The following is a 254,142-nucleotide window of genomic DNA, read 5'->3' as shown; positions in this document are numbered from 1 at the left end:
ACTAGTGCAATAGTGCATATGAACTTCCTTCTTCATAAATATCTCAGTTGATTTGGACCCCCTCCCCCATTATAAAATTCTGGATTTGCCCCTAAATAAAACCTACTTAAAACAGTTGAATAGTCATCATTTCAAACATATTGACTTAAGAGTATAATAAGTCAGCTAATGTAAAACCATATGTTAGGGGAATAAAAACAATCAATTTTTAAATTTTCATAACCTATCAACTGCAAAAAACAATTGCAAATCCCTCGACATCAATATATTGTATCCATTCATATCTCTGACTAGAAAAATCATTAGTGTATACAGAAATCTCAACGCCATGCGACACATCACATTTATTTGATTAAGAGCTTTAATTTTTTTCTATCAAAATGTAAAAGTAAGAATTTAACTGTAGAGTGCATCTAGCTAATAACAGTTTGAAATTGTTAGATTTGATGGTCCTTTGTCAGGCAACCTTGTGATAAATTCTAAATGCTTAAGGATGAAATTGTGATACCGTTAAGAAAAATCATGAGTTATTGGTGATTTTAAAGAAATGTAGTTGGCACATGCAAGAGGCATGTCCCAGTTGCATGTGTATGATTATTTGGTTGCTATGGTAGATACTATTTGAGTCATGACCAGATGCGTAAAAAAGTAGGGTCTTTATCATGAAGATGACCATTTTGATGAATGTTCTATAAAAAAAAACTAATGACGATCGTCGTACGAAATCACATCGCAAGCATTAGGGAATTTATACCACAAGCATGATTTGGACTTTGGACTTTGGATATTGGTAGATTAGATATAAGTGTACAAGATGCTCATGAGGCAACCATCCTACTGTATAGTCCTGGCCAAGTTGAAAACACTACTTATACGGCCAAGCCTTCAATAATAAAATTTGAATAATAACACTCATGGCCTTTGAGGTTCGATAACAAAAACGAGATCAAGAAATTTTATGTAAATGGAGAAACTGATAAATAGCTGAATCTGAATAAAATGGTCACTTGAAAAATGTTCTCTCAACTATGCATCTATTGGGTAAACCCATAATAGGGGGTTTTGGGGAGTGGGGCACAGCAAACATATCTATTTGAAAGCAAAAACGTTCAAAACTATTGAATTGAGCTGAAAATAGGTTAAGGACTATCAAACTCCGAAAACTTAATCCCTCCGAATCTCTTACACAGTTCTGCCTATACGAGTCTGTAGGAATACTGTATTATATTTAAGCATTAACGGCGGCGGATCCAAAAGTTACAAAAGGTGGTGTTGATTGACCTAAGGGGCATTTTCAATTATTTCCAGTTTGAAAATCCAATACATAATAACCTAAAGTATTCAAACATAAGGGACCCGGGTCCCTGTTCCCCAGTTCGATCCGCCTATGATTGAAATATATATATAACATTGTATTCTTTTCTGTGCATAGGACGACGAAAATGTTCACTTAATTTTCTTGTTATTACCTGTTTCGTAGCTATACTTCAATTGAAACCACTTATCATGATAGGCCAATTACAATTCCGACGTCTCCTTAGAACATACATAAATCGTCGCTTATTATGCAAGTAGAAAATTTTAATCATATTAGTTTTTGACATATGTCAAGCGTAATCTAATAATCATAAAAGCTAAAAATATCCGTCAAGAAGAAAAATACTCTGAAGTTTTTATCTAGTTTTTCTTTAACTTGTCAATCTCATATGAGAAAAAGCTATTACTTGCTAATCTTTGAAAATCTAAAAATTAACTCGTCTGTAATATTTCATGAAGCTAAAACCAGCACCCTATATATATATAAAAACTCCTGGGTTACATGCGTCTTTACATTTATATATAGCAGCAGGAAAGATATAAAATATTTTGTACAATAAATCACGCCTCTTGTAAATGTCTTCATAATTAACCGGACACGACCATTCAACTAGCAACAACCACGTTCGGTGTTTTACAAGAAGCCGGAACTGCTCACCTTTCAAAATCACATAAGTTCGGATCTCCCGGATTTAAACGGTGCTTGTCCGTTTACGTTTTGTTCTTTTGTGTTATTCATGCTTTTAAAATGGTCCACATGTGTGTGTGTGTGTGTGTGTGTGTGTGTGTGTGTGTGTTTTGTCCACGGATTGCACTTCGATTGACACTTTGGTGTTCCCCCTTTTTCTTTTAAGTCTATAACGCAAGCATCTGTGGGTTTCAACATTCATATATATAAGGTCTTACCGTTTGACATTCCGTATAAAGTTCCTGTACATTAACTGATTTTCCAAAGTTTCATGACATATTTAATTATACATTTTCAGCTCTTTTTCTGCACCAGATCATATGACAGAATTCAGCCTTTTTAAAGAAAGATGTCTACTGCTTTTTATATATGGTGTGTAGTGTATTGTAGTATCGTTGTCAAACCTTTGTTGTTAGTTTTTCAATATGGAATTATAGAATCTAGATACATATATTATACTTCCACAGTTTGACATATATACAATCATTCACATATCAGATACATATGCAATTAGCTTTAACCTCTCACACAACTGTCCTAGGATTGTCAGAAGAACACTTCTACATTGTATGACGCATTTAGAACAGTTCTTTGACAGTTCTAGAGCCAGCTCTTCTCACAGTACTGTCAGAAGAGCTGCCTCTAGTAGTATAACTGTCTTAGAGCCGGGTCTAGGACTATGACACTTTTAGAACTGTCCTAGAGCCGGCTCTTCTTACAGTTCCCCTGAGCGGTAAGAACTGATTCATCTGTAGTTCCTGAAGTGCATGTCTGGTGTTATAAATATGCATTAAATTTTTGCATCTCTAAATAGTCCTTTTTTTTCAATAACACGTAAAACGGCATAAATAATAGCCTATTGCTTATAGATATTACGAGCTGAATATTATTTCTAAACGATGAACATTTTATCAGTGAACCCGCACGTTTTGCCAAGCATATTATTAACCTCATATAAACAAATTTCCTAATGGAAAATATGAAGGTAGAAATACATCATTCATCGTTAAGTGTCGATAAAATACATCATATTTCATTTAATATATACAATAAACGTAGACATATTACATTTGTTATACATTAACAAAGCGATGTTTAAGATATAGCAGTGACCTCTGTGAATCAAAGTCGTGTTTGGAATATATGTGCTTTCGAAAATCAACGTTCTGTGATCGTATCTGTGAAGCCTATAAACAGTCACGAGAATACTGCACGGCCGGGTCTCCTCTTCATCTGGCGTTCACACTTCCCAGACAATTAGAGTGGTGAGATGCTCAATGCAGACTCATATGAGGTCCGGGGCGGGCCTGAGTGTCAACGCAGGAGTTGCTGGTAAAACATTTTCTGACGAGTTCTTCGGTCAGATATCACGTAGGTTGGGCATTGCCGCCAACAACCGTTGTTTTATAACAGATTTGGTAACCCAGAATTTTAATATTACAATTAATAAAACCGTATAGAAATGTAAATACCTTGTATCCTTCCCATAAAATTATCAAATATCTAACCATATATGTCTTGAATTTTCTTTTTTCTATAGATCTAATTAGTTTTATCGTCGTCGACAGTTGAAACTGGAGGGTGACCGTATCTTATCTGTTGTGATTGAACAGGATGAACATTTTAAAAAGCCATTTCATTTTAATCTTGTAAATCTTTATACAAACAATACAGTCAAGTGTCACGTCAAAGTTATACAACTGTGACTGAAGGATCTTAATTAGAAATCTTTCAAACCTTATGTTATCATATTTTTCAAGATGATGGGGACTCCGGGTCGTGTGACATATATGCAAGATGAATTCTATTGTAAATCGATTTAATTTCAAAGCAGTTATTGTAACTGAAGATTTGCTCTTGGATAGAAAACTAATTTTCAAAACATTGAGATCGTTTTCATTGTTACAAATCCTGAAATATGTAAAAGGGAGGAAACCCGGGGTACTAATTTTTATCAAGGAAAATGTGAAAAATATGCATCATATATACTTGACTTGTATATAATACAAAGCTACATGTCGAACTAACTGGTATATTTATTGAAGTATATTGCTTTCAGACGTTTAAGCATAAAAATATAAAAAAGATAAGTTTCGTAATGGGGGGGGTGTTGAGCTACCCGGGACCCTTTGGATCTGTCTATGCCAAAGTTTTTTCGTTGTGCAGAAAACGGATTCATTGTATACATGTACAGTATTCATGGGCTTTAAACTTGTTTTCAACTTTTTATGCTTGTACATGCACACAAACTTTACATATTCTCTATGACTTCCCGTGTCCAGACGCGGATTTATAGGGAGTGACCTGGCGTCTACCCCTGAAATTGGTTCGAGGGTTGCACGAAACGAAATTTGATTTTTTCAAAATTCTACCCATATATTTTCTTGCCTCGCTTCGCTCGGCCCTTATTTTGATCTACGACACCTAACCTGAAATCATTGATCTGTCCCAGGTGCTAGTAAATTAGGTATACATGTAAACACAATCAGTTGGACGTGCAGTTAACAGATCGATCGTTTATAATATTGATGTTGGATGTACGAACCTTTACCGTTTTGTTTATCGCTTTTATCCCGTAAACTTTCAAGTATCCATTTTGACGTTTGAATACTGACGCAAAAGTCATTTGGTCCCACTTCGCTCAATTTTCCAATTTACACTGGTTTATTATTTTGTTTGTTAAAGATGAGAAGATAATTAAAAAACATCAAACACATAGCAATTAGCATCGCATTATTTTCGCTATATTGTGCACATAGATGATCGAATAAAACGTATCAAAACTATTTTATCGCTCAAATCTCAGGGTTGCTATAGATTTTTTTAGACATATAGAAAGTCTATGAAATCGACCAGTGACCTAATGAAAACCTACACGATAAAATAGAAGCCATCTTGATAATGACACGGATGAAAAGCCATCTAGAAAGGTATCATTTACCCCGATACCCAGAGCTCATGGCTATCAGGGACACATCGCATTCCGACTTTCACCATTCGACTCATTTTAGATAAAATTAATTGATAACTTTAATTTTTACCTGCTTTCATTTGTATTTGGTCTATTCATAAACTAACACATTGAAGGACGTCAGCGGAAATGGGATATGTTTGTTCTTTTCAGAAATGATAGTCCTCTTTAAATTGTATACCTGCAATTTGTTGGTTTAATGTTCCTGAAAATAGCAGGATGAACAATACTTAAAACTGATGTCCATTTACAAAAATAGGTGAAATATCGACAGGTTCTGTTGAATTTGCTTTAAATTGTTCAGTTGTTGGTAATTGATTGTTTATTTGTTGAGCTAGATTTAGACGTGTGGGAGACAGCGGTCCCTGAAACATTAGACAGGAACATACTACTAAATGGCAACCGTTCAAGCGAACGGTGGCATAACTTTCGACATGCATGGACCAGGGCTCGACATTTATAACTGGCATGCCCTCATCGACCCTCTATGTCACAGATACTTAATTATGGATAGAATTCACTTGTATTATACCACTGCCACTAAGCAGGTACCCATATATAGATGAAAGTCAGTTTCAACTTTTGTTTGGCTTTTTTTCCCCATCATTTGGCAACAGAACATACTAGTCGACCCGGAAATATTTTATATGATGTTGGTCTGTAATTCCGCATATCTTCTGATACAAAAAAAATAATAAAGAACAAAACAAGAACAAAAACAAAATTGTTGAAATTTCATCTATATAAGGGGTCCTGCCCACAAGTACATGTGTCCCATGTTAAATCTAGCACCATCTGAAAAGGATAGCCGACGCAATTGGACTTAAGTCATAGTAATCGATACAAGCGGTGATAAAAATACCGTAAGTTACACCCAATCTCATCCGCAGACCTGTTTACAACCGCTCCCTGATTTACTATAAGTGACAGTCAATCCGCCAGCATAAACCCTCTGTGCAGAATACTTGTACTAGGTCTAACTGCCTTTTATCCGTCCGTTCGAGACCCGAACGTTCAAACAAATACCAGTCAGCTGCCTTTTATTTTGTCAGTTTTTTTTTTCAGTAGCCTTTTAATGCTATGTTTGTAGTATTCTCTTTGTTGTATTAATCTTATCTTCTTTGCAATGTCGATTCAGATAATTATCTTAAAACTGTAAGTCTTACGAGGAAAGCTATGCTGTAATATCTTAGATTGCTCTAGCAATAAAATGTTGCGTGAATGCACGTGGCCTCCTAATTGCTTAATAAATAACAATTAAGGCAAATCCCCTTACATGTCATGTATTCCCTAAATACAGATTCTGAGAAATTAATATGGAAATACAGAAGCATTTCATTTACATATTCACAATAAGAGTAGAATTTACTGTTGTTTAGCAAATAAAATCGACATTTCATTTTTCATGCACGTGCATTTGGCATTAATCATGACAAATGACCCAATAAAACCAATATTTGACTGGAGACACCCGCATGAAGTCACCACTAATAATTAGTTCAGCTTTGACACCGTGACGTAATTCCAGTCTAAGTTATTGGAATGTTAAACTGAATCCAAAGAAGATAGGTCACAAAGCTGCGCTTGGCTACCGGAAAAGCTAGTTCTGAAGAAATGTGCAAACGTTTATTATGCACAATACATTGTATCCTGGCCAGCACACTTTAGTTGGTAGCATGTGCGATGCTTCCCTTCGAACATCGAATAGAGGCACAGATTTTAAAAACACAGAAAGTAGGGGGACTGTACAATACAACGGAACAATTACCTGTTCAATTGATATGGACATGAGTGTCTCTGTGGCAAATCAAAGGAGTCCGGTGATTGGACCTCACTTTGGGAAAATTTTATTAATTTTGCGGAAAATGCGCTTAAAATAAGCAGATAATAACATGACCCACCCCAACCCCTTTTTCTGGAAATGTACCCTCTCAAAATCTGTGAATCAACACCTACATCTTTATGTTCTATTTTTTTTTTTTTATCACTTTTGTGTATTGTTACACCGCAGGCTCGTTTCTTAGCTTCGCTTGGTCCTCTTTAGAATGGAGAAGATCGTCTCAAATGCATCTCGGTGCACTTGATTTCTTTGTTCGGCGCTATCTAAAAACGAATCTTGAAGACATATATAAATTTTACCACAAAGGAACAAGGCTGCAAATAAACATAGTTAATACCGTAATTAAAGTCGAATTATTAAACCCGTTGTTGTATTACGAATAAATCGGCCCTGGACCCCAATTTTTTCAATCTTATCAGAAAATTTTTGATAAATCAAATTGGTAATATGAAAAATGAGATTTCAAACCTAGTGATGTATTACGAAAGAGTTTTATTGCAATTTTGTAGTCCCTGTAATTGTATATTATAAAAAGCAAAACAAGTACAAAAGCAGTTCGGTCACGGAGTCTCCGATTCACTTGTAGGAACTTAGTGACAAGTCTATTTAGATGTCAAAACCAGACCAACATGTTAAAGGACGCCAAATCGAGATGTCTTTATGTCAGTAACGTCTACGTGGGTAATATATATCATATTCGCTAACAGTCTTTCAGGTGCCTGTTTGATCAGTAACAGTAAAGGACCACAATTTTATGTTCTCTGGGTGCAGGTATTTTTTTTTTTAATCATTATGCCGTTTCTTGGTACATGACAAATCCGCACTTATTGGTCATTGGGGAGCAGTTAACTGAGTTCAGAAGATGTAATACTGACACATAACATCGAATAGATAACAAATTTCGAAAAGTACAAAAAAAAAGTAAAACAGCAGAAATGAATAAACGAAAGTTTTTTAAAACGCATAATGCAAACCTTCATTTTATCCCAATTAGTTTGTCATTCTCAATTCAACTATAAGGGCGCCAAATAACGCGAGATTAAACTCATTCGAGATGAAAAAGAGAACCCATTAGAATGAGTATGACATACCAATACACGTGGGCAAATGGCTTTTGTCTTCGTGGAAAATTTTGTTTCCGTTTTCTGCTCACGATGCACGTATTTTCATTTTACACCTCTAAAAACGGTATATTGTGCCAGTCCATTAATCAGAATTTATTGCAGTATGGAATTTAATCAATCTGAAGTAATCATCCCTCAATCCCTTTGAACTCAAAACATCAGATGCGTGACTTTTATAGATGATGGAGACTTTTGAAAGAAGTTGACAACCATTCAATAAAATATCGCATTGTTACAAACGGCAGCGTTCAACAGTTTTTCCATCGTTTCTACCGTGTAAATTCTCCCAAGGGTTGGTAATTGTACAACAGCTTGTGTTTCACGTAAGTGTCAATATCTGACGTATCGATTCGACGGAACTGCTATCTCCTATTTTTCATATGTTTCCTTTGAAAGTAACCAGAAACTCTACATAATTACTAAATTGCGTATAGATTTTGATAAATGTCGCAGAATTTCGGAATTAAGACAAGGAAAGCAATCATCTTAAACGCTTTTCTCTTTCTGTATAACATTATATTTTGGCCTCAGGGTACTATGATATACAAAACGGTTGTAATATTTTCTGTAATGATAGCTATGAGATTTGTATATAGTTATAAGTTCGGCGGCACTATGAAAATTATCCGTTAATCATAATCAAAATATTTTATTATTTTGTGTTGAGTACAAATACATGTAATAATGGTATCAAGTTTAGGATCGTCTAGGGTAAAAAACCGCTTCATCAATTGATAAGTTATTTGCTTTCAGCTAAACCCAACCTATTGGTCTGTCAAACATTGTAATTGAAAAAAAAATCTTAGATATGAACTTAGATAGATGGCAACCAAAATAATCATCATCCCTTCGGGAGAAATTTCAACGCAGTATGAAAAATAACTAAACGGTTATACAATAACTCTAGAACAACTTCCTTTCAGTATGAATTAGACCCGTAGATCTCGGCATTTGCCATACTTCGGTAAAAACTATTTCGGAGGATATTTAATACTATATGTTATCAAATTATGGATGATACTTGTATATCACTACTGAATATTATGATGGTCACATTTTTGTCGAAAAAGAAAATCAGTTGTAGTTTTACCATTGTGTAAGATTTTTTTTTCCATCAATCATGTGCAGATTCAAAAGGGGCGGATCCCGTGTACGTCCCCACCAACTTTTTTTTAATGAAATCTCGATTTTTTTTTTTCAAATTCTGTCTTCCAAAATTTTCTTGCAATGCCTTGCTCGGTCTTTAATTCTATTTAGGTCCCCTCTAACTTGAAATTTTGGATCCGCCCTGTATCCAGTAAAGTACATCTGATGAAATAACAAAAAATAATAATAATAATAATTACGAAGTATTTCTATAGTCATGCAGACCTAGGTAAGACATCAGTACAGATAAATTAAAACAAAAAGTCTATGGATTTTTTATTACTTTCAGATATAAATGAAATTAGACAAGTTTAGTTAACTACTATTACAATGAAAACCCTGAATAAACCTAATAAACCCCGTCCAAACCAAATTCTGAAGTCCCTTCATATTACATCAATACATTTTCAGGGCCTTATCTAGATATACTTCGATGACAAGGATCAATACATTTTCAGAGCCTTATCTAGATATACTTCGATGACAAGGATCAATACATTTCAGGGCCTTATCTAGATATACTTCGATGACAAGGATCAATACATTTTCAGAGCCTTATCTAGACATCGATGACAAGGAGAAGTTCGAGTAAATTCTGTTTGAAAAAAAACCCCAATATTTACATTTTTGTCTATGCAATTTATTAACCTACCTGTCAAAGACAAAACGGAAAAATGAGCACACACAAGGAGTTTTGCTCATCTGCCCTCTAGATTAAGTCATGCATGATTTTAAACCTGCACAATTCAAACAACTCCCTAAATCAACCAAATCCTTCAGTAACAACAGGGTATGATTTAGACAGGTTTCATTTTATCATATTTTGACTGAATGTTCTAACAAGACTTGCATTGTCTTTTAAGCATATTTTATGCTGTATTAGGTGTAAGCCAGGGTAGATCTCTATTTGCTCATTTTTACAATGAAGCCTGGCTCATCCAAAACCTATCTATTTTAGGATCATCTACAATAGGACGCTCTTAGTACCTTTTACTGTAACTTTCGTTATTTTACAACCTGTATATTACAACAACCTGCTTCTCCACAACTCGTGTATTGGATTACAGGGCCGTAGCCAGATTTTCTGAAGGGGAGGGTGGGAGTGTGTGAACTGATCACTGATATGCAATTTTACTTGGTTATCTGGTAACCCCACCCCCCCCCCCACCCCGACTATCGCCTTGGAATAACGAACCTTGTACTTTTTTTTCCCTTTGCTTGATCATTTTCATGTGTTGGTCTATTTCTGATTTTCTCAACCAAGTCACCATGACCAAATCATAATTTACTGGGAATAGTATGAAAATAGCATACCTAAGTTAATGATTCAGACAGAAATGCAGCTTTTTTTTCACCCCCAGAAGTTTTACACAAAGCCGGATACTTAAAACTAGATGTTAAACAAAAACACATTGTGGCAGGTCTAAAATCAAAATTTGCATATAAGAAGTAGGAAAAAAATCAGGGAAACTCCATTTTATCATTTATTTACCACGGGCTGGTGATTTGTTCGATTCTAGCAGGACAAGTTTATTCAAAATTTTGAAGAGTTGCACGAAATTTTGGTCATGAGTTTATCACTTTGTTACCATGGCTATGGTCTAAATAGCTTTGAAGCATGTCAAATTAGAATACTGGGATTTATCATAAAGTCTTCTTTTATAGTTTGTTTCACATTGTTAGTAGAACGGGAATCATCAATGGCCAGTCAAGGAATAGGGGTACCAAGGGTAGGAACCTGCCTTTTTGTTTGAAAAGTTTGTGAATTTTGAGCAATTAATAGCCTTGATTCCCCTTTTCCAGGAAACCTTCTGAAACCTCCCCTTTTCAAAATCTTTCAAAAAATTACACCCCCGATCATCATGTGTCAAGTGCAAGTTCTCTATAAGGTTTGTTTCAAGATCCAATTATCAATGCCTAAAAATAACTCAATTTTAAAAGAAGGCTTAAATAATACAAAACTTATAATAAAAGTTACCGGTAGTGCAGCCAAGTCCTCAATCATCTGTAACTTAAATCTAAGCTTCTCTAATTGAAGGTCACAGTCATTTTATGTTCTTATGCTTGTTAAACCATATTTTCTTTCATAATATACATGATTACATTGTTACAGAGCTGTGAACACTGGCAGAGACGTATATTGGATATTGATGGATGTGGTTCTGCCTTAGAGATCATTTAGAACTCTTATTTCAGCCCAACCATGCAGGTGCTAACACTGTTCAGTGTTACCTAAATCTGACAATTGTAAAAATTCAACAGAATTCTCAGTTGGAAAGAAATAACTCAGAATTAATTTCCCATATTTTTTAATGACATCATAGTAAAACACACCATGAAAATTGGAATATAAAGAAAACAAATATGGTGTTGTCGTATCATTTAACAAAAGATATATATCACAGATTAAAATACATACAAATAAAATTTCATAAAATAAACATTGTTCATTTTAAAATACATAACTATTAAACATTAAAAAAAAATGGTATTTTTTAATTAGGACAAATATTTATATAATGTTTTTTTTTCTGGACGGATGGTTTATATTAGCATTACTGGGTTTATAATATAGGCAGGGAATGCATTTTTTCCTCAGCAGTTTCAAATAAGCTTTACACAAAAACAGATACTTAAATCTAGAAGTTAAACAAAAACACATTTGTTACAGGTTTGACACATATCCACTACCATCTTTATACTTCAGTAAATAATTTTGTGTAAGAATTGTGTACTCGAAGTTTCTAAAGATTGTAAAACAATAAGATTGTAAAATTATTTCATGAAAAAATTGTAATAAAATTGGTCACACCAAAGAGAAAAGTCTTGAAATTTACAAATGAAATATACTTAAAAATACTGGCACTAGTTAAAGGGTGTTTTTTTTTTTACTTTGTGAGGGGTGGTTACAAATTAAAGAAACAAGTGTAAATAGAAGCATCTACTTTTGAAAGTCAATAGTCTATATTCAAGGAGGTAGACCTAGGGCAAGGGGCACAACTCTTACAAATCATTGGAATGTTTATATTCATCATTTTACATCAATCTCATGTAAGGATCAAAGTAACTTTGACTGATTTCATTCTGTTTCAAATGAAAGCTTGAAAAGCTTTAATGAAATTGAATATGAAACAAACATATCACTAATTTCAAGAGTTATGTCCCTTACCCTAAGTCTACCTCCTTAATATAACCCACTTATGAATAAATCACAAGGAAGTAAAAACTTAATGCAATTGAAAGAAAAAAAAGGCGAAATTCTGATGTACCAAAATCTCTCATTTAGTAATGTTAAAATACTGACATTTAGAAAACATCCTTGTGGACGGACTGTCTTCAGTAAAAGTATCACAGTTTTCAAAGTTTCACACATGACGTATCGTTCAAGTGAATTGCGATTCAGTTGTCTCACACTCCAAGTAGGAATTGATGTTTGACAGAACTTCCGACATGACTGGCCATGTCCATCTGGGGAGCGATAGGGTTGGACAGTGTGGCATTGAATGTTCCCTTTAGGACTGTATCTTGTATTATAGGTGAGAACTGAAATTAAAAACAAAAATGTTATTAATGAAAAAGTCATGGCAACCACCTTATTTAACAACAACTGTCTTAAAGACTATGATTAAAATATCCATAAGAAGTGCATTTTATGTAAATTAACTTGTAAATAAAGACCACCTGTCTTATGTGACAATGATTTTACTCTCCCTTTGAAGGTCACTTGGCAGTTACTTAGTCAAAAAGTGACAGATTACAAAAAATTTTCTTTTTTCTTTAGTAAAAGAGTTAGTACCATATTCAGATGTGTAAGAAATCAGAAATAAAAATTAAAAGGTAGTCAGTGCACACAAGATCACATACCATGTTACTATGGAAGTTGGAATTTTGATCACTCTGATCATACTCCAACAATAAAAAGTCAGCAAATAGTATGCAGATGCAGGTCCAAGGACAGGTGTGCCAGGCATAAGCACCCCCCCCCCCCCCACACATAGAAATGTAAAAATGTTATTTTGTAATCTTGATTTATTACAAATTCTACCCCTAAAAATTTCTTGCCCCTAACCTGAAACACTAGATCTGCCAGTAAAACTAAGCATTGATGCAGTAGAACTCAAAGGTACTTGTCAATAACTTTTGTCATTGACCATAATTAATCAATTGTAAAATTCAATGTTTTATGATTTCATTTTGTCAAAGCACTGCCTGTCAATGACATCAATAATTGCCACTAAAAGAATTGCCTGGACTCTGTAACACCAATCAGCATTAAAAAAAAAGAAACTATGACACAGACATATCATTTTGATGCAATGGCATGCTTATAAATTTCTCTTAACTTCAAAAGATCTAAGAGAGGAATTCCCACTATACTACAAGTAAAAAGCATGGAAGAATCCCTGTAGACATTTAAATGAGATATATGAATAGAAGAGCACAAAATATGAAAACATGATATTTGAAAGTACAAGATAGAAATAAAGAAGTTTAATAGGATGCACCTTTTACAGGACACACTACTACAACCAAGAAAAAAAAAAAATCAAAGTAGACATTTTAAGGAGAAATATTAACAGAAGTCCACAAAAAAATGAAAACGGCGTGTTTTATAGAGTGCACCTTTTACAGACACACTACTACAACCAAAGCAGAAAAGAATCTAAGTAGACATTTTAAGGAGAAATATTAACAAAGAAAACGAGGTGATTGATAGAGTGCACCTTTTACAGGACACATACTATCAATTATTCAATGTACAAGAGTTTCTAAGACTGAAATGCACATGCTCAGAGAGCACCTTTTACAGGACACGCAATATCCAATACCCTAAGTACATAAATTTTGAAGATTCAATGCATTATCTAAGAGTGCACTTTTTATCACCTTCTCAAACATTCTTTAATACCAAATGAGGTTAACCAAAAATCATTTGTCTGTTTCCCCAAGTCATTGTCAATTCACAACAGAATACAAAAGCCAGATACACTGTGAATACCGAAGAATAGATGAGTTTGTCCAAATCAAATAAAGGTTAATAGCAAACAGAAACTTTACATTATTTATCCAACAAAGAAGTGAATTAATCTGATACTCTAGTATGAAGTTTCTTTCTCATCCATATACCCATTTTATTACAACTATGAATACACAATGCATTTTATTACTATCTTAAGATTTGAGATGGGATAGAAACTAGGGAAAAGTTCCGCTTATCTGTGTGAGCATCAAATTAGAGCTGAAAATAGAATGGCCAATTTCCACATAAAATTTGTCACTGCCAGTCTTATATTGGAGGTATCAGACATTTGCTAAAGTTTTATGACAAATCGGATCAATACATTTGATGATCTGAGATTAGGGAGTTCATCTGTTCAATTCATAAACCTCTTGTTTCCATCATTCATAACCTTTTGCTTCAATCACAATGCTGTATTTTGTTGAGATTTTGCAATTTCTTTGGACAGGCATGTCATGCATGTTATATTTGGTTGTTTGGCAAGTACAAAAGGAGCGAAAAATGCATGCCCATAAGGACAAAATGATCTGCAAATTAAATGCAGCTTTTTAATATTAAAATATCTGATAGAATCTTATTCTGTTGGGTTAAAAAAGGAACAGAACAAAGCCCCCCTGCAAGATCAGTTATAACTCATAGTCATTGCATTTGTCAAAACTAAATCAAAAGAAAAATAGAACACACAAGACGGAATACCAATAATTGCATAATGTTTTCAAACTGCCTTGTTGAAAAGACAAGATTGTGATATCCCAAATTATGCCAATTACCATCAATTAGCAAGTTCAAGTTAATTACTCTCAGTACGATATTCCTATGAAAAAATTTCTCTTAGGTGCTAAAGGTGCAGCATAGTGCCGTCTAGTCAGCTCAAATAGAGCAAGATAAAAAGCAAGTAGACCACAAAATGAAAAGAAACAAAAACGATACTATCACATAATTCTATGTTTAACCTGGGGGTTAGAGGAACCTAAAACCCTGATTAAAGCTAATATGATACAAATTTATCGGTGAACACAGATGTTATCTCGGAAACGATCTCTCCATTTTACATGTATATGGTAGGCGGGTAGTTTACCTCAATCTACTTAAATTGTAATTAGTAAAATAAACAGTCCTGATCAGATACTAGAAATATGTCTGTTTCTATCCAACAATCTTTGACTACAAATTAAATCTTGTCTTTGCTGATAGGTATATCTTCGGAATGTCGCCATGTATTGTGTACCTGACAGGGGCAGGCCTGATGTCTGACTTTACAGACCAAATAATTACATCAACTGTCGATCAAACAACTAATACTTTTTCATTGCTTAACTGTTTGACCAATTATCATGACGTTGCCCAAATCCATACACTCCTTGGAATACCGTTACTATTAATCCTCAATTCCAATAAATTTGAATTCAGAATTAGTTTGTATTTATGGTTTCTTTAAATCAATTAGAATGTTTGGTATACACAAATCTTTAAAGTAATGGTCATTGACGACTATTGGATTTTAATCATGACTCAAAATACCAGAAAGGACCAATCATGTGATTTTGGTACAACTTTTCCAACCAACGACTCAATGGACTGGTATTTAAGTATATTGGTAATGACCTGCTCCTGAGACTATTTCATTCTCTAATGAATTTTGGAAACTCTACAAGAAAAAACCTAATAATTGACGGTCTATATAAGTCCTCCAATACCATTGCAATTGCCTTTTAGATGGAACATAGTAGACAAAAAACAAATAGAAAAAAAAAACCCAAAAAATAATTGGTAATCATAAGTACCATTAAATGTTATATTAAATTATAGCAAACTTCAAATCTACTTTTCATTATTTTAGCTCCTTTGACATATGCTTTTGAGTACTTCTTGCATACAATTTATTTTAGAGTCTTGAGCTTCGTAAGTAATTTCTCTTTAAAACGTGCACAGCAATACCAAAATTTGCAATATTTATATAATTGATATTTTTGTATCAAGAATCAAGAATTTTAAAAATGAATGATCAAAATTCCAATATTCAGGATAAATGAAAAACATGATACATAAATTAGCAGTGGCCATCTATTTACAATTAAAATGATAAGGGTTCATGGGGTTCCAATTACAATGTTTCACAAAAATCAAACTAAGCACAAAATTCAATACCCCAAAGAGGATTTTTTTTCATTGATAAATAATATAAAGTCATAAATCCATAAATTTAAAATCAAAATTTTGAAAGGACACGAAAATTGATAATTATGACCCACAAAATTCTGTTCTTTCCCAGAATGAAGATAGAAAAGACATTCCAATAAACACATATGATACAAGACTGAGTAAACTGTCTCTAGATACCATAACACAACCCTCAGGTAGGTATATAGATGGAAGGTTATGTTATCATAACCCTCCAGTAGGTATGTGGATGGAGGGTTACGTTGTCGTAATCCTCAGGTAGGCACATGGATGGAGGGTTATGTTATCGGTACTAGCTGTCCCTGTCACTGAACTATATACAGTACACAACTATCTTATTTTTTTCAAGCCAAATTAGCTTTTTACCTTTTTTTCTCCTAAGTTTAAAATATCAGTATTTAACAACATTATTGGCACTGACAATTAAGTTTTAAATGAGATAATTTAAAAAGCATGTAAGTGGCCTTTATGTCATCTTCAATTATATATTTATCTTGCTACAAGAAACGTTCATTTAGTTGCCAATAAAATAAAATTTTTGACCTCTGTTATCAACTTCATACCTCTATAAAATGTCAGAAAAATTAAAATCATCTCAGCCGAACAAGGTGGACAGGGTTTTATGAGCAGTGCTAAAAATCAGGGTTTATTACTACATGAAAAGTTTACTTTGAATAGAAAATCAGTTTGGACATTTTTGTCAGTACTGCAAATCAAACAAATATACCCTGTAAATGCCCTGTGAGTGACTGTTCTCTGGCTCAATGCCACAGGCCCAACCTTGAGATTAATTTCATGAAATTTTCATATATATCAATAGAAAAACAGTTAAGATTGATATAATTTTGCATGTGTAAATTATATCTAAGTGGGAATAAAGATCCCCCTAGAATCATCATTATGAGAAATCTATGAGTTTTTTAAACAAGCACAAGATCTCAAGGCCACAAAAAGTCAGATTTATATTATAACGAGGTACTAGTATTGGAAATGCCAGTGATAAAACTTAAGATTGAATAGTCAATTGAAAGGAAAGACAGTAAAACCCCCATTCAAAGCCAAGTAGAGAAGTCAAAATCAATGCAAACATCATCTAAAATCAATTAAAAAGGCAAAGAAAAAGAAACTTTTTGGACATTACAAAGAGAACCATAGGATAATTGGCCTAATAAAGCAGAAATTCGTCTTCAGAAAACACATCTTGAAACTTAGATGATGGCATGTCCAACGATAACTGCGTTAAAATCTATCTCTGTCGAGAATAAAACACCTCTAATTACCCAAAAGTCTGACAGGCAGATGGAATAACAACCAATAACCAACCTTCTAAATCAGGCAAACAGCATTTAGCATCTACAAATTAAATGGTTAGTATTATCTGCTTTGGGCATTCAAATGTTCTCATTTGACACAATTGAAGTAGTCACATGACCTGAGTCATAGAAATGTAGTACATTTTGTTGCATATTGTACTATTAGAGGACTAGTAGTACACCCCCTTAAATTCAATTCCTGGATCTGCCCCTGTAGAAAGTCAGGTGTCAGAGATTCTAGTTTTGTTCAATGATAAATAATTCTGCCAGTTACAAATACTGGCCAACAGTGACCACTGAGAAGGATTAGAAGTGACAGATCCAGAAATTCCCCCCAAAAAAGGGGAGGGTGGGTGAGTGGCACACTCCAGGAGTTTTCCATTTTGATATTTAATAATAAACCAAACTCTTCAAACATGACAGATCTCTCCTCCCCTGGATCTGATGACTAGGTTGTTGCAAACAAAAGTGCGACAACTTTCTGGTTAGAATTGAAAAACTTCATACATGTACATGAATCAAGATGAATATGGGTACAAAGACAAGATGAATGTGGGTACAAAGAGACTTAGATAATGCATTCCCTTTTTCATAGGAAAGGATTACTACAAACCTTGTAAAAAACAGGAGAATTAATAGGCAAGAAGATAGAAACCATCAGAAAATTTATACACCCAAAAGCAATACAAAGTATCACCAAAATACAGTAAAACCTGTCAACCATAAATATCAGTAACCTGAAAGCCTATCTGAATCAGCCACTTTTTAAAACCACTTAATATAAGAAAAAAATGAATTTTGAACCATGGCAAACACCTGTCTAAACTCTAAAGTCAATCTTATTAAAAGTGAGCAATAAGACATATCATTTGTTCCATCCAGTCACTGCATGTAGGATCTAACAACACTCTATTCTACTTTCTGTTCTGAGTACCTTTCTGATCAGCCAATCAGATTTCATCTTTCATGATTTTGAAAGCATTGTTCAAATGGAAAAATCTGAGGAATCTGAAAAGGTCATCTGAACAAAAAGTAAAATGGAGTGTGGTTAGATCCTACATGCAGTGGAACAACAGACAGCATCTTATTTTAATTAGATTGGTGTAAACTGAACCTATTCTAAAGTTCAAAAGTTAGGTCAGTTTTCACTGTACTGACACAGTCTACAGAAAATAACTGACTATCCTCTGTATTGGGTAAAATAATCACCAAGCCACACACTCTACTTTCACTTTCCCTATGTGGTCAGTATCAGATTTTCTAAGCCAATGAAATCTCATTTAAAATCAAAATAACCAGCCTTCCAAACATTAATACAATGTACATCCACAGCAGTGTTCTAGGATTCCTATTTCCCGTCACCCGGGGCAAGTGAAATTTGGGTCAATTTTCATTCTGCCTTTTTATTTTGAGGAAATGTAGGTCCTGATTATTCATTTCAAATTTGATCCTAGCCCCTCCCCTAAAAATCAAATGGTAGCTCTCTAAACTATGTTTCAGTAACATTACACTTATTAATAGTCACTTTTCTCTTCTTAGTATTTACTGTATTTGGTAATAAAGAGTGAAAGTGCTATCAGAGAGAAGCATTACTGTGATCACCATAGGATCAATATGTCAGGATAGTATTTATTGGAAGTCTATTATCTGAGAATAAAGCAGAAAATTTAAAAAATCTGATTCTGTTTTTAACACCTGTGTATAACAAGCTCCATAAGAAAATTATCTATAGTTTATTACATTTCATAAAATAAAAATTATTTATTCTACCATGCTGGGCGTAATAGGTTTAAAGTGTTGACAGTATAGATATGGGAGAATTTGATCAAAGAAACAAAACTGAAATTTTACTGATATTAAAACAAAAATAGCCATCAATTTCAACAAAGGTAACACTAAAGTGCACGTGGAACAATAAATCAAGCTCCAAACAAACTGACTAGCTAAACTATCTTGACTCTACGACAAAGGAACAATTATACTTTTATATAGTTTCGGCAATAAAAAGTTGTTTAGTGAATTGAAGAATCAAGGTTATCTTTTATAACTGTATTATTTTTGAAATGACAAAAGGCACCTGGGGAAAAAAAATTAGACATACCTCAATTATACTACTGCCAATAAACCTTGGTATGGCAAAAATATGATAAATCTTGTTTGGGATATTTTGATGAATGCAGTGTTGTGGAGTGCAGTGAACAGATGGATGGATGGGTGAATGGATAAAATAGATAAAGTTGAGTTCAGGTCAGATTAAATAATGGGAGTGAATCAGAATGGATAGATGAAGTTGAGATGAGTGAATGATGAGGCTCAGAATGGATAGATGAAGATGAGATGAGTGAATGAACTGGCTTAGAATGGATAGATGAAAATGCACTGGATGAATGGGATTAATAGATGAAGTTAATGTTAGTGAATGAAGTGAATGCATTAATGAAGTTTAGTGTTCTTGGAAGGTGAACTGGATGAATGAAGTTGAGCTGGACTACTGGAATGAAGTTGTTGAATGATAGATAGAATGGTGTTAGATAATTGAAGCTGAGTTGATTGGATAATTGAAGTAGAGTTGAATTGGATAACTGAAATTGAGTAGAGTTACATAAATGAATTTACAAACCTCATAAGCTCCTGGTCCTGGTCCCTCCTCTTTGATTTCCTTGAACCTCTTATCCTTGGTAACCATCAGTCCTCCCTTCTTCACTAAGGTTTCTTTAGTATTATAGGCTCCTGGACCTGAAATCAGAAGACAATTTATAAAAGTATATATTTCGTTTTAATACATAAAATAGTGAAACATGTCTAAACTGAACCCTGAATAAAAGGGAAATTGTCTAAAGCAAACCCTGAATAAACAAGAAACCAATCTTAACTAGACCATTTGTAATAGTTTTATAGCATTTTGAACCTGTGTAAAATGGACACATGCATTTATTGAACAAATCATTCAGCCTATGAGGTAATTGTTTATAATTTAATTTCAGAAGTAACACACTTTCTGATTAGATAAACAATTTTGCCCATCATCTCATAGACCAAATTTTGTAATGTGACTGACATCATCAACCTTTTAACCATTATTAATGGTTTACTTGTTGAATTTTGATACTAAAATTTAATTATGAAAAATGACTGTAATATTTTTTTGGATCTTTTTGAAATGACCTCAATGCCAATGGTGCACACTTAAAAAAAAACTGCTATGGAGGTTATTTAGTGTGCACCACATAATTGAGGTTATTTCTTCATAGACGGAAAAAATATAACAGTCATTCCTAAATAGATAGGTATGTGGGATCTTTCGATGTCAAAACGTGTACTTTAACCAACCTATTTTTCGCAACGTTGGTGATGACATGAACTCAATGAAAATTTGAGGTTGCCAACTTGAAAAACTCTGAAAACTCAGAAAAATAAAACCACTTAAATATGTTAATTAGCTCACAGAAACCAATTTCATGAGTAAAGACTGATAGCAAATTTTCAGGGCCATTTCTTAAGTCTATATGTCTTCCCACAAGAAGTTTTTGAATCTCTGCTTGAAATGTCAGGACTAGTCTAGTACCGTGTTTTTGTTCTGCATCAGATACAGATCTTGCTTTGGTTAGTTCAAGAATCCTTTAATTACCATGAAAGATGGGTAGGAATTATTATTACTGATGCACAGAGTTCATGTACCATGTAGATAGATATATATACTATCTTCATAGCTTAGTCAGCAATCCAAAATATGTAAGAGTTTCTACAATTCTTATCACATCTTCCAATTTCATGTTGGTCATAAACAATGATAAAAACAGAATCAAGATCTAAAGAACACAGGACTCCATAGCCATAATATTACAACACAGTGGCTTTAACCATTGACTTTCAAGTAGAGTATTCAACAAATGAGTGGGGATTGTGTGGGTTGGAACCTCATTTTTGATTGGAAATTTTGTTAATTTCATCCAAATCTGGGGCAAAATTAGAAAATAATAGCCTGGAAATCCCCCCCCCCCCACAAAAAAAAAAAAAAAAAAAAAAAAAAAAAAAAAAAATTCCCCCAAAAATCTGTGGATCTCCACCTGTGTCAGTATACCCTCATTAGGTATCAAAATAAAGTTCATTAATGTTATGAAACTTGTTTTATTGTGTTAAAATCTACTTCATTGAGTACTACTATCTTTATATTACAATAATTGAAACACTTATTAGTTGACAGTAATTATGAGCAGAAGTTAGAAGATTATGGAATAAAAGAAAATGGTGAAGTTGGTTGCATTGTAGCAAAAGGTCTCAACTTCCTAACATTTATGTAACAAAAGTCTTCCAAGATAATGTCAACAGTACCCAGAGCAGGCCACTGGCTTATTTCAGCCCTGATCAACATAGACAATACCAATTTGCTTTGAGAATTGTTATAGCCGATGATAAACAACATATGGGGATGAGACAAGGCAGGAATGGGAGAATAATCGCTGGATTTATAGTTTTGTTTATTTCAGATATGAATGTATAATTATCCTTCACACTAGGTATTATCAAATACCACTATTGTCACCCACCGTGTGAAATGGGATTACACTCAATTGGCTATCTGTTTGGTCTGTAGTTGATTAATAGAATGGTAACTGCACTGATGAGTTGCAGAGATTCCAAATTATTACCAATATAATTTTTTTATATATATAAATTACAGTGAAACCTGTCCAAACTAGACACTTTTAAAGTATCTCTATAGAGACTGGAGGTTAGATGGTTATAAGGAGGACCCCCCCCCCACCCCCTTATGCTCGAAAAGTTTGGTTAGTTACCGGTATATAAAAAAACTGGAAATTCATGAAGTGCCCCATCCCCTTTTCAACAATTCTTGGACTGCCACTGCCTATACCCCCTATAGACTCATAAGGGGCACTATATGATTACTTTAGCCAATTACAATATAGAAATCTGAGGGGTCCTAATAACCTTAGCCAGGTGACATGACATGCAAATCACATACAAGTTGGGCACAATTTTTTGTCGTTATGTACCAAGCCTTATAACGACCCATTGTAGGCCTAAATTATAACATTCAATTACATATAACTTCCTTAGAGAAATGATTCCTTGACAAAAACTAAAGTACAAAGACTTCGGATCAAAGAGAAATCTATCAAAAGACAGAAAAACTGTAAACTGGGAGACCTACTTACATTCATCAAAATGGATATGTTTGTTTGGTTAGCATAACATTAAACAGTACTTTAATGGCCAAATCAATTTATTTTGACAAACAAAAAAGTCAGCAAGTAAAGCTAATGTCATTAACTAGGAGGACGTTTCCTTGTATAAACAGATAAAGTATCTATATAAATACAAGGGAGATGAGGCATAAACTGAAGCCTCTGAAAGCCCTTTCATGTAACGGAACAGAAAAGTGATTTGATTGATACTTGGAAGCTATCATACTTAACTCATCAATGTGAGGGCAATGGAAGAAAAAAACATACTACAATGTCAGGAACTGAAAAAGTAATTCAATGGTACTTTGTAGCCTATCATAGTTAACCTATCTATGTAGGCAACAGAATAAAACACATTACAATGCTATTAACTTGCCCATTTGTTATATTGTATACTTCAATACTGCTATATAAATTGGAAATGTTTTGATCAGAATTGGAATTAATTGAGCTTTATCAACTGATATGACAAATTAAATCAAGATCTCATCTGGGTTTCGCTCTTAGGGTGTCATATTGATGATGGAACTGGTCATCCAAAAAAAGTTCAGATCGTATATTGTATGCGTGGGTGGTGAACTATTGACCTATATTTAAAAGAAAATAGTACCGGTATGTGACCATTCTGAACTTAATACACTTTAAGAATATTGAGAAATGGTAGCTGGGTTAGAAACTGATGAAAATGTGAGGCTGTCTAAAAGCTGGAAACACAAAGTTCTTCATACAGAATTTTAGTATTTTATGAAAAATCAAGTCATCCAACCAGACTTGAGTTAGTTTTTAGGTTGACTATAAAATGACAAAATTTCAAACCCTATTTAGTCTGTTTTTTTTTTTTTTAGATTTAAATTACTGTATTTGGTCATTCTGGTATATAAAAAGTTTTGAGTTTCTACTTTTCACAGATGCTAAAACAGTTGGATTATTCTTTTGCCTGATGTACCACTAGGAAGATTTTTAATTTCTGCTTAAAATGACTTATTCATTTTACACCTCTTATTTCATTTGGGAGGGTATTCCAATGAGATGGGCCAGAGTAAACAAAGTTTTGTCTTATCTTCACAGCATGATAATGCACCAGTTTCAGGGTTTCTGTAATATTCAGTTTTGAAATTATACTACGTTATCAATGAAAAGACCCATTCAAGTTTATAGACTTTTTTCCTGGTGTGGATGCATAATGGCTTTTTTTGCAATTAAACCAGACCTGAATGGAAAGGGGCACCTAATTTAACTCAGAAATAGAAAACATGTGAGTCAAAATGAAAAAGAGGTGTTATTTGAGGAAGCCAAGATAATTAGATATGGTAAACCCATTCAAGAAATCTCTCCAATCCTATAAAATACCAATAAAATAGTAAAAGGTTTTTTTTTTAAAGACAAATGAAGACTACAGACACTAAATAAAAATGTGCAGTTTCTTTTACAAGGAACTAATTAATGCTGTGGATTTTAAAAGGCCTCCTTAGAAATGAAATATTACCCATTCATCATAAGATTATAATTGGAATCTTTTACTATGGCTGTGTCATAATCAGCAATTCTACTGTAATCTTGGTTTTAAGTAACACTTCAGATAAGAGTCATGCAAAATGTGAAACTTAGTACGAATGACTACATATTTTTATTTCCGAAATTTTGTAAAAATGTTATATTAAGCAGAAATTAAATGTGGCTTAACATATATCACTTTGAATACCATTGGTCTTAAGAATGTATGATAGATTTCAAAATTAAGGAAGACTTTCAACTCTATAAATTTCACTGAAGTACAATAGAAACTATTGGATTTTTTATGTGAATTACCTCTTAAGACCAGATAGAAAGGCAACTTCAACACAAAAAGTAAAATGTGTAGTTTTTAGGGTGCATCATATATTACAAATTTGCATGATTTTTACAAAGAACGGTACTTAATTTTTTGTTACCTGACATTAATTGTCTATACATGGGTCTAGCATTTATTAAAATTTATCAAATTTATGATGTTAACACCCATGATGAGAGTAGACCACCCATCTACACTAGCCTGTAAAAAAACATTGTTTGTACGACTTTATCAAGCAACTCATTTTAAAATTTCCAATGAAAAATATGCATGTTTTGCAGTGAAAAATGAGACTGAACAAAAACTATGTCATAAAAATCTATGCTACCAAGAAATACATAAGCCAGAATTAGGTAACATGGTGAGTTAAATCTAAAACAACGGATTTCCATTAATTAGAACAATCTTTACTTTGACAAAAGACTAATTACGTTTTAAGTAGACATGTTGTGAGAACAGAAGCGTGGAATGTGACTTAAATATAATAGACATACTCTTCAACCTGCTGATATGTGAAAAGTACAGTACAATATGTCTAAACTGAAACCAAGAATAAACCCAAAACCTGTCTAAACCAGACACTTTTTAAAGTGCCTTTATATAATTCAAAAATGTTTTAAACCTGGGTACACCAAAAACATGTCTAAACCAAGCACATTTTGAAGCCCAAAAGTAGTTTGGTTTAAAAAGTTTTCACTGTAAATAAAAACTTAGGGGTTCTTTAAATACACACACACGATGATTTTAGTGAAGAAAAAAAATAAAGAATGCACAGTTGCTGAAGAGTAAGAAACAAATTGTACTTGATTAATAGTGAGAATAAATTATATTTTATAGATGGTTGGCAAAACTTCTTTGGTTCATTGGGTTCTTTATATTTTCAACTTTAACTTAAGTATTTTAAAAATTCATTTTGATTTACAATTGCTGATTTGACCAATTACCCAAAACCACATAAAACATTTACTTCATGAGCAATAACCAGTATACCTTTTAGCACTGGCTATTAAAAGTATTCATTACTGAAGAATTTGACAAAATGGCTTGTTAGTCAAAATCCCATAAACTTGACCATATACATTTGCACTAACACTGGTCAGCTTTACTATGGGACAGGCAAATGCATCTCTAGAATATCACAGAAAATCATTTTTTCCTTTAGGTTTCTACCTATGTGTTCAGACAGGCAAAACCACAAACTTATGTTAATTTTGAAATTGAAAAAAAAGTGAAATATCCTTTGAAAATACCATAAAACAACAAAAGCTCATGAAACCATAAAAACCTTAACAGAATAAGCACAAATTTAAATTGTTCAGTGCAAAATATTCTTTAACTGATATAAAAGGAAACCAGCTTATAAAAAGGATGGCAAATAAAGTACAGTTTAACTGATGCACTATATGACAAATTTTGAATGCCCTCCTAGCATATCTAACTGGCGTCATAATCAACATTGGTAATTTTGTTGTTCGCCTTCTGGGTCATGCTTGATTGACATTTATCATGAAAATTATGACTTATACATATGGTATACAGTACTTTGATTTTCAGACCCTTGAGCAGTGTGTAAATGCTACAGGCTTAAAAGTAGAATTCAATTTCAATCAAAAGTATGCAAACTTTTTACTGTATATTTAGAAATTACATGGTGCATTTTTCCATATTTTGTTATTTTTAACCAAAACACAATTTTTTATCCGTGCAAAATCAAGATAAATGTTGATTTATTCGTAGAAAATTTGAAGTTTTTTAGTTTAAAGCCAAGGCACTTTTTTGTTGTTGATAACTTCTGATTCAGTATTGACACAAAAAGGATTTTCTCTTAACCCAAATTAGGGAGCAGCTAATTACATATATATTTGGTATTTATCTATATCAATTTTTCTGGTTTGCATGTACTTCTAAATTTTGTTGATTGGATATGAGTGTGTTATTCTTCGATGCAAAATAAGGATTTCCTTTTGTTTTAAACTTCCTGGTCTGAAAGGACCACAAAGACCATTAAAATTCAGGAAGCCCATAATAATCAGTGATTCTTTATTCTTTTAAACTACAATGTTTTATTTTTATGGACTTTGCAGGAATTGGTAAAAAATCAAACCTTTGGTAACTATAGGAATTTTTTGACTCAAACTTAGCATTTTGCTGGATCATTTTTAGGCCAAAAATAATTTCAACTTTTTATTAATAGACATAGTTTGTCCCTTTTCAGAGTTATTCAATAAATTTTAACAAATGTACAAAAACTGACAGGCTTCAGTCAAAAATGCCCTCCCTCCAACCATCACCTTGGCTGATAAAAAAAAAATTCTTAGAATCTAAGAAGTTTTGAAGAAGCCAGAACCAGCACCAATGCCGATATAAACAAAGTTCTTGGAATCTAAGAAGTGTTGGAGAAGCCAGAACCAGCACCAGGGCTGATATAAACAAAATTCTTGGAATCTTAGAAGTTTTGGAAATTTCAGAATGACAAATGTTCAATCAGCCCACACAGAGATATTCTTATCTTTATGGGTTTTTTCCCCGCTATTAGACAAAAGGGGCAAAATGGAGTATATAAAGGAACATTTACCCAATCTTATCTCTCAATTATATAAATCTCTCAATAGAATAAACAAAGATGAAAGATATATCTAACTTCTATGATATATGCCTGGAATATTTATCTAAAATTGTCCACTAAACTGCTTTCAATCTCCCAGAAAATAACATTAGTTCAAATTGTGCCTTTGTGATATGAAATCCTGTATCTAAATTGTCTGATTTATTAGAACAATTGAGTAAATTTTAGACAAATCATATAATTAGTAATGACAATATCACTGTAACTGTCTTACAGGATCAAACACTCCTTGGCCATTGTATATATTTAATTTCCGTGATTAGCTTGAACTTGGAGAGATAGACCCACTACAAAGATCCACTAATTCTCCTAAACGAATAACAATTTCTCTAAATTAGGGGACATCCAGGCTGAATGGGGAACTTAAGTATCACTGATTGCCTTCTGTGCTTAGGTAATAAATATAGCTAATATTTCCTACTATATATGAGTATAAACACAATCTGCCTTAGTATAAGGAGCAATCTGAACAACTTATTGGTTTTAGTAATGAGCAGAGACCTTCATCATACAAACGATTATGCCATTTTTATTATTGATAAACAATGCAAGAGAATTTGGTTGTCCCCAATTAAGAAATATTGCTGCCTTGAAAAATCGTAAAAATTAAAGTACATTTTGAAATGCGGTTATTGGCTATTGATTATTAAATTAAGGTGAACTTTGAAAGGAAGACAGACTGATGCTGTCTTAATTGGCTATAATACAGACACATTATGACATAACAGTACATATGTAATAATGATTGAATTATAAATAAGAGTTTTATTAAAATGGGACTGATATATTCAGAACAAGGTAAAAAAGATTACAACTTGATAAGCTGTCTTATTGGGTTATGCAACATCAATTAAGTATAAGTCTTTATAAGATTCAGGCAAAGTGGGAAAAATCTTAATCCTGCATGTCAAAAACCCATCAATTTTACTCAAAGAAGTCTTCTTTTTATGAAATGATCTTATCATCATTGAAGATCTTAAGAAATTTTTCATTAGAATGTTGGAAAATAGATATTTTGACTAGGTTATCTGCCCTTTAATTTTATATTTTATTTAATCAATGTAAAATAAATTCTTTTTTCGTTATTATAATACTTGATCCTCATGATTACACTGTCGAAGTGATGGATCAATATTTCATACCATGTTTCACCAACTGCCTGATTCTTAGAGAGACTGACAATTAATAACTGAGGTTCCTATAATGTTTTAAGCCAAATAATATATTTAACATAACACCAACAGAGAAATTTAAAAAAAAAAAATTAAATGAAAAACTTTTTATATAAAAAAAATTGTTTTATAGAGTTATCACTGAGTCCTTATAAAAGGCCACATTGGTAGTGACAATTAGGAATGCAGATTGCTCATTTTCCTATTGAAAAAATCTGAATCGCTAATAACACACGATCATTTCTTACATCATAATTATAAGATTATGAATATCACTGAATTATGGACCTCCTATTATCAAAGGATATTTGTGTTGGCTGAATGAAAGGCTTTTGAGGCAATAATACACAGGCATTTCTTACATCATAATTAGCAGATTACTTTGTATGAAACCTCTAATTATAAAGGAATCAATTTTGCTGTCATGTTTCCTAAGTAAATAGATCCAGGTGTGGAAAGTATAGACAATATTGTTCTGGGCCATTTCATGTATTTATCTTGCGGAAATCAAATTATCTGCCATGTTGTATGAGATCAAAGAGGAGGCAGCACCCCCATCATAAGCACCCTCAGCTGGCAGTACATGTCGCTTCCATTAGACTATCATAACTGGTTTGTTTTATCGAAGTTAATCTTGTTAGGTATATCAAACAATTGTTTGGTCAGATTCTTCTGATACACTCATAGATGTTTGTTGGCTTTTATGTTTTTGTCATTGTTTATTGTTGTCTAATTGTTTTGACTTGTATCTGATGCTTGAACCGTTTTTTAAAGATGTAGTTAAATTCTCAATGAAAGAGCAACAAGATTCTTAAAGGAGTTGATGATTTGTGATTGCAAACTAAAGATTCTAGATAAGACCCCAGTGGGCTATGTGCTTGATGAATGATATATCCCTGGTCCTGATTCTGATCTTCTATGAATCAGGCAGTAAATGATCAAGAGACCTAATTTTCTCACTATATTCTTACCATGTTGGAGTTTTGTACCAAATACTTAATACTCGAAGTAGGAGTATAAGTTATCTAAAGGGGAATGTGTAGATGGCAGGCATTTGGTCCTTAACAAATGGATACTCTAAGAAGTATAACATTACACTCAATGACAAATTTTCCTTTTTAAGTCGGTAATTTTGTTAGTCATAAAACAAGAAGCAGAAATGTGAGACAGACCCGAAATTGCATCCCAAGATATGGAACCCCATACTGAAGTTGCATATCAAATATCTAGTGGCTAGATTTACAGTTAGGGAGAAAAATGTTACAAAAATATCCCTGCCTACCCAACTGCTCAACTTTCAACATTCTATAAGCCTATTTGGAAGAGTGCGACCTTGCCACCACAAAAGCTGATCTGCACAAGTGAAAGAGTAATCAAGGGAACCAGGATTCTAGCGGAAATCAAAAGAATGTGATGCAGGGACAATGACCAAACATACAAAACACACAAACACAACAAAGAACATAAAGTAACTAAAATAAAACATAGAAGTAACTAAAGCAAATGAGCAGCTCGGACTCCACTTAAAACTGGGAGCATGGACCAGGTGCACCGGTAGGGTACACCTAGCCAATAATAGAAGAATCAACATCTTGAACTATTCAATTTTTTCTTATAAATACATGGAATGTACATGTACTTCCGAATAAAGTTTTCATCTACATGTACCTTCTAAGATGCACACAAATTTGCATCCAGATAAAAAAAAATGTCTACTATGCCTAATTACATGTACTGGTTTCATGCTGAACATTTGCCTAATCAATAATCAATGAGAGCAACATTTGTGTATTCAATGTATCAGACATACAACAAACCAATTAAACAACAATAAACAATAACATTGGATAATAAAAAACAAACATTCACTGTATATAAAAAACACATCTTAATAATCTCTGTTTGATACTTACAAGATTACTCTAGGTAAACCACTCAAGTTATTATTAATTAATGGACAGTACATGAACCTGGGAAGTAGATGGGCATGTGGTTTTGGTTCTGGCCTGGGTTCCTTAAATTTCCTCAAATCTTCAATTTCAAGTGATTTGATTGGTTGAGATTTAAGTTGAATTGAAGATTATAGGAAACTTACAGTTTTTGAGGAAAATCTCTTTTGAGATTCTTTATGAAACCTGGTCCAGGGCTCAGTTTCTTAAAAAAAATCTCAAATTGAGATTTTCCTCAAATCCTTCAAGTTTCCTCAAATCTTCAATTTCAAGCATTCTGATTGGTTGAAATTTGAGTTCAGGAATTTGAGGAAAATCTAAATTTGTGATTATTTATGAAACTATTCTTAATCACTGGCTTATAAATCTTTTTCTTTTTATGCGAGATTTTAGAATGTTTCTTATGTTAGGACGCTTACCCTACCGGTGCACCTGGTCCATGCTCCCAGTTTTTATTGGAGTCCGAGCTGCTCATTTACTTTTGTTACTTTGTATGTATGATTTTAGTTACTTTATGTTCTTTGTTGTGTATGTCTGTTTTCCATGTCTGGTCTTTGTCCCTGGATTACAGTCTTTTGATTACCGCTATAACCTTGGTTCCCTTGATTACTCTTTGATTACCGCTATAAACTTGGTTCCCTCAATTACTCTTCCTGAAAACCTTATAGATTCTTTAGGGACAAATTTTCATAGTCTTTTTTTTAGTTTTGCTGAACCATAAATATTAATTTTCAAACAAGATGACTCAATGCAGTCTTCAACATATATTTTTCACAGCACAAGCCAGAAGGGCTTATACATTTTTTTAAATCTTCAAGCCCTTATGAAATATTAAAAATATTGACAGACAAATGTACATGTATTTCAAGATGACAGAATTTGTATTAACAAACTTCCATAAACTGCATTATATTAAATTTCTTCAACATGAAATCACGTGCATAAAATAAAACAGATGGCTATTAAACAAATTCTGAAACAGTTTTATATTTTATTATTCATAGTTGAAAATCACTTGCAAAATAAGGGGTTAAAGTTCAACTAACATAGATAATGACAATATAATCATTTTCACAGCCACAGACGTAGAGCTTGTGGCCAATTTCAAAGACTGCCAGCGAAGAGGCATTGTAGTTGATTCTTTTTTTTTATTGACTTCTTTACAGGGTTATTATACAAGTACTGGATGGAAAATTCTACCCTTTCCTTGATTGCTTGTTATTGGAAAATAATTAGGTCCAGCAATAAGCTGTTGACGGGAAGTACACAAAAACCTGTTACCATATTATTCTAAGTACAAAGTGAGGTTGAAAAGGGGTGTACAAGGTTACTCCCCTATTAATTTGACAAAAATATTCTGTACCAAAAATATACACTAAGGATTTTAAGTTGAAAACTCTTAATTTAACATAAAATGCACACCCACAATTAAAATTGTGAATGGCTCTATACATGATCTGACAAATTTGTGCTAATTCATTATTGCCAATAAAAAAATAACTCATCAAACCTATTGCATGAATCAAAATTGAGAATTTTGCAGTGAGAGCATGATATAGAATTTAAGACTGCACTGGTTTTAATTATTGCTTATTTGGCCTGCACTATCAATTTTGCACTAATTGAGACAGCAGTATTGTTCCTGAAATCAGAGATTCCATTGTGTTGAAAAAGGATAAAGTTAGGGAGTGTAGAGAGATTGTATTTCATGCAGGGTGGTAAGGAACTACATATATGTCAATGAGGATGTTTGGCACAGCAAAAAGGAGGATTATGGGAAGCATTAGGGCACAGAGAGGGTTGTTAAGCATTATTTTATTAAGGTCTGTTGAACATGATGTCATTGAGGGTTGTGGACCACCATGTTGAGCACAATGCCATTAAAAAGGGGGGGTGTTGAATGCAATGTAATTTTGGCTGTCAAGCAAATGCCACTGGGGGTTGTTGAGTGTTATGTAATTTTTGGCAGTCAAACACATTGCTATTTGGGGCTGTTTAATGAGTGCTATGACATTAAGGGCTGTTGAGCACTATACATTGAAGATTACTGAGCACAGTGTTGCTAAGCATTGATCATAATATCAATGAGAAATTTGGAGTGCAATGTCAGTTAGGGTTGTGAAATGAGGAGAGTGACATTTACTATGGGAGAGTACTGTTTATTATGATATCTGAGAGCACTGAAAGATTGAATGAAATGTGGTGTACCATATTTACTGGTGCATGTAATAAATGATTCAGATGAGCTTTTAATCCTGTATAGTACCATCATTGTCTGGTTGGCAAGATGAAATTTTTTTGACAGAAAATGCAAATGCACATTACAGCAGAGTCTTATATCTTGGTTCACAGTGATACCTACCCCCCCCTACCGCTTCCAATCACGATATAAGGTAAACAAACAAAGAGCGCTAGTTAAACAGGAAGTTGTTGAATTTTTCTGAAAATGGATCCCACCATATAGCATACCTACAGGAAGAATGTGTCAAAATTTCAAGCCACAGTGACAAGTAGTTGCTGAGAAAACTGGATGAAAAAAATGTTATGTACACAGAGAAACAAAGAAACACCGAAAAGGGTAAAACAGTATACCCACTTCCCCTTTGGAGTGGGGGTATAAAAAGAATTGCCTTTACTGAAAGTCTAATCCATAAAAATGCTCAACCAGCTTTAAAGACTGTTACCTTAGAGACTAAAGTGTAGCACAACTTTCAAGATTGTTCTCTTTGCCACACTAATGGTACCCATCATTTCTACAGATTCTTCACTCAGCACCAGAACTTATCATATTTATGTATTTACTCTGCAGAGGAACCAAACTATCATCATGGCAGATGAGCTCATCGACTGACGGAGGAAGAAACATCATGTTTGTATACTCTATTCCGACACTAATGGTCAGATCTGGTTTATTTACTGTCCACTATTAATGTTACAAGGTGTAACTGATGATGACTAAATTAGAACCAGGGTTACGACTTTGTAAATAGATTAATAGATACAGACAAAATTAATGTGAGAGGTGGTCATGGTGCACCATTATCAGAATGAATCAAGAGCGAGAAGAACAGATGTACAATACTCTTAACTGGACACATGTTTTTCTACTGTTTCTAAGTGTTTTATTGAATCTGTGCCATGTTTTTAGGTTTTCTATTGGAAGTTTGTTTAGCTTTTCATATACTTCAAAACTTGGTCTCTTTACTAAGTAGTACTCCAGCTAAGAATCATGCAAAATGTGATTTATGGTTGGAAAGCCTATATATTTTTATTTTTTATATTTTGTTTAAAACGTCATAGTAAACAGAAAGTAACATGTGGTTGTTCATAGGAGATAAAAACAATATAGAATGCACTGTACATTTCAAAATTAAGGGAAATAACTCTGTAAATGACACTCAAATACAATAGAATCTATTGGATTTTCAATGTTGATTATCTCTTAAGAGCAGGCAGATTTTAATGAATAATTACACATTTCATAGTACAGACCCATAAAACAACTTAATTACAAAATATGTAGCCTTTTTTTTTTTGGTGTATCACATATTAAAGAATTTGCATGATTCTTACAAAGACTGCTACTTAACTATTAGTATCCTTTGTATAGAAAGCAAACATCAATCAAAAGGTATGCAGAAAATTAAAAAAAAACTTTGAAAAAAAGAAACTATTGATAAATGGTTCAAGTATTAAAAATAAGGGGGATCAAATAATTTGTCTAGTTTAACACTACTGACATTAATGGTGACAAGGCCTTTACAAATTAAAGCATGGATCGTGTCTCTAAAAGTCAAATTGTTAAGATCATAAAAAGTTATGCTGCAGAATGCAGTGATTCATAAACATTTCTTTATTTTTTCATTAAAGATTAGTATTTGATCCATGGAAAGTTATAACCATGTTTCCTGCCGATGTTACATAATCTCAGACAAAGAAAGAATATGTGAGCTTTAAAATTTGAGAGGTTGATAATACAGGAAGACAAAATTAGAAACACAACAGCCATTTAACAGTAAGTGAAAATCAAAAAAAAGTTTGAATGTTACTAAGATACTATAACTCCATAACACTGGCAAATAAGCCCAAGCTTAGGTCACTACTTAAAATAAGGCATTAATTGAACATTAAGTGATAGATACCATGCCACATGTTGGTGAAAAAAGGGGGGTGGCATAATATCTTAACTCTAAACTTACATTTTGAATTTTGCTGAAATTGAACTTAACCTGTATTTTATGGAACTAAACAACTGCACAAAGTCTGGAGACAGACAGACAGACAAACAGACAGACAGACAGACAGACTGATGGACGCACAACTTTTCAGAGGGTATCACATATTAACCTTTCCACATTGTATGGAGGGGTTTAAGAATCAAGAAGTATTGTGATAATTAATTCATAATAAGAATAACCCTTTCAAGCATTCAAAGATCTTGTTTTAGCCTCAAGTTGGAAAATCTCAGTTTGCAGTGACCTCTATATATGATATGCCTTACCTTCCTACTCCTATAAATTCAATCAAAACCCAGTGAATCGGTTAGAAACACATGCATTTATGAGGATTACACATAAAACCCTTAAGTTGGATTATCTCCCTTTCATGTGTTCTGACAGTAATTATCTTCATTCACACTAATCTACTGATGATGCTTAACCTTCCTATAAAAATTCATCAAAATTTGTAGAGCAGTAAAGGAGGAGTTGCTTAGATATTTTACTAGATGAACAGAAAGACAGACAATATGATTCCTATGTATACTTCCTAAACTTTACATGAAACCCAAACCATATTATAAATTAACTTTCAGTCTATGAGATTTCTCAAATGCCATAAAATTACACAAACTTAGTGTTCAAGAATGTTTGAAAGTTTTCATTTTCCCTGAGTCATTTAAGCATAAAATCACTTTCCCACAATATAAATAATAATTTCACTTTCTCTGGGTCAAATTCACATGCCATGGGTGACAGGAAATTGGAAATCTAGAACAATGATATTGGTTAAAGGAAAGAAAATTCCAAAACTCTCTGAGATATCAACATGCATTAAAGCAACGGTTGTTCCTTAATAACATATCTGAATCTAATAGTTTTTAGAAGACAAGTGTTCTCCTTAAAAAAAAATGGAAACTGCATAATGTTTTAAAACCACTTAAAATACATCTTAAGAAGAGCCACAGAAATTATCTTTAAAAGACTTTATGGCCTAAATGGTACTTGTTGTACCTTTTGATCTGCCTAATGTTTGGGTTCACTGAAAGACAACCAATTTGTTCAATCATCAGATAAATTATCATGCCAATACTGTTAGTATCAGAACAGTGACAGATAGATAGTTTTCTCTACATTCCAGCCACATAAAAATCTGCACCATCTATAAATCTGTTGGTCAGTTGGCCTGAATGACCTACGACCTTACTGACAGAGAACAGGTGTATGGGAAAAGTGATTTTATCACTGCCATAGCAATGATAAACAGATTCATAAAAATGCCTTTCATACTGAGAAAAGAAAGATAACTTGATTTTTAGGGTATTTTTACTCAGTAAGAAGTAATGATTTAGATTGGGAGCAATTTTAGTTAAGTGTAAAAACACAGTGTGAGATATTTGTAAAATAGGTTGATTATTGTTATTATAGAAGCCATTTTATTTTCTTGTATTGATTGTCAACAACCACTACCCCTTTTTTGTAACTCCCACCGCAAAATGATTGACTAGAAAAGGCCCCCATCCTTTGCTGTACAATTACAGACTATTAAAATTGAAGCCCTTTCGGACTTAAAAAGAGAGGTTCAAATTTCCTGTTAATCACATGACCTCTTTATCAGAAAAAATTATGCAATTAACAGGAATATGCATTAACAGAAATGATTATTTCGAGAGAAAATATTTTCAATGTTTAAGGGAGCTATATTCTTTTCTCATGTCTTAATAGAGTTGAGCCTTAGTGTCTAGTCAAAAGAAAGAGAATATATTGTTGTAAAAACAGATTTCTAAGAAAACTAAGATATTTCACTAACAATGTATTGTTATTTTACCCATGTAGGTACATTTTTAAGTAAATTTTGAAAAATACTAATGCAATTAAGAGGAATTTTTAATTTTTGGTTTTATGATATGCAAATAAGAAAAATTTCTGGCATGGATGAGATGAAGAATGTTTTTGTTCTTTGAGTTTATATGCAATTAACAGGAATACACAATTAACAGGTACGCAATTAACAGGAATATGCAATTAACAGGAATATGCAATTAACAGGTATGTGATTAAGTGGAATCCTCAGTACATTGTAACTGATATAAACAGACTTTAATATTAAAGTGCCAGCAGCCCTTTTCACAAAAAATTGTAAGGATACAATTATTTACAAGTGGAGACATCACAATACTTTGATATAGTACAATGCCATAACTTATGACTAATTTTACACTTTATGATTTTTGTGAAAAGGACCACTGGTTTAGACAGTATTTAAGATTTTTCCGACACAGTCAATATAGTTTTGCTTTTTTACCCTTTGACCTTAAGGACGCTCTTCCATGGAAATGCAAGTCATATGATCAAAATTCTGTTTCCAGATTGGCCAAATACTGATAACTTAGTGGGGTTCGAAAAAGAAAATGAAATTGCATGCCATGCGTTATTTCCTGATAAAAATTATAAGTAAAAGGTACAAATTTTACTGTGCTGGCTATCTTTTTTTTTAAAGATAGTACTTGTTTAGGGTTCAATTCAGACTAGTTTCATTGTGCCATATAAAAACAGGAGCCAGTTAGGTAGGAGTACAATGATACCACGATGACGAGGATAAGTAAGACACTGTCGGCAGAGATGAAAAGAAAAAGGAGGGGTAGAATGTAAACAAGTCAAAAAGCAAAGATTAAAGTTGTACTCCCAAAGTAATTGGCTGAACTTAATTATGACATTTTTTTTAAAAAGAAATCTGGCATCACTCGGCTCACATCACAGAAGATCAACAAGTTGTTTAAGTCCATCAGATCTCTTGAAACAAGAATCTGTAGTATAATCTGAGACAAAAAGCCTGAAGACTTGTTAAAATTACAATAATTTTTCCAATTAAGCGATCTGTTCTTTTTATGTTTAATTCCCATGCTTAATTTTCAAGAACACAGAGTCTACAGTCAAAAAAGTTACTACATAATCATGGCTGGGAATTTAAAGTGATTCTAATTCAGCTGAAGCATACCAGAATGATGACACAAGTTGCTTCATACATACCATGTTATAGCCAGTCAGATTTAAATTTGATATTTCGATTATATCTTAATTTATAGGCCTATTTAAAAGTCATGCAGATGAAAAAAAAATCAGTATCTGATGCTCCAATGTAATGATTATTTCATTGGTAGTAAATTTTAGCATAATACTTTTCTACACAACTACTTTTGTTGACTTTTTGTGACTTTTATTCATATTTTTTCTGAGTTTCAATCAGAGATTGCAATATTTTTTTATGGTTTAAAGAAGGAAGGACTCATCCTAGGGATGTGCACCAAAAAGTTTTACTTTATAAGCATTTTGGATGAATGAAATGGAACTGAATTTTTGAACCACCAATTTGTGCATCACACTTAAAAGGACTAGTACCTAATTATGTCAGTCCTTGAGCAGTTGCATTCTATCCTATAGTATCTTTAGAGTCAAACAGTCTCATAAAACTGTCAATATCTTTAAACTTCAACAAGGTGGTCTAAGGTTCAGAATTAGCTGCAACAAATCCTAAATTAGATAATTTTGGATACATTTGCAGCAAAGTACCTGGTTTATTTCACAATCGAGGCAATCTTAGTTAAACACTCAAAGATTTAGTATAAATTTAATTCTGCCTCATGTTCGTGATAACCATTGATTGGAAGTGACTTCAGTTAATGGCATCTCAGGTACAGATAATCTCCATTTTTTTACAAACTACAAAAGCATTTGAGAGGCTGTCAGATTTGCTTAACTGGAAAAGATAAGATAGAGGCTGGATAATTTGTTTTTGAGAGGGTTTTATTTTGAAATTTGTATAGCGAAATGTCAACAGTATAATTTACAAGAAAAACAGATATCGTGTGGAAGAAATAAACACTGGATACACATCTCACACTGACATAGTGTTTACATTAACAAAAATCAAAATTCATTTCACCACGAATGAAAAGAACTTAAAGATTTTCGGTAAAAAGTACAGTGCCATCTTCAATGTAAATAAATACTTGAGCAAAAAGCTGAAAATCTTTTTCCTACTAGTTACATGTCTGTCTTATATGATATATGTTGGGGAAAGTCATAAACAAAAGCTTATCTTCAGAAAGCAGAAAGACAAAATTTCTTTTTTGTCTGCTTCAATTATGAGTAAAGCCAAAACAAATGTCACTACAAAAGATTAAATGAATTGCTAACTATAAATCAACACACAAATAAGTTTTGTTCTAGACAAAAAAATCTAAACACAAGATTTATGTCAACTTGGAGAGTATTTGCCGACATAGCAATACATGTACCATAAATTGCCTTCTACAGTGAAATCTGCCTAAACTGAACCTTTTTTCGGACTTCAAAATTGGGTTGGTTTAACTGGGGTTCTGTTAACAAAGGTTCAAAATACACTTAAACTGAGATGACGCTACAATACAAGTGTCTGGTTTAGACAGATTTTAAGGATTTTCCGGAATTTAGTTTAGACAGGTTTCACTTTATAAAGGAGCAGAGACAAGAGAATGTCAACTTTGAGAGTTTTTGCCCATATAGCAATACATGTACAATAAATTTCGCCTACTACAAAGATCAGAGAAGAATGAAGGGTGGATGTACATGTCATGGTTATGAAGTACCAATAAATAATATGTTTTACATGCATGACAAAGGCACATGATAGGCAAATAAAGAAGGGATGATATAATGTAATGATTTCACATAGAACTATCCCATTTCCTGATATTACTCAATAATAAACTTATAAACCTTGGCTTGATAAATCAAATTATACACAATTAGGGCACAGATCTATCTGACAATATAGAAAAAAAGCAAGTGAAAAGAAAAGCATAGACATTTTTTTGTATAATCATAAATATTTTTCAGATCTTGAGATGATGATTCAGGTTTAGTGAAAATTTACATAAATCTGAAATTGCTATGGAAGCACTTTTTATTGAATTTTCATAGTTTTTTATTGATGCCTCAGCCAGACACATTAAGACTAGATTTTTTTTTTCAGGGCTTCAAATTTACATTCAATAGTGGCAGAACCTGGACTTTTTTTTAGTTTCAAAGTAAAAGTCCTCATGAAGAAAACCGAAAATCCAAAATAAATCAACAATGAAATGGGTTGAAGGTCCAGGACCTAGGAAATGAAATTTCAGAGGTCCTTTGTTAGAAATTGAAGGTTCAGACCTCGGACAACCACTTATTTGGACCCATACAACTCATAATATCTTCATACCTGGATTTTCCAAATCTGGCTGATTAACCACCTTGTCTCTGGCTGGAGCAAATCTAGAAGCTGCTGTGAGGAAAGAGCCTTGTTTTCTATTGGCATCATCAGATCTGGGTTTAGCTCTATCTGATCTGATTTGAGATTTTTGGTAGGACTGTGTTACTTCATAAGAACCAGGTGGTGGCAGTTCCTGTAGAAAAAAAAAAGATTTAAAAAAATTGGCAAATTAACATTTTATCAATATTTATAAGAAATAGGATGATAGTGTAAGATGTGATATTCTGTCAAGAAGTTCAAGGGTAATCAAGGGAACCAAGGTTATAGCACAAATCAAAATAAAGTAATCAAGGGACAAAGACCAGACATAGAAAACAAACAAACACAACAAAGAACACAGAGTAACTAAAATCATACATACAAAGCAACAAAAGTAAATGAGAAACTCGGACTCCAATAAAAACTGGAAGCATGGACTAGGTGCACCGGTAGGGTAATCGTCCCCTGCTTTTCTAGAAATGACACAAACTTATGAAAATAGCAAATCTCTACACTATATGTACTAGTCTTGACTTTTTGTAAAGCATGCATCATTTGATTGGTTGAATTTCAATTATTTTTCAAGAGTAAAGACAAGCTAAAAAGCTTATTTCAAAAGCTAAAAAAATATAGCAATTAAATGGAACAGTAAGTGAATCTCTGCCACACAATGGTGAAAATGTCGTAACTTTCAAAATGGCTTAACTCAAAACCACATTTTGGATTTTGTTGAAAATTGTAGTTAACCTGTATTTCATAGTACTAAACAACTGTTTCCAAATTAATTGATCCCTTCTCAAGTTATCAATTGGAAACCATCATGGAACGGACAGACAGATGAACACACAACTTTTTGGAAGGTATTATATAAATCTCACCAATCTGTGTGGCAGGGTCAAAAAATTTTGTAGCTAGGTACTATTAAAAACAAGACAGACATTACTCATGAAGTGGTTTTAGTTACACAACAATACCTGATAAAATTTTAAAATTTTCTTTTAAAAAAAAAAACCTTTCAACTTAAAAGCTGTTTCTTGTCACCAAATCAAACATCTGATACATCAATGTCATAAGTATAAAAATTTTCTGATCAAGTTTTCCTATACTGCATGTCAATTAGTTTTTCCTCAAGATGTTAATCATTTTTCAACCGCATACATAACAATGAAATTTCCCAAAAAAGACAAATCATGTCATTACCTAAGAATGCAATTTTTTTTGGTAAGACTTCCTCTATTCAAAATATCTTTGTTTACAATCAATGAAGCATGACTGCAGCAATAAGGTTGGGAGAAGACTGACTCCCTTTGGGTGCATCAAAACTGTTCAAACAGGTGTAGTTATGACTGATGACCACAGATAAAACTGATCACAGTGTAATTAAATATAGTGATAATTTTATTTTAAACATTTGTAATTGTAAAATTGTCCTCACCACAAGTCTACATGTCAACAAAAAGATCAATGGAAAAACAGGAGTGTTTTGGTTTTTAACTTGTTCAAATAGATATTATATGTAGTATTATTGCTCTGGGGGGATCCGATCCATTCACGAAAATATATGAGCAAAAACATGTGGTTTTGTGGTTCTAAAATGACAATTCGTATTGATTGGCCAAATTCCATATACCAAAACAAAATGAATGACAACTTCCATACATAAACTGAGGTCTGGGACATTTAAAGTTGGATTTTAGAATACAAGAGACCGATTGTTTTTTCTATATAAGCAGTCCCCGTATTTGTAATGGGCATTTAAAATAGAATTAACTATGTAACCTACGTACTAGTCCAATAATCATTTGAGACAACTTGAAAACAACCAGCAACCACTTACACAAACAGCATATTTTCTTGATTATTGTCTTAATTCCTTAATATTACATTTAGTTATATAGTGATGGGAATTTTTCAAATAATTGCACATTTTTTCATACATTATCATCTTTTCCAAAATAAGGACAATGAAAGTGTTTTTCTCCTTTCAGTTACAATCACACATTCTCTTTAAGTATAGCACCTTTCATTCCAATGCAGGTTTTTTTTCCCTTAAAGGTAAAATCATACTTTCTCTTTGACTGTTTTCTCCTCCCATTGAAATTTGATTCTCCTTTCAAGTTAAATTACACTTTCTCTTTGACTATAGCCCACCCCTCTTTCCCAAATGAAGGATTTTCTTCTCCTATAAATTAAAATCACACTTTCTCTTTAACCACAGCCCCCAGCCTAATTAAGATTTTTTATTTCAATTAAAATGAAACTTTTCTCATTAATTATAACCCTCCCCAACCCCTAATGTAAGTTTCCTCTTGCAGTTAAAATCACACTTTCTTTTTGACTATAGCCCACCCTCCAGGTAAAACAAACTAATTATTGTAGTCCCCCTCAAAATGATTATAAATACTTCAAATGGAGGAAACCATCTAAAAAATACATAAGATAATTGCATGCTTTTATAGTATTACAATGTACTACGAAGTAGAACAATTTCAATTTCATCTAAATTTACTTAAATTAATTTGTTATGACTTGAAGTTCATGTTGTGTCATTGTGTCATGTAGGTACAAATAGCGAATGTGTGTCCAACATAAACATAGCCTGAAAACTGGAAGTCGTAAATAAAAAAAATATTAACATGTACCAAATTATTATTAATTATTGACAGATAAATATTTACCCTACAGGCAATACTAATGAAATTTCTCTTTTATGACCTGTTCTACTTAGAGATAGTTAGCAGTACAATAATAAAGTTCTGATTTACTACGAATCTTTCAGGTGTTGAGCCCAAGGGCCAACGGTTAAAGTCCAGCTGAATAAATCATATGGATACCAATGGTCAAGTCGTTGTTCGTCACATAAAGGCATGTCCACAAATGTCAAAATATAAAAGGAACGATTTAGATCATTCAAAGGAACATTATTCGACAACAGTCTGACATGAAGTTAGCTTTAAGCCCATAATAAGGTCAAAGCCGCTTTGACAAAGGGGCGGGAAAAATCACATTAGTTGTTCCCTGTAATTACTGACAAGGTTCGAGTACATTTATTTTGTTATAATACAGTCTAGTCTATACAAGAATATCCTATACACACAAAAATCGTTATCTTTCTAAATAGCAGGGGTAAGGGACGTTAATAACTTATGATTAAGCCATTTTGCTTTCATTTAATGTACACAGTCAAAGAACAACCACAATATAAGGTCCTATTATGTCTGCTTCAGAGCAAGGTCTATTTTTTGGTCGTTAGGTTCAAACTGAATATATTACATGTAGATTAAAAAGGCGATCAAAAGGTCACATCTTAAAACATAGTTTACAAAGCATCCATTAGATATCCATTTTCTACACCATGGGTATTTAAGTCAGGTGTTAACCGCTAACTTACTAAATTAGGGATTACGGTAACAAAGCAAATTTCATACCACAAAGTTTCTTCAGATTAAAATAACTCCCTGATAAATATCCACCTTGGTACAGCGTAGTTCTGGCAAAGTCCTCATAAATTCTATTAAAATCAGTTTCTAATATTGAAGTTGTCCTCTTAATTGGTACACAAGATTTAGTTTAAAGCAAGTTTGACTATAAAAGCATGACAACTTCTAAGTTGAGGAGGAATTTTGAGTTATAAATTCAAAAATGAGTGGTGAGGGTGGTAGTTTCCAATTCCTTAATGGAACAAAAGCACCAAGGGAGTCTTATTCCAATATTATGATTTGCATTCAATAAAAATAAAAGTATCCCAAACAAGACCAAAGGAGTCTTAATTTCAAGACAGAAGATGAAGCTGATAAAAAACTTCTTAAATAAAATATTTCAATAAATCAGTATTAATAGGACCACAATATCTGATATATTTGTGACACTTTTGGAAAAAAGAGAAAAAAAACAGCAGTAATTCATTTTAAATGCAGGACAAAAAGATCACATATCAACATAACTTAGACCATATAATTACAGAAATACAACAGAGTTATAATACAACCTTTCTGCAGTGAAATAAATTAACATAAAAATTTGTAATTTATGAGCAGTTCAAGGCCATAAAACAATTATACCATCATATCCAGCCACAATTTGTATACAGCTAATCAAAATTTATACCCTATAAAATAACATTAAAGTTATTGTATATCATTTTCAAAGATTTGTAGACACTAAAATAGAGTTTAAAGTCATATTGAACAAAGCCCTGATGGGGGTATATGGTACTTGAAAAATGTAACTGGAGAAAAACGTTTGTCTACGAAGGTACACACGCCACTTGTGTGTCATTAGACTCTGTAAACACCGACTCTTGTTAGGCTTAGTGTTTATAAACTGTTACATAAACAATTCTGTAACATATGCCCAATACAATATTGTTTTTATTCAGCTACAATTAAGTTTTGACTGACAAGTTTCCCAAACTTATTATTGGCTCGTTAATTTAAGAGTTACTGCAAACCAGAACAAGATTTCACATAAAGAGTTTTAATAAACAACATCTTTTGAACTTCACGTCTTCAGACAGAAATTTCTAAATTCAGACTTGTTTACCAAATTTTCAAATATCATACGTCGGCCATAAATTAAAAACTGAATCATCAATGTCAAAATTCATGTCTGCAATGATTAAGTCATTGAAAATTAGATCGATCACTTCGTAAAATCAAAAAAAGGAGAGGCAACATAAAGGAGGGGTCGCTCGGGCAAACACGAAAACGGAAGATAAAACAGTAAATATCATGATAATGTGGCTTTAGACAAGCATTCACTATCTTCGTAGACAACTCCCAGTCTCCTAAGAAAGTTAATTCACGTTGGCGGTAGTGAATCAAAAACCACATCTCAGACTTTTAAAGATAAATTTAAGAAATTTTACAGCTTTGGAAATGAGACTAATATACAAGAGACAAACACCTACTGTCTGTATTTAAAAAAAAAAGAAAAAATTTAAATCTAAAAGTGCAAAGGTTGAGGTACATCAATGGGTGATTTTGACCCCTTAATCTTATGAAAATTGATGTTCGAACATAGCAAACTTTTACTTGCTGAACAAAAGTGTTATACAAAAGTTGAATTGCTCATATTCATAAATTATTTATGATCATTAATAAAAATGACCACTTTTCTTGAATGGTACAAAACAGGGAATTAGTTACTCATTCAACATGTAATAATAGTGTTTGTGTCAATGTAGACCCTTGTAATATTTGATATTTTTAAACATTCTTGTCTATTTAGTACTCAATGTGGTGGGGGGGGCAAAAATACTCCTAAGTATTCCTTGTCTTTTAAAAAGATGATGAATCACAAAAAAAGGAGGGTATAAAAAAGCATTCTTAAAAATTTACAATGACATAATTGTTTTAAAGCTGACATCTCTATCCTTTATATGGACAACTGCATCAAAACAGATCTTTCTTTTCCCAAAGAAAAAATAACTTTTTCCCATTTTGTACTTTATAAATTGACAGCCTTGTTCAGTAAACTTGTGCAGATGTTCAAGGAGTATACTAATCAAAAAATTACCATATCAAATATTTTCATGAATGTGGAATGAGTTTATTGAAACCACTGGTACAAACCACTTTCAGTTTTCATATTAAGTTTGGTAATCACACATGTCCACTATCGATAAAAGCGGTGTAAAGTAGCCACGAAACTATGGCAAAAATGAGCCTAACATGAACTAGAAAACTTCATCTTAAAATATCATGGGAAAAGTTAGCTTAAAACCTTTAAAAATGAATTAAGTAAATACGGGTCAAATAAGACTAAAATATATTGAGAAAACTTTTGCAATTTCAATCTGCAGCTAAGAGAAATGTAAATATCAAAGTTAAAACTAAGGTCACAAGTGAGCAATGTTCAAATATCAATACAAAATTTTATAAAGTGTTGTTTATATAACTTAATTACAGTTTACTCCAAGTTGAAGTAAAGTGAACTTTCTTTGAATAATGCCATTGAGAATGATCACAGTATAGAAAGTATTAACATTTTGATAGATAGAACATTTGTTTTATCTTTTAATGAAATCTTCGCAAACAACATAACCTGGGTTACAGCAAAATCAAGTACCTCATATCCCGGACACTATTGAATCATTCCAATCTGCAAGAAAATGCAATTATGTAAAGCCAAATTATTGCCAAGTGCAATCCATTATTGTGAAATATGTATTGTTCAAATATGACTAAACTACGGTTTCGCTACATTTTGTCTTGACCAAAAGAGCATAAATCACTGTGACCAAATCTGGCGGCGTAATATTCGGTTGACAATGTCACCATTCTTTCTCTGTACAAATAGCGTTTGCCTGATTAAAGCACCAAAACACGTGTGATAACACAGAAATCAATTGACAAAATGCTTCTAAAAGAGCATGATATCGGGGTACTATAAGATATTTCTCATTCTACTTAATGGTATTTGTCTGTAATAGCATAGAGCGGCTTTAACAGCAAACCAACATTGATTTGCTCCATCAATGAATTTGCATACAACAGAGATGTAAAACTTGTATCTCCAACTGTCATCATTGATTGTGAATCCATAACATGGCCATATATCTCTACATTTCCTTAGTGATATTCTATCTCTTGTCAACGACAATGTTAGGAAATACTTTTCTATGATAAGGCCATAACAATTATATCTGATGTTTGTTGGAAACTTTTACTGTCATGCATTTCATCTATTTAAAAAAAAGGAAACTGATGACTGATCCTGCTTTGAGATTTGAGGTTATAGAAAAACCTTTACCATGAAAGCAGGAAACTTTTCACATGTTTGAATGATAAAGCATATCATGAAACAAATAAAACATAAATGCAAAGAAAAAAGGAAAGAAGACCAAAAAATAAAAAGATCAGCCATGAGGGACATGCATCAATAATAAAGCATACTGTGAAATCTGTCTGTAGTGACCAGGGAGAGAAAAATCATGGTCACATTAGACATATAGTCTTTATAAACAGGTTAGTTTTACATAAAAGGCAATATCTGGGGATACTTTAATCATAGCCTTTTAAAAAAAAAGTTATTGCTAAATACAGATGGTCACTACGACAGGTTTGACTGTGTTTTGAAACAAATGAAGGGAAAAAATCAATGAAAGTACATAGACCTAAATGAAGTCAATCAAGGATAATAATAATTCATATTTTTTATTCTGAAAGGAACCAGATTTACAACATAAGTACCAGTATCTCCTATTAATGGAATATGCCAAGGAGTTCATGTTTACACCAAACAGAACATGCACTTGAATAGTGAAGTTGTTTTTAAGAAACTGAGCTAAAATTATGGGATACATAGATAGATAAAGATTAACAGTGAGTGTGCTTTAATAATGCATTGAAATGCACTTGAATCACATCACTTGCCCAATATTCAGGTAGCATTTCAAGTCATGTTGAAAAACTTTCATCTCCAGATACTTGAACCACTTTGCCCAATTTCAAGGTAGCAATTCCGAATGTCTTGGTGGCATTATAAAGGTGTTGAACTTATAAAGAAGAGAGGACAGTAGAGCACATGATACATAACATACTTGTAATAATAAGCATAGAAATGGACACCGGCATCACAAAACTTAATAAAAAATAACTGTCTGTGGTGTCAATAAATTCCAAGACTTTAAATGAAGTTCCATGGAAGCATAGAATATTCTCAGACTTGATTATTTTGGAAGTTATATGAGACCAAGGTCTGGTTCCCTTGAGCGGTCAATGAAGTCTTCTTTTTCAGAATTTCAGGTAAAGATGACTATAATGCAGAAAAGCTTTACTGATATTTTTCATGACTTTAATGGAAAATATCTTGTTGATGTGCCTGCCTGCCCTATATCAGGAAACCTTTCAATATTACAGCAGGAAACAGCCCTGTATGGCCATTGGAATTGACTCCAAATGAATTTTATAAAAATAATAATGCATGAATAAATCAAAATCAAAATTGTGGAATCCATTTACTGAAAATACATAAACAAAAGCATGCTGAGTGCTATTTCAATGAATTTTCATCAAAGAATGATGATTTTCATTTTTAGAAACAGAGATAAAATGTAATTCATTGTTTTTTCTCAATGTACTTTAGAAATGATTTAATGTACAGAGTCAGCAATACTTCAACATCTATCCACTGCCTGCAGCTTGTGGTTTGAAGATTTACATTAATTTTACCAATAATAACTTTTCAACTCAAAATAATGTTAGTTTTCATATTCTTTTATCTTTGATGGTATTTTAGAGGCAAAATGATGAATTTATGGGTTCATCAATTTTAGAAAAGTTAGAAATGAAACTTAAAGGAGTACAGTTTTAAAAGGGGGACAAGGGGACATTTTACCCTCCCCCTTTCTAATAAACTTGGAAAAATTATAATTTTGGAAGGTGCAATTAGAACAAGAAGGCATTCCAGTGCATTTTATGATATTTAGAATAATATACTTAAAAAATTTTTATGAAAAAAAATGGTTTTGCTTTCACATCATGATATTAGCATTTCAATAGTAATGTAACTAAATAGAGCACATAAGGTTTCAACATTATTCAAGCATTTATGACTAAATTTGTTTCCCATTTGCATCAGCATGGCACAGGACACATGACAGATCAGGGAGACACACTTGTCCTGTATAAGAGGTTAGCTGAGACACTACTGTGGAAGACCTGGAAAAGTATATTTTGATCAGAATATTAATAAACATAGTGCCTTTTCTGTACAGTGTTTGGTTGTTCACTTCCTATTAATTCATTTTCTGGTCCTAAATTTATTATGCATGAAAAATGACGCGGTTTGCACCTATAACGATGAATTTACTGGTGTTTTATTCATTAACTCAGACTTCATTTCCTTAAAGATTCTACACACAGTGGCAATCCACAGAATTACAAAGGAGGGAAGGGCACAAAACCTAGGACTTAAAATTATTTTTTTTATCAACCAGTGACTTAGTTCACTCAGAATCAAAGCTTCCAGAACTTCACTAATTGATAGAAAAAAAGGACTTGTTTAGCAAAGAGCAACTTAATTATTTAATACACTATACAATAACTCCACCAAAACTTCTTTTTATCATAAAAAAATTGTACCGTGGACAAAATTTAAACTCTACAAAGGTATAATGGACCACTACATTCCCACACTTCCGCCAACAAAGTGGTATTGTGTGCTATTGCTCGAAAAAGAAATATACTCTCCCAACCTTTAAAAGATTTACGACCCAGCAACCAAATCTTTGCAATCATCAAAACAGTATTCATTGAGAACATCCGCTAAAGAGATGGAAGATGTACAGAAATTGTTTATGATAAATATGAAATTGATAAGAAATCCAATTATACAAGCAGTATCTTTCAAATCTGAACAAGACTTAGCTACTTAACCATGGTAAAATCTAATCGAAACAACCAACTTTTATCAAGAGTTTTTCTACATATCATAATATTTAATGTAGCAGAAAGACTCCAGAATTAAAATCAATTTCTTAATGCAAACATCCTTCTTTTCTTATCATACAAATTATAACTTATTTTGATGAAAGCTAATTTTTGGCAGACTTTAGACTACTTAATAAAATTAAGCTTTACGTTAATGTAGATCAGATTAAAGCTGGATATTAAAAGAGAAAATCCCAAAATATTCATTTTAGTCAGATTTATTGTACATTAAATGTAGGGGTAATTTCAAAGGAAAACGAGATTTCCTCATTAATGCACCCAGTTAGCCATTTTATGATCCAAGTTCTATAACTCTACTGCATGAAAAATGCAAATTAAATCAAAATACTTAAGTTTAAACTTTAAAATGCATTATGCAAATATTGACCTAAATTTTAGTACAAATGTTGTTGCAGAGCTAAAATGGCTAAAAACAAAGTAGTACAAGCAACTATTTTTATGAAATTAAAAAAAAAAAAACTTTAAAAGATTTATATTATCAAAAAGAATAAATAGATATAGTAAACAGATTTTGGATTCCAGTGTTTTTTTTTTTAAATGAGCTTATCCAAAAATCAGACGTTTCAAAACACAGCTGGATTATTATAGGTAAATGCCCTAACAATAAAATGGGATCTTCCATAGAAACAAATGCAAAATAGTTATTCAGGGGCTATGGAAAAATCCTATGTAAAATAAGGAAATCCACACTATATTTACATGAGGATCTTAATACAAAAACCATGAATATTTGAGAATATTATAAATATTAAACTGAACAAAGACAATGCAGTCTACAGATATAGTTACAAACAATATCAAATTTGACTTTTGAGCTCAAAACATAGTAACTTCAACGATTTTTTTTAAATTGCTTTCAAATTCAACCATATATATGCACATCACAAAACTCTCTATTCTAAATAAAATGATGAAATATGACAAAGTGGACATTTTTTAGGAGAAAGATAAATTACAAGTAAACATTGCAAAAATCTGAAGCATGCAGCCGAGCACAAAATTACGACAAAACATCAAATTATTCATTTCCTTGAATTAAACTGACTGTCTGTTGGTAAATAGACAGTTATGTCCCTTGCTGATGACAGATACTGAGATAAAAGACGATTTTTCTAGCAGATTTTTTTTACAGATTGTTATTTATGTTCTGGTTCAGGCTTATTTTAATGATTATAACAATGACAGAAATTAGAAAAAGTAGACAAAGCCCTGAAGGCAAACTGAGGTATCATGATTGAATCGGCCCACCTTGTTTTCTACTTCATGAACTTGGACTGGAGCGGAAAAAAAAAGACATGCCACAGACAAGATTATTGGAAAGTTTTCAGCCTTGTCAATTTTTACCTTGATGTCAAAAGTTTATAACCTCATGATGTATTCCATTGCCATGTCGTTAAATTCTAATTGGCTGGATGAATGAATAAATGAGAAATAAGGTGTTCCAACATACCAATTATACACAAAAAACAAACCCACAGCAGATAGTGGCACCTTTATATTTTCATATCAACGGATGATTTCATGTGAAAAATCTGTGTAAAAATGTCTTGTTTTTGCAATCTACATAAAAGTACAAGATTTGCGGCTCCTTGGTACAAAATTATTACACATAAAGTTACGGATACTAAGTACAAATTTTCTTTGATCAATTACACTGTCCATCCCATAGTCTACCATCAAATCTGGTTATCATTAAGAGTTGACTTGAATTAATAATGAAAAAGTATTCATTTTCGCAGTGTACTAATTTCAACTATTTTTGCAGGGAACAAAAACCCCATTTGAATTTCAAAATTGGTTTAGTTTAAACAGTTGTTTGGTTTATGTAGGTTTAAAATACATTTAAAATGATATAAAGGGGTCTTTAAGCAGTGTTTTATTCAGAGTTCTGTTTAGACAGGTTTTTCACCTGGTTTAGCTGCTTGCTTCTACTATTCAACAACTTCAACAAATGAAAGCAGTTTCCTTTCCAATTCTCACATCTAGATCTTCAAATTTTCTTTTCTAAATTAGATTTCTACCTTCATCTTTCCACAAAAACAAACATTTTTTTTCCATGATGAAGCTATTGCGTAAGTGTGCAATTAGAAAATTGGTTGAATTAATTTACTGGTTCAATATCATTAAACAAATGGAAGTCGGTAAAGAAAAAAAAAAGAGTGTCACCCAAACCTTTAAGATGATTGCCAATAACTCTGAATTAAATAAAATGTGGAAGCAAACAAAAACCGAAAAGCAATTCCTTTGTTCTCTGAGTCTCCCCCATAAAATGCCATGACAGGAGTTTGGAGAGGTGTAAAAACAACCATTACACTACACAGATCACATGTTTATATCGGTAACCCATGTACCATACAAAAGTTTTATCCATAAAAGAACTTAATTGATCAATATTTATTCAAAACATTGCCACTTAAAGATGTCTGAAATGACTACAATAAAATGACAATTCCAAGAACCCGACACACAGATAATTGGCTCGATTCTATGGGGACAACAACCATTTGTTCTGTTAAACATTCGCTTTACTGATCAATTTCACTGGGGAACACAGTTTTATGATAGACCTGCCAATCACACTAGATTTTTCTTAACTTTGTCCTGAAATTAATTTGAAAAAATAGTTGCTTTATTATAAAGATGATACTTATGTTCTTTCACAAATATATATTTTAGTGTTTTACAACCGAGAAGTGACAAAAATGTCTACTGCCAGACTGATGTATCTAAAACCCCAAATGGAGTTTTTACTATTTGACACCATAGAAATAATTACATTTTTCTGTTTTCATCCAGAGAGAACATTAAAGTATAAATGTGACAATTGTATTTTTGTATAAAACAACCAGGACTACCCTAAATTGATTGCTTTTCTAGTAAATACTTAAGTGTCAGTACCTGCAAGAATCAGGCAGTAGGTGAAATATGGTACTAAAAAAACCATCATTTTGATAGTGTAATTTGACTATTTACATCATCAGAATCAAGGAAAACAGACAAGATTTTCCATATCATGTTGGACCATTGAGTTACAATTTCATTAAAATGCACTGAAAATGAAAATTTCAAGAGCAGATAACTCTGTCAAAAACCTCATTTTTCTAAGATTCTGTTGAAAAATTGAAGAGCAAATCCAATGATGCAGAGATCAAATAATGGTATTTCCAAATAAATAAAGCATGCTTGAGTGATATTTTTTGTCAGATTGGCAGGGTTTTGACATTCATGCTTCCGATTTTTCCTATTTTGCCTGATTCTTACAAACACTTACACTAAACTTGGTAGTCATCAGATTTTGCAGGTCCAATGACATTTACAAAAATAATGATATTTTCCATCAATCCAGTTGAATTTTTAATAGACGTAATCAAGGTTTAAAAGCTATGACACAAGTCATTAAATTCCCAATGAGTTAGTAGTGAAACTGAGGCATCAGCAGTGGTAGATTCTGAAATTCCCCCAAAAGGTGGGGGGGGGGGGTGTGGTAGTCACTAACATTTTGTTTTTTCTCAAATAAATTGTTTTTACACATACAATGGCTATCTTTATAGTACACATATAATTTTAAAATTAATGCTTGTGTCATTATACCTTGGCAGTTAAAGAAAAGATCAAAAATGACTTGGCTCCAAGTACCTGATCGAAGGCAACTCTTGCCACTGTAAGGTAACTCAAAAGTAAATCATCAGGGTTTTCATATTTTGCAGGTTCAACGACATTTACAAAAAAAAAAAAAAAAAATATTTTCAATCAGTAGAGTAGAATTTTGAATTATCGTAAAATAGCCATGACACAAGTCATTAAACCCTGGGTTAGTTGGTAATGAAACTAAGGCATATAGAAATTCCAAAAGGGGGACACGGTAGGACTAAGAGGGGATGTAGCTCCATTGACTTCCAATATAACAAACCAGGAACCATAAGAAGAAAATGGAACATGCAAATAAATAATGTCAACGAGTTTCTTCTATTTTGATTACACCTTCTAAAATTGGTGACCATTAAAATTTCACACTGTATTCTGTCAACATTCAATTTTCTAATCAAGACCCTTTACGAAACCTGATATGACATGAAAGTTTTAGTGGGTGGAGACAGGAACCTACAAATTAACTTTTAAATATGGCCATTCTCAATTAAAATTCTGCAGATGCATTTTACAAAATAAGAGCTTCAATGCATTACAGCGAGCATTAAAATTTTACTAATCAATCAAAAGTTGTATAAAATCAGTCTGGGTCGGTATATAGCACCCCCATCTGCATACTGATTACATCAAAATCATCTTTAAAACTTTATTAACAACCCATCTTTGCTTTTGATGAATGTAATCTTTGCCAAATTGTGAAAAAGTAACTAAAATAAAAAGGCCCAGCCTTAAATGACAACTGTTTTAATCCATACATTTTATGACTTAAATCACTAAACATATGTACTATCAAAGTTTCCATCTAAAATTATTGCTTTTAAGTTAGCCGAGATAAAAGGCGGTAGCTTTTAAGAATTTTTTAAAATTCAGACATTTATTACTGAAGACTGAGACAGAAGTATGTACAAAAATAACCCAAAGGAAATTGGTAATCCTAGAGGTTTTTATAGTTAAGATAAATTCATAATTTATTTCTACATGAAGTATAATTGAATTAACAACTACCTATTATAATGAAAGGTCAAAGGGGCATAACTCATTCTATCACAAACAACATGAAAGAGAAAATTAAATAAGATATATGAGTTTTTTGTTTTGATATTTCATTTTAAGTTCTTTTAAACTAATTTATTTTAAAGTTTCATATTTTTCAACCCAAATAAGAATAAAATTTCAGTGGTACTAAAATTTATGATGAATCTCTCATATTTGTTTTGACTTAACTTTTTATTGTTTTAATGGGAAAGACTACTAATGTTTTGAAAAACAAACTTCATTTAGATTCAAAACATTGGCTTTCATAAAACATAAATCTGTAACATCAGAGGAATTTTTTTTCAAAACATATCATAAAACTGTCAAAAGTACTTCTGGTGTCAAAAATCTAGTTCTTTCTTTGAAAATGTCGCTGTCCAAATATACAGAGAATTAATTGCATGGGTTTATTATTGCAATTACATCATTAAGTATGGCAACAGTTTTCAAATTGCAGATCCTACTTCAGTGACCAATGAAAAATATGAAAAAGTCAATAAATAATTGCAATAACAAATCAGCCACATGTTTTGCAATAAAAAAGGTATCGCAATAAAAAAGATATTGCAATAATTTTATTACTTACTGAAGTTATCTTCTCTTTAAAGTAAGAACTTGCTCGTGCAATTTTGTTTTTCGCAAATAAATTGTCTTTACACTTATAGTAGCTACTATCTGTTCATTTAATTCTTTCATTAATTACACATTGTACATATAATTTTGAAATTATTGCCTGTGTTATCAGACCAAAAAAAATCATTGCTGTTACAGAAAATACTGTATCAAAAGTTACTTTGTTCCAAGAGCAAGAGTTCAATAAGCAATACCTGGATTTATTTGAAGACAACTCCTGCAACTGTTAGATAACTCATAAGTCAATCATCAGGACATTCACATCCACTTCATTGAAATTTTACAAATTTCAAAATTAAACAAAAGATATTTTAGGGAAATAAAGATCAATGTTTTGCTTTATTTTCAATGGGATTTGTAAAACAAACAGAAAAAAAAATTAAATTGTGCATAGAAGAATAAAGTGTTCATTTGAAATAATTTAACTGTGCCCTTATGTGCATTTAACATGAAACATTGATGGATGAGAGCAATATCATCAACACTTCATCATGAAACAAAAAGGAAATGAAACTTACAAAGACCGCTAAATCAAGTCTACTTCCAATTTGTTCCTAACTACTTTTTAATTAGAGTGTCAAAAGACTTGCTTCTTTTTACTTGGAACTATTTATTCTGCATAAGGCCAAAATTTCCAATTCCAAAGTTCATTAAAAAAGTGTTATTTATTGATGAAATATACATCAGATTCCAAACAATCTATGGTTCAAATGCCAACAGAAGGAGTCTCCTTGACAACAAACTTTCTTGGAGAAAAAATAAATATCAATTTCCGATTGGTCAATATCAAATTTATGACCATATATCTATAATGAGAGAATTTCCAATTTAAATAGAAACAAAAGAAGTCAAGAAAGTGAATAATTATGAGTTCATGTTTGTGTTGGGGGTTGGATGAGGAAAGGCAGGGGTGAAAATGGCGGGGGCTCGAGAATATTCAATGGTATAGGCAAATCCTATATCATTATTTTTAATTTTTACAAATACATTACTAGACTAAAAAAAGTAACTGAATCTTAAGTGGTTTCTTTAGTAACATAAAAAAATAGAGATATTCAAACACAGTTAAAAAATAAACTTTTGAAATAAAAAAAGAGAGAGAGAGACACAGAAACAGCAGTTGTCATGAAAAAAACAATAAACTTGAAATATTACAGCCTTGTATATTTGTACAACCATTGTATGATTGCAACTATATGACAGTTAACAAAAAAAAAGCAAACAATTATGAAACATTACAAGGCAGTATTAGAAGGGCTGTTGTAAATCATCGCCATATTTTTCTGCTTTACTGTTCCATAGATGCAATTGAAAGGCTATTATAGATACTTAAGTGTCAGCGAAGAATGTAGTCAATAATAAGAGAAAAATACATGTTTCCACTGATGTTTTTTTATGCATGAACAGTAATAAAGATAATTTGGTTTGACAGGACAAGGGTTGTCAATTTGAATAAAAAGTTAAACTGTAGACACTAACTGTCACCATATATTAAATTTACCTTGAAGAGAACAAAAAATTAACATTGATATTACTTCTAGATGCTATCCCAAGGTACTTTTAGGGAAAGTACAAATATGTGGGCTGTACTTAAAAAATGGACAAAAATTATATGGAATTCTATGTTGTTTTTTTTTTTAATTTGACATCAACATGAATGCTTGAGTGACAGGTTAAAAGCAATTAATTGTGCAATGGTTAGGTTACATTATCATTTTGTTTGTTTTTGTTTTTTTTTTTTGGGGGGGGTGGGGGATGAATGGAGGGGGAGGAAATGGTGGCCCAAGGAATAATTCATGGTAAATAGTATGAATTTTTCAAAATCAATATAGTAGTCTGATTAAAATAATTTTGTTTTGAGGACATAAAACACACCTTTAATCAACTGTATTGCCGAAATATACTCAATGTCTAGATTTCTTTTCATTTGCACAATCATCAACGATAAAATTCATGAAATTAAAATATTTAAAAGTAATTTTTCCAACTATTACATAGGACCAAATCTAATCAAAACACTTAAGTCAAGATCAGTACAGTTCCTATCAACACTTTTTTTAATCTTGAAGTTCAGTAAAATTTTAGCGGTAGATCTAAAGAGAAAGGGATAAAGGGGTTGGAATCCCAAAACATTTCATTGAAAAAGATTAATTTTATTAAAAAACAACCCAAAAAATTTGAAACCCCCTTCCTTTTTCAAATTTTTGAGTGGAACCCTACCCTAATTTTAATTTCTTGATCCACCCCTTGAATTTCATGTTATGAAACAATCCCTGACAACATTTTATGATATCCCATTATCTGAGATGACTTAAACATCCATTACAAAGTTATCATGGTTGAATCTTTAGCCAACATTTTCAACTGGATGTTTGAATAGTTTCCTTAGGACATTAAACATGGCAAAATTATGATCTAACAGGAAAAAGTTATGACAGGGGGTTGAAATCGCTATAATTACAAGCTTATCATCTCCTGAATTACGTCTTTTTGTTGTTCAATGATATGTTATATGTACGGAAAATTGGCAGGGCCAGAGGTGTACAATACTGTAATTGTAGTGTATTGGAGGCAGTAAAACTGATAAATGATCTGGTGATTACATAATCTAAAAGGAACAGAAAACAGAAAATAGAACATCACAAAGGCAGTAATATCAATATAAGACATAATTTTGATTTATGAAAAATAATGTAAAAAAAAAGAGACATATACCATCTCACTTGTTAAAGTACAGATTAACTGTGTGAATTAAACTTTGCATTCTCAAAAATCTACTGAAAAAAGCACCTATTTAACATGGACAGAATTATGTCTGTAAAAACATGGTACTATTTTTTCGTGCCTGCATGTATCTATCCACCACTAAAATTAATAAATTTACAGTAATGTGCAGTATTATTACACAATTAACAGTTAAAGCAGTAGAGAAGAAGGTTGAGGGTGAAGGTAATTATATATTTGAAACACCCCTCCCCTGATAGATTTCATACTTATCAAGCTTTAGCCAAGATAAAATAACAACACTAAGGGGTGGATCCAGACACTTTCAAAAGGAGGGGTGCCAAAAGGGTTTCCTGTAAAAAAGGGAGGGGATGCTAAGACATTATTTCCCAACCCCTGCACCCCTTTCCCCCTTCTGGATCTGTGACTGAACACTATTACACTTACTTTGACTGTGGATGGTGGTTCAACCACTCTTGATGTCACAGATGCAAAGGTTGATGTCAAATTTGGGTACTTGGTTTTAAATGGTTTTTCTTTTACTTGGTAATGGGCTGGACCTGGTACTTCCTGTTCTTCCTTTTTGGTTATTGGCTTGATTCGAACAGATGTGGTTCCAAATACTCCCTTTCTGGTACTTTCAATATAGGCCTTTCTCATGCTTTCTGAACCCATTCCAACAATGTTGTAAGCTCCAGGTCCTGAAAAACAATGCATTTCTTGGTGAAGAAAATTTTCTTTGAAATTCTATTTGTTGACATTGTCACTTAAAAAAATATACCCTTTTGTTCTATCTTTTGGATAGTCCATGAGCATGCATAGAGCATGCCCAATATACACTTCTGTGAGGAAAATACTTTTGTTTTACCCAAGCTCTATTTTGCAAAAGTGTATACTAAGCATGCTCATCAACTAACCACAAAAGGGTCTATTGATGCAAGACTACAGAATGGTTAAAGGAAAAAAATGGTAATATAAAGGACCTTCGATTTAGGCTCTTCAAAGTTTTTAATCTGAAATTATTCTATCTTTAAACTGTGACTGTTGAAACTACCATATGATTAAACCACGCTACTCTTATACAACTGAAATTCCTAAAAACTTTGTTGTGGAATATTGGTTTTACTTTTATAAAAAGAAACAAATCGTTATATCTTTCGAATAGACAATACAACTGGACTTTTTCTAACTTCAAATCCACAGATCAACGAGAGATCAATAACCACATGGCCAAAAACCAGTACCTCAAAAAACAAGTCGTGTCTCAATAGTAAAATATTAGGAAACCAGATCAGATGTTACTGTGAAGTGTTGAAAACATAAGCTTCATAATAAAATATACTGCTTTTCTTGAAATTGTATTCTTTCCAGTTTGTAATTGTACCCATTTATATTATCACATTTTCCCTGCAATATTATAGCAAACTTCCTACAGAAGACAGACCAGGAAACTCCATACTCAACACAGCAAATAAAATAATTGATAAATGAACACCAAAGAAACAATTGCTAGACATTGCTTCAAACATTTCGATTTAGGATAAAAGCAAGAGTTGAAGACTTCCTGCAATACAACGAGTTAATTCCTTGGCAGATTGCTGGATTGCCCTATAACACATCGTAAAACATACTACCACTCCATCTAGAAAGCTTTCTAAATATCACACTACACTTAAATTGAAATATATAGCTTAATTTGAAAGCTCTGGAATGACAAATTTGGAGAACGAGAAGAAATTACACTTCATTCATTATGTTTTTCACAGATTTTGTCATTACAACTTGTGTACATTCAATATTTAGAGACACTTTACTATGTAATTTCTTTTCTCCTTCTCTCTCATTGCAGTAATGGCTATCCAATAAAGAAAATTGAAATCAAAGTCCTATATAGAAGGGAGCAGCTGTATTTAATATTTACTTAGTGGGTGATACTCCAAGGCATAAAATCAATGGGTTTTTTAGTTTTGTAATGTTAGGGAGCAAATGATTGAAGTCTCTTAATAGTCATTAGCAAATCCTTGAAATCCTTTTATGGAGTCATTTTCAGAGATTTTTTTATACAATGAAATAGAATATTGTAAAGATGAAAGAAAACTGATCATATTAAGGTATTACAAGTGGTATATAGCGTTCTGTCTCTGTTTTAGTGGTTTAAGCCATGTCCCTCGACATTTGATATCAACTTTTTTTTAAATTGCAGTTTCCCATGATTTTTTTACCATGAAAAATTTATCATAAATTCTAAAGAAAAGTGCAAATCTTTCAAGAAATGTGACAAAACAACTGAGAAATACTGAGTGAAAAACAATCATTGATTTTAACAAACTTCTAAAGTAACTCATTATCCTGCCTAACGATGCATGACAGGTTTGTAGGTAGATATTGTCAATGATTTCCTGGGAAAGGATGTAACAATCACTGCCATCTTTATTACCAGAGGTACAGATAACTACCAGTCAACAATAAAATGAAACCAAATCAATTATCACTGATTAGTAAAGGAAGATAACTCTTAAAATACCTTCACAGGTAGCAGAGCTGAAAAATTAATGGCAATAGCAATCTTCTTATCAAAGCCGTTCATTGGAGCTTGAACTCATTTTTTTTCTCTTGTAATGGAAGTAGACAGAAAGAGGAAGTAAAGGAATTTCTGTAATCACGGTTGTTTTCAGAATGCTTTTCCCTTGTTTTAGAAATTTATTGCTTCTAAGCATGGAAAGGAACTGTTCACAGTCCCTTAGAGAAATTCTATGCACATTTTCTTAAAAAAATCCATCAGAATATATACAAATAAAGTAGTGGTGGGATTAAAACACAAAATAAAAAAGGTTGAAAAAATGATTTATGGTACCTACACATGTAGGTCTAATTGTCAATCATTCAAAACCTAGCAACTCCTAGTACCCAGAATGCAGACTGACTGCTAAGGAGATGTAAAAGATGTTTCTTAAATGAAAATCACAACATAGTGAAAAATCTATGCATTGCACTTGATAAGTGTGTGATCAGGATAAAAGCAAGAGTTGAAGATAAAATTCTGATCCATTATAAATAACATTAGAATTTTAGGATACACAACCTTTTTGACCCACAGACAGACAGACACACAAAACCAACTTGTCTTTCTCAAAATTGCAGGAGCAAAAGTAACAATGAAATGATAACTTTTTGTCAATTTCTGATGAAGATTTTGTATAACTGTGCATGGCAAGAAATGGATATTGACTGAATATTCAACGGATGACAATCACACAAACAGTACATAAATAAAACACAGCAAAGTTCATAGCAAGTTCATGTTATGGGTTACCCCGAACAGCATGACCAAATCTGACTAAAAGCAGACGGGGGTTAGAATGAGGAATAGGGTCAAGAATCTCAAATTAAGATTTTCCTCATATCCTTCTTCAGCTCAAATTTCGACCAATCAAATCACTTGAAATCAAATTTGACGGTTACGATTTGAGGAATGTCTAATTTTGAAATTTATTATATTTTTTTTTTATGAAACTAAGGCAAAGACATGCAAAATCCAGGGCCAAGGACCAGGCAAAGAAAAATAGACAGACAAAACATCAGTAACCAAAAATAATAAACAAAGAAACTAAAGAATAAAATGACCTCAGATTTGTGCAATAAAGGTAATAGCAAAATTACTGAACTGATATACTCTAGGCAAATTTAAAAAAAAATAGCAAAATCAAGGTAAAAACCAGAAAGTTGGAAACTGCTGCAATGGTCCTGAGTTGGTACAGATATTTCCAATGGAAATGGCAGTTTAAAACAGGCTTTTTAGCTCTAAACCTACATCTTCCAATGTGATTAATAATTTTAATTATCATTAGCATAAAATTGCCACCAGTCTAAATTGGAAGATTAGTAGTTAAAACAGTACAGAAAAATGAGAGAGGTAGTTCCCAAAGAAAAATCAATTTTGCAATAAAAAATTCTAAAAATTTCAAACTTCCTTTGATTACTATTATTAGTAGAAACAAATTCATCACTACCCATGAATAAACTAAAATCTTACATAAAATCCGCTCTAAAACCCAGCAGAATAGCATTAAGCAAAATAACATCTGCTTTTTTATTAGTTTGGTAACTATAATTCCTTCTGGAGATTTCCTCCCCAATCCAAACAAATAAATGATATTCTCTGAGCCTCCCATTTTATTAAAAGACATCAATATTTTGTATTAAACCCAGGAAGCATTGTATGAATGACACTAATATAGTTATTGACTGACATCTAAATCTTTACCCATAAATTTCACTTTATTTTGAATCTAAGGTAGAAATATGTCGATTTCAAAGTAAACATAATTTAATTTCTGACAGAATTAAACATTTGAGATATTATTTAAGATTTACTGCCCATTTCCACTCCATCTGATTGAGAATCTTTATAGTTTTCAATATATTTCGATTCAAATTTAATACCTTCGCACTGCATCAAACATTGAATATATCCAAACTTTTGAAACATAAAACATGTTTATTACAGCTGTCTATTTGCACATCTTTTGTACAGATGAGATATAAAAACTAAGCCCTTCAAAAGTAAGTGACAATTTTCTTATAGAATAGGTCCAGCTTTTTGTGACTCATCTGTATTTTAATGGAAAGAAACTTTTTTTGTACATCATTAATATGCGATGGAGACCATAAAAATATGATCAATCGGAGAAATTTGATTAATATATGGATAATAAAAACACTTAGGTGTGAAACGGCAATGAATATCGGCAGGATTAATCGAGAATTCTGTCACCCACTGAAGCTTTTGTCCAATGATGGGTCACCAAGGGGAACTGATTTTTATGGTGGGATATCAATGGTTTATGGTCACCGCATCTGTCACGGTCTTGTAGAGGTCACATGTTGCATCCTGGACATTGTATCGAACAAAAGAAAATACAATAATCGGTTCTGTAAAAAATGGAAATCATTATCCGTTATCAATATCACTTTTACTTTCATTGTTATAGAAAAACCTTTTAACAAACATAATCCATTTTTTATATCGGTAAGAAACAGTGATTTATACCAGGGGTATGCTCTATAAATCTATCGGTGACATTTTTTATTTTCAAAAAGAGGCTTTTGTCAATAACACTCATATCCCCATTTTTTTCTAGTAAAAGGACAACAATGACTTGCTTCTTTCCTTAACAAAGATGACACCACATACTTAAAAAGTTCATGTCTCTATATAAAATGTGACTTTTAATAAAATTGGGAAAGTCCTCAGTGGTAATTTACAACATATTGAGGATTGAAGATGAATTGTCACACATGTAACCACCTATCAGTACTAGCCTTCCAATGACAGAACTATGGCAAAAACAAGAATCGGATGAAATAAAACACATGTTCTAATAGGAACATGATCAAAATTTTTAAATAGGTTGTAGATCTGGTTAATCAGTAGTAAACATGGCTTATGTCAATGTGATGGAACACAAAACTTCCTGTCACAGATATACTCAGTTAAGCATTTGTATAAATCAGTCTTTCTAAAAAAAAAAAACAACATGAAATATACACCTCTCCTTTTGGCTTAGCAGGGGTTTCATTAATTTTTTGCAGTGCAGTTATCTTTGGTTTTGTAGGAGGTACTTTTCATCATTTTCTTTTATAACTATATATGAAATTTCAAAATTCAAGAGATAGCTTTCAGTAGCTTAGTAGGGTAAAAGTGACTGATACCGCCTCTTGATGAAAGTCCTGCTTAGTTGATTAAAAATCATAGTGAGGATGGTTTCCATGCTCCATGCACCCATTAATGCACTCTATCTTAGCGACAAGCCTAATCATCAATTTCTAACTAAGTACCCCTCCAAAAAAATGAATCCCCCATGACCAATTTGTAAAAATCAATGCACGGACAGACAAACTGATGGTGGAAGTGAGGGACAGAAATGACAAATTGTTGTGTGGGATATAAAAATAAGAGGGTGCTCAATATTGTGCTAGGGATAATCTTAAGTATACATCTTGTCAAAACAGCACACCAAATATGAAATCATTCTGTCAAGTAGATGCTGAGAAAATCTTCAGTCAAATGAACAGACAAATGGACGGTCAAGATGATTGCAGTACAGCCCTATCTTTGAAGTGGGCATATAATATTTAGACATGGGTACACGAAAATGTATACAGTAAAAAGGTGGATCAGTTGTTTCATTACTCAGTTGTCCCAAAGGTCTTTTCTTTGCATAGTTAGCTGGTCAGTTAAATGAAGGGGTAGACAACTCTTTACAACATGAATGCATGCTCCATTGAAATTTTTCAATAAAAATTCACACACTGACTCAGTTAAAGGTAGACAACTCTTTACAATATGAATGAATGCTCTATTTCATTTTTTCAATAAAAAATCACACACTGACTCAGTTAAAGGTAGACAACTATTTACAACATGAATGCTCTATAAAAATTCTTGAAAAAAAATTTCCCACACTGCCATCCCTCACAAATCATTTATAAACCTTGAAAGTGCAGTAGGTTCATCAAAACATAAACCTGATTAATAATGAGAAACTCTATCATTAAAATTCATCAAAGAAAGAATTCAAACAAAACTTTCCAATATAAAACAATTATATATATAAATCAGTTCACTTGATACAGAGATCCGTACTTTTGTATGTAGTATAATAGCCACTTTAATTACAGCAGTGATAGAGATATCCATAGTTTAAAATTAATGCCTTACATTAAATTTCCAGGATATTGTGAAGACAAGGGCTATTATGACAAAAAAATGATTAATTTTTATGTGACACGTCAAAACCTCATTCTTTCAGTCTTTGGTGTTCCAGACGGAAAATTAGAAAGTGATTTATAGTTAGGCTTTGTCTTCCAATTAAAACTTCACTGATATTGACTAAGATAGAAATATGTTACAGCAAAAACACAACAACTTGGGCCGATGTTTATTACGATTTAGATCGTGATAATTGTCTCTTAGGTTTTCATTTCAAAATAATTTCAAATAAATCTGTTGACTTTTATAGTTTATGATCGATAATTTCATTATAATTTGCAAGGATGCTGAGTGTACACAATGATGGATGTTATGAGATAACGCGCTAGCGCTTAGCTTGGTATGGAGATTTTTCCCTAGCGTCCAGTTTTCACTTAGCGTAGAAATCCTGAAGATGGTTTAGGACCACATTGTTATTCCAATAATACATTGGCTTTGACTAATTTTCACATTATTGGTAAAAACTAAGACTGTGACTAATTCCACATCAAAAGGAAATTTTAAATTGATGCTCAGTGTATGTTTTACAATTAAATTCAATCCTGTAGAAGAAGGCTTAATGATATCTGAGGAAACTTAATGCAATTAACTTCCAATAAAATGGTGGGAAATCCTCTCTCTGTTTTTTAGATTCAGATTAATGACCAAATTAACAACTTTTCTTTTTTCAATTTCTCATTATCAGTAGTTATTTAAGATGTTTAATAAAACTTGAGGTTGTTTATTTTATGTCTTCAAAAGATAAATGGCGGCTCATATGACAGAAGATCAAAATCCCTGATTCCGTTGAAGTCGTGAAGACAAATTGTAAAAATAGAATTTCTCACTTTACTGACAAAATGTTATCACATCCCAGAAAATTCAATGACTATGAAAATACAATGTACAAAATTTAAAAGTCCATTTTTTATGAACATTCAACACCAAAGTACTGTTCAGGAATGTACTATTTTTGTTCTTCTTAAATGAAATTCCAGTCATGTTTTAGTAAAGTAGTAAACTATATTGCTTTTTTTCCACAAAATACAAAATTACAAAAAGGCTAGCCATAGAAAAAGGTTATATGCTTCCATTGGGAATACCACATAAATAAAGCTAGACTTTTAAATGGTATTTTATTCCATTTTAACTGACGAGACTGCTAATAATGCAGAATTCACAAATGGACAAGCAAAAAACATAGCAGAAACTTAATGTATATCAGAACTTAAAATATTATGAACAAGAGACTCCTGAGTATCATATGTATAATTTTTTTTTTTACATAAAATTCATAAAATCATAAGCACCAATATGACGATTAATGAACCAGAACATATATAGATGTACAAATATAAATTATTACCCCCAACAACATAAAACATACCTGTTAATGTTTTGAAAGCTCAAAGAGGGAGATCTCAATCTTTTCAGCTTTTCTATGAGGGAGATTAAGCATGAAAATTTTTTCCCACAGAAAAAAAGGATAATTTTGCCAGAAATTTAAGTACAAAGATAAAACAAAGATATGAAATCAATGAAAATCTGGTCTATCTACTGAGGATTTCTAATCAAAATTTGAGTAATTAGTACAACAAAAGGATTAATAATTTGGTGATTGTTTCTCAATGATTATTATTTAACATAAACATTGTATAAAAATCAACTTAATAATCCATTTAGAACATAATTTGTGCAATACTTCTGCTGAGAGAGAGATCTTTGGGGGAGAAATTTGTCTCCTATGTGGGGAGACTTTTTTATTGAGGGAGATTAACCCAAAAAGAGTGAGCCTTCCTCCTAAAGAGGGAGATTTAACAGGTATGATAAAATTCAAATAGTTGAATAGCTAATAGAAAGTAGAGTGTAATGCAATATTGGTTATAATTCAAATTTGTGGTAAGTTTTGAAGTATTTGAAAGAAAACTAGGAATACTGTGAGCAAGCTCACAAAGAGAATAATCTCTGCTTCAAATGAAGTTAAGTAGCAGTCTTTGTAAGAATCATGCAAAATCTGAAAAATGTGATACACCCCAAAAAAGGCTACATATTTTTATTTTTGTAATTAAGTTGTTTTATGGGTCTATATTATGAAATGTGTAATTATTCATTCAAATCTGCATGGTCTTAAGAGATAATCATCATTAAAAATCCAATAGATTCTATTGTATTTGAGTGTCATTTACAGAGTTATCTCCCTTAATTTTGAATTCTACAGTGCATTCTATACAATTTTTATATCCTCTGAGCATGGATTATACGAAAAATCAAGTGTTAATTTCTGTTTACTAAAGCATTTTAAACAAAATATCAAAAATAAAAATATGTAGGCTTTCCAAGCATGAATCACATTTTGCATGATTCTTAGCTGGAATGCTACTTAAATATATATTACCCATGAGAACAATTATCTCCCTTTAACGACCCATGACAGTAACTCTGCACGTCAACATATGACATCCTACCTCCTTATAAAGTTTCATCAAAATCCCTTGAACAGTTTGGGAGGAATTGCACTTACAAGGAATGTCGACAGATGGACAGGGTGATTCTTATATACCCCTACCCCAACTTTGTTAGTAGGGGAGTATGAAAATCACGAAGAAAATGCAAAGATACCACAATTAGAAAAAGGAACAGGATATTAATAATCAAGAGACAAAGACAAAACCAAGAAAACAGACAAAGTACAAAATGCAGCCTGCCTTGTGTGCGGGTTTCCTCATCATTCATTGAAGACCCATGGGTGTCTTTAAGCTGACATTTTTCATTCAGGTGGGGTTGTTGTGTTTTTGACATATTCATTTTCTTTATAATATTAATATTAAACAATTTAAGTCAAACAGCCCTGATTCCAGTAGTAAGGAGTAACCATGGAAACCAAGGTTATAGCGGTAATCAAAAGAATGTAATCCAGGGACAAAGACCAGACATGGAAAACAGACATATACAACAAAGAACATAAATCAACTAAAATCATACATACAAAGTAACAAAAGCAAATGAGCAACTCGGACTCCACTAAAAACTGGGAGCATGGACCAGGTGCACCGGTAGGGTAAGCGTCCTCTGCTTTTCTAGAAACACCCGCTGAGTTGCTCATAAAAAGTCAAGTCTGGGGTAGATAAACGAGGAAAGGAAAATAATAATAAATCAGTTTTCATGGTGCTGATGGATACACCATAACGATCCTAACTTAGAGTTTAGACTACATATATATATATAGGTGCATTGGTAGGATAAGCAACCATAGCTGTAAGAATTTACCAACCTGGAGTTCTTCTTATATGTCCTTTAGGTTCGAATCGAACAGAGGTCTGTCCAAAAGGGCTTCTTTTTAATCCAGTAACTCTTTTCATGGATTCAAAAGCATTCCTTGGATCATTATAAGCTCCTGGTGCAGGGTTTGCTTTCTTTAATGGGGTGAACCTCTGAAAAAAAAAGTTTATTGTCAAGTGTAGAAGTACTAATGTACTTTGTATGATATGGTTTGAAAACTTTGATTCAAAAATGTTTTGTCTGCAACAAAGAAAAACTTGGAACATAAATTAATGCTTATTGCAAAATGTAGGTCAAGTTAGGTAAAGGACCTTTTAACATTTTCATGACCAATCATAAAGTCACATTTTAAAAACACAAACAATTAAAGCCTTGTCAATACAATTATACATTCAGAGGCAGATCCAGACACTTTGTAAAGGAGGACGCCAGCTGGGATTCCTCAGAAAAAGGGGGGTGCTAGGACATAATTTGCTATTTTTTGTAAATTTTACACATGAAAATGACAAATTTTCCAATAAAAAGGGGGGGTGCAAGCCCCCTGCAACCCCCTCTGGAACTGTCACTGATATTGAACAAAAATGCTAGATAGGTATAATTAAGTGTAAATTTTTTGTATGAATCAGGCAAAATGATGGGGAAAAAAAATCAGAAACATGCATTCAAAACCCAACTGATCTGACAATATAATTTCACTCAACAAGGCTTTCTCTGTTTGAAAAAAAAAACATTATTTGATCTCTATATTACTGGATTTACTCAAGAAATTTTCAATAGAATGTTAGAAAAATGAGGTTTTTGACAGATTTATCTGCCCTTGAAATGTTCATTTTCATTGCATTTCAATGAAATTATAAACTCAATTTACCAAAATGATATGAAATATCTCATCTTGTTTCATTGATTCTGATTGTGCAAATAGACAATTAAAACTTTCAAAATGGTGGGTTTTTCATACCATGTTTCGCCAACTGCCTGATTCTTACAGAGACTGACAATAAAACATCTATTTACAATGAGTAAGTGTCTTTACCATCTATGCATAAATTACCTGTACATCAAAGCAAAAAAGTGGTCCAAATGGAAACACGAGCCAAAGAGTAATCAAGGGAACCACAATATGAGCGGAAATAAAAATATATAGTTCAAGGATAAAAACTAGACACAGAAAACAAGTATCTCAATTAAGGTTCAGACCATTAGTTTGAAATTTTTTTCAAACCACCTTTGAAATGCTAATATATTTTATTTTCAGGCTTTTGAGCTAATTAAAGTAAAACACTGTAAAGATTACAATCATTTCAAATGAAAACAACTCTCTGAACACTATGTTTTACACCATTGCTGGCTTAACAAAGATACTTTGTCATCAACATTCTAGTGAATGAATTAATGGACAAATTCAATAAGTATTTATTAAATAATGAACAAAGAGATGGATCCAGATATTTTGAAAAGAGAGTTCCAGACTGTTATTTGCTAATTTTTGCTAAAATTATGAATAGAATTACCAAAATTTTTTAACAAAGGGGAAGGGGGGGGTTTACTGAAATTAGTGCTAATTAATTTGTTTTTGTTTTATAGTGTGTAGTTAATGGTATTCACCATAGATATATTAATCTATTACATTTGATTATGTGCAAAACATCATATCATTTCCCCCCCTTTATTTTATACATGTACAAACCCCCTCAAGTTTAACAAACCTTGGATTGTGACATAAAAGGTGGGTGCTCCACTTCCACTCCTTCTGTGTTGACTTTGGGAGGTTCCGGATCAAATACACCCTTCACATCATACTTTCCAGGTCCTGGGACACCCTGTAGTAAAAAGTAGGCAATATTAGAATGAACAATCAGTATTCAATATGAAGTCAAACCTGATATAACTAAGAAAAACATTAACAGGGAAGCAGAAAATGGCAAAATTGGAAGTCAGTGCATAGTAAAAAACAGAATCATAAAAGTAAAATCAAGATCTGAAAAAGTGGAAGAAAATCTGGTTTGAATTTTTTCGGCCTTGAACTAATACATGGATTTTATTCTAGCACATTGGAATGGGGCTAAAAACTAAGGGTGCTTATGACTTAAATCATCCAAAACAGCAGAAGATCTCTTGTCTATAAATTACTTGTATTTTTAAGTGATCATGTCCTTGCAGACAACTGATAACTGAACTGAAAATATCCGTTAATCTATTGGTGTTTCAAAAACACTGCAATTCAGTAATTTCTAATTTTACAAAAATATCCCACAGTGAAATGTGAGGTGTTTTATTTTGGACATAAGCATAAAAAGTTTCAATTGATCAAAACTACAAGTAACCTTAAAATCTACTAAAAAGTCAACCAGTATGAGCTGTTTAGATAAGTCATACAAGAATATTCAAGTTTTATATTTAACATTTTACTAGCACTAAAACCATTTACTGAAAGTCAAATGACGCAGGTAGATATATTTTATTCATTAGAATTTTATTTAATCAAAGAGCACTGTTTTATCTGTAAAGCTTAATTTCAAAAATACATGTGAATGTAATCCCAATTTCATTAGTCTACATTTGATCAATGATGCATATACATCTAGACCAAGATTTATGGGCAAATGCAATTTTTACTTCCCTTAAATGAGCATTTTATGAGAACTTGACATTTACTTATAACCAAAACAAACAAAAGTTTTATGCCACAGAACCAATATTTTATGGAATAAGAAGTCTAACCTGAATATAGCTGAAATATTGCTGCTCGGGTGTTAAACCCCAACAATCAATCAATCAATCAAAAAGTCATTAACAATCCATTTGTTCAACTGTAATTTCCAGGGAATGGTATAGTTAACTTCATATAATCTTTCCATGAAGATTGTATTCAAAATAAAGAGAAAAGTTTGACAAATTTGAACAACTTTAGTGATAAAGCTAAAAATACCACTAACACATACATTTGCACTCTTCAAAAAATTTCATTCCCAAAACAAAACAAAAAAAGAAGTCCTCCTTAACCAATTTCTGTAAAAATCAATCCAAGTTTTCATTGCAACTAATTGTTCACCAAAGTGATTTCTTGCCACTGTCGAGAAATCATAAACATACTTTCTTCTCTTCCTCTTTAACAACAGCTTCATGGTATCTTGGAATTCTGGCCTCATATCTCTGTGTTTGTTCTTCAGGTACGGCATTAAGATTTTCTGCTTTCATTACTGCATCCCTATAAGGTTCATATTCACCTGGTCCTGGTCCAAACTTTCCTTTACTGAAATCAAGTCTTTTTGATGCCAAATTACCAAAGTGGATACCTTTGTAGGATTTTGTGGTCTTTGTTTCAACCTACAATATCACAAAAATGATCACCAATTAGGGAAAATTTCATATAATGTTTTTTCAGCTTTACTGTATCATGCCTATCAAGAAAAGATAGGATTCATTGGAGTTGTTTCTTGACCAAAGAAATTCAATAGTTGAAATAATGTAGATGAATTGAGGGTTTGACACTAACAGTAGTCTGGTAATCCTGTGCCACTCTTATTTGAGAAAGGACTACTTTGAAATTTTAATAGGTAGTCCTTCGGGCTACCTAAATTTATTCTTAAATTGTTATTTTACCTTAAGACAGGGCTGCAAGATTATTTTGAGGACTACCTAACTTATTGATCAGAAAGTCCTTTAGGCTACTTAGCTAAAAAAGTTGAGTGTCAAGCCCTGAAATTGGCAAAAACTTTGAAATATATTTTTTTAGTTTTACATGTAGAATGGAAACTAAACAGTTAACAAGCTTCAGACTTTATTTTACAATAAACACTCCAAAAAATACTGAAACAAGTTACATTTCAATTTTTAAGTTTTCATACACAAGATGCATTGATTTTAATACTAAATGGATATTATCATTTGAGATATTCATTTCCATTTAGCTTACAGATAAAATGATAACAAACTCTGTGATTAAAATTAACAACAGTTATGTCATAACAATTACCAAGCATGTCAAATAAGGCAACAATCTAAATACCAACTATAAACCAAATTGCTCAAAATATCCCTTTTTTGAATCATAACCATATGGCTAACCAATATTAAGATATAAATTTAGATAATCTCACTTCAACCATCCATTACACTATAATATTTCTGATCAACTGATATCATTTCTCATTAAAAATGCATGTTTCTAATTTTTCATAAAAAAGATATCTCCTAACCATCAAATCAGTTTCTTCTAATTTCAACACAGTCCATATCTTTTTACAGTAAAACATGTTTAGACCGAATCTCTTTTGGACTGGATCATTTCTTCAGTTAAGATACATGTATGTGTTTAGTTCACGAATGTTCAAAATACATTTAAACTCTTATGACAGGACTTCAAAAAGTGTCTGGTATATGCAGGTTTTTAGGTTTATTTGGGGTTTGGTTTCGACAGGTTTCACAGTATTTGCAAAAATAATCATTTGGACATTCTAATACAAAGTGAGTCACACCTCAAAGTCAATTTGAATTCACTCTACTGAAAACCCTAATTACTGCAAAAATTCACACCCGATATATTTTCTGATAGACAATCTACCTTCTGAGGACAATAAATATGCCGTCTTGCTGTTGTGACTCAGGTCAAATAATACGCCATTTCTGCAGAATGGCGTGCAATGAAGTCTTAAATCTGAATGACAATAATTAAAAGAACAGCATCACAAACTGATGACACTGTCTTGAAGAAAGAAGCACTATTTTTATAGCACAAGAATATTATAATCATGTAAATTGGATTAAATTCATTTAAAAATAGGATTTTTATTTCACATTCAGAAAATGAGTGGCTAAAAAGATCTGTATCAGGGACATAAAATTTTTTACAAGATCATACAAGAGTTTTACAAGATTAAAACTTAAAAAAAATCTTGAATGTATTAAACAGGCCTTATAATATATCCCTTTCTTTCTGCTAACCCTGCTGACCCAAATTTTTTGTGCTTAACCTAATGTTTTTAGGCCATTTTTTGACAAGCACAATTCAACTCTGAATGTGTCTACAGAACAAAACAGTCATAAACTTTTGAAAAAATAAAAATGTTATACCTACCTTCCCACCCTAGTTTTTTTTTAGAGCATGTTAGTAGAAACACATATATTTTTTTTTCTTGGCCTAGTTTTAAAAGGGCATGAAACTTATTAATTGAAAATTGAGTTTCCAGAACTATATCGTGGACCTGTGGTGCATCAAAGGGAGGGACTCAGGGATTGGAATCCCCTTTCTGTTGGAAAAATTTTGTTAATTTTGTGCAAAAATTTTTGTGAAAATGATAGCCTGGAATTCCCCTTTTATAAAAATATAAATTGAGATCCCACCTTACAAATTTGTGTCACATGAACACAAAATCAGTGATTTTGATAGCCTTTAAAAAAAGGTGCAATCTCTCTGTATCATTAAAAAAAAGTTTTTCAAGGCATTAGATAGTAATAATAAAACCTGGAAATAAACACTGATGCTATTTACTCTAGTATATTGTCAACAAATATTAATGAGCATCGAGTCAATCAAAGAGTCAAGTAGAGTGTGATTTATCAATGAAAAAAGTTTTTCTGGTTAAAATATATTTATTGGAACTTAAAACAATTTTGAATTTTGTTTAAAAAAAATAGCTAACTGAATACTGTTGTATAAGAAAAATGATTAGTAGATCAATGTAAAAAGAAATCTGCAGAAAAAAAATTGTGAAATTTTCCTTAAAACTTTTGTTCAGGGTCAGTTCTAGTAAAATTAACTACTTCAACCTCTAAAAAACTTTAAAAAAAGTTACAGTTTAAGGTTACCAAACCTACCCTATTTTTTTTCTGCCTTCCCTAGCACATTTTATGGGTATTTTTTTAATGAAATGCCACTTAACTATATTTTTTTAGTAGAGCACTATCTAAGTCAAGGTATCCCCTCATAAGTGTCTATATAAAATAATTTAAAAAATGTTTTTACGTACCTAGCTTATTAACCTTAAACCAACTTTTTTCTCCCAGTGTGGTTTTAAAATATGCACTCCAAGTTTCATAACGATAATATTAACATGATCTATACAACAGCTTTCTAACTTACAAGTTGAGGTTTATAGAAGGCTGGACCTATGGAAATATCCCTGTCTGGTGGATCCTGCTTCTTCAGAGTACCATCCTCACATTCTTCATATCCATAGGCCTGACCTGGCATGGGGATAGAGGGAGCCTCTGGTTTTCTGTGAAATTTTATTCTACTTGTCATCAACTGAAGGAGAAAATAAGTATAATGATAAACAAACAAGAAATAAAATGCAATGTTGTGTTAAGTATTCATACATTCAATTAAAATCTTATTAATTTCAGTGGGCAGAAAGTTCCTGTTTGATGTTTATGAATAGGTACATAGACAAGGGCTCAAATTAACGAAGTCCAGGACTAAATTTCTGATGCAGGACCATCTCTTAAAAATACATGGACCTACATGTGCCACCTTTTACATTCACTTATATTGAAGACCTTTACTTTCTTCTTGTGGACCTTTTAAAGTCCAGGACACTGAATAAGAACATGGCAAATTCTTTTTGGCCACACCCTCCATCCCTCCCTCCACCCACTTGAAAGTCACTTTATGATGAGATTTACAATGCGCTTCAAACAAAGTTCTTTTTTTAACCAGGAAAGTCAGATTTGTTTGTTTTGAAGATTTGGGAAAAATAAAATCTAAAGCATACATTTTTGTAAATATGTTTGCCAGTTGCTTAAACTTCATAAATTTTCACCTTCTATTAAATTTTTACATGCATTTTCTTGCACTGAGAAATGATAAGAAGACTATCTTGCAAAAATCAAAGAATTCCTGCCAAAAAGTTCAAAGGTTATGTTGTAAATTTCTGCCACTACATGTGCTATTTCTAAAATATTAAAAGATGAAGTCCTGACACTGACAATTATTGCTTTAGCATGACTAAAAGTAGCGCTCTCAGAATTTACTATGTAAACAAAGTTTAAATTAGTGATATATTATGTATCATATGCCCTAACACCCTTTTTGATGAGGCATGGCTTATTGTGGAGTGGAGTCATGGATTGGCATTTTGGAGTGGTACTTTGTGTTGTGGAGTTGTTTTTTTTTCAATCAGCCATTGACCTACTCAATAAATATATACAGTTTTGTTTCAGAAAATAACAAAAATAGATAGTAATTTTTTTTCATAAATCCTTCTATCAAATGGAAGTTTTCATTACAGAATTCCACTCCAAGACTCCACTCCACTACTCCACTTCATAAATTAAACACTATGCCTTTTGATGATCAAGAACAATAGAATTTATGTGTTTACATGTTAACTTTGCATCTTTGTTCAGAAGAAGATTTTTATGGGAAACCACAAGACCAAAATTTGACAATGTATAGACACAATGCCACCAGTTCTCCTAGCTTTGTAAAGTACAGCTTGCATGGTATGAACTGTGAAATAAAGATTAAAACAATAAAGCAGCCCAGGTCTTAGAAAAAATGTACAATATGATTTATATTACATGTATTTAAAGATTTGTGACAATAGGTTCAGTCTTGTATTGTAAATTACACCATCCCTTCACTTATGAGCTAATGCTTCAATCATTTTCACAAAAGGCAGATATAAAAGTCATTTTTTAGCTTTTAAATCAAAATTCTTCTAAAGCAGAATTTTAACAGACAGCATTAGCACAAGTCAAACTTCAAAAGACTTTCATTTTCAGATCATACACAAAATTTTCAACAACAAAAATAGTTCATCATAAATTAGCACAGGTCAAACTTCAAATGGTTTTCATTTTAAGATCATGCTTGGAATGTTTAACAAAAAGAAAAACAGAGAGCCAGAGAGATGATCGTAAAGTCTCCTATTCTAAAGGAGATGGAACATAAAGGGCTCTAATTGGTCTTAAATACAACTGAAAATAAATCTTTTTAATGTGTTAATTGTCAATTTGGAGACTTAAAGGTACAATTACTGTGAAACATAAGGATTTTGATTTTTTTTTGCATTAAAATGACAAAAAGAACTGCTTGAAATTTACCAAAATACAGAAATTCAATTTATTTTGTCTTTTTCTACCAACTACCATTTGTAACATGGAAATAGTGTCCATAGCCAAGAAACAACTTCATATTTAGTGAAAACGTTCATTATGTAAAAACATTAGTTCTTTATTGAGTATGGACATGAATGAAAAAACAGTAAAATTAACCATTTTCAACTGTTTCGGTTTCCATGGCATATATTTGTGACTTCATTGGTCCATCATTAGAATGAAATAAAACCACAACCTTTTCATTTTTCAAATATTTATGTAGTACTCCAGTTAAGAATCATGCAAAATGTGATATATGGTTGGAAAGCCTATATATTTTTGATATTTTGTTTAAAATGTTATAGTAAACAGAAATTAATATGCGGCTTTCATATAACTTGTGCTCTTAGAAGATAAAAATTATATAGAATGTGCTGTAGAATTCAAAATTAAGGGAGACAACTCTGTAAATGCACTAAAATGCAATAGAAAGCATTGGATTTTCAATGTGAATTATATCCTAAGAGCAGACAGATTGGATTGAATAATTATATATTTCATCATATGGACCTATAATGCAACTTAATTACAAAAATAAAAATAGTAAAGTAAAGATGTGACAAAAATGTCCATGAGACAAACACCTAAGCAGTCATACATGTATACAAATAATGGTCAAAAAATGGGAAGGAAAGGCAAAATGTTCAAAACAGCTTAACTGGAAAATTATATTTTGGATTTTGCTGAAAACTAAACCTAATCTGTATTTTATGATACTAAACAACTGTACAAAGTTTCTGGAAACAGTCTGGGGAAAGACAGACAGTCATAATTTTCCCAGTATAAATGTTAATGCTTACTAGATGAGCTTTCAAATTTTCCCCTAATGTGCTAGAATGCTCTTTTTCACCTGGATTACACTGGCAATGCCTGCCCTTTTCAAAATCTGCAGGGAACACAAATTCATCTTTTATTTTATTCTTTAATGAATTTTGCTTTCTTAACACTTACAGATCCAGCTTTGTCTTTATCCTGCATGGCACCAGGGGCTGATTTGGAGGCTCTGAATTCTGTGTATTTCTCTGTACTGTAGGAACCAGGTCCTGGGTTCTCTGTAGCTACCTCATTAAAACGCTTGGATCTGTTAGCTAGTGTTCTTCCACCCTACAAATATACAACAGAGATGTGTTTGAAAGACTTGAATTTGGATAACAGATATCTACAAAACAAAAAATAATAAATATAAACAAGAAATGACAAGTGTTCTATAAATAAACGCTTACTTTCAATGATGAACCATCCTCTGCAGAATTTCGGGAATGCAATAATTTGTGTATACATGTATTTCTTCTTCGAAGACATTACCAAGAACTCAATTAAATTGAGTCTTATTACATAATCTTTAATACACATCATTTCACTTATTTTCATAATAAACAGAGCAGATAATAATGTATTTTCTCTGGTTGGTTGAAAGATAATTGAAAATCGATTTAAGCTGAGTTTGTTCTCATCATAACATATTAAATCTAAATTGAATACCACAAAAACAATGAAAACCAAAAATAAATCCAGTGTATATATTTTTACATTGTATATTTTTGTTCAAATAATAACTTACAACTACTTGGTCCTGGGCAAAGCTTGGATCATAGTGACCTGGTCCTGGGGCTGCAACTGTTTGGTCTGGGATGTTTAGGAAAGTTTCTCTACTTGTCATGGAAAGGAATGGGGCATAGCCATCTGTTAACGAGATAAACATTGTTAACAAATTTTCAAAGTAAAATAAAAAATAAAAGCAATGACAATACATTTGTATCTATTTATATATATTAGGCAAAAAAAAAATACCTATGTTTCAACAAACCCTATAAACCCTAATTTTTTTGTTCCTTTGTTCCTTTCCTCAACTTTTCATGCCATTTTTTGGCAAGCACTACTGTCTACAACACAAACTAATCAAATATTTTTGAAAAAATAAAAGTTTTGCCTACCTACCCATCCTAGTTTTTTAGTGCATGTTAGCGGAAACACAAGATTTTTTTTCTTGACCTTAATAATTTCACATTTTAAGGCCTTTTTTTCTATATTTTTATTAAGGTAAAGTAAATATTATAGTTTCATCAAACAAAGAAAAAGCAATTTTTCTGAAATTCCAAAAACTCTTAATGAGTCAGAGTGTCCACAATTTGAAATTGTATTTGTGATCTCTTCATGACATGTAAATGCTACAATGATCATTCATTTGAAAATTTAATAAGCATATAGACACTGTAAAGATACAAATTCATTTTACCTGCTTTGAGTCTGGCTTTGGTTGCAGCATTGGAATCATAAGTCCCTGGACCGACATTACCAGGTGTAGAACCAATGGTTTTTATCAAATCTCTTGGAGCTCTATCATACATGTTGAGCTATCTGAAACAATGAATAATCAAGACCAATCAATAAATTTCAAAGGATTTAATATAAAGACAAAAGTACAAAACAAACTTATATCTTGTTTTCTGTGGTCAAGCTTTCAAAGGTTAGGTAGATTTTAAAACTGTAGATAAACAGATGTACATGTAGATGAAAGAATTTTATACTGAGAAATATTTTTTAATGTAGACTATATAGAAAGCATAGACATGACTTCAAAAGTGCTTAATTTTAAAATAGTCTAATATTTTAGGACAGGAAAAAGTGGCACAAAAATTTTAGGTAGGTCATGTACATGTAGCAGGAAACATACATATCATTTTTGGTGGTCTAAAGTGGCATACAATGTACATTCATGATTCATTGCCCTGCACATGTATTTGATAGAGTTGCTCTGAGTCAAGTACTTTCCATACAGTGTTTGAAAAACATTTGCTGTAAGAAAATAACTGGTATTTAATTTCTGAATTTTACATTGAATGTAAACATACTCCATAGATCATGATTAATTGTCAATTACATTAAAAATGAGAGCACTATGATGCTGATATCTGCTAGTTTAAAAGCAGATATCATCAAGAAAAAAGTGGTTGCATTGGATTATCTTGGTGCTACATTGCACAGGGAACTATGTGTTACCCTCGTCAGTTTCACGTTGAAAGCAATTGGGTACATTTGTGAGTGAACAATTTACAACTACAATGTATGTAAAGCTCTGTCAGGCTTTTAGAAGAGGGTGTGGTTCAAGCTAGAATATCTGTGAAACAACTATTCTTGGTTTAACTATTTGCATAAAATCTCACCAAATGTGGAATCAGGCCAGTAAGAACTGGTGTAGATTTTTCGATTGAAAGCCCTAAATTTACATGTATACTACTCAGCCACACTGTTAGTGTTAAGTTTTAAATAAAGTTTCAATTACAACTTACATTGAAGATGGAAAAACAATCAACGATTTTTGTTGTTGCTTAAAGCTAAACTGCACTGAACAAGGAAGCACTGGAACCTCATTTCAGACAATTCAGTTGAAGATACAACCCTGTATGTCAAAGAGCATTCAAGGAAACCAAGGTTATAGTGGTAATCAAAAGAATGCAATCCAGGGACAAAGACCAGAGATGGAAAACAGACATACACAACAAAGAACATAAAGTAACTAAAATCATACATACAAAGTAACAAAAGCAAATGAGCAACTCGTACTTCACTAAAAACTGGGAGCATGGACCAGGTGTACCGGTAGGGTAAGCGTCCTCTGCTTTTCTAGAAACACCTGCTGAGTTCATTAAAAGTCAAGTCCGGGGTAGACAATGAGGAAAGGAAAACTATGACCTGTTGAATAAACCAGTTTTCATGGTGCAGATGGATACACCATAACGATCCACGAGTTCATGATGACGACCATAAAACTTCTGTAGTGACAACTTCAATCTTGTAGCAACATAACCCTGTTCCAGAAGCCTATTTGTTAGAGTTCTAGCGCAATACAAAAAGTCTGCGTAGTTTTGGCAAGCTCTGACATAACGTATGAGTTGTGATATGAACACTCCATACACAGGTGCTGAAGGGATGTACAAAACATACAAATGTACCTCATATCATATACATTGTATATATACATGTAGTGAGTGCCCTGCACCCCCTTGGAGTTGCTTGTAAAAGGTGCAAAATTATCAAAGGATGTTAACTGTGCCATAAAAAGAAATTGTATTACATTATATATAGAACTAGAAGGACAAATTCTTTATTCGGGTAAAAATACTCATCAGTATTTTTTGTGCACTGTACTGATTATGGTTAAGTTGGTAAATTTTAAACATATGATAAATTAACAAAATCCTCCTCTGAAAACTGGATTGCAATTAAGCATTTACCAGAGGTAGAACATGAGGAGTATTCAAAATTTAACAATAATAAATACGTGAACTCATAATCCATCGATCAATTCCTGATTTTACTTGTACTTGGAACTATATTTAAGGGTATTCACTTCAACAGTTTACGTGATTAAGTGTATCTATTCTTACCTTTGGTTTCAATACGATGGGGAGAAGGGAAATTGACCTTTTTTTGCTTATTTTTTACTGCATAACATATGATTTACATTGTTGTCAAGGAGAAATGGCCGACACCGGAAGTTATTCAATGGGCAGATAACTCGGGATGTAAACAAAGAAATACCCGGCAATATTACTAATTAAGGTGGTTTTAGGAATATTGAAGAAGTTTTACATATATGGGTCCAAGTTCATTGCCCTATCATGAAAGTGACCCATTTTATTTTCGTTTGATATTGCTGTCAATACAATTTTCAAGACGTGCGTGAAACTTAAATATTTTGTCCAAATGGCATGAGTGACCTATGATCAGATACTCCTGCTGTTATATATGCATACGTCTAACACTTCAAGAAATATTTCCGAGGCTCCTGGATATCGTTTTCAAATATAAGCTTTCATCAGGGGATGGTGACATTATCTTAAATGTGTAACCTGTATCCATAACAACCTTCCCCCTACCCAAGTTCTATTTTGCCAATTACCTTATCATTATTGATATTTCCAGCTGAAATTTGGTACACATTTACAAAATGACATAATGGCTAGGCTAGAATTAATGATTTTCAATTTTTTGTAGTAATAATTAATTTTTATTTGATTTTCTGCTTTCAAAAGAGGTCTAAAATGTATAACCTGGAGTTCCTTTACCAAAAATCGAAATGTGATATTTTTGTTGTCTACAATTTTAATGCACATTTGACCTACTGGTACACCTGGTCCATGCTCCCTGTTTTTAGTGGAGTTTGAGTTGCTTATTTACTTTTGTTGCTTTGTACATATTGTTTTGGTTATTTTATGTATTTGGTTGTGTGTCTGTTTTTCATATCTGGTCTTTTGTCCCTGGATTACATTATTTTGATTTCCACTAAAATTTTGGTTTGCTTGCTTAGTCTTTCACATTAGATCATCATAATATTATCAAAATATTCATGGACTATAAATTCAATCGCTTAAGACTGTTTTAATGTATATATGAGACTTTCTTTTTCATCCTGGATAAGATTGTCTTCATTCTTTGCTGGTACGGTGATTGACACTAGGTACAGTATAGAATTCAGACTCAGTCACTTCTTTTTTGAAAACCTTTCAAAACGTTGCCCAAAGTCTTTAAGTGGTGTTTTAACCTCTTGATGTTTTCAGAAAAAAAACATAAAATTTGGAAAAGAAAGTGCGAAATAGTCAATTATTTGTTTGGTTCAGTAACTTCTGGTTACACATTTACACCTTTTGAAATCAGAAAACTGATCAAACAAGAAATATAAGAAAATATTCATCATTATCCTGACTTATAATAGACTTTTTTACATCTCATGCATTTTTTAGTTCTTAATAACTCACCTTAATAATAAATATTTTAGCAAAACATTATTTGGGTACGGGGAAAAGTTTGTGGTACGGGTACACCAATTACCTATATAGACAACTTTTTACATCAAATCTGGAGGAAACTGGCTAACTGTTTCATAATGGACAAAGAAAGGATATCAGATTTGAAGGGTGCAAGAACAGTTCTGTATAGTTTTGTGGAAATTTGTATCTAAACTGAAAATTATCTGAAATGCTTCTATGATATATGTATCATTTAAAAATTTTTAGTAGTGATTGATTGAAATGTCTGTTCCCTTTGCTCCCATTGCTAAGATCTTATTGTTGACCCCAGATGAACTCGATATAGATAAAGAATTTTTTCAGTTCGAAAGTGAATGTTAATGCCATCTATTTGTACTTAACACATATATACACATAAACAGATGGATTTAAAACCAGATTTTAATTAAGGTGCAGTTTGTTTTGTCTTGAAAGCTACATGTTGTAACATATACATTGTTAAAACTTTCAATACTCCCAATCACTTTGAAACAGATCAGGCTGTACAGTTGGGTTGATGGTCTGTCCTTCCATCATTCTGTCTGCTTCCTCACATTTTAGTATCATAAACTGTTTGTTAGATATTAATGAAACTTAGCATGCATGTTCCATGTGTGATACACATGCCGTATTGATTTTCAAGTAGTCTTAGGGTTATCGTAAGTATAACATAAACTTTGCCATTGAGACCTCTTTTTGAAACTTTTGCTCCTTTTATGCATAATTTGGGAAAAAATTAGCAAATTGTAGCCATCGCCCCCTTTCATAAATTTTTGGATCTCCTGCTTTGCCGTCCAGGGATACCCAGTGTGCATATTTATACCTTTAATGAAACTACATTTTGGATTAAAATTAAACTTAAAGATTTAATGAAACTTCTTGAAAGTTTATGAGACATAGGAGAGTGGGGAATATCCATTTATGAACTTTGCTCATTCCCTCTATCTCTAGTTTATACTTCATCTTTCAACTCACATTGGGAAGCTCAATTATCATATTTGCATTTATTTTTTCAGTCTAGAAAATAAAGCTATCTACATTTACACTTTTTGGCAATTGGACTGAAATGAGTAAAAGAGGGAGTACAGAGACCTGGCTAGTGACAGGTGGAGGTGGGTACGCAGGATACCATCTTGGAAAGAAGATAGCAGAAATTGGACACCATGTAATATTGTATGACATTATAGACCTGCAGTGGCCATTGCTGAATGGCATGAAGTATATACAGGTAAACATGTGTAGTTATTTTGTGTGAATTGTATTTTTTATAGGTGTTGTCTAATAGTGACTGTGTCATAAAAAAGCTGTTTTTGAAATAGAAAATTGGTACTTCTAGACATTGATGACAAGAAGAAGTTTTAGCAAATTTCAAAATAACAGTATTAACTTTTTTGTTTAAGTAATCTATTACAAAAATTTCTCCCTGTCAAAGCCAAATTGGAGAAGTGAGCACAAACATGGAGATATTTTGCTCACTTCTCTCTTTAGATTAGGCCCTGTTTTAAATGTGAATCACTTTATATCAGCACCTATTTAAACCTTTCAATTTTTGCCATCTGTTATGATACATGAAGGGAGGGGTATCACCCCTCTTTGCCTTCTACTAAGATAGGGAGGGGTATCCATTCTGTATCATTTTTTGTAGAGTATTTATTATGTAAATAATGCCACTTGTAATTTATATTTATCTGTATGATGGAAATGTATTTTACATTAATGTTTCACAAATTAATCAGAACTAAACAACTGGCTAGATTGGTGGTGAAGCAGCCCTGATTCTTTGACAATGAAAAGGACTGAACATACGTGTAAGTGTGGAGCCAGCACAATTTCTTGCACACCTATTGATTACAGACTCAAAACATACATAATATGCATAAACTACCTTTAATCCTTACACTTATTTGACTTCATACTAATAATGACCATTAAAAAACTTTGCAGGGGAGTATAACAAATCCAGATGAAGTAGAGAAATCTTTTGAAGGAGTTGACTGTGTTTTCCATATGGCGTCATATGGTATGTCTGGCAGAGAACAGGTAGGTATTTCTGATTTCTGATCAACTTTCACACCTTCTAACCACTTTAAGGAAAAAAGTGTTCTTTTTAGAAATGTTATTGTTCCCAGCTGATTAGATCACAAAAAAAATGGAGCCGTCACAAAAGTTTTTTTTAGGTAAAAATGGAAATTTTTTTTGGGATTTTTTTGATTTTTTACGTCTCCTGTCCAACTTTCTTCCGTGTATTATTTTTTTTGGCATTTCTGAAGTCTGTGGTACTTGCTGGTGTAACCTACGATAACTTCCGAGTGGAAGTAGAAAGATGAACAGATTCACATTGTCATCGTCTGTCCAGCTAAAATATACCGAAAACAACAAAATCAAACCGTTGATTCAAAACAGACTTTTTAGTTATCTCACCAGTGCAACATGGAATGATGTTTCTTGATGATATAATAGAGCCTGATCAGATCAGACTTAAGAAAACTGACAGTGTTCTCGTAAATCGTGTCCAATAAGCTCAACGGAAAGTCTACTGTGTTTGAGCCCGACTTTGAGGAAGAAATCAGTGTGGTTCAAATAAAATAGTTCAAAGTTCTTGATTTTATTAACAAAATGCAAAGTCTAGTAATTATTCCATGTAGTCAAAGAAAAGAGTATTTTTATTTTCTTAAACATCATTTTCCAGGACACTTTTTTATCGTTTTGTATCAGCAAACATCTTCATTCTCAAAGAAATATTGAAAGCATCTGCTGACATCTTTTTAACTCTTCTTGTGCTTCAAATACAAAGAAATGTGAGACATCAATGATACAAGTATGCTGATGGTTCATGGTACATAAAATTTAGGAACGGGTATGGGGAAAATTTAACATATAAAAAGCAAATCTTTGTACATGTAGATCTTCAACATTATGAAGGAATATAAGTAAGCCCCAATCGGCTCAGATTTTATATGAGTGCTTGGTCAATCATTCAAAAAAAAAAAAACAGACCTAACTACCTACCCATTGATGAAAATCAGGGTCGGGTTTGTGCAAACTGAAATATTTTTAAGTGTGGCCTTATTTGTTTAATTTCATCGTACTGTCTTCAAAGCAAGTTGTTTTGTTTTGTGATGTTACACACAAAGAGCACAACTTTGTTTGGACACTGCCAAGATATGATACATACAAATATAAAAGTAATCTGGTTTTTTTTGTGTTTCATCTGGTTACAACTTTGTAAACCTTATACATACATTCCATTTTCATTCTTGTATTTTCAAAATTATTTATGTTATACACCCACTCGTTGAGTGGGTGGTATATTGGAATCATCTTGTCTGTCTGTCTGTTATTCTATCCATCATTCATCCATCTGTCTAATTTTCATTGCAATTATCTTTGCTCCCAATGGATGGATTGATTTCAAATTTGGTATGTGGCTTTATGTAGATGTGACATGAAATGGTAGAGATTTTTTTATGCTGTCACACTGTCTGATATTCTTGGAACTTTGCCATTTTTCACTTTATGGAATGATAGAAGAAATTTTCCTCGCAAATCTTGTCTCCCAATGGATTGATTGGTTTCAAATTAGGTGTGTTACTCAATATAGGTGGGGCATATGCTATAAGCAATTTTTAGTGCTGTCGGATATCAACCTCCTTTACAAGTGGGGGTATCCCTAGCAACACAACCTGTGGCTCTTAATGTTTGGTATACATTTAGTTTGTAATAGATTTCTAAGACTCAAACCCATGTATTGGACTTTAAATATACATTTATATTGCATATAAATATGCTCTGGCTTCTGTATGTCTTGTTTTGTTTTCATCATGATTTTATTTTTATGTTACTGAGTATATAGGGGCAACTCTTTTATTGTAACTGTGTGTAAGGATGTTTTGGGGCCAGCTGCAGCCTGCCCTGTGGTGTGAGGGTTTCCTCATTGTTCACTGAAGACCAATTGGTGGCCTTGAGCTGACATTTTCATTTCGGTGGGGTTGTTGTCTCTTTGACATATTCACCAGACCTATTCTTGTTATATCTGTTATTATGAAAGATTATTATAATTATTATTGAATATTTCTTGAAAAATGTATACAATTGCAAAAGATTCAATGGCTGTAGTGTGCCATGGATTCTTAACCTGCCTACCCTAGGTGCACCTGATGTTTCCCCTGTTTTTTGGGCAGAGTCCATATTGCTCATGCTTTAGTTTTTTTGTTTTACAACTTGTTTTCCTTATCTTCAAGTTCTTTTTAGCTCACCTGGCTGATGGCCATGTGAGCTATTGCCATCACTTTGCGTCTGTTGTCGTCGTCCGTCGTCATCGTTGTTAACAAATTTTAAAAATCTTCTCCTCTGACACCACTTGACCAATTGGAACCAAACTTAGTATGAATGTTTCTTGGGGTATCTTGCATAGAATTGATGTGGGGATTTTTGATCCCTTGAAAAACATGGCCACCGTTACTAAAAATAGAACATAGGGGTCGGACAGTTGTTTTTCACATATATCTCCAAAGCTGTTAGGTTTCGCCAAATTCTGACAAGGTAAAAGTGTTCAGCATGATGAGATCTATCTATGGTTAAATTTTCATTTAATCTGTTTAGCCATGTTGGAGATATTGCCCTTTTTTGACATTTTTTTGCTATTTTGAATGTTATTTCTTTCAAAAATCTTCTCCTCTGACACCACTTGACCAATTAAAACCAAACTTGGTATGAATGTTCCTTGGGGTATCCTGCATAGAACTGATGTGGGGATTTTTGATTTGTCAAAAAACATGGCCACCGTTACTAAAAATAGAACATAGGGGTCAGACAGTAGCTTTTCGCATATATCTCCAAAACCGTTAGGTTAAGCATAATTATTTCAATTGCTGAAATGACCCTTATTATAAGGCCTTCAAAAGTCTTCAGGGATCAAAGTTGTCAGGTTGTCAGGCGTCTCCTTGTAAGAGTTATTATCCTTTTAAAATGCCTTTTTTTTTTTTACAGTTTTCAGCCAATATCTTGAAAACTGTGATAAATAGAAAGAAACTTTCAATCGCTGAAATGACCCTTAAGATAGTCATGTTGAGTCAAAATTGTTGGACAATTGCTTGTTAAATTTATTGCTCTTGAAAGACAAACTTTAACCAGGTGAGCGATTCAGGCTCCTGAGAGCCTCTAGTTTTATGTTACTGTAATAAATCTGGCTACATTGCGTGTGTTGATTGTATTTGAATTCACATTCTTGCCATGTTTTTGGATTTTGATGTACCTGCATTGTCCCATTATAGCAGTGTTTGAAATAAGTGATAACCTGATAGACACTGTCTATGAAAAATCATGCAGGGCAACACTAGAATCCAGTAATTTTATATACATTCAACAGAACAATACATGAAAATTTGTTGTAGGTCTATGATGAAAGAAATCTAGTTAGTTAGTTATACACCCTTTCATGTTAACAGCAGTAGATGAACATATGTGAGATATACACGCGGAGAAGAACCAAAAAATTCTCCTCATGGAAGTGTATATTGAGCATATTCATTGACCTTCATACAAGGATCTATTGACACTTTGGTATATCATTTTGGCTAATATTGCCTGTTAATGTCCATAAATTACTACAGGCTTTCAAGTAGGTGGCTAATGGCTAAAAAGCTGAGACTGAATGATTAGGACACTGCTTCCAACTAGAAGTTAAAAAAATATGCATGTTAGTTCATTAATTGTTTATTAGTTTATTAATTTGTTAAGCAAAACACTAAATCCTGCATTCATATTTGTGTATAAAATCTATATTGCCATAAAATATAATCCGTCATAATTGAAAAAATTGTTCAATTAAAGCAACAACTTAATTTTTTATACCCCTCTAACGAAGTGGCAAGGTATTATTTGATATCCTCCTAAAAGTTGTGTGTCCATTCACATGTAAAAGTTACATACAAACCATAACATTGATCATCTTTTTTCTTGCTCTCCTCCTTTGCATTTTTTACTGAAAGTAAACTTACACCCCTGCCGAAATTCTTAGTTACAAAAAAAATTAGGAAATTTAAAAGTTCAAAAAAATGAAAAGTGACGAAAAATTAGGTCAAGAAATAATTAGAGTCATAACTGTAAAATGCACCACATGAATATTTTGTTAATCTTGGTAGAGGTATTTCATTTGTAAAATGTTACAAATTTTTAGTTAAAACAAAAGTATATTTTACATAAGTTTGTTATTTTTTGATACCTCATGAATTACCTTTTATGCAGAGACATTTCCAGTAGAGTTTAATTTAACTAAGATTTTATACTTTTAATGTGCTCAAAGTAATTACATTGTGATCAAGGACAGAAACAATCCCTAAGTTAACCTACTGTAAACATAATCCTTTTCAAAGTGTACTAATTTTTTGCTACTTTCATGTTGGAAAGGAAAATGCAAAAAAATAGTACCTGAGAAATTGATTATTAACATTATATACTACTAATCTTTTGGTTTTTTTTTAAACCACGGAAGATGATATAGTACCTGAACCGATCCGTGCAACAAAAATTGCGCTCAGTCATCAATCACTGATCAGTTTCTGGTCAGTCATTGATCTGTCAAACTGATCCATTAAACTGTTGATTGCATCATGTGACCACAGCGCGGTCAATGTATTTTACGGTTTTTGTTGTTTTCTTTGTAAATTTTACACATATTTACATAATGTAATAGATTTAAACATCAGTTTATAGAATTATTTTACTTTTATTTTATTTTAAACAGATCTTACTTCACTTTACATAACAAAACTGCAATCAAATCGGTCACCGGTCATCAGTCATCGATCTATCAGCGATCAATCAGTCAACGGTCATCGATCCATCAAATCGTTGCACAGATTGGTTTAAGGACTGTACCCTGGAATACATTCACATGACAGATTTTGCAAAAATTGAATACTGCAAAGTTTTATTAGAGCTTCAAATTTGAACCTTAAGAGCACTGATAGCCTGCTTTCAGTCTAAACAGGAAGTTAACATGTATTACTGAGTAAGGATCATAACTAGTTTCTTATCTTTAACGAAAACAAAATATTTATTTGTTTATAGCTCACGTCTTTTTAAATAATGAAGAAAAGTTCCACCTAAGTGAACGTAAAATGGCATAATTTTTTTTGGTCCCCTTTCGGCAAATGCCAAAGGGGACTTAGGTTTGCACTCCTTCCGTCCGTCAGTCTGCCTGTCAGTCTGTCAGTCCGTCAGTCACACTTGGTTTTCCGGACTTTTCTTTGTAATGCATCATCCAATTGATTTCATATTTGGTATATAGTCTTATCATGACAAGTTACAAGTTAAGTTTGAATGATGTTACGGTTGAAGGATTTTTACAGAAGTTATGGCCCTTGGACATAGAAAATTTCATGAAATTTTATGTTTTTCAGACTTTTTTTTGTAATGCTACATCTAATTGATTTCATATTTGGGATATAGTCTTATCATGACAAGTTACAAATTAAATTTAAATATTATTGCGGCAAAATGGTTTATATGGAACTTATGGCCCTTTGACATAGATAATTACATAAAATTTTCTGTTTCATCATTTTGATGCAAATTGCTGCTGTCATGCTAGAGTTATTTGCCCTTTAATTCATAATAATGAAGTTTTTTTCAACTTTCCAGGTGATAGAAAAAGAATAAAATGCATAAATTGCATGCCTTAAAAGCTAGATAATATATGTACAAGGGCAGAGTTCACATGTTTACAAGCTACTAATATATAACCATCAAAAGGCAATATACTCATTAAAAGTGAAACATTACATAATTACAAACCCCTGCCTTAAAAAGCGAAAAAAAAAAAAAAAAACACAAATGAAGAAAATAGAGTTTGTTTTTAAATTGAAAATATGTCTACCTTCTATAAATAGGTTAATAAAAACATTGATTTGGTGATGACACTGTTACTGCTCATTTAAACAGTTTAAAATTTTTAATTTAATTCAGTACAAAAATGTTTTGCACTAAAATGTTGAAGGATTCATAATTACTTTTATATGATCGCAAAAAAATTGTCTTTCTATAATGGTATGGTCCAATGACATAATCATTGGCACCATTGTCATAGGTGTCTTTGGCATTTGATTTCCAAATAAAAGCTTGGATATAAGTGTATGGATCTTTATAAAATCGTACCAAAAATTGCCCTTTCACAAAAGAAGGGCGTGGATTGATTTTCAAGGATTTTGACTTGAACCGTTTAGAAATCAGGGCCCAAAAAGGGGGCACCAATCTTATATTGTGTCAAACATTTAATTGCAGTCTAAATCTTATAGCTCTATCAAGCTTGACTGGTGCATCCATACTTACATTAACTGTTCATAGTTCAACCTTAGCGGTTATATCAAGCTTCACCATGTGAAGTGTTCTATTGAACTAAGTAATTTTTTATACTTTAACTAGGTGTGTCTAGAAAAGCAAAGGATGCTTACCCTAACAGTGCACCTGGTCCATGCTCCCAGTTTTTAGTGGAGTCCGAGTTGCTCATTTACTTTTGTTACTTTGTATGTATTATTTTGGTTATTTTATGTTCTTGGTTGTGTGTGTCATTTTCCACATCTGATCTTTGTCCCTGGATTACGTTCTTTTAATTTCTGCTAGAATCTAGGTTCCCTTGGTTACTCCTTTACCATTGAGCCTAAATAAACTTTGCTGTATTATCTTAGACCTGTTCCAGACGGCATCCTCTTTCACTACTGTTTGGTTTCAATAAAGTAGTTGTTGTCTTGTGGGCATTTTTCTTTACATTTCTGTTTTACCATTTTAAGTGTCTGGTGTTCGTAATTCCTCAAAGTTTAGCAAGGTTGAGTAATTCTTTAATTGAGAATGTCTGTGAATGAAGCAGGTATATTAACGTAACTTTCTCCATCGAAATGGTATGTATTGAACCTAAACACCTCCGTCATTAGGTCTAATTAGAAATGCTACAAATTAAAGACAGGATTTTTTGTTCTCTATTGATGTTGCACTGATCGGCATTGAACTTACACTTTCACCTATTATTATTTACTTCCTCGTTGTTTAACTAATTGGATCATTATAGAAAATTTGCTAGTTTTAGTTTCTGTTTTTTTGGTTTGTTGGGAGTCAAAAATGTTTTATTAATCAGCCCTTTGCTTGTTTTGACAGTAAATATAGCGATTTTTTACAGTGCAATAAGTCTGTTGCGCTACATATATTTTGACTACAATATTGTTATGTAAGAACACAATGGGAATAGCATACCTTCTACAATAATTACAAATTCTTAGTAGGGTTGTAAAGCTAGCTTTTCTGAATCTCCTATTCTTCTTTTACAGCTGCTCATTGTTGTCTTGTATAATCTCAATCCTACCATAAAACCACAATCATAGGGTGTGCTTGACATCTCATGAAATCATTTCAGTCTTCACCTGCTCAAATCTGTTAAGACTGGAAACAACAGGACATAATTTTATAACTATTGAATATATGTTGTATAACTGAAATAGGATCAATGCACCTATACAAAGAACTGAATGATCTGATTTTATTTTGAATCAGTGTCCTTAAAATCTAAAGTGGATATGACCCCACACCATTTTAGGGTGGTGGTGGTGGATTTGTTTATTTTGCACCTACATTAAAATTTTTGATAAGGGGAGACATAACTTTAAATCTCTTTCTCTACATTCACTGTTGAGTTCAAGTAAGAGAAGGTCCACAGTCTGTGATCTGTCCTACCTTCAAAAGGACTTAGTTGGAGTGATTCAGAAATACTGAAAAAAGGGGAGGGGACAATCCAGTGATTCCCATTTTTTTTCATATTATCAACCAACACCTCTTGGATCTGCATACAACCTAGCTTAAGAACAGTCCTTCATTAAAACATTTGCTATATGATAACTTTTGATTAAACACTGAAACAGAAATTACTTTTTTATTAAAATTGCTGGTATACATGTATTTTTTATGGTTTCTTTTTTTTGTCATTATTTTTTTTTTGGGGGGGGGGAGTTTTGGCAGAAGAAAATGGCTACACAAGCTTGCATTGAAACAATGGAAGTTGTTGAAAGTGATTCATCTGCTTGAAACCATGAAAATGCTATTGAAGGTTGTGGTTCCAAAAGATCATCTAGTACAAAAATGTATCCTAAATGTAATTTCAAACTATCATACAAAAATCCCTAGAGGCCCTAGAGAACCAAGGTTACCTCATGCTCAGAAAGTATGGAAAATTATAAAGTGCCTACCCACTGCTTTTTTGCCAGTCAGGACCCCCCTTTCTAAATTTCTGGATGCACTGACTGAAGACCAGACAGAATTAATACCATGAACAATAAGTTCTTGTATCAGTTGTTCCTGGACATCAACTCTCATTCTACACTGTCATGGTAAAACCATCAGAAAAACAACTCAGCATTACTGTGAAAAAAAACAGTCAGGTGATATTGTTTTTAGATTATTTCTTTATCAGTGCCATGATTGGTGTTCATTTTCTTTTATTACTTCCGAACAATTGAAATGGAACCAGACCAGACAGTGTGATACATTTTATACTAATTAGAAAAGCTTGGTGTCTTTGGTTTGTGCATTACAGAGTTTTAACCTGGAATTTTATGTGACAGTTTAAGTACCTGCATCTGCAGAGGAAAAAAGGTAGACTGGGTTGATACCATTTTGATTATCTCCCCTTTGAAGCTACTGACAGGTGTAAGGCTTATTTATTGTTACTTGGTCCAATTAAAATTAATGATAAAAAAGCAATAATATTTATAGAACGCAATATAAACAGAAGTATATCTGCAATAATGGGCACTTGATTACTTTAACACTCGCCAAATTTTAGGTACTGGGTTCAAATCATTAGTTATTCTTATTTTTCTTTAATCCTCGTACAATTAACAAGGAATCAAAATGTATCATGTTATTATGTTTATTGGGTGTTCTCTCATGGAGCACATAATATCATCAGAAATATTGTTTTCTGAAGAAATAGATGAAGAGGTACTTAATCTAATGGCTCATACGAAGTGGTAAACTATCTCGGAGTTATGTCTACTTGTGATGTAACCACAAATAACGTTAAGTTGAGTTTGTATTTTGGTATTTTGTTTTTTCTTCTTCATTTTCTGTTGATATTGGTATTTTTAGTTGAGTTTTTGTAATAGTATTGCTCGCCTATACTTTTCTCTGCATTTGTTACAGAGTCATCAAAAGCAATGTTTGTGGTATGATTAATCCAAAAGTGTAAATATCCAAATATGTTCATGAGTGGTGGAGCAAATTATAGATATTTCATTGGCATAACAGTTTGTAAGATTTACAAATGTGAACTGAATGTTTTATTTCTCACCTTGGGTCTAGCGAAACCTAGGAAATGAATTATTTCCCATTGACCTGTTTTAAATAATTTGAGGTTATGTAAAAGAATGACTAAGAATTCATCCACCACTGTTGTGGAGGTATGATTTTCAATTCTCTTATGTGGCTCTACATCAGCCTTTTTCTCACGTATCTTAGATTTAATAATCTTGCATTTTCAATTTTTCTCTAACTTAATGAATATTAGGCCAACTTAGACTTTTCGCATGACACTTCTCCTTTTTATCAGTGACTTAAACAGTTTTCCATTATTGGCAAGTTTTATACTTTTCAATTATTGGTAACTTTTACACATTTCCATTATTGGAAACTTCAACACTTTCCATTATTGGCAACTGTAAAACTTTTCCATTATTGGCAACTTTAACACTTTCCATTATTGGCAACTTTTACACTTTCCATTATTGGCAACTTTAACACTTTTCCAATGTTCTAACTGCCTTATATTTTCTCTCTTAGGCTGCTACTATGCTACTGAAAATATTGGAAATTTCCATTGACTAGGCTGTTTCAATGTTGTTATGAAATTCAGTTTTGAATGTATTTACTTTAATACTGCAATAAATCTATGTGTTTATGTACATTAAAGTTCATTCAGAAACTCTTGCATACATTTATTATAATTTGTCATATTCATATTATGTTTTATTTTATTTTATTTTTTTCTTTGTTGTTGTTGATGTTGTTGTTGTTGTTGTTGTTTATTGTATTGTTTTGTTGTTTGTGTTGTTGGTATTGTTGTTTATTGTATTGTTTTGTTGTTTGTGTTGTTGTTGGTATTGTTGTTTATTGTATTGTTTTATTGTTTGTGTTGTTTTTGTAGCTGAAATGTCTCATTTCTGTCCCATGACTTTTGTGCCTTGAATATCCTAATAGCTATTTTCATCTTTTTGATTCTTTAAAAAAGAATAAGGATATAAGGCATTAAATTTAGTATGGAAGGGTAAGTGTTTAATACAAGAAGGACAACTCTTGTTGAGCAGGTCAATTCAGGCAAAGTTAATATACTTTTTAAAATCATTATTTTGTGAAAAAAAACCCAGTAATTACATTTTTACCCAAACATTGAAGACAATTTGGTAAGCATGAAATACCATTTTTTTAGACAATTTTTTACCCTAAATCAATCCCCCTACCTTCCCCCCTCCCAAATTCTGATTAAATTTTGAACCTCCTCAACCACTAACCCTGACATTGTGGATCTACCCTTAGAGTTACTTTTGATATCCAATTTCAGTTTACCATTTTTGTGATATTTGCATAAATTTGTATATGTCTATGCCTTTGTATATTTTTATAACATTGGACATGAGAAAGGACAGTTGCACTAGTGGTATATTTTCAGAAGGCATCGAACAATGGCTAGACATTATGACAAGGACATGACAAAGACATAAGCTAATTTGGTTTTCTGTCCATGTTATGATTTCTATATTCATAAAAAATATATTCTGGTCCAGACTGAATAGAAGTCATAAGGAGTGGGATGTTTAGAATGCTGATTTGTGAAAATCAAGAGAGGGCAGACATGGTGATGTTTGCTGACAGATACATACTCTGTCATTCAGATTTTCTAATTCATCAAAATTAATTAAGTTTCTCACCCTTTTGGTATGTTTTGATTTTTGTAATTTGTTAATTCTAATGAGCATTGATTTACTTGTCAAATTTTTATATGTACCGTGACTAAATTTCTTACATCATGTCTGATTAATTCATCCGTGTTGAGTTGGCTGCCGTTTATCTTCCTGTCAATTAGTCATTCATCTTTTTTGTCCTTTTCCATGAAATTTGCTGTTTTCACAATGCACCCCCATTAGTCTTTCTGTCGTGCTGTTTGCTTCATCTCAAAAGATCTCTGCAGCTGTGGTATTAAGGATGGAAATCAAGTCTTTTTACATGTACTTGCAAATTGATATATTACGACAAACTGAAAATTTATATTAATTTCACTGAAAGACATTGATGCACTAAGGTTTGCCAGTACAGCTAAATTTCTAAGATAAATATTGAGGAAAAAAATACTGAAGCGTCAAAAATAGGATAATCCAGAGGCACTGAAATCCAAGTACATATCCTAAATATGAAACAGGAAACAGAAACTATCTACATACACAATGTAGCAATAAAACTGCAAATTGGGAAACCGTTTTGTGAATTTGTTTTCACAATTTTGTTCTTTTAGACTTTAACTATGTAATTTTCATTTTTGTAATAATAAGAAAAATCCTGTTCAATGAATGTGAAATGATGTAGTATTAGTTTAAGAACAGTAAATTCCAAAATTATTGCATACATGAACTATTGCAGATTTGGAATTTTAGCAGAAAATGTAAATGTGATATTTATGGTTACAAGAAATATTATGTGTCATATTAAAATTGAAATTCCATAATGCAAGTTTTTATTATTGCAAATTTAAGTCAGTTACATCTTTTCAATACTAAAACATTGCAATAATTTCTGATTTTACAGTATTGCATTTTTAAAATAACTGGTTGATTGGTAACCAGTATTGTAGTACATGTACTTCATATACTGTGTTTATTTGTGACAAAATAAGCAGCTATTCCACTGTATTTTTTATTCCTACATGTACATAGATTGGTTTTCTTTATCACAGGATGAACTCTTCCATAACCCCAAATTTTACATCTTTTCTAGTATTATGTTAATAACATAATCTGATTTTCCAATAGCTTGAATCAGACTCATGCAAAATGGCTAGTTGCTGAAGGTACAGCTGCCTTTTGAATTTCTTCTAGTGATTCTGACCCTGCTGCCTGCCTCAACAGTGGCTTGCCCTATCTCAAACATCTCTTCTGGTTGCTTGCTCTAGCTCAAACTTCTCTTCTACTTAGTTGCATAAACAATGGCTTGCCCTTGCCCTTGCCCAACCTTTGATCTCTAGTGTCTTTTGGTAGCTGCTTAGTTTTCCCCTTCATTCAGAAGTTTTCCCCTTCATTGATCCAGGGGATGCAGGGGGTTGGCACCCCTCCTTTTTTTTTTTGGCAAATTTGTCATTTTCATGTGTAAAATTGACACAAAATGGTAACTAATGTCCTTAGCACCCCCCTTTTTCTGAGGAACCCCAGCTGACACCCCTCCTTTTCAAATTGTCAGGATCTGCCCCTGTCATTTATGGAGGCTATTATTATTTCAATGTTCTTACAAAAGTTAATGTCATTGTAATGACTCAATTTCAATGGCTTGTCTCATGGCAACATTTTTATTGCCATTATCAGAAAACAACCATACAAGTGTTTTAACACTCATTGAAATAGGAGTTTAAGTGACATAAATTGTTTAATTTGTGTCCTTTCAAAAATCTATTAAAAATCTGCATGGTTTAATGACTCTGAGTATAAATGGTAAGATGTCGCCAACTGTCGACTTTCACAATCTAACCTTTGTACATTCATGCATTAGCATGTTTCTTACTGCTATTTAATTATGCAGACTTTACAGAAATTATCATTTATATATCAATTTTCTATTCTGAGTGCTTGCAGGTAATCAGCGTGAATTATTGTAATATTGAAAACGAAATGTAGATTTGCAATATTTTTTTAATAAGGGATCAGCAGGGTTTATACTATTGTACAATGTTGCATGAAAAGATCGCATCATGTTGCATAATATTAGTGCATTTGTTACATATGTTGATAATGCGAGACATATGGTTTATCATATTTGACGATTGATTTACTTGGCATAAAACGTGGTACAATGAGTTCTTAGTAGTGAGACATGGTTTCCGTAATTTCAAGTAACAAGTCTTTGTTGTTTTTCTGCCAGTGATAAATATAAAGACAAATTGATATGGTTTAATGTCGTGAAAACATGTAGCATAAAAGTTACCTGCGCCAAAGGTGATATTTGTGATAGAATTATTCCCAAGTAGAGCTTGTAAAAATAATACAAGTAATGCAAGATGTACATATCTTGGAAATGTAGGACATGTCAGAAATAGAAATCAGAATATGGAGGTTTTGTGTCTGTAAGTTCATTCTGAAGGTTTCATATTAATCGTGAAATCAATCGGTCAAAAAATAAGGGTCACAACAAAATTACCGAACACTAATTTAATCCATAATCTAGTCAAGTCCAAAATCACTGGAGTAGCAGGTACTGCAATGGTCCTGACTTGGTACAGGCATTTCAAATAAAATGGTGGGTTTAACCTAGGTTTTACAGCATGTCATGTAGTGGTGACATTATAACATTGAATCCAATGGTGACATCAAATCATGCAATTGATATTATTAAGAATGACCTCAAGACACAATGTTGATGTCTTAGATGATTACTTCGAGACATAAAGTCAATGTAAAAAAGAATGACATCAAGACACAAAGAATCAGCCTTAGAAAGTGACTTGAAGACACATATTTTAATATCCGAGATATTTGTGACATCAAAAGACTGTAATAATGTCTGAGATAGTGACATCAAAACAGTTATTGTCTCAGATTGTGATATCAAGACACAAAAATAATGTCTGAGGTAGTGACATTAAAACCCAATGTTTAAGTCTCAAAATGTGATAAAAGGCACATTGTTAATGTCTGAGATAGTGACATCAGGACACATTGTTGTTTGAAACAGTGACATCAAGATAGTTATTGTCTTTAACAGTGACATTAAGACTCAATAATAATGCCTCAAATAGTGACATCAAGACACAAATCCAGTGTTTCCGATTGTGACATCAAGCCACAAAAGTTGACATCTCAGATAGTGACTTCAAGATTTTAAAAATACATGTAGACTTGTGGTAAGGAACATATCTTGCCTGTGATCATTCATAGACAACATAACTTGGGTACTCTTTTGCTTGGTGAAAAGTTACTTGGAACTTGGTATATAACATTACTTTACACATTGATACAATGAAATCTGTATAAACTGAACCCTGAATAATCAGAAAACCTGTCTAAACTGAACCATGAGTAATCAGAAAACCTTTCTAAATTGAACCCTGAATAATCTGAAACCTGTCTAAACTGGACACTTTTTGAAGTCAAAATACATCAATTTAAGGAGGTACACCTAGGATAAGGGACTCAACTCTTACAAATCATTGGAACGTTTGTATTCAGCATTTTACATCAATCTCATCTAAGCATGAAAACAACTTGGACTGATTTCATTCCGTTTCAAATGAAAGCTTGAAGGACTTTAGTGGAATTGAATGTGATACAAACATATCACTGATTTCATGATCGATGTCCCTTACCCTAGGTCTACCTCCTTAAATGTATTTTGAACCTTGGTAAACCAAACCAAATTTAAAAGTACAAAAGGGTTGGGTTAAGACAGGTTTCACTGTATATAAAAACCTTTTTTTTACATCAAGAAAAATAAGAAAATGAATAATTTTGGATATCAAAAAAAAAAAAGCAAGAACACATTTGACATTTTTAGATAAACATATAATGAGCATGTTGTAATTCGGTGACGTCAATCAACATTGATAGCACTGCAGGCTTCATTGACACACTTACTATCCATTATGACATCATTAATAAGGACTCCTGTCATATCAACCAAATATTTTCTGCATTTCTGATTAGAAAAGTGGGATCTTTCCTCTTGACTTAGAATAAATAAGTGAATCATTTACCAAGATTAAACTGTTTGTAGAACTTGGAAATACAATTACGATGCTGCACTTTGTGATCTCTTGTGAAAGCATGTTGATTTTAACTGGAATTTTTTTTTTAGAAATTGATAAGAGAAAAACACAAATTTAGATAAAATTTTATTAGTTCCCTAGGTACAATTGGAGTTTTAATTGAAATTTCTTTCTTACTCTAGTATTAAATTTGTCTTCATGGATCACTATCCTCGAAGTTCCCTTATGAATTGGTTCTTATCAGATTTACAACTAAAACACTCTGGATGTGAATCATTTGAAAATTTATATAATTCACTGTGTTTAATTTTCCGGAGACCTATAATTACTCAAGATATTTGATATTAATGAAAGAATATGTTTGTACACGCAGATATAATAGTGTTTTGGTTATAGGCCTTAAAAGCATTTTTGTTGTATTTTTAATCATGTAATAGTTTTATAATGTTAATTCTGTCATATCTCTAACGGGAGGCTGTTTATAGTGATATTAATTGCAATTTTTTGTTTGCACTCAAAACATTTTATGTTAAGCTATTGTTTGCACTGGTCGTCAGGATGTGCAATTTACACTGGGAAGTGATTTTTTGATAACACAGGTTATGATGTAATGGTCTTTTGCAAAGACCACGATAAAGGATTATGGACTTACCTTCCGACCGATTTGATTTAATGGTTTAAGATTACGGTAAAACTACCGACTTTCATCAATTTCACACCGATTATCAATAAACTTTTCCTGTTTTGTCTCTGATAAAAGATTTTCTATATCCATTTGAAAACTTAATTGATCTCTCCGAGCTCCTATTCTCCCTGAAACTTGATCCTTTGTTCAGTACATCACTGTTGCATTGAACAAATTACGGTCTTACGGTCGAGTCGATCGAGTCATTGATATCATTTAGAAAGCAACAAGTTTGTGGACAAGTTTCTAATTCTGATGTTCTTTACATTGATTGAGTTTCATTGTATACTCTTTAGGAGAACTAATTTCTAGATTCGTTTTATGAATGTTAAAAACTAGCATATAAATTTGTTTTTCTTACGAGTCAGTCTGCTTGATAAGTACTACACAAATAGGTAGAATAACTAATTCTGGTGGTCGGAAGAAGAATAAAAGAAATATTTAGCAAACATCTATCACTTCTCAATGAAATATAATCATATTTATTAAAAAGTTTATGTATACAAGACAAGAAAAAATTTTGTGAGGTTTAACATTTTCTCTTCAAATGTTGAAAGCAATGCTCAAGTAGATGGAATAATGTTAATTAGCAGGCTATATTCTGTCAGTAGGAAAAAATTAATCATTGAGATACTTCTAAAAATGTCAACAAAGTCTATAAAAATTAACATTGAGAATATTTTTTATTTCAAAATGATAAAACCTTGTCAGTTAATGCAATTACAAGGTGTTTTGTGTAAAATGTAATCGCTACAATAATCTTCAGCTGTAGACTTTAAGTTGCCATGTGATGACATGTTTTGTCATTCTGATTTTTTTCCCTGTTAGTAGATGGAATCGGTGCAGATGATGCACAAATGTCTACCTATAGTACTGATTAAAAGATTGAATCGGTGCAGGTGGTGCACAAATGTCTACTCTCAATAACCACAATCCCTGTTTGGTTGAATAGAAATTTCCTGTTTCCAATTATTTTGTCACTCTAAGGGATTACAATAGAGTCCCAGTCAGCAATGAGTGGTTTAATCATTTTTCCACTGGAGATAAGAAGTAGTAGTCTTTGTAGGAATCATTCTGTAATATGTGATACACCCCCAAAAAAGGCTACACATTTTTATTTTTCTTATTAAGTTGCTTTATAGGTCTATATGATGAAATGTATAATTATTCTTTTCAGTCTGTCTGCTCTTAGGAGATAATCAACATTGAAAATCCAACAGTTTCTATTGTAGTTTAGTGTCATTTACAGAGTTATGTCCCTTAACTTTGAATTATACAGTACATTCTATATAATTCTTAGCTCCTAAGAACAAGGGTTATATGAAAATCTACACGTTAATTTCTGTTTACTATAACATTTTAAACAAAATATCGAAAATAAGAATATGTAGGCTTTCCAACCATGAATCACATTTTGCATAATTCTTATCTGGTGTGCTACTTAAAATGTTGATTTTCAGCATGTGTAAACTATACCATATAGATGGTAGATATTGTTCAAATCAAGTATAGGCTGAAGGAGAAATGGTTTCTCCCATGCTATATGTTGATACACCTTGCAGAAGCTTTAACCACTACCTAGTGGTTAAAAAGTCATGGGCATTTTTTATCACTTGCTTTTGAGACTTTTGCTGTCATTGGCATAATACATATAAATGCTCACAGAAAAAGCTTGGATCTATAGTAATTGTACCAGAGGCTCACCTCACAATTTGTTCTACAGTTTCATTATCATCATCAATTGATTTTATCAGCAGCATGTTTTTGGCTTCTTATAATTTCCTGAATTCTAGATGAAGGCATTACAAGTCATTTTCAAAATTAATTTGCTTGGGCTTTTTGTGAAACAGGCAAACATGGTCACTCAATCTCCTTATTGGTGCAGTAGTTTAGCGAAGCATTTTATTTTCTGTCCACAAACAATTTGGGTTGCATTTTTTCAGCTTTTGTTGCACAGAACTATTAAACATTTGGTACATTGCTTTTATAATATCAGCGGTATAGTTTTTTTTCTTATTTTCACTTCTGCTTTACCCTAAAGTTCCTATTTTACCAGACAGAACAATTTCAAAATAGTACAATAGTAAAATGGTAAATTAGCATTTTTTAGCTTCTACTAGCAGAATGGTTACTTAGTTTGTATGAACTTTGACCTCGTGAATTGCACATTTTATTCCATTTTTCTGTTTTCAAGCTCTCAAAGTTCTGTTTGACAAATTTTATAGTTTTAAAAAAGGGTATCCTTGACACAGGTGTCACTCTATTTTCACAATCAACTCAGCAAGTGGGTGATATATTGGAATCACTTTGTACCCCTAGTCTGTCTGTCTGTATAAAACTAATCTTCCTGTTTATTTGATTCTAATACTACTGATGAGAGTTAAGTTTAATTGTTTGTAAGAATCAGGGAAAATGGGAAAAATCAAAAACATGCATGTCAAAACAATGAAATATCACTCAGGGAGGTTTTCTCTATTTAAAAAGACCATTATTTGATCTCTGCATCACTGGCTTTGCTCAGAAATTTTTCAATAGAATCTATGAAAAAAAAAGTTTCTTTTTTACAGAGTGATCTGCCCTTGAAATGTACATTTTCAGAGCATATCAATGAAATTGTAACTCAATGGTCCAGCATGATATGGAAAATCAGTTTTCCTTGATTCTTATGGTGTAAATAGTCAAATTGCACTATCAAAATGATGAGTTTTTTCATACCATGTTTCACCTACTGCCTGATTCTTACAGGGACTGACACTTAAATCCTTGAAGTAGGTGTACAGCATATCAAAATTTACAATAAGACTGTTGTTTTTTGTATTCCATACCTCCAATTTCTCAGCTCCCAATGGATGGATAGATGAAATGTTACAATATTGTATCAGTAAGGTCTAATTTTTGTAAGGCACGAACCATTTTATTTTTGAAGAGAGCAAAAAATTACTTAAAATTTTTGCAAAAAAAACCCTTTTTCCCCTATTACATGTACTGAGCAATGCAGATTTTCAAATGAAAATTTTATCTCCATCTGCTATTTGGTAAAACGATGTTTTGCCACTTCCACAAAAAAAATTTGGACAACAAAAAATCCAGGCCTCCCTCGGGAAGAAAATGGTCTGAGCCTATGTTAGGGTCATAGTCAATCCATACTGTAATTAAATTGTTTACAGGCATATTCTATTATTTCCAGGAACTTTTTTGATGAACCTTTAATCTCCAAGCTGTGGGATAGTCTCTAAATTTGCATTTTTCATCTTGTTTATCAATACTTTATATTTTTTCAGTTGAACAAGAAATTAATTGAAGCTGTGAATATTGGAGGTACAGAAAATGTAATAAAAGGTAGGGATTAATCAATGACACCATCATTAATCAGTTTGTCTGACAGTTAACCAGGGAGGGCAACAGTGATTGTCTGTCATTGGAGAGTTGGAAAAACGTATTACATCTGTGGGTCACAGGCCTCAAATTGAAATTGAATTTTTTCCATCCCTGCTATGATTTAGACATATAAATAATTTCATTTTCAGGATATATCTTTCAAAAAGTTATATATTTGTTTCTAAACCTAATCTCAGTCTGGGACTTTTGACAGAATGTGGGATAAACAAAACAGCAATTCAAATGTTGAAAAAAATAGTGGGAGATACTACTAGTGAGAAGTTTCTTATCATGAGTTTTAGCTTGTAAAAAATAGGATAGTTATTTTTAAGTTGATGCACAAACACTCTTCACACAACACAAAAAAAATACAAGAAGGGACAGAATGTCAATGAATCCTAATGTCACTGAATCCTTAATGTCATTGAATTCTGTTGTCAGTGAATCCTAATGTAAATGAATCCTAATGTCAATGAATCCTTATGTCACTGAATCGTACTGTCAATGAATCCTAATGCCACTGAATTTTAATGTCCCTGAATCCTAATGCAAGAGTCCTAATATTAATGAAACCTAATGTCAATGAATCATAATGTCACTGAATCTTAATGTCATTGAATCCTAATGTAAATGAATCATAATGTCACTGATTGCTAATGTCACTGAATCATAATATCCATGAATGCTAATGTCACTGAATCTTAATATCACTGAATCCTAATATCACTGAATTCTAATGTATATCAATTCTATATATGTAGTGACCATGGGCAGATCCAGGATTTCAAGTTAGGGGAGTGTAAATAGAATGTGAAAAATCAAGATTTCATACAAAAATGTTTTTCTCCCATTTTTAGGGGGAGGGGTCATACGACCGGCACGCCTGTTCTTCAATTGACAGTTTGCCATGAACAACATAAAGGGCTCAGAATCATTCTGTCAGAAATGATGTATGAAATTCTGAGCTGATTGTTTGAACTTTTAATACAATCAAAGAGCAGTTGTTCTGAGAAGTCTGGCATATTTCTGTTGGTCAAGCCCTCATCCATATTAACATGGCAATGCGTCAATAAAGTCATTATTTTCCTTTAGTAGATTCCACTTATTACTTACCTGTTAATTGCATAGAAGTTAAAAAAAGAATACCTTTTCTCATCTTATCCATGTCAAATGTTCTCTCATTTGCATAATAAAAGACCAAAAATTAGATAATTTTTCTTAATTGCATAATATCTCCAGTGGACAACTTTCATTTGCACTTTTATTTTCAATACTGTTTCTATGAGGCCTACTGAAGGATTTCCAATCAAAAAAATATTTTGTTTTTTCTATATATCTTGAAATATTTTTTGACTAATTAAATTTTGTGTAAAAATTCTAGCGGGAAAAATTATTTGGTATAAAGAAATGCATGAATCACCCTTTATAAGCTTCTGCCTGGTTTTAAGGCCGAGCTGTACTCAAGTTTGATAGAAAGTTTAAATCTCCTTGTCAAATGTCCAGTTAACTACCAAAGGAAAATCATCAGGTGATTTTCATTTATCAAGGAAAGCCCAACTCCATTCTTTGAAGTTAACTATGTTTCTTGAGTATATAGGAGCAACTCTTTTGCTGTAACTGTGTATAATGATGTTTTGGGGCCAGTTGCAACCTGCCCTGTGGTGTGAGGATTTCCCCGTCACTCATTAAAGACCAATGGGAGGCCTTGGGCTGACATTTTCAGTGGAGTTGTTGTCTCTTTGACATATACACCATACCTATTCTCGTTATGTACTACTCACTGTAACATGCTTGCTGAAACTTGCAGGAGAAAATCCCAATTTTACTATCATGAGCAAAGGAATAATTTTAACCACTCCTTTATAAAAGAAAACCTATACATTAATCATTTGATCCTTCTTGCACTTTAAGTTGGTAAAATGCATATATCAGCATTTTTAATTCCAGCCTTTACCTGATATTGAATATTTTTACATGCCAGTAAAATTATGTAATCGTCTTTGTAAGAATCATGCAAAATCTGAAAAATTTGATACACCCCAAAAAAGGCTACATATTTTTATTTTTGTAATTAAGTTGTTTTATGGGTCTATTCTATGAAATGTGTAATTATTCATTCAAATTTGCCTGCTCTTAGGAGATAATCAACATTGAAAATCCAATAGATTCTGTTGTATTTGGTGTCATTTACAGAGTTATCTCCCTTAATTTTGAAATCTACAGTGCATTCTGTATAATTTTTATCTCCTAAGAACACAGGTTATATGAAAAACTGAATGTTAATTTCTGTTTACTATGGCAATTCAAACAAAATATCAAAAATAAAAATATGTATGCTTTTAACCCATGAATCACATTTTGCATTATTCTTAGCTGGAGTGCTACTTAAATTGTCAATTTTTATATAGCTCTTATTGTCTATGGTTTCTGTTCTTATTTTATGATGGCAGTTTCATCAATTTTAGTGTGATTATCTGTTCAATCAGACACTATCACATTGATAGGGCTTATTTAAAATTTATAATTACAAATTTTTGTATTATTTCCAATATGCAATAAATGTTATCGAATGACAAGATCAAAATAAAACTTTACATCACGATGCTCAATCTGCATTTTGTGTATTGAAAATTAGTAAACATTATATAACCTTAAAATTTTGATTGTGAAACATGTGAGATGTAGGCGTTTTAGCGCATGGACTTTTCCAATCCCATTTCATGCTCTAATTTCATGTCCTTGCATATATATAAAGATTAAAAGAGTTATTTAAGAAAAGCTTGAAATATCATTACACAGATTGACAGGTTCCCAATTTGTTTTCTTGTTATATTCTACATGAATGGAAGCAGGTTATTAAATCTGATATTCTCAAACAGCTTGGTTTAAAGTTTATTTTTTCAAGTTTTTTAGTAATTAGGTCAATTTTATATTAGGTCATTTTATGCATCATGCTCATGGTAATTTTATGCAATTTATAGAAAGAGTAATCAAGGGAACCAAGGTTATAGCAGTAATCAAAAGAATTTAATCCAGGGACAAAGACCAGACATGGAAAACAGACATAAACAACAAAGAACATAAAGTAATTAAAATCATACATACAAAGTAACAAAAGCAAATGAGCAACTCGGACTCCACTAAAAACTGAGAGCATGGACCAGGTGCACCGGTAGGGTAAAGATATAAATATTATTCAACAGTCTCCATTTTAGAACTTTTAAGACTTTTCAGATATAATTCATGTGGCCTGTTGAATCAATTAAACAATTTAAGTAATGGGAAAGCCTTGATTTTTTAAAACTTGCTGTTGCTTTTCCTCAACTAAGCAGTGTAATTATTTGACTGATCAATGACAGAGGATATGACCTATTGTTGACTGATTGCTGGCAGGTATAATCAATACCCAATGACTGGTGACAGATCTGGCTGGCGTATAGAATCCATACCTATTGCCATGGATCGATATGATCACGGTTTTGTTAATGTAAAATAATAAATGATCGATTCATGTAAATTTAAGAATTTTCATTGAAACGAAACTATTTTAATGTAGTTGTAAATTTACCTTAAAGTTACATGTTTAATTCATGTTTTACATATTGCATTTAATAACAAAATGTAAAAGTAAGGTAATTAAGTAGCAGTCTTTGCAAGAATCATGCAAATTCTGTAATATGTAATACACCCCAATAAAGCTACACATTTTTATTTTTGTTACTGTGAAAGTACAGTTATTTATGGGGTACCAATTTTTGTGGTTTTCGTGGATAGACTAAACCATGAAATCTGGTTCCCAACGAAAAGGAAATTTTCATTGATGTGTATACTAAAAATTTCAAAACCACAAATTTGTGTTTCTTAGCTAATCCAGGAAAATTGGTATCCATGAATTAAAATACTTTTACAGTTTTAAGTTGTTTTTTTTTTGTATTTTTATGTTGAAATGTACAATAATTCATTCCAATCTGTCAGCTCTTGGGAGATAATTCACAATGAAACTTCCATATTTTGAATTTTATAGTACATTCTATATTATTTATATCTCCTATGAACAGGATTTATATGAAAAACCACATGTTAATTTCCGTTTACTACAATGTTTTAAACAAAATATAAAAAATAAAAATATGTAGGCTTTCTAACCATGAATTACATTTTGCATGATTTTTAGTTTGAGTACTACTTAAAATGAATGTCTTGATCAATATCATTTGGTGTATTTGTGTAAAACTGAATAAAGAAACTAACTACTATATATATAACTGATAAGTGGTCATGTTGTGTAAAACGGAAGTGATCAACAGTTTACAGATTGATTTGAAGATCAATGACTGATTGGAATCTGATCGATGATTGAATACAGATCACAATTTTAGTTGCCCAGATTGGTTCAGGCACTGTACAACTTCAGTTATTGACCAGTACTGCTTTTATGTCTATCTGTCTGTCTGTCTTTCCTGATATCAAATGTGGTACAGTATTTCAACCGATCCATGCAACGATTTGACGGATCAATGACCGTTGACTGATTGATTGCTGACGGATCAATGACCGATGACCAGTGACCGATCTGATCACAGTTTTGTTATGTAAAATAACATAAGATCTGTTTTTTAATAAAAGTAATGTAAAATAACAGTATAGATTGATGTTTAAATCTATTACATTATGTAAATATGTGTAAAATTGACAAATAAAACAACAGAAACTGTAAAATACATTGACTGTTCTGTGGTCACGTGATGCGATCACCAGTTAAATGGATCAGTTTGACGGATCAATGACTGACCGAAAACTGTTCAGTGATTGATGACCGATCGTAATTTTTGTTGCACGGATCGGTTAAGGTACTGTATATGGCTTAAGGGTATTGGATGGTACATTTCTTGTGTTTCACCATATCTGTTCCTTTGTCTATTATGTAGATACGACATAGGTTGTAACCAGGGGCAGATTCAGGATTTTAGATTAGGGGGTGCACAGTTAAAAATTGGTGAGAAATTAGTTTCAACCTAAAACCACCTAAATCTACCCCTGACAACCCATGCTTTATTAATTTATGGGGGGCGCATGCCTGCCATGCTCCCGCCAAAATCTGCCCCTGGTAACAACTTTGGTTGCTGCTTTATTAGCGGGATTTACTTAGTATGACAATTTAACTTGATAATATTCTTATAATTAAGATTTTTTGCCTATTCAGTAGCTACTAAAGCAAGACTTTTCTTCTTGTTCACAAAAGACCTGTAGCATCATGCACAAATATTTAATGAATATATCCAAAGAGGAATGAACTAGTGCATATAGTTAGAATAAGGAAATTCCTAAGGTCTATGGAATCTGACCTCTAATGCATTATTTCTATTGCCTCAAAAGCCATTCTCGACTCTTTAGATGCAATCTTTCTGGCTCTGATATATGAATCATGACAATTTAAATCAGATTCTGGTTAAAAGCATCTTTTACAATTCCATTTGGGCAGAAAAAGGCACCTAAAATTGCATTTTATGTAAATACTTTTCAGAGTTCGTCCTGTACTCATTTAATTGTATTGTGTTATGCAACAGATCATATACAAAATCACTGAAATAGAGACCAATTGTCACGTTAATTATAAATATCCATAATTTTCCTATCATTACTGGCTAAAATAAACACAATATTCCCAAAAAATAGCTACATTATCATCAAAGCGATAAAATCTCGATATGAAATATTATTACGTGAAATCAAACGAGATTTACCAGTATTGCTGTGGATCATTATATCAGAACAGCATCGTAATAATACCTAACTTGATTTCCACAATACTGCAATGAAAGTCTTAAATGACGGCTCCTCAATACTCTTGAGTTTATAATCACAGGAATAAATTTGCTTTTCTTACGTAATGCCAAGAAATTTATGAAATCATTCTGCGATAAGGCTTTGATCTATACAGTTCCAGTTATTGTTCTCTGACAGAATGAATTGTTGTTTTTTCCTCTTGACTCTAATAAAATTCTAAGTTGTTGTGAGAAATTTAATTTTTAAATCTTACACAGGTTATTTAGGTAGAATGAATATACAGGATGTCAAATGTATTTTTAGAATGGGCCTTTTCAAAGGAAGAGTTATGGTATTGCACAAATGTTTTCAGAATGTCTTTAGTAATTTTTTTCTGATATTAAGGAAGTTTTTCAGTGTACAAATAGAAGAATTATATTACTTTATATTATGTACATGTTTATCAGCATTTATGATTTTCATCAGCCATTTACAGATCCCCTTTTCACTTGAAAGAAATTGGAATGCAAGGGGTGTCTGTGATCAATGCTCTTGGCTGGGGTTAAAATTTATTTTCAAGAGTGAAAGGTCATGCATTTGCTTTGCATCCTAAATAAAAGTAAATGAAAAGTATGATAGGCCCAGGACCAAGGTTGATGAAATGTCAATGGTCCAGCATCATAAATGCAGGGTCCTGGACCTCAGACCAGTTTGAACCCTTGCTTGGTAACATCATCCAGTGCTCTTTGCTATTTATAGAAATTCATTTGTAGTATATCAATTGATCATAGTATGGTGTAGTCAGGAAATGGCTAAGTGTTACCTACTTTGGGAGTTAAGGGGGTAGACCTAGAGTAAGGGACACAACTCTTTAAATGAATGATATGCTTGTATCATTTTCAATTTCACCAAAGCCTTTCAAGCTTTCATTTAAAACAGAATGATACTTTGATGCTTACATGAGTTTGATGTAAAATGCTGTACACAAACGTTAAAATGATTTGTCAGAGTTGTGTCCCTTACCTTAGGTCTACCTCCTTAAACTTTTGATAAGATAGGTTATCGACATAGAAAAAGTACTGTATTCCCTACATTCAGTATACAGAGTTATCTCCCATTTTTGTTTTAGCTGGTAATTATGTCAATGATTCTTAAGAATAACCGTGCATAGAATTTTGCAGGTATCATTTTAAGGAGATGTGGGGCCATAGTACTCTCTCCTTGCTTTTTGGTTAAAAGGGGCTATTTAGGTTTTCAAATTTACTATTTAGACTAATAATGACCCATTAAATTTTCTAAATGGTCCTCTGCTTTATTCAGCCAAGAAATAAGCCCATTCTGTTTTCTCTCAAGGCAGTTCCCTGTTTTAACAAAAAAATATCCATTGCACAATTGACTGCCATATCTGAAATTCATTCTATTCACATAAAAGCTTCTAAAGTATACTACAATCTTCACTTTATCACAATTTCATAAGAAGAAAATAATGTGGTCTATTTGTTAAATACAAGATATTTGTTCTACAAGAAGACAACTCCTGCTAATGGGAGGTAACTCTGTTTACAAGGGGCAGGTAACTCACCATTGTTTTCATTCTATTTCAGCTTGTTTGAAGAACAACATCAAGAGACTTGTATACACCAGTACCTACAATGTTGTATTTGGTGGTCAGGAGATCATTGATGGGAAAGAAGACCTTCCTTACTTACCATTAGATCAGGTGAGCTAAAAAATGCTTGTCACTTCTTACACAAAGGTATTTCAAATTCTAAAAACACTGAAGAGTAGTGAGTAAATATTTGTTGAGTTGGATACAAACAAAAATGTTTCCCCAAAATCAGTCATTGCACAGGACAGTAATTGTATAACTTTCCAGGTCTAAATTTTTTTGTTTTTTTTGGTAGATGGCTGCTTTCAGATGGTGGCCATCTTGGATGTCTAATTCATATTGTGATTTATCCTATTAAAAGTCAATTAATTGACCTTTATAATGGTAGAGGGTCGTTTTCATCTGAAAAAAAAAAAAAACAAAACAAAACAAAAAACAATAGATATTGCAAAATGATTTACCAATGAGGTAAAGACTAAGGTAAAAGGGATGTAACTCTTTAAATCAGTTATATGTTTGTATCATATTCAATTTCATAAAAGCCTATTGAGCATTCATGTGAAACAGAATGAAATCAGTCCAAGTTTACTTAGATGGTTACATATGATATATGTGAAATGGTTTACACCAGCATACCAATAATTTGTAAGAGTTCTGTCCCTTGACCTTGGGTTGTGAACACAAGACTTTTTGTTAGTTGATCAAATTTAGCCGGAACATACCATGCACCCTAAAAATATTTTCAGTTTGGAAACAACTATATTTAAAATAATGGGATATAGATTTTAATTTTTAAAAAAATAGATTATCAGCTCAAAGGTTACAATTAGAGGAGACGTTGAATTATTGTGAGATAAGCACATGTTATGCTTGTTAAAAAGATGCTTAGTCTAGGTTTTAGTTATAATGGTTACAGCTTCCTGTACTTAAATGATAATCAGTCCATCTTTATTTTTTTTATACTTTCTTTCTTGAATTATAGGTATCTGTTGTCTTTTCTGTGTAGGATTAATACAGTCTGATATCTTTCCACTTCCTGTTTTCCTGTAATATTGAAACAAAAGCTTTATCTTTGGTTTTGTATTACCATCTATTGTATAATTTTTCGCTGTCTTGTAAACCTAATTTTTCAATTGTCCCTGACTTTTTACTCCTATGTAGTCTATTTAGTTTATTGAAGTACAATATTGATAACTTAAATTTGAAATTGAATTGACATTCTTCAGCCAAATTAGCCTTTTATTTCAAATATTAGCTAAATAGGATTTACAGCAAATTTACAACTCTCTGGGGATGCTGAAACTAATGAAATATACCATTAGAGTGTGTTACATGCTTGCCTTGAGTTACATATTTCCATAACAAAATTTTCAACTGTATGACAGCTGCATGCTGTGACAAATATGTTTTCTTTGACAAGCTGAAAGTCCTGCATTAGCTAATCAATGTTCTCCACATCATATATGTTTGTGCCTTCCTGTTCTGGAATTTGAATTCCCGGAAATGAAATAATTCAGTTCCAACTAGTTGATTTATCAATAAGGAGCAAATCTATAATTTTATCTGAAGAAGTAGTTTAGGTGGTAATTTGATATGGGACAGATTTCAATGAAACTTTTGACTGATATTACATCCCTACTCAATGAGTGGGTTGTATATTGTAAACATATTAATTTTCGCGGTTGCTAATTTTCATGGATTCTGTCAAGTGAACATATTTCCGGGAGTCAATTTTCGTGGTTTCAAAGTATGATAAGCATTCTATTGTGTTAAAACTCAATTCTGTGGGTAGTAGTTTTCAGGCTTTTCTGTCAACTGAGCAAATAGCAAAAATTAATACTTTTACAGAATTGAAATCATCTTGTTCTGCTGTCTTTTCTGTCATTCTGTGCCCAATTTTAGTTGCATAGATTTCAAGTATGTTTGATATCAAGTTCATTTTAAGCTCACCTGGTACAATTTTCATGTGAGCAATTGCAATCACTTATCAAGCCAGGTGAACGATTCAGGCTCTTTAGAGCTTATAATCTGGGACTACAGGGTATTCCTTTTTTCACAATGTGGAATGATAAATAAAATTTTGGATACAAAAATCTTGGTTACTGCTGGTATGTGCCTTTATGTAGATTTTATGAAAATTGGTATTCACAAATTAAAGTACTTTCACAGTAGCATGTTGAGAAATTCATAGTTGGAATTTGTGTCGTAAATTCAGTTTACAATATTTATCTTTAAATTAGAGGGCATTTTAGTTCATTTTGGTCCATATAAGTGCAGACTAAATTGAAAATGGAAATGACTTAACATAGGCAATATGCTTTTTTTCAAGTTTTAATTTGTCAAATCTTTGAAAGATGCATGCTGTGAGCAAGCTGAAAGTCATACATTTTAAACTGATCAATATTCTAAGTTTCAGATAAATCGTTTTTTGTTAGGCATTTAGCTACAAGGAACTATTAAGTTACTTATGGAAGCAAAGTAAGTTTATGGGCAGTAGGTGCTTCAGTTTACCAAGAGTGCTCTTTTCTGAGTTTAAACTTAGAAATAATTTTGCTTCAAATTTTGAACTAGCTAACTGACCTGATTCAAAACTTTGTTTTGATGTTTAAATTTAGGTGAGTTAGCTAGTTCAAAATTTGAAGCAAAGCTAATTTAATTACAAATACAGTATTTCAATTACTGCCAAGTTAGTGGCATATTATATTTGTCCTACTACAGACCTTAGATTTGTAGAGAATGTAGGCAGAAACACAGAATGCTATACCCCCTGCTCCGAAGTTTTGCCTACCTACAGATCCTAGATTCATAGAGGATGTAGGCAGAAACACAGAATGTTATACCCCCTGCTGCGAAGTTTTGCCTGCCTACAGACCCTAGATTTATAAGGCATGTAAGCAGAAACACAGAATGTTATACCTCCTGCTGCGAAGTTTTGCCTACCTACAGACCCTAGATTTATAGAGCATGTAAGCAGAAACACAGAATGTTATACCTCCTGCTGCGAAGTTTTGCCTACCTACAGACCTTAGATTTGTAGAGGATGTAGGCAGAAACACAGAATTCTATACCCCCTGCTCCGAAGTTTTGCCTACCTACAGACCCTAGATTTATAGAGCATGTAAGAAGAAACACAGAATGTTATACCCCCACTCCAAAGTTTTGCCTACCTACAGACCCTAGATTTATAGAGCATGTAAGCAGAAACACAGAATGTTATACCTCCTGCTGCGAAGTTTTGCCTACCTACAGACCTTAGATTTGTAGAGGATGTAGGCAGAAACACAGAATGCTATACCCCCTGCTCCGAAGTTTTGCCTACCTACAGACCCTAGATTCATAGAGGATGTAGGCAGAAACACAGAATGTTATACCCCCTGCTCCGAAGTTTTGCCTACCTACAGACCCTAGATTCATAGAGGATGTAGGCAGAAACACAGAATGTTATACCCCCTGCTGTGAAGTTTTGCCTGCCTACAGACCCTAGATTTATAGAGCATGTAAGAAGAAACACAGAATATTATACCCCCACTCCAAAGTTTTGCTTACCTACAGACCCTAGATTTATAGAGCATGTAAGCAGAAACACAGAATGGTATAACCCCTGCTCCGAAGTTTTGCCTACCTTCAGATCCTAGATTAATAGAGCATGTAAGCAGAAACACAGAATGTTATACCCCCACTCCAAAGTTTTGCCTACCTACAGACCCTAGATTAATAGAGCATGTAAGCAGAAACACAGAATGTTATACCCCCACTCCAAAGTTTTGCCTACCTACAGACCCTAGATTAATAGAGCATGTAAACAGAAACACAGAATTATACCCCCTGCTGCGAAGTTTTGCCTACAGACCCTAGATTTATAAGGCATGTAAGCAGAAACATAGAATGTTATACCCCCTGCTGCAAAGTTTTGCCTACCTACAGACCCTAGTTCATAAGGTGTTTGATTTGGATAGATTTCTCTGTAGTTATAAATGGGAACAAATGTGATGTTGTTTTTCCAGCAGCTTTAGTTTTGTACTGAGAATTGTTCATGGAACAAGTTTCAAACTGTAAACCAGTTATGTAGCACGGATCGTTCCATAAACCTAAATTACAAACTATATCAATGCCAGTGGCCTTGTATTTTTCTCTGAACAATCAAAGTGGTTTGGAAAATAACTCTCTTTATCTTGTTATTAATGAAATCCCATATTCTTGTTCATTTAGGAAATGGAAAGTGCATGTTCCCATGGTGTGATATGTTTATCTTTTGTTTTTGGCTGTCAAGCGAGGTTGACAGGTTATTTTAGTTTTGTTTAGCTTCAGTTCAGCATTTCTGGTTCAACGTTTGTTCAATTTTACAATTATTGGGAAATCTTAGCCTGAAAGTTTAATATGCTGATTAAAACAATGCTATTGTGTTTAAGGGCACAATGGTTAATTTTAAGTAATTGTGCAACCAAAAAGAAGAAAATATCAGAAATGAGAATCAGTGTATTAACAAATCAAACATTGGCTGTTTATCTGATTCTGTTCAAGCATACTTAAAAAAATTGAAATTAGATTATTTATCTTGTCATTTGTGATATTTGTAACGAGTGAAAGATGAAAAAAAAAAGAAAAAAGAAAAGGAAGTTGAATATTGCAAAATATCAACTCAAGTTTTTCAATTTCTTATCCAAACAAAATTTCCTCACTTGTTTCTCATGATGTTTGAGGTTATGTAAGTGAGTTTTAGAGTTCATGAGTTATAAAATTTCCTCTATGACCCTTTGACATTGCTCATCAGCCATGCCAGAAATTTCAAATCCTACTATCCTCTGTCTATGAGGTCTATAGTTGTAAATTGAGAACATTTGTCATTATGTTGCCTTCGACCATATTTTGTACACAATGCTACACAATCATTCAACTTCCATCCAAAATGTCGAATGTTGGGTCAGTTGCACTGGTGCAATTCGGTGTATAGAATGATGAATGTTGGTTGGGTCGGAGGACAGGGATAATATTTTTTTAACAATTTTCTCAGCAACTATAAATCACAGCCATTAGATGTTTTGTGAGCAATGTTAGTATTGGTTCCCATATCATGGGATGCAACTTCAGGTCTGTCGCACTTCTACTTCCTGTTTACATACTATACGGAAACCTGGCCATTTCTGTCTTTGACTTTTTTATTTTCATATCATGGTGTAAAACCACAAGTATATGTCTGTCTGAGAAGTATATGAAATGACCAAATCATTGCGAATCTTTATACTGTGAAAGTCTTTTAATTTGTGGATGTCAATTTTTGTGGATCAGGGAATAAACACAAGTTCATGGATTATTGAATTTGTGGTTTTGAAGTTTTCAGTTTACACATCAATAGGAATCTACTATTCGTTGGTAAAACAATGATAGAATGGAGTTTCCATGATTTATTTCAGTTATAGTAGGTCTAGTTTCTTTATATTTTTGAATAGATGCAGCTTGAGCGTGCGTGAAATTTAGGTCATGTGTTTACCATTTTTTTTACCATGGCTTTGGTCAAAGGAGCTTATAAGCATGTCATATTAGAATCAGACCTAATAACATTTTGTTTTGTTTATTTTTCATCATTAAAATATAACAAACTGTGTTATGATATTTTTATGAATGATTTATTTTTTACACTTCTGAAATTACATGTACTGACACCAAAAATGTTATTGTAGTAATCAGTGGCAATTATTTAATCATTTTCAACACTTTGGCTGTAAATATTTTTGTTGGACGGTATCTCATAGATAGTTAAGATACCCCCAAACCCCAAATTTCCAAAGACAATAAAATTTCATTGGTCTTTAATTGTTCAGTGTTGTTTCCTTCACATCATCACTCATTCTTTTCTTTGTTCTTTCTTCCTTTTTGACTTCTTTATTTGTCCATTATACCGATAAAATCACGCAATAGCTGGAGAAATTACACTTAATTGGTTTATTGCTCTATGCATAACTAGAATGTTTGTGTTTTCATTTAAAGGTTTTCTCAATACTAGTAATTTTCTTCGGCATTATTTCGCTATTTAAGCAATATCTTCAAACTGGGCAGGTTCTCCCAAACATTGGCTATTGATGCTCTGACAACTAGAATAAACTTGAATTATTTCGCTCAGACTTTAGTAAATGACTCAATTATAAAAGACAAAAAAATCGTTTAGATGCAAAGGTCTATTGTTATTTGCTCATCTGAGTAAATATTTCATCCGAATGAAGTAAAAAAAGTAATTAAGTTGATTAGACTGGGCGTCAAATCATGTGTTCTGGTTAGTCGTAATTTAATAATGGGTTTCAGAAAGTTCATTGAGACATGGAAAGTGAACGGAATAATATCATTACCCTGGTGCTTTTAAAGTGTCCCCAAATGTGAACTTTGTCTACACTACACTCTGAAACTAAATTGTGTTTTTGAAATTCCATGAATTTCTAGTATATTGCGCTGTGTCCAATTTGGTCCAAATGTGTCTGTGTTTTTGTTCCATTAGAATATATCATCATACAAGTACTGGTGTCTTCGAATTTGGAGCATGCTTCATGAGGACTCTTGTTCTTGATATTTTTAGATTAATACATGGCCCTATTAATATTGCCCTTGTTATCAGCCTGAGATCTTGATATCAGCCCCAAGGGATGATATCAATTAAGGGCTGATAAAAAGGGCAATGTTTGAATAGCCATGTATTAATCTTTTTATCAAATATTTTTACACTAGTAATGAATTATTTTCCAACTTTCATGTTGACACAATAAAGTGGAAAGCAGGTGAATAAAGAAGTGTGTGTGGTCGATTCCGTAAATTATTCATGTTTATATTGAATATGGCTTGTTAAGTGCTTATAGCAGCATCACTACCCAGTACGATGATTGTTTATTAGCAGTTTTTGTTACACATTGCTACACAGAAGGGGATATAGAAATGCTGGTTTCCCTTCCGTCCATCCGTGCTTCCTTCCATGCATCCATCCATCCATCCAGTTACACTTATGAACGCAACTCCTCAGAAACTACTTAACAGATTTTGTTTGAATTTTTGAAGGATTGTTATTCACTGTTTGTAGTTGATCATATTGCACCTCCATTTTGATAGGAATTTGAAAGGAGTTATGGGACTTTTTGCACTTTAACTTTATTTGCCTGTCGGGAGACATATTGCTGAGTTGTTTTTATACAACTGCAAAAAATTTGCGGTTGTATATTGGTATGCTGTGTCATTGACGTAATTTTAGTTATGGTTGACCAGTTGTTATGAAGTTTTGATATGATTTTACTAACCACTAAAGGAAGGTTCCTATTAAATTTGGAGTTTTGTGGCCCTTACAATCTTAGAATAAGGGGCCAGAAAGTGTAAAAATAAGTGTTTCATTAAAACCCAATGTAGAATGTCTGGTAGGCAACTGCATCAGCAGATTTGATTCCTTTTGGACTGTTTTCAAATTATAAGGGGTCAAAGGGGCCACACTCCCCTCATATAGACTTTTTATTTTTGGTCCGATTTGAAGATAGAAATTATTGGATTCCATACAAAAATTCCTGCCTGCATTTTTCAATCAGATTACAGATATCTCTTATGGTATTTGATTTATAAGGGTTCAAAGGGCCACACCTCAAAACATTGACTTGTTTTAATTTTGGTCAGATTTTGAAAATTTTTATTCGAATTTCAAATTGTGTGCAATATAGTGTCCAAACCAGTAATTGTGTCTGTAATAAATTGTAAGTCCCTATGCTTAATAGTGCAAATAAATTGTGTCCACACTTGCCATAACTGTTCAGGGTTCGACCACTGCGGTCCTATTATGCTGTGCTCTGTGAAATTTTTTTTACTTCCATTGTTCTTACTGCCTGATATTTTCTACTTCATTCTTCTGTTGTGATATCAAAAATGTTTAGATGATTTCAAATGACTTGAACCTCAAATCAACTGTAATGTCAAAGAGTTATCAAGAAAACCAAGGTTAAAGCGGTAATGAAAAGACTGTAATCCAGGGACAAAGACCAGACATGGAAAACCGACATACACAACAAAGAACGTAAAGTAACTGAAATCATATATACAAAGTAACAAAAGCAAATAAGCAACTCGGACTCCACTAAAAACTGGAAGTATGAACCAGGTGCACCGGTAGGGTAAGCGTCCTCTGCTTTTCTAGAAACATCCACTGAGTTGCGCATAAAAAGTCAAGTCCGAGGTAGACCAAAGAAGAAAGGAAAACTATGACACGTTGAACAATGCCTGATGGGAGACATATTGGGACATATCTAAAAAAAAACAGAATACATGAGAACAGTGGTCAGGAGTGACATTAGTGAGGCTCATCAGAGGGCTAATAACATGTTCTCTGCCTTCTTAAAATGTTATTGCCCTAGGGGGTAGATAACATACAGAAGACAATGCTTTTATTACACATGCAAAGTTGGTGTTATTACAATTCAATATGTGATAATGTCTTATAAAATCAATGACTAGAAAAATATTGGTTATTATATATTCTTTATGTTTGGGCTTGGAATTTGAGTCATCCTGTTGTCAAAAATAACCTGAAGTGATTCTGGTTGACCTGATTTTTCTTAGAAATACCAGTTTTCTTTTAGGTACCTGATATTACTGTTCTCAGGCTACTTGATATTATACCTTTCTTAACAAGTGGGTGGTATATTGAAATCACCTTGTCCATCAGAATTTCGTGGAAATGATCTTGGTTCTAATGGATGGACTAATTTTAAATTTGGTGTGTGGCTTTATATAGATGGGGGTATATGTTGTAACTTCATGTATAAGTGGGGGTATTTCTTAGCATAACAACACATGAAAATTTTAAGTTTCTGATACACTATCAGCTTAGAATTTGGTAAAAAATGTGTTAATGAGCAAACTTTAATGTTGAAAACATTTGTATACCAATTCTGTTTTAGTCAATTTCCTGGACAGAGGTATATTTGCTGTTTCAGAACTTACACAACTCTGCCTTACAGATACTTTGAGCTAAACCCAACCTCTTTATGCAAATTAGTACAGCCCACAAGAAAGAGATGTGGAGATTATTTATTAGTAGTGCTTTTATTTTCATAACCTGGACAGCATGCAATTACGTTTCAGGTCTACAGAGAAAAGTTTTTGAGTATGAAGTTTGAGCGACCTTGCTGTGTGGGTTTGTTGAAAATTGTCAGACCTGTTAGGCTTGACTACAGCGGTATTGATACATTCTCTGACAACTTTCAACTCTTTTAACTATATTTAAAATGACAAGGCCTTGATCTAGCTGCACCTGAAGTCTATAATGTGTATGCTATAGATCTAGAAGTTTTAGCAAATTGTTTTTCTGCTTACATCAGTTGAGACCCAGTAAGCATTTGAAATCTTGAGTGTATCTCTCTTCTGAACAATTATCCTTAATGTCACCTTAAATGTAATTAAAGGTTTTAAAAGCTGTCATAGAATGCTCCATTACTTCGCATGATATACTTCAGAAATGATTTTACAGCATTCAAAAAAACATTAATTTCAATTTTGGAGTCTCAGACAGGTTTTAACTCGATTTAAAAGCAGCATTTGGTGACAATTTAAATCATTTAATTACTTCCCCAAAATGTAAAGACATTCAAGTATGACTGAGTCAAGTAGGAAATAATATTGAAAACCTTTCCCAGTTGGAAGCTTTCTAGACTGTTATCAAAATAATACTAAAACCCATAAAATAATATAAAAACAACACATGGATACAATTAGGTTATGGTAATCCACAAAATATAATGAAGACGGTCTGTCAAAGTCGGAATCGGTTAATATAAATTCCGAACCAATTTTGGCTTTAGTTTGTTTATATTTAAGCCAAAAAAGGAACATTTCATTCATCTTCTAGTCAGTATCTGACATTTATGAAGCACTTTATTACATTATTTCTATTGTTTCTATAACAATGAGAAATAATCGAATATACTTTATTTACTTTCTGGACACTATCGGCTTTGGAAAACAACATCAAGTTACAATATTGTAGTGGTAATTCATTTACATGATACAATCTCTCCAATATATCCGCGACAATTAATCAGTCTGCGAAAAATATACCATGGAATACAGTAAAGGGCAATAGAGGTTCATTGCTGTTTCTTTTTAAGTTTCTATTACATGTGGTATTTGGATGAACCTTAGTATTAGTCATCACGGCATGTTCAGAGTGTGAAACAATCAAATTTGGTTGTATGATATATCATTAATAAAGGATCCTTTACAATTATCTCCAGTATTTAGCTATTCCTTAGTTGCTTCTTCAACTTTTCTGTACTGCTGAAATAGAACAAAATTAAATATATGCTATCAGCAGATTTTGTTTTGTGTATGAAATTTGACAGTATGACAAAAGAGTGAATATTTTCGACAATGTACCTATATATATTGAATATATATCACTTTAACCTGACAATATGATGAATAGAATGGAATAGCAATTTCCTTACACAAGCTAAAATAGCAATCGTATCTAATTTTCTCACTCACTGGTGATGTATCCATTTTCATGTGACAGTGCCAGACCATATTAATTGTTATTTTGTTTGCCTATTATAGCATTAAGATTAAGACTTCTCCCATAGAAAATTGTATTTAAGTACTTCTTATGAAGAACTCTTTTGTTGACATTAATATCCGGCAATATGGATCTGACTTCAATAGATTTTGTTTGAAAAGCTGATATTAGAAACTCTTACAAAGTGAACAACAAAAAAATTAGGTTTTCTTAACATTATTGTGTAAGGATTTTTGTTGATTTAATAAAAAGGTTTGTTTTCTTGATCATGGTCAGCAATTTGGGTTCATGTTTTACTGATTAAACTGGGAAGTTTCAGATGTAAATGATGACATATGGTTGTGAATTAAAGGGAAACCACGGCCAAGTCGGGAACTTGCTTTGTAGTTATTTCTTCCAATTTTCGTTATTTACTTTAGCTGTTTTTATATACAATGTAAAAAATTAGATAAGATTGCTATTTTAGCTTTAGACTTTCTATTAGTAGGTATTGTACAGCTCTTACAAACTTTTTTGATAGGGGCAGATAAAAAATTACCGTTTTGTGTGAGTCCATGTTGATTGTTTGTTTGTTTGTTTGTTGGGGTTTAACGTCTGAGCAGCAATATTTCAGCTATATTCAGATGATGAACATGAAATTGATGATAAAATGAACATGAAATGATAAAATGAAAAAGGGATGGGACACAAGGACAATGGGGTTGAAAAATTTTGATTGCCACTGGCAATAGGGAGAGGTGGGTAGGGTGGGGGCAATTTAGCCTCCTGTGGTGGAGCACTATGGTTCCTACTCCGGGATAATACCACAGTAGGGTTCTTTAACGTGCGAGGAACGTGCATCTTTCCCAACATGGTGCACCACTATGGTTTGCGGTCAGGTTTTCCGTATTATAGCCTGACAACCCCAGCATGTAACATGCCAGGGGTACCCCATTCCACCATCTAGGGCACACATCCCAGTTGCTCTGTGGACAGAGCGCCCTAGCCCCCGGCTAGGGTTCTGAGCACTATTTAGTCGCCTTTTACGACAAGCTTAGCGCTGCAGCAGGCCTATTCCTTTAACACCCGGACCTGCACGGGGCAAGTCCATGTTGAAGGTTGGAGAGTATACAGCCAATATGAATACTATATGATTATCATATGAATCAAGCACCACATGATTGTCATATGAATCAGGCACCACATGATTGTCATATGAATCAAGTTTTATATGACTGTCATATGAATCAAGCACTATATGACTGTCATATGAATCAAGCACCATATGATTATCAAATGAATCAGGCACCACATGATTGTCATATGAATCAAGCACCACATGATTATCATATGAATCAAGCACTATATGACTGTCATATGAATCAAAGCACCATATGATTATCAAATGAATCAGGCACCACATGATTGTCATATTAATCAAGCACCACATGATTATCATATGAATCAAGCACTATATGACTGTCATATGAATCAAGCACCATATGATTATCAAATGAATCAAGCACCACATGATTATCATATGAATCAAACACTAAATGACTGTTATATGAATCAAGCACCATGTGATTATCAAATGAATCAAGCACCACATGATTATCATGAATCAATCACCATATGATTATCAAATGAATCAAGCGCCATGTGATTATCAAATGAATCAAGCACCACATGATTATCATATGAATCAAGCACCATATGATTATCATATGTAGCACATTTGGCTTTGAATCCTCTTGGTTTTTTGTTTGTTTGTTTGTTTGTTTCTTTTTTACATTTACACCCCAATCTTTCAAAATGGTCAAGAAATAAAGAAGAAGTTAAGAAAAATAGACAAAACTACTAGTAACATGCTGTAACTTTAAAACCTCTATATTTTCAAAAGCAAATTGTGTAAAATTTGCTTGAAGTTTTGATGGATAAAGATAAAATAAAATTGATGAAATTAAATTTTAACTTGTATGAGTCTTGCACAATATCTGTGTGGGTTGACACTGCTGCAACTGAAAACAAATATTTTGAAAACAGAAACTAATTATTAACTGTGACGTAATTGGTTAAAGAAGTATGTTCTACTGTCATTTAAATACAAATTAGGTTGCTGATATTATGTCTGCTTTTATGGAATATTGTGTCCACCATTTGTGAAAAGCAACCTGTTATGGAAAGTAAAACACTGTATGTCAACGCTGAGATTTTTAGAATAAATCTTTGTTGATCAGTTTTCCTACTTTAATATATCCAGAAGACATTTTTGATACCCTTAACCAAGTGAAAAGTTTTTACCCATAAGGTACTTTCTGGTGGTATGTTGCCAATTATATTTTACCTTGTTAATATATTTCTACAAAAGGTTCCAGGTAAAGTTGTACATTATAAATCCTTGATTAAGCATGAAAATACTGTGGAAGTACTATTGTTCGTGGGGTACCAATTTTCCTGGTTTTCGTGTGTAAGCTAAACCATGAAATTTGGTTCCCAATGAAATGGAGATTTCCATTAATGTGTATACTGAAACCATGAGCCCCATGTAGGTCCAGGTGTTAAAAGAATAGGCCTGCAGCAGCGCTAAGCTTGTTGTAAAAGGCGACTAAATAGTGCTCAGAACCCTAGCCGGGGGCTAGGGCGCTCTGCCCACAGAGCAACTGGGATGTGTGCCTCAGGTGGTGGAATGGGGTACCCCTGACATGTTACATGCTGGGGTTGTCAGGCTATAATACGGAAAACCTGACCGCAAACCATAGTGGTGCACCGTGTTGGGAAAGATGCCACGTTCCTCGCACATTAAAGAACCCTACTGTGGTGTTCTCCCGGAGTAGGAACCATAGGGCTCCACCACAGGAAGCTAAATTGCTCGATCCTACCCACCTCTCCCTATTGCCAGTGGCAATCAAAATTTTTTGACCCCATTGTCCTTGTGTCCCATCCCTTTTTCATTTCATCATCATTTCATGTTCATTTTATCATCAATTTCATGTTCATTGTCTGAATATAACTGAAATATTGCTGCTCAGACGTTAAACCCCAACAAACAAACCAACCAAAACCACGAATTCAAGAAGCCACGAAAATGTATTTCTTCCCTAATCCATGAAAATTGATATCCACGAATTAAAGTACTTTCACAGTATTGGAGATCAAGGGTCAAAGTATACGTTCAGGCAACAGCTACTGAAAGCAATAACAATTTAACCCACATAAAATGACTAACCCTGACTAGACCATACCTTGAACATGGCAGTCTGTAGGTATGCCTACCCTGCTAGGACAGCTTTGAGGGATTTTAGTTTTTGTTATTTTTGGTTTAAAGTTTGTCCCTATGGAATGAAGTTGGTTTTTTTTTTTGGGGGGGGGTGGGGTAGTCAGTAGCCAGGTTCTTGGACTTGAAAAACCAATAAAGAGGGCACAGTCATATTTGTGCTTTAGGTGCATAATTCTCAAGTAAATTAATTTTTTCAACTCAAATTCTATTAACAGCATCCAGACCATTATTCCAGAACTAAGAGTATTGCCGAGAAGAAGGTTATGGATGCCAATGGACTAGAAGGTCTGTGTACTTGTGCTCTGAGATTGGCAGGAATATATGGTCCGGGGGAGAAAAGACATACACCGAGAACACTGGTAATCATATCATGGGTTTTTTTATGTGTTACTTTATCACTTTTAGTATTGCTGTAGATTTTTTGCAACTTGTTTTCTATCCTGTATAATTGGTAATTTTTGTGGAGCAAAATTTTTTTTTATTTTGTGTTAAAAATGTTTCTTTCATTTATTTGAGTGAACCTTATAGAGTAATAACACTTCTTTTTTATATACTGTGTAATTGGGAATTTTTATGGAAAGAGATTTTTGCCATTTTACGTTAAAAATATTTATTTTTTCATTGAACCTGACCTTTGCAATCTATAATGTTTATACTGGGGAAAGTTGTCACTAAGCTTGAGTTACAGGCTAAAAACCACTAATTCCACTTCCCATAGGCTTCTATGCTAATTTCACAATATTCAATGGCTTCTCTGGACTTTACCTTAACTTTAACCTGCAGAGGACTATATATCAACATGATTCTACATATGTCAGCTCACAATCCTCAGAATGGCATGTGGGGTTAGCAGACTTGCAGTGCAGTACTGGTCACCGGAAGTGAAGTGACTATAAATAGCATGGGAAATCCCAGCGTTTTCACAAGATAGGGGTATATTTAGAAATCATTATGGAGATTAGGCTTCACATCACAAGAAGCAAAATCACCTATAAAATGTACAGAAATGTTTTTCCTTTCAGAAACTGTTTAAATTTTTTAAATGAGATGAGAGCTTTTTTCACAGCACTATGAGGAACAGGGGTAATTTCTGCGTAGGACTATTTTTGCGTACGTTCCAAATGCTCATTGGTTGAATTGGTGGTCTGTAACCTACAACAGCTAAAGATAAATTAAAATTATATTTTACCAAATCAATTTTTATGGTCTCTTCATTAAACAGTATATGTGTATAATTCAATTCCATTCTCAGATTTCTAAAAATGTTTCAGTCTTGAATACTAGTATTGCACTAATATCTCCATTATTTTTTTTTTGCAATTGTAGAAAAAAATTTGATGATTTCTCAATTTACAGTATACCAGAGCGTGTCTAAAGGTCATCAACTATATTATGCCTGACATTTTGCCACTTGCATCACATTTTCTTATTGAGTACATGTATTTTGCAGTGGTAGATATAAGAAATTTGTCTGACTGGTCAAGCTGATTAGTTTTGCCAAAACTGATCTGGCCCACAGTGAAGTTTACTTGTCCTTATGATATGTTTTATGAACAGACAGGAAATCCAAAATTAGGTTGCCCAGTGGGCAAACTCTGTTAGACTTTGACTTTCCTGTCATGAAATTTGCTGATGTGTACCAGCAGGAAAGTGCTTATTATACCTCCTCCCACACTTTGAGGGGTATATAGTCTGTCCTCCATCCATATTTCCTCCCTGTATAAAAGGGGAGGGGGCATCGCTTATTCACTACTTTACCTACACCACAGAATGGAACTTAATGAAACTTTCACAGAATATTTATTACCATACATGTTTCCATTGTGTACCACTTCTTTGAGATTTTGATCCTAATCAATTTGGGGGTTTCACATACAAAACATGGACTTTGAATATGAGGACATGGGGTGACCCATCTCTTATCAATTACTCCTTTAAGATCATTGAATCGAACTGAATGAAACCTTCACAGAATCTTTATTACATGTTCCCATTACACACCTCCTTTTTTAAGATTTTGACCTGAATCAATTTAAGGATTTTGCATTGTAAAACATGGACTTTATCATTCATGAGTATGGGGACATTGGCTTATCTCTTATTGGTTACTCCCCCCCAACAGTGAATGGAACTTTTACAGAATCTTCAACACATGTTCATTGTGCACTACCTGTTTCAGATTTTAATCCAAATATATATGGTGGTCAATAGGTGCATGTTTTGTTGTTTTGACCTCAGCATTAAAAAATTGTTTTAAAGTAGTAATTAGGATACTGACTGAGTCTTTACCTCCAAGATTTTTGTGGATATTGACTCCAAATGAAAGGACATTGTAATTAAATATGGCTCACTTACAAATTGCATTTTCATGTCTAACTGTTTTGGGACTCTTTACAATTAGACATTTTCTACACCCTACTAAAACTGCGGCATTAAAGCAGTGAGCTTAACCGTATTTACTAACCCACAGGAGATGTCTGGTTTTAAGTAGACTTGCTTGCGATGCAAATTTACAATAGACTCTAAATTAGGGCATTAACTTTTTCCAATAAAGAGATTCAGGTTTTAGGCATCCAATTCATCTAGTTTAGTTTTTAAATCTAATTAATTAAATTGAATACTAAATTATTTAGTAAAGTTTCATCAAATAGTATGTTCGGCTGGCCTTGATCTTAGTTTATAATACCCGTGGGCCCTGAACTAATTAACCTCCGGCTCTAATTTAAAATTAATCTTGAATATGGAATAAAGGTTATGTATCAAAGTTTTATAAATATTTTTTTTATCTGAAGACATTTTATGAAGGTGTAGCGTGTCATCTTTGTAAAGATGTCGGGTAGAAGTCTGCCTTGTCAGCTATGTTTCAGAACTCAAGGACTGTACAATTGAGGAATGTCGGAGTACCTGAGTGCTGCATAAAATTCTGTAAAATTGGACTGTTCCAGTCCTTATGTAAACTTGAAGTTGAGGAGGTAGACCTAGGGTAAGGGACACAACTCTTACAAACCATTTGAATATTTGTATTCAGCATTTTACATCAATCTAATGTAAGCATAAAAGTAGCTTGGACTGATTTCATTCTGTTTCAAATAAACGCTTGATAGTCTGTGGTGAAATTGAATATGATACAAACATGTCACTGATTTTATGAGTTATGTCTCTTACCCTAGGTTTACCTCCTTAAGGCTTGTTTACAAAGCAAACAGAGATGGTTCAATAGATCTACAACCAACTCAATCCAAGACTTCTAAACTCCTTCAGTTTCACCTTGTATACAGCATTTACGGAAAAAAAACGTTTGTCTGAGAGTCTGTTTTGGAATAGATTTTAAATGCTTTCCTTTTGATAGCCTGTTCCATGAACCAACAGGTTCAACATTTTATTTAGAGTTTCATCAACTCTTCCATATGTTCTATCATTCAGTTTAGCAGAACTAACAGTCAATATTTTTATGTTACTTGCGTATATAGGGGCAACTCTTTCCCTGTACCTGTGTATAATGATGTTTTGGGGCCAGCTTCAGCCTGCCCTGTGGTATGAGGATTTCCTTGTTCATTCACTGAAGACCAATGGATGACCTTGGGCTGCATTTCCATCCTGGTGTGGTTGTTGTCTCTTTGACATATACACCATACCTTATTAAATTGATATGTCAAAAATTTAAGATCAAACAAATTAAAACATGTACCTCTTGAAGATATAAAATAAAACTTATGAAAAATTCACTGCCCTTAAGACCAGCATGACATTTGGTGGTTAGATACCACCATAACTATTGTAAATATTGACCATATAAAGTGCTAACCTAGGAAAGAACAGTGACATAGTATTTCAGGCGATATTCTGTAGCTGTGTCAATTTATCTTGATCAACGATAGAAAGACAATAAGATGTATTACTCTATACCTACCGGCTAACTCAATCACAGCAACCCATTATAAGTGATTATAGTGCTTTATATTTCTGTATAATTAATCAATTACGCCAAACTGTTAAATGTTTTATCAATGTCGTGGTCAGATTATTGCTGCTCTGTCTGTTTACTTTCTTCCCAGAAATTTGCTGGGTTTCAAGGTTACAAGTATTAATGTTTGGTTTGATATCTTTTAGTTTTTATTCCCTGCTCTGTAGGGGAGGGTAGTATACTATTTTACCTGTGTCTGTCATTTCATTATAACAACATTTCTGGCTTCTGTAAATCACAGGCGGTTGATATTTTAAACAATGCTTCATATGGAGAAACTGAATTTTCCTTATATTATAATGCGATGGAAAATGGGATATCACTAGTGAGGCATTGCTCACAGCTCACAGATACCGTGATGACTTCAATTTTTAGCTCACCTGAGATCTACATCTGATCAAGTTTTGGTTTTAATCCGTTAAGCCATGTTGGAGTTATTGTCCTTTTTCAACAATTTTTGCTATTTTTAATGTTATTTCTTTCAAAAATCTTCTCCTCTGACACTACTTGACCAATTGAAACCAAATTTGGTATGAATGTTTCTTTGGGTATTCTGCATAGAACTGATATGAGGATTTTTGTTCCGTTGAAAAACATGGCAGCCATTACTAAAAAAAGAAAATAGGGGTCAGACAGTAGTTTTTCACATTTATCTCCAAAACTGTTAGGTTTATCTGAATTCTGACATGGGGTTAAAGTGTTCAGCATGATGAGATCTATCTGTGGCCAAAATTTGGTGAAAATCTGTCAACCCATGTTGGAGTTATTGCCCTTTTTGGATGTTTTTTGCTGTTTTTAATGTTATCATTTTAAAAAATCTTCCTTTTTCTGTTTATGATGTTATTACTTTTAAAAAATCTTCTCCTCAGAAACTGCTCTACAGAATTCAATGAATGTTGGTATTTTTATTTTAAAGGGCATCCTTAACAAAATGACCATTTAGACTTTTGATCTGTTATAAAGCATGGCCGCTATTATTAAAAATTGAACATTGGGGTCAGACAGCAGATTTTTGCATATATCTCCAAAACGGTTAGGTTTAACCAAAATCTGACATGGGGTAAAATTATTCAGCATGAAGAGATCTATCTGTGGTCAAATTTTGGTGAAAATTTGTTGACCCATGTTGGGGTTTTTGCCTTTTTTTGACATTTTTTCTGTTCATGATGTTATTACTTTAAAAAATCTTCTCCTCAGAAACTGCTCTACAGAATTCAATGAAAGTTGACATTTTGTTTTATAGGGTATCCTTAACAAAATGACAGATTTTTGATCGCTGAAAAAACATGGCTGCCATTTCAAAAAAAAAAAAAGAACAATGGGGTCAGACAGCAGATTTTTGCATACATCTCCAAATCTGTTAGGTTTAGCCAATAGCTTTCAATTGCTGAAATGATCCTTATTATAAGGCTTACAAATGTGTCCAATGAATCAAATGGAGTCAAAATTGTCTGACAACTCCTTGTTAGAGTTATTGCCCTTAAAAGGCAAAAATTTAACCAGGTAAGCAATTCAGGCTCCTCTGAGCCTCTTGTTTATGGTTTACACAGATTTCCAGCTTTGTATGGTTTACACAGGTTTCCAGTTTTGTATGATTTACACAGGTTTTTTTAGTTTTTGTATAGTTTAGAAGATTTCCAGTTTTTATGGTTTACACTGGTTTCCAGTTTTGTATGGTTTAGAAGATTTCCTGTTTTGTATGGTTTACACAGGTTTCCAGCTTTGTATGGTTCACACAGGTTTTCTGGTTTGCATGGTTTACATAGGTTTCCAGCTTTGTATGGTTTACACAGGTTTCCAGTTTTGTATGGTTCACACAGGTTTCCAGGGTTTTGTATTGTTAACACAGGTTTTTTAGTTTTTGTACGGTTTAAAAGGTTTCCAGTTTTATATGATTACATGGGTTTCCAGTTTTGTATGATTTACAGTTTTCAAGTTCTATATGGTTTGCACAGGTTTCCAGTTTTGTATGGTTTACACAGGTTTTAAGCTTTGTACGATTTACACAGCTTTTTAGATTTCCATGGTTTTGACTAGTTTCTAGTAAAGGAGTGGTTTAGACAGGTTTATTTTTAGAAGGATGTAAATTATTGTGGGGCAAAGTACAAGAGCACAGTAGTCCTGCTGTTCAGTCATTTAAAAGATTGCAGTGGTAAATTGGTTCTGTAAACCAACTTATTTTTGCTGATGACTATTTTCATGTTTCAGGATATCAATTTTATTTTGTTCCTACTTGTTTCACAACTTAGTCTCTGTTTTATATGTATTCAATAATGACAAGACTTATTCCCAGGTATTTATTTTCACAATTTCCTCTTGCTCAAAAAGTTAGCAAAAGAATATCACTCCCAAAAATATGTCAGTTCACAATATTTTCTTTTTAAAAGACCTGTAGCCACAAACTAATTGAACCTCTCCTCATTTGTTAACAGTATATGCCCCAGTCCAATGTTAGTACTTGTGATTTGTGCAGTTGTTGTCTTTCCCATTTCTGTTTTTTTCTATGTATTTTCCAGACTAATTAGAATTGAAATAAATGATATCATTTGAACTAGAAGGGCAACACTGACTTTATAGGATCTTTTAGACGTATAACTGTTGAGCACTAAAGTCTGATTCTATGAGGTCAAATTGACAGTAAACGATTCATTTAGCAAAATATTAATTTTTGTCCAAACCAATCTAATCTTTAAGCCTTTTTTGTGTATCATAATAGTACAAATTATAGGATATTACACGGAATATTCAAGGTCCGAGGCTTATTAGAAAGAAAAAATGTCCATTTATGAGGACAAGTCTAGACTTCCAACCTTCGAAATATACAAAATGAAATAAATTAAGCCTGAATGTTACTAGACTAATTTAAAACATATATATATATATATATTGTGATAAGTGTGGTCTTGATGCATAAGTTTTTTCATCTTGGTTTATTATTATTGTGTATTTAACTGCAATATTTTCGAAAGATTTTATGGTAGTCAGACTAATTAGAAATGGATGGAAACAGTTATATTCAATGTTTTCTGTTAAAGTTCTGGCCCTAGGTGCTAGGAATCTTTGAAATAATTATGAGAATAGTCTCCTATAGTACTTTGAATAAATGTCCTTGCATGATGTCACAACTATTGAAGTCTATTTTCAAAGTGCAATAATTTTCAAAGTTTTCTGATGTTGGCACCTGGTCCCATTTGTTGTTGGTACAAATTTTTAGATCCATCAAAACCCAACATTTTGATACATTTTCTCTGGTTAGGTTAAGTTATCAAATTAAGTGTAAGTGTTTGTAAGAATCAGGCAAAATGAGAAAAATCAGAAACATGCATTTCAAAACCCCACCGATCTGAAAATAAAATATAACTCAAGGATGCTATCTCTATTTGAAAAGACCATTATTTGATCTCTGCATTGTTGCTCAGAAATTTTTCAATAGAACCTTAGAAAAATTATGTTTTTGACAGAATTATCTGCCCTTGAAATGTCCATTTTCAGTGCATTTCACTGAAATTGTAACTCAATTGTCCAGCATTATATGGAAAATCTTGTCTGTTTTCCTTGATTCTGATGTTGCAAACAATCAAATTACACTATCAATATGATGAGATTTTTCATACCATGTTTCACCTACTGCCTGATTCTTAAAGGGACTGACACTTAATAATTTCAGTAATTATAATAATAGGATAATTAATTATTTATTATACATATTTTCAATATGAATTTTAAATTCTGTGATTGACGGATTGAAATAAAAAATGTGACATTTTTGGCGGGAGAAAGTCAGAGATTGAAATTACTGAATTTATTTCACAGTGTGAATTATCAAAATTTATTTCACATAGATCATTTGATTAAACACTGCTATCTGTATAATAACAATATATATTGCCCATCCAGGAAAGTCAGTATCCACATTTATTGCTTTCTGTTAAAGCTGTGTTCCTCATTTTTCTGTTGCCTGCTTTATAGATGTCTTTTCAATTCATTTCACTGTTGCCCTGACGTCTTGAAGAAGATCAAAGGATTATTGATGTCTAGATTTCATTTCATTTGGACATAGTGAATTATAGCAGGGACATATCATCATTACACTTCCAGGTACCATGAAGGCTTGTATTTTTTTTAACTTACAGTTTGGTTGTTGTCCACTATAGCTGTGTTCCTCATTTAATTATTGCCATGGCACCTTAGTTCCTCACTTGATTGTTGCCTACTATTGCTTTGTTCCTCATTTGATTGTTGCCTACTTTTGCCTTGTTTTTCATTTTATTTTTGCCCACTAAAGCTATGTTTTTCATTCCATTGTTGCAAATTTAGCTCTGTTCCTCATTACATTGTTGCTCTGGCAGATGTGTTCATAATTTTATTGTTGCCCTGGCAGCTGTGTTTATTTTTGCCCACACTAGTTGAGTTCCTCATTTGGTTTCTGTCCACACTAGCTGTGTCCTCATTTGATTGTTGCCTGACATAGCTGTATGTTTCTTCTTTTATCATTGCAATATACAGCTATGTTTAAGATTATTCAAATCATCTGATACAATGTAATTGAATACTTGCTTCCTGAAAAAACCCTCCTCAGTGCCAGTTGATGACATTTTTAGCAGGTTCAGCATTTTCTTTAATTTCCTGAGATGAAATCCAATGATTGGATTTTTAATTTTCATGTAGATGTAAAGAGGTCAGGTTTAATTGACCTTTTCACTGGAGTAGATATCTATTTTTACATATGCCAATTATCTTGTCCAATATTTCGGAATCAATTTCAAACCTCAAGAGAAAAATCTGTCATTAGATATATGTATATATGATCATATTTGTATTAATCATTTTTATGATGGATGTGTTTTTCTGCTCTCCTGCAGGCTTGGGTCCTTAGATGAACCACAAGGTCCAATATTCACTCATCCATCATGGCTCAATTTCACTTTCCGATCTTGAAGAATTGGCAGTGTATGGATTAGAAGTTGTCGATTGTATAATTAACGCTGTGGTTAAATTGTCTGTTGGAATTAGAAATTTAATCAACAAGTTTGCAATCGTTCTCATTATTAGAGGAGTGTTTCTCCCAATTGTGTCTCAGCAGTTTATTTCTGTCATTGTGTCTAATGTCAAGTATTTCTTCAGTACTGTTAAATTTAAGAGTCTTGCAGGAATGTTTATTGGTATACCAATTACCATGTTTTTTTATTTTGTTCTTTGGTCAAACCATGAATTCAAATTATGTGAAATATAAAAAAATACAAGGAATTAAAAATGCAAAAAACTAAAAAAACTAACAAAATTTTGACAAACACCTGTTGATTAACAAACCTTCCCATAATTTGAATTCTCTTTTCCATTGCATTTTGCAAAAGTTGGGGTCTATATAATTTGGCTTTTCATCCTCCTGTTTATCATAAGGTATTACTTTTGTAAGCTACAAGGACATTGATGAAATTGATTTAGGGGTTAGTAAAAGGTCTTTTGATTTTTTGGTCAATAGGTCAAAGGTCAAGGTCATGATACTTTTTATTGTTAGGTGGAAAACTTGAGCACTGCTCTTCTTTCAAATAATTCTGATTATTTTCCTTCCCAAAATGAATCTTTTTAAGGCTTCCAACTTATTGGTTTAATTTGATTGTATTGTATATTCAACTTTTTGTACTGGATCCAGGCTCACATGTAATTTTGCCAACTCATTCTGTCAAAACCAAACTCTTTTTGAACTGATTCTGTCTAAACCAAACCCTGTTTGAACTGATTCTGTCAAAACCAAACTCTGTTTGAACTGATTCTGTCTAAACCTAACCCTGTTTGAACTGATTCTGTCAAAACCAAACCCTGTTTGAACTGATTCGGTCAAAACCAAACCCTGTTTGAACTGATTCTGTCTAAACCTAACCCTGTTTGAACTGATTCTGTCAAAACCAGATTACTTCTAAGATCCCTTAGTCAATTAAACTTGGTGCAACTGGCAGAGTAGGACATGCTTATCCTTCCTGAGCACCTGATGTCACCCCCCCTTTTTAGTGGAAGTACAAATTGCTAGTGCTTTATTTTTTTGTGTGACGTCTAGTTTCCGGTATCTTCAGTTTTTATGTGTATGAGTTATCTTTTTTACTCGGTTCACTATGTTGTGTATGTAGATCGTCTCTGTTTCTTGTGTTTACTTAAAGGTCATGTTTTTTTTATTTTGACATATTTGAATCATCCTACTACTGACACTTTGGTATTTTTTCACCCCCCCCCCCCACCCCCCCAAAAAAAAATGACGAAAAACCGAAATGATCACTAACGTTATGATATCTAGAAATGATAACGAAAGAAAAAGACAAAACTTTCTTATTGTGCATGATCTTCATATAGAATGGTATAAATAACCTGTTGCATAATATTTATAATTACCTCCCTTTACTTGTTGTCAACTTTATACCGAACATAATTGAAATAGATAAACCTTTATAATATGATAATTAAATTTTTCTTTGATTTCAAGATTATGGGTCTGTTCACAGTTTCAAACCACAATATTTTCGTTTTACGGCTTTTTTTTCTCCGAAAAATTTTTAACTTAATTTTCTTTGTTGCGTAATTTTACATTTGTTTTATTGGTTTGGAATGCTTTTCCAGATGCCAAAACTATAAGATAGTTGTGCAATTAAGCAGACAAATGCAATAACTTGGTACCATTAATTTTGTGGCGTGTCACAAGGATTTCGTTTCTGTTACTCCTTTTGCTTTGAAGATTCTCTCGACAGTCAGTTTTGAAAGTGATTAATGAAATTATACAAAATGAATCTAACAATTTGTTAAGCAAAGGTGTCTCTTTAATCAAATAAGATTGGAAGCAATTTGAAATATTAAGGCTTTTTGGACTAGTGATTTGAGTCAGATTCTATGTAGACTACTTGACTACCAGTACTATCTTTGATTTTATCCAGTGAGTACTTCCTGTACAAGGTTGGTTAGATTAAATAGTAGATAGTTTTACTATTAAAGGCTTGAATGATTGACACATATGCTGTTGATTATGAAATGGTTTCCTGATTTCGATTGTACTGAGCGCAATATATGATAAGATCTGCGAAAGATGTTCTTAGTCAATAAATATTATGTTCCTTGGCAGATCAGGTGATTGGCCCAAGTAGGGGGCCGGCTTCAGCAATTTTCATTTTTATTCGGCTAAAAGATGTTCCCAGTCAATAAATATTATGTTCCTTGGCAGATCAGGTGACTGGCCCAAGTAGGAGGCTGGCTTCAGCAATTTTCATTTTTATTCGGAAGTCATGTGACTTCTGAGTCTTAAAACTATCTGATGTTGATCAAATATATAGAAGTTCAATATTTATCAATGCCTTTGACAAAAGTGCTTATCCTTTTGTAAATAATTAATCTTTTTGGAAATACAGAAAGAATAAATTGCCAGCAGATTATGATTAGGGTCTTTGAAAGTTTTTAAAATTCTTATAAATAGCTCACAACTTCTGAGGTTCAGCACCATTAGAGCTTTTATTTTCTTTATAATCAACCAAATATTTCAAACATAAGAGCAGGAGGACCCCCCCCTTCCTCTTGCCCCCCCTTTGGATCTGCTAATGGAAGTACTACATTTCCTACAACTTTTTGCAAAAAAAAACATCACTGTATTTTCTTTATTGTACAATTGTTGTTGGGGCACCAATTTTTCATGGATTTCATGGGTATGATAAGCCACGAAATTTGATTCCCAACATAACAGATTAAATTTGTTCTAATTCGTTATAAACCTAAATTCATTATAAGCCTGTACGTTATAAGCGAACACTACTGTACTTGAAACTGTATGACAGGAGCATTAAAACCACAAATTTAAGTATCTATGATTTTGTGCTTTTCCCCTGAACTACGAAAATTGATACCCATGAATATAAGTACTTTTACAGTAATAACTTTCACTATAAGTGGAAACAATTGACTCCATTGAGCACAGATAATAGACACAGGTTACATGACTGCTTTTAATAAGTTTAAAACCTACGTGTAAGATGAAATGTAAAGTGGAACCTGTCGAAACCAAAGCCTGGGGAAACTGGAAACCTGTGTTAACCTTACATGTTATGAAATCCATTCATATCAGTTTCAGGATGCTTTGAACCTGTGTAAAACAAGAACATGCCATAATGGAACAAACAGGTTTTACTCTACTTTTAAGTACCAGTCCTTATAAAATACAGACACTTATTATGGTAAGGTGATTCGTAGTGTAGAAAAACCCTCAAAAGCACAACACCCATGTGAAAAACTAAGACTGGCAGGTATCTAATTCTGAAGAAGAAATGAAAGTAAATTTGGTGGGTTTTTTGACATGAATGAATCACCTCCTGCCTGATATTTGTGAAGACTGATACTTAAGTTTTGGTTTATCAGGCCTGTCAAGTTTTAAGTCCAACCACCAAGATTTTGGGCTTTGTGATAAAGGGACTTTGCATCATTTGATATTAGGCCTCAATGTGTTAAGTTTCTGCGTAGGTCCATAGGGTTATGTCTCGATGAACTTTGGTAAACATACACAAGAATATTTATGGACTGTTTTTATTTTTTGACCTAGTTTTCCATACATGCATAACCAACTTTGGCCTGTTTACACTCCTTGAACACTGCAGTGGTATATGAACAAATGTTACCTTTCCTAAAGATGGTTATGCATGCATAACTTAGTCAAAACTCAGAAACAATCCTGATAATTTAAGTAGCACTCCACCTAAGAATTATGCAAAATGTGATTCATGGTTGGAAAGCCTACATATTTTTATTTTTGATATTTTGTTTAAATTGTTATAGTAAACAGAAATTGACATGTGGTTTTTCATATAACCCATGCTCTTAGAAGATAAAAATTATATAGAATGTACTGTGGATTTCATACCTAAGGGAGATAACTCTGTAAATGACAGTAAAATACAATAGAGACTGTATTCATTTAAATGTGGATTATCTCCTAAGAGCAGGCAGATTGGAATGAACAATTATACATTTCATCATATAGATCTATAAAGCAACTTAAAAACAAAAATAAAAATATGGAGCCTTTTTTGAGTTGTATCACATTTTGCAGAATTTATATGATTCTTACAAAGACTACTACTTAATTGTTAATGGATTTAGGGTTCCAATAAAGATTTGATCCATAATCAAGATGTTATTATGTTGGGGATTATTTGAATCGCGGACTGCTGACCATTCATCCTTCTTGATATCATTGTATTAAATTGAGGCTTATTAAAAGTAAAAACTAGATTACTTGCAATTGTGACATTTTCATAGGATAGTAACCTACAAAGTTTTCAGTTGTTCAGTCATCTTATAAGTGTTGCTGTCAGTTCAAAGATGTGAACTTGATTTTGAAGCTGTAACTATTATGGTAAATGGACGACATTTGGTACTGCTGCGAGTTATTTAGTTACAGTAACTTCACAGAATAGAGTTGGTCTTTCTTTGATTAAAAAGCAATCACCTGATGAGCTTCCTTAGTTGGTTACAATTGACACAGATGTCTAAACTTTCTGTCTAAGTTACATCTAAACTATCTAAGAAATGATAAAAAGAGTAATCAAGGGAACCAAGGTTATAGTGGTAAACAAAAGAATGTAATCCAGGGACAAAGGCCAGACATGGAAAACAGACATACACAACTAAGAACATAAAATAACTAAAATCATACATACAGAGTAACAAAAGCAAGTGAGCAACTCGGACTCCACTTAAAACTGGGAGCATGGACCAGGTGCACCGGTGGGGTAAGTGTAAAAATTAAATCTCTCTAAATGTTTAGTTAACTACTTAAAGGAGTTCATCAGATAATCTTTATTAAATCAGGGAAGACTAACTCTATTCCTTGAAGTAAGCTATTTTACTCGCTGTAAAAATCTATGAAGCTCTTTTTTAAGAAATCAGCTAGTTTACTTGAAGAGGTGTGGCTTAGTACTGAGATTGACAGAGGTGTTTAAGCTTTGGATTTCATGAATATAAATCTACTGATGAGATTGATAAGATACATGTACATGTGCAATACTTCAAATTCCCTTCAGTCATGTCCTGGAGTGCAGCACTTGTATATTAATTACCAAATGCCCAATTAGTCTTTTAGAATTCCCCACAGGATTTGATGAGGTGTGCAGTACTCGTTTATTTAACAAAATGCCAAATTAGGCCTTAAAAATTTCCCTCAGCATTTGTTGGGATGTACTAACCAGCATAGAAATCACAAAACGACCAAATAGGCTTTAAAAATGTAATAATCCAAATGTACTCAGTATATAAAATTTCTATTGTGCTCAAGTTCCATAAATCCACTAGACCACATTAATGTGATAAGTTTTCAACTCAGTAAGTGGTACATTGTATGAGTTTCTCAAGTAATTTAATCAACTTTCCAAAATTTCATGTTTATTTATGTCATTTTCCATTAGTTATTTTTTTGAAAATTAGATTAAACTTTTTTGATTAAAATTGTTTTTGAAAATGTTCAATATAACTTTTAAGGAATAATTTAATTAATGAAAAATGAAATACTTAATTGTAAATGACATTGAAATTTCTAGATAACGGAGTATGTTCCCAAATGACTTTCCTTTCTGGAAATTGTAATTTATAAATTGAATTATTGCTTGAAAAAAGGAAATAAAGTCATTTCATAAATTGTTATTTCATGTTATATTGCAGTTCATAATACTTGTTTTTCTCTACATTTTTTAGTTCTAATGAAACATGCATCTTTCATTGTATAATGTTGGTTGTTGTGACCCACTTAAGCAACGAACACAAGAAAGACTTATGAACTACTTTTGTAGTAGACTTTTTCCCGTGTTGCACTTGTACAGGTGGGCAAAATATTTTTGTAATATTTTTCTCAGCAACTATAAATCACAGCCACTAGATATTTGGTATGCAGAATTTAGTATGGGGTTCCATATCATGAGGTGCTGTTAACTTTTGTTTTGTTGAAATTTCAGGTCTGTTACACTTCTACTTCCTGTTTACCAACTTTACGGCAACTTGGCCATTTCTGTCTTTGACCCATTTTCTTCATCTTTTAACATGACCTTCAACTGGCAGCATAGTGGGTGTCATGCAAGGAGCATACTTTTGCCCTTGTACTTTCCCACTTCAATATCCTGTAGATATTTTTGCCTTGCCTATATATTTTTTATACCCTACTCTTGAAAAAGTAATCAAGGAAGCCAAGGTTATAGGGGTAATTAAAAGAATGTCATCCAGGGACAAAGACTAGACATGGAAAACAGACACACACAACAAAGAACATAAAGTAACTAAAATCATTCATACAAAGTAACAAAAGTAAATGAGCAACTCGGACTCCACTAAAAACTGGGAGCATGGACCAGGTGCACCGGTAGGGTAAGCGTCCTCTGCTTTTCTAGAAAAGTGGGAGGTATATAGTAATTATGCTATTCATCAGTTCATTCATTTGTATGTCTGTCTGTCTGTCTCCAGTTCTAATCCTCAACTCTTCTGAACTACTGAATAGAATTTGATGAAACTTTCACATATTCTTTATCACGTGGTGTCATTGTGCACTTCCTGTTTTGTTTTTTCCATCTGAATGACTTTCAGATTTCTTGTATGGTTTTCCAGGAGGGGAGTTGGGGAGGGGGGTATCAACAAGTAAGCTTTGTTCACAGTTTTTCAAGTTTTTCTACATGCAGGTCAGGATATGTTATGGTAATAGTTTTCAGTCATGGAATGTTGAAATGATAGACTTGGCACAAATGATTGTAGTAATTGATATATAGATTCTAGCACTGTCACTAGTGGGTAATTTAATTTCTACAATTGAGACAGTTACATTATGTAATTTTCGACTGTCGAGACTTAGGAAATCTAATAATTCAAGACAGCCTTCATGGTTTAATGGAAGCACGCTTGCTTCATGTAAAATATGTTGTTTATCCATTTCTCAGCCTGTTCATATCTAAGACTTAGTCAGTCTCTACTTCTCATCCAAGTAGTATTAATGGAGTCAAAATATTGAATCTCAAGTTCTGTCTTTGTTATCTTATGTATGCTGTTAGAACTCAAAATATTCAACCTAGAGTTGTTGTCATAGTATAACGAGTCTCTTGTTGGTGACTCCTTGTAGTGTTATATGTTAGATTCATTAATCTAGAGGATTAGAGTCAGAATATTGTTTCTTTCTTTTTTGTCTTCTCTTCCTACATATTGTTACTTCTGAACGCTAATACATGTATTTGAAGAATTCTCCCTAGAGTTGTGAACTTTGCACAATGAAGACATTAATTAGGGTTTAATCTACCGATAAATTCTCCTGAATGTCATGAAATATTACCTAAATGCTAAGTAATAGACATTATCAGGTAAACTGCATTAGTGAATTGTTAGTTTGTATAAGTCTATTGGCATTCTAAAGTCTTTGTCACTGTATCAGAATTTTTTGTAGTGAAGTTAAGGAGGTAGACCTAGGGTAAGGGACACAACCCTTACAAATAATTTGAACATTTGTATTAAGTATTTTACATCAATATCATGTAAGCATCAAAGTAACTTGACTGATTTCATTCTGTGTCAAACGAAAGCTTGATAGTCTTTGGTGAAATTGAATATGATACAAACATATCACTGACTTCATGAGTTATGTCCCTTACCCTAGGTCTACCTTCTTAATATACCATTGGGATTGTACAGTTATTTTATGAACATGTGTAGGTCTCTTTAATATCATATATCAAGAATTTTTTTATGGTAAGTCAAATTTTCATTTATTTTTTTGTTTTTTTTCTTTTCTTATATTTTTTATTTTTGTTTCTGCAGTTGCCAAGGGCAGCAAAAATTGGAATTGTAAAATATAATTTCAAGTCATCTTAGCCTTAAGTAGCTCCTTTTTCATTAAGTATGTCCCCAGTATCGCCATGGACCGCATAAAATTTGATTTCGGACACCAAACCAAACCTTAAAGTTTTTGTTCTGCAAAAAAATATTGGTGATTGTGTTTTACCATGCATAATCTGATAGTGATTCTTTCCTAAAATTAGTTCCCTCTTGATCACCCTCTCACTTGAATGGCCACCTCTTCGTCCTGGCCACATTCTCTTGTACTAGACTATTTGTTAATTTACCCCTTAAAAATAAGGAGAAAATAAAGGTTTAGGTGTTTGTATACTTTAAAGTTGTGTTGAGCATGGTTTGATGATAATGACCTATGGTTAAGGGATGATACAAGTTTTTTGTATTTATTTATTTCAGGGTTATATAGGGCAAGGGTTGATTATTATGACCTGTGGTTAAGGGATGATACAAGTTTTGGTATTTATTTATTTCAGGGTTATATAGGGCAAGGGTTGATTATTATGACCTGTGGTGGAGGGATGATAAAATTTTTGGTATTTATTTATTTCAGGGTTATATAGGGTAAGGGTTGATGGTGGTTAAAACCTGCGGTGGAGGGATGATAAAGTTTTTGTATTTATTTCAGAGTAATGCATAGCAAGGGTTGATGGTTATGACCTATGGTAGAGAGACATAATAAGTTCAGTATTGTTTATTTCAGAGTACTGGTAATGCATAGCATGGGTTGATTGTTATGATAAAGGGATGATAAACATTTTTGTTATTTATTTATTTCAGGGTTATATGGAGCAAGGGTTGATGGTTACAACCCATGGTAGAGGGATGATAAAAGTTTTGGTTTTTATATCTTTCAGGGTTATGTTGAGCAAGGGTTGATGGTTATGACCTATGGTAGAGAGACCATACAAGACTTTCTGCATGTTGATAACTTGGTTCAGGCTCACATACTGGCTGGTCAGGCTCTCACAAAGGAGAACAATTTTATTGCTGTAAGGTTTACTTTAGCTTTTATATCCTTTGAATATTTTTGACTAAAGATTATTCACCAAATCAAATAAGTGGTGTATTGGAATCACCTTGTCTATCTGTCTGGCCGTCCTAATTATACCTCACGCAACAAAGTTGCGGAAGGTATAATTTTTTTTACCTGTTTGTTCGTCAGTCCGTCATCAGTTTTCCGTACTTTTTTTTGAAACGCTTGCCGATATTGAAATGATTTTTGGTATATAAGTTCACCTTGATAAATTACAGGTCGAGTTTGTGTTTGATTCTGCTCTGATGATTTTTATGGAAATTATTGGCCTTGAACTTAGCTAAATTCACAGAAATATCAGGGTTTTTTTTCAGGCTTTTTTTTCTACATGCTTGTGGATTATAACTTGTTTTTTGGTATATAAGTTCACCGTGATAAGTTACAGGTCCAGTCAACGTTTTGTTCCACTACGATGATATTTACTTAATTAAAACTCGAAGAAATCACTCTCTGGAGTTTGAAATTTACTTGAGTATCCAACATGGGGACACGTGGGGTATGTGAGCCTGCTCACTAAGGTTCTTTAATTTTATCATAATTATCTTGGCTAGATGAATTGATGTCAAAGTTGGTATGTCGCTTTATAGGTATGGTGCATATGATGTAATTAACTTTGGTTGCTGTTCAGTACTCACTTCCTGTGGGATTGGCGGTATACATAGCATGACAAAACATGCAACTTCATGTTTTTTTAAATTTTTTTTATGCCATACCATATGTTTTGTTGCTAAGATGTAATTTATTGATAATATTGAGATATTTTGTACCATTCAAACATTAAACAATATGAAGCTTCTTTTAACTTTAGCAATTATATATGAGATATTTAGATATTCCTTGGCTTGTTCATTTGGTTATTAAACTTTGGAATACTGGTTGTAATGTTGAAAACAGCTCAGCCAAAATCCTTGAACTCGTACTTTGTATCATATTAAAGATACTGCTTAGATATGACATTTATGACCATTTTTCCTATTTTTTTGGTTGAGATTTTTAAAAGATTTCAAAGTTTTGGAAGATGAAAGGTCTTTGTTTGTTGATCTAGTTTCTATTTTATACTCATTTTACTGAACTATTTCAAAGTAGATTATTTTAATAAAACAAAGCATATTTTGTAACCCATAAATCCTGATGCCTTTATGAAACATTTATTGTACTAGTATTACACGTTATATGTACTAGGTTTAATTTTCAACTTGCTGAGTACTCTACATGAATTTGAAAATTCATAGTGATTTCTACATGTAGCTTTGCAAAGCCAAAAACACACAGTACTTGCTCATTGTAAATATTTTCCAAAATAAGTTTCAAAAAGTGGAGATCTGTAAATGAGAAAGGACATTGCACAGCTCTATTGACTTAACCAAAAACTTTAGGCACAGTGCTTGCCCATTGTACATTTTTACCAAAATGAAATTCAAAATTTGCAGATCTGAAAAGGCTTCATTGCGATAACTTTTAAAATTATATTTCTTTTCCAGGCTGGACAAACATACTTCCTTTCAGATGGTGCCCCAATTAATACTTTTGAATTCTTCAGACCTTTGGTAAGAATAATCATATATGCACAGATTTATATGGTCATATGTAGATGTCAATAACTTAACTATTACTTAACTCAGAAATGACTGCTTATAAAGTCATCCAAAAAATGAAATTTTCGGCATTCTTAAGTGGACATTTGATACCACTTTGCATACATAATTTTATACCCCCACTCAATAGAAGTGGTGCTATGTTGCAATCACATTGTCATCCGTCCATCCATTACACTTTTCCTTAATATTTCTAGACTTCTGTTGGAGGGAATGCTTAGATATTTGGTATATTGCTTTTGCATGACGACTTGTTCAGTATCTCCCTTTCCCTGCTTATCTACTTTCTGTTTACTTTAAGACACAATTTTACAGAAATGGTGAAATAGTATTCTTAGTATTATGTAGCGTGCAACATTTTGTTGATAATGTGATTCCAATATGTCGATTCAAGAAAATCAAATGAGGATTTATCATTGATTTACCAGTTTAAATCAAGATATTTTTTTGTCATTTAAGACCAAAATGCTATATTCATTTTTGGATCATTCAGAAAACTTTCACTTCACCCATATCAAATGTGAGTTCTTATTATTGAGAATTAAGATAACAGTCATGTCACATTTTTCACAATACATGAAATAAGAATGCCCCGTTCTTTTTGAATTTATTGTATCCATTTCTAGATCATTTTTTTTTAATATAAATACTTTAAGAGAATTTGAAAACTTATCACATAGAAAGTCTATAAATAGAAACACTATCAGCTCTCTCCTTTGAAAATTTAACTCTTAAATTCATTGGAGATATACTTGCTTATATACAACCTACTGTTATCACTTGATTTATTTTCAGTTTGAAGGTCTTGGATACAAAATGCCAAAGATGACACTACCAGTATCAATGGTTTACTTTATAGGTATGTTCTAAGAGAGACAACTCTGTTCTGTTATCAGTAATTATGTAATTGTTTTAAGTTAGAGTTATCTACCTTTGTACATGTTTGGTCTACAACAATTTAGTCAGCTTTAAATAAGCCTCTTGATAATACATTTTTTGTCGATCTTTGATAAGCTTTTTGCTATGGGGAAAAAATGTAGACATGTTTTATATGATGTAGGGGGCTACATATCAGGCTTAATATACAAGCTTTCTACTTGAACATATTAATATTTCTGCTATTATAATGGGTGTAACTAATGGTCTTTTTTTCTGACAACAATCATTCAAATCCACACTTTGAAAAGCTCCTCTTTGTTCTTGACTCTTATCAACATTCCATGGTTTTCCAGATAAAAGTTTTCAAACAATATTTCTATTTAAATTGAATAGATTGGCTTCAGTATTCAAGAGGCATTAAATCCCTCTGGCTCCACTGAATTTATGCCATAATAAACTGAGGTTTTTGATATTTTCATGTGTTGAACGACCTTGTAACAATGTTTTTTTTTCCCGAACTCTTGGGAAACTGTATTAATTGAAAATGTGGAACTCTGAATTATATCTATTCTCAAAGGATTGCTTCTCAGCCCTTATCGGGATTGAATCAGCATATCTTATATAATATTCCAATTTAAAATAATTACATAGTATTGATTGTGAAAAAAGTGTGAAACTGTTTGTAGAATTCATTGGAAATAATTTGAATTTTGATGGGCAATTGAAGTTGCTATCTGTTTAATCTACGTCTGGGTAACGTAGCATGCAATAAATGCTGTAAGATTTGCTGTTTATCAAAACTGTGGTTTTTGTTGTAATTCTGGATTTTATTTGTTATTACTTTTTGGTTCGACAGAAGGATTAAGTTTGCTTAAAGTTTCTCTTTTTTTTCAATTACACCTGTTTTGACTGATGTATTACTGTATATCATTGTTTGTCATGTCCATCCTTCAACGAATGCCATTACAGCAACTCAAAAATGCTTCAAGGGATTTTATAATCTTTAAGAACAAATTCTGTCCTTATGGAAGAAAGCTCTATTTTTTCATTGTGTTCTGATGTTTTGTTTTAGAGACATGGGACTTTATACTTAAAAAAGGGGGGTGTGCACAGCATGAAGTCACTTGAACATGAAGTTTTACTTTTGCCTTTTTGACATTCAGTTGTTCCACAATAAACAAATTTCTTGACATTTTTTTCTAAAGACTTGCAGATACTGAATTGATTTTTGATTACCGTAAATATTTGTATGTATCAGGTAAAATGAAAAAAAAACAGAAACAAGCATGTTAAAACCCCACCAATCTGACAATATTATTTCACCCAAGGATGCTTTCTGTATTTGAAATTTTGAAAACACTGTTATCTGCATCACTTGATTTGCTGAGAAATTTTTCAATAGAATGTTACAAAAATAAGGTTTTTGATAGAGTTATTTGCCGTTGAAATTTTCATTTTTAGTGCATTTCAGTGGAGTTATAACTCAATTTACCAACATGATATGGAAAATATTGTCTTTTTTTCCTTGATTCTGATGATGCAAATAGTCAAATTACAAAATGGTGATTTTTTTTCTACCATGATTCACCAACTGCCTGATTTTTACAGAGACTGACTCTTAAATGACATTGTTTAATTATGTATAACAGATTAATGGTTTTGCTTTACTACTGCTTGACAAAATTACAGTCTTTTTAACAATTTCATATTTATCTGTGGCATCTTTTAATTAATACATTTTTTCACTTTTTTTTAAACAATTGCAGAAAAGGAGTTGATTTTTTTAGTGAGTTGTATCTTAATGTGTTGGAATTCAAGTTGACATTTCATTCTGCTCTATTAAAAAATTACAGCCCTTTGAATTTGAAAATTTCGTAGAATCAGTTATCACTCCTACTTATCTGGATTAGATTTTTCCTACCTGGCAGCTGTTGCTTCTGTGAGCTAGCACAATGAAAATCAGTCTGCCGGGTGTTTTGTGTTGCTTTGAGATAGACCTTGGTTACATAACCTTGATGTGCATTTTGAATCCATGATATGGTACTTGGTTATATTTTGTTCTGTTTCTAAAGCAATCAGATATCCTCAGCCTTACACTATTTTTAAGTGTAGGGGAAATGGCTGAGTAGTTCTGATTGTTTCTAAAGTGGTGGATAAGAAGATCAATTTTATACATATACATGTATCATATACGTTGTAAAATAAAACAAAATTAAAAATTTCCTACAGAATTTGCTTTAAGAAAATACATTAAGCAGTATTGCTCTTTTTATTTTAGCTTTTATCACCGAGTGGGTCCATTTCTTTGTGGCTAGATTTTATAACTTTCAACCACTTCTTACGAGAACTGAGGTATGTACTGAGCTTACAGTGAATAAGTTTCTACAACCACTATTTCTATTAAATAGTCTTACAAAGCTACACATTTTAATTTTTGTTATTAAGTTGCTTTATGGGTCTAAATGATGAAATTATAATTATTCCTTCCATTCTGTCTGGTCATAGAAGATAATTCACATTGAAAATCCAGTAGTTTCTATTGTATTTCTGTGTCAAATACAGGGTTATCTCCCTTAAGTTCATTCAATATAATTTACACCTCCTTAGACTAAGGTTTATATGAAAATCAACATGTTAATTTCTGTTTAATATAACATTTTAAACAAAATATCAAAAATTAAAATATGACTGCTTTCCAAACATGTATCACATTTTGCACGACTCTTAGCTGGAGTGCTACTTAAATCTCAACAATCAAGTTATGAAGAGAAAGAGAAGAAAACATTGATAGAACATGTAATAAACGATAAAGTATAAAGTGAAGCTACCGCGATGAGAGAAAAAAAATTGCCCATACTCCTCCAAAAACTTAGTACAAAGACCAGTAACTTTGAAAGAGTAATCAAGGGAACCAAGATTCTAGCAAAAATCATAAGAATGTAATCCAGGGACAAAGACCAGATACAGAAAACAGATATACACAACAAAGCAACAAAAGTCAATGAGCAACTCAGACTCCACCAAAAAATGATAAGCATTATATGGTGTTAAAAATCAACTTCATAGGTACTTTTTTTTCTATGTTTTCTGTCCACCGCAAAAATTTTGAAAATTGATATGTTTAAAGTAGCCATAGTATTTCATGTTATTTAATTATTTTTTTCAGGTATACAAGACTGGTGTTACACATTACTTCAGTATCGAGAAAGCGAGAAAACAGCTTGGATATAACCCTGAAAAACAAAATGCTATAACAGAAGTTCTACAGTTTTATTTAGATGCTGGTCGTCATAGAAACAAAAGAACAAAACCTCGAAGTGAATTATCATATTTTATATGGAATGTAATTTTAGTTTTTATTTTTGTTTGTTTGATAATGTCATTTTTGCCTTCAGTAAAATGATATAATAATTTTTGTGGGTTTTAAACTAGAGCCAACAGCTTTGTAGACATGCTGTCAAATAACTCTCCAAAAATGTTTACACTGAGTGATCATTTTAATCAACCCCTTCATTTACAAAAGGATAGTTAGAAGTGAATGTTGATTTAACTATACAGCCAAATGTGCCACATATGATAATCATATGGTGCTTATTGATTCATATGATAATCATATGGTAATCATATGAAAATCATGTGATATCTAATATATGATAGTCATATGTTAATTTTGGCTTGAAGACATTTGACAATCATATGTTTGTGAAAAACATATGATTATCATATGATAATCATGTGATTATCATATGTAAAGTGAATCATATGATTATCATATGGTGCTTGATTTGTATGATAATCATATGATGCAAACCATATGATTCTCATGTGTGGCACATTTGCCTGTGTAGAGAATAATATACTGTAAAATAAGTGAACTTGCATGAGTTTTTTTTTTTCGATTTTGCCATTTTTAGCTCAATTGGCTGAAGGCCATGTGAGCTATTGCTATCACTTGGTGCCCATTTTTGTTAACAATTTTTTAAAACTCTTCTCCTCTGACATTACTTGACTAATTGAAACCAGACTTGGTATGAATTTTTCATGGGGTATCCTGCATAGAACTGATGTGGGGATTTTAGATCCATTAAAAAATATGGCCACTGTTACTAAAAATAGAACATAGGGGTCAGACAGTAGTTTTTTCGCATATATCTCCAAAACCGTTAGATTTAGCCAAATTCTGATATAGGAAATACTGTTTATCATAACGAAATGTGGCTGTGGTTAAAATATCCATTTCAATCTGATAAGCCATGATAAGTTACTGCCCTTTTTCGACATTTTATTGCCATTTTTAATGTTATTTCTTTAAAACATCTTCTCCTCTTACATTACATGACCAATCAGAACCAAATTTGGTTTGAATGTTTCTTAAGATATTCTGCATAGAACTGATGTGGGAGTTTTAGATCTGTCTAAAAACATGGCCACCATTACTAAAAATAAAACAAAGGGGTCAGACAGAAGTTTTTCACATATGTCTCTTAAACCCTTAAGTTAGCCGAATTCTGACATGGGATAAAAGTGTTTAGAGTGATGAGTTCTATCCCTATTTAAATTTTCATTTTAATCTGTTAAGCCATGTTGGAGTTTTTGTCCTTTTTGACGTTTTTTCCCACATATTTCAAAAATCTCCTCTGAAACTACCTGACCAATTGGAACCAAACTTGGTATGAAGGTACCTCCTGATGTGGTGATTTTTTTATCTGTGGAAAAATATTGCCAATGTTGCCAAAAATAGAACAAAGAGGTCAGTCAAAAGTTTTCTCATATATCTCCATAGCCAAATTCTCTTAAGTGCCAAAATGATCTTTATTATAAGGCCTACAAAAGTCTGTGGGGATAAAAGTTGTCGAATGACTCCTTGTTATGTTAGAGTTATTGCCCTTGAAAGGGAAAATGATGTTTTTATCTGTTTTCAGCCAAATATCTTGAAAACTATAATATATGTAGATAGAAACTTTCAATTGATAAAACGATCCTTAAGATAGATCCTACTAAAGTCTTCTTTGAGTCAAAATGACTCCCTTAAAAGGCAAAAATTTAACCAGGTAAGCTCAAAGATTCAAGCTCTTGAGAGCCTGTTGTTTGTCTTTTGGTGTAGGATTTTCATATTTGGCATGTGGGTAGGTCAGCATAAAAATAAGAGGATGTGTTGTGTACCATGGTTGGTGAACTTCGACCCCAGGTCAAGATAATGATTTTTGCATACAAATTTTTGTCCAGGCTTTAACTTCTTGATGCGACCGCAAAAAAAATGTTTTTCAGTAATATAATGATATGGCACTGTCATCATTGTTGGCATCCTTTATCTTTAGTTTATTTATGATAAGTTGTGTCTTGAGGAAAACTTCTGATCTTTTTGAAGTTTTTACACATTGTACCTAGGGATATGAGAGGCCCTTATTTGTTTTTGGAGGTATTTGCCCTGCCCCGTTTTGAAAATTAGGGTTTAAAAGGGGGCAAATGTGTGTTATCATTAGAATTAATAGGAAAAGTTTATTGTTTATCCAATTTTTTAATATTCCAGGTATCAGTGTTTCTTCATAGCCATGTGAGCTATTGCCATCACTTGGCGTCAGTCGTCATCTGTCATAATTAATAATTTTTTCGACGTTTTTTAGCTCACCTGGTGGTAGGCCAGGTGAGCTATTACCATCACTTGGCATCCGTTGTCGTCATCGTTAACAATTTTTCAAACATCTTCTCCTCTGTAACTACTGCATAGATTTGCATGAAACTTATAATGATTCTCCTTAGAGTATCCTGCACAAAATGATTGTTTTGATTTTTGATCAGTTAAAAAACATGGCCGCCGTTACTAAAAATAGAACTTAGGGATCAGACAGCAGATTTTTGCATATGTCTCCAAAACCATTAGGTTTAGCCTAATTCTGACATGGTGGTTAAAGTATTCAGCATGATGAGATCTATCTGTGGTCAAATTTTGGTGAAAATTTGTAGACCCATGTTGGAGTTATTGCCCTTTTTAGATGTTTTTTTGATGTTATTACTATAAAAAAAAACTTAGTATTCAGAATTCAATGAAAGTTGGTATTTTTGTTTTTTAGGGTAACCTTAACAAAATTACTGTTTAGATTTTTGATTGGTTAAAAAACATGGCTGCCTTTAATAAAAATAGAACATAGGAGTTGTACAGCAGTTTTTGCATATATCTCCAAACCCGTTAGATTTGGCCAATATGTTTCAGTTGCTAAAATATCCATATTATAAGGCCTACAAAAGTCTTCATGGGATCAAAGTTGTCAGACAACTCCATGTAAGGGTTAGTGCCCTTGAGAGGTAAAAAATTACATTTTTTTACAGATTTCAGCATATATCTTGAAAACTATAATAGATAGAATGAAACTTTCAATTGCTGAAATGATTCTTATTATAAGGCCAATAAAAGTCTCCACGGATCAAAGTTGTCAGACGACTCCATATAAGAGTTATTGCCCTTGAAAGGCAAAGAAATACGTTTTTTTGCAGTTTTCAGTCAATATCTTGAAAACTATAATAGATTGAATGAAACTTCCAATTGATGAAATGATCCTCATGATAAGTCCTACTAAAGTCTTCATGGAGTCAAAATTGCCGGACATCTTCTTGTTAGAGTTATTGGCCTTGAAAGGCAAAAATTTAACCAGGTGAGTGATTCAGGCTCTTGGGAGCCTCTTGTTTTTTGCTGTTTTTAATGTTACTACTTTCAAAAATCTTCTTCTCTGACACTACTTGACCAATTGAAACCAAACTTGGTATGAATTTTCCTTGAGGTATCCTGCATAGAAGAAATGTGGGGATTTTTGATTTGTTGAAAAACATTGCCGCCATTCCTAAAAATAGTACATAGGGGTCAGACAGTAGTTTTTCGCATATATATCCAAAACCATAAGGTTTTGTCAAATTCTTTTTATTGCTGAAATGATCCTTATTATAAGGCCTACTAAAGTTTCCTGGGATCAAAGTTGTCAGACGTCTCCTTGTAAGAGTTACTGCACTTGAAAGGTAACAAATGATGTTTTTGTTTACAGTTTTTATCCAGTATTTTGAAAACTATGATGGATAGAATAAAACATTAAATTGCTGAAATGATCCTTATGATACAACCTACCTAGCCGTTTTCAGCCAATATCTTGAAAACTACCCGGTATAATAGATAGAATGAAACTTTCAATTGATAAAATGAAACTTCTGATAAGTCCTACCAAAATGTTCATTGAGTCAAAATTGTCAGACAGCACCTTGTTAAGAGGTATTGTTCTTGAAAGAAAAAAAAATAACCAGGTGTGCGATTCAGGCTCCTGGGAGCCTCTTGTTATCTTATATCCTCCCTGAACGAGAAATTAAACATGCTGTATTGAACAAACTAAAAATTGGCACCTAAATTGAAAACAAATTGTGAGCTTATATTTTAGCACGGATACCGCCTCATGACATCGGAAGCCTAAACAGGACAAATAAAAATAAAAGTTTGCTTGGACGACGTTATAGGAATTTTGATACTGCAATTTTCTCAAGAATGGTTTCAGTCTGTGGTCTGGTGATTTTGCTTTTTGTAGTGATCATTCTATTTGGCTGTTTGGTGATGTGTTTTGATAATAGATCTAGAGCTGTTTCATGGCCATAAAAGTGCGTGGCTAGTGTTTCCAGCACTAGACTATATTCTAAGACTTGGGCGTTTATGTTAATGTACCTATCTCTGGAACTAGATACCCAGAAACTAACCACTTTTACTTGACACATAGGTGTCTATGCGATAATCTGTACACTTGAGCTCTAGCTTATCAACTGAGAAATAGCTGTAGCTTGTTGAGAGGTACAGGTATCTAAGAACATGATTTATTTCAACAATTGTGGCTTAAGTTTGAATAATTTGGCAGATAGTTTTGACCTGGCGGTCGAAGAACTAAATTTCTACTTGAAAATTTAGAAACTGGGAAAGTCCAACTAGTACAGTTTGTAGTTCAATCGTGCAGTATGTGTAGAGTTTTGTGTTCATTCATCTAGGTGTTCCATGTTACCCAACATCGAACCTGAATATTACGCAAACTGGAGAACTGAATTGGTTCCACTTGAAATATGGTGTGAATTTAAATCAAAGAGTTTAATATTAACATTTTACAACAATAAGTTTGTGTTTAGATACGTTTTTAGTCGACCCTCCCCCCTTTCTTTCCTTTTAGCTTATCCCTGCTTTTGCAATTTGACGATTATTTGAGACATCAAGATTCAAACGATGATAAATTGATTCAGTGCATGAGTAATTTTATTATTTATTTAATTGACGTTGCTTTTTGGTTTTATTTTGTATTTTTATGATTCTTTCTTCTATCGTTTTAACGGCTGAATGTTCCTATGGTCCACACAATTATACTTGTAATCAAACAACTTTTTTGCAAAGTACATGCGCTCTTAGAGAGCAGAAAGAAACATACAAAATTATAAAAGATATGCAGATAAATTGAAATTATTTTAATTGAAGTTATTCGAATGATCAAATACATAAAATAGGAAGTTTGTAAGCTAACTGGATGGCACACTTAGAATCAACCCCATATACAAAAGGTATTCCTCTTCGTGTGACCAAGGATTCATATAAAGCAAACAGCATGTTTATATATTTATATTTAACTCCTTGGTGTGCCATAGTTATTTTAATAGGATTTCTGTTTGTTTGTTTTTTTTAATTTTCTTTGATTCTTATAGAGAATCGAGTTGAAGTGCGATACTAGCCTCTTATATTTTAAGAAAATTTTCTATGAGAATAATTTTATGAGGTAATTAAAAAAAATTAATAGTCTGAAAACATCGTCAGATCTGTTTATCCGTATTCTATTTTCGAATATTGTTTTGCTCTCATATGTTTTAATCCAATTTCGTTTCCGATTCGTCCTTAGTGAATCCACGCCTCCTGAAGTAAATAATCGCATTTTTTCTCATGCAGACCACCGTGTACCGAGTTCCGACATGCACCGTAAATCCCATAGGATCAAGAACACTAAAGTCACAGAATATTCCACTTTCCAGTTCTGTTGTAAGTTGTAAGACATTTGTGGGCAGTCCGTCTAATCTTTGGGTCTGAGTCTCTGTTGAATCTATCCAGTGCGTCGGCTATGTCGAATTCCAAGTGAGTCGGTGATCCGTCACACAGTGTGTGGAGCACTTGCTGTCTGACGTTTACAGCCTCGTCGTCAACCATTTCAAATACTCGTCTCCAGAAGTCGTCATGGTCTTTCTTTACTCTGCATGGGCACATTTCCTAAAGAAAGAAAAAGAAAAAAAGTTTACTCGAAGACTTGGTGTGGGAAGTTTGTATGTTCTAAGCTAAAAAAGCTTGCTTGAATAAAATGATGGCGGCCATCTGCTAGCTCACACGTTCCTCGCGATCATATTGATTTTTCAATCAATTGGAAATTAATTAGAAGATGACTTTTCGTAAATTGAGGCCTTATGCCTCTCGTAATTACAGAATATGACATAAAATACTTATGAATTGCATTCATTTGACGAATCGCTGACAAACTGTAGAAGCAGTAAAATATACTTATTGTACTAATATAAATCTGATTCCAACCAGTCACACAACTTAGTAATTCAGTCGAACGGGCGGACGGACGACCACAAACTTGGCTGTCATTTGTGGTAGTGGCTATTGAAAACTAGAAATTAAGTTTCTGCATATTACTGAAAAGTATTTCCTTACCTTCAATGCTTTCTGTCTTACTTTCGGATCGGAGTGTTTGCTTAATTCAATAATTGTTTCTATGGTTGTAGTATCACGGCACAACCTTAAAGCTTCAGAAACTGACAATTTTGATATTTCCGTCATTTTTATAGTATATATTTCCGAGAGAGGGCTCTGATTTTCTGTTTTCTATCACTCCGTTTATATACCTATATGTACAGTAATTTTCTATAAATACTAAAGAAATTTAAATGTATTGTGCAATTGCGTGATTGAACATTGTTGTGAAATATGTATATGTAAAGGGTAGATAACTCTTGTTGACTCGACGCGGCTGTGTAGCTTGCCTTCCCCAAATTTTCATATAAACTTAATTATAGAACATTTTACAATAAATTTAATTAAAAAAACAACATGCAACAACACGGTCGATTTATAATCTATGATTATATTGAATATGTATAAATATAGGTATATCGACATATAAAACATGTGATCATAAATGTTATTTACAGATTACGTTTTCACAAAAACTGCTCATATGTATCCTGTATAGAAAATAATTTCACCAACAGGCGAAGCTCTGCATGAAGAACGAGATGCGTTCAAACGACAAGCAAAAACTAAACAAAAATATTGTCCGCACATTGTAACATCTTGTACGAGCAAGATAATCACACTGTGTGATCAATGAAAAAATATAATGTGTGTAAATTATTATTATCATTTTGTGCACTCAGTATTTGTTGTTTTTGCGTTTTTTTTGTTTGTTTTTTTGTTCTTGTTTGTTTGTTTATTTTTGTTTTTAATCTTGTTTCTTGTTTTATCCATCAGGGTTCGGTTGAAAGCATTTTTTTCGTCTATCTGGAAATAAACGGAATATTTTGTATCAAAATTAAATTTCCAAATCACCACAGTGTACTTTTTCACTTATTGGAATTAGTAGAGTGTGCATTGACTAAAAAAGTGTCAATTTAATCTAAGGATAAAAAATGATGTAGTGCCATGAAGAGAAATGATGGTTGTTCACGTGGAATAACCAGTTTCTTAAGGATTTAGACGTAGGGTAAGGGACACAACTCTTAAAAATCATTGGAACGTTTGTATTCAGCATTTTACGTCAATCTTATGTAAACATATAATTAACTTAGATTCATTTTATTCTGCTTCAAACAATACCTTGAGAAGCTTTGGTGAAATTGAATATGATACAAACATATCACTGATTTCATGAGTTATGTCCCTTACCCTAGGTCAACCTCTTTAAATCCTAAAAAATTGCAGTCTAATTAAAATTAGCCCGACCGATTTCAATTTGTTTGGGGAACAAAACAGTAAATATCCACAAAGTCTAATTTTAATCAGACTGTACTAAACAGCTTCTGTCGAAAAAAAAATAGAAGAAATGCGGCAATTTTTTAAACTAATCGACAGACACTGTTTTGAATTTGGTGTAGATTTTTTCCTAATAATTTCCTAGCAAAATACTACTAACAGCGAAGACGCTGAAAATACAAATAGATGGCCCTTCTTACATCACAAAATAATAATAGGGATAAAAAAGTGTACTTCATGAATTTTCAGAATGGTTAGCGAGATCTTACCAAAAGAACATATTTGACTTATATATTTAGAAGAAAATATAGCTTTTTTCCTCTATCAGGCAATATCGTATACCCAATATCACATGTCGCATGTCGTCGCACTTCTTTAAGGCTAGTTGAACTTATGATATGATGAAAATGACATGTCAAAATTTGTATCACAAAACTTACATATTGTATCAATCCACCACCTTATCACTCTCAGGCCGGTACGTGGCCCGCGGCATTATATAGGGTCATTGGTTGGTTGATAGCTGAATGTGGTACAGATTTTGTCATGTAATATATGCATTTGAGTCATCTGTGTTAATCGAGTTGGTCACGTCCTTGACGACAATTAAGTAAAAAAACGTTGATACACCTAGACTTCGTACTAGTATAAAAAAACTCACTTGTTTTCACCTTTCTTGCCTTTTGTTTGCTACACCCAGGTATAACTATACCTTAACGCAATGTTCGCAGGCAAACAAACATTGCAGGAATTATAGATTGGTTTTTGAAAACCCCGGATTTAAACTTTCATTGAGCCTTGATCTTGGATTCTAACAGACATACAGGAAAATGATCAGATTTGACTGCTGTCTGTGGTACCTATGGGGTGGCAAACAAGGTAAAGGGAGAGAAGGGCGAGAGAAAGGAGATAAGTGCCCATCCCCCCACCTATGACATTCAGTTCTTGGAAGGCGTTCCCAAAATGCATATGAGGTCTTCACTTTTCTGACAATGTCACAGAGGATAGGGACTTCCTTGCACTGCTCGTTTTCAAGCACATGTTCCCTACAGAGAGAGGTACTAGTATCACTCCTTATGTTCGTTACAATTCTGATTAATATTCTTATAGTAAAGGTAGGTAATTTAAGAAAGTTGTCATAAGTCATGGTTTCGTGGTCTTTTGATACTTCGGCCCTTTTGTCAATCTGATTAAAATACACAACCTGACATATAACAAATCAAGCTTTTATGGATGGTAGCGTAATTAAAGATTTAAATTTAATTAGATTGGCACTTATGTGACACAGCCTACAAAAGGAACATAAAGCTTTTGGACACTCACCTTTGATATACTCTGTTTTGTCTTTTTACATATACAAGACTGCAGCCATGTACCAGACTGCAGCCAGCAGCCATGATGATCTGTAAATTAAGATGTAGTTCATTCTTTTTTAACTATTTCTAGTAATAGACCCTTCGATGCTAACGGTGGGATACTCGATGAGCATGCTCTACCTCGCTGAAGTGTATACTGTAAACCAATTTATTTTCGCGACTACTTTCTTTCGCGTTTTCCTGTCGTTGGCTAATTTCGCGAATATTTATTTTCGCGTTTTTTAATGAAATAATTGTTTGAACATATAAAGATAGTGTCTGGGGATGTTTTTTCGCGTCTATTTATTTCCGCGATAATTCTACATCCGCGAAAGTAGCAAAAAGTAGTTGATTTACAGTATTGAGCATGCTCTCCAACATAACACAAACAGGATCTATTGGTTTTCATAAGTTATTATCTATAATTTTATAAGTTATATTGAAAAGTTAATAGACAGTGTTCTATTTCAAGAAAGGATTTGACTTTTGAATAAGTTATTTTTTTCTACTTACAAAACAAAATCAATCATTAGAACTATTAGTCTATGGGGTGGGAGAGCCCACCGTGCACCCCCACTCATCAACTTCATTGTGATTTTTAGATACAATTAAGCTTCCCATTTCCGAATCAATTTGTGGCCAAAGTATATTCTAGGATTCTTTTTCACTATAAGAATTACCTGATTCTTACACGGAATGGTACTTAAAACTACAAGATCGGAGTCATCAATACGCAAGTTTTATGGTCCTCATCATGTACTCCTGAATCGTTACGGTGTATCCATCTGCACCATAAAAACTGATTTGTTCAATGTGTCATAGATTTCCTTTCTTCTTTCGTCTACCCTGGACTTGACTTTTGAAGAGCAACTCGGCGGGCGTTTCTAGAAAAACAGAGGACGCTTACCTTACCTGTGCACCTAGTCCATGCTCCGAATTTTAGTGCATTTCGAGTCGCTTATTTACTTTTGTTACTTTGTGTGTACTTATTTTATTTTGGTTATTTTATGTTCTTTGTTGTGTTTGTCTGCATTCCATGTCTAGTCTTTGTCTCTGTATTACATTCTTTTGATTTCCGCTAGAATCTTAGTTCCCTTGATTACTACTATAATTAGCAGTTAATCGTTGTGCCTTCCTGTTTCTTAATTAACTTTTTGAAGGCACCACCAATTAAAAAGATAAAAGAAACCTTGTTAAAATGAGATATAGGCTTTAAGTATTCTCAGTATAATGACTTGGGAGGCACTGTTGTTTTTGTACACTATAAACACTTTGTTTGGAGTGACTAGTGACTATAAAGTTCCAGGTGAAGCTTATTTCAGATTTGTTCTCTTCTGCCTGATTCTTACAAGGCCCTATGCAATGCTATGTAGAGAGCTATACAGGAAATTTTTTATCTGGTTTCCGAAGGAACCAATATGAAGTCTCTTATTGAAACGAGAAAAAGCGAGAAGAACTCTGCTATTTCAGATTCAACATGGCGGCCCAGACGAATTCGAAGTTTTTTGAATTATATGAAATGAAAGAAGAGATAGGGAAGTAAGTGTGCAAAGAGAGTCTCGTGTTAAATGGCATGCATGACAACACCTAGCTTCTATTTTAAAATGGCCATTTGGTTCTGAGTACTTAAACAATAGGCGTAGAAGCCGTGGAACTGTCATTCTCTTTTTCTCCAAGGCCAGTTCGATATCGGTCACTTTTCTTCTGACCATTTCGTCTGTGATGCTATTGGTTTATTGCGTTTCCATGCTAGATACAATTTATTTGTGTGTTTGTTATTTGAAGAATTCAGTTTATTCTGACTATTTTAAGAATGTCTTGTCGTGTGTAGAAAAAATGTAAACAATGTCAATATTGTCTTGTCATCCACATCAATCACGCAAGATAATATTGTTATCATGTTGTTCATCAAAATAAAACTGTCCACATGCTAGTGTGTAGTGAAGGCTTGCACATAACAAGCATCATCTACAATCATAATTTCCCATTTAAAACTACACTCCACAAATCAAAACATCATGGAATAAGTTGCAAGTACATGCACTGTATGGACAGTTTTCTCATAAAATTAAATGATACAATATGATTCATATGATGTATCAATACTGTTTATACCAATTACTTGTACAGTTTTTACACTGTTAAACAATACATACTTTTTTTGTACAGTACTGACATGTCAGACAATACACCTGTTCATCAATAAATCTTAAAGAGGTGGGGTCATAATAAATTTCAATCTGTAGTACCACACTTCAGCTTTTAACAGTCATAAAGTTAAATGATTGCATAACAGTTCAGTGCATATCAGCTGGTAAACCCGATGAAATATTATTCTGTGATATTTACAACAAAACTGTAGATTGCTCGACTTTGACAATTTCAAATTACCGTAATCATTTACTAATGTAGTGGACAAATTAGATGGATATGGATTTTTGTAAAATGATAATTCCATTCTCTTTGATAAAATGTAAATTGAGAAATTGCTAGAATAATGGCTTAAGAGGCATAATAGACATACAGATTTTAGATTAGAAGTGTTTCTGTGTTCATGTATATAATGTTCAAAGCACATGTACAATTTTGAATAATATGATTGATCATTGTAGCAGACATGGTGATGGAAAAAATAAACATTATGCTATTTAAGACTGAATATACTCAAAATACCAGCATGTTTGACCAAAATGAATTCCTTTATTATCAGACAAGGACCCAGATAGGTTGCAGTTTTCTAGAATTATTACAATTTTATTTGAAAAACATAAAAATAAGAGAACGAAAGGAATAAAGATTTAAAGTCAATGACGGAATTTTTTTTCCCAAATTATGTAGGACCATAAAGAACTTACTTTATAAGGTAAAACATATAAATTTTGCCTCTTGCAAATTGGGTCATTGAAAAGGGACTAATGGTTTTACAATTCTGGAAAAATCTCTGGTACACCACTATATACATTTAGTACATGTACATTATTTACTGTCCAGTGCCCACTATGCCAACTGGCAGTAGCAAATAGGGCAGGATTTTACAAATCTGTATCAGTTCACATTTCATATTTTTAGCTTAAAACTGTCAGATAGATATTCTGTGGGCTTTTTTTAAGGGAAATTTTTAGAAAGTGTTGGCAATTTCAGAACTGATTTTCGAAAAACAAGAGCTGTTTTGGACCTAAAGTCGAATGCATATGGTTGCAGTGCAACATACACTGTAGCATTCACTGCTGAAGATGTTTTATGGGTCATCAGTCATGAACAATTTTATGACCCAAAGACCAACAGCTGGTTGGTGAGTCATGACGTCACAAAGGACAGGGGTTCTAAGTCAAATGGGTAAGGTCCTGGACATTTTTGCACCCTGAATGAAAGGACCCCCCAGAAGAAAGTAAAAGGTCCTACATAAGAATAAATGATCATTATAGTAGATTTAGAACTGAAGGAAATTTCAGTGGACTTGCTTCAGAAATTGAGGGCCACAGACCTTGTGCTAGCGTCAATCTGGACACCAACATAGTGGTGTGCCACTTTTAGAGTGATTCTCAATATTTTTTTTCTTTAAGAGATTTTGCATGGAAAATTAAAAACATCTTCAAAGACTAAAGAGGTATTTACTGCCACTCTATAAGCAGTACACCACAATGTCAGTGATCAGTCACAGTATGTCTCTTTCTGTACTGTACTTGTACAGATTTGTCAGACAAAAGGGGTGGAGTCTGTAGTCACTGTATTACATGTACATGTATCATAATAGTTTGCTGTAATTGTGTACATGTGTATGTACAAGTACATTTTTGTTTTTGAATGTATATTTGTATGACTTGAAACTTGCAGTCTGTGAATTTCCATTTTTTTTTCAATAATGAAACCTAATTAATTTCATCTGTTGCTAATATTTTCTTTCAATGGAAGAAAATTATTACTGAAAGAATGTAGTAATCATTAAATATTACATGAATTTTCTGAACAGCTCAAATTGAAAATTACTTCCTATGATAGGAAAAAAAATATTGACTTAAATGTACAAATGTACATGTTGTATATATACATTTATGTAGTACTATACTACATGTACATGATATAAGTGATTATTACAATAAGTGAACTGTTCTGAAAAAGTATGTTCAATAAATGCTATGAGTGGTTTCCTCTTAGCATACATGTACATGTACTAGAGCTAAATTCTGTAGTTTATAACAGTGACACACTACAAATGTAGTTAGATGTACATCAACATGTATCTTTTTGTAATTTGTTTGAGTTAGAAGTAAAAATGTACATGCATGACATACATATGTACATGTACAAATGTATGCAGTGATGTTGTTGCTGCTTGACCTTACATAATATTTATTATCATTTCAGAGGAGCATTCTCTGTGGTCCGAAGATGTATACAGAAAAGTTCACAATTAGAATTTGCAGCAAAAATAATTAACACAAAAAAATTATCAGCTAGAGGTAAGTACAAAAACATCCACATACATTTATATTATGGGTCTGTGTTTACTAAGAGAGAAATTTGGGGCCTTATACTGGTAGTCCCTTTAGTTTTTCCTATGGCACTTGCACTTAACTTGAAGAACTTACAAAACCAATCACATTGACCATTCAGACTTTAAGTTAGGTGCAAATGCTGAAGGGACTATGGCCTCAAATCTGTCTTCAATAATAAGGGACTAATGGTCCATTCTGTTTTCTATCCAAGGAGTTCCCTGCTGGATTAAGATTGATTTCATGTTTTGGTAGTACACATGTATTGTTTTTAGTTTTCCCATAAGTTATGTATAGTACATGCATATTTTTTTTTAAGTATCATAGAACTTCGTAAGAACAAATATTGGTACAGTTATGTATGTACATGTAAGTCAAATGTAATTGTCTCCTTGATCTTCTCCTTGGGGGTTTTATTTACAAAATGTATGTCTGTAGCTGTGGTAAAATGTGATTCATGGAATGAAAGTAACATGTTATCTTGTCTGTTTCTTGCTCTGAGTGTACATTTACATACTTAAACTACATTTAGTACAGACTGGAGTGCAGTGAAGTTATCACACAGTAGATTGTACATGTAGCAGATTAGTTTTGCCTTCTCATGACAATTGACTACATGTTCTTCTGTAAACTTAATGTAGAATCATCAATATTTTGAACAATTTTTTCTACTGTGTTGCATATCTCATTTCTGGCAGGTGCCATTGGCAGAGCAAGATATGCTTACCCTTCCAAAGCACCTGATGTCAATCTTGTTTTTACTGTGGGAGTTCGTATTGCTAGTGCTTTAGTTTCTTTGTGTGACCTCTTCTTTTCATTATCTTAAAATACCCGAACTATTTGAGGATGATGTAAAACCTATATAGATCACTTTTCTTTACTTTTCTTTAACTGGTACTACCCAGTATGAACATGTAATAAGTAATAACAAGTTTGAAGTTATAATTGATTTTTACAGAGAAAAAAAAAATAAAAAGTTCATACATGTATTCTGATGTATGCTATGTGTTCTATGATCATATTGTTAGTTGTATGTCATACCCAAGAACAGTTCATATTTTGTCTGATCTTATTCACAGTTTTTCAATGTTTACAGATAAAATTGTAATATAAACACAGACTGGTGACATGTATGAAAACATTTCAATGTGCATATGGATAAGATGAACAAAACAGTCAAGTTATTATGATATTATATTTCATGAAAAACTATAGAATTTTGTAAAACACAAATATTAATCTACTGATAACATATGGTTATGTGGAGACATCTGTAACTGGTTTGGAATAATATTATGTGGATTGGTCTATTCACTCAGCAATGACTGTCAAGTTACAGGCTGCCTTTATGAACAAGTACTCCATAATTTTTGGTTGGGGATTAACATGTTTCAGTGATTGGGATTGGAGGGGGGCCATGCATCATTTTCACATTTCGGATGAAAATTTCCCATTAAATTCAGAATTTTTTACGAGAAATGTTCAAGAATGGTCCTTGTAAGTTCTGATGATTATCAAAAATGGCCCTTTCTCTAAACTTCAATCCCAATCAGTCATTACTGTCTGTAGACTCCCCGTTTTACCTCTGAAGTAGTCCTTTTGACCACCAAACAAATGTTAGTGTCAAACCTTGGCCAGCTAAACTTAGCAAGTACTGACAATCTACACGCTAAATCTAAGTTTCTTGGGTTATTTCTGAACTGAACTTATGATACATATAGAATTCCTCAAGCAAATTTTAGCATGTGGAAATAATTTCTATGAGCAAAATTGAATTTAAACTTGAATTTAGCAAGTATTTCCTCTTAAATTTGATCCCTGCTCTTTTCAAAAGTGCCCACTCTTGTTAGATTTGGGAAGATAATAAACCCATTGGGAACCAAAAAGCTGCGGTGAACTGTGATTTTTGGGAGTTTGCGTGATTTTGAGTTTATTATTTTGCTGAGGTAAATAGCATGTACATGTATTAGGAAGTACATGTACATATAAATTCAAGGTATCAAAATTTCTGGACAAAATGGAAAATGCTGCCCAACACTGGTCAATTATATCAGTCTTTGTAAAGTTCTGACAGACAATACTGAACATTAAGAGCACCACAATGGTGTGATCTACTGAACTTAACCAGAAACTAGACTTTAGATCCATCAGATGCAGACAGTTCTTTTCTGAACTAAATTTTTCCAGATTTTGACCGTCAGTCCAACTTACAATGTAAAGACTGTTACATGTATATTCTTTTGTACATGTACTTTAAAATTGTCAATCAGATAGATGTAAAGTAGAATTGACGTCATTTGTACAAGCACATGTATGTGAATGTACTTTGTTTAATAATTGAGTCAAATTTAAATTTGGTGACTTTACAGTTATTTACAATGTACTTGTTATTTAATTCAAGGTAACTGTCATATATTCTTTTGTTATAAATATTTAAAAGTTTAGGTCAGCTTAAACTCCCAATAAAATATATATGTATCACACAACATTCACATTAGGAACGAGTTAGTATTAAATAACAGTCTTTGTAAAAATCATGCCAAATCTGAAAAATTTGATACTCCCCAAAAAAGGCTACATATTTTTATTTTCATATTTAAGTTGTTTTATGGGTCTATATCATGAAATGTGTAATTATTCATTTCAATCTTAATAGGACAAGAAGCAAGTTTTCCACTACTTATTCAACTTCATCAATTTGTTCATTATAGCAGAATTTGATGTAACTTTTAACACAAATCAGCAGTTTTTTTCCTTCAATTAAATGAAAAATAAAGCTGTTTTCTTCTCATAAAAATTTTTCAATTTGTCCAAATTCCGAATATGGCTACAAATCTTCTGAAATAAGATCAAGATTTTCTTAATTGGCTATGAATCTTCAGAAACAAGATCAAGTGTTCATTGTAGCAGATTTTGGTGTAAATTTTAGCACAAATCACCAGTTTTTTTCTTTAAATTAACTGAAAAATAAAGCTGTCTTCTTCTCATAAAAATTTGTCAATTTGTCAAAATTCCAAATATGGCTACAAATCTTCTGAAATAAGATCGAGATTTTCTCAATGGGCTACAAATCTTCTGAAGTAAGATCAAGTATTTCTCAGTTGGTAGTCAAAGAACTGGATACACTGTTTTACTGCTAATGACATTTCCCTTTCTTATTCAATAACTTTTAACTAAAAAGGCAAGGTTTTGTCTTCACAATAAACCAGTAGTCTGGTAAAGTGCAGGTGTGCCTTGTATATATCCAATAATAGGCCAGTATTATCTACATGTACATATAGAAATTCTCTAAAATATGGTTTGGATCTGTTGATTGAAAAGTTGACTGTGAAGACAGTTTTGTACATTTGTGTCATTATCCAAGAAATGATGCATATCTTCCCAATAAAATGGGGATGGGGTAACGATGACATGGAATTGAAATTTAACGAATGGTCCTTCCCCATGTTATCAGAATTTCGATGGGCCATCCTCTTAACTTTTTTAGTGAAAAATTCTTCTTTACAGCCAGAACATGATACATTAGTTGTAAAACTGTGCATACTTCCCTCTAATCCCAATCACTGGGGTAGTTTTGAAAAAAAAACAAAACAAACAATATCATTGCATGTCTTAAAATATGTTCCATATAGCAATAAAATATAGGACTACATGACCTCTGCTGATCAATAGGTTGGAGTGTTCTTAATGCATTGATTTTGCTGTCCTTGCATAACAATGATCATGATTTATGGGTAGATATAAATCTAGTTTTGACTATAGTCTTCTACTCAAACACATTCCTGAAGTATTGACAGATCTTCTGAATTGAAATGCTCTGTTGATATTGGAATTTACAATGTATTAAAATCTCACAACATGCTTCAATTACATGTACATTTGTGTTGTTAACCCTATTATTTTCTTAACCAAAAACCATGGATAAGATGAACAAATAGTCAAGGAGCCATGACATCAATTTTTTTTGGAGGGGAAGGATTGACAAAAAATTTTAATGATCCATTACAATATTTCTGGGTTTTTTATCTAGTTTTTTTTTTTTTTTTTTTTTTTTTTCAGGGGGTCACCCTATTAAAAACATTACCCTTTAAAATGTGTGATTCATAAATTCCATTTTAAGAACTGAAAAAGGGGGGGGGGCTTTCCTTCTCTGAACAAAATGTCATTCCAGAAGAAAGTACTGTTAAAGGAGCCTGTGCTTGCATTTCACCCTGATTAGATGTTACACGGCATGTTTAAGTACACTGTGGTTGACGTTTCAAAGATTGAAATCAGAGGGAACAGAATATCCCATTAATCAAAAGAAAATAAGTGTTTATTACTACTGCAAAAGTTTGTGGTCTTATAATAGTATGATGTGGTCATCATTGGCATTCATCTGTAGATGGGCCTGGGCTGTAACTTGAAGAAAAATGAATGGTTCTACCACAAGGGGCCATACCTTTGTAGGCAAGCTGGGGCTGCATACTGAATTAATTTAAAAAAGGGTCATGTTGTTAGGGACAGTGCAAACAAGTACTATCTTTTAAAAAAAAGATAGCTGATGCAGTAAAATTTTACTTCTAAGTTTCTACATTTTTTTAAGAAAATAACACATGGCACGCAGTTTTAAATTTTCTACACATTTTTTTTATTTACACCACTACATTATCAGTATTTGGCCAATTGGAATCGAAATTGCTATCAAGTGACTTGCTGTTCTATAGAAGAGCATCCTTAAGGTCAAAGGGTAAAAAGTGAAACTATACCGAGTGCGTTGGAAAAAAAAAACCCCTAATTTTGCCCCATTTTTACATGCACATAAAACTGTACCAGAAACATGTACATGTTGTATAGTGTACTGCACTGTGTATTCTTAATGTTTAGGAGCCTGCTGGCCTGCAATTCAGTTTAAGCTAGTATATAACATTAAAAATGCAGATTTGGTTTACACAGTCATAAGTTGTACCAGTGTAATAGTTGACATTGATCTCAAGAATGACATCCATTATCTTTACAGTTTTGATTGATCCACATCAAGTGTTTGATTTCATATATTTTTATGGTTTGTCAAACCAAATTAGGCTAATAAATAGTTAGAAGTCAAATTTTAAATTTTATAATGGAATAATTTGTGTAAAAATAGCAATACGAATTCTATAATTGTTAGTAATGGCATGTGATTTGACATGATCGTTTAGAAAAAAAAAAGGTTTGATGTTCTATCATTGATGAATGCTCTGAACTAAAGAAAAGTTTAAAGTAGATGTAATTTAATTAGAATTAGATGTAAATCATCTGGAATGCCGACATTGTTTAACTGTGTCTGATCAACGTGATGTTACATTGTACACCATATATGTTCCATTTGAAGCTGATTTGGAATTGCTCCACAACAAAATCAGTTTGAACTACTCCATTGTATATTTTCTGCATGACTTCAAGGCTTTCTAGAATCATTAGTCATCAATTGACATTTTCCAAAGTGATAATTTTGGTTGTTTGCAAGCTTTGGAGGATATACTACATTGTATAAAGAGAGTTGAATACCAGTTAGTTGGCAGTACTTAATTCTTCAATTTAGACATGCATTGTCTCAGTCTCTCAGCACTTAAGTATAATTATTCTACAGTCATGATTTTATAAAAAACAAATGATTGGTGTAGAATACATCTGTATTGTATTTAGTGTACATATTCAGCTCTAAAGAAGGGGGTGTACTTTTTCAGTGTAGTCCATCCATCTGTCAATCTGTTACCCATTTTAGTCTCCTACCATTGACTTTTGCCAAAGAGGACATAATGGTTTATGTTCTTTCTGCCTGCCAATCGGGCAGACCAGTTTTCCATACCTTTTTTTTGTCGTGCTTGCAGATATAGATTTGATATTTGGTACATTGCTTAACCATGACAAGTTACAGGTCAAGTTCAAATTTTGGTCTCATCTGTTAATTTTTACAAGTTTTGGTCTTTTGTCTTCAAAAATTAATTTGGACTTCATTTTTTTGGCACTTTTCTTGTTTTTTACAAATTTTGCATTCTTCTTTCTCAGATTTTTATTAACTTTTCTTTGCAACTACTCATCACAGGAGCTTAGTACTTTAACAAGCTTCTTAATGTGGAATTTAGAAATGATGTTGTTGGATTTTTCAAATCTACCCCATCCTCTAAAATTGGGAAAATACGTCATTTTTTCTTTAAATGGAGAATTTGGGATTACAGTACAAAACCTTGAATTTGTACATGTAGTTTTAAAGTCATTAATCTCATAGAGGTTAACAAGAAAAAGCACAAGTGGTTAACAGTTCTAATGTAAATACCCAAATTCAACATTTTCACTTCAAATTTTAAAACAATTCATCTTATTTTAGACAATTTTTAACCATTATTTTGACAAGTTGAGGATACCTATAATAGGAAAATAGGCTTATTTTGGAGGTAATATAAGGTACACAGTATCACTGAAACAGTATGTATGATTTCAGGCTTGGAAATAACTTCCTTTTAGATGACTTGGGTAGTATTTGAAAACATGCATTTATTCTTCTGTGACAGTTTTTTTTGTTGTTTTTTTATTCTATTAAAGTTCTGTAATAATGTAATAATCAATGCTACATGTGTACATTGTATTAAGAACTCTTTAGGGGAATGCTTTGATAATTAACTAATGATAAGAGAATTATCTTTGACAAGCTGGGATTTAAAAGTATGTGTAATCTGAAATTTGAATGAAAACCAAGAGAGCTAAGAACTGTTTATCTGCATCCCATTTTGTAGTTAGCAATTACATTTTATGTGCATGCACATGCACATACACATGTAGGCGTTGTATGATGACTTGATTTTTAATTTGTAAAGTTTAAAAATTGTTTCATCCTGAAAGCCTGCACAGAAATAAGGGACTCAGTGTTACTTTGAATTCTAAACATTGGTTTCTCACCGAAACTAGATGTTCAAGAAATGTGTCTACTTATACTGGTATACTCATTTACTAGCATCTAGGTTTTAACCATATTTTAGTTTATTTTGTACTGTAAAATGTTTGGCAGGTTGTACAGTAAAGCCTGGGTAAACTGAACCACTTTTGCACTTTAAAATTGGTTGGATTAAGACAGGTGTATGTTTAACCACGGTCCATAGAGCGAAAAAAATGCATAAAAACTTATTATTACTATATGAAATTTCTGTTTTGGACAGGTTTTCTGATTATTTAGTGTTTGGTTTTGACAGATTTCACTGTATTTGTAAAAAAAAAAATCTGTAAATACCAAGATTCATTTTCTCACTTCACATTTTTAGCCTTAAACAACGTAAAACTAATAAGTTGAAATGGGATATTTTCAATCTTACAAAAGACATGTGTGGGTGGGGTGTCTTTAAAGTGTACAATTTTTATATGTTCCTTAACATTGAATAAAAAGATATTTAGAATTCATTTTCCCAAGCAGACTGTCTGGATTGGTTACTCGTACATGTAGTTTTATTAAACTTTTGTTGTGGCCTGTATTTTAAACACCCACATTAATTGTCAGGTTTGCAACTGGTATTTGTGAATCACTGCACTGGTGAAAAACTAGGTCAAATTTTTATTGGACTAATATTTTTTGTTGAATGGAAATAGGGTGTGGTCGATAAATTTTCTCTAATGTCCATAAGCTTTCTTCATTTATAGAGAGACATTTTACTACAAGTTCCTGAGTGAATAGTATTGTTTAAAAGAATACATGTATTGTTCATGAAGTGTTATTTTCCTTTTGATAATATTTTGCAAAGCTTGTTTAACTTAATGAAATGCTAGCACATGGTATAGAATTGTTTTTTTGGCAAAAGTTTGTAGTCAGTAACCATCTTAATTACCTGTACATGTACATGTAACAAAGTTATTGTAATGCTACTGTCTTTCCTCTAATCATGTGCTATTATCTGTTGTGTAGTCTATAATCTATTGAACATTTAAAAAAAATCCATGAAAATCTTTTGTAAGTACATATACATGTATCAGTATTTCTGTTAAATATTTTCTATATGTTCAAATCAATTTTACCCGTAAGTTTGGTAGCCCAGCTCAAAATCTAGTAGCCATGGGTTACTTGGCGACTACTAATTTCTATCCTTGATTTAGGGGATGGGAGTAACCTAGGTTTGGGTTCAGTTAGGAAGTGATTGTTCAAACTTTTAACACAGGTACACAGCTCATGTCATAGAAGATCTTGCATATTTCTTTTAGTTGAGACATCAGTGATGTAGCAACATTGCTATGTATTATCAGCAAAGTCAAATGTTCTATGAGTATAAGCGGCTCCATCTCTCAAAGGCAAAGCCTTGAATCATATTCTATTTCATACTCTCAGGTTTTTTTTTTATCTTTAATCGGTAGTTTTCCATATGTTTTTGTACATTTATTATTTTTTTGTTTCATCTTATCCTCTTGTCTTGAGAGTGTCCGATATTGTTGTCTCCTTGATCATTTGATCATCCTTTATCAATCTTCATCTTTCATATGAAAAGTCTACTTTGAAGTCAGGTATCCTGGAATCTAATAATATAAGGTTATCAATAATAAAATGCAGCTGTCATATCTGGGTGGACTTTTCTTTGACACAACAACCCTGAATCTTGAACCATGGCTTTATTGCGACATTCTTTCACCGATCAACAATTGTGAATGTATCTTTGTATACAGGGTCAATATGATATTTTAATCCATTGAAAATCTTCATATGACAAAGAACTAGCAATATGTAAATACATGTATGTTGTAGAAGGTAACATCAGTTATTTGACATTTGGTTAGATATACAGTTGGTTTCTATCCTAACAGATGTGTATTTAATACATTTACTGTCATTACAAATGGTGTTTATATTGGCATGCTTTACAATAGAGTATCAATGCTTGTGTTGTTTTTGTTTCTCTGTGTAAACCTATTATAATCATTCTGGCAATTTCAAGCTCAGTTTTCTGAATAGGTTACATTCTTTCTCTTTATCTTTGGTAGAACATAATGTACCTCTATGGGTAGAACAAGTGCTATTAAATATTATTACTGGGGTCAGTTGGATGCCGGGGATAGGAACTTCTTATCTTGGGCTATTTAACTATGATTGCTTGGGTGGGGTCAGTTGAAGGCTGGGGATAGAAACTTCTATAGAACTGTTGCTATATAACTACATTGTGTGATTGCTTTGGTGGGGTCAATTGAAGGCTAGGGTTTAAATCTTCTGTAGAACTATTGCTATTAAACTATGATTGCTTTGATGGGGACAATTCAAGAATGGGGATAGAGACAGTTTTTTTTTTAAAAGATTAAGATGATGCATGCAGTTGGTTAGAAAACATCAATCTTCGTCTGGTATGTGAAGGTTATATAGAATTATAAATTTCTCCCTTTATCATTAGTTGGCATGTACCAAGATCATTAGGAATATAAAACCATACAGCTTTCAAAACTTTACTACTTTCTAATGTAAGTTAATATGAAGCTTTATGTTTGTGAATAATTTGATAGGATGTTTGAGGGCATAGAATTGTAATGTACCTGCCAGAAAAATCTGTTTATTCATAAACAAGATTTCAAGATCCCTAACAGTACATTAGGCAGTAAATGTAGCATAGTGAATTTATGTAATAATTATTTTGATTACCAAAAAAGGGAAACTAACTTTAAGGTTTATTCATGCATTATATACTGCAGATTAAGTTCTTCAAGAGGTCATGTTAAATTGCAAGTCCTTTTCTTCTCCAACCTTGGATGTATTTAGAATGATTTTGTGTTAGTCTCTGTTAGAGACAGTAATTCATCATACAGATGTCAATTTTTGGTGTTTTCTGAAATAGATATTTAGAGTCATTGGTAGGAAAATTTGGCAACTTCATGGACCATTTAGCTATTATACTGACCCAAAAAAATTCACAATCTTTCATTTGTCAAAATTTTTGTCTTACAAAGTATATGGTCTCATGGGTTCAAATTGCATGTAGCTCTTGTGGTCCAGGGTAAAGGACCGTCAATTTCTTATGTAGGACCAATTAAATTTCAAATACAAAAAAATGTACTATGGATCTGGACCTACAATATTTTGTTTTTACTCTTATTGAGGACCTTTTTTCTGGTAGACATTTCATTTAAGACACAAAAAAATCCATGACTTTTCACTGTTGTAAATCAATTTGAAAGCCTTACCCTTACTCCAAATTGTCCGAATTGCTTGATCAACCAATAAAAGTGTAGGTTTGTGAAAATGTTTCTCTGAATTTGCTTAAAATATCTGAATTGTATAATTGTTACCTGTATTTTGCTTAATCAAAAGTAAAAAAAAGGAGTTTAGAGATAAATGTTAATGCTGATTGATGTTATCTTCTCTTCTTTCAGATCACCAAAAATTAGAAAGAGAAGCTAGAATTTGTAGATTATTAAAACATCCAAATATAGGTTAGTATACTTACAGATGTACCTTACATGTACAAAATATAACAAGGCTTAGTGATTTTGTTCAAACATTGATGGAAAATGGACATATACAATATAGTATGCAATTTAAATTAGAGGTCCCACAGTGCTCTTTCCAATTTTCAGGTTTGTGGCACTTCTATTTTCTGTTTAACTATTTTAATGTTCTTTTCCTTTAAGCCTGTTAGATCTGCGTTTATACACTTTGTTCTGGGAAGAAAAAGATGGCATTATTAAGGAATGTTACTAATTTTTTAACAGGCTATGTGAAATAACCTGGTTTTGGCCAGTTTACACTTATAAACTGCAAGATAGTTTATAAAAAGTGTAAACTAGCGTAAACTATATTACTGCGTAAAACCTGTTAAAATCTTAGAATCATTCCTTATAAATTGGTTTCTAATGAATTTAAATCTAAATACTTAAAATTTGTTCATTATCAAAACATCTTTTTTGTTTGGGATTGTTTGAATCTTTGAGTGCTGACAGATTGACTTTAATGAGGTCACACTACCAAAGCAACTTGATTGGATCAAAGAGAACTAACCAATCAGAAAGCTTGTTACAAATCAAATAAAATCATTTACATTGTGGTAGAAAAAATGTAAGAGCAAACTTTTGTGGCTAACCTGTTATGTATTTGAATGTCTTTTAAAAACTTCCTTTAACCACGTTTAGTTTCAATTAGCATTTGTCAGTATGGCAGACTGCTGCTGCTAACACAGCTTTAGTAAGGAAAACTAAATTCTTGAAGTGAAAATAAATTTTAGTTTAATTTTTACAAATGAAAACATCATGACTTTAAATACTAACAGTATCTTATGTTTGAACCATGTATTCCAATAAGTTAATTCTTGACAGAAGGTGAACATCTCACAGAGATAACAATTTGTACAGTCCTCTCAGTGTCATTTAATTAATCTAGGAACTGACAACTTGGTAATAATCTCCCATCATTTTTCAGTTCAGACCAGAACAATCAATACTATTTAAGTACCAAACCATATAAAATTTAGACACTGTCTTTGGTGAGATGATTCATGGTGTAGAAAAGCCCACCAAATTAACGATGCCTTTTTGGTCTATATATACTATACTTTTATGTGACAAAAGTCCTGTCTTTATTTAGATCTGTACTTTTGACAAAACCACATATTAACCTCCCACTAAAATCAACCAAGTTAAATCAAATCAAGAACAATAACTCTTGCAAAGTGCCAATTTCATGTACAATTTATATAGATCAAAAGCACAGTACCCATATGAAAAACTAAGACTGTTTATGTGGTCAAAAATGATTCTGAATAAGAAATATATAAAAATTTGGTGGGATTTTGACATGCATGAATCACTTCCCTCCTGATTTTTATAAAGACTGTTACTTAAAAGTGGTATTGTATTGGATTGTAAACTGAGGAAAAATCAGATGAATTATTAATATAAATTTTCACTGAAGTATTCATAATAATTAAATGCACTGAGGAAATAGGATATGTAAAAGCAATTGATTTTTCTATGTAAATACAAAATGTGCTGTTATTGGTAAAGGAGGTGCCAGGAGAGTTTTATGTTTATGAAGCTGAAATGCAGCTATCTTTAATTACTTGAAGTTTGCATGATAAATTGATAGGTTCTTATAAATTTCTTGAACCTCTTAACTGGGTAATTTTGATTTGAGAATATCAATTTTGATACAAATGTTTTCTTTCAAAATGAGTATTTTTTGGTATTTTTACTTTTTTTTTAATTTCTAAATTGAAACATGTGAGCTGTTATGATAGCCCATTATCAACGCAATACTATTCAATGAAACTCCCTGAGGGATTTTAAATTATTCCTTGTTGTTGAATTGTTGTCAGAAAGAGAGCTCTGTAATGTTTTCTTTGTTTTGTATGATTAGTTTCTTTTATTTATGGGACTAAACACTGAAAAAGGGGGGATAGGTGTATCAGGTTTTTATTTCAGGGTTATAGGATTTAACACTCAAAAGAGGGGGTTGGGTGTATTAAGATTTTATTTTGGGGTTTAGTTTAGTTTAAACATATTTATTTGCTCAAGAATTAAAGAATGGGGATTGGACTTAAGTTGTAACATTATGAAGGTCCTGTCCATGGGGTTATAGGACTGAAAAATGGGAAATGGGTGTGTCAAGTTTTTATTTCAGGGTTACAGGACATAACACTGAAAAATGGGGGATGGGTGTATCAAGTTTTTATATCAGGGTTATAGGACTTAAAACTGAAAAGAGGGGGATGGGTGTATCAAGTTTTTATTTCAAAAGGTTATAGGACTTAAAACGGAAAAGAGGGGGATAGGTGTATCAATTTTTTATTTCAGTGTTATAGGACTTAATATTGCTGAAATACTGTGATTTTAAATATTTTTGCAGTTTATTTATTTCCATGAATTTCACAATCAGTAATTTTTCACAAAAAATAGTGACAGGTACCCAATTATATGCATTTTAAATGTTTTTCAGATACTCAAGAAGACGGTTGAAAACCACTAATGCAAAAAAAAAAGATGTTCAATTACAGCAAGCTCTTCCATGCCTTCTGTTGCTCCGAATTTTTAATCTTAATTCATTCTGTCCATTTATTTTTTTTTCAGTACGTTTACATGACAGTATACAGGATGATGGGTGTCACTACTTAGTTTTTGATTTGTGAGTATTTATGTTTGTTGTGATCATTTCATTCATTCGCACTGCATCTCTTCAACAGCACAATTTTGTTAACATTATCAGCAATTTCCATTGACCAGAGGTTCAGATTGGTGGTGGTCCAAGGTTTGGGACCCTCAATTTCTGTTCTAGAAGGAAAAATGGATATCGTGAAACCTATCAAATGCACTATGGGATAGCAAACTCTTTGAAAGATTGACATCTTAACCTTTGGGTCAATATATCATATGCAATGTTGACCCCTGAGGTCAAAATTTCACCATAATATTTCAACCCTGGGGTCAAAATAGTAAATATCTTCAGAGGTCACCATATGGTCTACATCACACCTTTAAGCAAGCTCTGAAAGGCCTCGACAACAAGAATAAACATGTAAGGGTAACAACAAAATTACACTTTACAGAACACTAATCTGATCCATAATTAATGCAAGTCCAAAACAAATCTGGCAAAACTGGTGTTACACTACCGAAATAGCTTGTACTGCAATGGTCCTGACTTGGATCATGCATTTCAAACAAAATGGTAACAGAAAGACAGTGATTGGGATTACCATGTGCCATGGCGCATTGAGTGATTAATGTGTCATGTTTTGTGCGCGCATTAAGTTTCCATCATTGATGATGAAGTGTTGTCCACTACTTGTGACTTTAAAAAAGGCATGAACGTGTCTTTTAACAGTGTTTTTATTAGCTACAGGCGGATGTTTTGATCGCCATGTTTTCAAGGGCATTTGAAGACTGGGGAAAGAAGTGGTACTTTGTCGATTTTTAGATTACATATTCTTGATTGCTTATGCGTTTGAAAGAACAATAAACAGAATTAAAGCGTGAACTGGCGGTCCTATTTGAAAATGCCACCAAAGACATTTTTAAGCTAGACCCAAAACAGAAGAAATTATCTTTTTCAATGCCTAAGAAAATATTAATGATGGTAATTACCAGAATCCAACTGCATTTGTTGTAGAAACTAACTTGGCAGCTAGACATGATTATGAACCCTCTATTGAAAATATTGATATTTGTGGAGTCATATTATCTGGTCCTGAAGCACCCCAAAAAAATCCTAAATCTGATTGCAGCCAAACGAGAACAAAAATTGACTCTTTCCTATCATTTGTGATTAACTACTTTAATAGCGTAACTTATGGCGGATCTGTGGACTATTATAAAGGACTAGTCAGTACATTAGTATAAAAACTCAAACAATAGAAAAGAAAAGAGATTTGATATGACAATAATAAACATTTGATCTGCAGTGTAAATTAAAGTTTGTTGATGTTACATTTGATCTTCAGTAGCTATTGTCTAGCTGGCCTTAGCTGCTATTCCAAATTTTGTCCCATGTTTTTTTTTAGAATGGCCCATTGAAATTGAAAATGTCCCATTCGATTGAAGGGTAAAGGGGCCATAGTCCCATTGGCAAAATTTTAATCCCAATCACTGGATAGATGACAATTCCTAATATTCGAACTAAAATGTAATATAATGATACCAAGGCACCTTTGAAAATTCATTTACCTTAGTCCTGTACCTTCATACCTTTTCATTATAGTGAGGTTTCCTATTGATTTCTTTTAACTTGAGAAGTCTAGGACCTTCCAGTCTTGAAAGTATATTTAAACCCTTCTTGACAAAGTAATGTCATTCTGACTGTGACTTAAGGAGATAGACCTAGGATAAGGGGAAGGTTTGTGTTCTCCATTTACCATTTTTAATCTCATGTAAGCATTGAAGTAACTTGGACTGATTTTATACTGTTTCTAAGGAAAGCTTGAAAGGCTTTGGTGAAATTGAATATGATATATACATAGCACTGATTTCAAGAGTTATATCATTTACTCTAGGTCTACCTCCATTAACCTGTAAATATTATAAGATGTTTTCAAATCTCACCTCATGTCAACCCCAATTTTATTTTTTTTAAATTGTGACATATTAACATACAGAAATGTGATCTTACTGATAATGTTGTGGATATTTGCCGAATTGTATGTTTTTTTATTCTAAATATTTAAATATTTAAATATTTGATAAAAAGTACAACACCAATTTTAAAGATCTTGACAGAAAAAAAAAACATGAGTATGACATTTCACCCCATCAGCCTTGCTGAGATGTTCATGATAATTACAGCCTTCAGGACCTTTCAGAGCTTGCATAAAGATGTGTGTACATTTGTTGAAGACCTTTTGGTGATCTCTGAAAGTATTTGATATTTTGGATTTAGGTTATACACTGGTGACCCATTTGTTGCCTTTCTTTTTTCCACTGACCTTCAAATCTGGTGCTTTCTTATATGTATTTTCATTGTGAAAGCAATGTTGAAGAAAAAAAACACTGATATTATCAGGCTTGCTGTGATACTGGTGATAATTATGTACTTGAACTTCAAAACTGGTGTCTTTGTTTATGCATTATGTATTGGGAAAACAAGATTTAGGCCTGAGAAAAAAAGACAGAAATCATCAGTGAAATACTACAATGTGATATTATGTACGATAGAATTGTAGAACATTATTGATAGTGATCTTGTTCTAGGAAGAATTTTATACAATATTTGAGCATGTATTAATTTTTATACGCCATCTATATAGACGGGAGGTATTATGGTATGCCATTGTCCGTCCGTCCACACATCACATGATAACTCAAATTTGCTTTTACGGATTCAAATGAAATTTTAGCACAATATTAATATTAACGGAAGAAAGCTCCCTTTCGATTTTGAAGAATTGTCATTCCAGAGTTACGGAACTTTATTCACTTAAAAATTTATATTATTGTCAAATCTGATGTAATAACTCAGCTGTACTGATACTATTCTTGAAATTTTGCATACAGTTTTATAGACATTCTAGATTATGGTTGTATAATGGTGTACCATTGTCCGTACGTCCGTCCATAGGTCCTTCCGTCCATCACTCAAATTCGCTTTTACGGATTCAAATGAAAGTTTAGCACAATATTAATATTCACGAAAGAAAGCTCCCTTTTTATTTTGAAGAATTATTTATTTGTCGTTCCAGAGTTACGGAACTTTATTCACTTAAAAATCTATATTGTTGTCAAATCTGATGTAATTACCACGACATAAGATTGCTGCTTACTTACAGTTTTGAAAAGCTGTACAAACGACTTAAATTCTACAATAGATTTGATTTTTATGAATACTGACAATTATCAGAGTGGTACCCTAGAAACTTATTATTCTGACCACAAGGCAATATGGACTTCCTTACAGTAGAAGTAGAAGGAATTGTACTATTAACTGTAGGTCTTACCTCATAATAATATTATTACATAATGAATTATTTGTCCAGTTTACAGTTCTGTAGTTTATTATAGTTTTATCTAGTTCAAAAACAAAGAATCCCTTTTAAATGCTATTGTGTACTTTCATCATGTCAAACAGTTGTAAGATCATTTATACTTTATGAATAACTGAAGAAAAAACTTTGCTCACTATATATACAGACTAATTTTTTGGTAATCAGAAATCAGGTTATTGTTTTCTAAAATTTATACCATCAGCTATTCTTTCGGACGGGCGTATCTTGCACTCTTAGCGCAGCTGTTTATTCATATCGTCATATATATACCAGTGTCATACGATATTTTGACTAATTTGAAAGATTGACATCTTAAACTTGGGGTCAATATATCATATGAAATGATGACCCCTGGGGTCAAAATTTCACCATATTATTTCAGCCCTGGGGGCAATTTTTTGTGGGGGTCAAAATATTGTATGACACTGGTATAAATAAAGTAGGTTCTGTTTTACACTGAATATTTACTCTAATTAGAATTGACAAACTTCATGGCCAGAAGGGCATTTAAAAATATGCACCAGCTTCTCTAGTAATTTTACTGGATTAAGCTAGATTCTGATTAATGAAAAAAAAGGAATATGACAACCTGCATGTACATAACATACATGTAGGTTATTATTTTAACGATATAGGGCTTATCATGTTAGGGACCCTGGATTGAATGTGAAGAGTTTAATTGTACCACCATCCAAAAATTTGATTGGTACATTCTAAGAATTAGGCCGGAGTTTTTTTGTTGTTTTTTTTGTTAAATCACCTCAAAGCGAATATTTTATCAAATCTTTAATGGTCAAACTTGAATTTGGTAGGGATTGGAGGAAATTGTTAATTATTGACCACTTGTGATGTGATGATAAGGATATTTGAATATTGATGCATGGCAGGTGAATTAAAGATGTTTACCACATAGGACAAAAATGTTATTGATTGAAAAAATCAAACAATTTGATAGCATGGTAAAATACAGTGAAATCTGTCTTAACTGGACACTTTTTGGGTTTAAAATGTGTCTTGTTTAGACAGGTTTTCAGATTTTTTCAGTATTTGATTCAGACAGGTTTCACTGTAAAGGAAGAAAAGTGAGGTTATGACAGAAGTAAGATATTGAATTTCAATTATAAATAATTTCTCTACAGTCCATTGGACCTTCTAGCACAATTGCTATATAACTGTCTAGCACTAGACAAGAACATTAAGTATTGTTATTACTGTGTGCATATTTAGGCTTGAAATGCAAAAAAATATTGATTTAAGGATATATGTAATGACTTAATTATCAAAGTGCAACAGTTTTATATTTTTATGACCTACTCAGTCTGACATTAGTGTGAATCTGAAGATTTTAAAAATAGCCAATCCATAGGGGTTTCAGGCTATTTTTTTGCTCATTTTGCCCAAATCCTGTGTGGAATTATCAATTATTCAATGGAAAGGGGGGGTTTCAACCCCAGATCCCTCTCCCTCAATCCACCACTAAGTTAAATGTTTTAAAGAATCCAGAAGTATACATAAACAAATTTACATAGTAAACTGATATTAGATCAAGATTGAAACACCTCTGAGTTCATCTAACACTATGACCCTGTACTGATAGATATTAAATGTCTGAATCACATCTCATCAATATGAATGAAAGTACATGGTGTCAGTAATTAGTAATTATTGATCACATTGATAGTACAATATTTAATCTACACTTCCTGAAAGCTATGATTCACAGTTTCTTATGTGGAAATTTTAGATGAAATAGGTTTCCTATACAGATATAATAGTTTTTTAGCACTCTTCTTATCATGCTTATCCTGTTAATTTGAATAAGATTCAAATACAAGTTTTGTCTAGATTGCTCTCTAGTAGGTCACATATAAACAAGGACACCCCTCGCCTTTATGATAGAAAAAATTTAGTTGAAATGATTATCACTGGAGTGTCACCCCCCCTTCTCCTATTTGGAATTTGCAAGAACGGATTATAGCTATAGATTTTTATTAGAAAAATAGGCTAATGAATAATTTTTTTTTTTGAAAGTAATTATTTTATTTTTTTTTATACAGATGCATGAAATTTGCAGTCATATAATGGGATAATTATTGATAATATTTTTTATTTCTGACAGCATGCATATGTTTTTATTCAATATTCAATTTAGCATTAAAACCTTGCTTGTTTGATGTTTGTTGGCTGGTAGTCTTGGGGGAAGATAAGTTGTATACTGACTGTGTTACCTTCTTGAAAAAAAATATGCTTTGTTTATTAAAAAACTTCTTGTGTAAGAAAAATTAAGTTGATGAAAACCATTCTTTGCCTGTGATGATGTAGTATCCAAATCCAAATAAGGGGCCCCTCCTTAGAATATTGCAATTTTTAAAAATTGTTGAAAAATTGTTCAAGATAAAAGCAGGATTTGAGGTTTATTATTTCAAAATTTTCTTGGGGGAGCATGCTCCTAAACTTCCCTGGCAAATTTGGATCACTTTGTGATTCTCACCAGTGATCATGTCAAGAATTTTTTTGCCCCCCTTCCCCCCCCCCCTACCTAAAACTCTGGATCTGCCACTGTCCTGTAAAAAAGAGAAATGTTACCTGTTGTTGGTAAACATCTGAATCAAGCTGTCGATTTGTTACATCTTTTTTTCAGGGTAACTGGTGGTGAATTATTTGAAGATATAGTTGCTAGAGAATTTTACAGTGAAGCTGATGCCAGGTAAAGTCTATTTCTGAAAATGTAATTTTTCTACCAGATTTTAAAGGTCAAGGTCAACCTTACAAGGGAGATAATTATTTGATTTTGCCAACATAGTTGTATTCTTTCATGAACAAAAAATTCCTAAATTCTGAACATTTTCTATTTTTGACAAAACGATTTTTAGGATGGATGAGAAAGGTTTGAGGTACAAAAATTTAACACAATTTTGAAATAATACATAATATATACATGTGTATGGGTAGGACTATATATGTTATTAAAATGTATATAACTATATAATTTGTAGAACCCAGCAACAAAATTATAGTCAATTCAACTATTAATATTGAAAATTTGTTATTAACGTGTTGTTGTGAAATACAAGTACTGGGAATTATGTTTTAAGATGTGTGTTTTAATCTTCGTAGATGTTCTTTTGAATTATAAGAATATAAGGAATGGGATGTATAATTTAAAAGTTTTAATTTAAGTGTAGAAGTGACGCTTTGGCATAACTAAATATTGGTTTAACACTATATTTGTAGTCAATTGAAGCTAGCTTATGTCAATTGAATGGATTTTACGATAGACAAACTGTCACACAACACAAGAAAAATCAATAAGTTTTTGTCATGAAACCTTTGGTTAATGCATTTACTAACTGCTAGCTGGTTTCAATTTCAAACAAAAAGTGTTCAATATAGAATTGTACTGTGATTTTTTTACCTCAAGTAAATCATCATATTCTTGTTGTAATTTTAACTATTTTTATGCTCAGAAGAACTATATTATTCATGAATCTTTTTAAGCATCTGTTTTGTTTTTATATAAAAGAAAGTATAGGATTTTGAAGAAATGAAACATAGCTCATCTCTGTACAACTACTTTTGTATTTATGAAATGACATATCTTAACTCCAAACATTGAGTGTGCTTACATAAATTTTCATTTTGTGCTCCTTGTATGCTTTGTGAACTGTCTAGTCAACTTATTCAGGACTAAATTCCAATTTTAAGACAGAGGCAAACACCCTGAAAACTTATGCAATTGTGATTATGTAATTTTGTAAATTTGATACTGTATATATAGTTTCCATGATTAGGGTATCTGATTAGATAAATATTCTCAGAAACATTTTTTAAAACAAAACATAGACAAATTCTTGAAGAAGTCTTTTTTTTTTATATTGAAATATTAAGACTGTTATTTCTACAAACATGTAACCAATAGTTTTATCTTGTTAAATTAAAAGAAATAATCTTCTAAGCCCAGGTTTGAATCCAGGGACTTTGTTTTTGCTTCTTGTCCCTGAACATTTTTCTGGCTGTAGGGAAAACATTTTAAACTTCTGTATGACATTTGCTTCTGAATGTCCTAATGCATGTTCTTGAAGACTTTTGCAAAAATTTCCAATATTAGTCATTCTTCATTCAGATCAAAATGGCTGGTAAAACTTGGCTCGGTCCTGAAAATAGTATGTCGTCAAGGGACCGTCCTGAAAAAAAATGAATCTTTGGAAAGACTTGTTTTACACATTTTTGCTGTTCTGTGTATTGTTCAGAAGCCGGCAAATCTAGAACAACCATTAATTGAGTACTGCAGTGTATCGTCTTCAAATACATGTAATAATCCCAGATTCAAAAACTACATCTACACTACACCCAAGGTGGACCTTGTCATTTCCACCATTCTGTAGTGGGCAAATTTGAGAGGATTAACATGCAATAGTTTTATTGTTACTTGAGAGTTATAACTTAATGTCTCAGCAGGATTGAGCAACAGGTGATCTTACTAGGGTTAATAATCATGACATTGTGTTAACTCAGATTTGTTAAGTGTGAAATCATTACAAAAAAAAATAAAATTATGTCCATTATTGTTTTGATGAGTTATTGTACTTGTAAATATGATGACCAGTTTGTTAGAAAGTCAAGAACAAAAAGTGCTCAAGCCTGCCCACCATAGCAGTTGTAAATGATAAGGTTCACCTGGACTGTAGTGTATTTTACCACCTGTCATGATTGATTGTGTTGAATGAATTTGTCATGACTTTTGATTGTTTCAGTCACTGTATACAACAAATCTTAGAGGGTGTTAACCACTGTCACCAAAATTACGTTATACACCGAGATCTCAAGGTGGGTTGGCCCTCATGTTGCATGTCCCTGCTGGCCAGTTGTATGTTAGTCATATGATTTCTTAATACTACTCTATATGGGGTATCACATGCGTAAAACTGGCTGAGAAAAAGGACCAAGTCTAAAAGTTAGTAATTTTGGTATTTTCAAAACTGCTACTTTTCCTTGTCTGCTTTTTCCCTCTTGTCTCTCTAAAGAATTTATAGAGATTTTTTCAATTTATTTTTTGTTTTGTTTTCCTGTTTGAGTTAGATCAACAGTATTTTCAATGAAATTTTGGAAAATGTTACTCAGACGTTGATTCTAAAAAAGCGCATTTTTATGAACATGAAAACAAAATTAATGTATGAGTGTTGCTAGAACTAGTAAAAAAGTTTTCTTTGGTATCTATCCACAGCTTCATCTGTCACTATTGTAGGTTATATTCCTAAGTTTTTATCAATGAAAATGGCGTATAGGTTAAGGTTGAACTTGTATGTACAGTAAAACCTGGTCTCAGCTTAGAAATAGGTTAATATCTTTTGATGTCATTTTTTCTTAGTAAAGAAATGTTAACACAAAAGTTGTTAAAGCATTTTTTCATTTTTAAGGAGGGAAACAACTCTTAAATTAAAAATCATCGGAACATTTGCATTTACCATTTTACATCAATCTCATGTAAGCATCAAAGTAACTTTGACTGATTCCATTCTGTTTCAAATGAAAGCTTGAAAGACATCAGTGAAATTGAATGTGATACAAACATATCAATGATTTCAGAAGTTATGTCCCTTACCCTAGGTCTACTTCCTTAAGACTTACAAGATATTTCTAATAATTGACATACTAAAAATATTTTCAATACATTTAGATCTAACAGAACTAAAACTATTGGAATCTCAATACAAATTCTGAAAAAGAAATGATTTTTATCTTTTTTGAGTACTCATAAAGAGCCTCATGCTTAGAACATCAGACAACTTAACAGAAATGTCCTGTATTGCAAAGGTTCCTATAATTATTATTTCCTGTTTAAACAAATGCTTCTATATTTGACGGGATTGTCCAGAGTTGTATTGATGAAAAATTCTTTAGTTAATGAAGATTCCTATAATCAAGGAACCAGTTGATGTAATACCCTTGTAAGCAAAGATTCCTATTAACAGGGTTCGAGTACCGATTTGAAGCTACATAATATGAATTGTTTAGGATCAAAAGACTTTGTTTGTCTATTGTGTAAAATGATAATTAGGCCAAAGAAAAATATGTCTGTTTAAGGTTACATTTGATAAGGTTAATACATGTATAGGTAAAGCCATTTTATTTTTAACAATAAATTATTATGTATAGACTTTATAATATGGGAGGATTTCTTGACTTAAATGGTGCTCAAGTGAGAAATGATAATCTGGGGGTATTTCATTAAAATACAGAAAAAAAAAGAAACAATAAAATGTGTTAGGGCAGGCAGAAAAAAAAATGGGTAGGAAGCAGTACCTTAAACGGATTAGTTTTTTCTCTGGCCTTAGTATTTAGGAAAGAAAATAGTTTTATGTGGACAGACTCTGTATGATGATTAGATTTGTTTGTATTGTTTACATTTTGTTTAAGTTCTATTTTAAATAAGAAATGATTAAATGTACTAGTGTCATTATATTAGGTTCAGCTGTAAATTGACTCCATGTTGTTTTCTTTACTCTAGCAGCATTGCATTGCAAGAGCTTTTTTGTTGGATGGCTGTGTGATGTAATATCAGCTAGCTTGAGTGATATTTGAATTATAGAAGATGTTCTTTGTAATCAGCTTGAAATTAGACAAGAAAAAAAAAGCAGATAGGGAAAATGTTTTGTAGGATTTATGTTAAGTAATGTGAATATCTCATTATGTTTTACAGTTATGCAATGGCTTAATCTTATTAGAGAATAGCATTTCTCTGAAGAATTTGTTTTTTTACCACCTCCCCCAATTTTGTTTTGCATAAATCAAGTTCCTATTAGAAAAGACAATGGCTCTGAAGAATTTGGTTTTTGCATCTTCCCCAATATTTTTTCCTTAAAATAATGTTCTTATATGAAAAGTGGATGTCTTTATTATTAATTATTATTATATATTTTTTTTTGTATTCTTTGCCAATTTTTTTGATGTTTTTGGTAAGGTTTCAAATTTGCCGTCTTGATTTACATCAGTAAGTTTTATACCTCATGATCACTTAGAATTAAGAAATCATATGGCCATTAACAAATGAATGTGCCTAACCTAGTGTTCAGTTCATAAATCTCTTCTTATGCTTACTTTCTCCACATTTCACTTTCATCATGGACTGTTTGAGGCTTGTTTGAAAGAAGGCCTTGCTGATGCTTATTTTTTTGGAACGGCTTCTTCCCTTCCAAACTTGTTCTTTAGTTTCTGCATAGAAATTAGAAACTTCAGTGCTACCTATTTCACTGCTTATGTGTGAAATCTTTCAAATTGGAAAGTGTGTCAAAACTCTTTCTGTGAAAATCTGATTAGAAAATGCCATGTTTTTAATCCAGGAAGTAAATTAAAAGGTGATGTGAAGGAGAAAGTAGGTATATGTCATAAGGTAGATGCTAAAAATAGCTATGGCCTCTATCAGCCATTGTAACATTGTAGTATGGTACATTGTTATTTCAGTCACTGCATGCAGCAAATTTTAGAGAGTGTTAACTATTGTCATGATCATGGGATTGTACATCGAGATCTAAAGGTACGTATTTATACCATGAACCCATATACACAAAATATTGCTCTACTCAACTGGTTCTTAAAAAAAAAAGACTAGTCATCGATTCACAAATTTGTAACCTATTACCAAAGTAAATATTTTTTGATGCCCCAGCCTCAACAGTTTTAACAAAATAGATTGATTTCTGATTTTGTCAATTTCTGCTTTGTTTGTTGACCTCATAAAATCAAGCCTGTTTTCTTACCAGTTGCCAGAAATATTTAGTGTATAGTTATTTATGGTAATGCTGACTTTCCAGTATATGTCGTAAGTTTTATGTAGTACACTTGACTAGTTACTTCTACAAAATATTACCAAACTGTTGATGTAGAATTAACCCAAAGTCCGTAATTCCAATTTAGTATTAGTGTAGCACATTCTGTACTAAACAACAGGAAACAATTCCAGGAGTATATGATTGGTGCTGTTTTAGTGTTTCATGTGGGTATAGCCAGGAAAGGCAAATTATGATGAAATTTAATGTTCCTGGTCATATTTTTTAGAGTTCATTATTAGTACATAAACTTCAGGATTAATAGCTTGACTACTTCAGGATTGATTATTTGATTATTTCAGGATTGATAACCTGATTGCCTCAGAATTGCTTGCCTGATTACTTAAGGATTTATATTCTGAATACATCAGGATTTAAAACCTTATAACTTTGGAGTGATTGATAACCTGATTACTTCAAGATTGATAAGCCAATTACTTCAGGTTTGATAACCTGATTCCTTCAGAAGTGGTAACCTGATTACCTCGGGTGATTACCTGATATAAATGTAAATAGTGATAAACAACTTTTTCATGCTTTCTGTAGGTATTTGTGTATAACCTTTAGTCCAGTTGTTACAGATAAAAAAATAGTATCGGAAAGTCTCAGTTAGTCTCTTGTGTAGCCAAAGTTAGGATGTGAAAGAAAAAAATAGGATGAATTTTTCTAAAATATATAGGCACCTGTAGTTATCTTTGGAAGGATTGTATTTTTTGTCTTTTTCTTTTTTTCACAAAGAGTATTCATATTCACACTTTTGTATTGTTTGAAAATGTGTAGAAATCAAATGTGATTTTTGTAGTATTGTGACACATTTTATATTTGATGAATATGTTTTTTTTTTTTTTTAGTTCCTCCTTCGGTATTAATCCTTGTCGTGCTGAATCGTTCTGAAAAAATATCTAGATTTTGATATTTTGCAAACTTATGCAAATTATATGCAAATTAGTTGCACAATAGTACTGATGCTGATTGTTATTTATAAGTTAAAGATGGGTGACCGCAGGGATGGGGTTGATGGGGTGAGGTGGTGGCAGGGCACATGGGCCAACTCAGGGAAAATGGGTCTGCCACTTGAAAATGGTCATCTTTGTCCATTTCTGGCCATCCCCTGCTACATATGGGGGGTCAACAGGAGCAAAACAGGAACCAAAGCACATTCATCCCACAGTTTGTACCCTGTGAAGGCCAATGAAGCCAAATAAGGTTTGTAACAGTCACGAGTGGGAGGTCACTTGTGTGAAAAAATGATAATTATTCCAATTTTTGGCCTGCGTTTGGCCTAAAACCGGAAGTAGTCAATAAAAGGGGTCACAAGGATTGTTGGTAAGAGACATCATTCTTATTTAGATCCCAGACAAAATAAAGCACTATAGATCAATTCTGTTCTGGCAAGGGGCTGAGAAATGAATCCTACCCTCTCAAAAATCTCACTTTTTTGGGCAGCTGAAACTCGTGACCTCTTTTTTATCAGCTCTCTTGTCATTGTTTTGTAAAAAAAACTCTATATCAGATAGTCTTACTTTAAAGCACAGTCATGCTGCTTGCAGATGGAAACAAATTGAGCTTTCCTAAACTAAGATTAACACTGAGAGAACCAATAAAGCGGAAACAGGACCAATCCTGGACAGGTCCAGGTGCAGCATGACAAGGGTTAAATTTTAATTCACTGAATCAGAGATTAATTTTTAAGGATTTCATGAAGTTGATAGATGGCTAGGACCATACAACCTACAGTCATATTTCTAATGAAGTGGGAAATATAATGCTTTGAGATGAATACAAAATTTTGGTTATTCAGAATTTTGTTTAGGTTCAGAAAATGCAACCTCAATGTTCTGTATAATTTGATTAAAAGGTATATATCTGGTGTGTGATATTTATTACATGTACCAGTATACTTTCGTCATTTATGTAAACACATTTTGTGTCTGTTGAAATTCAGATTTCCTTTTTATTTAAACAAGTACTATCTTTAAATAAAAGATAACCGATGCAGTAAAGTTTTGTTCTTTTTTATTTATAATTTTCCACATTTCATTCAGGAAATAATACATGGCATGCAATTTCAATTTTCGATACAGTTTTTTCAAACACCACTAACTGATCAGTATTTGGCCAATTGGGAAACAGAATTATGATCAGGTGACTTGTGTTTCCACAGGAGACTGCGTTTAAGGTCAAAGGGTAAAAAGCGAAACTATACCGACTGTGTCGGGGAAAAAAATCGTGCTTGTTCTCATCAAGTATAAATGGTTGCTACTTTGAAAGTTGTTTAGCCTTACTTTAATGATCATGTATCGTAATACCCTCTTAACAAAGTTGGGGCATTTAGATTTTTCTAAAAATTATACCGATCTGTTGCAATTTAGGCTCAAGTTACATTGTATAAGCATTTTTTATGTCATATACATGTAATTAATTTTAAGTAGGTCACACCAACACATTTATTAGTGCTAAGTGGGTTATTTCTTCTCCGAACTTTATACATATCAAAGTAGCGCTGAGTGGGTCAAACCATCTCAAAACTTGTTACACATGTATGTAATGCTAATTGCGTCACACCATCTCAAAAGTTGTTACACATGTATGTAATGCTAATTGCGTCACACCATCTCAAAACTCACTACAAATGTTTATTTGTAAAATATGCTCTGAGAATTAGGTCTAGATGTATGCAACATGAGAAACTAAATAGGGCTTTTGTGTTATGTTGACAATAGGTTTAATTTTTCATTCATTTTTGGTTGACTAAATAATTTTTCTCTCCTACATGTATGCTCACATTTGTTCCTATCTGTTTTTCATGGTTAAGATAAGTAAGTCATATATTTGAACCTTTCGTAACTTAATCCTAACTACTGTATAAAACGATGGAAGGAAATATTGTACACTACTTGAAACTGTCGATATTCCCCTTATGAAAGGAGCCTACACTTAAAATAATGTATATGTATACCTTGCACCATATGTCTTCTTGTTTATTAGATTGGTAATGTGATCTCAATTGTATTAAGTGTGAGTGTTTGCAAGAATGAGGCAAAATGGAAAAAATCAGAAACATTCATGTCAAAAACCCACCAATCTGTTATATCGCTCAGGGCTATGTTCTCTATTTGAAAAGACCATTATTTAATCTCTGCATCATTGGCTTTCCTCAGAAATTTTCAATAGAATGTTAGAAAAATTAGGTATTTGACAGAGTTATCTGCCCTTGAAATGTTCATTTTCAGTGTATTTCAATGAAATTATAACTCAACGGGCCAGCATGATATGGAAAGTTTTTGTTTTCTTTGATACTGATGATTGAAATAGTCAAATAAAGCTATCAAATGGTGTTTTTTTTCATACCATTTTTCACTCACTGCCAGATTCTTACAGATACTGACACTTAAAATGATGAATGTTAGTTTAAAGTGGATTTGGTATTATATTTGTAAAGTTGGTTTAGGTGACTATGGCTTAAGGTCTTCTGGGACACTGTGATGTATTGGTTATTGTCTCCGTCTTGAATTGTTGCATATCTAGAAACCAACTCATAATTCCTTATACATCATCTGTGTCCGGGGGAAAGTTATTATTACTGTTATGAAATTGCTACTGATCATTAACTTAATATTTTTGCCGATAGACTCTTGCATGACTGTAAAAATTGTGTTAATTTACAGCAAGTACAATAGTAATCTTCTTGAAATAGAGTTCATCGTTCCTTCATTCAGTGACCATTACCTGATGATATGTCTAGGGTAGTGAACTAGAAATTTAAATATTGTGACTTCATGTTTAGGTACTGGTCTGATGTATGCAAGGTAGAGTAAAGTAATAATTTGTGAAAGATATTACAAGGCTTTTGTGTGAAATAATGATTGCAAAAGTTGGTCAATTGGACCAGGAATAAAAGCTCTTCAAAGCTGTAAATGACCATTCACATGTATGTTGTGTCTCCCAATTTGTAAAATTGTCTGTACCATTTTGGAATCAGATTATTCTAATGGCTGTAGGTTTTGCTTTCACCTTGGTGTCAAAAAAACTTGCCATTTGATGTTGGCCCTACTATGTTGTGGTGACTAAATTTCCTCTGATCCATTATAAGTTTCTCTGTTGATGGCTAGATGATTTCCTATGGTCTATTGTATTTTTCTGTGTTGGTGGCTTGATTGTGCCCTCTGGTCTATTATATTTTTCTGTGTTGGTAGCTAGTTGGTGCCAGAGATGTTTACTTTTAGATTTTCTGTAGTTTCTTTGAATTTTGACTTCAAATATTCTTTGTGGATTTGAAATTTCTCCATAGTATAACAAAATTAAGATTTTGAGGGATCATCCCCAAAAATTTTGTTGAAAATAGGGATTATCATAAGCTGTGATGTCTAAAGACACGTTGATACACTGTAACACAGGACTTAACTTCCAGGGTACATGCCACATCATCATTCCCTTATACTGTTGATTTCTATGATTCAGGATGAAAACAGTTCATGTTAGGAGCTTTTGACATTACTTCCTGGCCATCATTGCACTTTTTATGTCTCTCCCCCCCTTTCATGGGGAGACTTATTGTTTTTGGCTTGTCCATCTGTCTGTCACAAAGTTTGTCAGCGCAACTCCTCTCAAACTACTGAACAAAATTTAATGAAACTTGGTATTTAGCAAAGAACATCATATGTAGTTGTGAGTATTACCAGGAAATTTTTATCCCTAATTTTTGTAGGAGAAATGCCCCTTTGAACTTAGAAATTTGCCCAAAAATCCTCATAAATTACCTTGTCAGGGCAACTCCTTTTGAAAAAAATTACTCAGGTATTATATAATAATTGTTAAGAGGCCTTTGTAATATCCAAGAACTTACCAGTAGAAATTATACTGAAAATAATTCAAAATTGGGAAACCATTTTTTTACCTGCATAGCTTTCATTTCTGCTCAGAACAATTGGTGGGACAGGGGAGATATATGTTTTGTTTTTGCAGACAAAAACAAACCTTAATTTATTGACAAGTTATCAAGGGAGCCAAGATTCAAATGGTAATCAAAGGAGTATATTCTAAGGATTAAGACTAGACATGGAAAATAGACATACACAACAAAGAACATGAAATGGTGCGAGGACCAGGTGCACCGGTAGGGTAAGTGTCCTCTGCTTATCTAGGAACATTAGCCAAGTTGCTCATAAAATGTCAGGTCCAGGGTAGACAATAGAGGATACCATGAACATATCAGTTCTCATGGTGCTGATCAGAACACTGTAATGATCCATAAGTTCATAATGACCATCATAAAACTTTCGTAGTGATGATCTAAAATTTTGTAGCAACATAACCATGTGTCAGAAGTCTAGCATGGTACAAAAAGTCTGCATAGTTTCGGAAAGCTCTGGAATAATGTATGAGTTGTGATACTCAAACTCCCTATGCAAACAAAATCCTCAGAAATGATTGAATCGAATGAAGCAAAACTTTGAATAAATCAAACAAAATCAGATATATTATGTATTCAATTGTTGCCAATTTTTTGTCCGATTTTTAACACTTACAGGAAAAATCTTAAATTACCAAAACCATCTGAAAGCAGGGCCTGTTTGATTGATCAGTTGTCATGAAATGCTTCAAAATCTGTCGTCCAACGACAAACCAGAATCAATCAATTTCAGGAAGGATTGGAAACTAAACATTTAATGTAGGAATTGATTTTCATTCTGTAGAAATCTAAAAATTTTTCAAAAATATTAAAACACTGCGGAATGAAGTAATCTGTACCTTGTTATACCTTAAGTAATGGAAATAAGATGAATTCATTTTCTTCTAGAGCATGACTAGAAATCTAAAATTTTTCAAGAATCTTAAAATACTGCAGAATGAAGTCATATGTACCTTGTTAAATCTTAATTCACGGAAATAAGATGAATTCATCTTCTTCTGGAGCATGACTGTGGGAATCTTCAATTTTTCAAGAATCTTAACACTGTGGAATGAAGTCATCTACACCACACAGGGTTCATTAACAGTTGTTCGATAGTCCTGTGCCACCCTAATTTGAGAGAGGGAGGACTACGTAGAAATTTTAAAGGGTAGTCCTTGTGGCTACCTAAATTTATTCTTAAAATCTTACTGTACCATATGACAGGGGAGCAAGATTATTTTGAGGACTACCTAATTTATTGATCTGAAAGTCCTTTTGGTTAAAAAAGTTAGTGTCAAACCCTGCCATGATATAATCTAAGTCTTAAGATAAATTCATTGACAAGCCGTAAGACATTTTGTTTTAAGTTATCTTGGCAGTTGTAAAACACATTAGATTTCATTTAGGTGTAGTCTCTCTGAGTTCTCTTCATTTGTCCTGTGTTAACAACACGACACAGCAGCCTCTGTCCTTTTAACTTGTTTATTGTAACAGAAATTGACATTCACCATTAGTTGGAAGTTTCTTCCTGTTAACATAATGGCCATGCACTTTGATCGTTACATAACAAAGTCAGAACAAGTTGCGAAGGTCTCTGGAAGAAGCCATGCCTTAGAGGAAATCGCTTATTAACTTTGTGGTGATATTGATTTTGAGCCATTATACAGTGTTTCAGGGTCACAACAACGTTTCAAACTTTGAAGCTGCATCTGTGATATTTTGCAGCTAAACATCCCTAGAGTTATTTTGTTTTATAACAGCTACGAAATTAAATTATTCATGGAATTGATATTGACAATGAAATTTACAAATATAACTTATTGGCTTACATAATTCCAATAGGTTCAAGGGTTGGCCATCTTTGAATGTCTGAGCAGTAAATGATGTTATTCAGCTTGTCTTTGTGCTTACACAGATGTAAATGACATGACAGACAAAAAGTTTACAACAAAATCTGAATGGAAATTTACCTTTTAAATCGTTATTTTATGCAGAGCCAAGTTATTGTCCAGACAAATTGATTTTCTTGATGGTGTGTTTTTTGTGGGGTTTTTTTTGTATGCTTTTATGTCATACTTGAAAAACCTTTGAAATACTATAGTATACTATTTCACTCCTTATTTTTTATTGTGTTTCTTGTCTATTGGCAACTTTCCCATTTTTCCTTTACTGCCTGAATTTTTGTTTATCTTGGGCTACTTGTTGTGATAATATGAAATATCTTCAATTTTAGATGACAGTTTTATGGCAAATTAACCAAGAGTTGCCAGTTAACAAAAAAGTGGCAATTTGGAACATCACGATCAGGATTACCGTGATATTTTAGCAGAGGTGTTTACCACTACGATTTTGCAGAGTTTCTTCAAAATTTGACCTCAAGTTATGCTCTAAGAATTATGAATGTATCCATTTCATTTTTATTTATTTTTTAGTATGTTTTATCAAAATATGGAATGCTCAAAACCATTGTGATTAGTTCCAAACCAGACATCTGGCTACATAGTTTCAAAAAGATTTTCCTCAAAAGTTTCCACAATTCGATTATTACAATTTTCTATCAATCAAATCACCAGTGGAGTTTACTTATTCTGATTGTCCGTGTTTCTTTGAAATTTGATTGCTAATTTCGCTCTAAGGATTGTGAATATCTCCATGGTATTTATGTTAAAGTTTCATAAATTATGGATCGTCTCCATAGTAAATGGTGAAAACTAGGTCTGAATCACTTGAAATTGAAATTTTCGGGGAAATCTCAATTTGAGATTTTTTAAAATGAAATTTAAGCCTGAAATTCACCAAATACCTGCCTTATGGAGGTGGACTTAGGGTAAGGGACACAACTCTTACAAATCATTGAAACATTTGTATGCACCATTGTACATCAATCTCATGTAAGCATCGAAGTAACTTGGACCGATATCATTCTTTTTCAAAGGAAAACTTCAAAGGCTTTCTTGAAATTGAATATGATGCAAATATATCACTGATTTCAAGAGTTATGTCCTTTACCCTAGGTCTACCTCCTCAACTGAACAAAAATTTCAGTCTAAGGAGGGTCACAGATGAGATAGGTATAACTGTATTTTGGTTGTCTCTAAGACAAAAATAAAATGGCAAAAACAAATTAATTAGTAGATTCTTATCCCTTCTGCCCTTGAAAAACTTATAAAAATTTTAAAATTTCAAATGGATTTTTTTTCCGCATCAGTTTCTTGTATTGAAATTACCTTTGACTATAACACTAAAATCCTTCATTTCTTGGTGGTCACAATGATGTTTCAATTCTGAAACTGGTGTTGCTGTGGGTTTAGAACATGTCTATACTTAAACAGCTAGAATTAAACAAGCAAATATCTGTAAAGGAAAAAAAAAATAAAGTACTCCCACCCGCCCCATATATTTTTTGAAGGATGGATGAGAACCTTCCATTTAAGTTTGTTTGGCCTAATGTCCCCACATTACCAATGTCTATTCATGTTGTAATTTTCATCATGTGATCACCCCTATAGTCTATACTCAAGCTGTAGAATAATGACTAGTTATTTAAGTACCTCTCCGTTTAAGAAACAGGCAAAATGTGTATAAGGTGTGGCACATGATAGAAAAAACACAGAGATTTTTTGCATTAACCAAGTATTTATATCTGATAACCTCCAGAAATAACCATCAAAGTGTTTGTAAAATTTGCCTTTTTAAGATATTGATAGGTCAAATTTAGTTAAAAAGAAAATTTTCCCATACTTTTCTAAATATAAGCAGTCAAAAAATATCTACGTCACAGATGCTTACAGATAAATTTAAAGAGCTTTTCAGTTGTTTTCTAGATGTACTGAATATATTTCAAGCAAAAAAGACCAAATTTAGAAATATGATGTGCCACCCGTTGCCTGATTCTTATACAGAATGGTACTTAAAAAGATTTTTGTTAGATCATAACACTTGTAAATCACTAAAGAATGTAAGAACAAATGTACTTGCTTTTTGTCTTGTTGCCAGCTATTCTAGTTTATCAAAACCTTGATCATAAACAAAGAAATGACTGTTGCATAAGACTTATATACAATAGGTTAGGCTGTGTCCTCATACATTTTCTTCAGTCAAACTTTTCAACCTTTTTCATTGCCACTTTATTGAAGGCTTTTGGTTTTCTTCTAGGGGACTGTTGATTTCAAACTTAGAAAAGTCCAGGATCTTCTACTCATGGAAGTAAATTTGAACCTCTGGAAATCATGAGGAATTTAGAACATAGACAGTTGGAACTTTCAATGGGATGGATTGTACCTGGGTGTGCATTTTATCTCGGCCACAGGTCTACTTCTTGTTAAATGGATATCTGTCTTTGAATGTTTTATGGACTCATTCCTTTGAGAGTTAATTTTTTTTCCAAAGAAAGAAGACTGAATGAAAACTTCAGATTTTAAAATTGATATGACAGATTGTTGTTGTATTTGAAGCTGAAAATAATCTGAGGAAGGATTTTAAATTTTAATGATACAATATTACCTCCCTTTGATCATAACTTACTGGTTCAGTTAAATTTTATTTCAGTCTGCTGATGCATGTATTTAAATGTAATTATAAGCCTTGGATGTAAAAAAAAAACTCTGAGAATCTCTTTTGTCAGATCATTTACATACATTTTAAAATCTACTCAATCTTTTCAATTAGAAACACTGAATGAAGGTCCAAAATGATGTGTCTGTCAAACAAAAAGATATACTAAATTAAAATTTTTGAAAATTGAACTTTTTGGTTGGTATAAAATTTTTAGTAACACAATCACAAAATTTTGCATGGCATGTTGGCAGTAATATTACATATAACATTAAATTAATCAAATTGCGATCATAACAGTGTTAGAAAGTTATACAAAAAAACTGCTCTACACCCAGCCCCTTCTTGGGCCTTACAATTCCTTCGCTTAAGATGTATGTGGTATATTCTGAGAAAACAAAATTGTTTGGAAAATAGTTTCCTTAAATTAATAGGGAGATAGCTTTTTTCCCTTGGCATATCTTAGTGTCATCAATGCGTTAGGTACAATGTTTTTGACCTGTCTATTTGTCTGTCCTGTCAGTCTGTCCATCTGTCTTGTTGTTGCCTTCATAGTGCATGCATTTCCTCAAAGTTTGATGAAAGGGAAGTAGCAACATAAAATTGGATGGAATATATTTTCACAGAAATTTGTCAATGGTGACCACTTTCTTTCAATATAGAGACTGAACTTTCCTGAAGAGTTCAAATGTTTGGGGTATATTGTGACCCTGCTCACTACTGAGTTCTTTAATTGATTGGGTGCTGACATAAAGTTGTAGAAATGGTACCTCTTAGATTTAAATTGTCTGTATCATTTAGACCAGCTCCCTTGAACCATTTAATTTATAGGCATTTACAAGCAACGTAATGGTTTCAGATTTTCATTTTTATTTTTCCGTATACAAATTTTAGTCCATTAGTCAAAAGCCAAGTTTGAATTGCATGAAAACACAGAGCCTTGAACAAACACCAGATCAATACCCACAAACACATTTGAATACCTTAGCGATCATATTATCACTGTAAAGTGCCTCGGCCAATCTCTATTAATCTATATCGTCAGACAATTACTTATCGTTAGACAAATATAATTTCCGGCTCTTCTGCCATTGTGTAAATTGAATTTAGTCCATGTTCAAAGCTTTTAGAAAATTGGTGTGACATATACCAGTATGGAACTGTGTGGGATAATAATTCTTGATCGTAGGGTCTGGAAGGTTTCTGCCTTTATCCAATTCAATTTATTTTGAAGTATACCATAGTATTATTTACAATGAGGGCAATTACAGGGGAAAATGTGTTTTACAAAATTATTGTATTTTCTTTTTTTGCGTGTAAATATTGACCAAATATTAGCTGATATTAGGGCATTGGTATTAGCAGCAAGGGTATATTTAGGAATTACCTGCAAGGCATGCACATTTCTGTTTGACCATATTCATCCCTAGAATGAGAAAAAAACATGAAATGGTTGTTTGGGGAGCTTTAAGGATACTAAAAGATAACTTCACACACTTTTTTGCCTTTTTATCGCAGTTTCTTTGATCAGTCTTTTTGGCCTTGTTTTAATCTCACAATTTTACCTCAAATTGTATTATAATATTAATGTTCTTTATTGTAAATTTTCACAACAGTTTTATTTTCCTGTTAAGGTCTCATTGCAAAAATTGCTAAAATAAAAATACGTAAAAAATTTACCATATCTGTAATTTTTAGTTCCATGTAAGGTCAGGTTGCAAGCATTTCTACAATGTTTTCTAGCTTCTCAGTCTTACAACAAATAGTATAGTAAATTCAGGGAACAGTTGGTTTTCCCTATCACCTGATGAAAGAGATTTAAACTTTCTATCAAACTTGAATTAAAATACCCATTGAATAATAGAAAGTTTAAATCTTATTAATTATTGTCCAGTTAAGGAAGTTGTTCAAGTAATGGTTGTTAAATCAAGGGAATACCGATTCTATCCACTGAATAACATCAATGTATGTTCTGTAATATCCAGAAGAAAATTGTTCATCCAATTTAGTTCTTCAGTTCTGAAATATAACAGAGCTTTGATCAGAGATATTCACTTTCCCTCATTAATGTAGTAACGTCTTCATCAAAGACTAAATAGAATTCTGATAAATGTGAAGTGCTAACATGGCACTTCATCTGCTTACTAGTTCTTAAGTTCAAGGTTACCTCAAAGTCGTAATTATTGGTAGAACACCAGCATTTATATTCATTCAAGCTGCATAAGAAGGATGTATCTTACTTGTAAATTACACCAATTTGAGATTGTTGGAATGTCTTGTCATCTTAATGAAGAGGATCTTGTGACATAATGGCCCAGACATCAGTAAATTATGTGCTTATAATCGGTAGAAATGTTGTTAGTGTCAGGGCAGGTTTATTTGTATACAGATTTGTGGTAGTGTAGGCTTTACCTTAGCTCCACAGCCTGTCTCAGTAACCAGATGTTCTAATTATCAGCACAATATAAAAAACTTATGAATGAAGAGGAGGTGATCTAGACTCTTCATGATAATTAATTGCGTGATCAGTCTTAAGTTAGAGTCTTTATAGAAATTAGGCAGGATGGGATTCATGCATGTCAAAAACCCACCAAATTAACTTATAGTGAACATTACCAATCTTTGTTTGTCATTTAGAAGTTGGACATGTATTTAATTGTGAAATTGACATTTTGCAAGAGTTATAATACAGTGAAACTTTTCCATACCAGCCACCACTGGGACAAGAAAAAATGGCCGGTTTATAGGGGTGGCCGTTTTTGTGAAAAATAGCAATGCATTCTAAGAGCTGTTTCCATTAATGTGTTCTGTAACCCTACACCTTGTCAGTTTGTTGGTCAAGACATGTTTAATGCCAATTCAAAACTTTTGACCATTTATTAAATTTCAAAGCTTGTAAATGATTTGATTTTACAAATGGTACTGCGGACAAAATAATGTTCACAGTTTTGAAAGAATTTGTATTAAAGATCAAAGGGCTATTGATGGTAATTAATTATTTGTATTGTTTTCGTAAATTACCTATCTACTAAGTCTAAAAATTTCACCCCTATGTTGTTTTGGCTTGGGTACAGGTCACATTAATTGACAGTTAAAAGATCGTACCATTAAATAACCCTGGTTGCCTGACATGTGTACACACCAATTTTTGTTTAAACTAATGTCCCCTTCAATTATCATCTGTCCACTGATGAAATGCAAACCGCTCAGTGAAGGAATTATTAATTACGTAATATTACGTAATCATTTACAGTTTAGTTGACACATTTATTACAGGTGAACAATGACCGGGTGGCCGGAATTGAAAGGTTTTTATGTGAAGTATGTAACTAAAAGCTGTGAAGATCTGGCCAATGTACGGTTTTAGTAGGTGACTGGTCTATTGAAGACAAAACACACAGGTTTTAAGGTAATCAGCCGGGACTTTTGAAAACGGTCAGTTTGGAGAAGTTTCACTGTACTTGATTTGATTGATTTTAGTAGAAAAAAGAGAATAGTTTTCTCAGAAGTACCGATCTGAATATGGAAAGGACTATCATTATGTAAAAATATTGCATGTTTAGACTGAAAAAAAAAATTATGGTTTTGATGGATTTTCCTACACCATAAATTACCTCTATCATAGACAGTGTCAGAATTTTATATGGATTGGTCCTGAAGTTGTTACTCTCAAATGTTAGCAGATGAAATGACAATGTGATATTTTCTAATGGTTTAAAGGTTTCTGCTGACATTAGGAAGCATGCCACTGTGCTTCTATATTTTAAGTGTTGAAAATGTTACCACCAGAACCATTAATTACAGGAAATTATATTATTCCACTTTGAAGTTTCTTTTTCTCTTTGATTTACAAACAGGTTTGCATTTTTCTAGGCTTCGTGAATTCATGTCCACAGAAACCCATGAAAGTTTTATCCCATGTACTCTATTACTTTTAAAGTATTTTTTTATAGCTTAGCTGGACGAGTGGTCTAGGGTGCTGGACTTTGTGCAGGTGGTATATATATGAAGGTACAATCACCCACAGTGTGAGTGATTCAGGTTCATAATTTATGTTTTGATCTTGAACATAATTAGTTTTATGCTGAAGAAGGATATCGGTTATCTGAAGTATTTAATATATATATTTTTCTCCTCTGTTTTTGATAAGAGAGCTACTCTTGCATGACAATTTCTTCGATAGTTTTTTGAAAACTTTGGTGTTAATACATGTAGTAAGTTACGTTTAGAACACAACTGCCACGTGAGGTTCCCATGTGATGTGGCATTTAAAGTGTTAATCCTGAATCATGATCAGCTTACTTGTTTAACGTGCTAATTTCTTTCCTCTGTTCCCCTTAATGATTCTATATTGGATAGATAGTACTGCTCTGGGACTATTGATTTGCGAAACTATGATAAAATCCACCCCAACTAGTCTATATTGAGAAGTAATGTTTAACATTTGCTGTTTTCTGTTTATTTTTAGGCTTAAAATGTTTCTATTTTGATTGCAAATTGCTTAGATGATTTGGTATGGATATGTATGTACTTAAAATGATGTGATAAGAGTATAAAAAGGTAAAATGATCAAATTGAACCAAATGCCAAATATCTTTGTCATTATTTCCTATCCAAGGAACATTTTTTGTTTTGTTTTATAACTGCCACACAAAGTGACAAGGTATTATGTGATATACTCCAAACAATTGCAAGTCAGTCTGTCAGTCTCTTCATCTACCAGTGGCATCCAGATGATAATTTGAGAACAGATCAACAAATTCTTATGAAACTTTGCACAGTTGCTAAGTACCATCAAATACAGGTTCAGTACAATTTTCAGCAAATGTAGTTTGAGTTAGACCATTTTGGAGAAATTGGCCCCCCCCCTTTATTTCAGGTGTCGAGGTATCCACTTAATGTTCACTGAATGCCCTATTTCTGAATTATTAGTTAAACTGCAAGCCTTTGACTTTAAAAAAATTGATGAGTAGACTAACCTTTCATGGGGTTCAAATTAGGTCTGTTTCAAGGTTTGGGACCCTTAATTTCTGATGCTGATCTGTTGAAATTTCTTTTACCTTGGTCCTTGACCTACTATACTTTGCATTTATTCACATTTAGAACCTTTCACTTTCTTCTTGTTGACCTTTTATTTAGGATGCAGAAATGTCCAGGACCTTTCTATCTTGAAAGAAAATTTGACTCCAGCCTTGGTGGAGAGAAAAACAACAGTGAAAGAAATTAGCAGTAGACCTACAGACCGAGTCTATGTAAAATCAAGCAGGTCTATGATGAAATTGGCTCAGTTTTGCTTTGAAATCTACAGTGCGTGGTCTACATAAAATTATGATCGGTCTACGTTGACCAAATTTTAAGTTTCTAACACTGAAAAACATCGTGCTTTCTTTAATTTAGCTTTGTGGCCTTCAAGTATTATATTAAATAAAGGTCAATATTTTATATAGTCAAGGAAAGCTTGTATTAAGTCCATATAATTCCTTTTAACTAAATCTTTCCTGTGCTTTTTATTTTGAATATATCTGTACTTTAAGCAGATACTATCTGTTGGTTTATAGGAAAAGTTACAATTGAAGAGTCTTGGTTACACTTTTTGTTTGATTTTATCTTGTTTCCTCTTGCCTGTTATTTGCTTATGTTTTCCGGTTTTGTAACAAAATTACCTTGAAATTGTACAACACACTTGAACATGAAACTATATAGATTTCACTAAATGAGTATTTATGATATTGAAATATTGTTTATTATTACATGGGTCTTCTTTTCTTCTGATATGATACTCTCTTGGTGGTCTCAAGGTAGCATGCTCCCCTTAAGTGTTCAGTTCCCTGCCAAGACACATCAAAGACTTCAAAATTGGTAGTCATTACTTCTCTGCCAAGCATGTGGTATTTAGGGGATAGACAGATGACTGGTTTGCTCAGTGTCAGAATAAAATTTCTGAGTGTGGTGGTATGACTACCTTAGAGCTGTTGCTTCTGTAAGCCTCCACAATAAAGGTTCCAGCTTAGACATTTGGACTAGTACAAAGCAGAGTATGTTTGATTGGTCAATCATTTTTCGTGCTTAAAATACATGAAATATCTGCCATTGGTTGTTAATCAATCAATCAGTCTTCTGCTTTCAAGTGGAATTAATCTTTTTTCAGATACTGTATTTTTTTTATACTAACTTCCAACTTTGCCGATTTCTGCTTTATTAGTTGGCATTGTGAAATCTGGTCTGATTATAAGTATAGTAACAGAAATTTACTTTTATAATCTTTTCATTTCAAAATAGAAATTTTATAAGTTCATCAATATCTTCTTTAAACAGCTTTACTTCTTATTACACATTATTTTTCATGTTAATCAAGCTTCACATGAATTTAACCTGATTTTGATGTGAAATTCACCGAACACAAATTTCATGTGAACATTTCGTGTGAATTTCATGTGAAGGATCCATTCACCCAAATTTCACGTGAAGTCTGTCACTTAGTTTATTTGTTCAATTCAGGTGAAAATCATGTAAAAATTTGAGTGAAAATCATGTGAAATAATTTTGCCTATGTATACATTAAATAAATATTGTCAGCAGGAAAAAAATCTGTAAAACAAGAAACATTTAATTAAGTCGTATGTACTGAGTGGGAAACTGGGATTTATTGCTAGGCAAAAAAATGAGCTTTACCATAAGGAGAATAATTAAAGTCATTTTACACTGTAGATCCATTTTAATTGCTATGTCTCTGTAGATACAGTAGACAGAAGTGTTGTGGTTTCTGTGGTTGAGTTTGTAATGTTTTATTACTAGCAACATGTGATTGTTTTAATGGCCTTTTGACTTTTTGTTATATGTATCATCAAAAATGGTATTGGGTCTTTAAATTGATAAATTGAAGTTGGTTAATTTATTTTAACTATTTTTATACTTGTACCTGTTGTATGTGTAGAACGGGTGGACAGAGTAATTTTTTTTTTTTTTTTTTTTTTTTTTTTTGGGGGGGGGGGGGGGGGGGTTTTTTTTTGCAATATAGTCTATTCTTAGGATAAGTGTGTCTTTACATTTATGGAGCAAAGGCTTAAGAGGTGACATATGTGTGTCTTCACAAGTACAATATTAAAATTGGTCAAGTCAGTTTTTTCTAACTGTCTAAGTAAGTCTGTGCCAATGTTATCAGTCCTTAATTTTAACGTCTTTACCACAATGTATTGTTGTTTTTGAAATATCTGTCTTTTCCTCAGCCAGTGGTGTAAAACAGACTACACGGTTCTTTGCTTGTATGAAGTTAACCTTTTACAAATCTTTTTTTTTTTTAATTTTTTACCTTAAATCTACTTCAGATTTTGTCAGATTTCATCTTTGTTTGATGACTCAATAGAATCATGTGTGACCATATTTAGATCTGTAAAGGTCTACACAGGCAAATAATTTCGCCTGTGTAGCATCTTTGCTGGTCCATATTGGCTACATGTCTTTCACTTCTCCATTCTGGTCTGTATACATGTAGGTCTGAATTTAACCTTTAGGGTTTTTTTTTTTTTTTTCAAAGCCTATTGTTGACCATTGGGACTGTTTATAAAGTTTTGAATCCACATCATTAGTGGATTAAATCTTTCAGTTGTTTATAACTAAATTCAACTACTAGAAGATGATTATTATATGATCTAATTTTTCTAGATTAAAAATGATTTTTAAGGGTTTATTTATTGTTGGCACTAGTATTCATGCTATTGTTGAAGTTAAGAATTTGTACATGTATCATCAACATTTTTTCTGTTCATTTTTCAATGACTTTTTAAAGGATTACAAAGTGTCCCAATCACCCAATATGGGGATTTGCTGAGATGGTATGAACTTTTTTGTAACTAGGTCATTTAAGGTTATTGTAAGGTCAAGCAACAGTTTCATTGCATGATTTAGAGCCTATATTGACACCCACATATTAAGATGATCTAATAACTCCCATTAGGCTGACATGTTCTAAAATTTGGTATCTGAAATGATTTTTATTTCTCTTTACAGCCAGAAAATTTATTACTAGCAAGTAAAGCCAAGGGTGCAGCTGTCAAATTAGCCGATTTCGGTCTAGCCATAGAAGTTCAGGGAGACCAACAAGCATGGTTTGGTAAATATAAACTTTTGATATACCCTTGCAACGAGTAGTTGGTTATGGTATATTGGAATCACCTTGTTTGTCCATCAGAATAAATGGCTAAACATAGATGGGGCATTGTGAATGAATTTGTTGCTCTCCCATATCAATTTCTTGTAGGAGTGGGGGTATACCTAGCACATTGACATGATTTTTTTCTGCTTTATAGTGGAATTCCGCTACTTCAAATCGTGATTATACAGTTATGATTCCTTTTTTTACTGTATATTTACTGCCGATCTTGCCAATTTCTGCTTTGTTTGTAGACCTCGTAAAATCATTTCTGAGCACATCAACATGTGCAACTTACAAATTCACCTTACTTCTATATTCATGGCATCTATTAGAATAGCACAGTGTAAAGTGGCATAACACAGCTCAACTCTCAAAAAAAAAAAATTACAGCTAAGTGCACAAAGTTTATTCTAGCCAAACTATATGGAAGATTGCACTGTGATAAAAAAATTATGATATCGCAAAATATAGCATTATACGGCACTCTTGAGATCACTACATACGAAAGTGTTTCATTTACTTAACTGATTTTATTGTAAAGAACAAATAATTGGGAAAAAAATTTACAGAAATAACATCGAATTGACAATCCTAACTTTAAAGCGGGATTATTTAATGCTCTGTTCGGTTCTTCTAGAAATGAAAGATAATAACAAAAATTACCAAACTGATATAATCTAGTCAGTAGTCAAATGGAATGGACTGTATAATATATGGCAATACCTGATAAAGTTACTATTAATACAGGCTAAAGTAAACATTGATAGCTGGTCTGGTGCATGTTATGCAGTAATTAGAATTTTTTTGTTCAAGTTTCAATAGAAATTAATGACTCAGAGATTAGTATTGGATATCGCATTACACATTATTTTTTCTGGGAAATGTTAGGCACGGGTAAAAATATCCTATTTTGACTTTACAATGACCTTTAAAATACATTTTGCTAATAACACTGTCAATAAGTAGAACAATAAATGATTTTAGGCTTTGCCTTTTAGGGATGAATCAATTTCTACTCAAATTACATTTACTTTTAATGATAATACACCGTTATGGTGTTCTGTCGCTGATGTCTTGACCAATGTTAATATGATCACTTCCCTTATAACACATGGCGTGTGTCTGCATTAAAATTTTCCAATTTTCTGGGATAGGGGGAGATACACAGGTTCATGGATTGTTGTTTTGAGGTTTTCAGTGAACACATCAGTGAGAATTTCTGTTTAGTTGGGGACAAAAATTGGTACCCATGAAAAAAATACTTTCACACTAGTACAAAATTCTGTTTACCTTAAAGTACAAGTAGTCCAAAAATGTCTTAAAACTTTAATTTGTAAAGTCCAGGAACATGGTTGATTTAAGGAGGTGGACCTAGGGTAAGGGACATAACTCTTGGAATCAGTGATATGTTCGTGTCATATTCAATTTCACCAAAGCCTATCAAGCTTCCATTTGAAACAGAATGAAATCAGTCCAAGTTACTTTGATTCTTACATGAAATTGATGTAAAAGGCTGAATACAAACGTTCCAGTGATTTGTTTGAGTGTCCCTTACCCTAGGGCTACCTCCTTGAACCCAGAAACAGTAGGAAGTTAAAAATTAAAGTCCTGAATCGCCCAGAAACCTAAACTCAAGTTTCTTAAATAATTAAGAGGATGACCGTGTCCATGGAAGTCCCATGCAGTGGATGGCATATGTATAATTTTGTTTTAAAAACATTCAACCATCAAAGATCACAAAGTCATGTTTTCTGAGAAATGAATGTTGTTGTTTACTATAAAGGTAAGAACTAAATGACATACATAGAAAGCGCTAGAAAACTTTAAATAAAGGGAAATAACTCTTTGAACTTGATTTGTTTGGAAACCTCTTTCGATGTAGGAATATCCCTGTTCTTTCTGGCATACTGTAAAAGTACTATTGTTTGTGGGGTACCAATTTTCGTCGTTCAGGTGGTTGAGAAAAACCGTGAAATTTGGTTCCCAACAAAAGGAGATTCTCCTTGATGTGTTTACTAAAAACCTCAAAACCAAGAATTCAACAATCCACCGACTTGTATTTCTGCCCTAATCCATGAAAATTGGTATCCATGAGTAAAAGCATTTTCACAATAAAAATGATGTTATCATTCTGTAAGAACAGACAAATTTGTAGTATAACATATACTGCATGTCACCCATATAAAAGGATCTGCCTGGTTCTCTTAAGTATTAAAGTACCTTATTTGTAGCTTTAAGCCTTAATGAACTTAATTTACTAATTGAAAATGAAAGATTTTGATGGTTATGATTTAAGTTGCAAGACCTTGACATTATTTAACCTTGAAGTACTGAAATTTATTGCTCTGATTAAGGAATAAAACCAACATTTGTGGTTGAATGATGAGTAGAGAAAATTCAGATCAATATGTTGGAATGTGGTGTAATCAGGAGTGTAACTTGATCTGCAATTGTTTAAGACTTGGAAATAATTTTCCTTTTTCCTCTTTTCCTTTTGGGACGATGAGACACAATTATTTTTGTAACTTGGCTATGATAAAAATTTTGTCTATTGAAAAATAACGTAAATTTTCCAAGTGCATATTTTGTATATTTTCGCGCAATAAACAATATGCACATGGAAAATTGGTGTCTTCCTCGAATGCCAACATTTTGTATGTTACCTATTCCATTAATGCCAACAAAAAAATTTCAATAGATGTTTATATTATAACAATATTTGTTTTTATAACAATTAAAATGTTTTGATAAATATTTAACCGTTGAAATCAATTAGTGAAGTTAGTAACATTTTATTTTTTTTATATGGAAAAAAAAAAACGATTTTTAAAAATGTGTAAGAATATAATAAAATTGAATTATTATAAAGTAGTAAAAATACAATAAAATTTTAATATAATTTAAATTTTTATTCTAAGAAATGTATATTCTACACACAAAAATATTAAAGAAATTCAGAAATGTAACATCAATAAACATGATTTCAAACTCTGAACTTTATATTGATGATTTATTTCATTCTTTATTATTCTAAAGTTTAAACTAATTAATATGAAAATAAATTTTTTTCTACTTTTCATGCCTCATGTGATTTTAAATTATAGTAATAAGAGTACAGTCCTTAAACCACTTACTGCAAAAATGGATCTTCTACATTGTGTTGCAATTACAAATATTTTATTTAACTGAACAAAAACCTCATACTTAGTAACTATTCTAGTACTAATATTCATACATAAAGTAGAATGATAGATTGAAATATTTTCAACTTATTGGACTATACAAAAATAATTCAAAAGTCTTATATTGTGCTATACATATACATGTATGATTTTGTGAAGAAACCGCAAAAAGAAAAAAGAAAAAAAAATAACAAGTGGAATAAATATGAACTGAAATAAGTCACCTGTAATTTGCTTTTCTGTTAATTAATATGAATGTTTTGATAAGCATGCACCTTTGTTGTGATAACCACTGACACCTATTCCTTGAACGCCAACAAAATTTTACAGGTAAATTGTTGGTAGATCAAAGGATGTTGGCATTCGAGGAATAAACCGAAAAATTTATGTTGTTTTTCAATAGACAAAATTTTTTTATCATAGCCAATTCTTATAAATTAATTTTAATTTTGAAAACATATTTTTATCTTTAAACATGAGAAAAGTAGCTCAGAATTTCACTGAATAAGGGTGTGTCAAAATTTTTTTATCCATTTAGATATAACAAAATTATTTTTACCAATCAGATTACAGTATTTATCTCAATTTTATTTATTAAAAATTAGCCATATATTATTAATGTATTTGATAATATTCTTGGAAGTTCCAAATAATTGTTTTATCACTTAAATTGTATTTTCATTTTGTAGACAAAATGTTTTTCATTTTCATCCGTATGATTATTCCCAAACGTTTCAATGAATAAGATAAAATACAAACATACCCTGTACTGTGTTTGTTTTGTAAGGGCAAACAGGATGATTCAAGTTGGTGTAAAAATTACTTGAAGGCCAAAAAAAAAAAGAAATAATAATTATTTAAATTTTCAAACAATATCTTACATTGACAATCTTGATTTTAAGGGTGCCTGAGCAAAAGTGGCCATGAAATGTTTATGGTAGACACAAAAATAGAGTAGGAAGGATAGCAAAAAAAACCAGACATATTTTTAGCTCACCTGGCAAAAGCCATGTAAGTTATTGCCACCACTTTGGCGTATAGCTTGTCACCTTTGTTTTCAAAACTCTTCTTCTCTGAAACTATTAGGCTAATATGAACCAAACTTTGTATAAATGTTCCCTAGAATATTCTGCTCTGATGTGAGAATTTTTGATCCGTCAAGAGTTATTGCCACCTTACTAAAAATAGAACATAAGGGTCAGACATGTTTTTCGCATATGTCTCCAACACTGTTAGGTTCAGCCAAATTCTGACAAAGAGTAAAAGTGTTCAGCATGATGAGATTAATTAGTAGTGAAATTTCGTTTTAACCTGTTAAGCCATTAATGTTATTACTTTCAAAAATCTTCTCTTAAACAATAGGGTTTGTAAGTCTCATTCTAGTTTCAGTTTTCCTTCCGGAATTTTAGACGTAGAATGTATTGAAATCCGAAGACAGGTCTGCATTTTATTGGTCACTTCCGGAAAATGAAAACGCTGTATCACTATGCAAAATCTTCTATTTCTTTGCTTTTCTTAACATTTTTATTCAGTACAACTAGATATTTGTCATTTTTTATTAGTATTTTTTCACAAAAATATATTTTGCTTTTAACATTGAACTCAATGCTATGTTAATGACGAATCTCTATGCATTTGTATGAGAGATGAGGACCCATTCTCATGAAATCACAGAGTCATGTGACAAGACTTACATACCCTATTGACCAATTGGAACCAAACTTGTTCCTTAGGGTATTCTGCATTCAGAACTGTTTTAGGGATTTTTGATACATTGAAAAACATGGCCCTCATAGGGGTCTGACAGAAACTGTTCGGTTTAGCAAATTCTTTTAATTCCCAAAATGATTCTTATTATAAGGCCTACAAAGTTGTAGGTCTACTCCTTTTTAGAGGTATTGCCCTTGAAAGGTGAAAAATGAAGTATTTTTACAGTTTTCAACCAATGTCTTTAAAACTAATAGGTAGAAAGAAACTTCCAATGGATGAAATGATCCTTATGGTGAGTCCTACCAAGTTTTGTTTTTAAGTCAAAGTTGCTTAACAACTTATTGGAGTAATTGTCTTTGAAAAGCAAAATTTTAAGCAGGTGAGCAATTCAGATTCCTGGGAGCCTCTTGTTTTGCCTTTTTTTTTTTTTTGTGTTTTGCTAATTAAGTTAAGGAAGTAAATGAAGGACTTGAAAACAAAGAGTTCAAATATTCTCTCTGGAGTGAAAGGTCCAAGACTTTTTGCCTTCGAAATTAAAGGTCCACCAGAAGAAGTGAAAAGTCCTCAAAAAGAGTAAATTAAAACATGTTACCGGTAGGGTCTAGGACATACATGTAGGTAAATACATTTCAATAGTCCTACATCAGAAATTTAGGGTTCTGAACCTTGGACCATCACTAATTTGAACGCCTTTGAAATCTTGTTCACCTTTGGGTAGAATTCCTATGTTTTCTTACAGCAATCTTCCTAGAAGCTTGAAACTTACCCTATCAATGTCTAATGTTTGTCGTTCTATATTTAGCAAGAAAACTGAATAAGAATATTAATAGTTAAGTAGCTGTTTTGTAAGAATCATGCAAAATCTGAAAAATGTGATACACTCCCAAAAGGCTACATATTTTTATTTTTGTAATTAAGTTGTTTTATGGGTCTACACTATGAAATGTGTAATTATTCATTCAAATCTGCCTGCTCTTAGTAGGTAATCAACATTGAAAATCCAGTAGATTCTATTGTATTTGAGCGTCATTTACAGAGTTATCTCCCTTAATTTTGAAATCTACAGTGCATTCTATATAATTTTTATCTCCTAAGAGCACAGGTTATATGAAAAACCACATGTTATTTTCTGTTTACTATGACAAAATATGTAGGCTTTTTACCCATGAATCACATTTTGCATGATTCTTATCAGGAGTGGTACTTAATTGTTCTTGCTTTTCTTTGAACAGTTACAGATTTCAATTGTATGTTGTTTCATATTGTTTTAATAGTCATTGTTTTTCCATTTTTGAACTGCTGATTTTGTTTTTCAGGTTTTGCTGGTACCCCAGGTTACTTGTCTCCAGAAGTTTTAAGAAAAGATCCTTATGGGAAACCTGTAGATATTTGGGCTTGTGGTAAGCTAATTGAGAACATACTTTTTATTGGGTAATGTTCAATGGGTGCTAATTTTGGTGAATTTTAACGTCAAAAAAATGCCAAATATATTGTACTGGGCTGAAGTACCTAGTGCGCTACTTAGCATCTGCTAAAAATAGAAATGTCGACATCTTTCGTTTTAGCCTTAAAAACTTAAAAAGACTTTAAAAAAAAAAGGACAACTTTAATGGACAAGTATCAATAATACCTGCCATTCACCAAAATCTAGTGGATCTTTGGAATTAGTACCAATTCTATTTTATGCTTAATGCAGAAATGTGATTTTTCTTCAGATTGAGAGATTTTGGATCTTTAAAATCTAAATTTTCCAGTGTCTATTCTTCTGGATATTTACTTTAGATAGAGTGTATTGCCAATTTATGCTTCACTTTTGTTCCTCGAATTTTATCCCCTTTCACATGATAGCTCCATGCATTTAAGGCCTAAGATGTAGAACAACTCTATCAATATACATATATCAGATGAGTAGGTTGGGTTCAATACTTTTCTCCTGAGATATGGATCTTAATACCACCATGTAAGTGCATTTTCTAGTCTCTAAATTAGGAAATTGATTAGCTGTAACCTAACACTAACTACAGATGCATCTACAAGGGAGGTAAATCTATTCCGATTTGATTTATTGGAGATGATACAATTATCTGTCACATGTCGTGGACAGGAATACCTTGTGTCAATCATCCCAGATATGTATTAAAAATATTAAGGGGCTATTGTAAGGTAGTAACAATGCTATCACTAAGGTCCAGTGGTTGATCTCACAAAAAGTTTTAAATGTAAAATTAGTCGCAAAACATCGATCTACTGTGGTTTCTTTTAAATTTGTTGTGTACTGTAAAAGAACTTTAATTTGTGGATAACAATTTTCATGGATCAAGGAATATACATGGATTCTTGAAATCATGGTCTTGAAGTTTTCGCTCTACACATCAATGGGAATCTACTATTCGTTGGGAACCAAATTTTGTGGTTTTGCCTATCCACGAAAACCACAAAAATTAGCACCCTACGAACAATAGTACTTTCACACTATTTGTTTTCTTTGTTTTCATTGGTAGAGTTGAACCACAAAATTAAGATTCAAATGAACAATAAATTACCTGAAATGAATGTTTACTCAGTTTAAACTCTGTATCCGTCAAGTGACATGGGGAAGAAGCCATAGCTAGTGGTCGATTTCTTGTCACCCTAAATTTTTTAATTAGACAGAATATCAATTGTTTTATAGCCCCTATGGCCTTTGGTCTACATGTGTTATGTAAACTTATTTAACAAAAAAAATGTCTTTTCACTGTATCGTGGTTGTCATAAAAGTGTCAGTAAAGTCAGGGTTTTACCACTTCCCATTTACAACTACATGTATCAAAGTTTTCATTCGCAAGAATTTAGACTTACTGCAACTTTTACTCATAATCTGCTAAATGAAAACATAAGTCTTGATTCTTTGATGAATGAATCAAACGTATTCCATTCATAATTAAAATAACTTATGCATCAAGGCACTAATGCATTTCAATGCCAGTGTGGGAAAGCATGCATACTAAACTTTCCATAGTTTTAATGTGTTAATGCTAAAAAGATTTTAGTTTAAAATTTTGAGCAAAGGTAGCATTGCTGAAGTGATAATTGGCCTGAAATGCATAGAAATGTGTCATTTTATAAAAATTTGACTGCCCATGAGCAACAAAGTGTTGTTTTCCTCTGACCATGTTAATAAATGGAACCACAGTATTAGATCTAATTACATCATTACTTACGACTATCTTAACACTGAAGGTTTTTTGTGAAAAGGACACCAGCTTACCCCCAATATTTTTCAAGTTTTTCTTGTGAACAAAGTTATCTGCTCATGGTGATTTTTTACCTACCTCTGTGAAGATGCTCTGGATTTCTATTGGTCTTGTTTTGTTTTAAATGTGTGGCCAATTCATTCCCATTTTAAAAGTTATAGGCTTTTATTTTTTTTTTTATTTTTTCAATAGAAAATATTGCAGTTTCTTATAACAATAGTGTTTATGTTAAAACCACAGATCAACCTTTTCTCTGACAAATGGCCTGATGGAAAAAGGATGTATCTGTAGAAAGTTTTCCACATTTTTCAGTGTAAACGAACTACAAATGTAAAAGCTAATTGTTATTTTCTTTTTCAGGTGTTATTTTGTATATATTGTTAGTTGGTTATCCCCCTTTTTGGGATGAAGATCAACATAGATTATATGCTCAGATAAAAGCTGGGGCTTATGACGTAAGTATTGTGAATAACCTGTCTATCAAAGGTCTTTGACTGCCTTGGTGGTTTCATGGCTGTGTGGTTTGAGGGTGATAGTGAAACCTGTCTAAACCAAACCCTGAAGAATTTAAAAAGCTGTCAATCAAATCCTAAAGGATATGAAAACCTATCTAAACCAAACCCTGAAGAATCTGAAAACCTCTCTTAACCAAACCCTGAAGAATTTAAAAACCTGTCTAAACCGAACTCTGAAGAATTTAAAAACCTGTCAAACCAAACCCTGAAGAATTTAAAACAGGTCAACCAAACCTTGAAAAATTTAAAAATTGGTCAACCAAACATTGAAGAATCTGAAAACCTGTCTAAACCAGACAATTTTGATATCCCTTTACATCAATTGAAATGTATTTTGAACCTTGGTCAACCAAACACCTGTCTCAAACAAACATACATAAAGCCATAAAGTTAATTCCAATTGATTTGCTTCAGCTAAGCAAAGTTTGGGGGTGGACACATCTGTCTGTCCACAAGTCTTCCTAAACTGCTGAAAAAATTCTGATGAACTTTTATAGAGGGTTTGAAATTATATTACTCTCAGAAGACACCAAAGGGAGATAATTGAATTCAGAGCAGAATTATACTTTATTTTATTTCATCAGAAATTGAATTCTTTTGTTATTCTGAATTTTGGGTCCATTTTTGTAATATGCCTAATGAAAGTGCCAAACTTTAACTTTGATTTCTACAAAAATAAGTTTTTGGACTTCTTAGATATGCTGTACCTAACAATATATTTTGGTTTTCAATTTATACCGTAATAAGAAATTTAAAAGTGTCATGACCACATTTATTCCTTGTTGGAGGCCCATGCTGAGACAAAAATAATCCCAATCCAATTCAGTTGTATCAAGCTTAGTTTTTGTGTCTATACGTACCCCCTATGTTCAGGGTATCATAGTATTGAGCTGCATCCTATGGAGCACTGTTACTATTACAAAGAAGTCATGACTGGTTTATAGATGAATTACTATAAAATTTACTGTAATAATTGAATTTTCAGCATTGTTGTAGTTTTCAAAAGTAGGCATTGATTCTTTACCTGAATGGCAAATTGTTATAGTAAATGCAAGCAATATTTTTATTTCTTTTTTTTTTTTTATTTTCAGTGTACTACATAAAAGGTCAAAGTTTAAGTATCTAATGTGATTTTCATTTTAGTACCCTTCACCAGAATGGGACACCGTTACACCTGAAGCAAAGAATCTTATAAATAGTATGTTAACAGTCAACCCAGCAAAACGTATTACAGCACAAGAAGCTCTTCGCCATCCGTGGATCTGCGTAAGTCTGAATCTGGCTTACGTCTGTTTGCTTTCAGCTCCATCTGGTGGATGATTAGAGCCTGTCATTAGAACTTGAATTTTAGATTCATATTAATTTATGTTCAGCAGTAAAATTTGAGCAATTTCATATCTCAAGATAGACTTTAGTTCTGTTCAAGTCGTGGTATAATTTTTAATTTTTAAAAAATTTCAGTTGTGTGTCATAATGTTCTTGCAGCACCAAGTTTTGAAAAAAACACATAAATAGTTGAGAAGGATTTATATGATATTAATTAACTAATGACTTTTAACTGTGTTTCAGATTGTCATTGATATTTTATACTTAGCTTGGTGTGATGTCATCTTATTGTCCGGAAATTATGCAAAGTCTATTTATAGGTATTATGTAATCTCTGTTCAGTGATGATCAGGTCTTTTTCTCTTTATAAATGAAACATTGCGCAACCCATGCAAGAAGAACTCTTTTTAACTCCACAAACAAAATTTAGGTTGGGGGGATTGGGGGGGAGGGGGGTGCGGTGACAGGACTCATTCCATCTGTTTATCCATCTGTCACACTTTTTGATAGTGGAACTCCTTAACTGCTGAAGGGATGTATTCTGATTAATATTGAAAAGTCAGAATTATGTTATATCTAGAGTACATATATATGTTTTTTTCCAGTTTTTAACTTGAAAGCTTTGTCTTGACATGATTATTTAAATTCCATATAGATTCATATGCTATATAAAATCTTTTCTTGCCAAACTTTTTTTTTTTTTTTTTTTTTTTTTTTTTTTGCCAAGTCAGCTTTTCATCAGTGGTGTGATTGATTTTCATATTCAAGTATAAATTTGCCCTGATGAATTTTTAATGACTTGCACTGATGTAAGATCATCTTACAAGGGAGATGTTTAGTGATATTGAGATCAGGAGGGTGAAGGTCAAGTCTTCCATTACTAAAAATAGATTATTTTTTTTTACTGTTCTATGACATTACACTGATCTACATTTAACTGATCTATTGATTTTTAGTGGATTTAAAGACAAGGTCAGTGTCATTAGAATTATTTTGTTCTCTGCCACAGTACAACCAAGGGTCCTAGTATTGGTCAGTATAAAGGATCTTAAGCGTCTCTTGTGTTCATTCTGATTTTAATTGGTTAAAAACTCAATTTCACTAAAAAACAAAAAAATCGTAAGTGTAAAGTTGATTGTGAGTAATGACATCACAACCTAAATAACAATGTGATGTCATAATTTACGATCAATTTCACACTTAGGATTTTTTGTGTAATGGATGCCAGGGGTTTTGGTCCCACTTATAAATTTGTAGCCATACAAATAAGATACTCCCCATCATCTAGGATCACATTTTTCCTGTTGATATACTAGTTAGGTTGCTAGTGGGAGCAACCCTCGGTTGTCAACGTAAAAGACTGTGTTTATTACATAACCTATTCTAGCTGGAACACTTTTGTTTTTATTGATAAAGAAATGCATGTCTCTGTTTTACTTATGAGTTGATATCTGAGAATTGATTGGACAATGATTTAGCCAATGCTATTGTCTAAAAGTTTATTTTCTAGTAACACTCCCCTTTCATTCTGGAATCATCCATTTAGTTTTTATTAGCTCACCTGGCCAAAGACCATGTGAGCTACTGCCATCACTTGGTGTCTTGTCATTGAAGTTTTCTTTAACAGTTTTTCAAAACTCTTCTCCTCTGACACTTCTTGAAAAATTTGAACCAAACTTGGTATGAATGTTCTTATGATATCCTGCATAGAACTGATATTGGGATTATCGATTGATCTGTTGAAAAACATGGCCACCCTTACTAAAAATAGAACTTTGGGGTCCAACAGTAGTTCTTCGCATATATCTCCAAAACCATTAGGTTTAGCTAAATTCTGATTTGGGACGAATTATTAAAATTTTCGTTTTAATCTGTTAAGCCATGTTGGAGTTATTGCCCTTTTTCAAAGTTCTTTTGCTATTTTTATTGTTTTTTTCTTTTAAAAAATCTTCTCCTCTGACACTACCAGGCTAATTGGAACCAAATTTGGTATTAATGTTCCTTAGGTATTTTCCATAGGGCTGATGAAGGGATATTTTGATCCATGGAAAAACATGGCCCCTGTTTAACAAAGAGGTCAATCTTGAAGTTTTTCTCACATATCTTCCAAAACCATTAGGTTTAGTCAAGTTCTTTCATTTGCTGAAATGATCCTTATTACAAGGCCTACAAAAGTTTCTAGGGATCAAAGTTGTCAGATGACTCTTTGTAAGATTTATTGCCCTTGAAGGGTGAAAAATGAAGTTTTTTTTTTTACAGATTTCAGCCAATACCCTGAAAATTATGATGGAAAGAAAGGAACTTTCAATTGCTGAAATGATCCTTATGATAAGTTCTACCAAAGTCTTCTCAGTCATAATTGTTGGACAACTCCTTGTTAAATTTATTGCCCTTGAAAGGCAAAATTTAACCAGTTGAGCGATGCAAGCTCCTTGGAGCCTCATGTATGCTAGGCAGGCTGCATATTTGATAGTGGGAGCAAGCCCAGTTGTCAGAAAAAGAAAAAAAGGTGTATTATTTGTATACAAACTTAAATAGGTCTTACCATAATGTTTTTTAACTGAGAAATGCATTCCTCTGTTTCATTTACAAGTTTGAATCTAAGAAGGGATTAGACAGTAAATTAGCCAATACTGTTGATCATTAGTTAATTTCCCCTCAATACTTCCTAGTTGAAAAGTTTAATGTGGGAATTTTGTGTCCTATATACTGAATGATAAAACAGTAGCAATCATGAACTCTGAAGATAAACTACCCTATGTATGTAACTTTATACCAGATAAGGGCTTTAAACTAAGATTAAAAACAATATCCTTGCAAGTTTTAACAGTTCATAAAAAAATTTGAATTGAAATAGTGGGTTATTAAAAAGCTGTTATAACTGTGTGTGTTAAGTACATAGGTTGTACTTCATGATTCTTTCTTAAATTCTTAAAAGTTGGGGGAGGATATTAACTTGGTTACAAGAGAATTTCCATTGGGCAAGTATTTTATCATTTTATTTTTAACTGTCAGTCACTGTTTTGGTCAAAATGTTCATTTAACAGTAGTTAAAATTTATTAAATAATGACAAAATTCAAAAACTGTTTGCTGTGATATGGCACTGTTTCTGAAATGGCATTTAAATCAATCAATCAAAAAATTTGTTCACTTGAAAATTTGGTCCCAAAAGGTGTGTTGTGATGGAATTCAGGATTGCCTGAAATAGATATTATTATTTGTAACACGAAAGAGGGATCCCTTCAATTTGTATTATTGAAGTAATGAAGAAAATAGCCCTTTAAGTTAAGATTTATATCAAATGCTCAAATTATTTGTCCTTAAATTACCTCCCCTTATAAAAATATTTAATAAACAGGTCGTAAATAAATGAATATTTTACAGTAGAAGTATGCTGTACAAAAGAACAATACTGGTTACAAAAACAGTTTAAACAGGAGCAAAGTTCAGGCAGATTAAAATGAAGATTATTTACTTAAATAAAAAAATATAATTGATTCTTGATAAAAATTTGAATAGATGTTTTTGACAGTTATTGATAAAGATGGGGGTGATGGAATAAAGGGTGGTATTAATTAACTGATTTGGATAATGTGTGTGTAATTGGTAAGTTCAGTTTTAATTAATGTTACTATATAATAGTATAAAATTCACTAGTTACGTATATAATTGTTTAAAAAAGAATCATAGGACAACTTTCAGTGTAGAGTGCTCGGTTTTTGGAAAGCACCGGAAACTTTCAGAGTCATTTTGTTTTCTGATTCTCATTTGAAGTACTTTTTCAGGGATGATTTTTTTTTCACTTTATAGCAGAATTCTGCTATCCTATTTCGAATCCTGATTTTACAGTTATGATTCTTTTTTCTACTGTATATTTACTTCCAATTTTGCAAATTTCCGCTTTTGAAATTTTTTGATCATGTTAAAACCCAATTATAACCCAAGCTTGGAATAGTTTCATAGTGGATATGATGTCAGAAAAAAGTACACCTTTTTTGTATTGAGCAGTAATTATTTATTTTGATAGTAGAAATAGAAATCTGTACAGATAAAATTATCAAAATGAAAAACATGTACATGGAGGTCTTATTCGTGCTCTTCATAAAGAGATAAGCATACAAATGGGGTTCAAAAAGTATTTGTCTGAAGGTCTGGATTTATCTTTTCTTTGATGTGAATTTTAAGGGGTGTCTTCTTGTTATTCCAACATTTTAAAACATCATATTTTGGCTAATCCAACATTGAAAGAGCAATAGATATATTTAAGATATGAGGTGTTGTAATGCTATTTAATACTTAATTAGATTTACAGGTAAAATTTGAAAAATATAAAAAATTTATGTTGGTATTAAAAAATGATTTCTGACTACTAGAATATTGAAGATGTTAAACAGTATATGATAGTAATTTTACATTATTTTTTTTTAAGTAAATGAAGTAATTCTAGTTGTACAAGTGCCAAAATTAAGCTTATTTTTCCTTGGGGTGCCATTAAATTTGAACCGACAAGTTATAAGTTATAAGAACCCCTTAGAAGTTTCTTCTGACTAATTTTAAGTCTGAATTTTTATTATCAATCACATTGCTTTTCTTTCTTTGAAAAGAAGCTATTTGATTTTGGAAGAAAACGACCCATTGATATGTCTTAGTTAAGTTCGCTACCAAAAATAAATTTAAGAAAATAAATTTATTTTGTATTGAGCACATGTAAGTCAATGGCTTGTATGTGTATAAATAGCCCTGACTGTCAATGAAATTTGAATAAAAAACTCATTAAAGTATATTGATAAATTTGATACCTGTAAATAACTGTAAATGGTATTTAAATGTAACATTGTGTACCCCAGTTTTAAGTACAGCTTCATCTTAAGAATCATGCAGAGGGTACAAAGTCCATATATTGCGTAGTTCAGTAAATGAAATGTATCTAGTACAAGAAATGTATGTCTCATAAGTAATATTGGAAAGTATAGAAGTAAGGAAGGAGGCTGTGAAAGAGAAGAAAAAATGGGCTTTTAATATAGGGTCTGTACATAGAAAACAGGTAGATTTTGTTCATTTTACTGTTTTGACTTTTTTCATTAGTTTCACAATTTTTTCATTCACCTTTTTTTTTTGGTGGGAAGTTCTATAGTAAATGTGACTTTTTGAAAGTTTTTTACCTTGTTTAAAAAGTGAACACTTTTTTATTTACCATCCTGTTCATTATTTTGCCTGATTCTTAGTTAAACCTGTACTTAAATAGCTGTTCCTGCATGAATTGATCATGATGATAACCATATCAAATTTTCCAATCGGCTGGAAACTTCTTTTGTTCCCAAAGTCGTCAGATTAAGGTTCCTCTTTTAATCTCTTAGATGAGAAAGGTATTTTTTTGGATCGAACCAATTGTGCATGCTTATGTTGAGTTACCCACAAGCGATAAGTCATTGTGATAAGTGGGTATCGGAAGAAATTTGTGGAGACAGTGGACCTACCACTCAATACTATAGGTATTTGGATATTTTAAATTTGTAGATTATGAGATTGATCTGCAATAAATATGTATATGTTATGCAATCTATTTTCTGCACTTGTACAGTCAAACCTGTCGTTTGTGACCTTCTTATGGAGCAAAATCATGGTCACTTAAGACAGATGGTCATTATGTACAAGTTAACTTTACATTTAATGATGTACATAGGGATATTTTGTCACAGTCTTTTTAAGGCAGATTATTGATGACTGCTGATTTGTGTTAATACAGGTTTGACTGTGTCTCAAGTCTTAAAAGATTGCAGTTCTAGGGCAAGGTTATTTTTTTTTTTATTTTTATAACAACCCAGCCAGGAGTATGATTGTGTAGGGCTGAAAGTGAAGGTTGGGGTATGTATTACATCCTGGACAGAGTTTCCATTGTAGCCTAAAATAGACTTAGTATGTTTGAATGATTTATTCAGAATATTTGTGTATTAAATCTACAGTCATGCCTCTGTGTTGTAAATGGGTTAATGTTCTTGCATTTTTATGCCATTTTGTAGCAGAGAGAAAGAGTGGCGTCCGTGGTACACAGACAGGAAACAGTTGATTGTCTTAAGAAATTCAATGCTCGAAGAAAACTTAAGGTAACTATATGACCATATTTTTCAATTTTTGTAAACTGATAATTTCGCAGATGTTGTCAGAGAACAGGTAAGTGAATGATATTAAGAATCTAACACCTGCGCCAGTGTGAGATAGGGAAATGTCAGTCACCTCACGGTAAGATTTAAGAACAAAATTATTCTCAAATGAAGCTCCAGTGTGAGAACTATTATATCTTACCCAAGGGTGCATGTGTCTGGGATTTCTAAATCCTGGTGTTAAATGCCTATTCTCACTTGACGATTAATTTCTGGTTAAATGTTCTGTATTGAAATGACCTACATTTTACAACCGATCCAGATGCATAAATGTAGCCAGTGATACATTGCGACCAGATGTAAAATCTTGCACCGCCAAAAAAAAAGGATTTTCTTGTCTCTTTGCGAGAAAATAGTTTCCCCTTTTGAAAAAATATTGTGTTTTGTTCTATTTGTCTGTCTGTTTGTAAGCCACAGCACACTTATTATCTCCTATATTGTTTACTTAAATACCACACATTTTGGAAATCTGCTTGCTTTTTTCTTATGCCAACAAAATGAAGCTTAGGAGTGTTTTGAAATCATTGTCTTCCATCCATCCATTCTGGTGTCTATAAAAGGTAAACCATTCCTAAACAATTGTATGGGGTTTGATGAAATTTTATAGAAAGTTCACACATCATGTATAGATGTGCATGAAGGAAGATAAATATTGTTTGGTGTTTGCAAAGGGAGATAACTGAACTTAAGTGTTTTTACACGTACTGTAAACCATGAAATTTTCACAGTAAGTCATGTAACAAAAACAATTAAACTGTCATGAATATTTTCTTTAAAGATCATTCTAATGCAATTTGGGGAAGGATCACAAATTTAAAGTTGCATGAAAGTAGATTGATTGTAGAAATCGCAAAAAAAAAGACGGCACAAAAATTTCCCTGGCTCACAGTATATCAATCTTGTAGAGGCAACTCCTCCTAAGCTGCTCAGTGTTTTTGCTGAAATCTTGCAGAATTAAGCATTTTATGTAGATGTGCATGAATGGAGATTTTTTGCTGTCAGGTGACTGCAAGGGGAGATTATCCCACTAAGGTGTTTATTTAGATTGCATAAATATATGGTGTAAGGGGACACCAGGCAACATAAATTTTTTCTGTCAGTTTAAACCTTTTCAATGTATATGGTACGAAGGATCTTGTGACTATAGAAACCCATTTCTTATCTTTTTTTTGTCTGGACTTCTAATCATCTTCAACTGAGTCATTGCACATTGTTTCTGTCTTATATGAAAAAGGTAAGAACCATTGAACAATATTGAAATAATCCATACATTTGTCCATGTAACCTAAGTTCTGTTTCTTAAAATTTCAGTTCACATGTTAGGTGTTGAATACAAAGTATAAAATAAAATGTAATGTTTTCTTATTGTTGTACTTATAAATAAAAGCTGTGCTTATAATAATCCAAGTGTGCTGAAAATGGTACACCTTATTTTTACACACATAGCACTAGTTTTCCGCCTTGCTATACTTTCATTCTGTGTGAAAAACCACAGTTACTAGCCCATATCTGATTTTAAAAAAATGGCATCATTTTCAATAGCAGAATTACTTTTGACCAGGAAAAGGCTGTTGGTTTGAAGTCACTTATTTGTATAAGAGAGTTCTATTATCAAAATAAAAAAGTTTGGTTTCTAACTACACTACATGTACTTAAAAAAAAATATTTGCTTAATGTTTTGTAGGGAGCTATTTTGACCACAATGTTGGCCACCAGGAATTTTTCAAGTGAGTATTTGTTATAACATAAAACTGTGTGTTGACATTGTCAAAGCAATGTATCCTCCAATGCACTCCTTCTTTACCATAACACCATGTTTAATTAGCTCTCATGGTGCTAATGGTGTGAAAAAAATGCCCAATGCATATTCATTAAAAGCTGGCTGAAGATTGTAATGAATATGATCTATATTTGGTGACTGTAATGAGTATGATCCCATTTTGGTATTATTTTGCTACTGCTTTATGTGTTACGTCATTCCAAGGTAAAATTACCTTCGGGTACTTTGACATTTTTGTTAGTGTACACCATGAGGGCTATTTTGTGTGAAACCATACACTTCCATTTGGTCTTTGTTGTAAATTACAACTTTTATCAAAGTTTGAGTTTACAAGAAATATTTATTACATAATAAGATTTGCCCTCATTGTTCTAGCTGTTAAAAAAAAAACAAAAAAAAACATGTTTTAAAAGATATGGTGCACTTAATTTTAGAAAAATAATTCCCAATAGTCCTTTTTCATATTTATGGAATGCAAGCCATTTTAGCAAGTTTTTCAAAGGGACGTAACCCACCAGACAACCTGGTTGGCTGTCTCATTGGGGGAACGGGAAAACAGTAAACATTTTTCTTGGTAATTTAAACTATTTTCACTTTGATAATTACCTTAATGGTTTGTTTTAAGGTTATTTGAAAGTATCCAAGTACTTACCGCAGCACTTATAAATTGAATAGTTGAATTTAAAGTCTACTACTGTCTATTGCTCCAGTTTGACAGTAAACCAGTCTGTCAGATGACAAATTTGTAGATTACTCCCCTTTGCCAAAAATCTTAAAAAACGAAGCCAAAGTCAGGAATATGAAAAAGGACTATTGGTCTACAGTTTCTGGTTTCCTGGGTACATCCCAGGGAACTTTGTCAGGGACATCAAAGGGGACTGATGAATTTACCAAATCAAAAATAATAGAATTATGGGTAGATTGATTGATGGCATATTTTCTTGTATGAACAATCAATTTTTATAGATTTAGTTTGACTCTTTATTTTATTTAAAAGCTGTCAATTGGTATCACCTTTCATAATTTGCCGAAACCTTAAACCATAATCGCTATGATATTGAAATATCACAAAAATGTTTTTGCTGTGAATATCATAAATGAAGTTAACCATAATCTTTTTTTGTAATATACCCCCCCCCCACCTTGTGATCCTCCTGAAAAAAGGGTTATTGTGGTACTGGTAAGTAGTCTATATTTGGACTTTTTAAAACTGATCCAGTGATCAATTTCACAAAATGTTATGTGTAAATTAGTTGTAAGTTAGGGTACCATTATAGAAGATAGCATTGTGATGTCTTAACTTACGATCAATGTTTCACTTACGACTTATTGTGAAATTGACACCTGAGGATTAAATTTAGTTAAACAATAAGTTATACGTGCTAGTTTATGCTAGGAAATGCCAGATATTTAAGCAAAGCTTTTTTACTGTATTAAAACTATGGAGATACTTAAAAATGTGAGGGAGTAATTTCTGTGGTATGTCAAGATTTTAAATAAGTAAATTGGTGTAAAAGCCTTCAAGTTTTTATTGGATATTTTACATTATTTTAAATTTATGGTTTGACTTAACCACCAAGTCACAGAAATTGGTTCCCCACCAATAAAAGTTCTTCACAGTACCTTATATGATGTGTGTCTAAAGAAGCAGCAGCATCTCAGTTACATTATATTTTTATTCAAAATCTACTTTTCATTGGTGAAGGTCAAAGGTCAAACTTATTTTTGTTTTTGTGTTTTTTTTGTTTTTTTTTTTAAGATTGGTAGGATTTCCAAACCTTCAATTTTATTATTGGTATGAAGTCTTTGTTTTTACTTTTTCTGCTTTTGCATCTAAAAAGGGAATTTTGTAATTTATATGTATAACATTTTTGAATACAACCCTGGTTTATTTTTTTAACTTTCAGTGTGTAAATAATACTACCATAAATTGTTCTCTAGATGTGCATTTTTTACGCACCAAGTTTTGAAGTAAGAAAATGTAACAGAGATGCTTCTTGGTATATGAAAGCTGATTTTCAGTTGAAAGCTGGAGGTTGAAGTGTTTTTATAGGAATGTTTTTGTACTCTTCATATACCTAAATGTAAACTTTCTATCTTGCTTTATGTACAGTGTGCATGTTAATTTTGTGTTCTACTCTTCTTTTATTTTTGCCTGCTTTTGTCAGTGAGTAAAGGTAAGTGGTCACACATTTGGGAAAGGAAAATTGACAATTGGAAAATATAGGTCTTTCATTTCTTTATTTGGATATTTTGTAACATAGAATGAATTGGGATGGCTTTTTCTCTCCTGCTCAATTTTCATAACATTATTGAAAACCTTTCCAGCCATTGCAAAGATATAAGTATTTGTTAGGCCAAGTTTTACATTTTATTAGAGTCCAGTAGATTTTAAAACATCTGTTTTAATAGTTTACATTTTGACTGCTTAGTAGTGTAGACTAGAAATCTAATTTTTTTTTCTTTAAATTTTGCTTTCATCATAATCTTACTAGTAAAAGGTAGCTACACTGCATTCGAATTGTTTATTTGTCCAAAAACAATGTCATCTTTTATCAGCTTTTTCTGAGCAAATAAAAGGTGACTTATTAATTTTCTTACATTTTCAATCCATATGGACTTCAGGTTTCATTCAAAGAATATAGTTGATATGAATCATTACCAATTACATGTAGCACCATTGTGAGCAACCTTCTGTTTTGGTAGTGTAGGTTTGACACTAGAAATACTTTGTAGCCACTTCCGTCTTTTCTTCAGTTTTTCACATGTACTATATCCATTGTAACACACCTTTGATTAATTAAGTTCATTTTTCAAAGGCTAATGATAGATATCATTAAACACTGTTCAAGTGTAATTTGAGGTGATTAGTTGGTTTACAACTGAAAATTGAATTATGGTTGTTAACTTTTAAATTTTCTGGACAGATTTTTTAAAACTGGTCATAAATAGCCAATATTTCAGATTACACATTATAACATTTTATTTCTACTGGTGTAAGAAGATAAATGCTGGCTTTGGACACAGTAACGATAAGGAGATAATAGGTGTGTTTATCTTTCACCTTCTTTTTTTGAGGGGGGGAGGGGGCAAAAATGTTATAAAAACATTCAACATGAAGTCACACTTTCAAGGATATTTTTTTCCTACTGTGTTCAAACTGTTCAAAAGCAAATTAGTTATGTTGAATTGAGCAGGGCTTTGTCAACTTGAAATTGGTTCTTAAAAGTCTGGGACACAAGTGTATATTTTGCTTTCTGCAACATATCTACTGTGAAGCCTGCAGCATCAAGCATGTCGTTTGTAGGTCAACCTTCTATTGTGTAAGTCCAAGTAAAAATCAGGCAGGGTTTACATTCTATTCTTTTATGCTAAAATTTGGTATTAGTTATTGTAAGTGCAGGGTGTGTGTATGTATTGAGAAGGACTCGTTGTTTTTGTTCTGTCCAAATAAAGTTATTCATTATTTTCCTTCGTCAATAGAGCTGTAGAGCAAGTATGCTTAAAATAATTGAATTTAAAGTCTTGATCAAGAGAATTTAAGCACACATGAATGACAAATTGAAAAATTTGTAATAAGTTTATAAATGTTTTTAGTATTCTAATTTAAGATTTACCTAGACATTGAAATTCATCACGTAACATTTAAATTACTCATAAGATATTTATATTCCTATAAAGGTATTCTTGTTCCATTGAGAATTCTAATTAAGGCTTATTACTACCAATCTGACGTATGAAATCTCAAAATACAGAAGAAGTAGGAGTTAATTCCCTTTGTGATACTGAAGATAGAATCCCTGCCTGATTATTAAGTGGTCAATGACATTTTCCTGTAAGGTATATACTTCTACGTCTCTTTATATAGTAAGCATGTTATATCATTTTTTTCTCATTTGATCACAATTTTCTTCTGTATAGACGTCATTCTTTGTTCTATTTATGTGCATGGTGCTTTCAGTTTTACTGATGGCTTTCAAAGAGTATTGTATATAGTAAAAAATAAAATTCATCTCAAGCCTCTGTAATCATCTTTTGTTGTTCATTGGAGAATTAAATCATAAAAATTAAACAAAAAATAAAAAGAGATATTGATTTTCATTTATTAGATTCATAATCCTTATAAAAAAAAATAAAATTGAACAAAGGGAAGATAACTGAGAAATTAAAAGTATTTCTGTAACCTTAGGTAATCTCACTTCCGGGTCAGGAAGTAATTCACCAAAGAGTAGTCCAGGTAGGTCACATATGCTTCTGGTTTGTGCTGCTAAATTGGTCAGAATTTTTCCAAAACACATTAATCAAAATTGCCAGCATTAATTGCCTACCTTCCTATTGCTGTGCTGAAATTTGGCTAGTCACATGCACTCCCTTTGAAAAGGCCTTCATCACTCACTTTAATTATGCAGTGTGTTAACTATTACATACTGTATTCACTGTTTCTTTTTACAGCGAGTTACATAGTTAACTTCATGGAATATAGTTGGCCTTCACTTAACTGAATTATCATCACCTGATGAATTCTTTTAGGTAGTTAACTGGACAATTGGCAAGGTGATTTAAACTTTCGGTCATTTCATAGGTGTTTAAACCTTGTGTTGAGTAGATAATTAGAAATCTCCTTGTCAGTTGTCCTGGTTATGATGTAAGGAAATTAATCAGGTATGTGTCATTCTGTCAAGGGAAGTCCTTAACTATTTTTCTTGCTGTAAAAATATAAGACTTATCAAATATTGTTACTTAAGAAATTAAAGTTCTTGTTTTTATTATCTTCCATTATTCAATATAGATAGTTACAGATTCCTGAGAAAACAAATTTTAGTTAGTAGGATGCTTTTTATTTTAACATGAGTCAATTACCAGTCAGTTTATGATTTATGATAGTAAATATTTGGAGTAAATTCCCCATTTTCTTACTCCTAAGAATAATGCTAGCTATTATTGCTCTTCCTTACCCATAGAAATGCTAGATAAATTCAGAGTGTTGTCAGAATGGCACTTAAGCATGGCTGATAGTAGATATTCGCTGATACCTTGATTTATTAGGAAAGCAAATTAAAATTTCTTTCGGTATTGGAAGCAATGAATGTCAGTGATAATGGCTGATTTTTAAGGCTTGGCATTGTGTTTTACTCTTGAAATAGTCATGTAAATTTGTAGACATACTTAGTTTTATTGAGGGTCTATAGGTGTTTCAACTATGTTTGAAGACTTCAATCAATATGTATACATGTACTAGCATAGATATTTGTAAATAATGTACTTCATAACAAAAATGTTAAATCCTCTCCAAAGTTGAGGGTAAGAAGCAAGTTGTTGAAAAATATAAAGACTTCTTGAAAGAAGTTTTTACAAAGATGGTATTCAGTAAGCAAAATATGAGTCCATGTAATGTTCGATATTTTATGCAGAATTTTGTTTCTGAGAGATAAGTGTTGGGATTGAATTCTGCTATTTAATTATAGTTTGCTGAATGGATTTTATTTTGCACATGTGGAAGATGTACTGTCGAGGTAGAGATAAATATTTTTTATCAGTAGGTAAAAGGTCAAGGGCAGTGATTCAGGGTTATTTCTAAAAATGGATTCTTGCAAGTTAAGCCACCTTGAGTACTCTTATGTCTTCATATTTGTCAATAGCAGTTCTAGGTATGGAAGGAGAGTATATTGTGATTGTTTCAATATTTCATGGTAGACCATAGAAAATGGTCACATATGCATGGTTTTTGTTTCAGGATATCAAGTTCTAGTCACTTTTCAATGCTAGTTTTGAGAGATGTTGTATAAGTAAGACCAAGGAATGATTAACCATTTGATTTTCTTTCACCACAAACATTCTTTTGTGAAATTCTGAAATTGAGGAAGTCATTAATCAGTACAGGAAACCTGTCTTAACTAAATCCGCTTTTATACTGAAAGTTTGTTTGATTTAGGAAGTTGTTTAGTTTCAAGAGGTTCAAAATGCATTCAAATTAATAGATGGTTGGTTCAGAAAGGTTTTTGTTATTCAGGTGTTGGTATAGGCAGGTTTCACTGTATTTCTTAATATACTGAACATTTGTTCCAACCAAATTAGCAGCAGAGCCAGAAGTTGGGTGTTTAGGGGTAAAACTTAAAGAGTTAGACCTAGAGTAAGGGACACAACTCTTAAAAATCATTGGAATGTTTGTATTCAGCAATTTACATCAATCTCATGTAAGCAATAAAGAAACATGGATTGATTTCATTCTGATTCAAATGAAAGCTTGATAGGCTTTTGTAAATTGAATATGATACAAACATTTCAGTGATTTAAGTAGTTGTGTCCCTTACCCTAGGTCTACCTCCTTGATGTCTTTTATTCAGTATACTTTGCCATTAGTACGCATGATGGCTGAAATTTATCCTTTTTTTCCTTGTCAACTTAGTTTGTACATTCCCACTGGGATGTTAATGACTTGGTACTGCCGTAAGTATTGTTTAAAGTCTAAAACATAATGACATTTTACTTCCCTTTCTAAAATTGAAGTAATGTTTGTCTGAAATTGGACTAGAGGGGCAGGACTGATAGGTTGCCCAGATTTCTTCTTTTCTTGCTAATTAGGCTACAGAAAAGATTCTTAATGAGGGCAAGAATAATGAAAATTTGATTGCTTTTCCATTTTAATGAAGTATCATTCTGTGTAAGAATCAGGCTATGGGTGGCACATCATTATTCCCAGTTTGGTCTTTTTTGCCTTAATATCAACACCTTAGAAAGGCAAATCTTAAAAACAAGTTGGTGGTTATTTCTGGAGACTATGAGGTAAAAATTCTAAAATAATGCAGTGAAATCTCATTCTTCATGTACCACACCTTATTCATATTTTGCCTGATTCTTAGACTGAGAATTACTTAAGACCTAGTCATTACTATGAAAGCAATACAAAAACATCAAGCTTATGGCTGTTTTGACCCCAATGAAACACATCTTTTTTTATGCATAACAATACTTCGGTTATGTTTTTTTCTCAGTGACCTACATTTTGTTTTTTGCATGGATATGCCTCAGATATTGTACCATGTTATTATGAGAAGATTTGGATAAAACATGTAGACAGTAGATATTTTCAAACATGATTATTAATTACATCAGTCTCATTGGGTAGATGGAAATTCCAATTTTTCCTTAAGTTATTTTTTCCTCAATTTTGTTTATAGATATATGTGTCAAAAATTTACAGTGAGTAAAATAGGTAATTTCAGGGAATGGAGATTGTCTTCCAATGATTGAAAGATAATCACCTGATGAAATGTGTCTCAGGTAGTTAAAAGAATCTTATCATTGTTCAATATTCTTGGATTTCTTGTCATCGAGACAAGTGATAAAATGATGAGAGGAAGTTATTTATTATGTTTTTCTCTGGGAAGAAGAATACCTGAAAATCTGAACATAGGAAAGCAGACATTGATGGTTAGAAAGTTTATTTTAGTTAAGAGCTTCCTACTGATTAGCAAAAGTTTCAGAAAATCACTCGCTCTTATTTTAAGTAAAAAGTTGGATTCTGGTGAGGATTTTATTCAATGAAAAAAGACCCAGAATCAGTTCAAGTATGAGGACTTGGAGTGAATGTTGTAATTTTCCCCATTCCATATTTGCCCCGATTTTGTCAAGTTGGCCTATCAACAGGTGTAATTTTTCATGTCTAATAAAAATGATTAGCATGTCAAAGTGTAGGAAATTTATTTGGCTTGCATAATTTTTTTTGTGCTAATTTGTATAGCAAAGATTTGTATGTTTACAGTATTCAAAAGATTCATTCTTGCTTTGAGGTTTGTCTGCTTAAATACAAATTTTCGGACTGAAATGTGACTAAATGTTTTGAATGTTTGTCTAATTCACAGTGAATCATTTGGCTCTTTTAAACATAAAAAAAGGAGGAAATTGGTGTATCAATTATAAAGCCACTTGATATTTCTTAAATTACTAACTGCACTATTCACTCTTCTTTGAAGGCATAAAGTTGTGTTTATTTTCACGGTAACTTAGGTGTTGTGCCTTCATTACACATGTTAATATTGAATATGAAAAGTATCTTAATTGAAAAATAATCAGTTTTTAAAAATGTGGTTATGACACCATTATATCTTATAATTCCACTAATTAGGTGAGAATCTAATTGGATCAAATTGATGTTTGTTCTTGTTATTGTGTTTTTATTAATCGTTCAATTTTCTAGGTTATAGCTTTAAAGTTTTTTTCTCTCCAATTTTCAGTTTCAACTTTACTGTTAATGAGGCCATTTTAAGAATTCATGAAATCAAAAATAGCTGCTTAAATTATCCAGGGGATTATATTCTGTAGATTGTATTATGATATGAGCATTTTTTAATAAGTACATTGATATTGGCTCTGCAATTTTATTGTACTTACGTGAACAGTAAATTAAACCAATAACAAGCAGTTTTAGCTAATAGATCTGATAGCTATGCCTTGTTGTACTATAAATCTTGGTATACTGAATCATCCTTTCATTTTTCATTATTGCAGTCGAACAATTGAACACAAGGTAGAAGTTAAGAGTGTATATATTTATGTCATAAATATGTCAACTTTTTTTACTTTGTGGTTCTCAGAATGAATGAGTATTTTAACACTGTGGTTTAATGATTCTAATTTTTTTGGTTATTCTTTCATTTTTTTCAGGTCGCAGTCTGATGGTAAAAAAAAATGATGGGATTAAAGAGGTACAGTCGACAGACAGTACAACTACCATTGATGATGAAGATACTAAAGGTTTGTACCGAAGTTCATCTGTACTTTTGTATGAGGTTATATGTACTTTTAGGGTCAAGAATTTTCATTTGTCTGTCTGTAACTGTGATTTTTCATTGTACTGAATTTACTTAATGCCATTTCATTCCTAAATTCATGAAGTTAATTGTATACCAATTTATTGTGTAGCAATACTTGGTATAGAAACTTTGTATAGAGTAACTGCAGTATTGAAGTCCAGACAGTAAGTTTCAGTGATGTCATTGTTATGTCATCGGCTCAGACATTATCCTATTTTTCAGTAACTCAAATTATCTCTTATTGTAACCATAGGGGAGTGTCACTCATAATAACAATAAAAACTGTAAAAAAAAAAATTGATTAACAGTGAAACCTGTGTAATCTGAACATCTTGAGGACTGACAAGTGGGGTTGGTTTATACAGGTTTTTACATCAGTCTCATATAAGTAACTTGGACTGATTTCATTCTGTTTCAAATGAAAATTAAAAAGGCTTTCAGTGAAATTGAATTTGATACAAACGTATCACTGATTTCGAGAGTTATGTCCCTTACCTTAGGTCCACTTCCTTAAGATAAAGGCAGGACTTTATATGATGTCTAGTTAAGACTGGTTTCCAGTTTATTTAGAGTTCAGTTTAGACAGGTGTCCAGTTTATTCAGGGTTCAGTTTTTACTGTAAGGGAAGGGGGAGCACTGAAAGAGTGCTTAAAGAGAGGTTTGTTACGGATTGTACCATTGGATGAATGTATTGCTGTATATATATAGCTTTAGTTGTTGACTATTACATATACTACATATGTGTGTTCCTAACCAAACTTTTCTAGGAAAGCCAGAAATTGATAGTGAGTACATTTTGACCCTCCAAAGTAGTTCTGGTTCTTGTTATAGAAACATTTGAGTGCAATTTTTTACTTTTTTTTTTTTTTTTTTTTTTTTTTTTTTTAATTTTAGACTTGTCGATAATGATGGAAGATTTTATACATAGCCTCAAATGAAGGCAATCTATAGGTAAATCTCCCACCATAGACAGTGTCATACCAAATATTTTATAATGTTGTATATTGTTTTAATTTCAATTTCTAATGATCAATGGTATTTAGTGTTGTCACATAGTCATTAACCAAGTATTAAAAAATGCTGTTTAGATTAACTACCATGATAAAAAAAAATGCACCTTATTCATTTTTAAAGTTACGGAAAGAAGAAGACCTGGGTATAACTGCAGGGAGCTTTTGGGTTGAATTTATATACCCCCCCTTTTTTATTGAAAAGTAATGTAAATCTGGCCATAACGAATAATTCAGAATTTATATATTTATATGTCTACTTGAGTTACGTTTGAGTTTTTTTTTTTTTTTTTTTTTTTTTTTTTATAGTGGGGGTGGGGGGGTGGGGAGGTTTGGTATGACACTATATTTGACATGTCATAACGTTAGAACTGAATTGTTTTTAAATATTATTTCATCATTAATAAACACTATTTACAAACTAAACTTTTCCCCTTGGTCACTCTTTTTTGTTACATTCATTTAAGATATTTTACCTTGTTCTGTTCAGGATTTCTAAAACATCTTTTAAGTTAATGAAAAATACAAATTACTTTACTTTCCCTTCTTGGTTTCTTTTTACATGGCATCATCACATATCATTCTCTGTCAAACTACTTTTTTTTTTAATTCATTGCTTGTTTATAAGCTTTATACCATGAACATAGGAAGATGGGTGCATGAAATCAGATTATCATATTTTTTTATCGTAGATATTCAATAACTTGCCATTCCTATTGGTGAGGTATGTTAAGGTTTTTTGAGGAATGTCGTATCCGAGGAAAGTATTGGGAGTGATCCTTTTTGCTTTTTTATTGCAATTATGAAAGTATTGGGAGTGATCTTTTTTGCTTTTTTATTGCAAGTTTTTAAAATATATTTATTGCAATGTATCATAGTCTGCATGTTTTTGATATGTTTTTAATCCTGATGTTTCCATGAGACAGATTTTTGTGGTGTATTTATTGGGTTTATTAAATATGGATTTGTTATTTTGCTGTGATAAATTTTAGGCATTGACAGGGTTGATTAAACTTTTAAAATTATACAAACAATTTTGAATTTAATGATAAAAGTCATTTATTTATACATGTATAAGTATCTGATTTGGCATTTCCATCTGTCTGTTTGGTCATTTGTATACATTAGAGCAGTTGAAGTCGAATTAACTTATATTTTTCCATTGTTTTCTGTTTTGTATGCCGATGTGATCATTGCCTGTAAATTATTCAATAAGGACCAGGAAGGGGTGCAGGGGTAGATCCAGAGATGTTGGAAAAGGGTATGCCACTGGGGTTCCAGAAAAAAAGGGGGGTTCAAGGCTATTATTTGTTCATTTTTGTCCAAATGTTGCGCAATATTCTCAGTATTTTCCTTTCCAATCAAAGGATTGTTCCAACCCTTGGAACTATCCCCACCCCTTTCCTCTTTTTGAAGCAGCCACTGGGATGTTTGTGACCAGTTAAAACTTACTACTGAATCTTCACCACTTGCAAAATTCAAGCTCATGAAAGAATTTATCAAACAAGATAGACAGCTGTAGACTTTGGTAGGTTCAATCACCCGCACTTGAAACCCAATTAATTTCAGCCTTTGAAAGATTCTCTTAACTTCTTTATAGAATGGTTTAAAGTATAATTTTTTCAAATATTTTTTTGGAAATGAAAATACAGCGTATTTGAATGGAGAACATTGAGATATTTTCCATTTTATTTTAGAATTTGGTAAGTAATTTTTCTTATGGACGTCATTTTTAGAAATGATCCAAACATTTTGTTTGCATATGGAAGTAATAATGTTCTAAAAGTTGTTACCCATTATGAACTCTTGACCTTTGATGTGTGAATAAAAAAAATCTATTCAGTCTCATGGAAATTCATTCATGCATGATTTTTGCTTGTACAATGCTTACCTTTATTTTTTTTACAATATAACTTTTTTTTTATCAAATATTTGAAATTATAGTCTGTATGAATTTACTCAGAGATTATTTCCTCTAGTGTGATAAACACTTTATTTGTGGATAATTACACAGAAATCAGGTGTAATTTGGCAGTAATCCAGGTTTGTTGTCGTCTGCTTCTTGGAATCATTTTGCATATATCATCTTCATATAAATTTTTTTTTTTTAGTTCACTTCATTTTCTTTACACTGGTCATCATTTTCACAGCTTTCCTTCTATCATCAAGTTTCATGACTGATGTAATTCCAGAAATAAAATCTTAAATGTGGAAAAAGTTAATTTTTATGGCTGTTAATCTAAAATATTTTTTATTAGCGGAGTAATAGTATAGAAGGTTGAAGGGCTTAAAAAAAGAGAAAAGAAAATTCAGTGTCAACATCACTATTTTTTAAGCTCTAATTATCAAGCTTGACTCATACATGTATACATTACATGTATTCTTAGTTGAAGAATTAAAATATGAGAGATGTTTATAAATACTTATTCTAATGGAGTATTTCATCATCTTGCTAGTATGAATTCTTACTTTCATGTCATAGGTATAAACTGATTTGTAATTAACATGACTAAAGCACTTGTAAGCAATTTGACAAATCCTCCACTAGTGATAAGATGTCAATATATAGATACTTGTAACTCCAAATTTTATGAAGATTCAAATGGTCTGATTTGGCAAGTTTTAACCAGTTGGAAAAGCTTCTAACCCCAAATTCCATGAATATTTTTTTCCCTTTTTTTTGGATTTGGGAAGTATTTTAATGTGTTTGATTTTTGTTTGCCACCCTTCAGGATCAATAACTCTGACAGAATTACAGATTAATGAGAGGTCTGGTTCTCCAAGAATCCAGTGTAAGTACAGAGAGAACCAGAGTGAGGCTGACTTCCTGTATCTACTGAGCATGTGTAGACACACTTTGATGTTGTCATAGTTTTAGTTTTGTCATGTGGTTTTATTTTGGTTTTTTAAGTTATTTTTATACCAAATACCATATTGTAGATGTAATGTCCCTCTGATTTTTTACTGGATCTGTGAATATATTTGGCATGTGGTTTAAACATTATTAGTAAGATACGTTGTGCCATTAAGATTGCACTAATGTTTGTCATGACTCTGCTGCAAGTCTTTAGAAGAAATTAAGTTTGGTTTACATGAATTCCATTTTTTTTTTCAATTATAATTTTCTTTTCATTTAAAAAATGGCTAAATTGGAACAGAACTTATATAAGTGATGTTTGCTTCTCATCAATATTCGAAAACCTATGCATAATTTATAAAATGGGTAGACATACAATTTTTTCTTTGCTTATCTGAATCATAGCATGTGTCCATGGTCTAATGTCTTATAAAATTGAATAACCTTTTTCTATTCAAAATTTGAGATTCTTATTGGCTGTTTTCTTTTAAACTTGAATTTATTCAAAATACAGAATGCTTATACTAGGAAATTTTATTTGTAATATTGATGACAATGACAGTTACAAACTATCTTTATTTGTGCAATTTGTAAGGCTCCCCTGATGACTGGGGCCACTCAAAGTTGCCATAGTTGAAACACAAGGGAAAATACATACATGTATTACTATAGTTGGTATACATAAATGTTCATGGATTTTGTTCAATTATTCAAATTACAATATAGGACCATAATGGAATCTACTTTGTCATATCACCCTTCAAAAGTAACTGTATCAAAGGATAATAAGAATGAAGTCTGTTAACTCGGAGTACATTCCTCGATGCTTTTGAACTAGAGTTTTGTATAAGCCCATAAATATTTAAGGGATGTAGTATGGTATACTGTGTCCATCTGTCATTCACACTTTACACTACACAATAACTTCAATATTCTGCCACCAACTTCTGTGAAATTTGGTGAATTGTTTCTTTCTATTAATGTGAGAGCTTCCTTTCAATTGTTATATATTTCTAATTTCTACTCATTCCAAAAGTTTTTTGGGTTTTTTTATATTTTTTTTTTCATTCATAAAAAAGGTTTGAATCCATAAAGCTTTGTTGAATTATTTTTATTTATTTATTTTTTTTTTCATTAATGTAAGATCTTTTTTATTTTCATATATTTTGTGTCTAATTTTAAATCAAATTAAAATTTCAGTGCTGTAATAAGCATGAATTTTGTGTCCATATTTGCCCCATCTGTTTAGGGTCGACCTTTGTGGGTGTATCTAGCTGTGTTCAGTGAAGCATTTTATTGAAGGTTCTTATGATTTTTTAAAATGATTATTTATACTTAGCTGGCATCTCCAAATATCAGAAGTCTTTAGGAACCAAACAGAATAACATCAAAGCACGTGAGTTAGGTAAACAAATTTTTTTTTGCCTCGGAACCAGCATTGACTAGCTAGCATCAAATATGTCTGGATTTATATGCTGTTACCTCTTTAGGAATTGCTGAGAAATATAGTTTTTTCCCATCTCCACTGTATTAAATCTTTCTGATCTGCTGTGCTCTCCCTTACTGTGAGAAAATGTATTTCTTTTTTTCCAGGGCTGTGCTACTGGTATTAGCCTCTATTTATTCATGTATATATTGTATCCGAAGACCCTCCTTTTTTGTGCTTTTGTAAAATTTGTAGTTATTAATTAAAGTAATTATTTAGTCTGAAATCCACATTTATAATTTTTATTTCAAAGGGCTTTCTTTTGTCTCCTAGAAAATTGTTCACTCAAGTATAAACTGATCTTGCCTTGGCAAAATTAAATTTCAAATAAATTAAGTTCTTTGAGTGTCCTTAAATTCCATGGTAACTAAACAAAAGTCTTAGGATTTGAGGATATTCTCAGACTTAAGTGGCTTTTTGCTTTGTGACATCCTGGTCAGATTAAAGATTTAAGGAATTCTTGGAGACTTTAGTAAAATATCAATATGAAATATTTTATTATGAAATGCCCAGTTGGTCAGTATTTTATTTACTGTAAATATCAATTTGAGATTTATTTTTATTTTTATTTATTTATTTATTTTTTTTATAAACTAGAGTAACTAGGCCTAGTTGCTCATTGTTTAATTTACTTTCACATTTTAAAGGCATGGAATAAAGTCTTATCCTGACAAATATATGTGCTGTATTTTTATTTACTGCTGTATGTTGTTTTGTTATTAGATATTTTTTATTGCTATGAGTGTGTTTGTGTAGTGATGTTGCTTTTCTACTGGCTTTATTATAACCAGACTATGAAGGATCATTCCCTTGCCTGAATTACGGAATTTTTGCAAATGATGCAATTATATTTTATGTAGCAGTTATAACAACTTTTTTTTAATGAGGGATGAGATTTAGTTCCTAAACCGATTTGTATTCAATGGACCTATTTTATCACCCTAAGTATTTAGTGAAAACTGTTGCGATGTCAGAGATGATTCTTGATTAAAACATGAGGAATGTAACCTCTTTTTGTGTATCTGCAAAAAAATAATGTGTTTATATAATGGTATGGCACTGTTGGCATAGTCATTTTGTGTTTGTAGACATTTTGCGTGTGAACATTTTATGAAATTGTACAAGTTGCCAATCCTCCAAAAAGGATTGACCATGGAGGTTTTGACATTATCTGTTTTTAAATAAGTGGCCATAAATAGGCAAAAACCAGCTTTTAAAAAACTAATTAATACGCAGTAGGTGTCATGTAACAAAAAAAAATCGGGTTTTGATCTCAACCATTTAGAATTTTGGCCAAAATCAAACTCTCTTCCTGATTTTTAAGTAAAATATGCCTATGTCAATCCAAACTCTGAGCTGTTTCAAGTTTGAATGATGTGGCAATTCTTGTTCCAAGTATTAAGGGTTTGCTCTCTGTGGTAATATCAAGCTGGGCTATGCAGAGCATATTGTTTCAAGTACTTTGGTATTCATTAAAAAATTTTTTAATAATTATGACTGAAGCTGTATTGTAACACAGTATAACATGGTTAAAACATGCTGTGATATTTTCATTGGGCATTACACATAATGTTAAACTCATTGAGGTATTGCAGTTGATATGAAAAAAATTCTTAGCTTCAAAATTTGTCCTTTCAATAGTTAATGTTTACTCACTGACCCCAAAACTCCAATATATTGACAATGCCCTGTTGGTGCATCTTTTGACCCTCCGACTTTAGTGGGTAGACTCTCATAAAATCAGTTCAATATCAAGAATCTCACATAAAAACTCAAAATTTATCGGAGGTTTATGGATAAAATTGCTATATTTTCTGAGAAAAGTACTAAATTATTGGATTTTTACACACAAAAAAAACTTTTACTTAAAAATATACCACATGAGACAGTGTCAATGGCGAGACTGTTGCAAAGCTTAACAGGTATGTGTTAAGAGTAGTTATTATTCATTTGTACTGGTCATGCCTTGAACAAAGAATTCGGCTATAATTTGCAGAAGTATGAAGTGAGGGTCTCTATGAGCCATTGGATATGCATATATATTTGTTCGTTACTGTTAATTTTTTTATGTTGTATATAATTCGTAATAAGCCATATGATTGGTTGGTTCTCTGATAACAACATTGATTATTTTGTATAAATTAATGCGTAACTGTGACTTCATTTATGTTGATTGGTCTACACTCCACAGTATTTAGGGTCATTAGGGTGGAAAACAAAACTGTTTGATATTTTAAAAGAGATTCATAGATATGCTTGAATCTAACGGTATTGAAATTCTAGATTTTGTCTATTATTGATATTTTGGTCAACGTCTAGTTCAAAACTGAAATCATGGTCCTCTTGGAGTTCTTTAATATTCTGAATTAAACCCTTTAGAGCCCTATCTTCAAATTGGTCAACTTCTTGTTCAGAACTGAAATTATTGTCATTTTGGAGTTCTTTAATATTCTGATTAAACCCTGTAGAGCCCTATATTCATTTTGGTTAATTTAAGGTCTATTGGGTCCAAACTTTGTTTGATTTTTAAAAAACTCAAATGAGAAGGGGCAATAAAGGGTCTTATTTGCCTAAAATTCAACTGAAAATTAATAATAAAGTGTTATACGATTTAATTGTGAATTTGGAGACTTGAGTTCATCACTAACGAGAAAACATAAAGACTTTTGATAATTCTTTCATTGAAAGGACTGAAAAAATTGTTTACCAATATTCAGATATTCTGTCAAATTGTCTAGTTTTATTTTTAGGCCTTGTTTTCTAATTGGTCAAAAAGGACTTTTTTGGGTTCAGTATCATGAAAAATTTATCTTCCAAATTCTTTATTATGCTAAACCTACCTGTGTATTTAGATCTTTCATTTTGGCCCTTATTTCATATTAGTCAAAAGGGGTCAAAATTCAGCTTTGTCTTTTATATATTGGACTATGCAATTAGATTTCCTGTTTTGGACTTGTAAAGCTGAATATCCTATTTCCAATGTTTCAAGTTCTTTGAACATATTTATTCCATGTTACAATCTTAAGTGGTGTAAAATAGTTCACATATGCATCTAGCTTTAATGTAGTGTCAATACTTGTCTCGTTTGTTTGACCTCTGGGGTTGAATCTAGCTGCATCCACAGAGCATTCGTTCCGATGTTTTATTGATTTTCTAACTTGGTACCTTCTGGTGTCTTGTAGGTAGGAAACAAGAAATTATCAAGTTGACAGAACAGCTGATATCTGCCATAACTGGGGGTGATTATGAAGCATACACGTAAGTTCACCTGCATACTGCGAAGATACTATTGTTTGTTGGGTACCAATTTATGTGGTTTTGGTGGGTAGGCCAACCCATGAAATTTTGTTTCCTACGAAAAGGAGAATCCCATTGATTTGTATTCTGAAAACCTCACAACCATGAACTTAAGAAGTTGTGTTAGTTCCCTAATCCACAAAAATTGGTATCCACGAATTAAAGCACTTTCATAGTATATGATTTTCTTATGAAAACAACCTGTTTAGAAAACTTTCTCATCTAACATGAGACAAGGACCAGCTGTAAGGTTCTCGTGTGCCAACAAACGTTTTTACTAATGTAATACAATTACAGTAGATGGTGTTTTTTCACAACTTTTAACCTGCAATTTACTATTGGTAAAGTTATCTATTTACTTATTGCTAGTCTGTATCAAGTATACCGGAATCTAATTTGTTCTGACAATTTATTGCAGTAGTTAGTATTTGGGTAAATCAGAATTTGATGTAAAGCTAACTTGGTGGCAATAACATTTTGATATGATTTCACATTTTCCAGGTGAGCAATGCGGGCTTTTTTCAAGCCTCAAGTTAGAAATCTGCTTCAACACAATTTTTGCTCGTCCTAACATGTTTGTTTGGTAAAGTTTTACTGTTCATTAAGTATTCTTTGTCATTTTCCAGGAAATTTGTAGATCCACATGTGACATGCTTTGAGCCAGAAGCTTTGGGTAACCTTATCATAGGAATGGACTTCCATAAGTTTTATTTCGATCATGGTAAGTTGTTGTAGAGAAGTTTTAATTATTAGTGACAATTCTCTATTTTTATTCATTCATTCATTCCATTATTTCTTCTTTACAAAAGATGTGATATGAAATAACAGTAGTTATATATACATGAGTGAGATAAATATAATATGTTTGTAAACATGTGAAAGTACTATGATACATGTAAATGATCTAGAGAAAGTGAGAACATGCTTTGCCTTTCCAAGGAAACAGAGGCAATGGTCTACAGACATTCAGTTTGTTAGGGCTTTATTGTCAGTTTCTTCTGATTTAATCACCCATCTTTAATAAGTGCAGGGTCAGAAACTCACTCAAACTTTAGCCAGTCCTGAATACAATTTTTCAATATATTTACTATATGGCTATATAGATTTTTGCTAAAATTAGCCAGCCCTGCCAAAAAATAGCCAGCCTCCGGCTGGTGGGCAGGCTAATATTTCCAACTCTGATAAGTGTTCAACATGGGTGTCACCAAGATGAAATCCTTATTGCGATGCACACAGTAGAAACTTTCACTGTTCAGTTCAACATATAAATTTAAATCAAACTTTTCAATCACAAGTGTTTTTTTCTCAAAGTGCACACAACTTTTTTTTTTGTTGGAACACTACAGTTGTATTATGTGTGTATTAAATGTCTTAAAAGGCACATTGTCTTTCCTAGTATCCCATTAAAAGATTTTTCTGCCAGTAAAGGACTTTGTATTGCAATCTCAGAATTGTTTTTCCCGGTATCTCATTAACAGATTTTTCTGCCAGTAAAGGACTTTGTATTGCAATCTCAGAATTGTTTTTCCCAGTATCTCATTAACAGATTTTTCTGCCATTAAGGGACTTTGTATTGCGATGTCAGAATTGTTTAAACATGGCTATATGTGTTTTGTTTCAGTTTTATCTAAGAACAATAAGCCTGTTAATACTAGTATCCTAACTCCCCATGTTCACCTACTCGGAGAGGATGCAGCAAGTATTGCCTATGTTAGGTTAACACAGTATATTGATAGGTAAGTCTTAACACCAAGTATTGCCTATGTCAGGTTAACACAGTATATTGATAGGTAAGTCTTAACACCAAGTATTGCCTTTGTCTGGTTGACGTGATATATTGATAGGTATTGCCTATGTCAGGTTAACACGCTATATTGATAGGTAAGTCTGAACACCAAGTATTGCCTTTGTCTGGTTGACGTGATATATTGATAGGTATTGCCTATGTCAGGTTAACACGCTATATTGATAGGTAAGTCTTAACACCAAGTATTGCCTTTGTCTGGTTGACGTGATATATTGATAGGTATTGCCTATGTCAGGTTAACACAGTATATTGATAGGTAAGTCTTAACACCAAGTATTGCCTTTGTCTGGTTGACGTGATATATTGATAGGTATTGCCTATGTCAGGTTAACACGCTATATTGATAGGTAAGTCTGAACACCAAGTATTGCCTTTGTCTGGTTGACGTGATATATTGATAGGTATTGCCTATGTCAAGTTAACACGCTATATTGATAGGTAAGTCTGAACACCAAGTATTGCCTTTGTCTGGTTGACGTGATATATTGATAGGTATTGCCTATGTCAGGTTAACACGCTATATTGATAGGTAAGTCTTAACACCAAGTATTGCCTTTGTCTGGTTGACGTGATATATTGATAGGTATTGCCTATGTCAGGTTAACACAGTATATTGATAGGTAAGTCTTAACACCAAGTATTGCCTTTGTCTGGTTGACGTGATATATTGATAGGTATTGCCTATGTCAGGTTAACACGCTATATTGATAGGTAAGTCTGAACACCAAGTATTGCCTTTGTCTGGTTGACGTGATATATTGATAGGTATTGCCTATGTCAAGTTAACACGCTATATTGATAGGTAAGTCTGAACACCAAGTATTGCCTTTGTCTGGTTGACGTGATATATTGATAGGTATTGCCTATGTCAGGTTAACACGCTATATTGATAGGAATTGCCTATGTGTGGTTGACATGATATATTGATAGGTATTGCCTATGTCAGGTTAACACGATATATTGATAGGTATTGCCCATGTCTGGTTGACACAATGTATTGATAGGTATAAAGGTTAGCAGAAAGATTTTCCCTTTTGAGGTTAACACAATAAGTTGTTAGGTAAGCTTAGCATCAAATGTTACTAATATCAGATCAAACACTACACATTGATAGGTAAGGTTAGTAGAAAGTATTGCTTATGGGCAGTTAGTCTCAATGTATTTATGCATAATGTAAACATCGGTTCTGTTCACATAGTTTTATGAACATCAGACCTCAGCGCCATAGACTTGCATTACATAAATATTGAGATAACTTAACTGTTTGTGACGTCATCAATCTCAAAGACTTTGATTGGAGTTACCTTGAAAGTTGAGAATATTCTCAGACTTAAGTACTTTGACTGGGTTGCACTTATACAGGATGGTGAATGTCAGCCTGGTGGGGTGCTGCCCAGGAAAATATTTTTGTAACATTTTTCTCAGCAACTATAAATCACGGCCACTAAATATTTGATATGCATCTCATATTGTGGGATACAATTTCAGGTCTGTCACGCTTCTATTTCTTGTTGGCCATTCCCATCTATGACCCATTTCTCGATTTTTGTGAAGGTGGGACCTATTGATGGGTTATGTGAACAGCAAATTATGCCAATGCCTAACTTAGGGCAAAATAGGTGATTAAGATAAAAAATTTTAAAAAAAATAAAAATATGGAACATTGTGTAGTGTAAGTTTGTGAGAATTAAGGACATGGTTAAAGCATAATTTTAAAAATTTGAAAAAGTCAAAAGACAAAAGACAAATACCTAGCTAAGAAAACAGAGTGAAATATACAAAAAAATCAGGTGTGTTAAAAAGAAAAAACTAGAAAAACACACATAGACTCCACGGATTGGTGCTTAGGTTTGTTAGGTGTCTTTTGCTTTACTTAAAACTATAGTCTAGTTGCTTATAGTGTGTTTTGTATATGGAAGAATCCTTTACAGATAGAATGAATCCTTCCTCATGGTAAAGATAACATACCTAGCAAGGGTCATTATATGTACGAAATTTCTCCCATGATGTTTCCAAAATTAAAATTTTCAAAGAGCAACATTGACTACAATTTGAAATAAGAAGTGCATTACATTTGTCTTGTCCTAAAATACCAGAAAACAACACTTATAAATTTGTAGGCCTTTATAATAGTTTACTTGAATAATGAGGACTACTCTATAGAATCGCAATATATCGATAGCTTAGCTCATTGTTATATACTGTAAACCAACTAATTTTTGCGAGCCATCTATTTTCGCGACTTTGGCAGACTAAGAATTATCACAAAATTTAATTATTACTACAATTACTGGTCTTGAAAAAAATCAAAGAACCATGATTAAAACATAAGCATGATTTAAAGAAATTGGAGTAGGAAAAAAGACAAGGACTTAGCCAAGAATGTCAAATAAACGTGAGAAAAAAAAAAACAAATGAAAATTAACCATAGCCGTCATGCCACCAAAAAGTACGGGGACTTGGTACATCTGTTTTGTAGGTGTCCCCTGCTTTACTAGAGCCTCTAGTCTATTTGTGTTGATTACACGATATATTGATAGCTTAGCTCATTATTATATACATGTACCTGTACAATGCCATTAATTTGATGTAATTATTACAATTATATCTTTTTGACATTGCAGAAGTGGTGTTCCGGTAACTACACAAGCTGAGGAGACGAGAGTTTGGCAACGCAAGGATGGGAAGTGGCAAAATGTCCATCTCCATAGGTCAGGAAGCTCTTCTGCACCAAATAAATAAAATGGAAGCTAGTTGATATTAACTTTTTGTCCATTTGTTGCTCATTGGGGCTGTCTGCTTTTGTCAGAGGGAGCAGAGGCAGAAATTTGTAACAGCAATTCTTCAAATCCCTTCCCTTGGAGGTGTACTAGTCAAATGTACACAAGAAACAGTTTATAAAAACAAAAATACATTGTCATTTTTATGTACAAGTCTGTATCTTATATACAGTTTTCTTCTTAGATTTTTCTAGTATTGTCATTGTAAAATTGATAGTAATTACAAATCTCCAGAAGGTTTGTCTTTAATATTCTTATTTTTTCTATTTCTGCCATGTTTACTTTTTATTGAATTTTTGGTAATGATAATGCATTACATAGATGGTGTAGCTGTTCTTTTACAGTTTCTCACATATAAATGTTTGATAGAATTTGAGGTCTGTGACCCGATTGTCAGTTGTAATTCTTTTTTTTTTTTGTTCTTTGGTTTTTTGGGTTTTTTTGTATATTGAAAGTAGAGTTGTTATGAAGCTGTTTCTGGTTAACTTTTTCAAGTTTATTGCTCTTGTATAAGAAAACTAATGCAAGAATTTAGCAGGCTATGGTCTGGTATTTCGAATGACCATGTTGAACATGGAAAGAATCTATCCTTTTTTCAAGGAATTGTTTGTAGTGAGTGATGAACTAGATCACACAATATTCTCAGATATTTTTATATTATGCAAGCCATAAAGAAGGAGTTGTGTCAAGGGGGATAACTCTCCATTTGTTGATATATAGTTTGCACATTTTTTCAAATGTTTTCCTCTTAGTTCTTTTTCAAGAACAATATCTTATTTGACTATATTTTTAATAACTTTCCAAATTGTTTCTTCTTTAGAATATATTTACCTAATGTTAATTGTAATTTATTTATTTATTTAATGACACAGCATTTATTTATATAACAAACCAGTGTATAAACTTAGCATAATGCTTTGGATTTTTTTAGGTGTTTTTTTTTTTTTTTTTTTTTAAGACGTACATACAATTCTTTGCACTTTCTTTAATATTGGATGCTTTAAGCTTTGATGATTTCAATCAGAAGATAGAACTAAAGTCCAAGACCACAGTGCAAAAATTTAATTACTGTTTTTTTCAAACTATATATTTTGCAAAGGAATGTTTGAAATATCTGCAGTGTAATTTTCCCTCAGAACATTATGATACAAGTGCAATATTTGTGTTTTCCATATTTTTAGAACAAATTTTATGTTTGAAGTCTGTGTGTTGTAGTTTATGAAATTCATGTGTAACCTTTTTTTCATTTTTTTTAGAAGAAAATTGTTAGAGAGAATTTGTACATTAAGAAATCATGGTGTTGGATATTTTTTTGCACATTTGATTTCCCTGTCAGGGTTATTCAATCAACACTTAATGAGTAGGGTGATAATGAATGTACCATATGGCAGGTTATTTTGACAGGTGTAAAATGTAGCGATTTTTAGGCAAAAAAAAAGAATGGTAAACATTTTGCAGATTCTAATGTTACCTGATGCTATTAGGCTGAGTGGTCCACTAAACACTTATGCTCTCAATGCATATTTCATGGAATTTATTTTTGTGCCAAATCTAGCATCCTGTGAAAATAATGTGCTATTTGGTGTTTTTAGATGAAGGTCCTTTTTCCATGAGTAGAGTTTCCTTTTCGAACTATTCATAATATGGACCTTCTGTTTCTTGCTGTGGCTTTACAACTTAAGGAGGTAGACCTAGGGTAAGGGACATAAGTCTTGAAATCAGTGATATGTTTGTATCCTATTCAATTTCACCAAAGCCTATCAAGCTATCATTTGAAACAGAATGAAATCAGTCTGGGTTATTTTGACACTTACATGAGATTAATGTAAAATGCTGAATACAAGCATTCCAATTATTTGTAAGAGTTGTGTCTCTTACCCTAGATCTACCTCCTTAAGTTAGTCAATCATTTTATTAAACATCGGGTGTTTCAATCAATATGCAATTATGTGTTAAGCATGTGGACTAATTTTCCTGACATATCAATTGTACAAAGTGAAATGATTTCAGAGAAAATGCATAATTGGAGAAAAAGATCTGTAGAGTGAAGACCTAACAAAAATTCTGTGTTTCTGGTAACCTGACTGGCCTTATTTGTACCATCCAACCCTAAACTTTCTATTCCATCTTCAATAAAATATTAGAGATGTAGACCGACCAATTCTTTTTCAGTCTTGAGAACTTAAGTCAAAATGGAAATTTTTATAATATATCCTGCCATTTGGTAAAGAAGCTTAAAGTTAAAAACATACCATGAAGGCAGATTCAGTGACATGTGTCATTGCCATTAGATAAAATACCTAATACCTGAATTGGACTGGTAAAAATCGCATCAGTTTTCCACATACCAAAAACAATATGCCTCCAAAAAATTAAATAAAAATCGGCCCTTACTTTTTATTTAACTGCAAAATAAGAAATATTTTAAGATTTTACCAGAAACACTCATTTCATATTTTGGGATAGACAAAAATTGCCTCTGTGAATTAAGTGGTCATGATAATTAGGTTAAGTTCAAATTAAAAATTCAATAAATTTTCATGGGCTCAATTTGTTCCAAGTAGAGAGGCAGTGTCAAATAAATATGAATTTATTAAGGTGTAGTTGGAGTCATGCGTGAAATTCTACTACTAAATTTGTGTTTTTTGAAATTAAGGATTAAATGAAATTTTTTTCTAGCCTTCTTTGATTTCTCTAAATATGTTAATTCATTAAAATAATATGAAAGTATGCATATTTTCATTATCAGAAAATCCAGTGACTTCTTTTGAAAATGTCATTTCACTGAAGAGGAAAGGGGAAAAGTTTCCTGTTTTCAATACACAAATGTACACATAAAGAGAGACTAAAGGCTTATCTCTTGTACCTTTTGATATATAATGTTAAAATTAAGGTAGTAGACCTAGGGTAAGGAACACAACTCTTACAAGTCACTGGAACGTTTGTATTCACCTTTTTACATTGTTCTCTTGAAAGCATCAAAGTAACATGGACTTATTTCATGCTGATTCATAGGAAAGCTTGAAAGGCTTAGGTGAAATTGAATATGATACAAACATATCACTGATTTCAAGAGTGATGTCCCTTGCCCTAGGTCTACCTCCATAAATCACTGAGATTTCAAACTAAAAAAAAATCAAAAATAAAACAAAAACTTGCAAATGTTGTAGAATTTTCAGTTTTCCATATTCATTGGCAAGTAAATATTCTTTGGAAAATGGTTAAATAAAATACATTTTATCAGTGAAAGACTTGGATTATTTCATGGAATATTAAAAAAAAAGTATTCATATTCACATTGGAAAAATACGGAGTAAATTTATTCAATATTTATTTTTAAAAAGTTGTCCCTTGATTTCCTTTATGCATGTCTAGTTAAACACCCCTCCCCTGTCTTCATCCACCCAGAAACTAAATTTAAGGGACTTTAATTGCCATTCATTATTTTGGTATAGTAATTTAAATGTAATAAATACAGGTTTTTTACATGCAACATGTATAAAAATATATTGGAATGTTCCCCCATGTATCCTTGTTGGAAACATGTAATCATGAATTTCTTGATCATTGGTGAGCTTGCTAAGATTTTTTTTCAATAGATTGTCAAAATGAGACCAAAGCTGAAAATATTAAGTAATATTTTTACCATGTTTGGTATACATTTCTAGCTTAAATCTTATCATGTTTTAAGTGTAGTGATTCCTCCTGCTATAGTAGCAATCTAAGGAGGGCGGTGATTCCACGAACCCTTGCCTTGCTCTTGTATTTTTTCATTTTTTCAAATTCAGATTTCCCTATTTCAGGAATGTTTTATGTATTGAAATGTCAATATTTAGTTCATCCAGAAAAATGCACACTATTTCACTTGATGTTAAAGAATCTCATAATTGCATTTTTTTTGTCATCAATAAGCTGTACTTGAAATTTTGCATTTAAGTATGTTTTGTACACACCCATGAAGATACTGGAAACCATGTAATGGCTGATACCGGAAATCATCTGATGGCTGCTGTGTTCCATGTACCTATTTTCACATCATTTGTTTTTTTTTATTCCAGATATTATTGTTCTTATTTTATATATTTCTGTTTTTTTACTCCATGTATTGCTAGATTTTCATCTTGTGTAAATTTGTAAACAAGAAGAAAAAAAAGTATATATATATATATATTTTTTTGTCATTCCTTTGTCTGACCAAGTTGACTTGGTATAGGTTCTAGTAGTGAACCTCACAAATGTTGAATGCTTTTGTCAATTGTGTGTGATGAAGTGAAAGGTCAAAGTTTTAAAAAAAAAATGCTGAATAAAACTAATGGCTGATGATCAGTTGATTTTGATGCATCTTAAAACATTATGAATTGACAAAATCATAACGGTTTAATAATTTATATGAATCTGCTCGGAATGTTGCAGAAATGCTTTGAACTATTCTTTCTTTAGTTCTAAACTCTGGGATTGTAGATTTTGGTTATTAACTTTATAGAATTTGAAAGATAAAGGCTGAATGTGATCGTTTTTTTTTTCTACCCAGTAGACATCCTAAAAATATGAGAATGCCTCTGTGATGATTTTTTCTGAGATCTTTTTATCTTGTGAAATTTATGCAAATATGGTTTTACATTCAAAATAAGAACATTTCGACCTTTTGATAGTTTTAATGAAATTTTAATACCCCCGCTCGGCAGGAGGGTCAAAACTCTTTTACCTTTGTCTAGATTGTTTTTTTTTTTTTTGTTTTTTTTTTAAATTTAATTATCAGTTACCGGTAATACTTATTATATTTATGAGACATTTTTTTCATTATAATAATTTTTGCCAAGTCTGATGCATTTTTTATAAACATTTGCATTCTGAAAGTTGGGGAAAATGTGTGTTTTTTTCTTTAATTAGCATTCCACAAAATTCTGTAGATTTTTTGTATTATTAATTCAACTATAGATGTTGCTAAAACAATCTTTTTCTTTGCTTGCTCATGATTTATGGGTAAAAGTTTTGCCACCGGTATTCATTTTAGATATTCTCTTTGTTCCCACACAGGTTAAATTCTAGAGCTTGTTTTTTTTTCATTTGTGCAGGTTCATTTTTTGTGTGTATGAATTCAATTTTATGTAATGTTTGTAACAATGTTGTACCTCCTCGGCATTTTTTTCAAATATTATATTTGTTCATGTAGTGCTTAAAATTTTAAAAATGTACTTTTCAAATAAATCACTTCATAACTTCAATCAGTTTAATTTCAAGCCTTAACTACAAAATAATTAATCGGTACTCATCAACACATTTGCAAGAGTAATCAAGGGAACCAAGGTTATAGCAGCAATCAAAAGAATGTAATCCAGGGACAAAGACCAGACATGGAAGAGTAATCAAGGGAACCAAGGTTATAGCGGTAATCAAAAGAATGTAATCCAGGGACAAAGACCAGACATTGAAAACAGACATACACAACAAAGAACATAAAGTAACTAAAATCATACATACAAAGTAACAAAAGTAAATGAGCAACTCGGACTCCACTAAAAACTGGGAGCATGGACCGGGTGCACCGGTAGGGTAAGCGTCATCTGCTTTTCTAGAAACACCCGCCAAGTTGCTCATAAAAAGTCAAGTCCGGGGTAGACAAACGAGGAAAGGAAAACTATGACCCGTTGAATAAATCAGTTTTCATGGTGCTGATGGATACACCATAACGATCCACGAGTTCATGATGACGACCATAAAACTTCTGTAGTGATGACTTCAATCTTGTAGCAACATAACCCTGTTCCAGAAGCCTATTTGTTAGAGTTCTAGCGCGATACAAAAAGTCTGCGTAGTTTCAAATGAGCAACTCGGACTCCAATAAAAACTGGGAACATGGAGTTATTAACTGCTGTTATAGTTTAACTGTCAATTAAATTTCCATTTTTTATGAATGTTAATGTATCGAGAAGTAGCATTTTGATTCCTGATCATTGGTGTTAATGTAGCCTGCTTGAGTGTCATGGGTTGGATCCATGTCCAAATCACCCCCATGGACTTCAAAAGTAGTAGTCACTCAGTATTTAACGGATATAGTGATGACTGACCGGTAGTATGAACGTTGTTGTGCGAATGAGTATTAGGCCTACTTGTGAGTTGTTGTTTCTGTGGGCTAGCACAAAAAATATCTGACCCAGCATTGGATTATATACTACAATTTTCCACCAAAAAGTAGTTCCAACCCCCAGAAAATACCCCTTTCGATCCCATTGTGGATTTGTAAGTTTTGAAATTATAAGAAAAATCCTGCTTCAGTATTGACAGTTTCTATGTTTTTTATCACAAAATTTCACAATAATTCGAACCTTAAGCTACAGTACAATTAAGCTTGTCTAAACCCACTCCCTTTTCGACTTTTAAACTTGGTTGAATTTATCAAGATACATAATACATTAAAACTGACATAAAGGGACTTAAAAAGGTTCAGGGCTCATTTTTTTAAATGCCCCTGAAATTGGTTGCATTTTAGTGCATTGTACTAACTACTCTGATTTCCTTGAACGCCATAAACATCTGTGTAACAGACTCGTGAATCAAGGGTTTGAAGAAATGCGTCTTAAAACTAAGGTCTCTTACCAAAGTCTTTTTTAGATATCAGTCCTTGGTTGAAAAATACTCAGTTTCTTCTAAAACAATGAGTTGTGATTGGTTTTTTTTTTTTTTTTTTTTTTTTTTTTTTTTTTTTTTTTTTTTTTTTTTTTTGTAAATTGTTCGTTGTGATGATGTGACGCTGATTTACCGATTATGACAACAGCATACAAATGCTTTTTAATCAACACTGTTATAGTTATCCCACAATGGAAGAAGGAGGCTTAGCGCGCTGCAAAACCTAAATTTAACCCATCATTTCGTTTGAAGTGCCTGTACCAAGTCAGGACCATTGCGGTACCAGCTGTTCCGCTGGTGTAATGTCTATTTTGCCAGATTTAATTTGGACTTGACTTGAATTGTTTATGAAACGGATTAGTGTTTGGTAATTTTGTTGTTACCCTTATTCAATCAATAAGTATAAGTATCTCTTAATTACTGAAATGCACTAAAATGCAACCTATTTTAGGGGCATTTTTGTTCAGTGATTAAATAGTCAACTTTTGTCGGAAAGAAGTTTTTGGCATAGGGTAAGTATCCTCTGATTTTCTAGAAACACCCGCCGAGTTGCTCATAAAATGTCACGGTAAACAAATCGGTTCTAATGATTCAGATGGATACACCACAACGATCCATGAGTTCAAGATATTTAAGACCATAACTTCTGTACTGATGACTTCAATCTTGTAGCAACAAATCCCTGTTCCAGAATCCCAAATGTGAGAAATCAAGCGCAGGGTACAAAAAGTAGTTTCGGCAAGCTGTGGTGGAAACTGATATCATAGGATCTGGCTAAACAATGTTCTTTCTTTTTTATCAGATCAGCTGTAAAGTCAGCCTCATAAGAGAGAATGAAAAACTATATAACGATGTTCCCTCCTTTAGATCTGATCGCAGTTTGTTCCCCTGAAATGTCGACTGTTGAAAAACGCGCGTCCACCATACTGGACGAATTTGTCGATAAAAAATCCTGCATTTGATAACATCTTCGGTATACGGTATTTGGAAGATGATTTGGAATCTTTTTTTTTCACATGGTATGAGGAATCCTTACCATGTACTACGTATCTGTTTCTAGGTAAACCGTCTTTTCTGAAGTAACAAAATGTATAATGTTTAAACTGACTATGGGGAATGGTAGTATTAAGGTTTGAAAACCATAGGTCTTGATGATTTTGTATTCTGATAATTATCTAGCGTTGAGGGTTTCTAGAAGATGTTTTAGAATTTTTCTAGATCCACATTGAATTGATACCACTACGAGAGTAACAGGTGCCTTGGTTAGACTGGAGGCTTTCTTTGACAGCTGCGAGTATAAACGTTAAAAGTTTCAAAAGAGGTTTGGCAGTACATTTTGCAGATCCAGTTATGAAGCTTTGTTTGTGTGTATTCTTGTTGAGTTTTCAAATCCAGTACATGGAATCATCGTCTTTAGGGGAGAGACCAAAAGAGGATATCACCGATTTATGGTTATCCACTATTTCTTCTGTGAAAAGAAGGTAGCAGTATAGGTCTTATAACTGCTATAATTTTCTACGTCTACCTCCGATTATGAACATTGGATGTAACGTATCTTGCATATAAAAACAAAGTTGTTTTTGGGCTTTGTTTGCTGTTTAGAAAGTTTCTTGGATCTAGCGTTGTTTGGAAGTCATGTCTTTGCGAATGTACCTTAATGTACCTTATCTTTCAAAGATATAATATTTTAAAGAGTTACGTAATCAATATTTAAGTTGTAAATTGTAAAGTGAAACTTTGGTTATTCTCATAGAAACCTATGTCAGCTTTTATCGCCATTTCTCACATGGTGCCTTTTTGTGTTTGATTGCTATTGAATGAAAAAAATCCACAAAACTTGTGTAAAAAATAAAATTGCTGGAATAATACAACTAAACATTATGAAACTTTTTTTGACCAATTTACTTCAATAATTCATGAACTAAATGTACATCTGCTCAAAACTGTAAATCGAATTCCGGTACAGATTTTTATCAGTATCTAACAGTGGCATGCACTGCGACTAATATACATTGATATTATAGCACATTATCGTAGACATTTCAGTACTTGCACTGCTTGATTTACACAGTTGTATAGAAAATGAAAACATCTATAGATTTCAAAGATAAGATTTTTTACTGAAAAACATAAAGGTTTTCACTAAAGGTTAGGACGACATACGCTTCATTGTCCAAACTACACACCAAATATAAAATCCTCATAGTAAAGGCCTAGACTTGTGTGACACAGATGTAGTAGACGAGCTAGATTTTTCCTGGTTAATTTCTTCTACATCGTTGTTTTTCCAAAAAAGATGGTACACCTAGATACAAATATATAGTTCATGGTAGAGATTCCTCATACTTTGTAAGAAATAATTCCAAATCATCTTCCAAATATACAGAGGAAGATGTTTACAAAATGCTGGAATTTTTAATTGACAACATATTTGTCCAGTGTGGTGAACGTGTTTTTCAACAAACGGTCGGCATTCCAATGGGAACAAATTGTGCTCCTTTACTTGCTGACCTATTCCTTCACTCTTATGAGGCTGACTTTATAGCTGATCTGATCAGAAAGAAAGAATATCGTTTGGCTAGATCCTTCAATCTCAGTTTCCGCTATGTAGATGACGTATTATCTTTAAACAATCCTAATTTCTGGGATTTGATACATCGCATCTACCCAAAAGAACTTGAGATAAAGGATACTACGGACATTGTGAAGTCAGCCTCATATCTTGACCTACACTTAGAAATCGATGGTAAAGGAAAACTATTGACCAAACTTTACGACAAACGTGATTACTTTTCATTCAGAATTGTCAACTTTCCTTTCATCTGTGGCAAATCCCTTCGGCTCCTGCGTATGAAGTGTTCATATCACAACTCATACGTTATGCCAGAGCTTGCCGAAACTACGCAGACTTTTTGTATCGCCCTAGAACTCTAACAAATAGGCTTCTGGAACAGGGTTATGTTGCTACAAGATTGAAATCATCACTACAGAAGTTTTATGGTCGTTATCATGAACTCGTGGATCGTTATGGTGTATCCATCCACACCATGAAAACTGATTTATTCAACGGGTCATAGTTTTCCTTCCCTCGTTTGTCTACTCCGGACTTGACTTTTTATGAGCAACTCGGCGGGTGTTTCTAGAAAAGCAGATGACGCTTACCGTACCGGTGCACCTGGTCCATGCTCCCAGTTTTTAGTGGAGTCCGAGTTGCTCATTTACTTTTGTTACTTTGTATGTATGATTTTAGTTACTTTATGTTCTTTGTTGTGTGTGTCTGTTTTCCATGTCTGGTCTTTGTCCCTGGATTACATTCTTTTGATTACCGCTATAACCTTGGTTCCCTTGATTACTCTTTCTAAGGAAATGTACACCACCACCATTAGGGTAACTACACAACCTGAGGAGACAAGAACAAAGTGGCAAATTGTCCATCTCCATAGGTCAGGAAGCTGTACCGCACCAAATAAATAAAATGGAAGATAGTTGATATTAACTCTATTTCCTTTCGTTGCTAATTAGTCTGGAATCTGTAGTAGCAATTCTTCAATCCCTTCCCTTAGATGTGTTACAGTCAAATGTGCACAAGAGACACTTTACAAAAACTAAAATATATAATTTTTATATATTGTGCGATTTTTATGTACAAGTCTGTATCTACACAGTCTATACAGTTTTCTTATCAGATTTTCGTATTTTTTTCTTAGTTTAAAAATGTAATAGTAAATACAAATCTCAAGATAGTTTGTCTTCATATTTTTTCCTATTCCCGCCATATTAACTTCTGAATTTTTGGTCAAAGCAAACCATAATTTACATAAATGGTGTAGCTGTTCTTTTTGAGTTTCTCATGTGCACATGTAATTTTTTTTACAGATGAAAGATCTGTGGCCTGATTGTTTTCTTTGTTTGTTTGTTTGTTTGTTTGTTGTTGATTTTTGTTCTGTATGCTGAAAGTATAGAGTTGTAATTAAGCTGTATTCGAGTGGTTGCCCTTGATTGTATAAGAATTTGGCAGGCCATGTTTTGATAATTGGTATGAACATGTTTAATGTGGAAAGATTATATGTGAAAAAAGTAATCACGTACTATTTTAGTATTCTAGTTTGCCAGATTTTTCAAATGCCTTCGTCTTTGTTCTTTGTATAACAACTATTTCTTGAAACTATTTCTGTGTTCTTCTTTAAACTATTTCTGTGTTCCTAATACCATCCCTTCAGCACCTGCGTATGGAGTGTTCATATCACAACTCATACGTTATGCCAGAGCTTGTCGAAACTACGCAGACTTTTTGTATCGCGCTAGAACTCTAACAAATAGGCTTCGGGAACATGGTTATGTTGCTATAAGATTAAGGTCATCAGTACAAAAGTTTTATAGTCGTCATCATGAACTCGTGGGTCGTTATGGTGTATCCATCTGAGCCATGAAAATTGATTTGTTAAATGTGTCATAGATTCCGTTCCTCTTTTGTCTACCCCGGACTTGACTTTTTATGAGCAACTCGGCGGGTGTTTCTAGAAAAGCAGATGAGGCTTACCGTACCGGTGCACCTGGTCCATGCTCCTAGTTTTTAGTGGAGTCCGAGTCGCTCATTTGCTTTTGTTACTTAGTATGTATGATTTTAATTACTCTTTGTTTTTTGTTGTGCATGTCTGTTTTCCATGTCTGGTCTTTGTCCCTGGATTACATTCTTTTGATTACCACCATAACCATGGTTGCCTTGATTACTCTTTGTCAATTTTACACATGAAAAAGACAATTTTTTTTTCCAATGAAAAGGGGGATGCACCCCCTCTGGACCCACCACTGGTGATCATGTAGTCTGCTTGAGTGCATGAGATCATGGGTTTGATCCCCACCCTAATCGCACAAAAGACTTCAAAAGTAGTAGTATCTGCTTCTCCATCGAGCACACAGTATTTAGGGGATAAGCACAAAAGACTTCAAAAGTAGTAGTATCTACTTCTCCATCGAGCACACAGTATTTAG

At 32.5% G+C, this 254,142-nt stretch overlaps 4 protein-coding genes across 25 annotated transcripts; 2 read left to right on the top strand and 2 right to left on the bottom strand.

Annotated features, from left to right (window-relative positions):
- Nucleotides 1–11,381: 11,381 nt before the first annotated feature.
- On the bottom strand, nt 11,382–80,016 carry LOC148620157 (sperm-tail PG-rich repeat-containing protein 2-like). The gene is made up of 12 exons (XM_088580780.1): nt 79,885–80,016; nt 77,733–77,854; nt 77,058–77,179; nt 76,448–76,600; nt 73,479–73,643; nt 70,490–70,723; nt 69,103–69,216; nt 67,389–67,548; nt 57,814–58,067; nt 39,842–40,025; nt 20,221–20,336; nt 11,382–12,629 (listed from the first exon to the last, which is right to left on the bottom strand). Exons 2-12 carry the CDS (start codon nt 77,842–77,844, stop codon nt 12,495–12,497), a joined length of 1,749 nt encoding a protein of 582 aa, XP_088436906.1. The 5' UTR covers nt 77,845–77,854; nt 79,885–80,016; the 3' UTR covers nt 11,382–12,494.
- LOC148620156 (short-chain dehydrogenase/reductase family 42E member 1-like) lies at nt 79,978–147,239 on the top strand. 2 transcript variants are annotated; one of them, XM_088580781.1, is made up of 11 exons: nt 79,978–80,059; nt 82,302–82,513; nt 83,230–83,325; nt 102,254–102,311; nt 109,721–109,836; nt 123,728–123,871; nt 141,174–141,308; nt 142,834–142,899; nt 143,743–143,806; nt 146,105–146,178; nt 146,993–147,239. In XM_088580781.1, exons 2-11 carry the CDS (start codon nt 82,352–82,354, stop codon nt 147,227–147,229), a joined length of 1,152 nt encoding a protein of 383 aa, XP_088436907.1. In that variant the 5' UTR covers nt 79,978–80,059; nt 82,302–82,351; the 3' UTR covers nt 147,230–147,239. The 2 variants fall into 2 exon arrangements, with proteins under 2 accessions (XP_088436907.1, XP_088436908.1); XM_088580782.1 differs by lacking the exon at nt 79,978–80,059 and adding an exon at nt 81,102–81,414.
- Nucleotides 147,240–152,286: 5,047 nt separating this feature from the next.
- LOC148620155 (uncharacterized) lies at nt 152,287–153,744 on the bottom strand. Its single transcript, XM_088580779.1, has 2 exons — nt 153,533–153,744; nt 152,287–153,088 (listed from the first exon to the last, which is right to left on the bottom strand). Exons 1-2 carry the CDS (start codon nt 153,656–153,658, stop codon nt 152,834–152,836), a joined length of 381 nt encoding a protein of 126 aa, XP_088436905.1. The 5' UTR covers nt 153,659–153,744; the 3' UTR covers nt 152,287–152,833.
- A 3,904-nt stretch (nt 153,745–157,648) lies between these two features.
- Nucleotides 157,649–247,748, top strand: LOC148620154 (calcium/calmodulin-dependent protein kinase type II delta chain-like). 21 transcript variants are annotated; one of them, XM_088580759.1, is made up of 22 exons: nt 157,649–157,743; nt 160,570–160,664; nt 171,048–171,107; nt 173,736–173,790; nt 179,781–179,846; nt 184,601–184,673; nt 202,421–202,523; nt 208,774–208,857; nt 211,051–211,145; nt 212,349–212,471; nt 218,556–218,636; nt 220,378–220,420; nt 224,663–224,710; nt 229,138–229,227; nt 230,054–230,071; nt 233,029–233,088; nt 234,493–234,558; nt 237,822–237,897; nt 238,563–238,657; nt 239,558–239,635; nt 240,327–240,363; nt 242,368–247,748. In XM_088580759.1, the coding sequence occupies exons 1-22, from the start codon at nt 157,682–157,684 to the stop codon at nt 242,483–242,485; spliced, it is 1,626 nt and encodes a 541-aa protein (XP_088436885.1). In that variant the 5' UTR covers nt 157,649–157,681; the 3' UTR covers nt 242,486–247,748. The 21 variants fall into 21 exon arrangements, with proteins under 21 accessions (XP_088436885.1, XP_088436882.1, XP_088436884.1 ...); XM_088580756.1 differs by having other exon boundaries at nt 218,553–218,636; XM_088580758.1 differs by lacking the exon at nt 184,601–184,673 and adding an exon at nt 181,894–181,966 and having other exon boundaries at nt 218,553–218,636.
- Nucleotides 247,749–254,142: the final 6,394 nt, after the last annotated feature.

The sequence above is a fragment of the Perna viridis genome, chromosome 4 (assembly GCF_037379345.1).
Source record: "Perna viridis isolate PV_CMFRI_1.1 ecotype Kerala chromosome 4, ASM3737934v1, whole genome shotgun sequence".
Lineage (NCBI taxonomy): Eukaryota > Metazoa > Mollusca > Bivalvia > Mytilida > Mytilidae > Perna > Perna viridis.
This window is presented reverse-complemented; position numbering and strand designations above follow the sequence as displayed.

Bases quoted from the DNA above. Each gene is read 5' to 3' on its own strand.
- LOC148620157 (XM_088580780.1), bottom strand. From the start codon at position 77,844: ATGTATGATAGAGCTCCAAGAGATTTGATAAAAACCATTGGTTCTACA. The intron at 76,601-77,057 runs GTAAGTTATTAT...GTATATTTGTAG, and splicing joins TTGCCCAGGACCAAGTAGTT to GGTGGAAGAACACTAGCTAA. The intron at 73,644-76,447 runs GTAAGTGTTAAG...TTTCTCCTTCAG, and splicing joins ATAAAGACAAAGCTGGATCT to TTGATGACAAGTAGAATAAA.
- LOC148620156 (XM_088580781.1), top strand. From the start codon at position 82,352: ATGAGTAAAAGAGGGAGTACAGAGACCTGGCTAGTGACAGGTGGAGGT. The intron at 82,514-83,229 runs GTAAACATGTGT...AAAACTTTGCAG, and splicing joins ATGGCATGAAGTATATACAG to GGGAGTATAACAAATCCAGA. The intron at 143,807-146,104 runs GTATGTTCTAAG...TTTTTATTTTAG, and splicing joins ATCAATGGTTTACTTTATAG to CTTTTATCACCGAGTGGGTC.
- LOC148620155 (XM_088580779.1), bottom strand. From the start codon at position 153,658: ATGACGGAAATATCAAAATTGTCAGTTTCTGAAGCTTTAAGGTTGTGC. The intron at 153,089-153,532 runs GTAAGGAAATAC...TTCTTTCTTTAG, and splicing joins TAAGACAGAAAGCATTGAAG to GAAATGTGCCCATGCAGAGT.
- LOC148620154 (XM_088580756.1), top strand. From the start codon at position 157,682: ATGGCGGCCCAGACGAATTCGAAGTTTTTTGAATTATATGAAATGAAA. The intron at 211,146-212,348 runs GTAAGTATTGTG...TTTTCATTTTAG, and splicing joins TAAAAGCTGGGGCTTATGAC to TACCCTTCACCAGAATGGGA. The intron at 233,089-234,492 runs GTAAGTACAGAG...ATTTATACTTAG, and splicing joins TGGTTCTCCAAGAATCCAGT to CTGGCATCTCCAAATATCAG.